We start from the raw sequence: 288,358 nt of genomic DNA on the forward strand, positions 1-288,358 counted from the left end.
ACTGAATGGAATGCCTGAATGAAGACAATGGGCTGCCAATGTCAGATTTTCAAAATCAAAATCACCGATATGAGTTATCGAAATCCTATTACCCTATTGTTATGCACAGCAAAATACGAATGCAGGCCATAATAAATGCAACAATGAAGGTGGTTTTTGAATCAAATGACATATGCAGTGTTGAAATTTAGAATTTGCAAATTTGGAGTTATGAGAAAATTTGGACATCATCATGTAGGACATGTAGTTGAGTCTAAATTCAACAGTACCACACAAACCAACAACAAAATTGAAATGAACTTCACTCTAACAGAGTTGCCGATTTCATTATATTTCAACCAGTTTCAACGAACCAAACGAGTTACGTCATAATTTACGGCATGAAATAATAAATCAACTATTGGATCGAATGATGAAATGCCAATTGTTCAATTTACCTCCTAACGTGGTGAAAAAAAGTCAGTCGCGCAATAATAAAAATAAACTATTTAGCGCTTACATATCCATACTGTAATGGACATCACGTGCAAACGTGGTTTGTTGCAATTCCACGCCTCAGCTCGATGGGCAATTTATTTTCGACTACTAAGACACACCTCAGCGGTCACATGCCGCAGCGCGAAACTCTGACTACGAACACCCCAAAATCCCCATGCAATCAACCATTTTGCCACCCGTTTGATTAGCGAAAATTTAAACTAAATGAATACTTATATGCCCCTGAGCGATCCATCCATCCGGCTGATCACCGAAACGATGCTAAACTCACAGCGGGCCACAGGTAAGTCGAAAGGCTGACGCAATCCGACACATTCCTCGCTAATGGTAGGGATTGGCCCGACGAAAAAACAACGAAAATAAAAACACTTAACACAAAGGAAGATGCAGCGGAGCTGTTGCCACACCAGGGTGGCTATTTATAGAAGGATTACCCTATCACACGTCAATTGTTTGATTCGCTTCTCACAATCAGCCGGGCTGCTCATTATTTACCGATTCGGTCTGGTGTTGTTTATAAGAGGTTTGACCTCAGCTCGTCATTCAATAAGTTCAATTAATCCTTCATATCCAGGAAGCAATTTGTGAAGGCTGCAAAATGACAAATGTATGATCAATCGTTTCAATTCCCACCACACGGGAAAGTACAGATCCTGCTGATGATTCACAATAGCATAAATTTCATTGCACATCATTCACAACTTTTACCCTGTTTTTATGGCGCTGGGAATCGGTGACCGTTTGAAATGAGTTTCGCTGTGGAGTCAATTCAATGACCATGACCATCAGCTATTTTCACAAGACGTAACTTCCCATGATAAACTCGTCTATTCCATTCCCCCGAGGTTTCCGAGAAGTGGCTGTGGTTTCTTGCATGGGTTATGTATATGTGTGCAAGAGGCCCCCGTGGAGAGGCTCTCATTCATAAAAAGTGGAAAATCTACATTTTCCCCCTTCTGCAGCATCTGTGAAATGAGAGGACTTGACCATCTCCACGTATCAGTACATCCCGTGACACTTGTTGCTGCCGCAGAGGTTATTTTTCACTCTCCTAAGAGACTGCGGGCTTCAATTTGACGTGTTGTTGTCTCACTCGTCAGTGCTCTAGAGCCTACCCATTCAGCTGCTATGGCGAAGACCGGTCTGTTCGTTCTTCTTGAAAAATGAAAATTCGTAAAAAAGCATGAAGCTGAGTACGATATTGTTTACTCCGTCGAAACATGTTTTATCATCAGTGGGTACACCATTTTTTAACTAAGAAACAGCATACAGAGTAGTTGGTGGTCATCAGACGGATGATACGAAGCTGAAACGGAACTCAAACGGTTACATTTGCATACGTAATTTGAAAGTCATCAATTCGCACCTTCCTGCGCGTGATAATACGTGCGACAATCGCTGGTGGAGTGGAATATCGTAGGTCGATGAAATATGGTTTTCAAAATTCTATTTAGTTGAGTTCCTGGATTTTCTTAGATACATTCTTGGATCCAAATATCTCCAAAAAAAATTCAACTTTCCTCAACAGCGGGTTAAAGGCAGCCAAGAACCAAGAAGAGTTACGCACGAAGGTGATCCTTGTGGCATCCCTCTTGCTGTTTGGTCAGCCGATGGAAAGATGGATCTAATTCATACCTAAGAAGTTCTATTTGGTGTCTCTGACCAGTACAGGAACGGCAGATCTTTCTGACCGGTGAAGGGGTCCTCTGGATCTGAACTTAAAACTGCTTCTCAATTGTCTGTCAGAGTAACGACTACTTGAACCGAATTGCCAGAAACTATCTTTTTTATTATGATAAAAAAAACCTACAAGCTAGATGCGATTGAACTTTGTAGTTTAAAGCCTGTTTAATAGAATGAAAAAATAATATAAGACACTGGAGGAAAAGTAAGCAAATTCCACTGAGAAGAATGTTTCATTTGGTATACCTCAATGTGTTTGATGCTCGGTTGATGTGTTTTTTAGAAAAATATCCCATACTTATAATCTTTTTTACTAAATTAAATATCTCGCAACCATTCGATTGTTTACAAAATGTTTACAAAATATATCTGGCATCCTTGTGCTGGGCTGTCTACATGCTGTCTACATGGCGGACTGGAGTGTGATATTATTGAAACGTCAAAGAACCCTCGATCTAAAGGGATCACTACACTCTGTCCAACTTCTACACCAGACCAGGTGATGATCTTGCTGCTTTGTGTCATTGTAAACAAACAATGCTTCAATTTATATTCTAGTGTGTAGGTATTGGTGACTACCATACATTGTATGATTTTCATATATGTGTGAGCAGGCGCTTGGTGTAAAAGAATGTTTTTGTATTTTAAAGTGTCAAGTTTCTATAAGACCAGTTACATTTTCCGTTGTTTTAGTTGTTTTGATCAATAAATCTGGAAAATGCCGAAGGGTAAAGTGCTCATGGAGAGAGAAGAAAGACAAATCGATGCATCTCACCAAGAAAATGTTAGTGTCAGAGAAATTTCTCGTCGAATTGGACGATCCCATCAAGTAGGGCTCAAATCTTTTGGCGAATCCTGAAGGATACGGTAAGAAGCAGAGACCTCCACGTAAATCGAAGTTCTCTGACCGGGATAAGCAGGAAATAGCTAGAACAGCTTCGAATTCCTCAAATTCGTTTATGCAAATACAGCAATATTTCAATTCAAATGTTTCTCGGGTGACAATTCAAGTTCTGGTAAAAAAATCCTCACATAAAAAGGGCTTAAAAGGTTAAAGCTCCTCATCTTACACCATCTCACATTGGAAGACGTCTGAGTTTTGCCAAAGCTCACATGAACCGACAGTGGGACATGGTATGTTGTGACAAAGCATGTTTCCAGAAGAATACATTTTGCTAAATACCATAATGAAAAGTTCTTCAATACATAGGTTATCTTCACAGACAAAAAAAGTTCAATTTGGATGGTCCTGATGGTTTCAACGGGTACTGGCGTGATTTACGGAAGAAGGAACAGTATTTTTCAACCAGGAATTTTAGTGGAGGCTCGTGCATGGTTTGGGCGAGATTATGTGTAACCGGAAAGCTCAAGATAGCTTTCACATCATTCAAGGATTACATACATGTTCTGAAATCCTCTCTCCTACCGTTTTTGCGTTTTTTTTCACATTCCAGCAAAACAATGCTACTGTTCATACCAGCAAGGAAACTATGCAATGGATTAAGGACCAAAAACTTTTTTTTAGATTGGCCGGCTCGCTCTCCAGATTCAAATCCTGTTGAAAATCTTAGGAGGATCCTTGTACGCAGAATCTATACTGAGGAAAAACGGTACATCATGATTGAAGAGCTCAAGGTCGCAATTTCTAAAACATGGAAAATATCGAGAAATCCGTGCAGCAGAATTTGGTAAATAGTATTCCAACACGAATTTTCCAGATTATTTGTCGAAGTGACAATGTTGCCAATTTTTGACATTTAAATCGACCGATCGTTTTGAATTTTTCATTGATAATGCTTATGAATTTTGAAATGGTCTTATAGAAACTGGACAGCTGAAATTATCATATTTGAGCACAATAAATGAACAAACAACTATTTTGGACGAAATTGACGTTAAATATACTTTATTCTAAGTATTCAACAATGTATGAATGTATCTTGTTGAAATTCTAACTGTTTGTGTTGCAACGAAATTGAATTAGGGTGGTCTTATAGAAGTTGGACAGAGTGTACTTTTTACAATCGCTGTATTGCAGTTTCATTAAAAAAAAATATTATTTCATTTAGTTTTATTGATTTCTTTCTATGCCTCTAAACGAAAATACCATGAACATGAATCTGAAATGTAAGTGCGCTGTTTCATCAGAAGGAATCATTCTTCTACAACTATTTGGTTCAGTTTTGTTCGTGAAAATAAAAGATAAACAAGAGTATGGGAATATCGGATAATTATTAGAAATCGTGATTAAGTACGATTATTTTGTAACTGTGAACATTGAAAATATTCAACTAAATACAGGAAACCTCTTCAACTCTTACAACCTTCTCAAAGAATATTCAGTTCACATCGCAAACAGCTCTTTCAGGGCCAACATTTGGAGCATGAAATAAGTTAAATTTGCGGCGTTCTTAACAGTTTAATGAACTTAATTCGAAATCAATTGTTCCCAACAATCCAAGTCTTACGTCAAGCTCAAACGTCCGGGCCTCTAGGCATAGATCTTTCTACTTTTATTGCATTATTTTCTTCACAGAAATGTGCAGCTGATATTCATCGGTTGCTTGTCAAATTTACAAAGAATCTGCTCCATCGGTTAGCATATATGAAAGGTGGTTTGAACGAATCAGAAGTAATGAATTTAATTTGGATGATAACGAATATGGACGCACAACTAGAAGCATCTGTGGTCTGAAACTATTATTTGTAAATGATACCGACTACCATTAATAGGTTTGAACAGAGCTCTGAAGAAAAAACGACCGTAATGGGAGAGTAGACACTACAAAATAATTGACCAGCATAACAAGTTTTTTTAAACTTTCACGCCCACCCTGAGTACTCTGTGTTCATCAATGAAAAGACTGAGCTACTTGAGAATGCTGCCCGGACAATATTTTTTTTTATATGACTGAACTTCTTCTCTGAAAGAAACGCACATGAACTGGGATCGATCAATTTATTCCAATCGGTAATAGAAAGCCTTAAATTCCGTAAGATAAAGACACAAAAAGACACAAAGAATGTTGGAATTTTTGTAGTATTAAAAATTGCCCTTGAGTGCGGGTTGGATTCAGCTTTTGCTCTTCATGACAAAACTTTGTTTTTATTTTTCGTGAATTCCCAAGGTTTTCCCACATTGAAATGAACAACAAATTCTTCCATGGGTGAACGGGCCCTATCTCTGGAGATCTGTTTCTTGAAATTATGTTTTTTTATTGATATTTGGTAATTTTTGTAATACGCTTCTATTGAGTTGTCTGAAAAGTCCATGCTGCTCAAATCGAGACACTTATAAAGATTAATACTCGATACACGACACATGAATTAGTAGATTCACTACAGATATCTAAAGCCACCGTTGATGCGAAACAAAACATCACGAAAATGCTACAATGTATGAACTACATATTAACCCATAATAACGGATTTGACACGTCGCAATCCAAACGAGATAAACGTTTTGCATTCTGCATTCCATGGTTGCAACATTTGCACAACCCGATAGGATTTGACTCGATCAGATTAAAGAATGCAACATTGTGCTAATTTCAAATCTGACCGGATTCCGGAATAAGGGTTTATTTTACCGAAGAACATTTGAAGGCATTTGAAGGCACGTATCTCAATCTGCGATTCGTTCTATAAGCGCAACGAAAATTTGTAGCGAATTGTGAAGAGGAAATCATTCTATACTGAGTTCAAAAAATCTTGGAAAGTGAAGTCATGGAAGTGAGTCATGGCTGGGTCTTGTGAGAGTGGTGGGAGAAAATCTGTACCATCAGCTTCTACCAAGCAACTAGTCTCGATGAATTCCAACAAGTACTGCTGAACGTATTAAAATCCAGAACGCTTCTAAAACTCCATCTGCCTTACTCACCAGATATTGCATCTTAAGATGATCAGCTGTTAGATTCCTATAAGAACTTCAACTCACTGCATAGCATAAAAAGCGCCTTGCCCAGTTTTTTGACGAGAAAACAAAGAAGTTCTGAGAGGATGGAATTCTCAAGTTGCATGAAGGATGTTGAAATACTGTGGAACAAATATGTGCATCTACCTGGTATAGTCATAAATACTGGTACATGAGTAAACTTACTCTACACGCAAACATTAATAGACGTATCTAATTCTTCTTTTCCGGGATTTGACAGTTGTTATTTCTAGTCCATTATTGCGCAATAAATTTTGTAGTATCAGTTGTTTACAATCATGGACATCTACTAAACAAAAATCAAAAGCGTTGCGCAAGCGATACGCCAAGAACGCTCACAGACAAAACTTGATAACCGATAAAAAGATTTCCATAATCGAAGAATCTTTTGATAAACAGAACGATCGTCTATATGCTCGGTCATCACGGGAAGCGTCTGAGCTTATCCCGTAGGCGTAATCGATTTACATTCTTTGCGAAAAAAGGGTGAAAACATCGGCCAAAATATACAAATCGGACATCTTGGAAAGCATTGTGAAACCTCTTATCCAAACAGTGTTCGCTAACAAGCCTTGGACCTCTCAGCAAGACTCTGCACCAGCACACAAGGCAAAAACAACCCAAACGTGGCTCAAAAACAATGTTCCGCATTTCATATCAACAGAAGATTGGCCAGCTAGTAGTCCAGACCTGAACCCACTCTATTACTAGTTATGGGGCGTATTAGAAGCTACGGTTTGTTCTTCTCGTCACCCGGATGTTGAGTCGCTCAAGCACGCCCGTGTAGTGGGCAACTTTCCTATGGAAGTAGTGGGTGTTGTAATCGATGAATGGCCAGATCGTCTCCACCTATGCTGAAAAGCAAATGGAGGTCATTTCGAATAACATGTTGTGTAATTTGTAGCTGTTGAATAACTGGATAAAACATTGCAAGAATTTTTATAGAAAAATGATTTGAGTTGATTTTTTGGCCAATATAATATTCCGTGTACCAAAATTTATGACTGTACAAGGTATAATCGAAAAGATGTATGTCTATAAAAATATGCTTTTGATTTATTCCATAGAATTGGCACGAATTTTTCCGGACAATAGCATGATTTAACAATTAAGGATCAATGAAATCATCGATCACGATGATACTGCAGATGTCTTGTTCGATTCGATTTGATTCTTGGGTTTTAGGAGGCTTTAAACTTTGCAGTTCATTCACCTCTCCATATTTTGTTTTGACTCGTTTCTTCATAGCCGTCAGGCACTATTCGAGATCACGAATGTACAATGTTGACAGCTAGTCGCGACAATTGGATTTTGAGACAAAATACTTTCTACTTTCAATTTTGACTTTGTGTAATTTGATTAGTTGAAACACGTAGTCTTGACCCCGACTTAATTATTATGATATATTCGCTATAATCGTTATAATAGAAAAATAATTATTATACATAATTTTCCTTTAAGATTTTTCACTCGAAAATTGAAATTATTCTCAATTACATAAAATACATACATAGAATACATTTAATACGGAAAACTAAATTTCAATTAATAATTTTCATTTTCAAAGTGTGTTCAATCCACCAATCCATTGCCATTATCCTTCCCCGAAAACGAAGCACAAAGCTTAATACAATCAATGCGAATAGTAAACTAATGTTATTATGAATCTGCGGATCAGTTTAATGAACAGCATCAGAAATTGGACACTGTCTAACGTATATGCGTTTCAGCGGCAATTCGGGTGTGTTGAACGATTCAAAATTAGCAATACATTACCTTTTTTCGATTTGAACAGCACGATTATATCAACATACTTTTTTTCATTCATACGACTTCTGCATTGTTTTTGAAAACTCTAACAACCAGCCAGCTTCAACAAAAATACTCGAGAATAGATTCACAAACGATATTTTCATATTTAAATGGAATTGGGAAGAAATGTTTCAATGTTGTGAAAAATCGAAGATTTCGAAACAAATCGTTACCATTGATAAGGCTATCGTTTTCATCAATATAAACATGGAATAGAAAATAGAAACAAACTTGAAATGTAATTTATGCGATAAAAATATAATTTTATTGAATTTTTCCTCAAACTCGAAAAATGTCCACGTGGACAACAGGGGGAGGGGTACAAGGAACGACCACGCTTGTCCACAGAGAGGGAGGGGGTTGTCTAAAATCATGCTTTTTCTGTCCACGTGGTATGTTGACAGCCCCATAGCTTCAATGAATGGAGCATACTTTGAATGAAGTAAATTTATAGTTCCTGTGTTAGTTTTGTGTTTCAAACGAATACCTTTTTTATCCTAAAAACCGTAAAGCTATATTATACAAATAATAGAACTAATTACAATATTTACAATTAGGTATAAGTTGAGTTTGCTAAAGAAAAAATGAGGATTCATATGAAAAATAACAACTTTTAGAAAAATGCCTGTTGGAAAAATATTTGTGAAGTGCAACGTGGAGGGTAGGGTCCCTTTCTTACTACAATATCGATTTCATTCAAACATTACAAACGAAATGTTTATTTCAGTTTACGATATCGAAATCGATTCCTCGAACCATCCACCCGGATATCTAATTTGTTACAGTTTCTTGTCCGGATTATCATATTGATTAGCCCTGGTCATAGTTCCCAGCGAAGCCGCCTCCGACCCGAAAGCATGGGTCCGATGAAGGCATCAATAAAACCAAATATTATCGCCGGCTCCGAATCATTGTCACCTCTCTCGCGACCGTCCGAATCGCAGTGATAGCGCGGTCTATGTTGACTTCAATGACTTTGCGGTGGTCGCCGAGACCTCGCGGGTAGCTTGAATGATGGAGAAATTTAGCTCCTCGCAGCTCAACTTTCGAAATCCTATTATTTTACAAACACAACTCTCACGCCATCTCGCGATCTCGTGCTCTTGGAATGATTAAGACTTTGCAGGGAACAGCTGGGGTGGTTCTGGTGCTGAAACTGTCCGATTGAATTAATACTACTCACAATTTGGATTGATCTTATCCCACCGTTGTAACGATGCATAAATTGTACTAACAGAGTCTAGATAGTTAAACTAATCCGAAAGCCACCCTAGTAAGTCTACATAACCAATCAAGCCGGGCTCGCACTGGAATGTCGTTTGGTATGTTTCTTGAACAGTTGCTCTGTATGTTTGCGTAGTCCGTATGTTTTTGTATGCTTTTGGTTTGTTGATCAGTTGTTTGTGCTCGCTTGCGCTGCTGTCCACTCAAGAGACCCTCTCACATGCCATCGAGACCTCGTTTTCGGTCCGTATGCACACCGCAGCCTAGAGCGGAATATATGCACACTCATTCGCGGATAATGCTGAACCTCGAAGCCATTCACCAGGCGGCTGAAACCTAGTTTCAGACAGCGATCCGGAGGACGAGGACGGCGAGTGAAGAATGGAGGAGCAAATCTTCTCTGGGACAGGTTTCACATTCCGTACCTTGTGCCTGGCACACTTGTCACAGGCGGGCTCGAGAAAAAAGTGCGCACAAGTTATGCGATGAAATGGGGAGCGGTATAAAACCGTCGTAAAATCAAAAGTCCACGAAAGTGAACTGGTTGACAGGTTTTGCTTGATGCTGCTGATTTGCTGATAAGGGATCGAGATTGGAGGTATGAAAATCGAACTGCTTCGTTGCCCATTGGGTTATACATAAATTTATCAGTGTTGATTGAGCCAGCGGAATTTGTAGTTTATCAAATATTACAAGGCCATCCAGCTTTCAAACCTGCAACGGTAGATAGATATAACCGAAAATATTAATAATAGAAAAATGTATTTCAATAGACCAATTCTCTTTCGAAACTAATAATTACAGCAGTTAGTGATCTAATGGAATTGAACTCATACAAAATATTTGCTCACATTCGACTGGGGCTTTTATCCTAGCTCCATAGTTACAATCAACCACTGGTAATCGACCCAAATGTTTACTTCAATGCGAAACCATAAAAAAACTCTAGCCATTTTTTTTTTCAGTAGCTGAGACTTTCACTACTTACTGAAATATAAAAATTTAGGATGGTGTGTCTTTTTGTTTTTGACACAGTACATAACTTTGAATAAAATACCCGATCATATATTTAATTTTAAAAGCTGTAATATTTTATCATTCTCTGCGTGGTGAACGTGACAATTACGTACGCTTTGAACTAACCAACAAATCAAGGTCTCGCTGCGGCGTAAAATATTAACCGAATTCCTGTGAAATCTGCGCATCTTCTGTTTCGATTCTTGCTGCGCAGAACCTGCCTGAATTCCCCAGCTATCCGGCAGCAGTATAGCTTAAAATGACATCAAACATACAAACACGTCTGGATTGCAGCCCGATTCACGCAACCAGCAAATAAACAAAACCGAAATGCATGTTGATTGGATGCGACATTCTTCTTCGATTCGATCATCATCGTTGAGATTTCACGGGACAACAACAAGCGAGTATCGACCCCGTAATGGACTGTCGGTAATGACCTATTTCGGAGCTAATTTCGTGGTCTGAAATGTCGCGTACGAATCCAGTTGTTGCCTCCCCACAACGAAACGTATCATTTATCCCACAAATGGGCACATAACTCGGTGGCTCAGACAGCCTTCGGCAGTGCATTCTTTTCCCCGCTATTAGAAAAGCCTTTTTCTATCGCCTCCATTGCCGATTGGTAGGCCGATTGAAGAGGCGGGTGAATGCATGCATAAATCAACCTGCATTTATATACACGATCTTTACTGCGGTCGTTGTTGGTGCGGCCTGCCTGTGCAAATGGTATGTTAATGAGGTTGTTTAGTTTACAGCGGTGACGGCAACGACTCGCTGTGGACTAGGAAGCGAGCCGAAGATGGAACAAGTAAATTTGTTTTCTTCCGTGCACACGGCAAGGTGCACGTAGTTACGTGGAATAAGTGTATATCAATTGGGCGAAACAAGCAATAATTTTGGTGAATCGATTCTTGGATGCTAACTTGATCTCGACATTATTGTAGCGAGGTTACGTATCATTTGACTGCCGAATTTTGGTCCGATTCGAGAGTCACGAGTAATGATTTTATAATTGAACTTCTTTAGCCTAGAATCCGATGAGTGTATGAGAGCCGTCGTGCGTATAAAATGCGCTGTAAAGATCGGTCCAAAGAACTACGACAGCGAAAAAGTGATGAAATCAATATCTTAGAGTGTTTAATAGCTGATTATTGTTATTTTGAATTTATTCCATTAATTTTTAGTTGAAAAATTTGTACAGACTGCAATCATATAAAGTTTTGACGTAGGATTACGGCTTTCTGGAACATATTGGGAGAATGAATTTAAAAAAATCGATCGAATTGTGAAAAATGTCCAATTTCTAACGTCTATTACTCAGTCATTTTATGATGGATTTATGAGAGTTTTGCGTCAATCACAATCGCTCACGTCACTCACATAACAATTCATTACAATTAATAAAATAAAATATTTTATGAAATTAACTATCAAACCATTCAAAAATCCCAACCGCTTTCATTACGAAAATCCCGCATTCTGATTGGTCGATTCGAAATATGAGTTTGATGTTTGATTTTACGGTGATGTGTGTGGCATACGTCACATGATTCTGAAAACCGAAAATTCAGTTTCAGTTTTTGTTTTTGTTTTGTTGTGTTGTAAACTATGGAAACATGAAAAAAATTAAAGAAAAAAATCTGGCCTAAAATGTTCTCTGGGATGTCTACTTTACGTAGCTTTCGTCTCAGATTTGTCCGATGTTCCGTTCCAAATTTACAAGCCTAAGTCTTTGCGTGAAGAGTGCGGATCCAACATTTAAAACGCGTTTTTCTCGAAACTAAGTTTTGCAAACTGGTGGAAGTTCTATCTCCGGAACTGTCCATCCGATTTTGATGAAATAGTTTTTCCCAGATTCTCCCTTAAAGTTCCTGTCATCGTACGTAGAATTTTTTAATATTTTGAAAAATAAAATTTTGGTGAATATTTTTGTCCAAAATTTTGAGGCAAAAACGCATTTTTTTACAAAAAATGTCGCCATTTTGTCAAAAATCAATATTTTAAAAAAATCCTACGTACGATGATAGGAAATATATCCAAGATAACGTAAAATAATCATTGGTTGAAATCGGTCCACTAGAAAAACTGGTAGAACTCCACCCAATTCACAAGGTTTCAGCTGCAAAGAATCAACAAACCGGTTGCGGTTATTCAAGGGACAGTCCAATTGACACCAATATATATTTTGTTTGTTAAGTAATATTTACCTAATAAAACTATGTTATCAGATTAATCATAGTAAGTTATTTTCTTGTTGAAAATAATGGCGAAAATTACATACTTTTTAAGATGTTCATAGTGTACTGCCCCCTTAATCATAGATTCTTAAAACGTAAAACTTAAAACGTTAAAACGTAATTCAATACAATATCGTCTCTGACAATCCAAGCAAGCTGTGATGGCAATGTGTGCTCTTAGTGAATTGACACTTTTTCGTGCCCGATTTGACCAATCCGGAATAACATTACCAGTGCATTCCCTGTACAGTTCGTTTATCGATAAGCCAAATATTTGCACCACTAGCGAGGGGGTGGCGCTTACATCGCACGTATGTATAAATTCACTCATCGGGTATTTTCTCTTGAAATTTTGAGTAGAAGTAGTTTAGAGTGCATTGTTTGTACTGTATTTTTATCGCTGTTAGTTTTTCGAAAATTGGAAAAAATGGCGTCTCCCCAAAAAGCAACGTTGCGAATTGATTTTTCGCAAGCACCTGGAAAATTCTCAACTCTCTCATCTGGACATTGGAAAACAACTCGGAATCGTGCAGTCAACGGTGAGTCGTGTGATTGTTTTTTGAGCTTCGCAATTAACGACGTAACAAAGAATATTTTTACTATCCATTATATCATTATTTGTTTATCTGTCTTTTAGCTATAAAACAAAAATTGAACGGGAGAAAATATTCATAATTAGCATAGTTACAAGCTGAAGAAGTCAATGGGTTAAAAAATCGGCGGGTTATATCTATGATATAACCGCAGAGTTGACGTGGGACTACCGTTGTCTTAGTAACCATTTGTATTGTACGGATTAAACTATTGATTGAATGAAACAATTTTCGAATTCAATTGAATTCAACATTTTTGCCCTGTAAGTAAAAAAGTTTGAACAGTTGCCATGTTGGATCGATTCGTACATTGTAATAGATTATGTTCTTCATTACAAGTAAATAAGTCCTTTTACGTTTGATTGACTATCAAAATATGTGAACGGAAGAATTGTCAAACGATCATTGTATTTTACATTTCCCTCTGAAATCTCTCATGCAATAATCACTCTCATGCAATAATCACGTAGTTCTCGAACCGCGAAAGTTCATTCACCTGTAATATCTGAAATGGTGATTTTCCCTGGTTTCTCAGTTCAGAAATACGTTTTAGGGAAACATATTCCGGTCTGCACAAAAACAAGCGAGTATAAAAGTACTCGCAGCTGGCATATATTTGCAATGCGGATTCCCTCAGGCATCTTTGGTTTGGAATCCATTTTAAGGAAACACATTTCGGTGGGAACGAAAATACCCCCAACTTGCATGTATTTGCAAAGCGAATTCCCCCAGGCACATTGATTTAAAGTCCGTGTTAGGGAAACACAGCTCGGTGGGAACAAAAATACCCTCTGCTTGCATGTATATTTGCAAAGCGGATTCCCACAGGTACATTGATTTTGATGGCTGTGTTGGAGAAACCGTAAACCGGGCCAATCAGAACTTGGTAGTTAGGGCGTTTGGATAACGCTTGACATTTTACAGTTATTCAATTGTTTATCTCATTGAAAATAACATTTTATCAACTGTGATAGAAGCGTAGAAATATTCCTGTCAATTGATGCAAACATCTTTCCGATCTATTAAGAAATGTTCGAGTTATAAGCATTCTGAATCTTTCATTTTTTCTGCATTTTCTGTGTTCAGGTTTTCATTTCACCCTCATATACTCCGGTCAGACATAGTCCCACGTCGAAAGTTGTACCATGGCGTACACGATCCCAGCCGTCATGGTTATGTGAAACAAAAAAATCGAACAGATTCGGAAGCAGTACCGCTATCTCGTGAACCTCGGACAAGTCAAAAAGTTTTTTTTTAAGAAATGACGGCAGTTTGAAGAAGAAAAATGCGGTTTAAAACGTTTTTACTTACGTTTCTCTTTTTTTAAATTGTGAAATTAGAAAAATATTGCGTTTCTCATTTTTTTTTAAATAGTGAGATTGGAAAAACATCGTTTTTTTAAAGGTTCATGTGATAGAGAGATGCATACAGATTGTATACATATAAAATCGACATGAATCGATTCAGTAGAACTGGAAATATCGTGTATGCCAATTTAAAAAAAAATCGTTCCGAGAAAAACACGTTTGAAGTTCATTGTTATGGCCGTACCAGGTTAGATACCGCATCACCAAAATGACTCTAACTCGGTAAATAATCGGATTTTTTAAAATTCCTTTCTAGGGCATATTCTTGAATGCCCATACTTCAGAAAGAAATATGAAGGAAATAATTTTTCTTTTTTTTTCATTTCTAGATTAGAATACTGCCGTAACCCTTTCACTACGGCAGTGTGCTATCGCTGAACAGAGCACTGCGCCGAAAAGTATGCATATTACGCTGGTGTGATTGATGCACAGTATCACCCTGATGTCGTCTATAGACGATGCTCGTACACACAGGTCGTCGTGCGAATGTCGCCTATACACGCTCGTAGCGAAAGGGTAAAGCGTAATCTCAATGCTTCGTCCAGGGATGTGGCCAAAAAGTTGAATCTGTCCAAGTCTTTCGTTCAGAGAGCCAATGACCGGGAGGGACTGCATACGTACAAAATACAGAAGGCTCCAGAACGTGACGAACGACAAAATACTGTGGGAAAGTCACGGGCCCGGAAACTGTACACCCATATGCTGACGGCTTTCGGGGCTACTGTTATTCACTGCCCAGCACAAGTTTGATTCTCCGGAGGAAGTAAGGAAGCAGAAACATTCAAAGTTGATGGCAAGTTGATAATTTGGCAAACGATCTGCTTATGTGGCAAACGGAGTGCGCTGTTCGTGACTACCAGGACTGTAAACGGGCAGATCTACCTCAAGGAGTATCTACAGAAGCTTCCTTACTTATTAGACGAACTTAAAAAAAGCTTCAGAGGCGCGTCTACAGTCTGAAGGCGTTGCTTGTTCATTACACCTTGTGACAGAATAACACGCAGTCTATTCAGCTTGAATAAAGCAGATCTGAGTACGTTGACTGGTCTATTGACCGGACACTGTCTGAGCTGGTATCAGCTCAAAAAAATTGGAAAACTGACATGATGATCGCCGTTTCTGCAATTTTCAGACTGAAACTTCGTAACATTTTCTATGTCAATGCAGTGTATTGATTCAGCGAAGACAGCGGATTCTTGGAAAGGACGTTCTTACGTCCAACGAGGAAAAAAAGATAAAGAACTTCATAAAGGAAGTCATACCTTATTGGGGGAGAAGCAAAGTCCTAGTGCGACTATCACTTATTCCCTGAGTGATGGAACGAACTGACAGCACATATATAGTAAATTCGAGTGCACCACAATAGATCAAACTAATGGTCGCAGTGGTTCAATGCTCCTACAGTAGAAGAAGGCGCTGCTTTCATTCAGTTTGGTTTGAGTAGTGGTGGTATGGCGTCGTTTTACGGTGCTATGTCAAAGCGAATTGAACAATACGCTGCTACCGAATTTTTAATTGCTGAGAAAGTGAACTCTAGTGAGATTCATCGTCTTTTGAAGGCGGTTTATTGTGGCGATACCGATGAGTCGATGGGTATTAGAATTTCGAGATTGCCAACCTGGAAAAGCCTTAATTGTTGATAAAACAAGCAGCGGACGTACCATCACTGCCTCAGGCGATAATCATTGCAAACTCGTCTAAGATTTAATTCAAAAACACATGAAACACCTCTGACGTTATGTTTGGCAACCTGGTGCCAATAATCTTGCAACACGACAATGCTGGTCCACACACTTCGCGTGCAACTGAAGAGACTTTGAAAACTCTGAAGTTTGAATCAATTCCACACCCTCCGTGTTTTACCGACTTCGCACTTTGTGATTTTTATTTTTTCTCCTCTACTCAAGAGAGACCTTAAGGGTTATCATCACAAGTTGGACAATGAAGTGATGGCAGTTATTAGGTCCTGAGTTCGAGAAAAGTCGGATAATCTTCCAGTGATGGTATGAAAAAACTTGTAACACGCTAGGACGCATGTGTTTAAGCATTACTCTGACTGTATTGATCCTCATTATGATCCAAATTTCATTATGATCCATTGTTTACATATTTGTGTCGGATTGAGAATTTACACTCACACGAATTGGTATGCTTACTTTTTCGTCTCCTTATGTCACAATTTTGCACCATTCAAAATACAGATAGATTGAGAGAATCTGACAGACGATTCTACACACACATCGGTTCATAGTGCTTTTTTGTGATATATTAATGTTGAAATATTGAGTTTCACATGTTAACACCATACGCTAGGTAAGAATGAGATAAGTTGCAATATTTACTTTTTCCTCAGTTTCTGTACAACAAGCACTATATTTGTATTACGAGTGAGCGATTTACGCGCGACAGATTCGCAGTGGTAGGAGAACCACCTAAGCAAATCGCCTAATATTTCCAAACCAATACGGTCTAAATAAAAAAATGTCACATTGTATACTAAGCTACACTTGATTTCTCTCAATCAATAATGTTTAATCATTATACCAAGCTTCAAACTACCAAATATATCATAAAATGAAAGAGATGATTTTTAGACATTAAAATTTGATGCGAGGTGATTTGGTCCAGTGTGTGTATCATCGAAAAAAAAACATACTTATGTTTATGTAAAGTATTTCGGAATAATGTTACAATCAATAACAGTGTTCTGGGATCGATACCAGGTGTCTTGGTCAGATTCCAGACCAGAAAAATTGGATTGAGACCATCTCGAATTCGGTATGGTTTTTTTCACTGTTCTTCAAGCATTTTCAAACTCTTTCGATGTCAAAGAAAATCCGTTCTTGATGGCCTGCGTTGTTCTTTCAAGCTCCTCCTTTTTCCAACGTTGTCTCTCTTTATGAAATTTAGTATTCATACCAAAGAAAAACCTTAAATCTGTAGGACCAATTCACCCCACAGAAACATGTCCATGTCATCCCACACAACATGCAACATGCAAACGAAAAAAAAACCATCTCTAATGAAAAAATTACAACAAAAAATAATATTTTGCGATGAGGAACAAAACTGTCACTTGAGTTACAATAAGTTTCTAATTGGTAGGTCATCTTTAGTTCTCAATCGGTTCAAATAACCTATTCGGGGTGGTTTCGACCATGCTGCGCCATTGTTGTAGTGTATGTTTTCTTGTAAGTTCTTGATAGGGGTTTGATCTGGTAAACAAGCTGACTAGTCCAGAATCTGAAGCCTCTATTCATTAAACCATGCCATGACTTTCCCAATTTTATGAATTGATGCCGAATTACTCAATTATCACATTGTTTTTGATGCAAAAACAGAATTAAATGATTCTGAAGTACTTCGTTGCACTTCTGACTGTTCATTCGTGTTGATGGTAAGCTATCTAAACCAGGTCAGAGTTATTTCATTTGAAACTCCATTTCCAATGTTGAACAAAGATCTGTTTCATTAGTCATCGCTTATCGTGATGTAATTGTAGAACGTATAGGAGTTATTTTTTTCCAAATTTCCCGGCTTTCCTTCAGAGTTTTCCGACAACTTTCCGATTTTTCTCTCCGCTATATTGATCTACGGGAAGAGACGAATACAACAAAATAAAGACGACTCAAATCAGACCATCCCTTCCACGGGTTTTCTATATTCAGTTCCACTCGTTCATTTATCACGATTTTTTTTTAATCTCTTAAAATTATAATACTATTGTAATTTCATAGAATGATCGTTTTTCTATTTCTGAAACAAAAAAGATTCTGGCTAAGCTTCCACTGGAAAGATTGACATTAAATAATTTCGTAAATATTGTACATTCTGTCAAATTTATACCGGGAACTTGTGTTTTAAAGAAAATGCTTCATTTATCATCTAAAGCTATATTACCGCCTTCAAAATAGGTCCCTTTTGAAGTAATACACGTTTTCCAAAGAACGAACAAGTCATCGAAACATTTTTTGTATCTGTATTCAGGAATTGTCTTCAGTTCACGCAGTGAATTCGTTTTTCTGTCTTCAAAGCTGACAAAACGGGTCCCACGAAGCGGTAATTTGAGTGGCCGGTTGCGACGCTTTTGGCGAATTTCCTCTCAACAGCCTCACTTCTTGTTCTTGAATGGCGTTAACGTTCCCTGTGGAACTTTTGCCGTCTCAACGTATCCATTAACTAGCGTCATCTATTAATACTTATTTGAGATTTCTTAAGCCAAATAACACGCCTTGAATGAATTCCGAGGGGCAAGCTCTAGAATACGCGTGACCACAGTGCAAGTCGAAGGAAATTTCTCTGATGAAAAATCCCCCGGCCAGAACGGGAATCGAACCCGAACACCCGGCATGATAATGTGAGACGTTAACCACTCGGCCACAGGTGCACTAAACGCCTCACTACGCCAAGCTAATAGGGGAAAGGGGGGCAGTTTCGGACAACGCTTGTAAAAATGAAGTGGTACAATTTTCAACCAAACTAAAAATCTAAGTAATTTAACAGCCCTTCCACCAACAGCTGTCATATGGTTTGACATCTCCTGGTCGTTTATTACTTACGAAAACAATACAGTGCCCATTTTCATGCACGTTTCGAAACTTTTGAACTTGAAGTTGTAAGTATTTCCCTAATTCCTTTATGAATGATTTAGAAATTTAAGTACTAATGATGGTGATGGTTCGAAGCTACAAAAAGAAAACCGATAGAACCAGCATCAACGAAAATGAGATGTAAAGAGCTATCGAACTAGTTTCGAATAGAACGTTTTCATGATTCTAGCTCACAGGTGGTCCAACTGGGTTCATTGTCTTTGCTAATTTCCCAACAAACGGTTGCAAAATGGGAAAACTGTTTCTCAATGTTCTGGAGCATTTGCAACGTAAATGAATCAATTTCATAAAATCAAAAATCAATCAAAAACTTATTGCACTTTGGAAACAATTAAATATTGCCGATAAAATTGCACAATTCATGCATCTTTTCCACCTTATGTCAGAAATCGCTTACAACCGCTGGATGTTTCAGTTATGCGCCCTTTGAAGCAAAAGCTCTCAGTTTCCCAGAACGATTGGCTACTCAACAATCCTGCAAAAAACTATTTCTATACACAACCTTCCAGGTACAGTTGCATCGGCTTATAATGCTTCTTTCAATCTGAATAATATGCTAGCAGGATTCAAAATGACAGATTGCTATCCATTCTCAAGAACGGTTTTTTCTGACAAGGATTTTGAATGCTCAAATGATTTCACCTACTGGAGCGGAGGTAGCAACTGACTCATCGGGTAATACAACAATGCTACAAAACTTTGCGTCTACAGCACAGATAGATTTTTTCCGGCAACTTTGTCCCCGGAAAATGTTGAACCTTTTCCAAAAACTTCACCGCGGAAAACCACCACTCGAAAACGGAAGAAAGCTAAATCACGAATTTTTACTGACTCTCATAGCAAGCAGTTTCCTTTCAGACAAATACTGATAAACAGAAAAAGGCAGAATATGCTGGAAATAAGAGGAAATGGAAGTAATTGTTGATAAACATAAAATTTTAATTTTTTGTTGTTGTCCAAAAGTGCCCCAGAACTGTCCGAAACTGCCCCACACATGGGGCACATTCGGACAAAAAGGCAATTTTCAAAAATTCGAATAAACCATTCGTAATCGCATCAACGCACACTTTTAACACGCTCATATGATAAATTGATGTCCAAATGACAACCAGGATGAATTCAGGATTTCAGGATTCAAGTTCACAAAAAATATTAAAAATCAAGGAAAAAAAATGTCCGAGTGTGCCCCCCTCTCCCCTAATCTTTATTGACCGTTTGGCGCGTCGACGTGAAGTACGAATGGACAGCATCATATCAACAATCGCCGAGCCAAAAAAATTAATTTGTTCTCAATGACGCTGTAAACTAACTGAATAACAGATAATGCTCAAAGTTGACATTAGTACCGCTGTCAGTAGTACCAACTTGAAAACAAATTTTAAAAAAATTAAAAAATATTCAGCGGGAAAATTTCCCGGTATATATTTGAAAGAATGTAATATTTCAGTAGAAATTAAAATTTGCTTTCAATTATTCACTAAGTTTAGACAATAGCACTGATTTAGTCGGAGAAAATTATTCTCTATCCGGTCCATCCTGGCAACGCACCCAAAAATTATTGAGTCCATATTACGGTTTGGGCTCTGTGCAGAAATTTCATGTTTCCAAAACCAAACTGTGTAGTACATTATATATATATTTCGAGTTCTCTTTTCAGTATATAAAAAGTATGGTTTGCTATGTGTCAAACATACCTATTATATTTGTAGAATTAAATATCCTAGCCAAAACCTCATGAATATTTTCTAGAAAATAGATTGTGATCATGGTAAAAAAGTGTTGAAATTGAAATATAATGATAAACTGAAATTTGAGGGCAGATTCTGGCACGCATTTGCACCATTAATGACAAACCGTTCATCTGATCATCCTCCGCATCTGTTTGGCAATAAATTTGGAATTCCATTTCGGTGTTACTTCAATCACAGCGCAACGCTTAATAGGTATCCATTGAAGGTGCCACTCCCCAATCCGTCACGTCGTTCCCACATTTAAGCGAAACTTTCACGTCAAACAAAAACACCGCTTTGTGTTTATTGCGACTTTCGAGAGATCGCAGCAGCCACACTTTTGGCAAGGTGCACGGGATGAATCCGAAACGGACGAGGAGAAATTTTAGCAAACCGGGTGGTTGCTGCGAATGAGCAAAGTCAATCTTGACCATACTGACAACGGGCAAACCCAAATGAAGGCTCAACTAGGGAGAGCGGAGAAAAAAGGAAAAGAAAACAACCAACCGTGTGTATACTCACCGCGTCCATATAATGAAACGCCGAATCAATACCAGACTCTCGAAAACACAAATTACGAAAAGCACACAACCGCCAGAGGACGATGTCCGGCTTTTGCTTTCGGGGAGAGTCAAGATGAAAGTCTTACCCAAACATTGTCGTCGTTGAACTCCCGCGTGGACGGCGTTGTTACCCCCTTTGTGCGGGACACTATCGGTCGATCAGGTGGATCTTCCTCAATGCAAATCAAACCGGTTGGTTCCACTGGTTCCATCTGGTGGACCTTGGCGGCCGTGAAGTATTACAACGTTCGGAGGAATTTTAATCAATTTTTTCCAGATTTTCGAATTTAGATGCGAGCCCATAAGTCGTTGATACGTGTCTCACGGGCGGTGGTCGGTGGACGAAATATTATTTGAGATTTTATCTGAACTTGTGGCATAAAAACACCTAATGAATGGGTTATCTAATGTCGGAAGCGATACAACTGTTTGATCTTTTAATCTTGATTTTTTTAACCAGCAACAATTTTGCTTAGTTCATTTATACATGTAAGTCCTAAATTCTAAAAAATAATGTAATTCCATTAAATTCTACATATACCCCGTGTGTAAATCAATGTATGGAACATAATAACAGTTTCAACACAGTTGTACAGTTGAACAACTGAACAATCTTTCGATTGTGATACCATTTCTTGTTTGATGTCTCTATCCCACCCAATTACGATAGTTTCAAAAGTAATGGATTACCTTCGGCGACGAAGCTGAACAATAGGATGACAGTGTTCCGTGTTTCATTCTCTATTCATTTTCTTTATTTCACTAGACATACAGTGAGTTACTCAAGCTAGCCAAATTCAAAATAAACATTAAAATTCAAATAAACATGAGATAAGTTTGTTTGATTATTTTCGATGCACACAACACTTAACTCAAATATAGAAACTACTTCATTGTAGTCCCGCTCCAGCCAGCAATCAGCCAACAGCTTTTATTAAAACTAAGAGTTAATTTGTTAACTGCCTTTTTAAATTCTACGATACTGCTGGTCTTGATCTGGTTGTAATCACTCTGATTGTGGTATACCATGAGTCTTCATCCCAACACATTTCGTCTGTTTTATTCATCGCGTTCAGCGTGACCACCTCTCTTTCCACTGTTTCGACTCTTGGGCACATCCATGTTTTTCATGGTTCTCTTAGTGAAATTCCCGGTTTTCCAGTTCACCGGAAATTGACTGTCTGTCAGGCATTTCTGCAGCACCATTCAAAACACGTCGAGAAAAGATACACCCAAATAATTTTTGACATAGGACTATGTCTTTGATCTCTATACAGGGGGGGTCACTCTACGAAATAGGGTTGGGCCTAGGGGCACGGACGGGATCTTGACATACACTCTGTCCAACTTCTATGAGACCACCCTGATTCTGTTTTGTTGCAACACAAACAGTTAGAATTCCTACAAGATACATTCATACATTGTTGAATGCTTAGAGTAAAGTATATTTAACGTCAATTCCATTCAATAGAGTTGTTTTGTTGATTCATTGTGCTCAGATATGATAATTTCAGCTGTCCAGTTTCTATAAGACCATTTCAAAATTCATAAGTGTTTTCAATGAAAAATTCAAAATTATCGACTGATTTACATGTCAATAATTGGCAACATTGCTATTTCGACTAATAATCTGGAAAATTCGTGTTGGAATACTTTTTACCAAATTCTGCCGAACGAATGTCTCGATATTTTTCCATGTTTCCGAAATTGCGACCTTGAGCACTTCAATCGTGGTTTCCCGTTTTCCCTCAGTGCAGATTCTGCGTACCCCGATCCCCCTAAGATTTTCAACAGGATTCACATCTGAAGAGCGAACCAGCCAGTCCAAAAAATTAAGTTTTTGTCCTTAATCCATTACTTGGTTTCTCCCTGGTATGAATAGTAACATTGTTTTGCTGGAATGTGATTTTTTTTGTAAGGATTTCCACGCAAAAACGGTAGGAGATATTCCAGAACATGTATGTAATCCTTGAATGATGTGAAAGGTATCTTGAGCTTTCCGGTTGCACAGAATCTCGCCCAAACTATGCACGAGCCTCCACCAAAATTCCTGGTTGAAAAATACTGTTCCTTCTTCCATAAATCACGCTAGTACCCGTTGAAACCGTCAGGACCATCCAAATTGACCTTTTTTCGTCAGTGAAGATAACCTATATATTGAAGAACTTTTCATTATAGTATATAGCAAAATGTATTCTTTTAGAAACATTCTTTGTCACAACATATCATGTCCCACTGTCAGTTCATGTTAGCTTTGGCAAAACTCAGACGTCTTCCGATGTGAAATGATGTAAGATGAGAAGCTTTGACCTTTTAAACCCAATTTATGTGAGAATTTTTTATCAAAATTTTACGAGTTGTCACCCGAGTAACATTTAAATTGAAATATTGCTTAATTTGCATAAGCGATTTTGAGGTATTCGAATCTGTTCTAGCTATTTCCCGCTTATCCCGGTTAGAGAGCTTCGATTCACGTGGAGTTCTCTCCTTCTTACCGTATCCTTGAGGATTCGTCAAGTAATTGAGTACTACTTGATGAGATCGTCCAATCCGACGAGATATTTCTCTGATAACAACATTTTCTTGGTGAAATGCATCAATTTGTCTTTCTTCTCTCTCCGTGAGCACTTTTCCCTCCGGCATTTTTCAGATTTATTGATCAAAACAACTAAAACAACGGAAAATGTAACTGGTCTTATAGAAACTTGACACTTGAAAAATGCAAAAACATGTGTTTACGCTCAGCGCTTGCACACACACATATGAAAATCATGCAGTGTACAGTAGTCTCCAATACAAATACACTAGAATATAAATTACATTGTTTGTTTACAATGACACAAAGCAGCAAGATTCATGGGGAGATTTCAAACGCATATTACTTAAAATCGTTATTGCGACATATATTGTGTTATAAACCATTAGACAGGAAATTTATTCAGCAATTTTTTGCTTGAATACACGAATATAGTAAAAAAAAAACCATTTGATGACTAAAATGAGTATGCTTTATCGATTGCACTAACTACTCGCTTTCCTCCCCGACACAACAAGCAATCTTTTCGCCTACAATTCACAAGTATATGCGTATCACGAGTTATTTTCCATTCTTCGGACAAACAGCCTTTTATAAGTCGGCAGAATCAATGGAGGAATGATCTTGGAAGGTGGAAGATTTACTCTATTATTCCGAAAGTTCAATCCATTCGGGCTCAATTCACGTCCTTATCGTGTAGGTCTTGCTACTAACAATCTATGAAATTGTGGTGCATAATATCGAGCATGTTGTTTGGTTACGTAAAAATGCAATTAATGAATCATCAAAATACATCACCTGGCTATAAAATTATTACAACCTCCTACAAACAATGTACCGGACAACGTGGCAACGAAGGAGAAAATGCTATTTTTATCCATAATACATTTCTGTAGTCATAGATTTTTTTGACTTAGGCTCATATTTATGTACATCTTGCCTATTTAGACTTGTGTATAAAATGATAAATTATGACTCGTTGGGAAAAAATTACAGATTTTGAACAATGAAAAAAGTCAATTCAAATGCAATTACTAGACACGATCACTGTCCTATGTCAAGATTCCGTCCGTGCCCCTAGACCCAGACCCAACAACTTTTATGCAAACATTTTTAACTTGTCACCTTTTGATGTAGGATTTCGTCTTCCAGGAACATATTGAAGATACAAATGACTAAATATAGATTCTATCGCTTATCGCTGATCCATTTTCTGATGGATTTGAGGTATTTTTGAAAAGCGCTTTAAAAGCTATCAGGGTGTGATTTAAGGTGGTGTGTAGATTGTAATAATAAAAAGGACGAGAAAGTGAAAAGGTCAAATCTTATTTCCTCAATTTACAGAAGACGGCTTCACGTGATTTGCGCAGTACACCATAATCTATATAAACAAAAATGAAAGGCAAAACCTGTTGGTAAGCGAAAAATCCGAAAAAGGGATGGTCCGATTTTAGCCTTGGTAATTTGTTGTATTCGTCTCTTCCCGTAGATCAGTATAGTGGAGAGAAAAACCGGAAAATGTTGTTAGTTCATTCGATGTTTGCGCTATCGAAATTGACCTTTGTTCGTAAGTAGAAATGTGGAAATATCTTATATCTATCTATTTATATAAATAAAAATATAAGGCAAAATCTTTTGGTAAGCGGAAAACCCGAAGAAGGGATGGTCCGATTTTAGCCTCCTGTATTTTGTTGTATTCGTCTCTTCCCGTAAATCAATATAGTGGAGAGAAAAATCGGAAAATTTTCGGAAAATCCTGAAGGAAGGTCGGAAAATTCGAGAAATTGAATTTTTCTCATGTTTTAAAATTACATCATAATAAACGTTTTTAGTTCATTCGATATTTGCGCTTTCGAATTTGATCTTTGTTTGTAAGTGGAAATGGATTTTCAGGCGAAATAACGCATTTCCATATCTTAAATAAAAATGAAGGCCAAGTGTGTTGGTAAGCGCAAAACCCGAGAAAGAAATGGTTCAATTTGAGCCATCTATATTTCGTTGTATTCGTCTCTTCCCGTAGATTAGTATAGGGGAGAGAAAAATTGGAAGTGTTGTTATGTTGTTAGTCCATTTGATGTTGGCGCTAACGAAATTGATTTTTGTTCGAAAGTGGAAAAGGATTTTCAGACGGAATAACACATTCCTATATCTTCTATCTATATAAACAAAAATGGAAGGCCAAATGTGTTGGTGTGCCCTAAACCCGAGGAAGGAATGGTCCGATTTGAGCTGTCTTTATTTTGTAATATTCTCTGTTTCAAACATGTATTCCATGCATATATTTCCAAATGCTTGAAGAATCTTGAACGAATATTGTATCTGAAAATAATTTTATATTATAAGGACGAATTTTTGTAGAAGTACTAGACAATTTATAGTAATGTGATCGGACTCACTACCGTTCACTTAGTAAGAAACCGTGGATGTTTGAAAGTATTCAAATCAAAAAAATCTATTTTGGGCGGGGCGAAGTTCGTTGGGTCAGCTAGTTGTGAATAAAATTGTTTTTATAATTTTCTCATTATTTGAAAAAAATTAGTTAATTTTATACATTTTATAAATACCACTTTATTTTTTGTTTTTTTATTTTAAAACAATTTTTGTGAACTAATCGATTATCTACGTTTATTAGTATTTTTTTTTTAAATATATCTAAACTCATCTGGATTTCTGACATGTACTCACAAAATTTGCCGCGTACTCGAACGGTTAAAGAAGTACGGGTCAATGATTCCTCCGGACCGAACAATACATTTTTGGGACGCATTGGCAACTCTTGTATTATTTGTGGCTGCTCATGGGACCAACTATGACAATTTCGTTTATCAACGTGTCCGTTCAACCAAAAATGTGATTGAACACTGTAGACATTTTTGACAGAGCATTGATTTTGACACCAAAAAATATTTTTTTTTGTTTGTAAGTTTTCCCATAATGAAAGGGCAATGAACACTTGCAACTTTAGTTTTGACACATGGCACTAATTACTTGTCATCTGTTAAAACAGTGTGAACTAAGTGTGAAACAGTGAAAAACTAAACAGAAAAAAATAATGAACAACAAATCGTAAAATCATTGCACGTCTCGACTTAACAGCAGCAAATCGCCCGAACACATCGGCAAAGTAAACAGAGTTAGTAAATTTGATTTATATTGATAACAAAGGCAATCCATTGAAGCATGCCGCTCCCATCGTTGACCGCAAATTATTTCTTATTAATTTCAGTTTCTTTCACTAGGTGCCACAAAAACGCAAATCGTTAGTAACAGCTTCAAACTCACTGTAATATTTGGAAGCGTTTCTTAGAAGTTCAATTTCATGATAAACTGTATCACTTCCAATGCACACTAATGATTGGCATCGTCCGGGTTAACTCCAGCGACCTTCAAATGTCCACGGAATCTTAATATCTTCAGCAACTACTCGCATTCCGAAACCCCGTCGTAACAAATTGCAAGCTTGGGAATCAACTTTTCCAATTCGCTGACAGATGCTACTTTATCTTGCTTGGATTGCGGCTACTTCTTTGACGATTTTGATCGCTCTTGTAATTCTCAATGAATACAATTTTTTTCTGCAGCAATCAAAATCACCAGAATGTTGTCCTCATAAGTTTGAAGAGTGTTCGTATTTACAAACCTTTAAATCCGCCTTTTTGTTTTGCTTTCTCTACAAAACCTGAACCTGAAGTCACTCTCCATTTAAATAAAATATTGATTTCCAGTCTACACCAAAGTTAATTTTTAGCACATGTTATGGCATCCCGATTAATTACATTAAATAAGCTGAAAAATAACAAAAAATGTTCTACTCCTCAATACATGTATATCATTTGTATAATATATATGCTAGAGCCAATATGAGCGAGCAAAACAGGAGACACATTCAAATGAAAGCATATCAAAGCTTTTCGTATAGTTTGCCAAATACACGGCCCAGATAGAGAAAGATATATTCTCGTTCATGTTCTCTTTTCCAACTTTCCAACTTCATGTTATGATAAGGTGTAATATTATCACGCTTCTTTATAACATAATTGGCAAATTCTCTTCGTGTGAAATAGTTTTGCATTCCGGCCGGCCTTGGTTCGATCCCCATTGACGTCGTATGAACTTTTTTTTGGCACAATCCCAAATGAAATGGGAAAGGAAAACAGAAAGAGATGTCTGCTCGTATACATACAAACCATTTCTAGTTTGGGTGTAGAAATTTAAAAAAAACGATATTTTCCTTCATATTTCTGAAGCCTAGGCATTCAAGAATATACCATAGAAACGACTTTCCGTAAATGCCGTTGTTTACCAAGTGTTCACGCCACCGGGTATCGACTGTAGCCAGTCGGTGTAATCGGCGAGTACCGATTTCGAGTGAGGGATAGATGACAGTTCTGATATCTGTCAAGGCGGCTCAAAAGCGGAAGCTGTCAGGGTAAAAAGAGGAGAAGAAGAAGAAGAAAAGAAATAATAACAAACATAAGTTTTGGCAAGTGTGTACAAACGGGAGCTTTATTGTGCGTAAATTGATTTCGGAGCAGTGTTAGGTGAGATTAGTAAATCTTTCGGTGGGCCAAGCTACCCCCGCACCTTTCGTAGCACACTGGTGCTGAAGAAACGGCACGAATATAGCCGACCGTTGCAATTAACTTTTGGATACGGTTGACCATCCAACGTCCTACCGTAACATTACGCGGACTGATACGGTGATTGATTGTGAGTATCTGGAAAGAAAAGAGAAAAGAAATGAAGTTATTAATAAGTGCATTAAATAATAGGAAAAATAAGCGGGAGAGAAGTAAGCAGTAGAAAGAGTTTAGGAAGGCTAAACGTCGTAAGGAAAGAGGTTATTATCACGGTCGTGGGTGGACCGCCCCCCCCCTTCCCCCTACACTACGCCACTGCTTCAGCCGCTTGATTGCTCTGAAATTTGACCAATAGAATTATCCATATCAAAAATAGACAAGCAAAAAAAAGTTAACTTGTGCTCTTGTCATGAGTTTGAAATAATGGAAGGATACCCAATTTTTAATTCATAACTGCATGAGAAACGTAAAGATGCAAACCCCCATACGGCACACCACAACTGCATCAATGTTTTCAGTAACGTGTACCATGTAACATTCCTGTATTCGGTCAGCTTATTAACCTCGTTGCAAATACATGAAGGTAGTAAATTCTTGAAATTTATGCTATTCCCCGGAGTCATCACAGTGATACTCATTCCTGATCAGAGCCAACAAGTGTAAGCGCGCGCGCACGCTCTTAAACGTTAGGCTGTTATTGGAGGACTGATTTCAAAATCTGTGGTAAAACTGTAAAAACCGGTAGAAGAACGGAGAAAACTTGTTCGTGCATGGCATAAAAATTATGTCATTTGGAATTGCCAACAGTGACAGAGTTTTTCTAGGAATAAAAAAGTGGGTTTTGTGCAGTGTTTAGTTGCAGTATCATATTATTTGGGCTGAAAACACATGTGAAGCATAATAAAAAAAAAACCTTTTAGTGTACATTATATAATCGTATATATGCAATGACAGAAAAAATAACCCTCGGGCGGCTTTTTTTACACTGGCAACGAAATAATCAACCAAATTGCTAAGAATTCGTACCCTCTCGACAATCTGCTTCCTCCGTGACATCATTCTGCAGAAACGTCTGGTACAGGGCTAATTTAGCGATAAGCTACTAAATAAACCGTACGGCAATGTCGAATAGGGTGTAAAAGCAGCGTTATGTTAATCGCTTCAGCAACGATGTCTGCGTTTTCGTGATATCATAACAAGCTAGCCTGCTCACCTCACCTCATCTGCCGCCGTAACCAATTCGCGTCGCCCAGCACAGCTAATGACCGGCTGTAATGTGTTTCTGAATTATGGGAATTTACCTGACAGCGAGTTTATTAGAATTGAATGGAAACACGGAACCGCTTGCGCTAAATTACTGTGACTTTGGCCTTTGAGCACCGGTTGATGGCCCCCTCGTCCCTGGAAGTGAACTTGTTGTGGTGATGGTGAGAATTTGTTTGCAGGTGATGCGCTCACTCGTGGGGTGTTTATTCTTTTGCTCTGTCGGAGAGAACCGGTGAGAATCGGCGAGATCCTCCAGAATGGTAACAGGTTTGCTTTCGTCACGGTCTGGTGACGGGGTTTGGATACGGCTTCGGGAAAGGTGATTTGATGCGTCAGGAAATGATGAATTTTGCTATCGTAGATGTAACTGTTTAAATGATTTATTTGATACCTTACAAGTTATGAAGCAACTAGTGCTTGGGAAATCTGATCTGTAGATACTGAATTCAGGGGAGTTTATAAATTTATAAACTTCACATATGATAACATTAAACACTTGGCATATCTACGAATTTTCAACCGTATTGAGAAAATTTCTGCCAAATGAGTACACACTTCATCATTGCATTATACTAATTGAAAGGAAAATGCCTGCGGAACAGGAGATGTTTTTTATCTCTCGGATCAATTGACTCTATTATTATTCAAGAATAACTTCTCAGATGAGTGTAAGAGTTTTCACAAATGTGTTTAGAAAAAATATACATTTTTTTAAAATATTCATATCAATTAGAAAAATAATATTTATGCTGGGGCAAAAATAAATAATGTTTCTAGAAGAAACCTTCTTAGAATATGCACATATAAACAATATTATAACATTTAACATAACAAGAAATTTCGAATCATACCGTTGTTTTAATATGAAATCGGATTTGTCATCAAAAATACACGTTCATTGAATGGAATGATTTTAAAATATTTTATTGACCATCACCCATTGGAAGATCATTTTTTTTCCCATTGGTAAATTATCTTTATTTTATTAGAAATAGTCATCGTCATCGAGTAATTTCTGCACATTTTCATGAGAATCGCTGCTCAGCAAATACGTATCCCATAGATGGAAACAAATGGTAATCAAAAATAACCAAATCTGACAAATGAGCTGCAGGCATAGTTGATCACAATTAAGTAGCATAGTCGTTTCCCTGGACGGTCCTGCTTGGTGTGACGGGGCATTGTCATCAATAAAAATCATTTTTTATTGTCTTTCCTGATATTTCTGGCGTTTTTGAAGCAGAGCACGTTTCAATTCAATCAGTTATTGTCGGTAACCAGTGTTGAAAAAAATCATCTTCGCTAAGCTCGAATGCATAGATTTTCAGGTTAGGTTGCATCGAAAACCTATATATTCCAAACAAAAATCAAAATGACAGATCCACCCAACCAGTGAATATGAGCAAATGAACTTTTGTTCTTCAATATGTTTTGAAGCTAATTTTTCCACCCAGTGTCTTTTTCATCTTGATTATTCAAGATGCCAGAATTGAATTTCATTTTAGCCAAATGAATATCAGCTGTTGTTTACTTTTAACATGAGACAGCTGTTTGCGGTTGGTTTTTATCTATGCCGTTGTTGCCGTGTCGCCAAACAAAATCCTGCACGATTTCTTACAAAGTACGTTTCATCGAACTCAGGCGTTATTGTTCTCTAAATGGTCCAGCCTGACTATTTTTTTATTTTTGAATTTTGACTCAAAATCAATGCCAGAACGAATATCGTTTCGAATGTGATGAATATCAATTTGTTGCTTTGGTTATTCAAAGTTTAAATAACAGCGAAGATATGAACGCCACTCAATGCCGCATTCATTTATTATAGCAAATTTGTTCATGTATCAGCGATATGAAAAAAATGAACTCGTTTGTTATTGTCATCAATATAATAAGGGAAGTGTGTTTCAAGCTGAAAAAAAGTCGATTACATTGAAATAAAATCATATTCGTTACTCGTGAATATTTGTTGATATTTTAAGACACTGTCGGTAACATGACTTTTGACCATTTTAATGATTTTCGGCGTTTGATATATATACCCATACAGACGGCATAGTTTTACTAGCAACACCGTTCTAGTGAGAACACAAAAACTCTCTCGTTTAGCTCTTTTCCTATTCGCTGCTCTCCGCAAATGGTGACCGAATGATGACGTAATTCTTCTTCTATCATTTCTCGCTCTGCACTTGTCTGTGCAGTGGTTTTCGCTATAGTAGAACGGGACGATATATGCGGTTCAGACTTGTTTGCAGCCTCCGAGAATGGTGTGCGATATTTGGTACAGCTCGGATATGCAGTCAACTGTCATCGTTCCTCTCTTTGTTTAATCATTTAGTGTAACACAAGTGATTACTGTCATTCGAACAAGTATCTGAATGATCCACTCATGTTTGGTTACATATTTGTGAGAGGTTACTTGCATGACACCTTGTGTATCATTCGATTTTGACCGATATCCAAACACTGGAAATTATTAAGCGTACACTCATTCAATTCTACAGTTGTTTTAGGTTCACGACAACATGAAGATGCAGCATGTAAATTGTATAGGGTATGTTGGTTGTTCAATCAAAAATCTGATCTTGGTTTGTCCACTTTTTTTAACCCTTAGCGAATGAATGCCGTCATACTCGCGCAATTGCAAATATTCCAAAAAAATCGAATGCCGCCATACATGCGGAACTCGTGCGAACCTAGGTTACGTAAAAATAAAAAACGTAATCCATTATGTTTGGGTGAAATTCAAAACTATTTTCAATATGCTTCGGATTGTCCGATTTGGGTCAAATATACACCGTTTTGTTGGAAAATTTGTTGCCATTCGAAAGGTTGCTTCATAATGTCTCTATCATAGAGGACTTGGCCCTTATTAGCGAAAAACAATAGCAATAGATTTTTACAATCTTTTCTTGATCCCAATTTCTTATCACTCTGGAAATTTTCCAATGCGAGAAAAAGGTGATAATTGTTTGGTGCCAGGCCCGAACTATGTGGTGGATGCATTAAAACATCCTTATCAAGCTCTCGGAATTGCCTTGCGTTGTCCTGATGGAACACAACACCTCTACTGTTGGCCAAATCTTAACGTTTCTGGTCAATCGCTAGCTCCAAACGGTTCATTTGTTGACAGTAGAGATCACAATTTAGTGAGCTGCAATGAAAAAAAATGTAAAAAAAAATCATCAATAACAATTTCAGCGGCCTGTCTTGCATTTTCGCATTTATAAAGTAAAAAGTGTAAAATGTACCCCCCCTTAGAGAGGGGGGAGGGGTCTCAGACTATCACGAAAACCTTCCCCGGCCCCAAAAACCCCAACATACCAATTTTCATGTCGATCGGTTCAGTAGTTTCCGAGTCCATAAGAATAAGACAGACAGACAGAAATCCATTTATATATATATATATATATATATATATATATATATATATATATATATATATATATATATATATATATATATATATATATATATATATATATATATATATATATATATAAATGAATTTCTGTCATGAAATGACGACATAAAAATTGGTATGTTGGGGTTTTTGGGGCCGGGGAAGGTTTTCTTGATAGTCTGAGACGCCTCCCCCCTCTCTAAGGGGGGGGGGGGGCCTGCCATACAAATGAAACATAAATTTCTAAACTTCTTGAGAATTCGTCAAGCAAATGAAACGAAATTTGCTGTGTGAAAGTTTTAGGGTGCAATAAATGATTCTATGGTGGTTAGATGCCTCTCCCCCGTCTCATAGAGGGGGCTGCCATACAAATGAAGCACAAATTTCTGCATTACTCGAGAATTAAGGAGGCACTCTACCCCCTCCCCCTCTGAGAGGGGGCTGCCATACAAATGAAACACAATTTTCTGCATTACTCGTAATTAATCGAACAAATGAAATGAAATTTGCCATGTGGAGGTTTTAGGGTGCAATAAATGTTTTTACGGTAGTGAGACACTCCACACTAGAGGTGTGCAAATCAGCTCATCATGATGAACAGCTCTGATCATATCAGCTCATCTAAATGAGCTGTTCTTTATGAACAGCTCTTCAGCTCAGTTGTCAGTGCCGACTTTCAATTTGGGTCCCAAGCTCGATAGCCACGAAGCCAGTTTGAAAATGTTAAAATTCAAATGAAATTTTTCACACCATATTATTAATTACTTGAAACACGTATTTCAGACTATTATTTACAACAGACTCGGCGAGTACAACATTTCCGACATTTTTACTGAGGCTTTACATTACAATAGAAAGTTTTTTTTCAAAAAAAAAAAAATCTTATGAGATTTTTGCACCGCCTGCAAACAAAGTGTTTCTCATTGAAATAGAATACTCATTTGATACACAGAAGTTAATTTTCATTAATAATTTGAATTTTAAAAACGTGTTCATTCTGCCTGAGAGCCAATTATTATTTTTGGCGCCCCCTAAACTGGTAAACAAAGCTCAATGCCGTCAACGCGAATATAACAGTTGAAAAGACGAGGGACAAATGAAACTAAACTGATGTCTTAACACGAAGAGCGAGAGACGGTCAGTTCATTTGAATCTTACAGCTCACACACTCTCTTCAATTCTACAGCTCTTTTCTCTCCTTCATCATCATCAAAGTGAGCTGAAGAGCTGTTTGATTTTTTTTGCGAGCTGTTCCGCGTCAACTCACTTCAAAGAGTCGATTCTTCGGAACAGCTCATGAGCGGATGGCACATCTCTACTCCACACCCCTCTCTAAGAGGGGGCTGCCATACAAATGAAACACAAATTTCTACATTACTCGAGAATTAATCAAGCAAATAGTCAAGCAAAAAAAAAATAAAATTTGGCATGTAACGTAACGGAGAAACATGTTATTGCAAGTGGTTGAAAAATCTTGAACGTGAATTGTGTCTGAAAATAATCTGATACTATAATCTCGAGTTTTGGTAGTAGTACTAGGAATTTTATAGTAAAAGGTAATTTTAAAGGGTAGATAATAAGATCACTCAATGAATAATTCTGCGATTGGACCCATGAACAGCGCTTGAACAGTATGAACAGTAAGAAAACGTGGATGTGATAACGAAAAATAAATTATGGGCGGGACGAAGTTTGCCGGGTCAGCTAGTTTGAATATAAAAGAAGAATTATTTTCTTCAATTTAATTTTTGATTCATCCCCTCAAAGTCGGAAAAACCTTTCTCACATGAAAAAAACTATGTGTGGGTTACGCCTAAGATACAACTGCAAAGTTGACGTAGGACCACCGTTGGCTTTGTAATCATTTGAGTGTGTTGATTAATTGATTGATTAATCCAGTGATTGAATGAAAAAAAAATCCGATTTCGCACTCTGTCCCTCTGATTTTTGCGTAGTGTGTAGTTAATAAGGCTCGATTTTTTTGCGGTCGTCCTGAGCATGGTTTGTCGTTAACATTAAAAGCATTTCCTTCCAATAAACCATACCGGTATTGATCGGTATAGCCTTCTTGATGTAATCGAGAATTTTCTGCTACATTTTTTAAAAATCCTAATAGTGCAAAGGCACATGTCTAAAACACTATTTCTATTTTCACGATGCAAAAAAGTTGTTCAGACAAATAAATGTGTTTACTAGTTGTATAATTGAGTATATCGAGGAATTTCACAACCTAGGAAAAAAGTTCCGGGTATTTCAGTAACGACTACTATAAATGTTTAATAATGATGGTAGACATTTGGGTGCGAAAAGTAAGTAAAGTTCATATAGATAATTTGTACGATTTCTATTTATATGTCTCCAAAAATAAAAACAACGAAATAAGAACACAATCTTCATGTTTGAAACTCATACCATCGCCATCGCCATACACGAGAAGATTAAATTCGCGGCAGAAAATTTATGATCCACACATTATTTCACATTACATACTACCAGTCAGCTTGACTGCGTGCCATCACGTAGGCAGAGAAGAGAAGGTGTGTCAATTCCACAGGTAATTTATGCCACTTTAGTGACAGCCTGGGCGACCGTTGTTACCCTCCATAAACGACATTAATAATCATTCTTCCTTTTTTACCCGAGGTACACCTTGTGCGTTATGAATTGTTCAATGGTTTAATTGAACCAATCTTCGCTCCCTCTCTCGTTTGGTTGTTGTGATTCAATCATGGACAGCTGGGAAGGGAGCGTTCAAATGGGAGTGTATGAATCGATTACTAACGTCTGTGAATGGGTTATCGAATCGCGTTGGTTTCATGAGTCTGTGTATATGTAGTATTGAAGAGACTTTAATAACCCTTAGTAAGTTGGAAAATATACGGAAAGTAGTAAAAAATTTTCACAAGAACAAAAAAGAGCTATTTTCATACCACAATGATTATTCGTACCAACAACGGTGTTTGAATAAAACAAACAGCCACATTGCTCATACACACCTTAGTGTGCGCGCGCCCAACAACAACAATCACAGCCGATTCCGAAGCGGCAGCCGCTTCGAAGGAATTTACTTCCCTGACTTCATTCACTGAACGACATTTTCACCGTCTGCTATTCGGGAAGACTCGCCTTGAAGTCTTACGAGTTGCATTTAGTAACACCAGCCCCAGCAATAGAAGTGAACGTATATTCTTGTTCACATTCCAGGGGCTCGAGCCGTCGATCGCGCGATCGGCTGAAATACTATTTGTTGTAAATATGAAACCAAAGTCAGCAGCAACGGTATGTACCCTTCGCGCTAAAATGGTTTCTGTTTATGTTGCGGTTTTTAAGGCCACAACAGTTTAGCTGTCAAAGGTTTCCCACAGTTGGATCTCCGATCTACGAGTACCGAAAGATCACAATTTATAGTGGCAAACAGCGGACGAAGATATAATTAGCGAATGTGTTTTGCTGTCTTCTATCGTGGTAGCTGATGACGTGATGATTCATTTTCACGACCTCTTGGAACAGTGTAGTTAATGTATTTTTGGCGATTACTACAAGAAGGTGACGATTAGTGTGTTTGTGTGAAAATAATCCTATTTGCATGGTAGGGTGGCTCCAAACAAATGGTCTAAATGTAAAGTCACGATATACCTTGGCTAAGTATTCTGAACAATTGACGGGGTTCAACTTCTTTGGTGCATATTGCAACAGAGTGCAAAGGAAACCCGTTTCAACAACCGACATATCCTCAACTATTTCGCTAGAGTCGCTAGAGTGGGCAGCCCACATTTCACGATTTGATTTCCGCTTATGGATGCGAGACATTCCTTAGAAGTAGAACAAACAGTTTTGTCACTGTTCGTCTTACTCCTACTGTATAATGGTCCAGGAGATGCATTTAAGTGGAAATTAGCATTTAGAGCTCGACGGTTATTCTCAAGACAAAAACTGTCTTTGACAAAGTTGTGACATATGATATAGCGCTCATTTTCATGTTATCAAAAATAGGTTGACCAAAATTGTCTAAGAAATAAAGAATATAACTTTCTTATCTTTATAGATAGAGGTAAACATAGTTCGACAATGTTATAGTCCCAGTTATTTGAGACACCTTTGTAGAACAAAGTTTTTTTCTATCTCTTGAAATAACCGATATAGCGCCCTTTTTTTATAAGTTGCGTTAGGGTCTCCATGAAAAAAAACGGTTTTTATACTCTAACTTATATATTCCAAATTCTAAATACAAACTGTCTTCGAAAGATTTTTAGAAAATGATATTTCTTCCCAAAAGCTATGCTCTATTCAACTGCTTTCCATTCTTTCTGAGGCAAACATAAAAAAATGCTTGTTGACGGAATTTGAAAGAACAAATTTCGCTCTGTATAATATGTGATTTTCGAAGATATGTTATTTTTTGTATTTGAGTAAAGTAAAAACTGAAATTAGTTTTTGGGTGAAAACCCATCAATAACTTTGAACCGGATTAAGATATTGACGAATTCTGTATAGCAAAATGTTGATAATGATAAACTCATGAACAGTTTTGTTCATGGTTATCCTAATGCAATTTAGTTAAAAAACAACTTTGTGGCAGATATTTAGATAAAAACTGTCTTCGACAAAGTTGTTACATATGATAGAGAGCCCATTTTTATGTTATTGTCGATGAAATAAAAAATCTAACTTTCTTATCTTTATAGATAGAGATAAACATAGTTCGACAATGTTGTAGTCCCAATTATTTTAAATAACTTTATAGAACAAAGCTTTTTTCTATATTTTAATATAATCGATTTAGCACTTTTTTCCTAGGTTGCATTAGGGTGACCATGAAAAAGCGGGTTTTTTCGCTCTAACTTTTATATTTCAAATTCTACATCAAAACTGCTTTCCTATGACTTTTAGAGTTTATCAAGATCAACATTTTGCGATGCAGATTTTTTGGGCACGAATTTTATACAGCAGTTTGCAATCTGTCTTGACGTAGGTTTCGTCGTTCATCAACAATTACTGAAAAACAAATGTGCGATAGAACATCTATCGCAGAAATTATCAGCTGTTGGCTTTCATCCAAAATATATTATGATGCTAACCTTTCTCACAGATGTTGAAAAGCAACGTCCATTCTACAACAAACCTTCCGTTCCAGGAAGACACACATTACACATTTTTTTATTCCATTTTGATTTACACACTTTTTTTTCTTTATTATAATTTTTTTTTGAAACTCATTTTCTTTTTTTTTCTTAGAAATCGTTTGTTAATTAGGAAATTTTCGTTTGTTTTTGCAACAATTTTTTTTCATATGACCTTATTTTCTGCTATTTAGCCCTTCTTCCCTTATACGCAACATACATATAGTTTTCATATAACATATAGTTTTCAATATTTATATTTATATACAGGGGTTTCCATTTCGGGCTTCCGAAAGTATACAACCCTGCGCTGACAACCGTTTGACATAGCTGTCAACCGTCATATCGTCATATCGTTAGTTGAATGTCTGCCATTTTACAATATGGATCGTTTTAGCATCGCACAACGTGTTAATTTTGTTAAATTATACTATAAAAATGATGAAAAACCGGCAAATGTTTTTCGAGCATTACGGACGGATTTTGGTCGTCATGGACGGCCTACAGAGCACACAATCGCTAATGTAGTGCGTGAATTCGAACAAACTGGATCCGTAGATTGTGAAACCTGTGCATCATCGTAATGTGCGTTCGGCCGAAAATATTGCTGCTGTTGCTGCGGAGGATGGAGGATGACCCGAATGTTTCGATTCCACGGCGTGCTCAGCAATTGGGCTTGTCAAACACATCATTGTGGCGAATTTTGCATTTGGACTTGCACCTACATCCATATAAAGTCCAACTGGTACAAAAATTAGAGCGTGGTGACCATGGAATGCGTCGGGCATTGGGTGAACGAACGACAGCAGCAAAATGCTGAATTTTCGCATCAAATTGTATTCAGCGATGAGGCACATTTCGAGCTCGGTGGCTAGGTGAACACCCAAAATTTCCGTATATGAGGCTCAGAAAATCCACACGTGATTGTTGAGAGGCCATTGCATCCGCCAAAAGTCACTGTTTGGTGCGCATTATGGTCTGGTGGAGTCATCGGTTCGTATTTCTTTGAAAATGAGGACGGCGAGACGGTAACCGTGAATGGTCAGCGCTAGGCCATTCACGCATGTTAACCGATTTTTTTTTGCCACAAATTGAAGATATGGATACGGATGACATGTGGTTTCAGCAGGATGGCGCCACGTGCTACACAACACGACCGAATTTTCATGGTGAACGAAATTTGAGGGACGCATAATTTCGCGTTTTGGTGATGCCAATTGGCCGTCCAGATCATGCGATTTGAACCCGCTAGACTTTTTTTTTGTGGGGTTATGCCAAAGACCGTGTCTATGCTAACTCTCCGCAAACTCTTGAACATTTGAAAGACAACATTTGTGAAGTTATGACCGAGATACCGCCCCATATGTGCCGAAAAGTCATCGAAAATTACCTGTTCCGGATCAAGGTGTGCGAGGAAGCCCTAGGTGGACATTTGAATATATATATATATATATATATATATATATATATATATATATATATATATATATATATATATATATATATATATATATATATATATATATATATATATATATATATATATATATATATATATATATATATATATATATATATATATATATATATATATATATATATATTAAATTAAATTATTTCATCATTTTTTCTTCTACATGATTTCTTTCATGCTGATTCATCTCAAATGTCTTTGTTCAAGGCGAAACAAGATCATTTTCTCCAACAATTTCCGTATACAAGACAGCATTGCTATTGGGCGGTACGAATTGAAGTTGGACGCGGGTTTTCCGGGTTTTTGAATAGCTATAACTCGTACTTGTCTCCAATCATCTGGAACAATATAATGCTCCTGAATTTTAGGAGTAGTCACATTTTTGCGCCGGGGATTCCCTTGGGAAATAAACCCCGTGTGCCCGTGAGCTGTGTCCGCTTCCATTTCGTCAACTGGCAACGTGGAAAAGATATTGTTTGAGGAGATTGGATGTTGTTGTTGTTGGGCCTGTGCAGAAGCGCCCTTTAAAATTTCCGTAAAAGTGCGTTTCGAGCGTTCCTTTAAAGAGCGCTTCTGCTTCTCCCAGCGACTCTTGTAAGTTTCACAAGCTGAGAGCTCATGTGGGGTCCCCCCGCAATATGAACACTTATGCTCAGTCGCACTGCAGGATTTGCCCACATGTTGCTCTCCGCAAGTGGTTGGCGCAGTTATCTGCTGTGTGACCAATTGACTTGCATTTTTTGCAAATCATGAGCTTTGACACTAAGAGACGCAGCGGAAGCCTCAATTTATCCGCCATAACGTAGTCAGGGATTTCTACGTTATGGCAGGGCACATAGGCGCAATATTCTACTACGAACCTATTGTCGACAACAATCTCGCTAGCTTGCTTCCGATCAGCCACGACAACACGCAGTTTGTTCGGTCTAACCTTTCTAATTTCGACCACGGAGGAATAATTTTTTGTCAGATCTTTCATGATCTGAGCGATTGAGCGTTGAGCGATTTCCCGTTGGGTTTAGGGCCGGAAGAAAACAACCCATGGGCCAGATCCAGGCATCTTCTGGATAGACCTAGACACGAGGAGAGGAAACAACTGATGGGGAGGACGGGGTCGATGGTTGAGCGGGAGCGGGATCAGTAGGGCTGGGTGGCAAGTTCGGGAGTTGATCGGAAGCGTGAACGGGAGATTGAGGGGGTGAAGAGGAAAGGTTTGCAAATTTTCTTGAGGGGGACTTGTTAAGGTGGGTTAGTTCTTCCTGTGAAGAGACATCTTCCAAGGGAGGGACGCGTTTAAGCGACTTCCCAGTCCCCGTTGTAGTTAGTGAGAAGGAAACATCAGTTTCAATCTCCATATCAAACGGGGCTCCTTCTGCCATTATGGCAGATATACAATTATATAATTTTGATTCCTTAAACTAATATGTGTTATACTTAAAGCGCACAACAGTGCGAATGAATTATAACGGTGTCTCAATCGAACCGCGTGATGATCGCTCGGCCCAGCTGCAACGATGACGATGATACGCCACACACAACGATGATACGGCACACGCACCGCACCCGCGGTCGAGGACTTCTTCCTCACGCTGGTTGTAATTGATTTTCTCTTCACTCGCGCTATACAGAGAATCCCGTTAGGGGGAAATAACTTCACCAGCCACGAACTGATAACGGAAAAAATGATGAAATATGTTAATTTGATATATATATATATATATATATATATATATATATATATATATATATATATATATATATATATATATATATATATATATATATATATATATATATATATATATATTAAATTAACATATTTCATAATTTTTTCTTCTACATGATTTCTTTCATGCGGGTTCATCTCATATGTCTTTGTTGCTTCCTTCCCTAGTTTGGGTATTTATCTTATATTATTTTTTTTCCTAAAACGATATATTTGAATAGAATGTTCTCTTCCACACATAACCCTTGGACTTTTTTTCCTTATTTGTTCTGAGTTTTTTTTTAATTATTAAAATCATAAGTTATGATAGAACCATTGAAATAAAATAAATTAACTCATAAATCATAAAATAATGATAAAATAATCATAAATCATAAAATCTTACAGGTGTGTGTGCCTCCCTCTTTATTGACCAGGTTGAGGTTTCGGTTGTACGGTCTTCCTCTCCTTCCATCATTGCATATGTGTCACTCTAGCGCGTTCATTCTGGATCATGACTCCTTGTCCATTCTGTCCTTCCGCATTTGAATACCTGTAAATATACTCTGTGGAGAGAAAAACTCGCAAAACAAAAAAAAACTCGAAAAAGGAAAACAATTCGATTACTATTTTTTTTCGCTATTCTGCATAATCATTACATCTTCAGTCCTCTTATTTTCCTCTCCCCTTTTCTACTCTATTCTTCGATTTTAATAATTCTTTGATATTTTTTTCATGTTTTTTTATGTTTATATTTATTTTTGTACTCCCCAACAAATATATCAGTCAGCTCGCGCAGTCCGAAGACATCGGTCGCAAATTTGTTCGCGTCCATCATATAGTGGAGATTATACCGTTATCAGTTCGTGGCTGGTGAAGTTATTTCCCCCTAACGGGATTCTCTGTATAGCGCGAGTGAAGAGAAAATCAATTACAACCAGCGTGAGGAAGAAGTCCTCGACCGCGGGTGCGGTGCGTGTGCCGTATCATCGTTGTGTGTGGCGTATCATCGTCATCGTTGCAGCTGGGCCGAGCGATCATCACGCGGTTCGATTGAGACACCGTTATAATTCATTCGCACTGTTGTGCGCTTTAAGTATAACACATATTAGTTTAAGGAATCAAAATTATATAATTGTATATCTGCCATAATGGCAGAAGGAGCCCCGTTTGATATGGAGATTGAAACTGATGTTTCCTTCTCACTAACTACAACGGGGACTGGGAAGTCGCTTAAACGCGTCCCTCCCTTGGAAGATGTCTCTTCACAGGAAGAACTAACCCACCTTAACAAGTCCCCCTCAAGAAAATTTGCAAACCTTTCCTCTTCACCCCCTCAATCTCCCGTTCACGCTTCCGATCAACTCCCGAACTTGCCACCCAGCCCTACTGATCCCGCTCCCGCTCAACCATCGACCCCGTCCTCCCCATCAGTTGTTTCCTCTCCTCGTGTCTAGGTCTATCCAGAAGATGCCTGGATCTGGCCCATGGGTTGTTTTCTTCCGGCCCAAACCCAACGGGAAATCGCTCAACGCTCAATCGCTCAGATCATGAAAGATCTGACAAAAAATTATTCCTCCGTGGTCGAAATTAGAAAGGTTAGACCGAACAAACTGCGTGTTGTCGTGGCTGATCGGAAGCAAGCTAGCGAGATTGTTGTCGACAATAGGTTCGTACTAGAATATTGCGCCTATGTGCCTGCCATAACGTAGAAAATTCGGGGGTGATTACAGAAACGGGTCTGACGAGCGCATTAATAAAAGAGGGAGATGGCAGATTTAAAAAGCTCCCTTTGACAAAAGTTAAAATTTTGGACTGCCATCAATTAGGAAAAGTGTCCCAGGAAGAGAGAAAAACAAAATTCACGCCGTCCGACTCGTTTCGAGTAACTTTTGCTGGTTCCGCCCTCCCTGACTACGTTATGGTGGATAAATTGAGGCTTCCGCTGCGTCTCTTCGTGTCAAAGCCCATGATTTGCAACAAATGCAAGTCAGTTGGTCACACAGCAGATAACTGCGCCAACCACTTGCGGAGAGCAACATGTGAGCAAATCCTGCAGTGCGACTGAGCATAAGTGTTCATATTGCGGGGAGACCCCACATGAGCTCTCAGCTTGTGAAACTTACAAGAGTCGCTGGGAGAAACAGAAGCGCTCTTTAAAGGAACGCTCGAAACGCACTTTTACGGAAATTTTAAAGGGCGCTTCTGCACAGGCCCAACAACAACAACATCCAATCTCCTCAAACAATATCTTTTACACGTTGCCAGTTGACGAAATGGAAACGGACACAGCTCACGGGCACACCGTTTATTTCCCAAGGGAATCCCCGGCGCAAAAATGTGACCACTCCCAAAATTCAATCACAAGTCACTCCGGTGATATCCCCTGTTAGCTTGCCTAAAAAATCGAGTGCAGCGGACAAGCAAAATCAGGTTCCTCCTGGCTTCCGTGGGAATAGTTCACCATCGAACGAACCAGCACTCGAGGGGACATCAAAAACCCCAACTGTCCCTATTTTTCCGTCCAGCTCAACTTCCCAATCGGGATTTATAAAGTTGTCTGACCTTTGGGATCAAATCTTCAAGTGTTTTAATGTTTCCGACTCCATCAGCGCTTCCGACTCCATGCTTCCAGTATTAAAGACAATTTTGCAACAATTGATGCAAACATGGCCCCTCCTTGCAATGATTATCTCTCTTGATGTCTAATTTAAATAGAGAGCTTATCCCTAAACTGGATACATTCAAATTTTTAACTCATAAGTTCAATTGTGATGTGTTTGCTCTGTTCGAAACTTGGTTTTCTTCTCGAGATGATCTCTCTTTCCATGATTTCAATATTATACGCTTGGACCGTGACTACAGATACGGTGGGGGGCTATTGGGAATCAATAAGTGCCACTCATTTTTTCGAATTAACCTTCCACCTATTGGAGGGATTGAAGCTGTTGCTTGTCATGCAAACATCAGAGGAAAAGACCTCTGTATTGTCAGCTTGTATTGGCCTCCGAGAACTGCGGTTAGCCGCAAGCAACTTGTTGACATGTACTCATTCCTTCCTGAGCCACGATTGATCTTGAGAGACTTCAACTCTCACGAAACTGCCTGGGGGAACAGTACGACGACAATCGTTCATTATTGATATATGACGTTTGTAACAGCTTCAATATGACCGTTTTGAGCACTGGGGAAACAACATGTGCTAACCCAAGTGCTCTTGACCTATCGCTTTGCTCGAATTAACTATCGTTAGATTGCACTACCCCAACGGTAGTGATCACTTGCCAATTAAAATTTCCCTCACCATTGGGTCGAATTCTTCTGAATCTATAAACATAGCAAATTGACTGGAAAAAATATGCGGACGCGATTGCTCTAGCCATCAATTCCAGAGATGGTTTACCTCCATTGGAGGAGTATAACTTCCTTTCTCGTTTGATCTATGACAGTGCAGTTCACGCTCGAACGAAACCCATCCCAGGTTCCACCATTTGCCGAAGGCCTCACAATCTATGGTGGGATAGCCAAAGTTCCAAGCTTTATATAGAAAAATCGAATGCATTTAAAACTTTTCGGAAACGTGGATCTCCTGAAAATTTTCAAACGTATTTAGCCCTTGAGAATCAGTTCAAAAATTTGATCAAAGGGAAAAAACGTGCTTATTGGCGAAATTTCGTGGGAGGTTTGTCACGAGGAACGTCAATGAAAAAATTATGGAAAGTGGCTTGAAACATGAGAAATCGCTCTTCAACGAATGAAAGCGAAGAATATTCACATTGATGGATTTTTAATTTTGCACGGAAGGTTTGTCCCGATTCCGCTCCCGTGCAAAAAATTGTTCGAGATATAGATAGATAGGTGCGATCTTGATTCCGAGTTTTCGATGGTAGAATTCTCTCTTGCTCTCCTTTCATGTAACAATTCTGCTTCGAGATCGGATCGAATTAAGTTCAACTTGTTGAAAAACCTCCAGATGATTGGAGACAAGTACAAGTTATAGCTATTCAAAAACCCGGAAAACCCGCGTCCAACTTCAATTCGTACCGCCCAATAGCAATGCTGTCTTGTATACGGAAATTGTTGGAGAAAATGATCTTGTTTCGCCTTGATCGTTGGGTTGAAACGAATGGCCGACTCTCAGATACACAATATGGGTTCCGCAGGGGCAAGGGGACGAATGATTGTCTTGCGTTGCTTTCTTCAGAAATTCAAATGGCTTACGCCGAAAAAAAACAAATGGCTTCAGTATTCTTGGACATAAAGGGGGCCTTTGATTCAGTTTCAATAGAGGTCCTGTCAGACAAATTACACTCTCGGGGTCTGCCGCCTCTATTGAATAATATGTTATATAACTTGCTTTGTGAGAAACATTAGAATTTTTCTCACGGGGATTCGACAGTAAGTTGGGTCTCCTACATAAGACTCCCCCAGGGCTCATGTTTAAGCCCCCTTTTGTACAACTTCTATGTAAGCGACATCGACAACTGCCTTACACAAAATTGCAGCCCAAGACAACTTGCAGATGATTGAGTGGTGTCTGTCGTAGGATCAAACGAATCCGACCTGCAAGAACTCTTACAAGATACTTTGAACAATTTTTCAACCTGGGCCATTGGGCTAGGGATCGAATTCTCCACGGAGGAAACAGAGATGGTGTTTTTTTCTAGGAAGCATAGACCAGCAAAACCAAAGCTTCAACTTTTGGGTAAACCGATCGCTCATGCTATGTCATTCAAGTATCTTGGGGTCTGGTTCGACTCCAAATGTACTTTGGGACCCATATTAGGTATCTGAGTAAAAAATGTCAACGAAGAATAAACTTTCTCCGTACAATTACCGGCACCTGGTGGGGAGCCCATCCCGAAGATCTTATAATGTTGTATCGAACAACTATTCTCTCAGTGATGGAGTATGGCAGTTTCTGTTTTCAATCAGCTGCCAAAACACACCTCATTAAACTCGAGCGAATTCAGTATCTTTGTCTCCGTATTGCGTTGGGATGTATACCCTCAACGCATACCATGAGTCTCGAGGTTTTGGCAGGCGTACTCCCACTAAAAGATCGCTTCAATTTATTATCTCTTCGGTTCTTCATCCTGTGTAAGGTTATGAATCCATTGGTGATCGGTAATTTTGAACAGCTTATCGAGCTTAATTTTCACTCCGGATTCATGAGTACGTATCATGAATTCATCTCCATGCAGGATGTTCCTTCTTCTGATGGGTCCTCTATGAATGAGTCCACAGGATTTGGAGTGTTCAACGAATTTTTTAACACCTCACACAGTCTTCAGTATCCGTGCTCAGTGTATATTGCTGAATTGGCAGCAATACACTGGGCGCTGGACAGCGTCGCCTCACGACCTGTTGAACACTATTACATTGTAACGGATAGTCTTAGCTCTGTCGAAGCTATCCGTTCAGTGAGGCCGGAAAAGCACTCGCCGTACTTCCTTGAGAGAATACGAGAAATTTTGAGTGCTTTATCCAGACGTTGTTATGTCATTACCTTTGTCTGGGTCCCCTCACATTGCTCCATTCCGGGTAATGAGAGGGCTGACTCATTAGCAAAGGTAGGTGCAATTGAAGGCGATATTTATCAGCGTCAAATCGCCTTCAATGAATTTTATTCTTTAGTCCGTAGAAATACCATCGCTAACTGGCATCGCAAATGGAACGAAGATGAATTGGGCCGGTGGCTCCACTCGATTATCCCTAAGGTTAGCCTCAATCCGTGGTTCAAAAGTCTGGACTTGAGTCGGGACTTTATTCGTACCTTCTCCCGACTCATGTCCAATCACTGTTCGTTAGACGCGCTGCTTTTTCGTTTTAATATTGCCGACAGCAATATCTGCAGTTGTGGCTATGGTTACCACGACATCGAACACGTTGTTTGGTCGTGCGAGTTGTATCTTGTCGTCAGATCGAATTTAGAAAACTCCCTTCGGGCTGGAGGAAAGCAGCCCAATGTGCCGGTGAGAGATGTGTTGGCTCGGTTAGACCTTGATTCTTCTTCTTGAATGGTGTTAACGTTCCCTGTAGAACTTTTGCCGTCTCAACGTATGCATTTACTAGCGTCATTTATTAATACTTAGTTGAGATTTCTAAAGCCAATTAACACACCTTGAATGTATTCCGAGGGCAAGCTCTAGAACACGCGTGACCACAGTACAAGTCGAAGGAAATTTCTCTGACGAAAAAACCCCCGGCCAGAACGAGAATCGAACCCGAACACCCGGCATGATAATGTGAGACGCTAACCACTCGGCCACGGGTGCACAAGACCTTGATTACATGTCCCAAATATGTTTTCCTTAAAGCTATCGACCTTCGAGTGTGATTATTTATACATCCTTTTCCCCTCCTTTTCGTCCTTCGCGAGCTATCGGTTCCCTTCCTACTAACATTAGAATAAGTTAAATTGTAAATACATGTTAGATGTAAGGATAGTTTTAAGAATTGAGTGTGAAGTGTCAGTATGAATGAGAATGTGAATGTGAATGTGAGTGTGAGTGTGAACACACATCTCCTTACATCCCATCCTTTTCCTAATGAAAATGCGTCACCCTTCTAAACTCGAGTCGGCCGCGAGTAAACGGTTTCCTATTTCTTTAACCATAGAATTAAAAAAACAACATGTTAATATATGCTAGTTGAAATATAGTTAAAAGTTTGGCTCCTTTAAACTTATGTAACTGAGCCTGTCGAAATAAACGGATTAATCAAAATAAAAAAAAACAAATATATATTCTTCTTTTATTCATTTTCATACTTGTTTTTTTCTCGTCATTTAGTATTATAACCCTTCATATCTCTTTTATACATTGCCTTGCTTTTCTCTTACAATCTTTTTTTTATATAAACGATTATTCTTTAATTTTTCTTTATCCTCTCTTACTTTATTCGTCTTCTTTTTGTTTTTACTCTGTTTACTCGTTTGTTGTATTTCTCATTTCCCACTTTATGATGAGTCCAGTGCCAGCTCTTCGGTTCACTCAAAAGATAATTGCAAGCGATCGGAGAACACATTTATTGTTATAGCATAAGCTGTAGACTCAATAGTTATTTGGCTTGTTATTTCCCTTTTTTTTCTCTGCCATAATTTCCTCTCTTAATATTCCCTTAAGCTCTTCGGTCCATTCAAAATTGTTCTGCATAATAATGCCAAATTGATGAACGCATTAATTGTTATAATGAAGCACTGGTTTTTCTTTGTTAGTCAGGGAAAAAACGACGCGATATCTAGCGTTCTAACCAACTGCGCACTGCTTCCCGCGCCCGACTGGCTCAGTACTTTTTATTAACTTCTTTTGTTTATAATTACAATTTCTTGTTTACTAACTGAATTTTTCGGGTTGCGCTAGAATCGTACGCACGGTGCTGACTCTGCGCGAACTCCTGTTGTACAATCAAACCGCTATGTTGAACTTGCCCCCGGAAATTACGAATAAACAAAAAAAACATTTATATTCTTTAAAATGCATCATTAATACTATCTCACATAGATTTATGCGTTGTTTCTTATCTATTCTCTGTTACCTCTATTACAGATGTACGCTGCGTATTATTCTGGGCAATCCTGACGGAATCCTCAGCATTATCCACGGTCTGTTACTAGTTACCCACTCCTTTTTTAATGATGAAAAATGAATCTTGAATACCAATAATCTTCTGTTTAAAATTTTAAACCGGAAATTGACCATCATCAGCAATGCTGGAAAATAGTAATAATCATAACCTTTTCAATATCAACCCAATCCTACACCCACCCTACAGTAAAACACATACATCCTGACGGAACCCTCTCATGGGAAATAAATGGTGGTCGACCACGTTTGGATGCCCAATGTTCAAAAGATGCACACTCACGGAAAAGAAGAGCCCAACCGGTTGAGTAATGTATAAATTAATATGTATGCATCGGATCGCAATTCATGCATGATCCTCCACGCCTTCATCTCCGTCGTCCGCACCCCCCGCCCGATGCCAGCCGTGCAAATTACCACAACATAATCCTCGTGACCGGCTTGCCAAAGAGTCGAATACCTTTTTTTTCGCAATACTTCGGCCTATTTACATCGCGTTGCGTGTTATTCAATGTTATTTTTCAGTACCTTCTCCCCGTCATCACTCAATGCTCGCTTGACCGATAATCCCCTGCGCTGGCTCAAATGAATACATAAGAAACCAGCTCAGAATGCGTATCCGACGTTCGCTGATTAGTTGTGGCTGAGTTCGTTTATTTTTCTTTTTTTTTTGCTTGCCTGATGCTGCTCCCGCACTTCCGTACTGATAATTGGACGACTTCAAGTCCACCGAGATTGTGTTGCCATGAAGATACACATCTCTGGATGCAGACGAGTTCGTCGCTTGTTGTGTTTGCACTGGTGATTATGATTGACGTATAACAATGATAATGGAATGGTTCTCGCCTAATTACTGACGTTTACAATGCGTCTCGATACAGGAATTTCCATTTTGTTGAAGTTGATGTTGTTGTTAGTACCGTCAGTCAGCACCACCAATTGGAACACATCCTTAGAACACGAGAGACGAGAGGATGGCGGATAACATAATAGTTTGTTTTAATTATTTAAAACCTTCAGTGCAATGCTGTACCACTCGATTGATCAGAGCGTATTGAGGCCGCTGGTAATGAGAGTGATACATAATCGTTGCTGCAACTATCACGGTTGTGGCGAGTGGATGTTTGTATGCCGACAATTTGTATTACTATTGTAATGATGATGGAGTTCCAATTGATTTTGATGAGCGCTATGTGAAACATAGTTGCAACATGGAATTATAATTGAAATGTCGAATCAATGAGCTTGTCGGAATCGCAAATGATTGTAGGCGTGATGAACGAATACAAATTTATTATTAAACTAGTCGTTGTACGATATCTACCCACGCATTCTAGGTAATTCAAGTAGTGGTTTATGAGGGTGACATTTCCAATTATGCATTGGCCATATCTATTCATATAAATTTTATGTAATGCTGCATTTTTTCAATATATTTTCGTTAATTGATGATTTAACATATTTAATTGCAAGTAATATTCTTATGACATTATTCTTTATCAATCCGAATAAGAATTCAAATACTTCAGCTAAAAGAACACTAACGCCATATTATAAGTATAGATATTTTGTCACTTAAACCTTCATTGAGGTCTTTTGAAAACAGTTTAGCTTTGACATCTTGACCCACTAGCTCTACTGCTCTGTATTTTTCGTTTTGCATTTTGCGTTTTACATTTTGCGTTTTGCGCTACGCAGCAACAAGCTTCATCCAGTCAAAATCATAGGAAAGACCAACTCATTGAAATTAAAGCTAGACAAAGCTTAAAGCTGGCCCAAACCGTACCTGCTATAAAAAGCTTTTCACCACAAAGCAAAATGATTGAAATGTTTTTCTTGTAAAAAAGCTTTGATTAATTTCTGCGTTTATCGCCGTAAAGATGTCTTTGTGGTGAACATCAATTCTCTCACCATCTCGTTTCACTTTATTGTATTTTTACTGTAGTTTTATTAGAGCTGTTCACCAATAGAGGAACGCGGGATAAGACGCACACCTTAAACAAATCAGGCTAAGATATATATTTTTAATAGAAGCAAATAAGATTACAGAAAATTATGAATGCATTCATATTTCAACTACCCGGCTAGTGACCATTCTATCCTGGATTCCTCGAGTCGAGAAAGACGCACCACGCTAGATATGGGGTACAGACTAGGGAGTGTTGCTGATTAATGGTCAGCTGCATCCCAATAGGAAGTAGCCCGTGTCGGGCACACGTACAGAGCATCGAAGACTGCAACATACCAATTATGAGAACACTTGTAATACTAACCTCGAGCCAACCGCGAGTAATCGGTTACATATTACTAACATAGTTGTAAGACAAAAATTGTCAGAATATTGGACTCCCGGCCCCGTCAGGCTAACGCCACATGTGCCTTAATAAAAAATATATTTTGGGAAAAAAAAATATATTTCAACTACCTATGTAAAATGGCAACGATAATATGCCCATTCGCGCGTTTGAAAGAAACTTTCGAAACTGTTAACGTAAGATAACGACTTTCGAGAGCATATTGTGGGTACAAAGTGAAAAACGAAAATCGATCGCATCGTGAAAAATGTCCAACTTCAAACGCTTATAGCCCAGTCAATGCATGACGGGTCAATGACATTTTTAACGTCAATCGATTTCGGCATTCTATTGAATGAAATAATATCGGTCATGAAACTAACTATCGAACAATTGAAAAATCTCAACCGTTATCCAAACGGAAATACCGTGTTCTGATTGGTCGAAATCGAAGATACGAGCTTCGTCTTGTAATCACAATTATTGCTCAGTCATTTCCTGTTAAAGTTATGAGAGTTTCGCATCAATCGATTTGGGCACTCCACCACAACTCATTACAGAGAAAAAGAATAAAATATATTTTATGAAACCAAGGTAGTTGGGGAAATCGGCACTGCAAATACACTCGACAAAAAAATGAGAGTAACAGAGTGCGAAGTCGCAAATTTTAAGTGATTTTTGACATGCTGTATCTTTATGAAAAATCAACGCATATCGATGGAAGGAGCATCATTTTGAAGCTACAACTTTCAGGTATTTCAGCTTTCAGGTATATAGATTTCAACTTTCAGGTATATAGAATATCTGAGAGTCGCGTAGGATTTTATACTTCTGGTACGATTTGCGATTAAATGCTCCTCTAATTAATTCCAAACATTGAAAAATCGGCTAGAAAAAACGGCTGAACGTATCAATATGAAACGTTCACAGATGTTTAGGTAATACACTAGGTTAAAAATTTGCCTGCAAACATTAGAAATTACTGCGATATTTGCACAACTACAGTGATTTTGTAAAGCACTATAAAAATCCTGTTTTTGGAACTTTTCTTAAATCGATGCCTTTAAATAATTTTTTTTTCGTCAAAGTAACAAATACGGATCCACTGGTTTTGGTATCATTAATGAACATTACACTAGCTTTCATAAACTTTAAGACCCTTGTTCAGTGTATGTTGCCGAACTGGCCGCAATATATCATGCAATTAAGACCATTGAGTCCTTACCACCTGATCACTATTTTATTTTCTCGGTTAGTCGTAGCAGTATACAAGCCATTCAATCCTTGAAACAACAGACGAAAGCATCATATTTTCTTATCGAAATTAGGAATGCATTGAATTTTCTTGTTGATAAAGGTATTCGAATCACTTTCATTTGGATTCCTTCCCATTGCTCTATTCCTGGTAATGAGAAAGCGGATACACTCGCAAAGATGGGTAGTATGCAAGGCACAGTTTTTGAAAGAGAAATAGCGTATCGGGAATTATTCTCCATTTCCCGACAGCAGTCACTCACCAGTTGGCAAAACCAATGGAACAGAGATGAGCTTGGGAGATGGCTATACTCTATTATCCGAAAAGTTTCAACGAAGGCCTGGTTTAAAGGGTTAGATATTGACAGAAATTTTATTAGAACTATGTTGATGTCCAATCATTCCGCGCTAAATGCGCATCTCTTCCGCATAGGTCTTGCTACTAACAATTTATGCAATTGTGGTCAAGGATATCATGACATCGAGCACGTTGTTTGGTCATGTAATGAATTTTGCAATGAAAGAATTAAACTGGTTGCCGATTTAGAGGCTCAAGGAGTACACTCACACATGCCAGTTCGCGATATCTTAGCTACTCGCGACCCCAATTGTATGTTCCCCATATATGTCTTCCTAAGAAGCGCTAATGTTATTATTTATGTCGCATCTCCTACTCCCACTGTCCATTCTCCCTTCCTTTCCTATTACACAAGCAGAACTTAGTACCCGTTGAGATAAGATCATTACAGGAGCTATTAACATAACAAGGAGGCACTCACTACCAAAGAATACCGTTGCTTCATCAACTGGCGATGTAGCTGTTACGACCCACCACATGCACTGTTCCAGACAAGGATAATACCGACGAGGCAACGGAGGAATAAATTATATATTTTTTTATATTGCACTGTAGTTTTAGCTAATTAACTTAAGTTTATAATTCTGTAGTTATAATATATTCAAATAGTTTTAACATGTATTGCTTGATGGTGACTCTTTATCCACTTGAGCCTAATTAAATCAATAAAGGAAAAAAAATAACAAATTATCCTTGTGCATAATTTATTGGAGTTTTCAAAACTGCCTTTCGATTTGCGGTGCGATGGTTGTTTGTTGAATTATTCGTCATCAAAGACGAAGGAGTGATTTTTCATTCAAACTGAAATATCTCTGTGTGGGAAGGTCCTACATGAACGTTCTTAAAACCAAGAAAAAGCTGATTGATGAGGTTGATTGGATTTGCTGTTGAGTTGGTTGGCAAAAAAACTGTGTTAGTCCAGAATATTCTTGAAAAAATAAAGAAAAATCGATTTTTCGTTTCTTCCCGATATTGTTGCCAACTACACCTACACACACCAAGGTAAAAATATGTACGAAAAATATTCTAATACCTGAAAGTTGTAGCTTCAAAATGATGAATCTCCCATCGATATGCGTTTATTTTTCACGAAGTTAAAGCATGTCAAAAATCACTTAAAATTTTCGACTTCGAATTCTATTCCTCTAATTTTTTTGTCGAGTGTATATGTAAGTCGGATGCATTTTTGTATTGCAATTTTTATATCAAATAAAATATAAATTTGGAAGCAATCAACACTAATGCTTCGCGAACACATCTCTTTCGGGAAAAAATCTCCGCCTGGAAGAGATGGAGTATGAGGAGATGGAGCTGCTTTTTCGTTCTCGAGAATTGCGGAAGTTCTTCAAGAAACGCCCGAAGGATTTGTGCCGCGGGTCGAAATGTGCAGGAACAAGGAAGGAGGTTAACAATCATTATAACAATTCAAAACTGCCTTCGGACCTGCTAATCTGATAAAGATTAGTTTGCCTCACTAAACGGATATCGTCACCAGACAGACGTAGACACTGTACATTTGTCATCGTGGATACTTGAACTCACGCACACACACGAGCAAGTATCACGCGGAACGTCGCGCACGCATCGAAGTAGGCGCGCACGTGGTCGCGTTTCTATGGAAACGCGACGCGATTTGGCGTTACCGTGGAACTCGACCGGCTTTTGCAGTGCGTGCAACTATTCCGGACTGTACCGCGGCAGTGTTGACATCATTCTGCACCAAATGGAGTACAAATTTGAAGCCGTCCCCGATGCCAGCGAGAAGTACAAAAAACTACGCTTTCCGCTGAAGATTTGGATTTTAGTGAACGATAAGGAAAACTGTTTCATTCGCTGGGACAAAACCAAAACGATTGTGCTAATTGATGCGATCGCGTTGGAACGCTATCTCGGGTCGGACGGTTCCATTTTTTGCTGCTCTAAACTGTCCACGTTTTTGTGGCTGATGGATTTCAACGGGTTCGAACCGTTGGCCATCGATTCCACTGCGGTTGAGGAAGATCCAAACGAAGATAACCAACGCCTGCTGTACAAACACGCATCCTTCACAGCAGAAAATCGAAGTTACTTTGAGCAGATTTTTCGTTGTCCAGAGCTACGCGACGTGATCGATTCACAGAATGGACACTGTTCTATCCATCAGCCAAGAATCCTGAGAAACCCGAAACATTACGAAACCGTCGGATCAGTGGAAGGTGGTGGCCTGACAAGCAGCATCGCTTCCGCGCAGTTGTCTTCCAACAGCTTTGCCCAGGAGAAATTCGACCTCATGATGGAGATGAAGTGGCTCGAGCAAACCCTTCGGGAAGCTTACAACACTTTGGCTGATGGTGGTGATGACATGGTTCCGATAATTGAGGTACCTGCCAAATATTGTGACGATACTACGGTTGACGTTCCCGAGTACTCGAAGAAGCGTCTCATCGCGGGTAACTACGGACAAGTTGAATTGGATGACTTGAAGCGTTTCTTTGGAGATTATCTGCCAGTGTACGACGATTCCACTGGTGAGTATGTCTATGCAATCCCATTGGAAAATTGCAGCTCAAAGCCTATCTCGTTCTCACGATTTCAGAAGCAATGAATTCAACCGAATGTTTAGAGGAAATTCCAAGCATTTCCCCTGGAACTTGTGAGAGACCTGAGTTGTCGACTATTTCGTATTCTGAGTCGGAAACGGTGATGAATTCTACGAACACGCTAGAGACATTCGATTATCAAGAGCCAAAAGATAAATCGGAGAATTTTGAGCCAGTGGATCACAGTGGCATACCACTGGAAAACCCATCGATGAATTTTGTATTTTCCGATGAGGAAAAACATCAGCAGCCCATTGAGCAGGATAGCGAATGCCAGAAAAGACTTGATGATTCCCAATTCAAACTGGGTATCGAATTTCGCGAGACCTTCGAATTGTTGAATGATTGTTGAACTGCATGTAATTCAGAGAAATGTTTCTATTATTTAGGATAAGGATGCTCGATATTTATTTTAATGCATGTATCGAAAAATTTAATCCAAAAACTGTACATGCATGTTTGGACTTTCCGTTGCAAATAAAACGTCAAAAATAAAATTCATCTTTTAATCTTATTTCAATCGACATTTTTTTCTATTCTAATCATTTTTAACAGTAGGCTTTTGCGAGATACAAAATCAAAACTAAAAGATATCAGGAGTTCTTTTGTTGCTCTTAACGCGTTGCCACTTTTCTAAGAAACATTGTCTTGTGTGTTTAAAAAAAAAACATTCTGTCAATCCGTACTTTTGTTGGAAAATATATTAGTTCACAAATTACTATTGACCCAACACTGGTCACGTTTTTCATTCTTCGCCGTCAGAGATAAAACAAAAGTTCTATTCGAGAATCAAACATGAATGGGAAGCAAATAGTTTTCCCGTTTGAATTCTGAGACTGAATTCTGTTTCTAAACGAGTAGCGTTCGAGTTCAGAATTCACATCCCTGAGTAATTGCTACTGTTCGTTCCGATTGATACCATACAGAACTATCACAACCTATCCCCATATCGGCATTCCCAACGGCAAAGTGTGGTTATAAGTCTTTCAATCATATTATCCCCATCTTCCCTAACTGTAACGGTCATATTTCTAGCGAATTGGCTTTACTTCCAAACAAATCTAACCACCAGCCGAGAGAAATGAATCTGAAAGCATCAAACTCGGAAGCGATATTAGATTCGATATAAAAAATAACAGTTTTAGCGTTTATGTTGCCGCTGCCGCCGCTGTTGTTCTGAAGATCGCCAATTCTGTTCAATTCGAGATAATTTTTGGAGCGTTACTAACTACTGATCGTTGATTACCAGTTGGGCAATAAAGGAGCTGCAAAACAATAATTGTTTCACACCAAAAACTATTCAGAACTCTGTAACGTATTATGTAACAACAATTAGGGTTATAGAGTATATTCCACTGAGCATTTGGCCGCACAAAATAGGTCATTTCTCCAAGAGGAAATAAACGTATGAAGGGTTTGTCCAGTCGAAAATATGATCATGATTTGTCCACTTTTTTGAATGCTCTGATTCAGCGCACCTGTGTTAAATCAGGTATTCGAATATTTCAAAACATATGAATTAAATTGTCTTTTTCCTGATTTACAGTAGTTTTATAGTATACTAGCTGACCCGGCAAACTTTGTCCCGCCCAAATTTATGTATAGTTATCACATTAACGTGTTCTTACTAAGCGCACGTTCATGGGTCCAATCGTAGAACTGTTCATTGATTGATCTCGACCCCGTTGAATTTACCTTTTACTAAAAAAATCCTGGTACTTCTACAAAAACTCATCATTATAATATCAGATTATTTTCAGACACAATTCTCGTTCTAGATTTTTCAACCGCTCGCAAATAACATGTTTCTCCGTTACATGGAATAAATGTTTGATACAGGAAATATGAAAGAAAAAAGACAGCCCTAAATCGGACAATTCCTTTCTCGAGTTTTGCTATTATCAACATATTCGGCGATCTATTTTTATTTATATAGATAGAAGATGATATAGGAGTGCGATTTATCACATTAAAACCATTTCCACTTTCAAACAAAATTCAATTTTGTTAGCGCAAACATCAAACGCTTGTCATTATGTAATTGTAGAACATATGCGAATCGATTTCTCCTAATTTTCCCATTATCCTTCAGAGTTTTCCAAATGTCATGTTTGGTTGGAATATGTTTGGTTGAAATATGTGTATTATTTTTATGGGACCCCCTCTATATTTCACAGGAGGGAGGAAACATCCTAGAAACATTTCTCGTACCCTAAAACCTCCACATGCCAAATTTGGCTCCATTTATTGATAAGTTTTCGAGTTATGCAGAAATTTTGTCTTTCATTTGTATGGCAGCCCTCCCTCAAAAAGGAAGGTGAAGTGTCTAACCACCATAGAAACATTTATTGCACCCTAAAACTTCCACATGCCAAATTTGGTTTCATTTGCTTGATTGATTCTCGTGTAATGCAGAAAATTGTGTTTCATTTGTATGGCAGCCCCCCTAATAGAGAGGGGAGGAGTATCTAACCACCGTAAAAACATTTATTGCACCCTAAAACTTCCACATGGCAAATTTGGTTTCATTTTCTTGATTAATTCCCGAGTAATGCAGAAATTTGTGTTTCATTTGTATGACAGCCCTCCCTTAGGGAGGGGAGTGGAGAGTCTAACCACCATAGAAACCATTGTTGCACCCTAAAACCTCAATGTGCCTAATTTGGTTTCATTTGCTTGAATAATTCTCGAGTAATGCAGAAATTTGTGTTTCTTTTATATGGCAGCACACCCCCCTTCCCCCCTTAGAGAGGAGGGTGGAGAGTCTAACCACGGTAGAAGCATCTATAGCACCCTAAAATATCCATATGCCTAATTTGGTTTCATTTTCTTGATAAATTCCCGAGTAACGTAGAAAATTTGTGTTTCATTTGTATGGCATCGGTTCAGTAGTTTCCGAGTCCATGAAAATCAGACAGAAATCCATATACAAGTTGGACTCGGTCATATATAATCGCAATTTCACTTTCAACGTTAATTTCCGAATCAAATACATAATCGAATCACAAAAGAACTATTTTTGTATTAATGTTTGACTTTCATACATTAATGAAAAATTCTTTTCTCGAGATTCGATAATGTATAGGATTTATATATATATATATATATATATATATATATATATATATATATATATATGTGTGATATATATATATAAATATATATATATATATATATATATATATATATATATATATATATATATATATATATATATATATATATATATATATATATATATATATACAGGGAAACTTCGATATAACGTACACCTTTGCAAAGTGTAAAGGAAATTTTTTTTCAATATTTTTTTTCTGATAGAACAATGAATTATCTGTATTGTGATGCTAAAACAAGTTTTGTACCTTCAATCAATCACGAAAAACAGCTGGTTTGGTGATTCCAGATTCTAAATGAATCAAGTTTTAATCAACAGTACGAAGGGAAACATCATGAGAAAGGCTGGCTTCGTCTTCTGATTGAAGTTATTAATTAATTTGACTAAAACAGAAACTCAATAATGTATTATAGACTACGTTTGTGAGTACTTTATTATGCTTCGATATAACGTACAATTCGATAAAACGTACAATTTTTAAAGTGAAATGTACGTTATATCGAAGTTTACCTGTATGCGGTATTTTTTTTAAATTTTCATTTGTTCATAGAATTAGTTACAATCATCTGTTTCAAGTCAAATATGCGCCGTTTTGTTCGATGACTTGTTCCCAACGAGATGCCAACTTCATAATACCCCTGTTACAGAAGGAAGCTCGCTTCCTTATTGGCAAAAAACTCGGATAGCCAATTTTCACAGACCTCTTTTGTGGCTAACTTCTGACTACCTAGCTCGTTCGCCATGGACAAAAACAGGTGGTAGTCACTTGGTGCAAGGTCCGGACTATACGGCGGATGCAAAAGAACCTCCCATCCGAGCTCCCGGAGCTTCTGGCGCGTCACCAAAGAAGTATGTGGCCTGGCGTTGGCCTGATGGAAGACAATGCGGCCTCTGTTTATCAAAGATGGTCCCTTCTTCATGAGTACTACCTTCAAGCAGTCCAGTTGTTGGCAGTACAGGTTCGAATTGAGCGTTTGGCTATAGGGAAGCAGCTCATAATAGATTATTCCTTGACAATCCCACCAAACACACAGCAGAACCTTTCTGGCCGTTATTGAGGGCTTGGCCACAAACGACCGTTTGTGCTTCACGTTGTCGTAAGTGACCCACTTTTCATCGCCAGTCACCACCCGCTTAGAAACGAGTCGATTTTGTTGCGATTCAGCAGCGATTCACATGCGTCGATACGGTCAAAGATGTTTTTTGCGTCAACGTGTGTGGCACCCATACATCGAGCTTCTTTGTGAATCCAAGCTTCTTCATATGGTTAATAACGGTTTGATGACTTATCCCCAGCTCTTGGCCGATGCTACGGCTGCTACTATGCCGGTCTTTCTCGGCTAATTCAGCGATTTTGTCGCAATTTTCGACGACAGGCCTTCCGGAGCGTGGCGCATCTTCGACGACCTCTACACCAGAACGAAAACGTTGAAACCATCGTTGTGCGGTGGAAATGGAAACTGTATCGGGTCCATAAACTGCACAAATTTTATTGGCAGCTTGAGATGCATTTTTGCCTTTGTCATAGTAGTACTGTAAAATATGTCGGATTTTCTCTTTATTTTGCTCCATATTTGCGACACTATAACTCACGAACGACTTAACCAAATAAAACACTGTCAAGGACTATATTATAAAAATACCTTTCCAACAAGCTATAGTATGACTCGATACAATGAATACAACTAGAACTACGCGCTTACAACGACACCTCGCGGAAATTTTTTGACAGCCTAACACGAACGCGAGGCATCGGTTGGCCTTGTTAGATTCTTGGGAAACCAATGATTTAACCTTCAAGTGTAGAAAACACTGGTTATTTCGTGATCCATCCGTAACAGACAGAACGCGAAACACGAAAAATCTCGTGAGCGGTCCGCAATGTGTTAAAATGCCCAAGAAAAGGCAATGTTCTGAAGAAAGCCTAAATTATGAATGGCTCAATATGATGACAGTAAACTCAAGCAATGAGAAATGCTACATCTACGATTTTTTTCATTCAAAAAATATGATTTCTAACACTGGACAAACCATGATCATTTTTCGACAAACAATGAACAGAGATGCATAAACCATGATCATTATTTCTCTTTGAGGAAAACCGGTGAAGAATACCTCAAAATTTTAATAATTTCAACGCCTTATGGTAGTATTAGCAACTAGAGACTTGGGCCTTTAGAAAGAACCCAAACTCGTATTGATTATATATGATTTTCATGAAGAAGAATCGATTAGCATTTAATAGTTGTGTGAAAACACCCTAAACCTGACAAACCAAGATCATTTATCCTATCATTTTGATATTGATTGCAGGGAAACTTACATCTTACATTACATTTAATGCGACATTTTGCTAATTGGACACACCTGTAATACGATACTTTTGATTGGACATTTTTATCTCTAATTGAACATTTTTGTAAACATCGAGTTCGGGGACCAAATTATGGCCCCACATTGAAAGTCGACACTGTACCACTCTCATCGAAAATGTCCAATTACAGGTCAAAATGACCTCCAATGCGACACTGAGTATTTTTTTTTCGGCATTAAATGTAAATAACTGTATTTGATTGGGAGGTGAAGGTGATTTTTTTCTCGTCATTTTTTTCCTTCATAAAGTTGATTGAGGGAAAATAGATAACTAAAATAAATTTATAAAAAGCATTCAAACCAAAATCAATTGAATTTATCAAATCCAGAAAGAGTAAAACATTTTTATCTGAGAATTTTTGACACCAGTCAAACCAATTCATGGAAATGATAAATGGAAACATGACCTTCCCTTATGATGTTATCGAACCACTTATCAAGTGTTTCTACATGCAATGTAGTCCAGGATGATCTTTTGCAAAGCACATTGCGCGTTTAGAGACAAAACTTGCTCTTCAATGTACCTAGCCAGAATATCGGCAGAATATCGGTTGGATACGTTAAAATTTCATCTTCTGAATGCCGAAATTCGAAGGATTTCCACAGCATCTTGAGTTTAGGTGCAAGAGTATTAACTCAGCTGATGGGTTGACCACTTTCTTAACATTTTTGTTATCTTTTAGGGGCTATGCGTCTTCTTCATGGTTTATATTGAGTATTTTGAAAATCAATGTGAACGGGAAGGTCCCGAATTTATAATTCTCGTCCGAAAGCAAAAAAAAATCGTTTAATTCGGTTAGTTTAATATCCTATGAAAAAAACATTTTACTCAATACTTTTTGTTCACAGTTTAAGACGTAACCATTAGGTTTAGAACATACGTTTAGTTTCCCTTTTTATAGTTTATGGAATTCTAAGCGTGATGTCGTCGGTATATCTAGTTGTAGATCCTAGCTCAGACAGTTATAAGTCCTAGTTGTAGTCCATAATCATAGTCGTAGTTACAATTATCTAATAAGTCTTGGTTTAGGTAGTTTAAGTTTTAATATAAATTTTTTACGTATATTTTTTAAGACTTATCAATACTGGATGCCTTTGATTATTTAATTCAAGTTATAGTTTTAAGTACAATAGAATATAAGAAGATAACAATTAATAAATTTCCATGGACCGCACCGGGAACGTTTGTTTCAATTGTTTTCTGTGTTATTGTTCTCTCCATTGTACTCATTCAGTGACATTTCGATCTACCTGTTACTGTATGTATGCGTTGACCAAGGTGTGATAAAATTTGAAGGTGCGTCGAGGCAAGTGTTGCCTACAGCGTAGGATAATTTCATTCACAATGTCCTCAGCCTTTTTTTGCAATAAGGATAATGGAAAGTCTTCTTTATCGGCGTCCGTTGTCTCCACGTACTACGTTTTCCAGGACTTCTAGATGACAGACCCCTACGCTTGGGCAATCCCGAACATCGTGTAATGAATGAGGTAAATGATTTTGGTTTGTCCAGTGGAAAGTATGATCATGGTTTGTTCACATTTTTGAATGATCTTATTCAGCGCACCTTTGTCAAATCAGGTATTCGAATGTTTCAAAACATATAGATAATTTTTTTTCATGGTTTAAAGTAGTTTTATAGTATATTTTTACAGATTCACATGTTTTATAGTATTATTAAATCCACCTTCTATTGGTGTCATTGCGCCCCTCATTTGAGCTGACTTTTAATCAATCACCAGATGATTATTTGGCACGTATTCAGACCTTTTCTGGATTATAACACTTACAAATATTGTAAACATCATGCTTGCACACCATTTGTATCAGATTTATATTGCTAAACCATGTAATTAACGCATTTCGATGACCTCGATTCTGATCATGAGTTGTCCGATTCACTAATGTTGTTTTGTCCACATGATTTCTATGGCAACCGCTTGACGCGCTGCAGTTTGTTGAACAGAAATCAAGTTTCTCTGTGTTGAGCGTGTTGAGATGAACACTTTTAAAATGCCCAAGAAGAGCCAATATTCTGAAGAAAACCTAAATTATTAATGGATCAATATGATGACAGTAAACTCAAGCAATGAGAAATGCAGCATCTATTTGAAAATTCGATTTTTTTTTTATTCAAAAATGGTGATTTATAAAACCGGACAAACCATGATCATTTTTTGGACAAACCATGATCAGAGGTGGACGAACCATGATCATAATGTCTCATAAAAATTTGAATAATTCATAGCAACTAGAGATTTGGTGCATTTCAACAAACCGAAACTAGTATTGAAAAATCGATTTGCATTTACTAGTTGCGTGGAAACACCCTAAATCGGACAAACCAAGATCATTTAACCTATTAATGTGGTTCACATAATCATGAAAATGTTTGTTTCGTCTGTGAACTAAGAAAGATAGTCATTATATTTTTGTAATGAGCCTTCAGTATCTCTATCAAATACTAGACCATCAGATGAATCGGTCGGAGGAGTTGGGAGGCAAAACTTATGGAATATGGCTCTCACTCTTCCGAAGTTTCTCTGTACTGTAATGTACCGAGAGTTTATTGAGAAAAAGAAAGGCATCAATCCCTCAGTCTATGATTTAATTTGATTACGAATTGTGTTATAATATGCAAGTACACCATGAGTGAGACTCGATGTTGTAGGTGTAGGGTTTTAGGATGGCCTCATAAGGCTTTCAAAAACAGTATCACAAAAGATACAAGTTGATCGAAAAACCAGCCCTTAAAAGAATCACTCATCATCCGCGCATTTTTCAATGCTACGCTTTGTCGTAAATAGACAGCTCGTTTAGCCTTTTAAAAATCCGATTCATGTTAAACTTTTCGATTACTTGAGTGAAAGCTTAGGCAACATGGAGCGCTTCTCATTCACTTTTGACTAAGGAGCATTTGACGAGTTTCTGTCGATGTGAGTTGTTGATGGAATGACTTTGAAGTATAAATGGTGCTGGCTGCTGAACACGATGTTGTACTTCCGCATAATAGACTGAATGAACATTCTCTGATCAGAATCCTCAACATTGTTTACATAATCGGTCCATAGAACAACAGACCGCTTCCGTTTCTGTCCCAGAGAAGACTTTATGAAATTTCGAATCCATTGAAATACAATTCATATTACTAATTATTTTTTTTAATTCATATTACAAAGCCTTAAATCGATGTGTCATAAACAACGCAGTACTACCAACATAAAACAGTAAAAAATATATTGACGTTGAATTTTGAAATAACTGTGAAATGAGGTGTACTTTCATTCTTCAGCACAAGTGTACACATACTTTAAAACATAACAAACACCAGATTATTTTGTGAAATTCCTGCACAATCGTATACATATCCCGAGGCCACCAAATAACCCCTGTGAATCTGTAGGATTAACAGGATATTTAATCAATTGTTCATGAAACTTCAAGTACCGATTCTGAAGATAATTTTTACATATTCAAAATATGTACGTTACATCAAGTGATGTGATTATTATTTATTGGAGGGAAAAGTACACAAAGTGGGCACAAAACCTCATTTTTTAGGTATCAACAGACTGCATAAAATCCTACAGATACATTTACATAAACTTAATCTTGAACTGAACGCGAACACATTAAAAAAAAAGGTATGAATACAAAAACAATCAAGTAATTAGACGAATACCGTAAAACAAATTATTAAGCCTAACGAGGAACACATTGAAATTGAAACAACTATAACACTTGTTGAACGTCTTGCACGTGCCGGTTATCGGCTCATTTGCATCGTAGTTCGTACGAAAGACTGGGACGTTTAAAAAATAGTAAGAACTAGAAAAAAATGGAAATAAAGAATAAGAAATAGTAGATTCGCGCGTCTGATGTCGATGTTTAACTGTTGCAACCAGGGATGCAAACCTTCTTCATTTTTCAGGATTTCCCAGACTTTTTGGCACGTTCCCTGATATCCTGACATACACTAATTTTTTCCTGATTTTTTCAAATGATCCTGATTTTTCCTGATTTATGTACATTTTACTTTATTTGTGTAAAAATAATCCGTGGGATCAATGCCAAAGTTTTTTTGTTGTAAATCAGAACTATAATATCATACATAAAAAACTATACGTTTCGCACTTGTACAAGGCTTATTATTCCTTTCGTTTGTTTATTGACTATCTACTCCAAAGTGATTCGCGTTATCGAAAATATAGTGTCGACATTACCACTTTCAGCCCCGGTCGATGTAGGGAACCGACAATGAATTTTTATCTGACTTTTTTATAATGTTGTTGTTGTCGCTCCGATTGCCGACATTCTCTGAAGGAACAGTCCACCGTCGGACCTGCGCGAAAAAGTAGAAATAGTCATTATAAGTCCCCAGGGACCGACGGGGAGCTCAACGTTTTAATAAAAGCTTCAAGAAAGATACTCTATCAGATTACAACGCCCGAAGGCAGTTCCAAGTTATATTTTGAATGAAAATAATGACTTGATGTTTTTTTCAAATGTTTCAAATACGTAGTCCTGACTCTTACTCAACCATTTGTTAATAAATTTCCTGTTATTTCCACAAACACTCTTCATTATAATATGAAATCATTATCTGATATTAGATAGGTTATTTAAAATACTCATAACAGTTTGCGAAACAACGTGTTCCTGTATTACGTAGGATACATTTAAAATTTTTCATCATAATTTTATATGCACCTAGGTTTTTTCCTTAAAAAGACTCTGAACAATATAACATCCCTCTCTCATGCTTCCTCAGAGAATATGACGGTAATTAGTACTTGTGACGGAAATTAGTGCCGCATCGTATCTCGATTTTCACGTGGATTTTAGGTTACCTTTTTATTTGCATTTTTCCAGTTAACGCGGTTTTTTACGAAATACTTATCCTCCGCGGAAAAAAACTGGGTGTATAGTATAAGAATATGTAATTAATATAATAAACGCAACGAAAATTATTCAAACAATATTGAGGGGGAAAAAATTAGAGTAACCGAAACGAACCACCATTAGCTAATCCCAAAGCAGGTCTTCACCCGTAGAAATACTCTCATACTCTGGGTCTGATGAGATTGGAAAGGAATTCTGCATCATGAGCATCTAGCAACCAGTCGATAAATTTCCGACTCGTAACTGCGCAAATTGAGGGCAACAGAATATTCTGGAGTGCAAGAACTTCGACTCTAAGTACATCATAAAAATACCTTGTACAGTCCAGAATGCAATCATGTTCCGTTAGGATATTATTTTCAAATACTTTTGTTTTCCCAAAAAATCGTCAACGAACTTACCGGAAAACCCAATATGGACTATCCTGATTTCTTCTGATTTTCATTTTCATTCTTCCTGAATTTTGAAAGTTATAGTTGGCAACCCTGGTTGCAACAGTGCACCACAATCAATATCAGATCGGAGATCAACGATAAATACTGATTTTGAAAAAAGACGGTAAAAAATCTTTTCTCGTCTTACCTTACAATTTAGAGGTTGTGTGTCTTCAAAAAAGTTGTTCAGAATATTGATTCGGATAGTTTGACGGGGCCATTCAAACTCTTACTAAGTTACAGTAAAAATTTAAACAAAATAACTTTTTATACTTACGATACAGTTGAGTTATTTTTTTTTTTTAATTCGTTTACTTTTACAGGCTCAGTTACTTAAGTTTAAAGGAGCCGAATTCTTAAATATAATTTTAAAACTATATATATAAACAATTTTCTTACATCTATGGTTAGTAAGGTGGAAAACCGATTACTCGCGGTGTACTCGAGTTTAGGAGGGTGACATATTTTTAGGAGAAGGATGGGATATAAGGAAATTGTAACAATGTTGATGAACACTCAATTTATAAATCTATTCGTATATCTATAGTGTATTTACATTTCAACTTATTCTACTATTTATAGCAAGGGGACGAATTACCCGCAAAGGAAGGAAAGGAGGGTATAAGGATGTAGGGGCAATCACACACGAAGATCTATAGTTTTAAGGAAAACATATATATGGGACATGTAATCAAGGTCTAACCGAGCCAACACATCTCTCACCGGCACATTGGGCTGTCTTCCTCGGGCCCGAAGGGAGTTTTTTAAATTCGATCTGGCGACCAGATACACCTCGCACGACCAAACAATGTGCTCGATGTCGTGATAACCTTGGCCACAAACGCAGAGATTGCTGCTGGCAAGATTGAAACGGAAGAGTAGTGCATCTAACGAACAGTGATTGGACATGAGTCGGGAGAAGGTGCGAATAAAGTCCCGACTCAAGTCTAGACTTTTGAACCACGGTTTGAGGCTAACCTTAGGGATAATCGAGTGAAACCACCGGCCCAATTCATCTTCATTCCACTTGCGTTGCCAGTTAGCGATGGTATTTTTGCGGACTAAAGAATAAAATTCATTGAAGGCGATTTGACGCTGATAAATATCGCCTTCAATTGCACCTACCTTTGCTAATGAGTCAGCCCTCTCATTACCCGGAATGGAGCAATGTGAAGGGACCCAGATAAAGGTAATGACATAACAGCGTCTGGATAAAGCACTCAAAATTTCTCGTATTCTCTCAAGGAAGTACGGTGAGTGCTTTTCCGGCCTCACTGAACGGATAGCTTCGACAGAGCTATGACTATCCGTTACAATGTAATAGTGTTCAACAGGTCGTGAGGCGACGCTGTCCAGCGCCCAATGAATTGCTGCCAATTCAGCAATATACACTGAGCAAGGATTCTGAAGACTGTGTGAGGTGCTAAAAAATTCGTTGAACACTCCAAATCCTGTGGACTCGTGTATAGTGGACCCATCAGTAAAGTACATATTATCGCAATTGATACCCTCATACTTTTCATCGAAGATCGTTGGAGCGATCCTCGATCGTTGGTAATCTGAATATCCATGGATATCTTGCTTCATGGACAGATCAAAATGCACAGAGGAATTGATGTAGTCAGGGAAACAAACACGGTTGGGAATATACGAAGAAGGATCAACCTGCATGGAGATGAATTCATGATATGAACTCATGAACCCGGAGTGAAAATTTAGCTCGATCAGCTGCTCAAAATTTCCGATCACCAATGGGTTCATGACCTTACACCGGATGAAGAACCGAAGAGATAATAAATTGAAGCGATCTTTTAGTGGGAGTAGGCCTGCCAAAACCTCGAGACTCATGGTATGCGTTGAGGGCATACATCCCAAGGCGATACGGAGACAAAGATACTGAATTCGCTCGAGTTTAATTAGGTGTGTTTTGGCAGCTGATTGAAAACAGAAACTGCCGTACTCCATCACTGAGAGAATAGTTGTTCGATACAACATTATAAGATCTTCGGGATGGGCTCCCCACCAGGTGCCGGTAATTGTACGGAGAAAGTTTATTCTTTGTTGGCATTTTTTACTCAGATACCTAATATGGGCCCCCCAAGTACATTTGGAGTCGAACCAGACCCCAAGATACTTGAATGACATAGCATGAGTGATCGGTTTACCCAAAAGTTGAAGCTTTGGTTTTGCTGGTCTATGCTTCCTAGAAAAAACCACCATCTCTGTTTTCTCCGTGGAGAATTCGATCCCTAGCCCAATGGCCCAGGTTGAAAAATTGTTCAAAGTATCTTGTAAGGGTCCTTGCAGGTCGGATTCGTTTGGTCCTACGACAGACACCACTCCATCATCTGCAAGTTGTCTTAGACTGCAATTTTGTGTAAGGCAATTGTCGATGTCGCTTACATAGAAGTTGTACAAAAGGGGGCTTAAACATGAGCCCTGGGGGAGGCCCATGTAAGAGACCCGACTTACTGCCGAATCTCCGTGAGAAAAGTTCAAATGTTTCTCACAAAGCAAGTTATATAACATATTATTCAATAGAGGCGGCAGACCCCGAGAGTGTAATTTGTCCGACAAAACCTCTATTGAAACAGAATCGAAGGCCCCCTTTATGTCCAAGAATACTGAAGCCATTTGTTTATTTTCGGCGAAAGCCATTTGAATTTCTGAAGAAAGCAACGCAAGACAATCATTCGTCCCCTTGCCCCTGCGGAATCCATATTGTGTATCTGAGAGTAGGCCATTCGTTTCAACCCATCGATCAAGGCGAAACAAGATCATTTTCTCCAACAATTTCCGTATACAAGACAGCATTGCTATTGGGCGGTACGAATTGAAGTCGGACGCGGGTTTTCCGGGTTTTTGAATAGCTATAACTCGTACTTGTCTCCAATCATCTGGAACAATATTATTCTCCAGAAACAGATTGAATAAATTCAACAAGCGATGTTTCGCCACATCAGGGAGGTTTTTCAGCAAGTTGAACTTAATTCTATCCGATCCCGGAGCAGAATTGTTACATGAGAGCAGAGCAAGAGAGAATTCTACCATCGAAAACTCGGAATCAAGATCGCACCTACCTTGTGGTATATCTCGAACAATGTTTTGCACAGGAGCGGAATCAGGACAAACCTTCCGTGCAAAATTAAAAATCCATCGATGTGAATATTCTTCGCTTTCATTCGTTGAAGAGCGATTTCTCATGTTTCGAGCCACTTTCCATAATTTTTTCATTGACGTTTCTCGTGACAAACCTCCCACGAAAGTTCGCCAATAAGCACGTTTTTTCCCTTTAATCAAGTTTTTATATTAATTTTCAAGGTCCAAATACGTCTGAAAATTTTCAGGGGTACCACGTTTCCGGAAAGCTTTAAATGCATTCGATTTTTCTACATAAAACTTGGAACATTGGCTATCCCACCATAGATTGGGAGGCCTTCGGGAAATGATGGAACCTGGGATGGGTTTCGTTTGAGCGCGAACCGCGCTGTCATAGATCAAACGAGAAAGGAAGTTATACTCCTCCAATGGAGGTAAACCATCTCTGGAATTGATGGCTAGAGCAATCGCGTCCTCATATTTTTTCCAGTCAATGTGTCTTGTGAGGTCATATGCCATGTTTATAGATTCAGAAGAATTCAACCCAATGGTGATGGAAATTTTGATTGGCAAGTGATCACTACCGTTGGGGTTCTGGATTACATTCCACTTGCAATCTAACGATAGTGAATTCGAGCAAAGCGAGAGGTCAAGAGCACTTGGGTTAGCAGGAGGTTTAGGTACACGTGTTGTTTCCCCAGTGTTCAAAACGGTCATATTGAAGCTGTTACAAAGGTCATATATCAACAATGAACGATTGTCGTCGTACTGTTCCCCCCAGGCAGTTCCGTGAGAGTTGAAGTCTCCCAAGATCAATCGTGGCTCAGGAAGGAGTGAGCACATGTCATCAAGTTGTTTGCGGCTAACCGCAGCTCTCGGAGGCCAATACAAGCTGACAATACAGAGGTCTTTGCCTCTGATGTTTGCATGACAAGCAACAGCTTCGATCCCTCCAATAGGTGGAAGGTCAATTCTAAAAAATGTGTGGCACTTATTGATCCCCAAAAGCACCCCTCCGTATCTATCATCACGGTCCAAGCGTATAATATTAAAATCGTGGAAAGAGATATCATCTCGCGAAGAAAGCCAAGTTTCGGACAGAGCAAAAACATCACAATTGTAGTTATGAATTAAAATTTTGAATGTATCCAATTTAGGGGTAAGACTACGACAATTCCACTGTAAAACAGTGATATCTCCGACCTCTCTATTTGAATTAGACATCAAGAGAGATAATCATTGCAAGGAGGGGCCATGTATGCATCAATTGTTGCAAAATTGTCTTTAATACTGGAAGCATTGAGATGACAAGGGTTCTGATGGAGTCGGAAACATTAAAACACTTGAAGATTTGGTCCAAAAGGTCAGACAACTTTATAAATCCCGATTGGGAAGTTGAACTGGACGGAATAACAAGGACAGTTGGGGTTTTTGATGTCCCCTCGAATGCTGGGCCATTCGAAGGTGAATTATTCCCACGGAAACCAGGAGGAACCTGATTTTGCTTGTCCGCTGCACTCGATTTTTTAGGCATGCTAACAGGGGGTATCACCGGAGGGGCTTGTCTTTGAACTTTGGGAGTGGTCACATTTTTGCGCCGGGCATTCCCTTGGAAAATGAACGGTGTGCCCCCGTTAGCTGTGTCCGCTTCTATTTCGTCAACGGGCAACGTGGCGAAGACATTTTGTGTGTTGATTGGTTGTTGTTGTTGGGCCAGTGGAGAAGCGCCCTTTAAAATATCCGCAAAAGTGCGTTTCGAGCGTTCCTTCAAAGAGCGCTTCTGTTTCTCCCAGCGACTCTTGTAATTTTCACAAACTGAGAGCTCGTGTGGGGATCCCCCGCAATATGGACATTTATGCTCAGTCGCACTGCAGGATTTCCCCTCATGTTGCTCTCCGCAAGTGGCACAGCGCTCCTTGTTGGCACAATAATCCGAAGTGTGACCAACTGACTTGCATTTGTTGCAAGTCATGGGCTTTGGCACGAAGAGTCGCACAGGTAGTCTCAATTTGTCCACCATAACGTAGTCAGGGAGGGCGGCACCAGCAAAGGTGACTCGAAACGAGTCGGACGGCGTAAATTTAGTTTGGTCCCCATCATGGGAAAGTTTCCCGAGTTGGCGACAGTCCAAGATTTTCACTTCCATTGAGGGGAGCTTCTTGAACTTGCCTTTTCCTTCTGCTTTTATTTGTTCGCTCGTCAGACCCGTTTCAGTTATCACCCCCTCAATTTCTACGTTATGGGAGGGTATAAATGTTCGATATTCGAGAGTGAAATGTTGATCAGCAACAATCTCGTTTGCGTGTTTCCGTTCATTCACGACAACTCGCAATTTGTTCGGTCTAACCCTGCGAATTTCAGATACAGAAGTGTATCTGGCCAGATCTTTCATGATCTGAATCACGTTAAGGTTTTTTCCTTTCGGTTTTGCCCGGAGGAAAACAACCCAAGGGCCAGTTCCAGGTGCATCTTCTGGATAAACTCTGACACGTGGAGCGGAGACAACAGAGGGGGAAGACGAGGACGAGGACGAGGACGAGGATGAGGATGAGGACGAGGGCGAGGATTGGGTTGGATCGGAAGCATCAGAAGGGGGAAGCGAAATCGATGATGGGAGAGGGGGAGTGGAAGTAACAGTGGGTTGAGAAGGGAGGCTTGCAATTTTCTTAGAGGGGGGCTTGGTAGGATGAGCGGATTCGTCCCCAGAAGAATTATCTTCCTTATGAGGGACTCGTTTATGTTTTTTCCCAGATCTTATATGAGATTCATTATCGGAGATCTCCATCTCTGGAGATCCTCCACTATTCTCCATTTTACAAAAATTTCTGTCTTATTTCTAAATTATTATTGATTTTAACAATAATCTTAAAAAAAAAATTGCAAAAAAAAAATAAAAAATTATGATAATAATATCAAACAATGAACAAATGAATTGAATAATAATATTAATAATAAATATGTGTACCTTAATATATAAGTTGTTCCAATAATGCGCTCTACTGCCCTAATCAGGGAGAGACAGAGGCTACGCGCTACGGAGACAACACAATAGCGCAAGAATAGCTTACGCAGCCACGTGATGATGAATCCCGTTTGCGACAGCCACGCGATGGCGATCCCGTTATGCCGAATCAGTTCAACAGCCGCAATCCGGCTCGCTGCAAGAGCGCTGCTTCCTTTGTTCCTTTCGTCCACTTCACAAAAGGTCAGGTCGAAAGCGGACAGCAATGACCTTCACTCGTACCAATAGCACAGTAGCAAAAGTGGCAACGCACAATACCGACACTGAACTTTACTCGTCAAGAGTTGGATAGCGAATCCATAGTTGAGTTATGTCTTCAGTAAGATTGTAGAGCTATATATTTCATGAAACTTTGCTGAAGATACATAATATCTATCTATCAGTCCTTCAGAGATACAATTGTTTTTCTGGGGAGACTATCTCAAAACTAGTTTTTTAACTTATGTTATACCTAAATTACATTATATCAACTCAACATGTTCCACAAAGTTTTAGGTGAAATGAAAATACATAACTTTGCTGAAGACACTATTAGTGTTAAATGACACCAACACATTCTAAGTCCAATTGCTATCACCAACTGCAATAAAACTACTGCAAAATAACTCAAATTTGAGCTCTGATAGTGAGATAGAATCAAAAATTGATTTATAAATTAATACAATGCAAAGAAACATCAATAGTAAATAAAGTATGAAGAAAACAGAGTAAAATATTGAGTATATTGCATTGTGAAAACATGTATAAAAAGTGATGTTCCCGAGAGTTCCCGAGTTCGAAAAGCAGTTTGCCGTATACTCCAAACTCTGACGAACAAAATGACGTCGAGTATTGATGCACAGATGTGCACATTTTTGAATAATCTATCTATCTATATATATATATATATATATATATATATATATAAAAATGGATTTCTGTCTGTCTGTCTGTCTATCTGATTCTTATGAACTCGGAAACTACTGACTCGATCAAAATGAAAATTGATATGTAGGGGTTTTTGGGGCCGGGGAAGGTTTTCGTGATAGTTTGAGACCCCCCCCCCCCCTCTCTAAGGGGGGGCTGCCATACAAATGAAACACGAATTTCTACATTACTCGAGAATTAATCAAACAAATGGAACGAAATGTGGCATATGGAGGTTTTAGGGTGCAATAAATGTTTCTTCTATCTATATAAATAAAAATAGATCGCCGAATGTGTTGATAAAATCAAAACTCGAGGAAGGAATTGTCCGATTTAGGGCTGTCTTTATTCTCTCATATTTTCTGTTTCAAAAATTTATTCCATGTAACGGAGACATGTGATCCCTTGGCCGAGTGGTTAGCGTCATAACCAACAAGCCGGGTGTTCGGGTTCGATTCCCGTTCTGGTTGGGGGAATTTTTCGTCAAAGAAATTTCCTCCGACTTGCACTGTGATCACGCGTATTCTAGAGCTTGCCACTCAGAATGCATTCAAGGCGTGTTATTTGGCATAGAAATCTGAACTAAGTACTAATAAAAATGACGCAAGTAATACTACGTTGAGACGGCGAAGTTCCTCTAGGAACGTTAGTGCCATTGAAGAAGAAGAAGAACGGAGACATGTTATTTGCAAGTTTTTGAAAAATCTTGAACGAGAATTGTGTCTAAAATAATCTGATATTATAATGATGAGTTTTGGTAGAAGTACCAGGATTTTTTTAGTAAAAGGTAAATTCAACGTGGTCGATTAGAAGATTAATCAATGAACAGTTCTACGATTGGACTCATGAACTTGCGCTTAGTAAGAAAACGTGAATGTTTGAAGGTATTGATAACAAAAAAACAATTTTGGGCGGGACGAAGTTTGCCGGGTCAGCTAGTATAAAGAATAAAAGTGACATATTTTTGCTTTGTAACCTCTGTACATCGCAATGGTGTCATTTAACACTAATAGTGTCTTCAGCAAAGTTATGTATTTTCATTTTACAATGCAAAGTAAGACGAGAAAAGATTTTTGACCGTCTTTTTTTCAGAACGGCCCCACTGTGCGTCGCGGCGAACGCTTAGTAACTGTAGGTCCGTGGAGATGAATCTGCATTTATAATCTGGAAGATTGAGCCAGTCTCTCCAAGGTAACCAACGAAGAGCAAATCGTACGAATTTCCATTGGATGAATTTGATGGGATTCACACCGTTACTGTAGAAAAGCGCACATACTACCGAGCAGTACTCCAATGTTGAGCGAACCAAGAATGAGTAGAGAGCTTTCAAACAAGAAACATTCCTGAATTCTTTGGCGAACCGAAATATGAAACCAAGTTGACTTGAGGCATTGGCGGAAACGTAATCAACCTGATCCTTGTAGGTTAGTTTCGAATCAAGAATGACGCCCAAGTTTTTGATGTTTGACTCGCGATTGAGAATATGATCCGTGAGGCAACAGGCGAAACAGATTGGTGATTTTTTCTGCAGAACGCGATAACTGCACATTTTGAGGCATTTAGCACCATTCTGTTCTTGTGACACCTATCAGCGAAAACGTTCAACTGCTGCAGCAGAAATGAAGCGTCGCCTCGGTCCTTTATAACAATACAGTTTGAAATCGTCGACGTATGACAGCTTCATGCAACGAATAGAAAATTGAACGTCGTTCAAATAGAGTAAAAAGATGATGCGTCCTAAGTGACTACCCTGTTTCACACCAGAAGATATTGGAAACGATTCGGAGTTATGATCACCTATTTTAGCTGCCATATATCGACCGGTAAGGTATGAGCGAAGCCAATTAGGATGAGAACCGTGGAAGCTAAGTAACTCTAATTTGGCAATCGCAATGTCATGGTTAATTTTATCAAACGCAGTCGAGAGATCGGTGTAAATGGCGTTCACTTAATGTAGATTTTTTTTTTGTTAATGCAACAAATTATTCTTGTACAGAATTGATTGCAATTCAAAACTGTCTTTCAATTTTCAATGCGATTATTATTTATTGAACAATTTATCATTAGCGACGAGGAAGAAATTTTTCATTCAATCTACAATATCGCTGTATTAAACGTTCCTTCAGGAACGTTATATGAGTCGAATGAAAGCTGATTGATAAGGCTAATTAAATTAGTTGGTAAAAAATTGTGTTAGTTCACAAAATCTTTAAAAGAAACAGAAATAAATCGATTTTTTATTTCTTCTCGATATTTTTGACACACACCAAGATAAAAAATTGTTCGTAAAATATTCTTTAAGCTTCAAAATGATGCACATCCCATCTTTATGCGTTCATTCTATGTACAAAAAAAATTATTTCATTTGTAATGAAAAAAATACTTTTCGGGTACCCAATATAAATATCCACATAATTTTCCCAAACGCATGGTATGATCAAATTCACGGTAAAAGTTTTTGACCATGATAAACTGTATTGTTTGACCGAAAAACCACTACATCTATGTGGCCAAACGGCGCCAAAAATATAACGATAAACACCACATAAATCATCGCTGTCTGTAAGTGGTTTAACACTTGGGCATAGGGTAGGGGATGGAAAGACTATGACAATTCGCCCTGTGTGAATCACATATATAATATGTATTTCTCAAGAGTGTTTGTGGTCGGATAACCCCGCTCAGAGCTTACCCATGAACTCAATAGCAGTTTTACACTCGAGCTGCGCGAAATGCATTGCTGCTTCATGAAACCACCATTTGTACCTTTGAAGGTAATTTTAACATTTTTATCACCAAGTAGACCACAAAGACCGGTTAGAGTCACTAAGTGCGAATGGTGATGTAACGAAGATATCAAAACCGCGCCCCGCACAGATTTAATCCGATGGCATTACATTAGACGAACGTGAGGCCTTCTGTGCAAACTCATGTGAAGATTCGAAATGAACTAACCTCAAAACATCTGTGTTGTGACGTTGATGGTGTCATAATAATTAAGACGATTGGAGGTCAAACAAACAGGAAATGCTTGAGTTTCAAATATAAATTGATATAAATATCTTGCACTCTAAGAGAATATTGGTTATTTGAATTAAAATAATAGTTCACAAAAAGCTGCAGGATTTCCATTTCTTGTGAATCAATTTGAAGGTAACTCTTTGGAAAAATATTTATAAATTTTCATTTAAATTGGCGAACATTCTTTGTCTATTTTTGTTCAGTGTGCTACTCCGAAAACATTACATAAGCTGAACAACTCGTACCGTGCAATGAAGCTCCTTTCTGACCATGCTATATTACATCGCGCCCAAGACACCCAACCCGGCGAATGTCATGTCACTCCATACCCCCATCGGAGTTTGTTTTTGTAATCAACCATCTCAACTTTATCTTCTGTTGGCCGTTACCATCATTCACCGATACGGTCGAAGCCTGAGCCCAAACATTCGAGCGCGTGTAATCACATTTCCACCAACATCCACTCACTCACTCACTCGCTATCGTCATCCAGTCGAAACATAAATCGCTCTGTTTGCGTGGAAACTTTCAGTGGGCTGTGCGCATAAACAAACCAACAGGCCAACCGTATAAATGCGACCAATTGTTGGAAAGAAATGCCTAATGCTATTATCGCTTCTGATACTCCCGCACCGCCCCGCGTAGCTGGCAGAAGACGATCAGTGTATGCAAAACGTCGTTTTCCTACTAAATATTACAGTTGTAACCACAGGAAAATTATGTTTTCGGCAATGTGTTCGAGAGAAGAAAGTGCCACGAACGGTGGAGGGAGTCGAAATCGAGCCTGGGTTATTACAGAAAATGCACTGAGAGAGACACCACTGTTCGCCGTAATTATACAATCTTAATTCTTTATCTTCTTCTTCTCTTATTCTTCTTAATTGGCACTAACGTTCCTAGGGAAACTTCGCCGTCTCAACGTAGCCATTTTTTTTTATTAGTACTTAGTTGAGATTTCTATGTCAAATAACACCCCTTGAATGCATTCTGAGTGGCAAGCTCTAGAATACGCGTGACCACAGTGCAAAACGGAGGAAATTTCTATGACGTAAAATTCCCCGACCAGAACGGGAATCAAACCCGCACTCCCGGCATGTTAGGTGCGACGCCAACCACTCGACCACGGGGGCACAAAACCTTAATTCTAAATTTTCTAAATAAAATCAAAGAAAAATAAATTATAGGAGGTTGTGTCCAAGATACGACCGCATAGTTGACGTAGAACTACGCTGTTATTTTATATAAGTCGCTTGTTTATACCTTCGGATATTATTCTATAATGCTGTGAAATTTTAGAAACAACTGCTTAGTAGAATAATCTCTGAAATGATTTTTAGAATCAGTTGACGATAATTGATTGATGATTCATTCTTGCCCTCGCAAAACAACACACTAGCTGATCGTATGTCGCAATTTATTTCATGTCAATGCATTGAAAATTTACCTCGAAGGCTATTCCGGTGGCCTTTTTCGAAATTGACATAGACTCGGCTCCATTATTCCATTGCACCAGCACCATTATTCCATATCTCATAACTACATCAATATATCTTTGGCGCCGCATGTAAACAACAACAATGACAACACTTGCAAGTATCAAATATCATGCTACATGTTATTTAGTATTGCCTCATAGGAATCGCACCTTTAGATATCGTTCGTACAAACTAAGCGTAAACCAAACGCCAAACAAGCGTTCACCATAGCATGCATACAGATCCATACATTGGTGGCTTGAAACTACTAGCAATATAAACATTTCTCATCATTTTGCGCTATTCTCAAAAGAAACGCTTCTGTTAATATTACTGGCCTCGAAAAGAGTTGCATTACTTTCTTATGCTCGAGATAAGCGCAGCTGTCTCCCTTAGTGGAGGAAGTTTTGCTAATGGCAAGCAAAACCTAATCACATACAAAATTCCAGAACATTTACTTTCTTGATGACTAAACAAGAGAAATAAACTCTTTTTGTTAATAACAACCTCGAAAGTAGTAGCAATGCTTCATTACGATCAATATTAGCGCAAATGCAATCCTAGTTGAAGGCTGTTTTGCGACTGGCACGCGAACCCAAATAACTTATAACATTCCAGTAAGATATTCAAGATACTTAGTATTCCCAAATAATTTTTTGGTGCACAACCTTAACGTCTGCTTCGCCATAACGTCGGTTTAATGCATTGATGCATTCTCAAAGGCACAAACGAAGCCCTTATGAAGACGGAAAATAAACAATGTTAACTGCTTGGAAAAAGACCGAATTATGCCACACAACTTGTACTCTGCTGTAACACACATCGATGCGAATTCGCTGATAAGTTTGTCAAGAGCGACCGCATTCACCACCAGCGTATTGAGCTTGATTTTGGTTGCTGCATGGGCGTTTACATTTTCGACCGACGCGCCGAAATCGCCTACTTCGCTGTTGTTCGGTGCGGTGTCACATTCGCGAAGGCTCGGTTCAGTGCGAGCGCTTTTCACTGCACCAACACCGCGTGCATCATTAGATGATGCTTACCTCGAAATTTTATTGCCCCTGGCAATGCGTTCGTTTTTTGCAGGGCTCGAGCTTGCCTTCCTCTTCTTCTTGCTCATCGCACACTACGCGAAGCGTCCAATTTATGACGCGGAAAGAAGAACACACGATACGAATAACGCGAAAAACGAACAGAAAAATTAAACGACGATTTCCATGTTGGATTACCACTGGTGGGGTCCAATCTTAGATCGAAGCGCAGCCGAAGCTGGATTGGAACTGGAGTGAACTGGATTACTCAACAGTCCGATGCCGAATGAAAGTTTGCCTTCTTCTTCTTTCTTTGTTTTTAAGAGGCTTTAAACTTTGAAGTTCATTCGCCTCTAACGTTTGCCTCAGCGAGATCCACTGTTTATACTCTAGGCAAGTATTCCCCTTCATACTTCTTCTTTTCCTTTGTTCACGGAGACTTTAAATCCTACGATTTCCCCTCCCTTGGTCGTCGATAAGTTGTTCGTTATTGATTGCTCTGTTCGGGAAAGCACTCAAATGGACAGAACAAATGTATGGGAAAATAGAAACACTTAAAGTTTTCATAAATTTTAACCATTTACTAACAAGGGGATTCTAATGTATGGCATATTAAACAAATCTTACGGAATTTCCGATTCGTTTAGTATGTAAATCGCCAAAATCCGTTCGCGGCAAAAATAGTTATTAACGTTAACTTTATTTCATAAAAACGTGACCTGTTTTCTGATTTTACACCCTTAATGAAAGACGTAGTTCTACGTCAAAATCATAAATCATAAGCATAATAATAGTATTTACTGAAGTTTATCCTGTTGAATTTTCAAGAGTAATAGAATATGTTGCCTATGTTTTATATTGGAGAGAGCAAAATGCAATGAAATTGCATCACCGTAGTTTTCTGGTAGATAGCTTTAGCGTTACTGTCGATCCCCAAATGTGTTTGCCCATATGAATGAACAAGTTGTATGGCTCGGGAAAAGTCGATGGTCATCCTAACGATCGAAAGTGAAAGATACAACAACGTCTTAACCCATACATATAACGCACTACTAGGAAATGTCAACATACAGCCATTTCATGTCAAACCGATATAGTAGTTCTCAGATTTTGAACTATTAGACCGTTTCAGATGATCGACATATCAAACGAAAGCCAATTAGTTGGCCTTTGAATTTTGTTTTCGTAATTATTGATTGTATTTGTTTTTTCGCAGTTTACATGGTCTCGGGACCCAGGGCGCTATATTATTTTATATTTTTTTCTTGAGAGCTGGGGATTTTTTACATATCATATCCTAGAATCAGGGATGTGTTCTTTTTCTTTTTTAAGCTATGATTTCCAGAAAGTGTCCGCTTCATCAGAGCCCCAATATATTCAGATTGGGCGTAGATAAGGAAATGTTTGTACAACATTGACCTTATCGGCTCTATACCACGTCTTTAGAGTACAGAAATGATGGAAGATCGGGCCAAAATAAAGAATTTCATCGCGACTTTTTATGTCAGTAGCCATTTTTGCAGGCAGTGCCTATGGTGATGAGAGTTTGAGTTTTCCTGCCACAAGTGCGATAGCGCTCCTCTTGTTATATGCGAAAAGCGCGGGAAGCGCGATAGCGCTCTTCTTGTTCTATGTTATTATTTTTGACTTAGCGCCTCTTAACGTAGGATTTCGTCTCTCGGGGACATTTTTTAAAGAGCACTCCACGCGCTTTGTGCAGCAAACCATAATTTTGAATGAAATTGTTTAAATATTGTTTAAATATATTATTTTAAAAAAAAATTATGTAGAGGTAAGGGAGTTTATGTTAGTAAATTTTATAAACCTCACTTTTTATGTGTTTTTTTTTCCTATTAATACAACTTTTGGGACCTAATCAGTTAACTAAGCTATTTAGTATTTTTTTAAATATACCCAAACTCATCCGCATTTTTGACATATGCTGACAAAATTTGCTCCGCACTCAAGTGGTTAAGGGAGAGTGACACAAAGCGGTCAAAGTTTGAGTTTTTTGAAAATCGAAAAACCACTCAAGGGGGAAGTAAAGGAAATAGGGGTTTTCGAAAAAAAAATTTGATGCCAAATGTCTTGAAATTGCATGAAACGTCGAGATCTAGTGTCATCTCGAAATGAAAAATTGTCAAAAATCAACACTCTGGAACTTCTTTTTTCGGAATACGAGACGAAACGTATTGTTTTAAGTGCCAGTAAAAATAGTTATCTCGGCTTTTCATTCGGAACATGTTGTGAAATGTTGATTTGCCCGATAATATACCCCATGCGAAATATTAGCTCATTCAAACTTGATTTATTAGTATTGTAGACGTTAAAATTTGAGTTTCGCTAAAACCGAAAAATCACCGGAAAACGAGGTTTTCAAAAAAACTCAAACTTTGACCGCTTTGCGCCAGTCTCCCTTAAGTCCGATTGGGCTGATATTTGGCATAGGGCGTTTTTTCGAGGTGGTGAAAATTTTTTATGGTGTAACTTTTTGAAATTAGAGATGACCACATTTATTGGCACCCTAGTGTGTATCTTACATGGGTGCCTTATGAAGTACAAACACATGTTGAGAACTAGTTGCGTGATATAGTTTAAAAATAAAATCGAAAAATTCATTTTTTTTATCCAATTTGTATATTTATTATTTAGGCTCATTAGCATTGTGCTCCCGTGGCCGAGTGGTTAGCGTCATAACTAACATGCCGGGTGTTCGGGTTCGATTCCCGTTCTGGTCGGGGGAATTTTTCGTCAAAGAAATTTCCTCCGACTTGCACTGTGATCACGCGTATTCTAGAGCTTGCCATTCAGAATGCATTCAAGGCGTATTATTTGGCATAGAAATCTCAACTAAGTACTAATAAAAATGACGCAAGTAATACTACGTTGAAACGGCGAAGTTCCTCTAGGAACGTTAGTGCCATTGAAGAAGAAGAAGAAGACCTCATTTTTTTTAATTTAGTGAAATTAAATACTATAGAGTCTGTGTAGATGAAAGTTTAACTTAACTTCTATAATACAAAACTACCGAAGTGAGCTACGCACATTTACCCACATTTCATATGGCGCATTTTCCGTTCGTATCAACTCATGGTCTGATCTCCTCAACACCGACGGCTTTTTCCGATCCCGATTTTCCCCCGCAGCAAGACGAGTTCCAGTCATAACGCTTTTTTACTCTGTTTAGGTTTTTTTTCCGCGCTCGCGGAACACTCTCTCCATCTCCGACGGTTTGTTTGCAAGTAGCAGCTAGCGGAGCTGATTTGAACGCGATCTTGGGCGAGGCGATTCAAACTCGCGCAAACCTGTCAGTGTTCTTTGAACATGAGCCGCGATCAGACCTCCTTGCAAGGCCGGAACTGCGCCGGATGCGGTCGCTAGGTTTCGACGTCACAACAACTGTTTTCGTCGTGGTTTTAATTTGTTTACAGCCACCGATTGTCGATTGGAAATTTAGCTTATGTCAGGGAAAATCCCTTTCCCCTTCCACCGTTCCTAACGACAACTTCTCCCGCTCGCGCTCGCGTTGTTTAGTGTGATAGTGGTGAAGAATACAAAAAAAGAGGAAAACAAAAACGCAAGGAGAAAATTAGGAAGCAGTAGCCCATCCAAACCAGTGCAGTGTGATGGTAGTGGTTCGAGATTGATTTTACTTTCCTCGATCGGTAAAAGCGGTGACATTCTTTGAGAGTTGCAAATTGCGGCATAGCCATTGGCCATCTCTGCAGAGAAGCTGTAAGCTGTTGTTGTTGTACTTGTTATTTTCTGCTCTGTTTTTTTTTGCTGTGGAGTTATAAGCTCTTTTGCAACGCATGGAAGAACTGCTTGAAGGGTTTTTCGTGTTGCTCAACTGAGAGACGGGAAGTTATTAAACCGTTGGAAAAAGTACACAATATCTACTTCATCAATTCAGACCGATTGTGTGGGGTGTTTATGTAAATGGAAACAAGTGTGAATTAGCAGGAGATTGTCAAACATAAACAGTAATGTTCGTGTTTTTGGATCAGCGAAACAACGTTGCGTTCGAAGTGATTTCTAGATTGAAGAGGTTCGTCGCTTGAGGCCACTGAAATATTTGTGTATCTTCAAAGTATTTGGTAGTGTTGTTGGATCTATTGGCGCATATCTCGAAAGCCGTTCCGGGATTACACAGGGAAAAAAAACAAAACGAATGATGTGAAATGCCATACAAAAAGTAAGTGTTTAATATTGAAGTAGACAACACTTGAGTGCCTGTTTGCTGCTAACCGTTACCGCTATGTTTGATAACTTAATACTGGGTCAGTCAAGTGACATGCTACCATAAGCCTGCGGCAATGTATTGCTCGGTTTTTTCCTCCATCTCCTTCACGGGCAATGGTGGTTTCGCTCGACAATAACACACCTGACGCGCATGGCCTTCCGAGGAAAATCGCGTCGTTGGCTGCACTCCTCATACAGTGTTACCAATCGCGTACCATAGCTGCTTACACTCTATAGACGGGTATTTTGACATCGTGCATTCTTAATGTACGTGAAAAATTACCGGCAGCAGTGGATTATGTAAACGTGTGCTATTTCAATTACGGAATCGGCGTCTACTGAAAAAAAAACTGTTATTTACTTCATGAAGATGTACTAAATGTACCGGAAACCAGCATCTTTTGATGCGCAGTGGCAAAGATTTGACACCCAATAATCGAAACTCTATATTTCAACAAACCGCGCACAGAAACAAACAATGCCTAATGAAGTCGTTCACGGACAGTTGTGGCTCCCATTTTAGCGGCTTCTCACTTCCCGGGAACAATCTCACCATGCAGAAAAAAACAACAAAACCATAAGCGTTGACCAGACAGCAGCCCAGCTCAATTTGAGCGAATTCGCAACGCAACACTCTACAAGTCCGTTGTATTTGCCGCTACTGCAAAGCATGACTGAATAAATTATAGAGCTTGTTTTTTTTACTGCACTCGATGATGAGGTGATGAGAGGAGGCATATCCAATGCCTATTTTCACTCCGGTATAGCTTGGGCACTTCGATTACAACGGTGTTCACGAAATTTGCCACAACGCATCGCAGATGTTGTTAGTTTGTTTTGCAGATCTCCGAAAGGAGGAAGCGATACTAATTCAACAGTCTATGAGCAATATATTGTGCTCCCGTGGCCGAATGGTTAGCGTCACACCTAACATGCCGGGGGTTCGGGTTCGATTTCCGTTCTGGTCGGGGGAATTTTTCGTCAAAGAAATTTCCTCCAACTTGCACTGTAGTCGCGCGTATTCTAGAGCTTGCCACTTAGAATGCATTCAAGGCGTGTCATTTGGCATATAAATCTCAACTAAGTACTAGTAAAAATGACGCAAGGAATACTACGTTGAAACGGCGAAGTTCCTCTAGGAACGTTAGTATCATTTAAGAAGAAGAAGATGAACAATATAGAATATGTATTGTAATTTGTTAATCAGTAACATAGTATAAAAACGTGACCACATGCAGCAATTAGGCCAAAAAACGCATCGAATGCGAAATTTTGAGTGGTACGAAAAAAATGCGACAATTTCCGTTTTCTGCAATCGTGAATTAGTATAACGTGTTGTATCCGGGCGTGATCCATTCTGTATTGGAATAACCAAGTTTGGAATGATTTTCGCACGAATTTCGATAATAATCGATATCGACTAGCAGTTTAAATGAGTCAGTAAAAGGTTTAAATCAGGCGCAAAATTAGGGCAAACGGTTGCATAACATTTACTTGTATCCGGTTTAAGGAAAGTTCATGCAAAAAGATATACGCAGCTCATTTTAGTAGTTCTTTTGGTGGAAAGGTTTCGTTTTCAAAGACTTTTTTACAGTTAAATTCATTCAATTCCAAAATTCTGAATCTCCCCAGAAGAAATCGAAAGTAGGACTATTGAAGAGGCATAAGTTAATAAGGAACGATAGAAAATATAGAGGAAGAGGAATTTTCATTTACTTCAGGAATAGCATTACTTGTAATGTAATATTCCAATCTGAATCGCGGGCCTGATATTGATGATATTGATTTGACAGAGTATTTTTTTATCGAAGTTTCCTTATAACAAAACAAACTTTTGTTTGGTATTCCCTATAATCCTCCTATAAATAGTTACTCTGAAGTATTGTATAATGAACCTGACACTGCCGTATTTGGGAATTTTTATAGTAGAATTTTTTTATTTAAAAGCAGTAAATGATTCAGAAAAAATCGATTGGCTACCACTATAGTGGACGATTGACGTAATTTCTAAGCAGTTTTAGTATTAGGAGCATCAATTATTATTAAATACATGAATTTAGTAAAAGTCATAACATGAATAAAAAACATGAAATAAAATTTCAAAACTAAATCTTGTGAACAATTGTTACAACTGATAATTTCGACCGGTCGGTAGTTCTAGTGTTAAATTTCCACAATTTTCTAAACATTATATAATTTTTGCTTCTATAAAAATCCTTAAATCAAACCAGTACAACGAAACTGAATACTATCGAGATTATTTTAACATTGATAATGATTTACTCACTGCTGCTCTTTTTTCAATCGATTGGAAGTTATATATAATATATCCAAATGTAGCAGCAACTTAATTTCATTTCCCATTTTGTGTCTGCGGACCTAAAAAGAATCCATGTTTCAATAAAGAAATCATACAATCTATGGGGGAAAGTGACAATGTTTATTCTTCTTGGAAGACAACTAAAAATGAGGCCGACCGTGTTCAATATAGAAGACTACGAAACAGCGTTGTTATTCATAGCATTTCGATGCGGTAATGTTCTTAATTATGATGATTATGATCTAGATAATACTTCAGGATATTCATCTTCATTCGCTTCTAGTACACCCAAACAAGCGTTTTGCTCTATTATTGTGACTTTTTTTGGTTTCCATTCCGATGGAAGAATGTCGGGAGTGAGAGTTGAACTCATGACCGTTAACGTGAGAAGTACGGATGTTATCAACTACGTGAGGTCGCATAGCTAGGATTTAGCATTGGCAGCAAAGATATCATTATTAACAGAAAAAAGACACCTGTGATCTTGCGTAGTCCTGATGGAACACAACACCTCGTTTCTGGTCAATCGCCAGCTCCAAACGGTCCAATTCTTGACAGTAGAGATCGGAATTTAGTGTTCAGCCATACGGAAGCAACTCATAATAAATGATTTGTTTTAAGTTCTACCAAATACACAGTAGAACCTTCCTGGCCGTTAGCCCAGGCTTGGCCACCGTTTGAACTGCGTCACCACACTACACCCAAACTAGCGTTGGCAAAAATAATGCTTTTTCGTGTGCTGAAGGGTTAAATGAGCAATTGATGAGCTGTTTCAAAAGCTTTAAAATATATGTATGTATGGGAGCAGACGTTTCCTTTTTTTCTCTTTTTTCATCTCTTTCGGGATTGTGCCATAAAAAAATCAATGCGATATCAACCGGGATCGAACCAAGGTCAGATGGAATGCAAGGCTATTTAACACGACCACGCTATTCGCATAGCTACCGGTGCTGTTGCATAAGAGCGGAAAGTGTTTTCTAAGAGAAAAAAAGAGAGCATAAATGAGAATCCCTTGTGCTCCCTTGGCCGAGTGGTTAGCGTCATAACTAACATGCCGGGTGTTCGGGTTCGATTCCCGTTCTGGTCGGGGGAATTTTTCGTCAAAGAAATTTCCTCCGACTTGCACTGTGATCACGCGTATTCTAGAGCTTGCCTCTCAGAATGCATTCAAGGCGTGTTATTTGGCATAGAAATCTCAACTAAGTACTAATAAAAACGACGCAAGTAATACTACGTTGAGACGGCAAAGTTCCTCTAGGAACGTTAGTGCCATTGAAGAAGAAGAAATGAGAATCTATATCTATCTCGGTCTAGGCCGTGTATTTGGCAAACTATACGAAAAGCTGTAATACGTGCTTATTTTATATTTGTACATTTTTATCTTACGATAATTTTGTTGTAAATTACACAATAGTCATTTTTAAGCGTAAGAGTATTCGTATCTTATCGATACACATGTCGCTCTTTTTTTCTCGACGTGAGAATATTCCTATTGTTCGAATGTTCACAGTTGGGCTATTTATTTCACTGAACTACAGTACGTCCCATTACGATAATCCTTTTTTGTAACGGCAAATATCACTATATTTAAGCTATAACAAAGCCGGATTTAATCGTGTACATGTTTATGGTATCTATACATATGGTAAATTACACAGTAGCCATTTAGGCGTAAGAGTATGGCTTCTGTTGCATTATTCAGTAAGACGGAGACAACGGAGACAGTTGATATGATGATTTAATATCAACATTGTTTCTTGTTGCAAGTAGCACAGCTTGTATGGATGAAGAGATGCTAGGACTCTGACCTTGAATCGATCTCCATCATTGATGTTTGTTGCGAGGACGTAGTTGTTCTATAACAACACAAATATAATCAATTGAAGGCCCTAAGTTATGAACTCACGATCGATCGCTTAGTAATCAAACGCGCAACCAATAAAGCTACGAAGACCTTTTCGGAAGCTTCTAATTAATCGACATCAATACATATTACAACTCGGAAATCATCTTGATTTTTCAACTAATTCTTCGCATTGAAGTGTATGTATAAATAACCTATCCGACATATCACAAAAACCCAAGAAATGTTCCATAAATAGCATATTCTTATTAGTAAGTTGTAATATGAACACCTCGATAATAATTTGATTTAAATAACATATATTGTTCCGTTTTGGTCACAAAGATCCCAGAAAATATTCAGAATAAACAAATTACAGGTTTATTCGACAAAATTGATATGGTCTTCTTCAAAATAAAAATATCAATTGATCACGCACTTATGTTAACGTTTTGTACAGTTCTAGAAATATTAGGTTGGGGAAAAGTAATCCATTATTCTCTCGATAGCTAGCTGTTGTGATCGATATATTGCCCAATATTCATCATACAATTTCAAGTTTATGTTCGTTGTGAAGGTCATATTTCACACTAAAAACATATTTTGCTGTTTTTTATTGTTCCATTCAGTTGTGAGTTACAAGGTGTTAACAATGGAAGTCAAGAAAGAGAAAATTTACACTTTTTCTTTGATAAAGGCGAAAATGCAAGCAATATTGAATTTCGATTGAATTTCGTTCAACACAAGTGGATGTGTACTTTTTTTGTTGACGCGAATTTGTGTTTTTTAACTGTTTCCGTCCCATATCTATGACCAAGTTTTAATGTGCTTGAAGCGAGTTTATAAATTCTCTTAGAGAAAAATCAAGTTTATTTGTTCATTGTGCTACACTGCGGTTAATCGCCCAATTTATTCTGTGTTCATCGAAGCTAAGTATAGTCCCGCACTGTTTTTGTTTTTTGGATACAATTGCGATGCACGAAGATATGGACACGGGAGAAAAGAGCGAGAGACAATGTTACACACAACCGTGCGCTCAGTGCGCTGTGCCTATTGCCGAACAAGATGCGTGTGTTGAGTGTTTTGGGAAGTGTAAGCTTTCTATCCACGTCGGTTGCTTACCCGGCGCGACAGCGGAGGATATAGAAGTGTTAAAAAAGCTTCCTAATGCGATGTTTGTGTGCGACGCGTGTTTAGCGCTGAATGATTATGACGATAGGCACAGTGAGAAACTGTTGGGTGATATTGTCAAAAAATTGGATGAATTTTTGTGCGTGATTGAACTTGCCAAAAACTTCGAAGACAAGGTGAAGCAAATTATAAGAAACGAATTAGTGCGAGTGAATAAAATGTCTAATATTGCTGTTGAGATTAACGATGATGTAACTCGTGGAGTAGTTACACGTTCTGCTGCAAAGAAAAGACGAATTGAATCCGTAGTGGATAAAGAAAATATGATCGAGACCCCAAAAACGAGCTTCGCGAATGTGCTAAAAAAAAATATAAAAGTAACTGAAACAGAACGTGTAAAGAAACCGAAACCGAATCATCAATCAAACTGCTTGAAGAAAACATCGACAAGCAACTGGGGGGTCAATTTGAGGTGAAAGTTAGGGAGTGTATGAAACCCACAATCAAAATAATCGGAATGAGTGACAAACTTGATGAAGATTAACTGAAGCAAAAACTTGTTAGTCAGAACGATGCTCTCACTAGTCTGAAACACTTCAAACTTCGTAAAACATATTGCAATGAGAAGTAGCGATATGATAACTATAGTGCGATTGTCGAGCTCGACGCAGACACATTTTTTTAAGTTATGAATGTTGGGAAATTAAACTGCGGTTGGAATCGTTGTTGTGTTTTAGATGGGCTTCAGGTCACTAGGTGTTACAAGTGTTGTGGGTTTAATCACAAGATGGCCGACTGCAAGGCAGAAATTGTGACTTGCCCTATATGCAGTGGAAACCATCAAGTGAAAGAGTGTAAATCTCGTACAGAAAAATGCGCTAACTGCGAAAAAATACGAGTAGAACGAAAGCTAAATATTGACGTTGAGCACTCTGCCTGGAGTAGCGAATGCCCGGTTTACATCAGCCAGCGAGACAGACGTAACAAGATGGTTGATTACTCTACATAGCAACTAACTTTCTACGTATCGTCGCCTCATCATCTCGAAGGAACACCGTTATCCGACACGGGACGTAGAGCACAAAGCAGTAAGGAAGCCTCTGAATCACCTTGCTCTGTCGTGCCAATTACCTTCGAACAGCCACCGTACCTTCGCTCTTGTCCTTCAAGTCGTCCCGGCCCTGAGTATAGCGTTGACGAAGAGGTCTTCCGAACTGTCTTTCATTGCAAGTATTTACTTGGTAATTGATGGGTTCACCCAGCAGGACTGCGAAACAGAAAACAGATGTCACCTCAGAATGTCTCTTCATCTTGGAAGAACACCATCATCCGACCCGGGACGCTCGACACAAAGCAGTAAGGAAGTCCCTGAATCACCTTGCTCAGTCGTGCCAACTATCTTCGAACAGCCACAGTACCTTCACTCTTGTCCTTCAAGTCGTCCCGGCCCTGAGTATAGTGTTGACGAAGGGGTCTTCCGATCTGCCTCCCATGGCAAGTACTCCATAAGGAACGGCAAACCTTGTGCTGATGTCTACTCACCCCACAGAAATGAGCAACAACAAATAGCAGTCCTGATTCCTCGGATATCTTAATTTACTACCAAAACGTTGGTGGTATCAACAGCTCTCTCGTAGAGTACCAATTGGCTCTGAGCTCCTACGACATTTACGTCTTTTCCGAAACCTGGCTCAATGGAAACACTGCATCAAGTCAGCTGTACGACAACTCTTACTCCGTCTACAGGCAGGATCGTTCGTCGCTCAATAGTAACAAACGCACGGGAGGTGGTGTATTGTTGGCTGTTCACTCAAGGATCAAATCCCTTACGCTCAATCCTCCGAGTTGCTCGACGGTAGAGCATCTGTGGATCGCTATTACCACTTTGGACGCTACACTTTACCTGTGCGTAGTTTACATGCCTCCTGATAGGGTAAACGATGGACCTTTGATCAACCAACATCTTGACTCTCTCTATTGGGTTGTTTCACAACTAGAACCGAGAGACAACATTATGATCCTGGGCGACTTCAACTTGAGCTCAATCTCTTGGCAGCATAACTCGCATGGTTTTCTCTACCCGGTTTCTTCTCAAACCTCGATCTGCTTGACATCACAAGAACTGCTTGATTCCTATTGCACCGCTGGACTGAGGCAAATGATAGGAATCAAAAATGAAAACGATCGCATACTTGATCTGTGCTTCGTCAACGAAGAACTATGTGAGCACTGTACAGTCATGCAAGGACCATCACCACTTGTTAAAATAGTGCGACATCATCCTCCTATACTGGTGAATCTCAATTTGAAACCTTTCCGACAATTTCACGATGCTTCTGAAAGTGTTTCGTACGATTTCAGTAAAACTGATTTTACCGCGATGAACAATTTCCTCGCACAAATCGAGTGGATAGATGTTTTTCAAGGCTGTGACGCTAACCTCGCTGCATCGATCATGTCGAGTATTCTGCTGTATGCAATCGATCAGTTTGTTCCATTGAAGACGAAACGTGAGGATACCAAGCCTGCCTGGTCAAATGGTGCCCTGAAGTATCTTAAAAGAGTGAAGCAGTCTGCTTTAAGACAGTTCAGCAAGCACCGTACGGACTCAACAAGAGCGAAATATCTAAAGACGAATGCTGAGTATAAACAGCTCAATAATCGTCTCTTCAGTGCTTATCAAGACCGTCTGCAGAGACGCCTTAAGGTAAATCCTAAAGGATTTTGGCGTTACGTCAAAGACCAACGTAAGGAATCCGGTCTACCATCTACGTTGACCAACGGTTTATTGGAAGCTGATACGACTACCGACATCGCTGACCTGTTTCGCTCTCAGTTCAGTAATGTGTTTGTCAATGAACACATCGATCCGCAGGATGTTGCTGCTTCTACCAGAAACGTACCTCGACTTCTTGCTTCTGAGCTGGATTTTGTTATCACTGACGATATGGTAATTGCAGCAACTAAGAACATGAAAACCTCCACAGGATGTGGTCCGGACGGCATTCCATCACTCGTCTTGAAAGGTTGTGTAGACACACTTGCGTCACCTCTAGCGACAATGTTCAATCTGTCCTTATCTTCCGGTGTATTCCCGAGATGCTGGAAAGAGTCGTATGTTTTTCCAGTATATAAGAAAGGATGCAAACGGAGCGTTTCGAACTATCGAGGTATTGCTGCATTATGTGCCACCTCGAAGTTGTTTGAGCTGATCGTGCTTCAGGCGTTAATGCAAAGGTGTTCACAGTATATCTCATTGGAACAACACGGATTTATGCCTAAGCGTTCCACGACCACTAACTTGACGTGCTTCACCTCGTTCGTGATACATCAAATTGAGAATGGACTACAAGTAGACGCTATCTACACCGACTTATCCGCAGCGTTTGATAAGATGAATCATCGAATAGCAGTAGCTAAATTTGACAAACTTGGAATGAGTAACCAAATGGTCATCTGGATCCGATCGTATCTCACTGGTCGTAGCATGGCAGTCAAAATTGGAGATCATGTTTCATCACCGTTTCCGGTTTGGTCTGGTGTTCCGCAGGGCAGTCACCTAGGACCATTTTTGTTCCTGCTGTACATGAACGATGTCAACTTCACTATGAAATGTCTGAAACTCTCGTATGCCGATGACCTGAAGCTCTACTACGTCATACAGCAACCGCGAGACGCATTATTCCTGCAACAACAATTGGAAGCTTTTGCCGAATGGTGTCTAACGAACCGTATGTCGCTTAACGTGTCGAAATGCTCCGTTATTTCATTCGGGCGTAAACACACACTCTTCTGCTTTGACTACACATTGGCAGGCGTACAACTCAAACGCGAATCAACAGTCAAGGATTTGGGGATTCTGATCGACGCTAAAATGAGTTTTAAAGATCACGTCACATATGCTGTATCTAAAGCCACTTCGCAATTGGGGTTTCTTTTTCGCTTTGCCAAAAAATTTAAGGACGTTTACTGCCTAAAAGCCTTATATTGTTCAATTGTGCGTCCTATCCTGGAATACTTATCCATTGCTTGGTCACCGCACTACCAAAATGGAACACAACGCATTGAATCTGTTCAAAGGAAATTCATCAGGTTTGCACTTCGTCACCTCAGCTGGAGGGATCCTTTGAATTTGCCAAGCTACACAAGCCGATGTAAGCTCATCAACCTGGAACTATTGGACGCGAGACGCAAAGTAACGAAAGCATGCTTCGTTGCAAATCTCTTGCAGGGCAATATCGATTGTCCTATACTGCTCAGTATGCTGCACATTAATACCCGTCGTCGTCATCTACGATCACACTCATTTCTCATCATACCTCATGCTAGAACGAACTATGGCCTACATGAACCAGTGCGGAGTATGTGTCGTGTTTTCAATAAGTGTTACTTTGTATTTGATTTCAATGTGTCACAAGAATCGAATAAGCGCGAATTTAGACGTTTTTTTTTGTTAGCTTACGGTGTTGTCAGTTTAAAAAATTGTGTTGTTAGTTTAAGTTAGTTTAAGTACTAATGTCATTGGGATGGAAATCATCTGTTGGCAAATACAAAGAAATACAAATACAAAAAATACCACTGAAATTGTGAATTCTGAAATCAGGACAACGCATACCTATAGTGACTCGCCGAAGATTCCGGGAGCTTGATTGGAATGTCTTCCTGATTGATAAGAAATTGTGATCAAGAGAAGGCTGCAAAAATCGTTTACTAGAACTTTTCGCCAATAAGGACCAAGCCTGCTATGAGAGAGGCATCATGAAGCTACCTTTAGAAAGGCTATACATTTTGCAACAAAACGGTGCATATTTGACCCAAATCGGACAATTCGAAGAACATTAAAAAAAAGTTTTGAATTTCACCCAAAAATAATGAATTTATTTTTCCCCGACCTAATATTTTTGATAGTCGATAGAAAAATTTAGACAAACCCAAGAAAATTAGACAGCGTTTTTATCTAGAAGGATTGCTTACTTAGTGGCAAAAATATCATTAATGCACGCGTTGAAAAGTTGTCGAAAATGCAAAGCGAGAGACGTGATAAAATTCTGCAAATTTACGATGACCACGCCCAACGTGGTCAAGAGGAAAGATCGCCAAGGCTATCATATTCTCGAAATCGACTGTAAATACCATGCTTGAACGTTCCCGGAAAACATTGACGTTGGATCGCGCAAAGCCAACCAAACATAGAAATGGAACATATGACCGGGAACTACGGGAAATAATCCTGGCTTAACGTAAAAGTAAAGGGGATTTTCGGAATAAGATCATATTTGTCTTCGCAGATAAGTTCACTCGCAAGTTAATGATTTAGCAAGCCATCAGTCCTAACTCTAAATGGAACAGACTTTAATACGATTCTAAGCTCAAATCATTTTCTATCTATCTATCATCTTATCATAATCATATATAATAAAAAATAAACATCATAAGCAAGATGTAAATCGGCATCTATTTAGTATAATAAATTAACGAGCGATGAAGGGGATTCCTTCATATCTTTCGAACGACCGGAAATTTTGAAAAATCGTACGGTTTCAGGCCATTGTGTATTCGCATGAATCAAATTTTTCTTCTCGAATGCACTTTACCGTAGCCATATTATGAAAAAATCAGTGACACAGCCCTTTGCGTTACACAAAAAATAATAATACGGCACCTGAGAATTTTAAAAATGACACTGAGATTGTAACATCAGTAGCTTGTGGTTTTCCATAGCGTTGCACATAGCATAAACGTTACACGATCTTAGGTCTGCTTAGCTCTGGTACGAAAGACTCCTCATTGTGAACTAAGGTGCACCCGAGGAGTTAAGTGCCAACTCATCAAAATTGTAGAACTTATCAACCGCTGCTTTTTGTTCATGCACGGAATAGTAATTCCAATTTGAAGGGTTCAAGACTGGAGACATTTCAAGACATTTTTTCTCCTGAATTCTTCAATTTCTGATTCCAAACCGTTTTATATATTCTGCACCCATGTATCACTGTATTTTTTTATTGAAATCTATTCGTGCAAATAGAACACTACCGGAAGATTTCGCATGATTTCACGATTCATTCGATTAAAAATGACTGGATTATTTATTGGAATACAAACAATGTTTAACACTTTATTGTTCCAACTCATAAATCATCTGACTTAATCATTACCAGCAATACGCAATCAGTTACAAAGATTCTATCACGAGGATTACGAAAGACTACCGGCGTCATCTTTTAATCTATAGTCCATATCATGGCTGATCACAGATCACGGCTCTAAGTTCGCGTAGTTTCCTCACGTTTCATGAATGAAAAAAGGGCACCACAAACAATCTAACAGCAATGAATTGAACCGCATCACATTCCGAGATTGATCACACGGCGCGCACCCGAAAAAGTGAATGTGAGGGGCAGACTGATCAAACATAATGATTACGTCTCGTTGACAAAAAAAAAAGTTTTACTTTCACGCGTGGTGATATGATTAATACTGGTTTTGGCTCATTACAGGATAGTATGTTTATGTGTCATTGGAGCACGTGGAATTTCTGAGTTAGAGTGGCCGTCAACTTATTGCATCCTCCGTGTTGCTGTCGTCATTTTCCTTCATTCTCAAAATTCAATTCGATATTGTAAAAGCTTTTGGTCTGACCATACACAGGATAGGGCAGAGCAATTAAATCTTTTTTATCAGAAAAACAAAAAAAATAAACTAATATTTTATCGCACTACAATAGATCGCAGTGGTTCAATGCTCCTACAAAAGAAGAATACTTTATTGGTTTCATGTTAATGCATGTTCTGGACGAACGAGTGGAATAAAAGAATTCTTACTCTTACTCTTACTGGTTCGTATGTAAATCCAGATTAGACTAATATCAGGACAATAATTTTCCTACTTGTTAACAACTGCTCGGAGCAAGGTTCCTGTCAAATATAGAATTTTATGCGGAAATAATTACGATTTTATGCCATTCTTCATTTGAAACACCAGCGCTTGTTTTAGAGTACTGATTTCTCTGGAACGGATGGAAAATTAGCTTCGTATTCGTTCAATATGTGATGTGTTTAGTACTGATTTTCTCAACAAAATTCCAATTTTGTGGATTTACATTCGATGAATTTGCAATAAATTTCATGATTTAATGGAAAGATTCAATAGAAGATTTGAAATTAGAATGCTAACGATCATTTCAATTGTGTGTGCTAATAAATCGTATTAGCAAAAAAACAACTAAATAAACGATCTCACTATTTCTCCAGCATTGCTCCAACTCAGAGAGGTTGAATGCTCTCGTTCAGAGGCGGTTTGATGGGTTTACGGTATTTCATTCGCTCAATGTTCACTCATTATCGCTTTACAAGTAGAATGCTGATACCAGCTGTCGGCGGCGTGTTCAGTAGAGTTGTTTTAATCTGTACTAATAATTCTAAAAATGAGAAATGAACTCACTCACGATTATAATTGCTCGTAACGGTTTCGAACGATGTGTTTCCTGTTTCGTCAGAACTGCCAAAATTCTAACAGTACATTATTTCTAATGGAACAATTATTGACCATGCTTTCCATTCTGCATGCATTATTTTGATCTATCCCAGTTTCCATCAATTTTCAGCAACATAAATATGTAACGGTGAGAGGTGATTGACGCAATCGAGGAATCTTTATTCCTTCTTCATGGAACGGGAATGTGTAGGAATAACAAGAATTGTAATGACGTTCCTATCTCTCACGTCTTGTCTAGAGATCCCAGATGTGAAGACATATCTTCAAGTTGAAGACAATATATACAAATCGATTATACGTTTATGTTTATATTCTATATATGTTTATATTTCGAAAACATTTTAAAAAAATTTGAGGACATTTTAAAGCATTTGAAAATAAGAAACAATGAAGGAGGTTGTGTCCAAGACACGTCCACATTGTTGACGTAGACCTACGCTGTTGTTTTATTCGAGTCGCTTGTTAATAACTTCGGATAGTATTTTAGAATGCTGCGAAATTTCAGAAATAACTATTTATGCATTGAATTGAAAATTACTTACATACACTCGGCTACAGGCGATTATATACATATTGAATCAGCACCATTATTCCAAATCTCATGACTACATCGATCTTTCTTTGGCACCGAAACAACAACAATTGCAATACTTGCTAGTATCAAAAGGTCGGTGTTAAGTCAGATGGTACCAACTCGCAAAAATGTCAATTAGTCCGGTCTGACTTAATACCAATCAAATATCATGTTATTTAGTATTGTCTCAGTGGAATCGTACCTTCTAGACATCGTTCGTACAACGAATACCAACCAACACCAAACAGGCGTGGAACATAGCATACATACAGAGTCATACATTGGTGGCTTGAAGCGACTAAGAATATGAACACTTCTCATCATTTTGCGCAATTCTCAAAAGAAACAATTCTGTTATTATAACTGGCCTCGGAAAAAGTTGCATTATTTTCTCAAGCTCGAGATAAGCGCAGCTCTTATCCTTAGTGGAGAAAGTTTTGTTACTGGAGAAATTCTAGAACGCCATACAAATGAAACACAAATTTCTGTATAACTTGAGAGCTAATCAAGCAAATTGAATCAAATGAGGCATATGGAGGTTTTTGAGAGCAATAAATGTTTCTATGGTGGTTCGACACACCTTCCTCCTTTGGAATGGAGAGGGGTCCCATAAAAATGTTACACACATTTCAACCAAACGTAACAATTGAAAATTTTCGGAAAACTCTGAAGGAAAATAGGATAATTCGGAAAATTGAATGCCCATAAATTCCACAATTACATAGTGACAGTCCATTTGATGTTTGCGCTAACGAAATCGATCTTTGTTCGAAAGTGGAAATGGATTTTAATGTGATGAAACGCACTCCTATATCTTCTTCTATCTATATAAATAAAAATGAATAGCTGAATGTGTTGATAAGATCAAAACTCGAGGAAGGAATTGTCCGATTTAGTTCTGTCTTTATTCTCTCATATTTTCTGTATCCATGTAACGGAGAAACATGTTATTTGCAAGTGGATGAAAAATTTTGCACGAGAATTGTGTCTGAAAAAAATCTGATATTATAATGACGAGTTTTGGTAGAAGTACTAGGAATTTTATAGTAAAAGGTAATTTTGAAGGGTCGATTAGAAGATCAATCAATGAACAGTTCTGCGATTGGACCCATGATCGTGCGCTTAGTGAAACAACGTGATTGTTTGAAGGGATTGATACCAAAAAATAAATTTTGGGCGGGACGAAATTTGACGGGTCAGCTAGTGATTTATATCAAACTATCAATAGTACATTCGGGAGAATGTTACACTCATGACAGTTGAAGTTACAATCGATTAAATGTTACATTCTGGTAAATGATACATTTGGATGAATGTTGTATTTTTTGTGCAGGCAGGTTTGTTTGGTTTTTTTTCTTCTTTTGATTTGCCGAACATTACTTTGTGACACAATGTTCGAAAAAGGTGTTACTTAGCTTACTTACAACTAGCTTTTATTTTTTCTGTGCCTCAATATTATCGCCACAATGCCGTTATCTTTTGAAGGATTGACTTTTTTGTTATTTTCATATTTTACTTGGTTTGTGGAAAAATAATAAAAATGCATAAAATGACTTGAATGTTCTTGCATTAGTCAATATAATATATTTATTTTGTTATAAATCTCACTTCATTCAGAATTGTGTGTGTCTGTGTGTTTGTATCGCAGCTGTTGGGTTTTGCTGTTGTTATTTATTTTTCTCTCTCTCTGTTTTAGTTCCTGTACAGCTAAATGTGCGCTTTCTTCATATTGTTTCTCATCAACTCAACCGTTTGTTTAGTTTTCTTTTGCGTCAGCTATGTGTAATATTCCACTTTCCTTCACTGGAAATGAGTTTTCTTCTCGTTTTTCTCGTGCAGCTCGCAATTTCCCTCCAGTTAGCCATCGTGTGTTTTCATCCATTGTTGTGGATTGAATTTAAAACTAAAAAAACGAAAGCCAAAATCCTTTCGAACGCAAATCAAAACAGGTTCCATAACTGAAATTTTCCGTTGTTGAATAGTTGATTCCTCGAATGTAGCAGTATCTCTGATTTAGTCGCTTCAACCACACTGTTTTGCTGTTTTCGTACACTAAGCTCAATGTTCTGTCTTCGTCGCAACTTTTCTTCTTCTGCTCCCGTAGAGAATAAATTCTGATATTGGTTTGTTTCCTATTGAGATTCACTATCTTACATATATTTTTTTTTTTAATGATGATGATGGTCCCACCTCTTTCCCCTACAAAGGCTTTAGCGGGACGAGTTATCTTATTGATAATAATTGAGTTACTGAGGTTATTACATCATACTAACCAGTGAGCACATTAAATTGAAAAGAAAACGGACTGGTTATCCCGCAGACATAGATTACTAATCGATAGAACAATTTAAGCCTTTGTCTAAAGTATTCATTCCATGGCATGTCGAGAGAATTTCCAACCCGGGAAGACCCTAGACCGATCGGGAATTGAACCCAATGCCTATGTCAGTATTAGCCATGAATTTTCAAGGGAAATCCCGCTTTATCAGATCCCCGGCCACGGCCTGCAATTGCGATCGTTTCCGAGTTCTAGTAGCTGAGCAAACCCAAGCCTTATTCTAGCCGACACTTCAGGCCCATCACTTTACATATCCCAAGGCATGTCAAGAAAATTTCCAACCCGAAAAAATTCTTGACCGATCAGGAATTGAACCCAATACCTATGTCAGCATTAGCCTAGAATTTACAAAGGAATTCCCGCTTCACTGGATACCCGACAACGGTCTGTTAATCGTTTTCGAGACCAGACAGCTGAGCAAACCTAAGCCTAATTCCAGCCGATACTTCAGGCCCTACATTCAACCTGGGGTATAAACGTGTCAACCTGAATCTGCAATGAGATCCGCCACAATACAGAAAAATCTTGATATAATTATCTGTTGAGAAGATGAATTTACAAGTATTCCGATTGAGCTATCCCTAGCTTACCTCAGGTTTCCACATTAAACCCCTTGGAATGACTTTGTTTTATTCGATCAAAAATTCTTTTGCTTTTGTTCAATCTCACGTTTCTCTATGTTTACATATCACACGTTAATATTTTTTGTTTGCTTGTTTGTTTGTTCATTAGTTTTGTACAATTTTTCTTTATTTTCACTTCAATTATTTCTGTTTTGCTTCTCACTATTTTTCACTCTGTGTTCGGGTATATGTTACATCCGGGTAAATTTTACATTCGGGTAACTGTCGACTCTGACGATCCTCCATCTTCTAATAACATACAACAAACGAAAAATAATGACGACACGACCATTCGAACTTCTATGACCCCATGTGTAGGGTGTAAGTAATGAAGGGAATACACCCGATTTTTTTTTTACGCGGGGGATACGTAAAAAAAGCCGCGTTGATTGGAGAATCCGTGTAAAAACACCGAGTTAATTCGAAAATCCGCGTAAAAAACGCGTTAAATGGAAATTCCGCATAAAAAACCGCGTTAATGGGGAAATCCGCGTAGAAAAAACCAGGTCACCTAAAATCTACGTGAGCATCGTGATAGAGTGCGGCACTAATTTCCATCATAAGCGCTAAGTTTCGTCGCAAGCATTGATTACCGTCACATGCCCTGACGGAGCATTAAGACGAAATGTGAGCGGAGTGAAAGGTGTAACATTGCTCTGGTCTTTTTTTATCGGGACTTCTTCTTCTTCAATGGCACTAACGTTCCTAGAGGAACTTCGCCGTCTCAACGTAGTATTACTTGCGTCATTTTTATTAGTACTTAGTTGAGATTTCTATGCCAAATAACACGCCTTGAATGCATTCTGAGTGGCAAGCTCTAGAATACGCGTGATCACAGTGCAAGTCGGAGGAAATTTCTTTGACGAAAAATTATCGGGACCCTGAAATCAAATTAGGCATATTGAGGTTTTAGGGTGCAATAAATGTTTTTATGGTAGTTAGACTCTCCACCCCCCTTTCTAAAGGGGGGCTGCCATACAAATGAAACACAAATTTTCTGTATTACTCGAGAATTATTCAAGCAAATGGAACCAAATTAGGCATGTAGAGGTTTTAGGATACAATAAATATTTCTATGGTGGTTAGACACTCCTCCAGCTCTCTAAGGGTGGGCTGTCATACAAATGAAACACAAATTTCTGCATAACTCGAAAGCTACTCAAGCACAATTTGCGATGTGAGGGTTTTTGGGTATGAGAAATGTTTCTATAATGGTATGACACCCCTCCCTCCTCTGGAATGGAGAGGGGGTCCCATAAAAATATTACAGCCAAACATGACAGTTGAAAATTTTCGGAAAGTCTGAAGGAAAAAGTGAAAATTCGGAAATTCAAATTCCCATATGTTATACAATTACATAGTGACAAGTACTGTTAGTCCATTTGATGTTTGCGCTAGCTTAATTGATCTTTGTTCGAAACTGGAAATCGATTTTAATGTGATGAAACGCACTCCTATATCTTTATCTATCTATACCAATGAAAAAGTATCGCCGAATGTGTTGATAAGAACAGAACTCGAGGAAGGAATTGTCCGATTTAGGGCTGTCTTCCATATTCCATGTAACAGAGAAACATGTTATTTGCAAGTGGTTGAAAAATCTTGAACGAGAATAGTGTTTGAAAATAATCTGATATTATAATGATGAGTTTTGTTGGAAATACTAGGAATTTCATAGTAAAAAGTAAATTCAACGGAGACGAATAGAAGATCAATCAATGAACAGTTATGCGATTGAACCCATGAACTTGCTCATAATAAGAAAACGTGAATGTTTGAAGGTATTGATAACAAAAAACAAATTTTGGGCGGGACGAAGTTTTCCGGGTCAGCTAGTACTATACTATAACATTTGGGGAACTCCCCTCGGGACACTTCATCCTATCTTACAGAGATGATCTAGCAAACGACTGGAAAACTTTTTAATGAATAGAGGAAAAAATGTACAAATCAGCTTAGTAAATTTATCAAAAGTACTAGAGCAGAAAATAACAGCAAAATCTTAGTTTCCCCAAATGCCTTGAATGCACTAAATGTAGCTGGACCGGATGGATTGTCGCCGGCATATTCAAAATCAGATTCAGAAGAATCAATGAATTGAATTTCGGCATTTCAACCTTTCTCCAGATTCATGTATACTTGCGTAAATTTAAGAAATGTCGTTCTTAATCTCAATTTTAAATAGTTGTAAGAAGTCAGAAATGATACAAAATATCGTGGGATTGCGATACAATCTTGTGTTCCTAAATTCTGTGCATCTTTGGTAAATCAACATAATTTCTCGCGAGTTCGAAACTGAATTTCTATTTAGTAAGAAGGAGGATATCAACTCCGATAAAAAGCAATGCAATCTTTATAAACTCCATTGGAGGTACAAGTCTGATGGTTCGGGGAATGTCCTCTCAAAACCGACTTATGCAGTCTACTTTCAATCAATACAGATGGAAAGTTAGAAGCTCATCGAATATTTCAAAATTTGGTATCGCTCTTGTACGTAAACAATCTGGATGATTGGGTTTTCTAGCAGAACGCATCACCTCTTTAGAGTTGCCAAATTTATCCAAATCTCAATTTGAAAACAACTTTGTAGGAACCAAAAGATGTCCACAGAAGAAAATGCTCAACAAAATTGCGTCTTTGCGTCATTTGTTTGTACTCGCGTAACGATTCCAGAGATATGCCTATTAAGCGATCTTTGTTTCACGTTCCAATGGTAAGTTCACGCCCGGTGAACACATCTTTAGACGGTGTGTTAGATAGCAATGAGCAGCATGCTTTCGCTTTTAATCAAACTTCCTCCCGCAATGCAAATTTTCGACGGTTTGCGCTAACAAGATTTAATCACTTTTTTTAGCACGCCTCAAACACCCCTGCAACGGGTATATTAGATTACACTGTAGCTCGGTAGCAATCCAAAAGCTACTGATTGCTCTCAACCACGAAGATTTCTTGCTTTGTTTAATTTGATCAGAATGGGCCTAAGAGGACTGCGGCGCTTTCACACCCACACTAGTGTTTCCAGCTGCAGCTGCTAGACATGAATATTATTCGGTATTCAAATTTTGCAAAGAATTTCTTCGGTTTAAACTTAATTATAAACAATGTTTCAGGAAAAATATATTATTCAGACATAACGCGTGATTCAAATATGTATTACAATGTCAAATAAATGTATTAGATTTACATATGTTATTTTCATTAAAATACAGAAATAGAAAAATAGACTTAAGATTTGTTCGATTCGCCCCGTCTACATGCCAACGTGCTGTGAAGAAAGTTCGAAGACCTTGCCCAAAATTATAAACATTCGCATCATCGAAAGCGTGTTATCGCATAAAAAAATGGATCGTTTGACTTCCGCTGGTTTTATTCACCCTGTGATTATCGGCTATATTAGTGAACAGACACGCGAATGCTGCTTTTTGAGATTTTTTTTTTCTGTAATTTCTCGGCTGCCACTTGACGCTGGTGAGATAGAAAACGTGCATCATAACCGAGCGTTTTTATTGAAGGTAATGAAAATAAACCGAGGTTTGTTATGAATATCTGCTATCAGAATGCTCATATAATGCACTGAAACGCTTTATCTTCCTGTAGCAACATTTGATGATTACTGTTCAAAGAAGTGAAAGCATTTTGGATGAATCGGATAAACCGAAACTGTTGTTCAATCAAATAGGTTCAATGATTCACCTCCGATGGATCCGAACCAAGCGAACGACTATTAGGAAAAATAGGTTACATACTCTCACCGAACCCTTCAACAACCGAAAACGAGGCTAATGATTCCAAACGATAGGGAAGAGGTGTTTGATTAGTGGACATCAACAACGCCGATCGTGAAACAAATTGCTAATTGCGACCTAACAAGAAAAGCCGAAGATTCGTTTACCGTTTCCCAGCTGTACTAATTTTTTCGTCGTTGCCGCGGTGTGATAACTTCGACAAAACGAAAAAACAAACACCCTTAATGGCAATACTCGATCCACGCTTTATAAACTTAACACAGTTCGTTATTGTGTCTACAGAAAATTAAGATCACACATTTTCCATTCTCTTTCGCGGACCATCCATATCCAGCGAAAATCGAAGAAAGTCACCTGCTTCAACCATTTCTAATTGAGCAACAACTCATCAGACTGCCCGGCTTACGGAGTCTCAATAACTGATGACGGCGAGAAGGAAGAGAAAGAAGCAAACAAACGACGCATCGATTGGATTGAGTCGTAAACGATAAGGTGCTGAATGAATCTTCGATTGGCACGTTTCTCATCATGGGAAACTTGCTGAATGTGGGTTAATGAAATGATCTGGACCGAATAAGGTTTAAAATTGGATCGATTTCTGCGTCGAAAGTCTGAATTATGCAAAACTACAGGTTCCAGTACAAAAATAGCTCCGTGTGGGGAAGCACACTAGTACTGAGGACTTTAATAGCTATAAAATCGACAAAAAAATTAATTCAGTTTTTATTCGTTGCAACGGTTATTCAGATTATTATTTCTCGGTAGAACATCTCAAATGGATTTTCGATCTTCCAGATGTTATCTCTCAATACCAAGCACTTAATCATAAAACAAACGGTTCCCGGAATAAATCGCCACAGAAAACGACTGCAACAGAAACCACCGCTTATAAAATGTGTAGTAGGCTATAAATATTGTGGCGCGGTATTGTATTTCAAAACAAGAATTAACCGGGCAAACGTATCGCCCCAGGCAAACGTAACGCCCCGGGCAGACGTATACCGTCCGACGCTCGCTAGAGCTCGGTCGGACATTGCTAAAGGATCGTATCCTATGTTTCAAACTAACCGGGCAATCAGTGGATCCCAGGTTTGCGTGCGAGACACCGCCGCTTCCGACGGCGGGTCGGCGGTGGACTCGGATTGCGTCATCTTGGCGGCATGGGCCGCCTCGATTCCTTATCCTCGCCAAATGGGGACTTCGTCCCCATTACATTGTCCTCAGAATAAATTTCGAAAAACGAGAACAAGAGAATAAATTTATAATAGAAATGTGAGGCACATGATGTTTTTCCCGCGCCAAATATTTCTAGCCTACTACACTTTTTCTAAGCGGTTGTTTCTGTTGCAGTTGTTTACTGTGGCGATTTATTCCGGTCACCAAAACAAACGAATTCAACCTGGGATAGCTGAAAAAAATTGAATGTATTCTGGAGTGGAAAGCTCTAGAATACGCGTGACCACAGTGCAAATCGGAGGAAATTTCTTTGACGAAAAATCTCCCGGCTAGAACGGGAATCGAACCATAACCCCCGGCATGATAATGTAGTACGCTAACCATTCGACCAAGGGAACGCCACCTTCGCGTACCTGTCAACCATGAATTGTTGGTACAGCTCACGACATCATATAATGACATCATACGATACACATAAAATTGATCGAGCGCACTCCTTTATTTCATTCGTCTTCATAAATATTATTTCAAAATGAGTAATGATGTTCATAATGATTGGAGTACCTGTGACAGGATCACGATGTCTATTGTTTTTTTTGCAATATTCATCTTGTTCTTTTAGAACGGTCGGACATTTTTCGTCAAAGATATTTCTTCTGACTTGCATTGTGGTGATACACATTCTAGAGCGTGTCACTCAGAATACATTCAAGGCGTGTTGTTTGGTATAGAAATCTCAACTAAGTACTACTAAAAATGATGCGAGTAATACTACGAACCGAGCAAGTGTGATTTGAAGTATTTCAATAATTCGGTGTGCTCATTCAAAAATACTTCCAGCTCGCCGGCGATACGCCTGGCTTTAGACGAAGTGAGGTTACTTGCGAATGTGTGGATGAAAGTTAAATCTAGCGCCATCTGTCATTTAACCACTCAAATAAATTCGTTCTGTTTGCAAAACGACCGACGGTTAAATATTTTGAATATTGTTTGTACAAAATTACTCAAATCGCGATTAGAAATAGGGTATAGGGGTTTAAATGTTTGGGGTATTGTTTGAAGCAAAGTTTAAGAATAAAAATATTCAGATTTTTTTGTGCATAGAGGGACTCTAGTCGGTATTAAATATTTAAATAGTTTACAACCTTTTCTCATGCCTTGGTAAGCATGCAAAATCGGTCGAGCCGTTTCGGAGGAATTCTGTAACAAACACCGTGAAACGAGTTAGTGTGTGTTCGTATTAGTCATAGCGAGTCGCTCTATTTCGTCGCTCCGCTCAGTGGACTGTTGTGCCCTGGTGGTGCTTTTCGAGATCGTTTTTCGTATCGCAGTTCTGCCAGTTTGTTTGATATTCTGCGAAATGGAAATCTGCAACAGTTGCGCATTAAACATGACATCCGCCGAAGTTGTTTGCGGTGGTTTTTGTAAAGCGACATTCCATTCCAACTGCGCCAGAATAACAGTAACTTTGTAAGGTGAATGATTTTGGTTTTTTCCAGTCGAAAATATGATCATGTACCTGTGTCGAATAAGGTATTCGAATGTTCCAAAACCTATGAATAAAATTGTCTTTTTCATGATTTATAGTAGTTTTATAGAATATTTTTACGGAATCACATGTTTTTAAGGATTATAAAATACACCTTCTATTTGTGTCAATGCGCCGCTCGTTCGAGTTAATTTTTAATCGATCACCAGATGATTATTTAGCACGTATTCAGATATTTTCTGGATTATAACACTTACAAATATTATAAACATCATGCTTGCACACAATTTGTATCAGATTTCAGAGCTAAACCATTAAATTAACGCATTTTGATGAACTCAATTCAGACCATGAGTTGTCCAATTCAATAATGTTATTTTGTCCACATGATTTCTGTGGCAACCGCTTGGCGCGCCGTAGTTTGTTTATTGTGTCCTTCGCACATAGCAGAAATAAAGTTTCTCTGTATTGAGTATATTGAGGGTAACACTTTTAAAATGCCCAAGAAAAGGCAATATTCAAAGGAAAGCCTAAATTATGAATGGATCAATATGATGACACTAAACTCAAGCAATGATATATGCAACATCTACTTGAGAATTCTACTGTTTTCATTCAAAAATGATGATTTCTAAAACCGAACAAACCATGATCATTTTTTGGACAAACCATGATCAGAGGTGGTCAAATCATCATCATAATTCCTCTTTAGGGAAAATCGTTGACATAAACATAAAAATTTAAAAAATTTCAACACCTTATGGTAGTATTAGCAACTAGAGACTTGGGGCTTTTCAACAAACCCAAACCCCTATCGATAATGTGTGATTTTCATGAAGAAAAATCGATTTGCATTTACTAGTTGAGTAAAAACACCCCAAATCGGACAAACCAAGATCATTTTCCCTACAATGGAATCATCGGAAATCCCACTGTATTATGGATGTGCAAAGGATGTCGTGACATCGTGGGGAACACACGCTTTAAGAACACGTGACCGTCGATACATTCGGTAACAGCGGAACTGAACGATGTGCACAAAAAGATTGTCGAAGAGCTGAAGACGGAGATTAAAGACAGCTTGATTGTCGAACTGCGATTGGAGATACAAGGAGGCTTCAATAAACTTTCTACGGCAGTTTTATCCCCTTGCCACAACGTTTTCAATTTAGCAATCGATCATCACCAAAGAGAGCCCGTGACGACGAAGCCGAACGACTCGAAAGGCCAACGAAAATATTCCGTGGTACAGGGTTGAAGGCGAACGGAGCATCTATTGGGGCCGTCGTAAGAACAAAGAGCAGATTTTGGATGTACCTGTCAAAAATTTGGTACCGGTAAAGACTCGAAAGCCTTCTAAGAATCTCCGACAACCATGGTGAAATCCACAACTGGTATTCCGTTAGATGTAACTTATGGCAGCCAAAACTCCATCACCAGTGTCACTTCTGCGAATCTCTTTGCTGAGTTCTTCCGTAGCGTTTTCGAGCATGCTGAGGTTCCTCCGTCGCAGCTGTATGTTGATCAATTTCCAAACTACGATATTCGCATGCAACAGCCTCAATTCAGTCGCGTCGATATTTTTGAAGCTCTTCGATCGGTTGATGCATCGAAAGGTCCAGATCCGGACTATATTCCACCATCCTTCGTCAAGAACTGTGCAGCATCGTTAGCCACCCCCGTCATGCTTATATTTAACCACTCCCTTATGGATGGCATTTTTGCGGATGTTTGGAAGCTGGCATCAACCACTCCGATCTTCAAGGCTGGTAATACGTACAATGTGGAAAATTATCGACCCATTTCGATCTTGAGCTGTTTGGCTAAGGTGCCAAGATGTATTCAGCTGTTCGGTTAATGATCTCGGATTCTCAACATGGATTCATGAAAAAGCGCTCGACAGCCTCTAACTTGATGACCTTCGCCAGCACAGTTATTCGCAACATCGAGAAGCGTCAGCAAGTAGACGCCGTGTATATAGACTTTTCGAAGGCTTTCGATAAAGTACCTCACAATCTCGCCGTTTCAAAACTGAATCGCCTTGGTCTGCCTCCGTGGATTGTTCGCTGGCTGAACTCTCACTTATCATGTAGGCCTTCGTTAAGGTTCATGGTGCCAAATCTGAGATCTTCGAAATACCATCAGGTGTCCCGCAAGGCAGTCACCGTTATGCACCGTTTTGTTGGAAAATTTGTTGCCGCTCTAAAGATATCTTCATAATGTCTCTATCATAGAGAACTTGGTCCTTATTGGCGAACAACTCTAGCAGTAGATTTTTACAGTCTTCTCTTGATTCCGATTTATTATCACTCTGGAAATGCTGCAATGCAAGAAAAATGTGGTAATCGCTTGGTGCCAGGGCCGGAGCATATGGTGGATGCATTCAAACATCCCAAGCAAGCTCTCGGAATTGTGTGGCCTGGCGTTGTCCTGATGAAACACAACGCCTCTTCTGTTGGCCAATTCTGGACGTTTCTGATCAATCGTTAGTTTCAAACGGTCCATTTCTTGGCAGTAGAGATCCTAATTTAGTGTAATGAACTAAAGAAAAGTTTTTAAAAAATTAAAAAATACACTATTTCACTGTTGCAGTATTGGCACAATAAACACCATCCACAATTTCAGCGGCCTGGCTTGCATTTTCGCATATATAAAAAAAAAGTGTAAAATATACCGAATTTTCTCTCTGTTGACCTCCATTGTTCACACCCTGTAACTCACAACTGATAAGAACAAACAAAAAACATGGTAACACTGCATTCCCTACTTCGGGACGATAATTTTCACTCGTTCAGTCTGATCGGATGGTTTTTAGTGTCAAGATGTACAATTTACAAGAACGTGTATTTACAAGAACCGAAGTCTTAATGAAACTGTGTCCTCTTATGGTAAGAATTTCAACATTTCTCGTCGTCGATTACTTCCTCTGGGGGTACGGACCGTTGCTATGTTAATAAGCCACAAAATTTGGGGAACTTAAAGAAGAAATAACTCAGCTTTTCAACAACATCGAAGTCGTAATGTTAGAGTTGTGCGTGAAAAACGCGGTATCGAAAAAAGGGATGGCCACATCGCTAATATCCTAAAATAAGCTTTATTTTCGTTTTTTTAAAATACAAATCGGTTCACTTTTGTAGACGTTATTAAATTTTGTTGCGTGAGCGTTTAATCTGAAAGACCCTGTATATGATCGATATTATTGTATCTAAATTGTATGATCGATGATACGCGAGATATTGATCACTACAGTCAGCTACCGAGAAAATAATGGATATCTTTTTTTCCCTAATATATGTTCAATTACATTTCTCAAATTCCGAACACAATTCCTTTCACTGACTCAAATTCCGAACAGCAAAACGGAATATGATTTGTTCCTCGTATCTTTGGAAGTTAAGGTCCATAAAAGTGACTGTCCACATATACCAGGTGACAGTTTAAGAGGGTGGGAGAAGAGGCCTTGGTCACGCGAACCGAGTGTCCTCTATAAGATGACGTCCAGGTCCGAAGTCTGGGAAACCGCTTACGACTTCATACGTCATTCCACACAAAACGAAAAACGGAGAATTACCGATTTTACATTCTACATAAATGTTATTAATGTATTGCATGTAATGTGTGCTAATGTGTGTAATATTGTGTGGTATCCTCTGGGTAGGCTGAATCGGACTGAGCTCTGGTGCCTGGGCAAGCGGTCCTCTCCGTTGGATGGGGTAACGTGGTCAGGATGGACGATGGCTGAGTCTAGCTGGTCTATTCAGCCATTTGGCGCACGCACTTAAATAATGATTTCAATGATGATTTCTACATAAAAGATTATTTGTTCATTATTGTTCATCCATTTAGAGTATATTCATACTTTTTCTAGCACTTAACGTGAAAACAGCAAACAAAGTAAATTAAACAACTATAAAAACTGAAAAATTAACGAATTTGCTAACGCAAACATTTTATCACTGGTTTTGACAGTTTTGACAGGGGACAATTTAAAAAAAAAGGCCTGGTTTAGATAGCTTACCATCAACACGAATGAACAGTTAGAAGTGCAACGAAGTACTTCAGAATCATTTTGTTCTATTTTTGCATCAAAAACAATTTAATAATTGGGTAATTTGGCATCAATTCATAAAATCAGGAAGGAAATGGCATGGTTTAGTGAATAGGGGCTTCATATTCTGGACTGGTCACCTTGTTTACCGAATCAAACCCCTGTCAGGAACTTATGATGAGTGATCGGATGAATAGTAGATGCAGCTTACAAGCAGTATGAGGTCATTTGAAGAGCTTAAACGATCAGTATCCTCTGCGTAGAACAAGATGCACACTACAACATGGCGCAGCTTGGTCGTAACCACCCCGAATGGGTTATTTGAACTGATTGAGAACTAAAGATGACCTACGAATTAGAAACTTATCGTAATTCGTGTTAAATTGATTTTAATTTTGTGAAGGAGTGCGAGTTTTTACATCTGGTTCTATAGTTATGAAACACTGGAATTTCAATTTTTTTTTAAATGTTTCGCGCCTGAACACAACAATAAAGTTGAAATGGCCACTCTCATAAATTAAGATAATTATTGTATTCTACACTATATGCTTCAATTCAACTGACTTCTTACATATCTCTGGAAATTCAGAAAAAATGAGTGGTTCTATAGTTGTGAAACGCAGTGTAGTGAATTCTTACCCTTTCTAACATGAAAACAACAAACAAAAAAGATAAAACAACTATAAAAACCAAAAAATCAACAATGCTTGTTTTTTAGGGAATCTGTAGGAAATTTGAGAAAAAACAGCATTTGATCTTATTAAAATATGGACTTATTTTGATGACGTGAATTTTCTATATTTATAGGCTTCTGGAATATATGGAGACTCCTGAAAAAAAATAATGTTCTACCTGTAACATTTTCGTTTGTAAATTCCCGCGTTTGACGCGTTCTTGACATGTTACTAAACAGAAAAAAATGTTAGTAGTAATTTTTCAAAGAAAACATAAAAATTTGTTGTTAGAGAAACTCTTTGCCTGTAACAGTTTCTTTGCTCAGATATATGGGTGACTTGTTGGTAATTGTATGGACTATTCTCATAATTTTCGTTTAGAATTTAAAAAAAATATGTTTTTGAAAAATAAAAGATTTTTCATTTTTAAAACCATTTTATTTTTATTTTGTGTGATATTCCTTAATGGAAGATTAAGGCAGTATTCTAGTCTAGAAATTTGAAAAAAAGTAAAAAAAAAATTCCTTTTTAGTTTTGAGTTTAGGCATTTAAGAATATAATTTAAAAAGGACTTATCGAAAATCCTATTATTTACCGAGATAGAGCCATTTTTGTGATGCGGTATCTAACCTGGTTATGGCCGTACAATTAACTCCAAACGCGTTTTTCTCGAAACTAGTTTTTTTCAAACTGGCGTGAACGATATCTCAAGTTCTACTGAACCGATTTATGTCGAATTTATATGGATACATGCATTTCTCTATCGCATGAACCTCTAAAAAATCATATTTTTTAAATTTTACTATTTTAAAAAATCGGGAAACGTAAGAAAAATCGTTTTAAACCGCATTTTGTTTCTCAAGCGGCCGCCATTTTGTCAAAAAAGATGTTTTTGACTTGTCCGAGGTTCATGCGATAGCGGCATCTTTACTGATTCAGAATCTGTTCGATTGTTTTGTCTCAGATAACCAAAAGGGCTAGAATACATGAACGGCATGGCACAACTTTATTTTTAACTCCCTAACTTCATCAGCTTGTAACTGTTCTATATTTTAATTTTTTTTCTCCGTTCAAGCAATTTCCTATATTTTATTCTCTGAACAAATTTTTGTAGTTTTTGTAGTAAAAAAAACTTGAAATTTCCAAAAATTGCTGATTCAAAAACTATAAGACCTACGAAATTTTGATCAGTGAACAAAATATAGAGAATTGTTTAACCTTCCACTCAGACAAATTAAAATAAAAATAAAAATTTAAAAATTTATAAAAAATTCTCAAATGGGGATCAACATAGGGTAGGAGCCTGCCTGTTGGTCTCAAATGTTCCTATCTCACGCCTCCACGAAGATCATATGACGACATTTTTAGATCGGGCGTGAACTGGAAACACACACCTGGTCTTGGCTCCGAGAACGGGTGTCGAAAGTGGCTAAGTGAGGGGGTGCGAGCGAGTCAGAGCGCTATATCTCTCCCGGGGAAGGCCTCCCGGGTCATGGAGGCCTTGCCAACCCGCTGTCTCCCGGGCAAAGGAGATACACCCAATAAAATGGAGCTACGATCACGAAGATTAATTAGAATGCGATCACCCGAGGAGGGTCCCCGAACTGGAGCTGGTCCTGGAACGGGTGTAAGAGCGAGCGGCCAGCGGCTGGAGGGCGATGTGCAAGAGCGGGCCACCAGCCGGGTTCAACCCGAAGAGCTACCGCCACACGGAAACAGCAGCCATCGACATCACCCAAGAAACGCTGCGCCTACGAGACGTGTTGCGACTGCCAGACGACAGTCGTCCACACTTGTGGGTACCACTAGGCGCCGGATCATGTGGACACACGAATTGAATGAATTCGTGATCCGCGCCTATTACATCTGCACTGCTTTGGAGACGGACATGAGCGGTCGCCCTCGAATACTAACAATGTTCGAGGAAGCGTATCCAGAGTTCGTCGGGAGGCTTGATCAGAACGCGATGAACGCGAGGCGTAGAGCGATAGTATGCAACAACATGCTCTCCCAAACGCAAATCGACGAGATCAAGCAGCAGGTGCAGAGAGAAATAAGCTCCAGGAACAACAGAGCAAGCGATGTGTCGAGACGAAGTTTAGTACGGCTGAGCAATTCATTCGCGAGTGGGGCACGCGAATCAGCACCAGTGGAGGCCACAGTACAACAACCCCCTGAGCCGGAAGACCCACAGCCAGATCAACAACTACTACGCGATCTGGTCTTCCACTACGACGAGGCGATCTCACAGTTCCGCGACACAGACCCATTGTCGCGCCCCAGGATCCCGAAGTTGCAGCATTCCCGCAGGCTGACAAGTGCAGTAAAGCTCATGAACGAGCACGTTCTTCCGCTGCACTTGGTTGATGCTGAGAACATGGAGGAGCTGCAACTGAAAGTTTACTGTGCTGCTGTGGCGACCGCCAAAAGTTTAGGATACCGTATTAGGCCAAGAGGCGGACTGCTCCAACATCTCCGTGAAAGGCGTGAGCCTCCATGGCGAAGGAGATTGGAGCAACGGATCCTAAACAAGCGCGCCGCAATTGGAAGACTGATGGCGTACAAAAGAGGCAGCAGATCGGCGAAATTATGTCGCCAAGTTGCTGTGATCGTGCGGCTTACTGAACTTCGCCAGCTGGGAGCTCACCAGCTGACGGAAAAACTCGACACACTGGTACAGCAATTGAGCGTCCTAACTAAACGGCTGAAACGTTACTCTGACTCTGCAAAGCGCCAGGAACAAAATCGGATGTTCAGAGATAACGAAAAAGCGTTCTACGACCACATTAGCGACGAGAAGCCCGACTACCGCGAAGGTTTGCCAGATATTAGCGATGTGACGAACTTCTGGGCTGGTATTTGGGAGACCCCAGTACAACATCGCGACGGGCAAATGTGGTTAAGACGGGAGGAGGAGAGTTGTGGTGAAATTGGAGAGATGCCAGCTATCATCGTCGAAGAGAACGATGTCCGCGAAGCCTCGCGGTACCTGAGGAACTGGGCAGCACCGGGCCCCGATGGTGTTCAGAACTTCTGGCATAAGAAGCTGACCGTCGCACATCCAAAGATAGCTGAGTGCTTCAACAAGGTGCTACGTGACCCACACAACCTCCCTGAATTGGCCACTCGTGGCGTCACATTCCTCCTCCCGAAAGACAGTAACACATTGAACCCATCAAAGTACAGGCCGATAACGTGCCTATCGAGTCTGTACAAGATATTAAGCAGCATCATAACCGCCAAAGTTTCTGCCCACTGCGAACAACACCATATCATCGCAGAAGAGCAGAAAGGATGCAGAAAAAATACGCATGGCTGCAAAGACCAGGCCATCATCGACGCAGCCATAGTCGGCCAGGCGGTTTATAACCAGCGGAACCTAAGCATGGCCTATATCGATTACAGGAAGGCTTATGACTCCATACCTCACTCCTTTCTCGTCCGGGTATTGGAGCTCTACAAAATTGATCCCGTCGTCGTTAGGTTCCTGCAGCATGCGATGAGGCAGTGGAGTACGTCTCTGCACCTTAGTGATGGAGAAAATGTGTTGCAGTCTAGAACGCTGCAGATAAAGAGGGGGATATTCCAAGGCGACTCTTTCAGTCCGCTTTGGTTTTGTCTGGCACTGAACCCCCTCAGTAGGACGCTCAATAGAAACGGTCATGGCTATAAAATAAGGTATGGCGACGGCGCCCACGAAGAAGTGACCCATACCTTTTACATGGACGATCTCAAGGTCTACGCTGATTCACGTCAGCGTCTAGGTGTAGCTATCCGGGTTGTCGAAGAAATAAGCAGGGACATCTGTATGGAGTTCGGCCTCGACAAGTGTCGCTGTGTCCACCTGCTGAAAGGACAACTTACCGAATCCGGAGGTTACGAGGTCTATGACGGCGAGTTTATAAGAGACATGGTTCGTGGCGAATCCTATAAATATCTTGGATTCCGACAGCTCACCGGGATTCGCCACTCCGACATCAAGACGGAGCTGCGAGACAAGTTCTTGAGTCGAGTGAACTGTGTCCTGAGGACTTTCCTCAACGCGGGGAACAATGTACGCGCGATCAACACATTCGCGGTTCCCCTGCTGACCTTCAGTTTTGGTGTAGTCAAATGGAGCAAAACTGACCTAGAGGACCTTAAGAGGAGGATGAGGAAAGCATTCAAAGAGGCCGGAATGCACCATCCTCAATCGGCACTGGAGAGAGTTTCACTACCACGCGAAGAAGGGGGACTTGGAATCGTCGACATTTCTGCACTGTGTGTTGCCCAGGTACGACAACTGCGCGAGTACTTCGCAGAACGCGCCAACCAAAACGCGCCATACCGGGCTGTCTGCGCCGCTGACAGAGGATACAGCGCTCTGCAATTGGCGCAAGCGGAGTACCAACTAAACTGCAATCTGCAGACAGTGGAGGAGAAGATTGCAGCTTGGAAGCAGAAGGCAGTGCATGGTGCCCACCCCCATCAACTGGACCGGCCACACGTCGACAAGGCCGCATCTAATCTGTGGCTAACGCGTGGTGAACTCTCTTCAGTAGTAGAAGCCGATATGATAGCCATCCAGGACAGGATAATGCCGACGAGAAACTGCAGGCGGTACGTCTGGCATCAAGACGTTGATGACATTTGCCGGATGTGCCATCAACCAGGTGAAAACATAGAGCACATTATGGGAGGCTGTCCCGTTTTGGCCAACGTAGCCTATACCGAGCGCCACAACAACGTGGCCCGTATTGTTCATCGACAACTGGCGCTCCAATGTGCTCTGCTGGAAGAGAACGTACCAAACTACCGGTACCTGCCTGCACCTGTCCTGGAAAATGACCGTTTCAAGCTGTACTGGGATCGCACTGTTCTGACCGACCTCTCGATCCACCACAACCGCCCAGATATAATGGTTTACGACAAGAGCGACCGCAAAGTCACCATCATCGATGTCGCTATTCCACTGAACCAGAATCTGGAGGAGACCCACGGTCGCAAAATCTGCAGGTACCGACCATTAGCCGTGGAGCTCAAGGAACTGTGGGGGCTAAGGGAGGTCCCAAGAATTGTTCCAGTCGTTCTCTCTGGAACTGGAATTATCCCGAAGACACTTCTGGAAGCGCTAAAGGTGTTGAACATCGAGAAGGAATTGGCCGGCATCCAAAAGTCGGTCATCCTTAGCACCTGCGCGATTGTCCGACAATTCCTCGGTCAGGACTAAAACAGCACGAGCATGCAGATACGTGCATTCCGCAGAGTCTAGTCCCCCTTTGGCATTCAGAAGCCCGGGGGCAGGTGAAAATTCTGGCTAGGTTCGCCTAGTTAAGAAGTGAGATAAGTCTGCCAAAAAATTAAAAAAAAAATTTAAAAATATATTGATAAACCATCTATTGATTTATGTTATTGATAAAAAATATTTTGAAAACTAAAATTATTTTTTTTTCGAATTTTTTTTTAAATTCTGATCTAGAATTATATAAATACTCCATACAATTACATATTCATAAACATGTCAAGAACATTCCAAACGCTAGAATTTGCATACAAAAATGTTACGAGTAAAACATTATATCTCCAGGAGTCTCCACACAAAAATTCCATATATTCCAGAAACTATAAAGACGTCTTCGATAAATGTCCATATTTTGATAGATTCTAAAATTTTGTCAAATACACCATATTGGATTAATTGTATTTTTTTCAAAGAAAACATGGAAATTTTGTTGTTAGAAAAACTTTTTTCCCCTAACACATCCATCTAAAACGTCCATGCTCCGATGTATGAATGACATTTTGGCAATTGTTTTTGAGAAAAAAGAATTTCAAATTTTTAAAAGATTTTTTAGTGTAATTTTTCCAAAAAAATAATCTTCTTCTTCTTATGTGGCACTAACGTTCCTAGAGGAACTCCGCCGTCTCAACGTAGTATTACTTGCGTCATTTTCATTAGTACTTAGTTGAGATTTCTATGCTAAATAACACGCCTTGAATGCATTCTGAGTGGCAAGCTCTAGAATACGCGTGACCACAGTGCAAGTCAGAGGAAATTTCTTTGAAGAAAAATTTCCCCGACCAGAACGGGAATCGAACCCGAACCGTCGGCATGTTAGGTTTGACGCTAACCACTCGGCCACGGGAGCACCAAAAAAAATAATGCAATCATTATTTCAAGAAAACAGAATAATGTAGATATTATAGTTTTTGAGTTTGTTTTAAGAAAAAGAGCTTTGGCCGTTTTCAATAAGTAGTCTAATTTCTTTGGAGATTTCAAGTATGCAAAGTTGTTTCAATGACCAAAGTCTTTACACCCACAACGTATCACTGCACTCTAAGATGGTGCTGGCAACTCTTAAGGCGGGTTGGCATGAAATTCGTTATATATGGATAACTTCGCCAAAACGATTCTATTGAAGATAAAAAAATATCTCATAACACAATGAACCAGTAGAATTACAATCATTCGAACTTTTGAGTCAGAATAGCTAACACAAACAGAACGACATTTATTCGGCGATAATTTTCCATAATAATGAAACTTGCAATGCACATTAATATGCATTGCTCAACACTGTTTTCCCATTTTCCTATCGCATGATATAATCTACTGGCGTTTAACTAGCGGAACAGCTTTGTGTCATTCTTCAATTGCGCGCATTTTTCATTTGAAACACGCAAAGGCACTTTTGGTTGAACCATGTTTTCATTTGTAAATAAAGTGTCGTTTACAAATTATGGGAGAATTATATGTTCATTTTGTTGTGCAACCATTCATACTTCATTCAATAATCGCCAAATATTAATTGTTTAATCAAACATAGTAGATCTACTGAAAATTGTACTACTGAAATCCTTTTTCACCAAAAAATATTTAAACCGGCTTCGTATATCTTCATACCACTGTTATAGGAAATCGATGCATCTGTTCGATGCAAGCATAAAAAAATATCTTCTTCCATCCCTCCGGCCTAATCGATTACCATCATTCCGATATGAGCAGATCAGGATAAGCCAGCTGTAATGTCTCGCTAATCTACCAATTCTATTGTTCGCCATCGTTACGGTTAAACATATCAGCGCTGTTCGCTTAAGCGCAACAAATAACCCGTGAAAACGCAAAGCAAACCAAGCGTAACGAGTTTATAATAATTGTGGAAGCACATTGTATTCATTGATGAGATTATAAAACATGAACATAGTGATAGAAATAAGAATACGTTGACATGGCAAACGGACTGTGTTTCAAAATTTTAGCACAATCGGCTGATGTGATCACGGTCAACTAGCTGTGCCGGCCAATAAGTCAGACTATTTTTTTTTAGTCGCCCGCTTTGGTCTTTTTTACCATCACTCTTATCACGCACTTGTCGATGCTGATAAGCTGATGTGAATAGAAATGGTAACTGATCCCATGTAAGCCAGCGGTCGGAGAGATGCGATTATGCAATTTTTTTATAGATGTAAATTTATGCTATCGCCCACAGTGTAACTTGCGAAATGTACGAGGGGGCTGGCGAAATTGACTGGTAATACATGTACATTGTTGCATGAGTAAGCACATTACTTTATGTTGTCTGTTGAGGTAATTTGATATATTGCGAAAAAAAAATTTGCGTATGATATTAGCAGGGGCGGTTCATAACGCTATATTAATTCATAATTGATAAGTCATATGCCTATCGCAATAATGAAATGATACTCGCATCTCACTTCTTCTCGACCACTACATCCTATAATTCAACATGAATACCGAATCATATGCTGTACTTCATACTCACACAGCTATTGTGATCTTACAAAACGTTTAAGTTAGGATAGTTATCTACAAATATCAAGGTTTTATCCATTTTTTATCTAGCTTGATTTGAAGAGCCAGAGAGAGATGGATAAAGTTGCTTCAAACTTTTTCATCCTATTTCCTTAACCATATCTTGTGGGGTTCATTTCATCAATACAATACTTAGAGACTTCACTGATGCACTTACTAAATTACCAGTTTCATCACTCGTAGTGAACGACTTTTTTTCTATTTCAAATCAAGATTTTGATGACACCCCATCAATCAAATCAATTCCGCCTCTTTTTCGACCAACATCTCTGTGTTTTATTTCAATTCTGAATATTATTATCTTAGGATTCCTTCGTATAACTATCCGTTTAGGTGAACCAGAAATACTTTTTTGCAAACAAAACATTTATTGATTAAACTGAAAACAAATGCAATTTTCTCCACACGAGTGTAATTGAAATGAGTTGAATACCTTAGCGCGCGTATATACCTATAACATTTAAACGACTTCCTCACTGTGCCGATGTTTCTGAGCGTGCCGCCATTCGACGAGAAAGAAAACATTGTGTAGTTCCTACTTCCGAAGATCATGCTGTGACCGACTTTCAACCAAGGCATAGTCTGGGAAACGTAAATGCCTACCTACACATTCAGATGAGCCGCAGTCTTGAATCGCAGTCGATGAACAAAAAGGGAACGCTTCTTGTGTGCCTCGAGAGGCTGTTGATCAGATTGCGGAGAATGATGGTTCATGGGAAGTACCGTAAACAAGCGAACATCGCATGGTGTGGAGTCGGAGAATGTGATGATTATCGGATGGTTCGAATAAATGGGGTGAAGGAGAAGATAGTTGTTAAATCGATTAATCAAACTTCCGTTAATAACTTATTATACTTCCCAGCTGTTTGTCTCAATTTGTGGGCTGCTGTTTCGGACTAAATTATAGCGTTTCTTCTTTCTTTGTGTGCCAAGTTTAGCGTCTTATGGGAAGACCATAGGTAAAATTGATAAGCGAAAGTTTATCAAAGCGCCTCAAAAATGGCCAATACTTTCAATTTTTTGCAACATTTTTTCAAGTTTGGCGTCTACCAATTCGCAAATAGAGAAAGCAGATTTTGTTGGAACCGGTTTAGAATCTTTTCGCCATTTGTTTGAGATCCATAACATTTGCAGCGCTCCAGACAAGGGGCATCCTTTTATCTGTTACAGATCGTCGAACGTTAAAACTGACCTTTTTTTTACTGACTCGCTGCCAGAACTGGTTTTCGATATGCGAATATCGTCTGGAAGGCTCGTGTCGATTCAGGAACGGGATAAGATTTTATCGGCTTGTTTGATTTATGGTCTCCATTCATGTATACATTTTTTTTTGTCTGAACCGGATGAACAGACGGTCGAATCAGTTTTCTTTTCAGTCAAGGACGTTCGAGCCAGACTTATGTGTGGAACGAAATAATGCAGTAGATGATGTTGTAGGAATTCATGCAATTTATAAACTACATCTTGTGCTGCATACTAAAGAGTGGTTTGGAACGGATACAAATCAAAGCAGATCAAAAACAAGGCTTTATTGATGTGAGATTCCGTGTAAAATCTGAAAAAAGTCGACTCGGTCCAACTCTTTGGAATTTAAATAAGGATTTCCATATATTTAGAAAAACTTCAATGTTTCTTCGACATTTTTGTATTCTTCTATAAAAAAAAAATTTATGTTTTTAGGTGAAATAAATGGGAGTGTGGGTAAGATCGACACCCTGTCGGGGTAAAACCGACACCTTTAGAGAAACGAATGAAAACTTGTTACAATAATTTCAAAGCACTAAGAGGCTATTCATATACTATGTGGAGACTTCAAGAGGGGGATGGGGAATAGTTGCAAATGATACGTAATTGGATAATTGGATTGCAAATATTTTTAACGATAAAAAACAAATTCATGTATTTCGACTGCAAGCAAAAGAAATTGCTTCTAACTGGAAAAATCAGGGGGTGTCCGTTTTAGCCTAATTTCCCCAACTTAGTGATGGCTACCCAAATGTTTAATTTTCTTTTATTCTAAAATTCACTATGAAATAATCGTACTTTGAATTCAAATATAGAAGACAATAGTTTTGAATATGACGAACAGTAGTGCTAAGTTGATTTCGAATGTATATTTTGATTTTTTTCGCATTTTGACCTAATACATCATCAGTTTCATGCCATTTTTTATTTGAACAAAATGTCATTCAAAAGTCCACCGCGCCATTTTCTGCAATGGTTCATGAGAGAAAATCATTTCTACTGGAGTGACAGCATGCTAGCTAAGCATAGCTCCTAAAAAAATGAACCAATTGTTTTGAGTTATACGGTATCGGTGCCCAATTGTGATGACCATTTCGCAATCTTGTCGAATCTTGTTGAAAAAATACTTGCCCAGAAGGCCAAATGTCTTCCAAACAAACGTTACAACAGGGTTATACTCGCGACACAACCGCATAGTTCACGTAGGATTCCGTTAGGCTAACTGCTTATTTTTGAGATGTTTGAAAAATTACATAGATACTCTTTGATAATAATATGGTGGACCTGAAAAGTGTCATTTTATTTGGTTGCTGGATACTCTTTGTTCACTCCACCAGTGTTACAACCGAGTAATGATGGAAGATGGATGGTGATTAGTCGTTGGATGGTGCGTATCACGATTGAAGATGCCGAAGTAGAATAAGATGTGATGAAAGCCGCCTTCTGTGGCCCTGGACGAAATGGTTTCTGTATTCTGTAAGGACGAAATAAACAAAAAAAATCTCCAATGTAATATAAGATAATTATCATTATCGAACAAAATTTTTAAATTTTTGTCACCACCAAAAAATATGTTACTTTATCATATAGAACATATCATATTTATTATATGAAACACATATTTGAAATAGAAAAAGTAATTTGCTTTCATAATTTTTACTTTCTGAGCGTGTTTATGTGTATTGTTATTTTCGCTTTAAAACCAAAAGAACACGATGCTATATGCGAATTTCAATTGGACTAACAGCACCTAATATGATATGTAGAGCATATGAGAAATCAGATTTTCGAATATTCTTTCACTTTTCCAATTTTCCTCGCCGCATGAACTTTTCTAGGGTGAAGATAAACACAACAAAATAAATAGCTTAAATCCGTTTTCGAGCGAGAACACACATTGGTTTTTATTCATGAAAATTGGAATAAATCGTTTCATTTTTCAAGTCATGTTTAACACACCCGCTACCATATACAATTTTACACTTACACTTGTGCTAAACGTTTTACATTGCATTATCGATCATTGATATGAAATTTCGCGAAGCAACCAACACTAAAGTTCTAAATTTATATTTTACTAGCTGACCCGGCAAACTTCGTCCCACCCAAAATTTGTTTTTTGTTATCGTTTTGTTTTTTGCTTCAAACATTCGCTTTTTCTCACTATAAGCAAGTTCATGGGTCCAACCGCAGAACTGTTCATTGATTGATCTTCTAATCGACCTCGTTGAATTTACCTTTTACTATAAAATTCCTAGTATTTCTAACAAAACTCATCATTATAAAATCATTATAACCCAATTCTCGTTCAAGTTCCTTTAATCAGTTGCAAAAAAAAACACGTTTCTTCATTAGGGAATACATGTTTGATAGGGAAAAGTGAATTTTCATTCATACTTTTTTTTCAAAGCGCGTTATTCCACCTCAGAATTCATCACCATTCACGCTTCACACAAACCTAACACAAGGATCAATTTCGTTAGCACAAACATCGAAATGACTGACAACGCTAATCACGATGTACCGTTTTGACTCATATTCCAAGCAGACTCAAATTCCGAACACTTAATTTTAAAACTGTATTTACTGAACATCAATGTTAAAAATAATTGAATAATGAAAACCCCGATATTCTTTAGTGTATACCCATCCGTATAGCAACACTCATAGGTATCAAAACAACATTGATGTACAGTAAATTTAGTTTTTAAAATGAAGAGTTCGAACTTGAGTCATAAATTGAGAGTTCGAGATTTAAAACAGAACGATAATTTTAAAACATATGGGAATTCAATTTTTCGAATTTTCCGATCTTCTTCCAGAGGATTCCGAATATTTATCGATTTTTCTCTCCATAACATTGATCTAAGGGCAGAGACGAAAACAACACATCAAAGATGGGTCAAATTGATAATTCCTTCTTCGGGTTTCGCGCTTAGCAGCACATTTGGCTCTCCATTTTTATTTATATAGATAGGATATATAGGAGTGCGTTATTTCACCTAAAAATCCATTTCCACCTTCGAACAAACATCAATTTCATTATCATAAACATCGAATGGACTAACAACGCTTATCATGATGTAATTGTAGAACATATGAAAATTCAATTTTCCGAATTTTCCGACCTTCCTTCAGAGTTTTCCGAAAATTTCCGATTTTTCTCTCCACTATATCGATCTATGGGCAGAGACGAATGCAACAAAATAAGACGATCCAAATCGAACCATTCCTTCTTCGGGTTCTGCGCTTAGCAACACATTTGGCCTTCCATTTTTATTTATATATATTCATTTTCACTGTAATGAATTGCCCAAATCGGTAGATGCAAAACTCTCGTAAACCAATCAGGAACTTACTGAACAATAATTGTGAGTACAAGAGGAAGCTTGTATCTTCGATTTGGATCAATAATAATGCGGTATTTTCGTTTGGATAGCGGTTGAAATTTGTCAACTGTTCGGCAGTGAAAAATAGTATTATTTTATTCAATGTTAAAAATATGTTATGGAGTGTCGAAATCAATTGACGCATAAATCTTATCAATCCATCATGAAGTGACTCAGCAGTAAGCGTTTAAAATTGGACATTTTTCACGATGCGATCGATTTTCGTTTTTCAATTTGTACCACTAACATGTTTCCAAAAGACTTAGTCCTACGTCAAAAAATCTTTCCCCCTCCTATTCATGAATCAATGGCGAGCTTGGCTGAAAACGAATGTCATTCAACGTCAGACTCACAGAATCCATGATGGATGCTTTGAGCATTCGAAATCCTACCATCGTTATTGGGAAGCACTGTATTTATACCCTCATCCTTATGCTAAAGAGACTGATGTTCTAAGAGATGGATACAAAGTTTATAGTCCTGATTGCTCAATAAAACCGCCGTGATAGAATTTTCTGTATGAATCTTGGTTTTATTGATTTATTTTACTCCTTTACTCTTAGAAAACATTGGGAAGTCTCATTTTATAATGAGGTGTAATATTATCACGCATTTATGCAACAGCACCAGTGGCTATGTGGATAGCGTGATCGTGTAAAACAGCCTTCCATTCCAGCCAGCCTTGATTCGATCCCCGTTGACGTTGTTTGAACTTTTTTTTTTAGTACAATCCCAAGCTGACGTTCAGTCTAAGAGAAAGAGATGTCTGCTCCCATTTACACAAACATCTTTTGAAGTTTATGAAAAAGGGCTTAATTTGTTCATTTCACTTTTCAGCACATGAAAAAGCATTTTTTTCTGCCGAAAATGAATGTTTTCTGCCAGCGCTAGTTTGGGCAAGGAATGGGAGACAAAAATCATAACAGCAGAATTTAATCATGCACCACTTTGGTGTGATGGGAAAAATTGTTCATAAGTATCAGAACTACTGTTTGCATAAATGTCTCATGTCATTTGAATAATCACATGAGTGTCTCATGTAAAAAATCTTAGTTTGTCCAAAGTGAAAAGTGCTGATCTTTTCGGATTGCTGGCATTAATTAAATATTTATTAGATAAAGCGTCTCATAGCCTTCTTCTTCTTAGATGGCAACAACTTTCCAGTGGAACTTTTGCCTTCTCAACGTAGCATTACTTGCGTCATTTTTTATTAGTACTTGGTTGAGATTTCTATGCCGAATAACACGCCTTGAATGTACTCTGGAGTGGCAAGGTCTAGAATACGCGTGACCACAGTGCAAGACGGAAGAATTTTCATTGACGAATGATCCACCGGCCAGAACGGGATTCGACCCGAACCCCCGGCATGTTAGAAGCGACGCTAACCACTCGGTATTGATTATACTTCGTTTGATTTACTCGGGTTTCAGCTTCACGGTTAGTCAAAAAATACTGAGATAATTCTTCGTCATGCTTAAAAACTGACGATTTTCACTGGAGGGATATAGATTGATCTAGGACGTTTGGACAGAGCTAAAGAGCAATTATCTCAACAGATCTTCGTTTGAGCTTGGGATGATTTTCTCGTTTGATTCAAACGAGTTTTTCTTGCCGGTATTTTGATCCAGCAATGCAGAATCGATAGACCGAACCTGAAGTTTCCGCAATTCTCGGGCTTCTCGTGGACGTTAGAGCTGTTCATCTGCTTAGGAGTGGCTCTACAGATATACCATTTAGCCTCTGCTTTCTAGTGGTATAGCGTGGTGAACAGAAGCTCAAAAATTACCTGAAGATCGATACCGTGGGATGATGTGTTGTTAAGCAGCAATTCACTGATGAGTGACTTTACTGCAGATTTCTCATTCAAAATAAGGTTTGCATACTCTTTTGCGCACATGAACTTGATAGTTCCGTAGAAATGTTTATAAGTACAGCGCGAACTCGATCATATACAGTCTCTGATTTCTCTTCACTGTATATAATCGAATCCTGTAAAATAATAATGTAGAAAAACAAAATTATTCGTTGTTTATGCATGTATTTTTAGTTTTTTGAATATAAAAGAAGAATTAGATTTTTTATTCATCCCCTTAAAGCCAGAAAACACCTTTCTCACATGAAAAAAATAAATTAATCCAGATTATCTCAGGAGGTGATAGACGATCATATTTGATGAAAAAATACCTTCTACGCACATGTTCGAATTTCAAAAATGACAGAGTTATAGAACTTTTTTTTTGTTTCGGTCTCTGTTGCCTCAAATGTAGAGCCAGACATTAAAAAGTACGCTACGGAAGACGATTCTGTTGCTTTCATTTGAAATATGAGAAAATTCAGTACAGGGTATAATAGTGGAACATCAAAATTAGTGGATTTTAATAACATTTTGGAAGTGAAAAACTTTAAAGTTGATAATTTTTAATGTTTTATTATTAATTTTATCCTAGAAATTTATATTAAACTTGATTGTTTCAATCAATTAAATTGAAGCTCTTTTACCACTCTACAATTTGTTCTTTGACACCCAACTTCTACACTTCTTAATTTGGCTGCAATAGCGATAAACAATTCTTGATGAAAATTCAGGCAAAATCTTCAAAAATCACTATTTCTACCACACTGTACATGTAATAGCCACTTAAATTTCACCTTAACGTTGAAAGGTTACATTTTTCCTTGAAATAAGTCATATTTGAAACATGAAAAAAAAAATATTTTTTTCAAACTGTATATAATCGAGTCCAAACTTGTATATAATCAAGAGTGTATATAATCCAGCCCGACCTGCACTTTATTCAGAACTACCCTCCATGCCTCCATTTACATTTCGCTTTTGTAGGCTTAGTTATGTGCAAGGATTCTACAATACCGTTAACTGTTTAGTTGACCAGTCTCCGAAACCGAAAGGTTTTTCGAGATGATTTATTTCTTTGCTTGTTTCAGGTTGTGCCAGAAGATAGGCCGGAGCAAGTATGGAAAAGTTCATTCGCTCATTTCTCCACACCTAATTTTAAATCACTCTTGTATCTGCTTGGAATAATCATGGCGAAGAGAATGCAGCAAGCAATCGTGAGATTGCACGATGAATCATTTTACACTCTCCGACCATCTTCATTCGGGACTGAGAGTGAACATAACAAAACAAAGAGCGGAAAACAACATTCAATTCATGAAAACCCCTTTGGAAGGATCGCACGAAACAAAATAACGAGTGAGTCAAAATAGACTCAATCTGCGTGTATGTATGATTTTATTTTCCCTTCTACTCTCATCCTTGTCAGCATTCAAGTGCATTTGTTATCGCCAATGCACATGAATTTACCTTCTCGCACACCAATAACCTGCGTTAATATGGTCTTTCGCGTTGGCTTAGATCATTCCATACTAGAAACAAAAAAATGCCATTGCAATAATGCACAGGAAACAACTCGATTTCAACTATCTACCTATATTTTACTGATACGATCGAGGCTCAATGATTGCTATTTGAGTGAAAAACGAAACTGCATATAATCGAGTCCGCCCTGTATATCTTAAGGACATTTTCTCCCTTCTTCCTATAAATGAACAACATTTTTATTAGCAAAATTGAATTGATTTTTATAACAGATTGCGCCATTTAAACTCGGACTCAGTAAATGTGATACTGGTAAAATGTGAGTTACTGGTAGAACGAATGATCACTTTAGACGTAATGTAAATGAATATTTCATTTCTCAATTATAAAACACCAATTCAGTTCTGATGATTCGCAATGGAATTTAGAGTGTTTATTTAACGCCCTCTTATCGATTGCATACATCTAACCATTTTGTCGGCGACAAAACGTTTGCTGTTTTATAACCTTGTTGTACACACAATTTTCACACCTCGTTGCCTTTTTGTGTGGGAAAGTCTTCGTGTCAAATTCCTTTGTCCGTTTCGATTGCGCTTGAATTTTCTCGGGTAAGGGAGAAAGTACTAAACGGCGCCGAATATTTATTTATTGCTCCAATTGCACGCCGCTCAAAGCGCCCAAAGCATGGCGATCAGTTTATTTATAAGCAAATGTAATCAGAGGACTATTTTAAGCTGAAGTCCAACGGGGTATTTAATCGGGTTTAAAAGTGAAAACTTCCCCTGCACAAGAAGGAACTTCAGAAGCTGGAGAAAAATCTGTGCCATACCATACTTTTTCACACTTCATGACGTTAACTGTTGTTTTGGAATGTAAATTGAGTTGCAGTGGTTTAACACTGGGGGGCTAGCAAAAAGGTCGAATGATGATTAAGGAGCGTATGTTTCATTTAATGAGCTGTTGCTAGTGACTCGCAATCCATGGTTTCGTACGAGAAGCTATGTATGGCCAGCGTTGTGATGAGTTGTTAGCAAATTGGCCTTTAAGCAATGATTGCTGGTCGCTTCATTGCTAAATCCGCGAAAAGCCGCTAACGATTTTTTCGGTTCAGTGGCGGCAGCCGGCCTAACCAACGGATTTTCAGAAGCGCCTTTACACCTTCAAACGCGCACCTGGTGCAATTATTGCAAGCTGAACATAAATTATCACTACAAGCCGCGGTACCCGTTATTGCACATCGACCAGGCATCACGCGTATGTGGCAAATAGATTGTAAAATATATTTTGTGTGCACAAATCTATCATGTTTCGTAAATCATGCCTTTGATGAAATTTGTTTGACCTTTTCGTTGACAGACGAAATGAATAGCCGGTAATACAAAAGTGTTGCACCCGAACCGTGCGACGTTTATGTTTTGGCACGGAATTTTCTCCAAACTAGTACCATCCGATAGCTGACCTAGAAGTAAAACTATTAACTTGAAATGACCAAGCTACTTGGTTTCCTCATTGACTATTAATGGAAGCCCAACGATGCGCGAACGCCATTCCAAACCTTCACTGTTACATCACAGCAGCGTGACTTTATTGCATGTAGATAATTTGTTGTTGATAGTAAGCCTCTCGCCTGTAAACGACGGAGATCTACTACTGCCACACATGGCCACTGGTATGACGGAGCCAAAGCTCCCTCGCTTTGGGCCGAGCTGAGCCCTCGGTATGATTCAACGTTTATCATGCTTTTTTTTTCCTTTCCCGTTGCCGTTGTTATGAAAGGGCATCCCAAAGAGAAGAACGCGATAAACGGAATTCACTTTTTACGATGTACGTTTCCTTCTCACGAACAACGTCCTCCGTTTTACGTGTCTGGTTCAGCGGTGCATTGGAAAGCAAGTGCCCAGCGAGAAGATGCCAGTAATAGGTTTATTCATGGTCCCGTTAACTATGGGTAATCATGAAGGGGCAATTGTTGCAGCGGTTTTGTTCGGCATAATTTTATCAGTTTATACAGATGGCGCTTATTCACTATTGATAATTTGTTACATTAATATACATTTTGTCACCGTAGAACAATTTAATTCCATTTACAATGAGAGCGGAGTGAAGTTCAGTATAATGGGCCTTCAAAGTTTAATTCGTCCATTTGAAACGTTTAATTCGTCCAATTTGAAACGTCGCATTTATGCATTTGTACATCTTAAAGATTGAGATTATTAGATTATCTTATTAACAACTGTTGGCCAGATACTGAAAAGTATGGCTATGCATTTGTAATTCAGGCCTCACATTGAGCAATTGTGTTTAATAACTACTAAAATGCAGTAATAGGATTTTGTTTAAGTTCTATTTTATGTATACAGCTATTTCATGCCACAACGATATAGTGGTTCTCAAGTTTTTGTGAAACTTATCGCAAAAAAATTAGACCCGTATTTTTATATGTTTTTTTCTTATTCAGGGTAGTCCGGAAATCAATGTTCTCCACTTTTTTCTAAAATTACTTTTTTAAAAATTCATATCTTTTAAACTACTGGACCGATTCAGATGATTGAAATATCAAATTATGGCCAATTGTTGCATTGGCTAATGAAATATTCAGGCGTAATCCTAGATGCCAAACTAAACTGGAATGCACACTTAGATTCAATCATCAGTAAGGCCAATCTAGACATATGTGCATGATCTAAAATGATAGGTAGAACATGAGGCCTTAAACCGAGAATGATTCTGTGAGTCTACACTGCAATTATACGGCCTAGAATATTCTATGCCTCATTAGTATGGTGACCAAAGACTAAAGAGACTATAGCTACAAAAAAAAAATAAACAAACTCCAACGACTATCATGTGTTGCAATCACTGGAGCAATGCGAATCACATCCTCAAAGGCACTGGAGGCTATCCTTCAACAGAACAAATTGATTTTATTTTCGTAACAATCGATTTGATTCTTATTCTTATTCTTATTCTTATTCTTATTCTTATTCTTATTCTTATTCTTATTCTTATTCTTATTCTTATTCTTATTCTTATTCTTATTTTTATTCTTATTCTTATTCTTATTCTTATTCTTATTCTTATTCTTATTTTTATTCTTATTCTTATTCTTATTCTTATTCTTATTCTTATTCTTATTCTTATTCTTATTCTTATTCTTATTCTTATTCTTATTCTTATTCTTATTCTTATTCTTATTCTTATTCTTATTCTTATTCTTATTCTTATTCTTATTCTTATTCTTATTCTTATTCTTATTCTTATTCTTATTCTTATTCTTATTCTTATTCTTATTCTTATTCTTATTCTTATTCTTATTCTTATTCTTATTCTTATTCTTATTCTTATTCTTATTCTTATTCTTATTCTTATTCTTATTCTTATTCTTATTCTTATTCTTATTCTTATTCTTATTCTTATTCTTATTCTTATTCTTATTCTTATTCTTATTCTTATTCTTATTCTTATTCTTATTCTTATTCTTATTCTTATTCTTATTCTTATTCTTATTCTTATTCTTATTCTTATTCTTATTCTTATTCTTATTCTTATTCTTATTCTTATTCTTATTCTTATTCTTATTCTTATTCTTATTCTTATTCTTATTCTTATTCTTATTCTTATTCTTATTCTTATTCTTATTCTTATTCTTATTCTTATTCTTATTCTTATTCTTATTCTTATTCTTATTCTTATTCTTATTCTTATTCTTATTCTTATTCTTATTCTTATTCTTATTCTTATTCTTATTCTTATTCTTATTCTTATTCTTATTCTTATTCTTATTCTTATTCTTATTCTTATTCTTATTCTTATTCTTATTCTTATTCTTATTCTTATTCTTATTCTTATTCTTATTCTTATTCTTATTCTTATTCTTATTCTTATTCTTATTCTTATTCTTATTCTTATTCTTATTCTTATTCTTATTCTTATTCTTATTCTTATTCTTATTCTTATTCTTATTCTTATTCTTATTCTTATTCTTATTCTTATTCTTATTCTTATTCTTATTCTTATTCTTATTCTTATTCTTATTCTTATTCTTATTCTTATTCTTATTCTTATTCTTATTCTTATTCTTATTCTTATTCTTATTCTTATTCTTATTCTTATTCTTATTCTTATTCTTATTCTTATTCTTATTCTTATTCTTATTCTTATTCTTATTCTTATTCTTATTCTTATTCTTATTCTTATTCTTATTCTTATTCTTATTCTTATTCTTATTCTTATTCTTATTCTTATTCTTATTCTTATTCTTATTCTTATTCTTATTCTTATTCTTATTCTTATTCTTATTCTTATTCTTATTCTTATTCTTATTCTTATTCTTATTCTTATTCTTATTCTTATTCTTATTCTTATTCTTATTCTTATTCTTATTCTTATTCTTATTCTTATTCTTATTCTTATTCTTATTCTTATTCTTATTCTTATTCTTATTCTTATTCTTATTCTTATTCTTATTCTTATTCTTATTCTTATTCTTATTCTTATTCTTATTCTTATTCTTATTCTTATTCTTATTCTTATTCTTATTCTTATTCTTATTCTTATTCTTATTCTTATTCTTATTCTTATTCTTATTCTTATTCTTATTCTTATTCTTATTCTTATTCTTATTCTTATTCTTATTCTTATTCTTATTCTTATTCTTATTCTTATTCTTATTCTTATTCTTATTCTTATTCTTATTCTTATTCTTATTCTTATTCTTATTCTTATTCTTATTCTTATTCTTATTCTTATTCTTATTCTTATTCTTATTCTTATTCTTATTCTTATTCTTATTCTTATTCTTATTCTTATTCTTATTCTTATTCTTATTCTTATTCTTATTCTTATTCTTATTCTTATTCTTATTCTTATTCTTATTCTTATTCTTATTCTTATTCTTATTCTTATTCTTATTCTTATTCTTATTCTTATTCTTATTCTTATTCTTATTCTTATTCTTATTCTTATTCTTATTCTTATTCTTATTCTTATTCTTATTCTTATTCTTATTCTTATTCTTATTCTTATTCTTATTCTTATTCTTATTCTTATTCTTATTCTTATTCTTATTCTTATTCTTATTCTTATTCTTATTCTTATTCTTATTCTTATTCTTATTCTTATTCTTATTCTTATTCTTATTCTTATTCTTATTCTTATTCTTATTCTTATTCTTATTCTTATTCTTATTCTTATTCTTATTCTTATTCTTATTCTTATTCTTATTCTTATTCTTATTCTTATTCTTATTCTTATTCTTATTCTTATTCTTATTCTTATTCTTATTCTTATTCTTATTCTTATTCTTATTCTTATTCTTATTCTTATTCTTATTCTTATTCTTATTCTTTTGGCAGACTTATCTCACTTCTTAACTAGGCGAACCTAGCCAGAATTTTCACCTGCCCCCGGGCTTCTGAATGCCAAAGGGGGACTAGGCTCTGCGGAATGCACGTATCTGCATGCTCGTGCTGTTTTAGTCCTGACCGAGGAATTGTCGGACAATCGCGCAGGTGCTAAGGATGACCGACTTTTGGATGCCGGCCAATTCCTTCTCGATGTTCAACACCTTTAGCGCTTCCAGAAGTGTCTTCGGGATAATTCCAGTTCCAGAGAGAACGACTGGAACAATTCTTGGGACCTCCCTTAGCCCCCACAGTTCCTTGAGCTCCACGGCCAATGGTCGGTACTTGCAGATTTTGCGACCGTGGGTCTCCTCCAGATTCTGGTTCAGTGGAATAGCGACATCGATGATGGTGACTTTGCGGTCGCTCTTGTCGTAAACCATTATATCTGGGCGGTTGTGGTGGATCGAGAGGTCGGTCAGAACAGTGCGATCCCAGTACAGCTTGAAACGGTCATTTTCCAGGACAGGTGCAGGCAGGTACCGGTAGTTTGGTACGTTGTCTTCCAGTAGAGCACATTGGAGCGCCAGTTGTCGATGAACAATACGGGCCACGTTGTTGTGGCGCTCGGTGTAGGCTGCGTTGGCCAAAACGGGACAGCCTCCCATAATGTGCTCTATGTTTTCACCTGGTTGATGGCACATCCGGCAAATGTCATCAACGTCTTGATGCCAGACGTACCGCCTGCAGTTTCTCGTCGGCATTATCCTGTCCTGGATGGCTATCATGTCGGCTTCTACTACTGAAGAGAGTTCACCACGCGTTAGCCACAGATTAGATGCGGCCTTGTCGACGTGTGGCCGGTCCAGTTGATGGGGGTGGGCACCATGCACTGCCTTCTGCTTCCAAGCTGCAATCTTCTCCTCCACTGTCTGCAGATTGCAGTTGAGTTGGTACTCCGCTTGCGCCAAGTGCAGAGCGCTGTATCCTCTGTCGGCGGCGCAGACAGCCCGGTATAGCGCGTTTTGGTTGGCGCGTTCTGCGAAGTACTCGCGCAGTTGTCGTACCTGGGCAACACACAGTGCAGAAATGTCGACGATTCCAAGTCCCCCTTCTTTGCGTGGTAGTGAAACTCTCTCCAGTGCCGATTGAGGATGGTGCATTCCGGCCTCTTTGAATGCTTTCCTCATCCTCCTCTCAAGGTCCTCTAGGTTAGTTTTGCTCCATTTGACTACACCAAAACTGAAGGTCAGCAGGGGAACCGCGAATGTGTTGATCGCGCGTACCTTGTTCCCCGCGTTGAGGAAAGTCCTCAGGACACAGTTCACTCGACTCAAGAACTTGTCTCGCAGCTCCGTCTTGATGTCGGAGTGGCGAATCCCGGTGAGCTGTCGGAATCCAAGATATTTATAGGATTCGCCACGAACCATGTCTCTTATAAACTCGCCGTCATAGACCTCGTAGCCTCCGGATTCGGTAAGTTGTCCTTTCAGCAGGTGGACACAGCGACACTTGTCGAGGCCGAACTCCATACAGATGTCCCTGCTTATGTCTTCGACAACCCGGATAGCTACACCTAGACGCTGACGTGAATCAGCGTAGACCTTGAGATCGTCCATGTAAAAGGTATGGGTCACTTCTTCGTGGGCGCCGTCGCCATACCTTATTTTATAGCCATGACCGTTTCTATTGAGCGTCCTACTGAGGGGGTTCAGTGCCAGACAAAACCAAAGCGGGCTGAAAGAGTCGCCTTGGAATATCCCCCTCTTTATCTGCAGCGTTCTAGACTGCAACACATTTTCCCCATCACTGAGGTGCAGAGACGTACTCCACTGCCTCATCGCATGCTGCAGGAACCTAACGACGAAGGGATCAATTTTGTAGAGCTCCAATACCCGGACGAGAAACGAGTGAGGTATGGAGTCATAAGCCTTCCTGTAATCGATATAGGCCATGCTTAGGTTCCGCTGGTTATAAACCGCCTGGCCGACTATGGCTGCGTCGATGATGGCCTGGTCTTTGCAGCCATGCGTATTTTTCCTGCATCCTTTCTGCTCTTCTGCGATGATGTGATGCTGTTCGCAGTGAGCAGAAACTTTGGCGGTAATTATGCTGCTCAGTATTTTGTACAGACTCGATAGGTACGTTATCGGTCTGTACTTTGATGGGTTCAATGTGTTGCTGTCTTTCGGGAGGAGGAAGGTGACGCCACGGGTGGCGAATTCAGGAAGGTTGTGTGGGTCACGTAGCACCTTGTTGAAGCACTCAGCTATCTTTGGATGTGCGACGGTCAGCTTCTTGTGCCAAAAGTTCTGGACACCATCGGGGCCCGGTGCTGCCCAGTTCCTCAGGTACCGCGAGGCTTCGCGGACATCGTTCTCTCCGACGATGATAGCTGGCATCTCTCCAATTTCACCACAACTCTCCTCCTCCCGTCTTAACCACATTTGCCCGTCGCGATGTTCTACTGGGGTCTCCCAAATACCAGCCCAGAAGTTCGTCACATCGCTAATATCTGGCAAACCTTCGCGGTAGTCGGGCTTCTCGTCGCTAATGTGGTCGTAGAACGCTTTTTCGTTATCTCTGAACATCCGATTTTGTTCCTGGCGCTTTGCAGAGTCAGAGTAACGTTTCAGCCGTTTAGTTAGGACGCTCAATTGCTGTACCAGTGTGTCGAGTTTTTCCGTCAGCTGGTGAGCTCCCAGCTGGCGAAGTTCAGTAGGCCGCACGATCACAGCAACTTGGCGACATAATTTCGCCGATCTGCTGCCTCTTTTGTACGCCATCAGTCTTCCAATTGCGGCGCGCTTGTTTAGGATCCGTTGCTCCAATCTCCTTCGCCATGGAGGCTCACGCCTTTCACGGAGATGTTGGAGCAGTCCGCCTCTTGGCCTAATACGGTATCCTAAACTTTTGGCGGTCGCCACAGCAGCACAGTAAACTTTCAGTTGCAGCTCCTCCATGTTCTCAGCATCAACCAAGTGCAGCGGAAGAACGTGCTCGTTCATGAGCTTTACTGCACTTGTCAGCCTGCGGGAATGCTGCAACTTCGGGATCCTGGGGCGCGACAAAGGGTCCGTGTCGCGGAACTGTGAGATCGCCTCGTCGTAATGGAAGACCAGATCGCGTAGTAGTTGTTGATCTGGCTGTGGATCTTCCGGCTCAGGGGGTTGTTGTACTGTGGCCTCCACTGGTGCTGATTCGCGTGCCCCACTCGCGAATGAATTGCTCAGCCGTACTGAACTTCGTCTCGACACATCGCTTGCTCTGCTTGTTCTGGAGCTTAGTTCTCTCTGCACCTGCTGCTTGATCTCGTCGACTTGCGTTTGGGAGAGCATATTGTTGCGTACAATCGCTCTACGCCTCGCGTTCATCGCGTTTTGGTCAAGCCTCCCGACGAACTCTGGATACGCTTCCTCGAACATTGCGAGTATTCGAGGGCGACCGCTCATGTCCGTCTCCAAAGCAGTGCAGATGTAATAGGCGCGGATCACGAATTCATTCATTTCATGTGTCCACATGATCCGTCGCCTAGTAGTACCCACAAGTGTGGACGACTGTCGTCTGACAGTCGCAACACGCCTCGTAGGCGCAGCGTTTCGTTGGTGATGTCGATGGCTGCTGTTTCCGTGTGGCGGTAGCTCTTCGGGTTGAACCCGGCTGGTGGCCCGCTCTTGCACATCGCCCTCCAGCCGCTGGCCGCTCGCTCTTACGCCCGTTCCAGGACCAGCTCCAGTTCGGGGACCCTCCTCGGGCGATCGCATTCTGAGTATTCTTCGTGAACGTAGCTCCATTTTCTGGGTGTATCTCCTTTGCCCGGGAGACAGCGGGTTGGCAAGGCCTCCATGACCCGGGAGGCCTTCCCCGGGAGAGATATAGCGCTCTGACTCGCTCGCACCCCCTCACTTAACCACTTTCGACACCCGTTCTCGGAGCCAAGACCAGGTGTGTGTTTCCAGTTCACGCCCGATCTAAAAATGTCGTCATATGATCTTCGTGGAGGCGTGAGATAATTCTTATTCTTATTCTTATTCTTATTCTTATTCTTATTCTTATTCTTATTCTTATTCTTATTCTTATTCTTATTCTTATTCTTATTCTTATTCTTATTCTTATTCTTATTCTTATTCTTATTCTTATTCTTATTCTTAATCTTATTCTTATTCTTATTCTTATTCTTATTCTTATTCTTATTCTTATTCTTATTCTTATTCTTATTCTTATTCTTATTCTTATTCTTATTCTTATTCTTATTCTTATTCTTATTCTTATTCTTATTCTTATTCTTATTCTTATTCTTATTCTTATTCTTATTCTTATTCTTATTCTTATTCTTATTCTTATTCTTATTCTTATTCTTATTCTTATTCTTATTCTTATTCTTATTCTTATTCTTATTCTTATTCTTATTCTTATTCTTATTCTTATTCTTATTCTTATTCTTATTCTTATTCTTATTCTTATTCTTATTCTTATTCTTATTCTTATTCTTATTCTTATTCTTATTCTTATTCTTATTCTTATTCTTATTCTTATTCTTATTCTTATTCTTATTCTTATTCTTATTCTTATTCTTATTCTTATTCTTATTCTTATTCTTATTCTTATTCTTATTCTTATTCTTATTCTTATTCTTATTCTTATTCTTATTCTTATTCTTATTCTTATTCTTATTCTTATTCTTATTCTTATTCTTATTCTTATTCTTATTCTTATTCTTATTCTTATTCTTATTCTTATTCTTATTCTTATTCTTATTCTTATTCTTATTCTTATTCTTATTCTTATTCTTATTCTTATTCTTATTCTTATTCTTATTCTTATTCTTATTCTTATTCTTATTCTTATTCTTATTCTTATTCTTATTCTTATTCTTATTCTTATTCTTATTCTTATTCTTATTCTTATTCTTATTCTTATTCTTATTCTTATTCTTATTCTTATTCTTATTCTTATTCTTATTCTTATTCTTATTCTTATTCTTATTCTTATTCTTATTCTTATTCTTATTCTTATTCTTATTCTTATTCTTATTCTTATTCTTATTCTTATTCTTATTCTTATTCTTATTCTTATTCTTATTCTTATTCTTATTCTTATTCTTATTCTTATTCTTATTCTTATTCTTATTCTTATTCTTATTCTTATTCTTATTCTTATTCTTATTCTTATTCTTATTCTTATTCTTATTCTTATTCTTATTCTTATTCTTATTCTTATTCTTATTCTTATTCTTATTCTTATTCTTATTCTTATTCTTATTCTTATTCTTATTCTTATTCTTATTCTTATTCTTATTCTTATTCTTATTCTTATTCTTATTCTTATTCTTATTCTTATTCTTATTCTTATTCTTATTCTTATTCTTATTCTTATTCTTATTCTTATTCTTATTCTTATTCTTATTCTTATTCTTATTCTTATTCTTATTCTTATTCTTATTCTTATTCTTATTCTTATTCTTATTCTTATTCTTATTCTTATTCTTATTCTTATTCTTATTCTTATTCTTATTCTTATTCTTATTCTTATTCTTATTCTTATTCTTATTCTTATTCTTATTCTTATTCTTATTCTTATTCTTATTCTTATTCTTATTCTTATTCTTATTCTTATTCTTATTCTTATTCTTATTCTTATTCTTATTCTTATTCTTATTCTTATTCTTATTCTTATTCTTATTCTTATTCTTATTCTTATTCTTATTCTTATTCTTATTCTTATTCTTATTCTTATTCTTATTCTTATTCTTATTCTTATTCTTATTCTTATTCTTATTCTTATTCTTATTCTTATTCTTATTCTTATTCTTATTCTTATTCTTATTCTTATTCTTATTCTTATTCTTATTCTTATTCTTATTCTTATTCTTATTCTTATTCTTATTCTTATTCTTATTCTTATTCTTATTCTTATTCTTATTCTTATTCTTATTCTTATTCTTATTCTTATTCTTATTCTTATTCTTATTCTTATTCTTATTCTTATTCTTATTCTTATTCTTATTCTTATTCTTATTCTTATTCTTATTCTTATTCTTATTCTTATTCTTATTCTTATTCTTATTCTTATTCTTATTCTTATTCTTATTCTTATTCTTATTCTTATTCTTATTCTTATTCTTATTCTTATTCTTATTCTTATTCTTATTCTTATTCTTATTCTTATTCTTATTCTTATTCTTATTCTTATTCTTATTCTTATTCTTATTCTTATTCTTATTCTTATTCTTATTCTTATTCTTATTCTTATTCTTATTCTTATTCTTATTCTTATTCTTATTCTTATTCTTATTCTTATTCTTATTCTTATTCTTATTCTTATTCTTATTCTTATTCTTATTCTTATTCTTATTCTTATTCTTATTCTTATTCTTATTCTTATTCTTATTCTTATTCTTATTCTTATTCTTATTCTTATTCTTATTCTTATTCTTATTCTTATTCTTATTCTTATTCTTATTCTTATTCTTATTCTTATTCTTATTCTTATTCTTATTCTTATTCTTATTCTTATTCTTATTCTTATTCTTATTCTTATTCTTATTCTTATTCTTATTCTTATTCTTATTCTTATTCTTATTCTTATTCTTATTCTTATTCTTATTCTTATTCTTATTCTTATTCTTATTCTTATTCTTATTCTTATTCTTATTCTTATTCTTATTCTTATTCTTATTCTTATTCTTATTCTTATTCTTATTCTTATTCTTATTCTTATTCTTATTCTTATTCTTATTCTTATTCTTATTCTTATTCTTACTGTTTTAGTTCCTGTACAGCTGAATGTGCGCTTTCTTCATATTGTTTCTCATTAACTTACCCGTTTGTTCAGTTTTCTTTTGCGTCAGCTATGTGTAATATTCCACTTTCCTTCATTGGAGATGAGTTTTTTTTCTAGTTTTTCTCGTTCAGATCACAATTTCTCTCCAGTTAGCCATCGTGTGTTATCATCCATTGTTGTGGATTGAATTTTAAACTAAAAAAAACGAAAGCCTTGCTGGTACCGATTTTCCGTTGAAGAATGAATTCCAATTAATATATTTTGAATCTTTAGGACATTACCTGAAGCGTTACAAAGGGGTTTTTGAAAATTCGAAAAAAATTCTAAAACGGCTGCCATTTTTGTTAAAAATGAGTTATTTTTCATTACAAATCGCTGCTTAGAAACTCATGAAAAATCGAAAAAAAGAGATATCATAAAACGGCTATGTAACGCTTTAGATAATGTCCTAAAGATTCAAAATATTCATTGGAATTCATTCTTCAATGGAAAATTGGTACCAGCAAGGTACCGATTTTCAGACAGCTTCTCTGCTTGAAAAACAAAAGCAGGTAAAAATTACGAATTTCTTCTTTAAAAATGAAAAAAAAAAATGTTCTACTTACATTATCGTACTTAATACGCAATTTTTGTGTTTACATATTTACATACAATAGGTTTTTTATTCACAAAACACTTTGTATGACGTCCACTTATTATGATGTGTGTGTCAGTTCCCACTGCACAATGATCCAGGAGTTGCATTTAAGTGGAAATTTAGAGCTTGACAGTTATTTTTCAGACAAAAACTTCGTCTTTGACAAAGTTCTTATATATAATAGAGCGCTCATTTTCATGTTATCAAAAATAGGGTGACCAAAACTGTCGATGAAATAAAAAATATAACTTTCTTATCTTTAGGTAAACATAGTTGAACAGAACAAAGTCTTTTATATCTCTTAAAGTAACCGATATCGCGCCTTTTTTCCAAGTTGAGTTAGGGTCACCATGAAAAAAAAATTGTTTTTGCTCTAACATTTATATTTCAAATTCTACATGCCAACTGTCTCCGAAAGACATTTGGAGCTTTCTAATACAAACATTTTGCGATACAGAACTTGTCAATATCTCCAGTAACAATGTTATTGATATTTCTTCCCAAAAAATGTGCTCTCTTCATTTGTTTGTCATTCTTTCTGGAGCAAACATAAAAAATGTTTGTTGGCGGAATTTGAAAGAACAAATTTCATTCTATATAATATCTGATTTTCAAACTATCTTATTTTTTGTGTTTGAGTAATTTTTACGTCAGATTTACGTCAGTTTTTCGGTAAAAACCCATCAATAACTTTGAGCAGGATTAAGATATTAACAAGTACTACATCGCAAAATGTTGGTATTGATATGTTCTAAAAGTCGTACGATGACAATTTTGATGTAGAATTTGAAATATGAAAATTAGAATAAGAAACCCCTTTTTATGGTTACCCCAATACAACTATATTTCAAATTCTACATCAAAACTGTCTTCGAACGACTTTTAGAGCATATCAATATCAACATTTTGCGACGCAGAGCTTGTCATTATCTTAATCCTACTCTACATTAAGTAGAGTGAAATATGATCTATCAAATACCGCCAATAATTTTTGTTTGTTTGTTTTTGATTGCCCCAAAAAGAATGACAAACAAATGAAAAGAGCGTTATTTTTGGGATAAAATATCGGTTATTTCTAGAGATAGTAGAAAAACAAATATGTTCTACAAATTTGTCTCAAAAAACTGGCGCTACAACATTGTCCAACTATTTTGTTGCCCCTCTAACCTCGAGTAAACCGCGAGTAATCGGTCGAAACCTACTAAACATAGATTTAAGTTGAAATTCTGTAAAAACAAATCATGAATTAGTGGCTCCGCAAAGCTCATGCGATTGAGCCTTACAAATAAATGAATTGGAAAAAAAAAATTGTCCAACTATATTTACCGCTATCTATAAATTTAAGAAAGTTATATTTTTTTAATCCATCGACAATTTTGTTCACCCTATTTTTGATAACACAAAAATAAGCGCTCTATCATATGTAACAACTTTGTCGAAGTCTTTTTTTTTGTCTAGAGAATAACTATCGAGCTCTAAATGCTAATTTCCACTTAATTGCACCTCCTGGACCATTGTGCACTGTACATTAGGATGGCAGCGTTAATAATTATTTTCCGTTTTTTAATGTGCGTTTTCTGCTATAGCTATCGTTTAATATCCGTTGTCACTGTTATAAGTGTTCCAGCGAACAATACCTTTAGCTTGTTTTATTTACTGAGATGTCGGGATGAGAGTGTGACCTATTTGCTGTGAATCTCTAAAGATATTATAGAATCATATATATTTGAACAATACACATGTATTTATTTAAACCTCATTGACAAAATGAAACAGTTGTGTACAATTGACGATAATCAAAATGATAACAATGTAATGAATTTTGTTCTATCTATTCCATTTTTATAGCTAACATACCACCAAACAAGGAATACTAGCGTCTGCATTGTTTCTTCCTCGAGCACCTGATTTGCACAATTTTGCATCCCACCAAACACCTGCTGTTGGCTACTCGGAAAATGTAAGAACCATAATGAGCACTGGAGCAACAAACAAAACACATCAGCATTAGCAGCACAGCAAATCATCCTCCGTTAGAGCAAGCTGTCGAAACTTCTACTTGGTTCTGTTACGGAAAGTATAATTAAAAGCCGTTTCTTTCGCGTGCAGATTCAAATAACCCGTCAAATTGCGAACCAGTTCAATATTACTCTTTGAATATTCACCACCGAACGATATGAAATTTATTTATATCGACAAAGCATATCGGTAGCAATAAAAAAGCAATCATAATCCACCATAAGCCACAGGTAAAGGAGCGCTTTCCAGCCACCCACACAAGAGACAGCAATGACCACGGATGACGAACCCGAAGACGCGATGCAGTCGAAAGTCGGTCAGTGGAAGCAATAGTGAGCAGAGAGCAGTGAACACAAGGAGCACTTGGTGGGAATTAATGAACAACAATTATCGACTACGATCGAGTTCTGAGAAGTACCACGATGGTGACCTACAATATGGACAACAACTCGCAGCGAATGAGCAGACCGCGGCGCGGATCCAGCGTCTCGTCCGGCTTCCGACTGCTGGACGCAGACCAGCTGGATACGCTCTCGAGTGTGAGTCGTAACTCGATCTATAAACTGAAGATCGATGCAATGTTCGACGACACGAGGTGAGTAGGCGCTGTAATTTTTCTGTAATTTGTTATTGAGCTCGGTAGGCATAGCTGGTGGCTTCAAAAATTTGATGACTTTGATATTATCGTTTGCCTGCGTTTAGCTTCTAAAAATAATAAATAAGCGTATCGTGATCCATTTGAGATACCGTTCTGAATCATATTTCGGACACTTTGTTCTAATATCTTGAAATGCTTAATGCACTGATGATATAACTATCAAATTAATATCATAATTGCTTCTTTAGATTAATCCCTTGGTTTCACTATCATTTCACATGAAAACTACATTTGAATTATAACATAATCGGCAGAAATCTTACAACACTACTCATTACCGTTTGTGTTTGACGTTTGCTTAGCGTGAGCACGTAGAATTTACCCGTTCAAAAAATATTTAAATTTCTCCCGTGTTTCATCAGTTCTCATCATCGTTAATAGTTTACTGTGATTGCTTGGTAAGTGTTCCGCAGTTGACTATAAAATATAATCAAGTGTAATGTAATTTTCGTCCAAAAAATTACAAAAAAAAAGTGTCCGAAATTTGAATTCAATCTGTCCGAAATTTGATTTAGTGTCCGAAGTTTGATTCTTATTTGCTTCATTTGAAAAGCATTTTATTCGATGATTTTTTTATGTTTTTAATAGAATAGGTACCAAAGTAGAAAGCTTAAAAGTATATTGAACTAATTTATCAAAAATATCAACCAAATAATACCTCTGCATAAAATTTAGATCTGTTTTCTGCATCATATGCCTTAAGCGTCCGAAATATGATTCAGAACGGTACTTAAATATTGATGAACGGGTAAATTCTACCTACTCACGCTAAGCAAAAGTCAAACACAAACGATAATGAGTAGTGTTGTCAGATATTGGCCGATTATGTTATAATTCAAATGTATTTCTTATATGAAATGATAGTGAAACCAAGGGATTACTCTAAATAAGCAATTGTGATATCAATTTTATATTTATATCATCAGTGCATTAAGCAATTCAAAATATTATAACAAAGTGTCCGAAATATGATTCAGAACGGCATTTTTTATGCTAATAAATAATTTTTTTCTCTACAACGAATATTTATAACGATTTTTGTGGAAAAAAAAGTACAGATGAGGAAGATTTTTAACCCCTCTGGTACAGATTAAAATGTGGCAACACTGGTCATGGGAGGTTACCGTCATGCACTTGAACTTTTGACACTGATACAAGAGATGCCCGTTCGAACAGGCTATACACCGAAGCTCGGTAGTCTGCACTGCATTATGTATCGCTCGTGTAAGTGGTTGCTTTCGTGTTGCCTCAAGCCTAGTTCCGGGTCCCCTAGATGGAAGAGAGCTGAGGACTCGAATTCGCCGTTGCTGAAAATCAACCATGTCCTTGGTGGTATTCTGTTCCTTTGCAGCTGGGTCCAACCTGGAACCCAAAATATCCAACAACAGTAGGTCTTTGTATTCTGCTGATTCAACCACCAGGGTTGGGATCTTGAACAATGCCTGAATTTTGTCTACGTTTCAGTAATTTGCTTTCGTTGAAACGTTTCATCAGCATGTCCCACGCTATCTGATAATTTCCTGTTGCGCAAGCGCTTTTGCCGCTCCTGTTAAACACTGTTAAACCTTTAGGTAGTGGAATTTTTCTACGTTTGGTAAATCGGTCTTATGGTGTATCAACGACAGGTATAGGTCTCTAAAACTCAACCACTCAGAAATATTACCATCGAATGTTTGCAATTTGATTTGTGACGAAAGTGATCGATAGTCGATTGTTGCGTCACATCAAGCCCTTGAGTAATTGCATTCGTACCAGATCCGCCTTTCAATTCATCTTCTCGAGTAATATCGATTTCACCTCATAATACCGATTTCCAAAATCGGATCGTTGCATAGAATACGTATCGTCTTCCACGGTGTAGTCGTCGTGCATTTCGATGTCAATGATAGCTTCATTTACCTTCTCTCATAATTCCTCGAGTTTATCCAATCTTACTGAAACACGAGTTGCAGTTGTGTCTTCTTCCACGGTGTCCAAAAATCGTCAGATATCGTTAAACATCTCTCGCAGAGATCTCAACCTCGTTTGCGGTGCCAGCGAAGAACTTCTTGTTGTTGGTGGCATTGTGCGTACTCGATTGTTTGTAGATATACAAGTGAAACAGTCTATGTAGTACCAATAGTAAGGTAATATATATATATATATATAGTAATAATTCGGCTAGTAATAGTATACTGTTCAAACTGACCTGACAAAACATGTTATGATAATGAATTTCCAATAACAGTGTGCCGGTTTATTCCCGTGTTCACAAGCTGTTACTCCTTAATAGTGATTCTTGTAATAGAGAAATATGCGGACCCCTCGTATTACAAAATCAAAACAAACATTGCGTAGTTGCACCAACACAAGCGTTCGCTGAGGAATGGATGAAATGTGTAGAACCAATACTGGACATATAACAGTTCGGCTGAAGAACTTATAAGGTAACACAGTAAAACTATTTTTTTTTTTTGCAAGATTCAATTTTATTTTTCAACATAAATTCCTCAAAATAGGCTTCGGTTTCGGTAATCACTTCATCATCGGTCTTAAATTTCTTACCAGCGAGCATTCTCTTCATGTCTGCTAATAGAAAATAGTCGCTGGGGGCCAGATCTTGAGAATACGGTGGATGCGGAAGCAATTCGAAGCCCAATTCATACAATTTTGCCGTCGTTTTCATTGATTTGTGATTTTCCATTTGTTTCACAATAACAAAAGTTGTTTCACTCTCAATGATGTCACTCACTGTCACTGTCAAATTTTGACACAAATTTTGAAAGATGGTGCTTTGTGATAGTCAAGTAAATTTTTGCAAGAGGCGCCATTTAGACGTCAACCTTATGAACTTTTCAGCCGAACTGTTACAATTCGTTACAATTCGGAATATTTACCCGGAAGAAATATTTACGCAGAAGTTATGATCTTAGCGAATAAACCCTGGTGTGAGTTTAAATTATACAGTGGACGATGAAGCTGGGCAGTAGTGCGATTCTCAAATTCTTATATCACTTTACAATTCGCAATTCGCTATTTCGCTGATGGTGGCATTATATGTGTTTTGTTTATGTCCCATACGATGTGTCGACCGCTCAGGGCGAGTTAATAAATTCCGTTGTGGTTTATTCACAAAATTGGGAGAAAATGTATCTGTAGTGGATATTTATAATCCCAGCGGCTACTGGACATAGACTTTGTATAATTTACCTGGATGAACAAGGTATCCTTGCCTGGGTTTAGCTGACGCGGAATACCTAGTGATGCAATATAGTGATGTGTGTTCACTCAGTAGAGATTTTTGTTTGTTATGCCGAAACCATGAAAATACTAGGATGTTCCTCATCGATATTTATGTTGTTAGTGCGTTGCATTGACGATGAATTTGTTCTGTGTTTATTTCCCAATTGTGCACTCCAACATGCAACAGAACCAAATAGTTAGTGTAGGATACTGAGAGTCCAACAACGGCTTGACATTAGAGTGCCAATGAAAATGGCCATTTTGAATTTTCGAAGGAAACATGATTAAAAATGTTGATTCCCACAAAAAACTACCCTATGCAAAAAATCAGCTCTATTGGACTTCATTTACTGGTGTCGCGCAGCCGTCAAAGTTTGAGTAAAAGAAATCGGGGTTTTCGAAAAAAAATTATGCCAATTGTCTTCAAATTGCATGAAACGTCGAGATCTATTGTCGTATCGAAAACTTTTTTGTCAATAATCGACATTCTGGGACTTGATTGTTTTTTTAGGAATACGAGGCGAAACGTATGGTTTATGGCTCCAGCGGAAATCGTCATTTCGATTTTTCATACGGGACTTACTGCGAAATGTTCATTTGCACGATAAAATACCCTATGCAAAATAATTGCTCATTCGGACTTCATTTACTATTGTCGCAGATCTCAAAATTTAAGTTTTCTGATAATCGAAAAATCGCCCAAGGGGGGAGGCATTGTTCATTGGTTGCTCTTCTAATCGACCCATTCAAATTACCTTCTACTTTAAAATTCTTAGTACTTCTACAATAACTTGCCATTATAATATCAGATTATTTTCAGACAAAATTCTCGTTCAAGATTTTTCAACCATTTGCAAATAACATGTTCCTCCGCTACATGAAATAAATGTTTGAACAGAAAATATGATAGAATAAAGACAGCCCTAAATCGGACAATTCCTTCCTCGAGTTTCGTTCTTACCAATACATTCGGCGATCCATTTTGATTCGTAAAGATAGTAGAAGATATGCGTCTTATCACCTAGAAAACCATTTCCTGTTTCGCCCAAAGACAATGGACTAACAACGCTTGTCACTATTTCACCATAGAAACATTTATTGCTCTCTAAAACCTTCACATGCCAATTTATATTACATACTCAATTTATATTTTTGAACAATTGCTAATGCAATAAAATGATCAAACATACGAAAATAACAACGACTTGGCCTGTATAAAAGGGTGCTGCAACCTTTCATGCACACGAATGTCTTGAAAATTGTCTACAGCCATTGATGGCTTGTAAACTTGTAATAGAACTTTTACCACTTGTTTTTTTTTTGTTGATTTGAATTAATTTTCAACAACATTCCTTATAATATTTGAAAGCGTTTACCCCTTCTTTTATTCCCCCTCAAATGTTTGTCGTTTATTGATGTTTCTTTATGTGGTAGCTTCATGGTTTCAAATACCGTAAGCATTATATTGCTTAAATAATAATTATATATTTGAATTCAAGTTATTTGTTGTTCATAGTAAAACAATAATTTAAGGTTAGTCACAGAGCTTGAATTTTTTATTCTTCATTTTTGTTACATAGTTTCGTCTTTTTTGTCATTATCCCTTTGTATCATTTTCGTTTTCTTGATTCGTGGATTTGCATGGTTTTGTTGCCTTCTTCAGTTCTTCGAGTTTTTCCTTCTGCTCCATCCGTTCTTCCAGCTTCCTCAACTTAGCTAATGTTTGGATTTCTTTTTCTTTCAGTTTTAACTCAGTTCACCCTTTTTCTTTCCTCAATTTTTTGGCGCTTCATCATTTCAATCAACTTCTTCGCAGGTACATTTCTTTACACAACATATCCTAGGACTGCAGGACTGACCAATGCAGGTGTGAAGTGAGGCTTACTTTTACCGGGAGCTGATGAGTTGCCAAAATACACGGCAACATAGGGAGGGTTCATCGTTTCTTCTGTTAGAATTTCATCCAGTTGCACATTGTCTACTAATATTCAACTTCCCTCATATCTATCTGCTGGTCTGTAGTTGAACAACATGTGTATTATTTATACAAGATTTCAAAATATTTTGGCGTGTTATATGAATCTACGCTTTGTATCCAAAATAGGCCTGAAAATTCACACTGTTGTATCACTTATTTCAACTATCGTAGGTAAAAAGTTCGGTTCAAATTTCGGACACTTTATTTTGTAATATATTGAAGGAAAATTACATTATACTTGATTATATTTTATAGTCATTGATGAACGATTAAATTCTATATGCTCAGGCTAAGCGAACATCTAACACAATCGATAATGAGTAGTGCTGTTGGATTTTTTCCTATTATGTTATAATTTTAAATAATACTTATATAAAATGATAGTGAAACCAAGGGGTTGCTCTAAACCAGGGGTTTTCAAATGGTACTTCGCGGGAAATTTGTGCTACGCGAAAACCCACCTTGAAGAAAAATATTCTTTAATTTGATTTCACTGGGCATATATTGATTTATCTTGTTTACTACGGGATGTAGTGTAACTGCGACGCGCAACCGAAATAGAGTTGTTCCCAGTTGGGTAATGTCAATGCAAATAGAATTTGTTTGCAAAATGCAGGTGCTCCGTCAAAGTTTTTTGCTATAAAAAGTGCTCTGCCATAAAAAAAATCTGAAAACCCCTGCTCTAAACAATCAATTGTGATATTGATTTTATAGTTATATCATCATGGCATTAAGCATTTCAAGATATTATTTCGAAATCTTCTCGTTACAGTTTTATGGGCCTACCGCAAGGCTCCTGCCTAAACCCCCTCTTGTACAGTTTTTACGTCAATGGTATGGATGATTGTCTAACTAGAGACTGCACGCTGAGACAATTTGCAGACGATGGAGTTATTTCCATCACGGGTACTAATCCCGTCGTTCTGCAAAAGTCGTTGCAAGATACCCTGAATAATCTGTTCACGAGGGCCTTAAGGTGGGTTTGGTTTCGACATCTTCAATGAAAATTCCAGTGCCTCTTTCAAACTCAAAAATCCTTGTTCCGTGTATGTCGCTGAACTGGGTGAGATATACTACGCACTAGGGACCATTGAAACATTGCCCATCCATTATTTTATTTTTTCAGCTCAATAGAGGCAATCCGCTCAATGAAAGTTGATAAACGCTCATCATAACAAGAATAAGACATCTATTCAGTGTTTTGGTCGAAAAATTATTCAATATTACCTTAGCATGGATTCCCTCTCATTGCTCGATTCCGGGGAATGAGAAAGCGAACTCGCTAGCTAAGGTGGGTGCATCAGAAGGCACACTATTTGAAAGGCAAATTGCTTCACGCTCGTAAGTTGGCAGCGCTGTGGAGTGAAAATAAGGTTCGGCCGTTGGTTACACACGATTATCCCTAAGGTCTCGACGAGTACATGGTTCAAGGGGTTGAATGTAGGTCGTGATTTCATTCGCGTGATATCTCGGCTTATGTCCAATCACTACGACCTAAACGCGCATCTTTATCGCAGCAAACAATCTTGTGATTGTGGCGATGGCTACCACGACATCGAGCATGTTGTCTGGTCGTGTATCCGGTTCCATGCTGCCTGCTCTCAGCTTTCCAGAGCATTGAGGGCACAAGGCAGACAATCGGTTATACCCGTCCGGGATATCTAATGTAGCCGCGATCCTGATTTCTGCTTCATCTATACCTGTTCCTCAGATACGCCCATGTCAACGTTTAATGATGTTTCCTCCGTTGTATCCATGTATTATATCCCTCCTATCCGATCGATAAACTTTTACTTAGTCGCGGCAATACATACACATACTCTCTACAGATACACAGGTCGAAGGTTGTGCAGGCCACTGAACATTCAACAAGAGCCAAAGGTTGTACCGCTCATGACAACTCTACACGAGCTGAAGATTGTACCGCCCAGTGACTATTCTACCCTGGATTCCTCGAGTCAAGAGAGATGCACCACGATTGATATGAGGTACAGACTAGGGGGGCGTCGCTGATTAATGATCAGTTGCTCCCCAATAGGAAGTATCCCGTGTCGGCCACACATACAGAGTACTGGAGACTGCAACATCCCAATTATGAGAATCTTTGTAATACTAACCTCGAGCCAATCGCCATATTACTATCATAGTCGTAAGACAAAAATTGTCAAAATATTGAACTCCCGGCCCCGTCAGGCTAACGCCATATGTGCCTTAATAAAATATATATTTTGGAAAAAAATATATAGAATTTTACCTTATTCAGTATATTTTTATTTATTTTATACTGCTCACAATTTTGTTTCATGAAAATGCCCAGCTTTTTCGTCAAGCTAACAAATTATAAATTCTTATTATTAAAATGAAAAATATGTCAAAATTTCAAGTATATCTGGCATCTCATTTCACGCAATGAAAAGGCAAGTTCCTCAGGATAACCCACATTTGTTGATTCTGAACTTATGAAAGCAATACTATGGGTTTTCAAATGAAATAAGTGATATACCCTATAAATTACGCAGTGAGAAATTTTCCATAACCACCGTGAATACTGCTGATCACTACAATTGGCACGAATGCATAAAATATTGTTTTCAGCTTAATTCACATGTTTGGTTCAGTAGATTAACGAGGAATTAAGCTTTTCATATTATTTCTTATGTCTCGAAAAACGTGATATAAGCGAAACATTTTCAGTGATGAATTCGAGAGTGATAAAAACGAGAACACACAGTAAGTGATGTAATCGAGACGTTACTGTATTATGAATTCATCATCAGATTGTTCAGCCATAGTGGACCAAGTTTATGAAAAATATTTTTCAATTGGGGAGAATGATTGAAAGCTACTAAAACTGCAAAGCTTCAAACTTTGAGTTCGATTTCCTCGAAATATGTTACTCAGTCCGGTCTGACTGACACCAACCATATGTATGACAAATTCGAATTATAACTGACTTTTCATAATAGCTATCGACCTTTTTTCAAGAAATCGTAATTCGAAATCCAGTTATCTGATTTAAGTAATGTCTAGGACAAAGATTTCGGAAAATTAATAAACTATTTAGTAGGAGCTTATTCAAGGGAGCAAAGCAAATTTTGTATTGAAGAGAGCAGAGAAAAGTGTTAAGTTTTTGATCTACGAGTAGGCTGCTTAATTAAGTGAAAATATCACAATAGAATAATACGTTCACGGTCCACGCTTTTACGTTTCCAGATCAATACGATAAGATTTATTTCAAAGCGTGTAATGGAGTTTGATTGGAACTGGCGGTGCGAATAGAACGAGTTTACTTCCAAATTATCCACTTCTTAAATAATTCATATCTTTCCGTCAAATGCAATATGTCATGCATTTATCAAAAATTGAATTTAATATTATATATATATATATATATTAATCAGACATCTGAGTTCCGAGCTACTATTCCTCGAAAAAAAGTCAACGATTCTGAATATTAAGATCATATTCAGAATCGTTGACATCTCGTTGAAAAATAGTCATAGTCATGGTCATATGATATTGACAAATAAGAGTTGTGGGTATTGACTTCTCGAACAACCCAATACTGCAGTAAATAATCCTATGTAATCAATGACTGATTAGAACGCATGAAACCATTATCAGTATTAAACTAACAAATATGCGCAAACGCGCCTTCGTCACTATCACCTAGTATTTATTAAGCGCATTTGATATGAGCTATGCAGTGTTAATCACTAGTCACTCATTCAGTATTAATCGATAGTGCATCACGCCAGTTTCGCATTTGGCAAAAGCTGTTCGAAAATATGGATTATTTTAAGTTGTTGGTATTTGCAACAATAACGAAAACTGCTAACCTCTTAATCAAAATTGTTTGTTTACACTTCTAGTATCCTGATTGGACTACTCGTCCAATCCACCCTATTTCCAGCGCAGCTGATACCCTGTGATCGAATCCACAATAACCGAACTTGCCACATTTACAATGTTACCATCGGAGAGAACCACCAAACAATTCAGTTTCAAGAAATTCGCCAATTTATCATCGAATCCAGTAACATTTCATATTTTTCGACTGATCTGTTTGCCAACTTGGGAGAGGCGAATTTTCTTACCCTTAAAAAAGGCAATGTGCGTGAGATTAATTTTAGTTCGGATAACCTTATCTCACTACGGATTGATAGAACAGGATTGCAAAACTTGACGATCGCCTCTACGGTGAATCACAACCTGAACACCCTTATAATCAATCACAATCCGATCTCAGTGCTGCCGAGTTCGATTCACTATCTTATGGCGTTATCCTTGCTGGATTTATCCCGGAACCAATTGACGTATCTTGACCTGAATTGGTTCCAGCAGATGAATAACCTGCTTGTTTTGGATCTCTCATGGAACCATCTCGCCCTTATCGATGGGAGCCCAACGCTTCGGCTGAGCCGTTTGCGCAACCTGTGGATCAACCACAATCACCTTTCCCAGATCGCTTGGTTCCCGATTGGGTTTCCAAAGTTGGAGCGAGTGCGTCTGTCGGAAAACTACTGGAGCTGCGTCTGGATTCGCAGCGTGAGGAGATTGATTTGGGAGGGTAAAATTCATCTCTACGATTTCGATAGACACTGTTCTGAAGCTAGCGAAGGAGGTCTCTGCTGCTACGAAGCACTAACGGCTCCTTCCCACGCAAAGTTTGAATTAATCGATATCGAGTTTGGATCGCAGATTGATGGGTTTGTACGGGATCAGGTGAAGGAGCATTCCACCATCGTTGCTGAACAAGCGGAAAATAATCACGCCAGTTGTAGATTATTGGAGGACAAAATACGTTTGTTACAGAAAGATAAACTTCTTCTCGAGAAAGAGAATATTGAATTCAAGGAACAGTTTTCAAAGAAGGTGGCATTATTACAGAATAATTTGGTGGAAGTGAAGAAAGACTTGGAAGAATCCGAAGGGGTTATATCGCGATACAGGTTTAAGGAACGTTTAAATCTGATGGAAATAATTAAATATTTAAACGGGACGAGGAATTGAAAAGTGTAAAAGTTTATGTCATCTATGTTAAGCTAGAACACGGTTCTAACATCAAAAGAATATTCATTCGAATAAAACAGACTCAGTAAATTATTTGCTTTCTTGGCAAGAACAAATTCTATGATATTATTTCAATACAAAAGAAACACAAATTTCTGTATTACTCGAGAATTATTCAAGCAAATGAAATCAATATGTGCATATTGAGATTTTAGGGTGTAATGGATGTTTCAATGGTGGTTGAACTCTCCACCCCCTCTCTAAGGGGGGCTGCCATAGAAATGAAACCCGAATTTCTGCATAACTCGAGAACTAATCAAGCAAATGGAACCAAATTAGGCTTATGGAGGTTTTAGGGTACAACAAATGTTTCTATGATGGTTAGACTCTCCACCCCCTCCTTAGGATGGGGGGAGGTATGCCATACAAATGAAACACAAATTTCTGCATTATGCGAGAATTAATCAAGCAAATGAAACCGAATTAGGCATTTGGAGGTTTTAGGGTGCAATAAATGATTCTATGGTGGTTAGATACCCCTCCCCCACTTTCTTAGGAGGGGCTGCCATACAAATGGAACACAAATTTCTACATTACTCGAGAAATAATCAAGCAAATGAAACCAAATTAGGCATATGGAGGTTTTAGGGTGCAATGAATGTTTCTATGGTGGTTAGACTCTCCACCCCCTCTCTAAAGGGGGCTGCCATACAAATGAAACACAAATTTCTGCATAACTCGAAAACTAATCAAGCAAATGGAGCCAAATTTGACATGTGAAGATTTTAGGAGGCACGAAACGTTTCTATGGTGAATAGACACTCCTCCCCCTCTCTAAGTGGAGAAGAGGGAAGGGGTATGTCTTTATTCTATCATATTTTCTGTATCAAACATTTATTCCGTGTAACGGAGAAACATGTTATTTGCAAGTGGTTGTAAAATCTTGAACGAGAATTGTGTTTGAAAATAATCTGATATTATAATGATGAGTTTTGGTAGAAGTACTAGGAATTTTTTAGTGAAAGGTAAATTCATTGGGGTCAATTAGAAGATCAATCAATGAACAGGACTCATGAACTTGCGCTTAGTGAGAAAACGTGAATGTATTGATGACAATCAATATGTGCATCCTATCTCAAAGAACGAAAACTTCGCGTTACCATCGGTGATAGCAGCTCCAACATTTTTTCTGCAGCTTCCGGTATTCCTCAAGGAAGCCACCTCGGACCCCTGATCTTTCTAATCTACTTCAACGACATTTGCTTGGTATTAGAAGGACCTCGCGTTTCGTTTGCGGATGATTTAAAAATCTATTGCCGTATTAGTTCTGTAGCCGACTGCTGGTTTCTTCAACGACAACTGGATATTGTAGCCGAATGGTGCGCCACGAACTGTATGGTTATAAATCCATTAAAATGTTCCACGATATCCTTCTCTAGGAAAAAAGAACCGATCACGTTCGAATACGTTCTCTCTGGTGTTCCCATTCCACGAGTTATGAAGATCAAAGATCTTGGAGTGATACTGGATTCGAGACTGTCATACAAAGAACATGTATCGTATGTTGTAGATAAAGCATCTAGAAACTTGGGATTCATTATGCGGGTTTCAAAAACTTTCACGGACGTACATTGTCTCAAATCCCTGTATTGCGCTCTAGTTCGGCCTGTTCTGGAATACTGCAGTATCGTTTGGAATCCGCACTATCAAACTGGCATTACGAGAATCGAGTCCGTTCAGAGAAGATTCATTCGGTACGCACTTCGCCTGCTTCCGTGGCGTAATCCTCATCAGCTCCCTAGTTACGAAACCCGATGCTTGTTGATCCATCTGGATTCACTGCTCTGCAGAAGAAAGCTAGCTAAGTCTTTGTTTGTAGCGGATACACTCACTTGTCGCGTCGATTCTCCAGAAATTTTAAGCCACCTAAATCTCAACGTACCACCTCGACGGTTGCGGAGAGTTCCTTTTCTGCGGACCATACTTCGGCGAACGAATTATGGCATTTACACAGCAATAGCAAGCCTTCAGCGTGCATTCAACACAGTTTCTACGGCGTTTGATTTTAACATTTCGCGTGTTACATTGAAACAACGGTTTTTAGAATTAATTAGAGTTAGATAATTGTATCATTTGGACCACTGTAGTCTGTTGATGCCAGAACCAATAAACAAATAAACAAATAAACAAAAAAACAAATTTTGGGCGGGACGAAGTTTACCGGGTCGGCTAGTCTCTAATAAAACTGGCGCAAGTAATACTACATTGAAAAGGCAAACATTGGAAATGTTAGTGACATTGAAGGAGAACATAGCGAGGGTCGTATGAACGATGAGTGTCAGCGATGAATTCCAGATTATTGTTTTTTCTTTGAATCACAGTTTCTCGCGTCGCACAGTGACTTCCATGATACCAGACTTATTAAAACTTATTGAATAACTTGGTATTCCCCAAATATTTTGTTTTTGCACAACCTTAACACCTGCTTCAGCATAGCGTCAGTTCAATGCATTGATGCAATGTCAAAGGCACCAACCAAGCCTTTATGATGACAGAACACAAACAATGTTAACTGTTTGTAAAAAGGCTGAATATTTGGCTCAGCAGAGGTTCATTACTAATACCCTAGCATAAATAATTCCCTCCCGCTATCTCCCCCCCCCCCCTGTTTATATTTATCATTACAAATGGTGTTTCAGCGTAGCGAAGATGCACTATTTTTACTTACGGGTTATGAAGCACGCACGTACGCACACAAATATCCATATATCGAGGGCTTGAAGCAACTAAATATACACACACTTATCTCTGTTTTGCGCTCTTCTAAATAGAAGCAATTTCTGTTAATATTGCCAGTCTAGATTAGCTTAGTTGTCATCCTTTGTGTAGAGAGTTTTCCTACCATCATGCGAAACCCAATCACAGGCAAAATTCCCAAACATTTATTTTCTTGGTGAGCCGACGATAGCCTAGCTTGATGAGTCCCCACACAATTGTGTAGTTCAAAACATTAATACAAGGCGTCAGTTTGATGCAATGATTACAATGCCAGAGACATCAGTGAGTGAGTAATTTGGTCGCGTCCACAGCTCAGTCCGAAATGAAGACATGTGAAGCAAACAAGGAAGAACAAGTGATGTTCATTGTTTCGTATCTAGAATGATACTGAAAGCATTTCCTTCCTTTCCTTGTTGAAATAAAGAGACTTTATACTTATTCAGTTCATTCGAAAAGACCCTTGAAAAACTCTACTCTTTCCTCATATTACTCCTCCACCACCATTGCCTTGAGAAAACCATTCGATTCTTCGCCGTCCAGCTCGCCCAGCAACGGTGTTGTCCAGTCGGTGTCCTCACGAAGAATGAAGTTTGCCTCACCAAGATCCACTGTTTATACTCTAGGCAAATATTCCCCTTCGTTCTTCTTCTTTTCCTTTGTTCACGGAGACTTTACATCTTACTATTTCTCCTTCGTTGCTCGTCGATAAGTTGCTCGTTATTGACAGCTCTGTTCGGGAAAGCACACAAATGGACAGAACAAATGTATGAGGAAATGAAAATGCTTCCAATTTTCATCAATTTAAACCATATACAGACTATGGGATTGTAATTATAGCATATCAAACAAATCTTAGAGAATTTCCGATTCGTTTGGTATGTAAATCGCCAGAATCCGTTCGCGGCAAAAATAGTTATTACCGTTAACTTTATTTCATAAAAACGTGTTTTCTGATTTGGCACCCTTTCTGAAAGACGTAGTTCTACGTCAAAAAATAGAAAAATATAGCGCCCTTGCACCCGAGACCATGAAAACCATAAAAAACAAATACAATCAATAATTTTGAAAACAAAATCCAATTTTTTGCGAGTGTAATATTAGAATTAGTTCATTACCCTTAATTTGATATGTCGATCATCGAAATCGGTGTAATAGTTTAAAAGTTATGAATTTTTGAAAAAAGTCATTTTTGGAAAAAAAAAAAAAAAAAAAAAAAAAAGGAAAAAGTTGATTTTTAGAACCACCCGTAAATGGAAATGGTCACCCTAATGAAAAAATAAAAAAATACGGGTCTAATGTTTTGCCAAAAAGAACAAAATTACCACTTCTGACGAAAATCTGAGAACCTCTAAATCGGTTCGATATAGAATGGCTGTGTAGAGATGTTTTAGAAATAAATATTTCAATTTTCAAAATAATTAAATTAAGAAAAAAAAGTTTGATATTTTTATGAAAAATTGAACGATTTCCTACATTTTATTTATTGATCAAAAACATTTTATCTCAAAAAATTATAATACCTACGAATTTTTTATCAAAGAATGAAATTTAAGAAATCGTTCAAGTTTTTTCTTAATTTAATGGTAAGTCTCATAGCTTTGACGTTAGATTTTTTTGTAAAAAATTTTTTTCAAAAAGTCTGTTTTTTCAGATTTCAAGTTGCTTAAATGAACAATTTTGCTACACCCATAAGTGCAACAATTTGAAATGGTGCTACCAGTCTTAAGACGAGTTGACATGAAATTCGTCTAATCCCTTCTGCACCGCGAGTAACGTGAGATAATAGTCACGTCAAAGGTACACGCTCTATTACGGATGTCACCTCAATTTTGTTGATCCTTTTCTACACCAATACACCACCAATACTACACCAGTCAATAACAGAAATAAACGCGACTTGAAACTAATGACACTAATGTCGACTATGGTCAATACCGTGATAGGAATATCTTCACACCCACAAAGTTTGGATGAGTCCTGGGATGGGACTTCCAATCCCATAGATGAGTTCGCGCGAAATATCTTTTATGCTTTTAAAACCAAATAAACATATTGTGTACGCCGTACATATTTATCACACTGTCATGAAAATTGGAATAAGCTAATGATCGGCTGACAATTGTGACTGATTTCTCCGCCCAAAATCGTACACTCATTACCGACTTTTCGCCATGTATTCGGACAATGTTGTATTACAGGGAAATTTCGATATAACGTACATTTTACTCGATATAACGTACCCGTGGCCGAATTTCATGTCAACTCGCCTTAGTGGTTGACAACACTATCTCAGATTGTAGTGAAACGTTGTGGGTGTAAAGACATTGGTCATTTGAGCAACTGCGCATACTTGAAATCTAAAAAAATAGACTACTTTTTGAAAAAGGCCAGTTTTTTTCCTATTTTTTACAAAAAATTATAATTTAAAAACTAGAATACCTACCAAATTTTGATCAACGGATGAAATGTAAGAAATTGTTAAAGTTTTCATTACAAAACTTTAACAATTTCTTTAAATTACACAGAAAAAAAAATTGAAAAAAAATCTCAAAAAAAAATTTAAAAGTAACAGTACCTTTCTTCCAATGTATGGAAGACTTGTTGGGAGTGATATGGCCTATTCACATAAGTTTTATTCAGAATTTAAAAAAAAGTTTTTGAGAAAAGCGAATTTTAATTTTCAAAATCTTATTTAATATTTTTTTTTAAATTTGTTTGCTATTTTTAATTTAATGGAAGCAAACATCCTATATATCATCGTCTGACCAAAATTCTGTAGTTCCCACTAGTTTTGATGTTTTTTTTTAATTTTAAGCTTTTCTACCTTTTTCCGAAACTTAACTTAACGAAACTTTTTAAATACTTTAAGACCTACAAAATTTTAATCAGAGAATGAAATATAGGAAATAATTTATAAATGTTTCATAAAGCTACAAAAAAAAAATACAAATCACGTTTTTTTTTTTTTATCCAAAATATATATTTTTATTAAGGCTCATATGGCGTCAACCTGACGGGGCCGAGAGTTCAATATTTCGACAATGTTTGCCTTATAACTATGTTAGTAATATGTAACCGATTACTCGCGGTTGGCTCGAGGTTAGTATTACAAGTGTTTTCGTAATTGTGATGTTGCTGTCTTCAATGATCTGTACCTGTGCCCGACGGGATACTTCCTATTGGGATGCAGCTGACCATTAATCAGCAACGCCCCCCTAGTCTGTACCCCATATCTAGCGTGGTGCGTCTTCTCGAGGAATCCAGGATAGAATGGTCACTAGCCGGCGCAATCATCAGCTCGTGTAGAGTTGTCATGAGCGGTACAACCTTTGGCTTTTGTTGAATCATCAGTGGAAATATCGTTATTTGTACGTATACAAATCACGTTGAAAAAAAAAAATATTTCGAAAATTGTTTTGAAATCTATTGAAAATTTTGTTTTTTTTTTTCTGAACGAAAATTATATGAATAGCGCATATAACTACCAACAAGTCTCCCATACATCGGAAGAAGGCCACTGTTGCAGGGAAAAAGTTTTTTTAACAAGCAAGCGGTCATTTTATCACAACAAACATGAAACATCATGAGAAAGGATGTCTTCACCTTCTAGTTGGATTTTTTTCGTCATTATTCACTAACCCTACTCAAAAAGTATTACAATAAAGTAATATGAGCTATGTTTCTAAGTTATTATTAATATGCTTCGATATAACATACAATTCGATACATCGTACGATTTTGAGAGTGAAATGTACGTTATATCGATGTTTCCCGGTATCTGATTTCTATCTATTCTGTTCGTATTGAGGCTCAACGAGACTACTTCAAATATTATAAATGATTTCTGTTAAATTAATGATGTCTATGATCCTATCAATGGAACACCAAAAAACTTCCCAAAATAGAAATGATTAGTGCTATACCAAAAAAAAACCGTATAATTCGCCGAAGGATGGAGACAGAATATATCTTCCTTTTTTTCTTAATAACACATTTAAATTGATGATAGGCGTTTCGGAAACCTGATAAAACCAGATGGTGCCAGCCGCTCCATTTTAGATCATCTAATTACCATAACCTAGATCACTACGTGTTGGCTTGACATGTCTCTGGGATTAACAATCTTATTTTGCATGGAAGCTGAAACATTGTTGCAAACTGGCCTAACACACTTTTGGTCAACCGGCCGCAGCGAATGAAAACACTTGCACCCGTACCATTCTTTTTTGTACTGTGATTTTTCCTGTTTCTAGTAAGACCAGCAGAGATGTGGTTCTGTGTTTGAAATTGCGCTTGCTGCAAGCTTTCACCAAGTATGTGGGCGAACAAGTTCTCATCACCCGCAATTCAATGGCTGGGAACGGTTCGGCTCAACCGGATAAGCGATTTTCCGTAAACCCCCAGAAGTAGACTGCCCGGTAAACACTGCAACTTTTTTCCTCGATCACCGCTTGTGAACGGCGTGAAACTGAAACAGGCAAAGCTCACGATCGTCAAAGCACAAAGCTCAAGAAATGCGCGTCCCTCCGAAAAAGTCATAAAATAAAATAGGAAAAACCAGTCGCATGGCGGTCGGCAAGAGAAAGGTCATGGATTGATTGCCAGCGAACGAGGGGAGGTAGGAAAAACAAACCAACCTCTATTTGCCCAAAGTGCAGCGATAGATGGGTCTTGGCGAGATCCGTGCTGTTCGGTGCCGTTTAATAGTTGTTCGAACTTGGTGCAGTGTGGAGCGCAATTTCCGACCTCGGTTTAAGTTTTTTTATTTGCTATTTTTTAAAACGCGTACGCCGTGCGTAAAGCTGTTTCTCCCGCCTATATCATTTTCGGTTCGAGGAGAGATCGTAGTTTTTCTTCGTTTGAAGTTTTAGTTTCGTTTCTCGTTTCGTTTAATCGATTCGCCGTTGTTGCTGCATTTAATTGGCCGAATTTCGATAATTGGTGGTTCTCATAAATGATTAATTGTGTTGGACAAGCTGGCAGCTCACACCAGAGAGGGAACGAGATTAGGTTGTTTGGTTTGAAGAGTCAATCGAACGGTCGCGAAACGTTTGAAATCTGGTCGAGCGGTTGATACATCCCTAATTAGTGCAATCCCCTCGTTCAAGTGACAGAAGTTTTCCGTCGCAAGTAGTGATCAAGTGTGACATTGCGAAGAGTTTTGGTTGTGTGACATCTGACATCTTCGATTGTTTCGATTCTCAGTGATACATACGGTGATCGAGAGCCCCACATGTGCAATACTCAGTGTGCTTCCGATGCTGATTCTCCGCACGAGTCGGTTCAATGTGGCAAACTGTTAGTGATTTTTTCGTGTACCTAATCCACCAGCTATGCCTTTACGATAACAGCAGTTCAAAAAATGCCCAAAATAATAATAACAGTGGCAGTGGTGTTACTAATAACTATAACAGCACCGGGGAGCATTTCTGTGCGAACCTGCCCCACAATGATCCCGTTATTAACCCAATTAATATCAGCCCTCGCAAAAACCAACGATATCACCACTGCGGTGGTTCCCCAGGTCCTGTTCCTGGTCCCGGTCCCGGTGCAGCCCAGAAATCCTGCAAGGATACACCTAACGATGACATGTATTCCTATTCTAGATCGATCATCAGCCAACGGATCGATGATCGTAGCTCGGTAAACCTTGTGCCAGGAGCCGGCGGTCGGCGCCGGTCATCCTCGGTACATGGTGGCGGCTCCATTATCGGCAATGGCCGAACGGTTGGAACGAATGGCACTGGAAGCGATCGCGACCTTTTAAACAACCTCAACGATTCGCGCACTGGCAGCGGTAGTAGTGGGTCTGGTCGAAAAGAAAGCAACAACTGTGTCCAGGCGCAAATCGAACGAATGTTCAATGATGTCGCCAAGGAGCAGAATGGCGACGGTTCCACGCAGGCGGCAGCGATAGGCGGGCAAAATTTTTCCGTGCGCTGTCTTGGATCATTGCCACTCAAGGATAAAGTCACCAGTTTGTTGGGTCTCCAGGAACCACTGTGGCAACTCTACCTGAGTGGGGCCGGACATGGGGTAAGTGAAATTTCCATATCTGCTATCGTTTCTTCATTTCAGCATAACCTTGGAAATATGTCTCCATCTTCAATCACTTTGGAGTTTCATCACACCTTTGAGTTTGTGAAATGAATAACGCTCCAATGAATTGCATCGGTTTGTTTGTTGTGGGCCGCTGCTGTCACCATGATAAAGAATGGCACAAACAAACAAACAAAAAAAAACTGCCCACTCAAACTCATTCACGCGTTATGAGCTGAATTGCAGCATTCTGCATAAATTCAACCTCGGAATCGAAACCAAACTCGCGTGCTTCATGTCATAAAACATCTGTTATCATACCTCCTAATCTTCCGCTCCTCACCAGCATGCGAGGATACTACTGAATACACAAAGCATGCAGAAACATAAACTGATATATATCATTGATTCTTCATTCCCTTGGGCTGAGGTTGAACACTTATTAAAATCACCCAATCGAGGCTAACGATCAGTTCTTTCCACAATGATAATCACATTTTTGTTTTCCTAACCATTTCGGTAAACCCTTTTTTTGCTCATCAGATATGATAATCGGCCCATTGTCCAATTATTTGTGTGTTTCTAAATGCACTCCGGCCCACCCTTGTTTGCAAAAAGGTAGTCCGCGAGAACGTTTGCATTAAGGAATTTCGAAGGTTCCAATCGTCCGAAACCTTACCTTACCGTGTGCATTATTACGAGATTTCGACGTGGCCCTCTGTCAATCGGAGCAGAATATAAAAGGGCTTATTTGCAGCACACGTTTGTCGGTGCAGTTTCAGGGTTTTTCGTTAATCGTTTGTATTCGATCGTTTTTTCCACCTTTCGGTAACACAAACCTTTCTAATAAGCTGATGACACAACTATTATCAACACGCGATTTGGGATTTTTTCGGGGATAGACCCAGGCGTCAACAGCACATAATAGTTATCGAAAAACGATCAGCTGTGGCCACATAGTAATGACGCAACTTTGTCGAGAACTTGGATATCTACGCTACATTAGTGTGAAATACTGGAAGATAAAAAATGACCTAACGGTGTTTTTTTTATGATGATGGTCCCGCCACCTCCTCCTACAGAGGTTTGAGCAAGACGAGTTATCTAGAAGATATTATTTTTTTTTCTCAGCTTTGAAATCGGTTTAACAAAAAAAAAACGAACTGATTGTACCTACAGATATAAATTAAAATTTTTTATTTTATTACATTATCAATACTCAGTTTTGTCCTCCACAGGGCCGATACGGTCCCGACAAGGCCCTCGCAGCCAATTTGTCCACCAGAGCACAAGCCCAACCGCCAGCCTAGTTTTGGATAGACAAAAAGTATCCCCATCCAGAGAAGTCGAGAAATTTCACAGGCATGACCTTCCCGATATCCCGATTGTTCTGGTATTAGCAAAGCGTTAAGATTTAAATATTCTGGAACTGGAACTCAAATGGTTCAAATATTTTTTCTAATGTGTTGATGGGACGAAACTCTTCGGCTTTAATCAGCAACCAGCAACCTTTTGAATAGGAACTATTAGGAATTCTTTCCAGGCACATGCCCAGTTAGTAACGATTTGTTAATGAGGTCCAGCAAGATGTAATCAATAACATGAAAGCAATATTGTATAACCCAAAAAAAAGCAAATAGTTCTAAGTTCGTTTAATGTAATAGGCTGAAAACTTTAAAATCTACAATTACTATTAACCGGCTGTTTAATTTCATCAGGTTCATCGACCAATTCAATAGATTGATTGATCATTGAAACACTATCGACAAAATAATTATTAAACTTAGCTGCTATTACCTGTTCAGATTGTTCAAGAGTGCCATTGAAGGTTATGGACCGCGGTTTACTGTTACTAGGTCTCAATAAAGTTTTCAATATTTTCCATAACTTTTTGCTGTTGTTTTGATGCTGATAAACTTTCCTCTGAATATATTCACAACGAGTTTTCTTAATCTATTGTAATTATATATTGCGCGTTGACCCTTAGAAGGTGTGACAATGGGTCAAAGAAATGTTTATTGTTTTCTTTTGAAATTTATATGAAAATTATGTGTTGAAAATTAGTATGAAATCAATTTCTCAATAATTTCTAGATAATTTGACAACATGTAAGTGTTGCGGTGGAAATGATTATGACCCGTTCCATGAGGTTATGCCCCAGAGAACCAAATTTCAAATCTAGTTTTAGGAGAAAATTGAAAACGTTATTTGAATAAACACTAGTTATATCATAAATTTTTTGTAACAAATTTACTTTTTATGCACCAACCTTTGAGAGAGGCGAGTTTAAAAACCTACATAATTATAGTAAACATATTTTAGGTTTTCACTATTTTTATGTTTCTTGAGATATCTCTGAACATGCTTAACCAAACTTCAATGTCTATATACCATTCAATGGGTGATTACATGCTTGTTTGAAGAGCCGTGGGTAGACCTACGTTTCATTTTGTATTTTATGAGAAACAAGCATTTGAAAAACAGGTATTCTGAAGCGTTGGCACGTCACAAAAATAGAGCTTTTTTTTTACTTTATCAGATGTACATAGGTTCAAACATTTTTATACTTGGGATTCTCTGAGCAAGCAATGAAGGTCAACAACCCACAAAATTTGGTTGAGATCCGTCCACAAATAGAGGAGCATCAACTGTCTCCAGAAGTTGTTGTCACGTCACGAAAGTATACGATCCATTCCAGTGTGACGTAACAACATTTTGACTCACTACAAACACTTTTTTTTGCGTTTTCATGAATAATGCACACAAAATTAAACGATGTTATAGTAAAATTAAGAAAATTTCCAACAATAATCATCAGTTGGAGAGTATTTTATAGTTAGATTGGCTTGTTCTCAGTCGAACACTTTTGTGACGTGGCAACACCTGAATTGGACTGTTGAACATTAATGATTAATTTAATTAATTACAGATCCGTTTCGAAACATACAAATAATCGTTCTCCTATGTTTTATCAACAATATATGAACGTAGATTCCATAATATAAGATATAATCTTATTTCAACTTCCGGTTTGCTGATGGTAGTATTGAATGCTAAAAAAATATGGGAACCCCATACGATATGGGCTTACCAGCGGAAATCGAATATCGTATTCCGATGCCATTTTGGAATCGAGGATGGTGACTTCCGGTTCGTTAAAACGGATATAAAAACCGGTAATAGCATGAAATTCCACAATACGATCGTGAGTGGTAATGTTGGCATATATCCATGGGTGCGCGAGGAAGAATACAAAAATAATGTTTGAGTGGAAAGCACTTAGCCTTAGAGCAACGTGTGTGGAGTTATACAAAGAAAGTGCATACGCAGAAATTTGTGTTTCATTTCTATGACAGCCCCCCCTTTGGGAGAGGAGTAGAGAGTAATCTCGAGTAATGCAGAAATTTGAATTTCATTTGTATGGCAGCCCCCCCTTAAGGAGGGAGGTGGAGAGTCTCACCATCATAGAAACATTTCTTGCACCCTAAAACCTCAATATGCCTAATTTGGTTTCATTTGCTTGATTAATTCTCCTGTAATGCAGAAATTTGTGTTTCATTTCTATGGCAGCCCCCTAAGAGAGGAGGGAGGAGTATCTACACCCAAAGTTAATTTTTAGCACATGTTCTGGCATCCCGATTCATTACATTAAGTGAGCTGAAAGATAAAGGATGTGTCACATCAAATTGCATCACGGAAAAAACGCTGTAGAAATTCGCCCAGTAGACCGATCCTTTTGAAAATTTCAGACAGTAAAATAAAAACTATTAAACAACTTTTGGCATTTTCTTTTTATTCATACTTCGAGCCCAAGCCCGTATACTCGCACCTTCCTCTTTACCCCGTCCATAAGGTTCTGTACAACGTCATGTTGTAGTTTTTTTTTGAACAGAAATCCATTTTCTCTTGAAGTCCGCCTCCGATTTGACAACTTTTGGGTTCTTCCAGGGGGCCTGCTTCATAATCGCCGAATATTTCTCTATTGGGCGAAGCTCCGGCGCGTTGGGCGGGTTCATTTCCTTTGGCACGAAGGTGACCCCGTTGGCTTCGTACCACTCCAACACGTCCTTTGAATAGTGGCACGAAGCGAGATCCGGCCAGAAGATGGTCGGGCCCTCGTGCTGCTTCAATAGTGGTAGTAAGCGCTTCTGTAGGCACTCCTTAAGGTAAACCTGCCCGTTTACCGTGCCGGTCATCACGAAGGGGGCGCTCCGCTTTCCGCAAGAGCAGATCGCTTGCCACACCATGTACTTTTTGGCAAACTTGGATAGTTTCTGCTTGCGAATCTCCTCCGGAACGCTGAATTGGTCCTCTGCGGAGAAGAACAACAAGCCCGGCAGCTGATGAAAGTCCGCTTTGACGCAGGTTTCGTCGTCCATTACCAGGCAATGCGGCTTCGTCAGCATTTCGGTGTACAGCTTACGGGCTCGCGTCTTCCCCACCATGTTTTGCCTTTCGTCGCGGTTAGAAGCCTTCTGAACCTTGTATGTACGCAAGCCCTCCCGCTGCTTGGTCCGCTGGACGAATGAACTTGACAAATTCAGCTTTTTGGCGACATCCCGGACCGAACTTCTCGGATCACGTCAAAACTGCTTAACTACGCGCTTGTGATCTTTTTCACTGACGGAGCATCCATTTTTGCCGTTCTTCACCTTCCGGTCGATGGTTAGGTTCTCGAAGTATCGTTTTGGTACTCTGCTGACCGTGGATTGGACGATTCCCAGCATCTTACCGATGTCCCGATGTGACAACTCCGGATTCTCGAAATGAGTGCACAGGATTAATTCACGACGCTCTTTTTCGTTCGACGTCATTTTTCCAAATTTACGAAAAATTGACAGTGAAGCATGGCCAACGTGATCTATACACTCTTATCTGATTATAAGCGAAAGCTGAAGATATAATTCCTAAAAATTAAATTTCTACAGCGTTTTTTCCGTGATGCAATTTGATGTGACACACCCTTTAACATAAAATGTTCTACTCCTTAATACATGTATATCATTTGTATAATATATATGCTAGAGCCAATATGAGGGAGCGAAACAGGAGACACATTTAAATGAAAGCATATGAAAGCTTTTCGTATAGTTTGCCAAATACACGGCCCAGGCAGAGAAAGATATATTCTCGTTCATGTTCTTCTTTATCGTCTTGGAAAACACCTTCCAACTTCATTTTATGATGAGGTGTAATATTATCACGCTCCTTTATGATAGCGCTGGCAGTTATATGGATATCGTGGTTGTGTAAAGTAACTTTGCATTCCAGCCGGCCTTGGTTAGATCCCCATTGACGTCGAATGGACTTTTTTTTTGCACAATCCCAAATGAAAAGAGAAAAGAAACCAGAAAGAGATGTCTGCTCGCATACATACAAACCATTTTTAAGCTTTTAAAATAGCTCATTATTTGCGCATTTGACTCTCATGCACAGGAAATGGCATCATTTCTGCCAAAGATGACATGTTTTCTGCCAACGTTAGTTTGGGTGTAACCACCGTAAAATGTTTATTGCACCCTAAAATCTCCACATGCCAAATCTGGTTTCATTTGCTTGATTAATTCTTAAATTAATTAATGCAGAAATTTGTGTTTTATTTGTATGGCAGCTCCCCTTAGAGAGGGGTGTGGAGAGTCTAACCACCATAGAATCATTTATTGCACCCTGAAACCTAATTATGGTTTCATTTGCTTGATTAATTCCCAAGTAATGTAGAAATTTCTCGACGTTTGGGATTGTCATAATGGACCCACTTTTCATCGCCAGTAACGATTCGATGCAAAAAAAACCCTTGGAGCAGTTGTTCACACGTGAAGAAACGTCGTTCGACGCCTCGTGGCTTCAATTCATACGGCACCCAATCATTCCCATTGCTTTTAAGCGATCGGAACGTTCTTCGTCTTCCAAGTCAAAATTACCACTTATAAACCGTTCAAACCACGTCCGACACGTTCGCTCAGTTGGAGTATAGTCAACATAAACTTCCACCAAAATGCGCAGCTTTTTTGTTCATAATGAAGTAATGAAGTAACACTCCCCGCAAAAACGCTCTCTCGTTGATACAAATTTCGACATATTCGAAGTGGCAAAAAATATGTTTTTTACTCTTCAACTTTTTAACATATATTGAAAAAGACGTTATTAGCTTTCCAACGAATGTCTGGAAATTTGATTCACTGGAATAATAATCAAGTTACACCATCTGTTGTAAAACCGAAGAAACTTACCGAGGAGGCGATCTGGCGTAGTGGTAACATCCATGCCTCTCACGCTGAAGGTCACGAGTTCAATTCTCACTCCCGACATTCTTCCAAAAATGGAAGTAAAAGTGACGAACCAGCCAAATGAGTTGAAAATCACTATAATACAGATATAAAAAAAAAGAAACTTACCGAATTTCCTAGAATTTACTATTTTACTATGGCTAGTGGAAGGTATCTGGATAGAATGATTGAAGTTATTGTTATGAAGGGTGTCGTGAACAAACATAATTGAGTGCATGTCGCAAAGGCTAACTATTGGAAGAATGTTATGGAAACTGTCTGCATATAATTGCAAAGTAGGGAACAATACTGGTTTTTTAAAAATAGTTTTCAAGCATCTGTTTTGGAGAGTTGGAAGTTTTCTCAAGTGAGATTGGCATGTTCGACCCAACATATACTATACCCAACATATGCTATAACAAGATACGAATGGACGTGAGTGAAATAAAATTTAAAAAGAATGCTGCGTGCTACGAAATGGCTTACCCTGCGAATTATCCCACAAAGAGATGAAATTTTCTTCTTAACATATTCGACGTGACCAAACCAAGAGAGTGTTGAATGAAAAATCAGACCCAAATATTTGAATAATTCGACTTCCTTGATTACACATATGTTTAGCATAACACTGCTGTGTTGTGAGACAGGCTTTCTAGAAGAGTGGAAAAACATACATCTAGTCTTGAAGAATCTTCAAATCATGATTCATGCTGCAAACTATTTGCTCAACGTTCGTTTGGGGAAAGAAAAGTGCGGTATCAACTGCAAAGAGACGCAGACTTCCCTCAACTGGAGCCTGTATATGTCGTTAACGTACAGAAGAAATAATAACGGACCTATGTCACTCCCTTAGGGTACGCCCACTCCAATAGACTTCATTGAACTGCTAGACACACCTACTGCTACAAACTGTTTTCTTTCTGACAAATAGCTGCGAATCACGTCGTGTGCAACCCCCCTGATTCCATAGATATCGAGTTTTTTCAGCAGAACGGAGTGGTTCAAAGTGTGAAATGCTTTACGTAAATCTAAGAAAAGTACACCTACTACTTGCTTGGAATCAATTCCATACATAACGTCATCCAACAATTCAGCAGTTGCGATTCCCTTTCCGAAAACCGTATTGCAAGTCATACAATACTTTATGCTTGTCAAAAAAAGATGTGATTCTTTTAATTAGTAATTTTTCCAGTATTTCATAGAAAATTGACAACATTGAAATTGGCCGATAATTGCTAGGATCACATGCGTCTCCCGATTTGTAAATAGGAACAACCCTAGCAATTTTTAGAAAATCCGGGTGGTAACCTGTTTCCAAAATTTTATTGAAGGCTTCCGACAGAATTCGAGAGAAAACAATGGAGTTACTTTTGAGAATATCAGTTGAAATATTGTCGAAACCGCAACTTTTTCAGCAAATTAGTTGTATATGTTCAATTTTTGTGCTTGACCTATTCTCACCCCCACTCAGCTTGTTTTTCAACCCTTCACAATGAAGCCAAATTTACGCGAGTTTTTACGAACTTTTTTCGCCAGCCAATCAGAAACTTGCGAAAGAGCGACAAAAGATAGAACCTCCCAACCTTTTACTGTGAAAAAATACGAATTCGCGTTGTTTTGACAGTAGCCTCTGCCCACATCGGACAGTTGGAACAAGGCCATCAAGATAGGTGCAACGAGATATAAAAAAATCGCTCAGCATCGATAAAATGATTTAAGCAATATTCAAGCTACTATTAAACGGTTCACAGCAAAAATATTCGCAATATTTGTCAAAATATCAATAACATTTACTTTCTCCGTTTTTGACCCATTCTCATCCCCAGCGACGGTACACTGTAAAAATATATTACTCAAAAATTGAATTCAATGATAATAATTGTTGTATACTTAAAGATACACCCTTGGTTATTTTACGTATATATTTATTAGAAAACCCTTCCAATTTAATAAATTTTGACATATATTGGTACGGTGTCGAACTCTCTAAAATGGAGATATGAATTTTATTAAATAGGACTAACCGTACAAATATAACAATTATTGATTGCATTTGTTTTTTGTAGTTTACATGGTTTCGAGACCAAAAGCGAAACCATTTTTCTTTCTTCATTGAAGAGATTTTCAGCCGAAGGAAAAAATTAGCGAAAAAAATAAATAATAATTTTTGAAAAAAAGTGGAAAAAGCTGGATTACCCTAAAATGGAAATGTGCACACTAATGAAAAAATAAAAAATACGAAAATCTGAGAACCACTATATCGGTTTGGCATGGAATGACTGAATACTTTCTGTTGAGATTTCTTATGTCAAATAACGCGCCTTGTATATATTCAGAGTGGAAAGCTTTAGAATACGAGTGACCACAGTGCAAGTCGGAAGAAAATTCTTTGACGAATCGAGAATCGAACCCGAATCCCCGGCATGATAAAGTGTGACAATAACCACTCGGCCACGGGAGCAGGCTCACAAAATGTTTGCGAAAAGTAAAAAGGAAGGGAAAGAAGGCAGCTTCCAATGGAATAATACGATGCATTTCTATAATATGTGTTATTACAATAAAAAAGGTACTTTTTGTTGTTTTAATGTAAACACATTTTACTGTTCATTTTTTTTTATAACATTGGCATTTAAGCGATATTCAACCTTTGTAAAAAATATATGTTTCGTTCATATTCAAGTGTTAAAATGCTATTTAAAAATACGATAGAGAATACTAGGCAGGAACCCTCAAAATAAAGTATCATATAGTGTCAGTTCGGAACATTATACACCCGAACTAGCGTTGCCAGAAAACATTACATCTTCGGCAGAAAAAATGCCTTTTCGTGTCCTGAAGCATCAAATGAGCAAATAAAATCATCTGTCTCAAAAGCTTTAAATTGTTTGCATGTATTAAAGTTGACGTCTCTTTCTTTTTTCTTTTTTCATCTCTTTTGCGATTGCACCAAAAAAAATTCAAACGACGTCAACGGTGATCAAACCAAGCTCTGCTGGAATGCAAGACTGTTTTACACGACCACACTATCCGCATAGCCAATGGTGCTGTTACATAAATTCGTGATAATAAAGGGTGTGTCACATCAAATTGCATCACGGAAAAAACTTATTCAGCGCGTAGCACACTATATCGTTTTCTTTTCCAATCATGGTGACCAACAGAGATGCCAACCTTCCTGATTTTTCAGGATTTCCCAGACTTTTTGATACGTTCCCTGATATCCTGACAAACACTCAATTTTGCCTGATTTTTCACTTTTTACTTGCCTGATTTTTCACTTTTTACTTTACTTTTACTTAATACGAATTCGCGTTGTTTTGACAGTAGCCTCTGCCCACATCGGACAGTTGGAACAAGGCCATCAAGATAGGTGCAACGAGATATAAAAAAATCGCTCAGCATCGATAAAATGATTTAAGCAATATTCAAGCTACTATTAAACGGTTCACAGCAAAAATATTCGCAATATTTGTCAAAATATCAATAACATTTACTTTCTCCGTTTTTGACCCATTCTCATCCCCAGCGACGGTACACTGTAAAAATATATTACTCAAAAATTGAATTCAATGATAATAATTGTTGTATACTTAAAGATACACCCTTGGTTATTTTACGTATATATTTATTAGAAAACCCTTCCAATTTAATAAATTTTGACATATATTGGTACGGTGTCGAACTCTCTAAAATGGAGATATGAATTTTATTAAATAGGACTAACCGTACAAATATAACAATTATTGATTGCATTTGTTTTTTGTAGTTTACATGGTTTCGAGACCAAAAGCGAAACCATTTTTCTTTCTTCATTGAAGAGATTTTCAGCCGAAGGAAAAAATTAGCGAAAAAAATAAATAATAATTTTTGAAAAAAAGTGGAAAAAGCTGGATTACAATGGAATAATACGATGCATTTCTATAATATGTGTTATTACAATAAAAAAGGTACTTTTTGTTGTTTTAATGTAAACACATTTTACTGTTCATTTTTTTTTATAACATTGGCATTTAAGCGATATTCAACCTTTGTAAAAAATATATGTTTCGTTCATATTCAAGTGTTAAAATGCTATTTAAAAATACGATAGAGAATACTAGGCAGGAACCCTCAAAATAAAGTATCATATAGTGTCAGTTCGGAACATTATACACCCGAACTAGCGTTGCCAGAAAACATTACATCTTCGGCAGAAAAAATGCCTTTTCGTGTCCTGAAGCATCAAATGAGCAAATAAAATCATCTGTCTCAAAAGCTTTAAATTGTTTGCATGTATTAAAGTTGACGTCTCTTTCTTTTTTCTTTTTTCATCTCTTTTGCGATTGCACCAAAAAAAATTCAAACGACGTCAACGGTGATCAAACCAAGCTCTGCTGGAATGCAAGACTGTTTTACACGACCACACTATCCGCATAGCCAATGGTGCTGTTACATAAATTCGTGATAATAAAGGGTGTGTCACATCAAATTGCATCACGGAAAAAACTTATTCAGCGCGTAGCACACTATATCGTTTTCTTTTCCAATCATGGTGACCAACAGAGATGCCAACCTTCCTGATTTTTCAGGATTTCCCAGACTTTTTGATACGTTCCCTGATATCCTGACAAACACTCAATTTTGCCTGATTTTTCACTTTTTACTTTATTAGAATGATAATTATCCGTAATAAATATACGAAGTTTTCCTGGTTGGAAATGAGAATTGTCATAATAGCCTACATAAAAAAGCTCTCCAGTCCGCACTTGTTCAATCTTTTTTTGTTTATTATTTATATATTCCGAAGCGATTCACTTTATCGATGATACCCTGTCGACATTTATTAAAGCTTGAAGTTGGCTGGAAAGAAAGATACTCTATCAGATTAGCATGCCCGAAGGGAGTTTCAAATCGTTATATTTTGAATTAAAATAATTACTTCTTGTTTTTTGAATACTTAAAACACGTAGTCCTAATTCTTACTTTGCAACTTTGTTTATACATTTCCTGATATTTCCACAAAAACTCATCATCATTAGCATAATCTTCCTAAATTGATCTCAAAGCTGAACTTATTCATTATTTTCGAAACTCCAGGATAAAATGTCTAAGCTGTGTGAAAGACGGCGAAAGATCGTGGAACAAAACTGTGCACATAAACTTGAATAGATGTATGTTCGCCTATAAAAATCATGCGTTTGTGTTTCCAAAAATCGTTTCAAACTTTCCAGACAAAACAATATGCGCTATCCTGATTTCTCTTGATTTTTATTTTAAGTTTCCCTGATTTTTGAAAATAATAGTTGGCAACCCTGGTGACGAAAGTTATCTCATGCCAACCGAGAATTCTATTGGTCAAAGATATTGTGAGAAATTTTGAATGGTACTCGGAAATAGTCATTTGAGTATGAGAGAGCTAGCCCGTGAATTAAATATCTCTCACGGCCCGTTCGTCATATTTTGGTTGATGTTTTGGACATGGGAAAAGTCGCAGCACGACTAGTGCCAAAAGGACCCTTTATTCGATATTTTCTTCGCAATCAAATGGCTGAAGTTATGTTTGAACGACCAAATTCTGAGGCCACCGCCATCCAACGCATAATTACTGACGACGAGACATGGGTGTGACTTTTTCCTATTTCCGAAACTCAAATTGCCGCTTCCTGGGACTCGTTTTGACAGCATAAATTTAGATGACGAATAAAGCATTTCCTTTAAAACAAAAACTCTCGGTATATTTTTGACAGAATGTATGCTTCTTCTAGAACAGGGGTTTTCAAATGGTGCTATGCTAGTTATAGCAAACACTCCCACTTGAAAACCCACCATGAGAAAGAAAAATTCACTGAGCACATAGTGATAGACCTTGTTCACTTATGGTCAGATTTCGTATAATTGTGACGCGCAATTAAAATAGAGCTGTTCCCGATTAGGTAACATCAATACAAACAGGATTTGTTTTAATGATTTAAAAAAAAATAGGTGCTTCGATGAATATTTTTGCTCTAAAAAGTGCTCTGCCAAAAAAAATCTAAAACCCTCTGTTCTAGAGGATCATACTTGTCTTCCAATGTAGTCTCATTCAGCTTCTCGTCTTTGCAGAATTTGTTTGCAAACTTAATTTTTGGGAAAGATAGATCAAATATTCCCATGGTCGTAATATGAGGCTTTTTGTTTTTTTAATTACTCAAAAATGTGTATAAGTCTTATAGTCCTTCAAGACTTCCTTCCTTCACCTGATCACCTGAAATCTATGTTTCCTGTTCATACAAATGGTCCAGCATTATTCGAAGGGTTATGTTCTAGACATGTTTGATGGACTGCATACTAATAAGTGGTAATGCCGGATTGACGAAATATTGCACATCGGTACAATGAAATATTTTGGAACAAATTAACTATTTGTTCAGTTAGAATAAGTTGTTTCTTTGTTATTATTAAGACTGTGTTATTTAGACTGTATTTTCTGTTGATGCAAAAGATGAACAGGTTTTATATCCATTTTAGAGAGAAGCTTCATGCGCACTAGAATGGGCTTTTCCCTGCTCTAAATAAGTTAATAAATAAACTACATTTTATATTTAACCCCTTCGCGTACGATTTAATTTTCGAAAGAGCATACCAAATGCAAATGCTTCGATGGGTCACGCATCGAATATTTCACTACTCTGCTGAGCGTCTTGGCGCCTTGTGATATCCAAGCGAACCACGAGTGAGACTCGATGTTGTAAAGGGTGTGTCACATCAAATTGCATCACGGAAAAAACGCTGTAGAAATTCGCCCAGTAGACCGATCCTTTTGAAAATTTTAGACAGTAAAATAAAAACTATTAAACAACTTTTGGCATTTTCTTTTTATTCATACTTCGAGCCCAAGCCCGTATGCTCGCACCTTCCTCTTTACCCCGTCCATAAGGTTCTGTACAACGTCAGGTTGTAGTTTTTTTTTAACAGAAATCCATTTTCTCTTGAAGTCCGCCTCCGATTTGACAACTTTTGGGTTCTTCCGGAGGGCCTGCTTCATAATCGCCCAATATTTCTCTATTGGGCGAAGCTCCGGCGCGTTGGGCGGGTTCATTTCCTTTGGCACGAAGGTGACCCCGTTGGCTTCGTACCACTCCAACAGTCCTTTGAATAGTGGCACGAAGCGAGATCCGGCCAGAAGATGGTCGGGCCCTCGTGCTGCTTCAATAGTGGTAGTAAGCGCTTCTGTAGGCACTCCTTAAGGTAAACCTGCCCGTTTACCGTGCCGGTCATCACGAAGGGGGCGCTCTGCTTTCCGCAAGAGCAGATCGCTTGCCACACCATGTACTGTTTGGCAAACTTTGATAGTTTCTGCTTGCCAATCTCCTCCGGAACGCTGAATTTGTCCTCTGCGGAGAAGAACAACAGGCCCGGCAGCTGACGAAAGTCCGCTTTGACGTAGGTTTCGTCGTCCATTACCAGGCAATGCGGCTTCGTCAGCATTTCGGTGTACAGCTTCCGGGTTCGCGTCTTCCCCACCATGTTTTGCCTTTCGTCGCGGTTAGGAGCCTTCTGAACCTTGTATGTACGCAGGACCTCCCGCTGCTTGGTCCGCTGGACGAATGAACTTGACAAATTCAGCTTATTGGCGACATCCCGGACCGAACTTCTCGGATCACGTCTAAACTGCTTAACTACGCGCTTGTGATCTTTTTCACTGACGGAGCATCCATTTTTGCCGTTCTTCACCTTCCGGTCGATGGTTAGGTTCTAGAAGTATCGTTTTAGTACTCTGCTGACCGTGGATTGGACGATTCCCAGCATCTTACCGATGTACCGATGTGACAACTCCGGATTCTCGAAATGAGTGCACAGGATTAATTCACGGCGCTCTTTTTCGTTCGACGACATTTTTCCAAATTTACGAAAAATTGACAGTGAAGCATGGCCAACGTGATCTATACACTCTTATCTGATTATAAGCGAAAGCTGAAGATATAATTCCTAAAAAAATTTATTAAATTTCTACAGCGTTTTTTCCGTGATGCAATTTGATGTGACAGACCCTTTACTTGAAAGGGTTAAACAAGCTTTTATCACAGTGCGTGGAAAACTGCAAGAGATCAAGAGTGCAAAAATACAAGACAGCACTTCTGGACTTTTGATCTCTTGCAGTTTTGAACGATTTTTGAACATTTGGCAAAGGTTTATATAGTTTTCGAAACGCACGTCTTGTTATATGTATAAGCATCAGAATGAATTAAACTTCGATGGTGTTACTGTGGAACAAGTAAGGCTTCAACAAATCAACAAATAAATCTCTCCAGCACAATGAACATGAGCACGAATTTTATTCATCAAAGCTCGGTCAATGTATTGCATTGCACTGAACATGCATACCCATAGTGGGCCACAATGTTTTGTTTCAAAATGAGTACTCAGATCAATCTTCCATAATGACCCTAATCATGTGTGACCTTGCTCCGACGTTCGATCATTCTTGGCGTAGATGCATTTCAGTGTGTCGCTGTTGCAGCATTTGAACTCAAATCCTTTGGAAAAGAAGAACCAAACATGCTTGCTCGCATTCCGTTACAAATTGAACGAGTTTATTGTTTTGCTTCTGTTCCAACAAACATGGATGATGGCGTGCAACGTACGATGTAATTTGGATTGGCGAAAAATTTGTCATAGGGTCAGGACCAAGCAAACCATTTGTCATGACAATTGTCATGCGTAAGTGCGAAAACAGAATAGAAACATACGGTATGAGGCATGATGTCGACGCCAACCTCTCTCAGTTTCTATTCTGTTTTCGCATTTTCGCATGACAATTGTCATGACAAATGGTTTGCTTGGTCAGGACCAATCGAACAGAAAATTGACCCCAAAATCTGGTCTCTGCAAATCGATATAATCGGAGGATTGGCGAGAATGTGCGAAATGAACATATTTAGATACATACCAGTTTAGTATCTTCAGTCGAGGTTACATGACTTTTCCAGAAATTTCAAATATGCGAAAAGCTTCTGTTGATTGGTTCGTTTGATATGCGTTTATCAAATTTTATGCCATCATGGATGCGAAACCGACATGTGTACGAACTCGATGGAAGACTCCCGAAAATGATGGGATTTTTGAATCACACCAGCAGCTGGTAGACGTTGTAGGTTCGTTCCCGAGAAAACTAATTAAAAGCTCATGTTAACGATACGAACAGCGAACGAATGGTTGTGTAAAGACAACTTGGGATGTTGTTTTGAGTTTTACGAATTCAATTGCGGTGTTGTGCTCAGTTTGCCGGCAGCTCCGTTCCATCACATTCGCGAATTCGCAATGGATGGCTCCGAATCTTAACAAACATCTTATTAGATCATCATTTTCGAATAAGAGTTGGGTAAACATGGATGCCATTGACCAATTAACATTACTAAATGACAGTTTAGCACCTAGCCTTCTTCGAACGGCAATCACGGAAAGTGTGAGTGCGATGAGAGATAAAATCTTGTGAAAACTTTGGACATACGGTTTCAATTAGTTTCAGTCGATAAAGCTTGTCATCTCCGGCGAAGCCGGTGAGTAACACGACTCGAACTCTGGCAAGATATACATCAATGCAATAACTGTGTTGTTATTGTAACATACTTTTGCTAGACTATGTTCACAAAACTCTATATAAAACAGACATGATACTATGAACGACATCTGAAACTACAGAGAAAAAATAAACTCACACAACACAATTATCGGCTATGTTGAATTCTCTTCAAAAAACAGTTGAAATTCGAAATCCAAGTGGATATCTTCAAACTCAAACAAGATGGAATTTTTCCCACAACTCTGATTGGGTTGTCTCACTCTGCCGATTCGATCACTTTGTACAACAATTTCCGATAATTTTCCACCGTTTATCGTGGAAAAATGCATTTGCCGTTATTTCGTGTTATCATGGAAACATTCTTACAGTGTACCGCTTACGGTTGTAAACAAACAGCTGCAAAACTTTAATTGATAAAGTAGCATCTCTCACGCCTCAAAGCTCTGTTGTTTATCTTCAGAGTTTTTTTTTCTTGTATTCTGTCTATCCACACCCACACCTTCAGCTGTATAGGTTTTGTTGCGCTAAACTATATTAAGAGGATAAACCTGCGATTCAAAACCGAAAATTTCCCCCCAAATAACCGCTGAAGCGCCAAGTCGAAAGTACTATCTGAGATTTTCGACGCCAACTTATACACCTACGGTTTTATACGCCGAAAGATGAACAGAGTCAGAGGCCACTTTCATTCACTCAGAGAGGGTACGATCACTGGCAAATTTTGATAGGGGGAGTTCAGCTTACAGTGCACAGTGGGAGGTGTAAACCAACCAAATAAGTCAAGCATCATGTTTAGCTTCGAATTCGATTTTCATTGTAGCCCTTGAAATAAAAATAGACAAAGCATGTTGGAATCATTTGTCGTAATTATCATTCAACACGAATTATGACTAAATAAAGTCAATCCAACCACATCCGCCAAGTACCCAATTAGGTTACATTTCATGTCATCAATTTGCAAGGAATTTTAAGGGGACATTAACTGTTTCAAAAACCCAATAACTGTCGCGTGCAGTTTATTCGTGATATCGGGGGCATTGCTTCTATAGCTGAAATTCGAATAACAACAAGAACAAAACATACTGTGCCCTCTTCCAAATTCAGCCAAAATTATTAAACCACGAATTTCGTGAGCGCGGGTAAAAAACGGAAGTAAAAAAAATCGCCATTTCGAAATTCTGATTTTCTCCGATTCAAATGAAGCAAAAATGCAACCGGCAACTTGTTTTGTTATCCAATCCACGCAACATATTTGTGTGACCAACAAATGGATCACTTTTATCTTTGCATTTTAACTTCATGATGTTTGTTAATCTATTGATTTATTCTGTTCTTCTTTTTTATGCTCAGCACTGGACGAATTTCAAACCCTACATGGTAATTCCAACTGTTCATAGATCAACTCAAAAAGTATGTCACTTCCACTGACTCATCGGAGAGCTCAACTGGAAATAATAAACAAGGTCGGGTTATACGTAACTACACAGCAACTCTGTTAATATATGAACTTAAAAAATTGCTCCGATAAAGCTTAAACCATGTTTTTTCTCCTAATCTTAAAGTTTTAGACCCGCATTTCGACGTAGGATTACGTCTTTCGGGAACATATTGGGAGTACAAATTGAAAAACGAAAATCGATCGCATCGTGAAAAATGTCCAATTTCAAACGCTTATTGCTGAGTCATTTCATGATGGATTGATGAGATTTGTTCGTCAATCGATTTCGGCACTCCAGATTTTTTTTTTCAATTGAATACAATAGTCAATGATATATGTCATGAAACTAACTATGTGTCTATAGTTAGTATCTAACTATATGTCATGAAACTAACTATCGAACAATTTAAAAAACTCAACACCTATCCTAACGCAAATACCCAGTTCTGATTGGTCGAAATTGACGGTACAAGCGGCGGCTCATGTACTTACAATTATTGCTCAGTTATTTCCTGATGGATTTACGAGATTTTTGCGTCAATCGATCTGAGCACTCCATAACAATTGATCACAATGAATAAGATAATATATTATATGAAACTAACTATCAAACAATCGATAAATCTCCAAACGGAAATATCTCGTTCTGATTGGTCGATATTGAAGATACAAACATCCTCTTGTGCTCACAATTATTATTCAGTCATTTTATGATAGATTCACGAAAGTTTTGCATTAATCATTTTGAGCACTCTATAACAATTCATTACATTCATTATTTTACGAAACAACAGACTTTAAAGCCAAGGTGCCTGGAGAAATCGGCATTTGAAATACATAAACGTAGGGGGAGCTTTTGTTCCCACCGAAATGTATTCACAAAAAAAAATTTTAAAAACCATGGAAATCGGCATTGCAAATATATGTAAATCCGGGGCATTTTTATATTGCAAGTAAGTTGACGATCAATTCTAGCAAATCAAATTTAAATTTGGAACTAAAATTTAAATTTTATTTCCAACGACTAATCTATTCTTCTGTCGGTTGTAAACACTACCCAACAACCAAACTAAACGGCCCTTTTCAGAGCCACCAAATCATTATCAAAGAGCTCAACTATGTAATTCTTCAAATATCAGAATATTATGAAAGCCTTCAACAGAAAAATCAAGAAATAATTATTTTGTGGGGAAAAATATTTGAGTATGCTTCAAATATCAGTATAGATGTGAAAAATTTTAACTTTTTATGAGAGGTCTAAATAGTTCTAGCTGATTATATATATTATAGAACATACTTTTTCACATGACACACATTTCGTGGCATTGTGGGTTTGAATGTGTATCTCAATTCTGGAGAAGTAAACTAATGACATTCTCTTTCTGTGAGAACATGTGCATCTTATATGTCGAATTGTTGAGTGAAATCAACGTATCTGAAACACGTTTTAATGATAGGCAAATAACTGAACAAGAATCCATTAGGATGCCAATGAAATTACAAATTCTAATGAATTCATATTCAGTGGTTTACATCAATCAAGCCCATTTTTTGATCACCATTTGCTTCAACCGATATTTTTGGACGTAGCATCACTTTCAATCTGAAATAGCGGAACGAAACATTTCAATAAAATTCAATACTGTTAACCAGGATTGCCAACTATTATTTTCAAAAATCAGGGAAACTTAAAATAAAAATCAGGATAGCCCATATTGTGTTGTCCGGAAAGTTTGAAACGATTTTTGGAAACACAAACGCATGATTTCTATAGACAAACATACATCTATTCAAGTATATGTGCACAGTTTTGTTCCACGATCTTTCGCCGTCTTTCACACAGCTTAAACATTTTATCCTGGTGTTTCGAAAATAATGAATAAGTTCAGCTTCGAGGTCAATTTAGAAAGATTATGCTAATGATGATGAGTTTTTGTGGAAATATCAGGAAATGTATAAACAAAGTTGCAAAGTAAGAAATAGGACTACGTGTTTTAATTATTCAAAAAACAAGAAGTAATTATTTTCATTCAAAATATAACGATTTGAAACTCCCTTTGGGCATGCCAATCTGATAGAGTATCCCTCTTTCCGGTCGGAATATATAAATAATAAACAAAAAAAGATTGAACAAGTGCAGACTGGAGAGCTTTCTTATGTAGGCTATTGTGACAATTCTCATTTCCAACCAGGAAAACTTCGTATATTTATTACGGATAATTTTCATTCTAATAAAGTAAAAAGTGCAAAATCAGGATTGATCAGGATCATTTAAGAAAAATCAGGCAAAATTGAGTGTTTGTCAGGATATCAGGGAACGTATTAAAAAGTCTGGGAAATCCTGAAAAATCAGGAAGGTTGGCATCTCTGCTGTCAGCACAACAAATTCTAGTTCTGTCGATACTTTTTGCTCAAATATATAGCATTTTTTACTCATTATGACATCATTTCTCCTACTTGTTCCAAGTTATTTGAAGCTATTTTGTTAAGAGTTTCTTCACTGATCATTCAACAAGAGTCAAAGGTTGTACCGCTCATGACAACTCTACACGAGCTGATGATTGCGCCGGCTAGTGACCATTCTATCCTGGATTCCTCGAGTCGAGAAAGACGCACCACGCTAGATATGGGGTACAGACTAGGGGGCGTTGCTGATTAATGGTCAGCTGCATCCCAATAGGAAGTATCCCGTATCGGGCACACGTACAGAGCATCGAAGACTGCAACATACCAATTATGAGAATACTTGTAATACTAACCTCGAGCCAACCGCGAGTAATCGGTTACATATTACTAACATAGTTGTAAGACAAAAATTTTCAAAATATTGGACTCCCGGCCCCGTCAGGCTAACGCCACATGTGCCTTAATAAAATATATATTTTGGAAAAAAAAATCCTCGAAAACCTTTAACTTAACATGCTCTAGTTAAAAATAGCTTCTCTTATTGAACTGCGGTCTTTAATAAAACCGAAAACCGAACCGTCATTTATTACGCTTAGAAAGATACCGTCTATGATATGCCGCTGAAACCTGATGAAATGGTTAATATTGAACACTACAGACAACTACAGACACACTTATTAGATATTGAATACATTGTTAACTATGAACTTAGCCGTACTACCCTATTTAGCTCACCTCTATATTATCTCCCATGGTCGACTTACGGCCTCGGGAGCAGTCTTGTAATCGGTCGACATTTTTGTTGAATTATGGTGACCCTTGCGCGAAAGTTAAGGCTCAATATGTACTGTGAACGTGACCGTGACCACTGCCAATGATATCAGTGATGTTTCTCCTTTTGTGCTGTTTTCGAGCGTAGCTGCACACATACATCCATGGACAACGGATGGTACTTACACGAATTGCTCATATCAAAGCAACGGTCAAACCTTATCAATCAAAAATGTGTTGAGATTTAAGCGTTGAGCGTTCCCCGTGAACACTGTTGTTTGATTACAGAACGAAAAACAGCAAATGAATAAAACGAACAAATGTCGAGATGTTTTTAGTTCGGCTGTCGTTTGAATGTTCATTAATGACACAGCACATAAACAATAATACGATGGTGACTACTAGCAAGACTGCTCGGGAGAATTCTCTCAACCTTGTTTCTGCTTCCAGTAAAGCGGACAAAAGGAGGCGATCTGGCGTAGTGGTAACATCCATACATCTCACGCAACGATCACGAGTTCAATTCTCACTACCGACACTCTTCCAAGATGGAAGTAAAGGTGACGAACCAGCCGAAAGGTGTTGAAAGTCACTATAATAGAGAAAAACAACGAACACAAATGATTGGTCTACCCAAATGGATCTGGTTTTATAGATGACTTAGGTGGAAAAAATTGTTATCTGGTTTTTTCTTCAATTTTTTTCTAGCAAATTCTATACCGTACTCGTTGGGGCCCTTCTCTGGCTTTAGATGATCCTTGCAAAATGTCCCATTATACACAGCTTTTTCAATATTAATATTAATATCAGACTAACTTCCAACCTGACCACACTAGACCTCATATTAAAAGTGTCGTTTAAACGGATCAAGATGAACATGAGCTGTTAATCACGGATTAAAATCTCTTGCCTAGCTTAACTCATTTCTTCATTATGTGACTGCGGAACGGTCTCCAGCCTCAGTAGGACTACCTCGTCCTCGTCCTCGTCCGACAATATCCCATGAACTAGACTCGGTAATAAAATAGGGGAAAAGTTTTGTTTTTTGTTTGTTTTTTTAACCTTCTATTTTTTTCAATTTCTTGACGTAGGCTTACGTCTTACATTAATTTCCCCGTACATTTGTTCTGTCCATTCGTGTGCTTTCGCGAACAGAGCTGTCAATAACGGGCAACTTATGCAGCCGCTAGAATAGAAACAACGAAGGGGGATAGCGAAAAGAGAATATTTGCGAAGTAAACTCCACCTTTGCATAGTAAGTAAGTTGTCGCCAGCGTATAAGTATTACATTTCCTCTGAGGAAAATTCTTAGAATGTTTCTGTGCCCCAAACAACACAGGTCGCTTATTCTGCTCGTTTTGTGTTTTATGTTTCCCTTCGAGCTGTGAACGCTACGAATAAATATTTCACTTGAAGTGCATCTGGAATTGAAATTAACTCAACCATCCCAGCCATGGCAAAGTAGGCGAAAAAAGAGAAGGTGCAAATGATTATAGGTCGCTTCTAGCCATCTGTGTTTGGCTTTATCTGTATTGCTTGTTTTCGTTGCGCGAAACTTAGAACATGTTCATTTCCTGTACATGTGAATAGCACACCTTTGATACTTTTAGTTGCCATTCGTATTTGCTCTCGTGCGCATTGGCATCAGAACAGGTGCAACAAGCTTTGTTGACGGTTTTGACCGAAAGTCAAAAAACGATTTTTCATAAACGGTCATTCTCCCAATGTTTCATTTTTATTGCTGCAACTGTGTGCATCTGTTAGACGCATGTTTGATGCTTGTTGAATGGCGATGCACGGAAGATGCCTCTCGTTTAATACTCAGAGCAATTCGTGCATTGACATAAAAAACAAATTGCGACATATGATGTGTATTGTTCTCGCGAAGGCAAGAAAGAATCGTTGTTCTCGAAATGATTCTACGAAACCACGCAAGCTATTAAACCTTTTCAGGGTCCCCGAAAGTTTTTACTAAAGAGTTATTTATGAAATTTCGACGTATTCACAAATAATATCAACAAATTAAAAAAAATATATTTTTTTTTATTTATTTTTAAAGAGACTTTGCCTAATGTGGCATTCGCCTCTGCGAAATATTACGTAGTCCTACGTCCAAAGCGGTCGTGTCTTGGATACAACCCCTCGAATTTTTTGAAGTTCCGTACAGTGCTGAATGATAATGGTTTAGTCATAATCGTAACTGTGACAGATAAGTTTGCCAACCATAAATTTTCAAAATCAGGTAGAATGGAAATAAAAATCACGAAGAACTCAGGATAGCTCACATTGGGTGGTCCGGAAAGCTCATGCCGACTTTGGTTTACTTTTATCCAATTTTATGTGTATAGTTTTGTTTAGTCATATACCACGCAGCTTAAAAATCTTTCCACCCAGGATATGTTTGCCTCCTCGTCGAAAGCTGTTAAAAGTATTTTTATTCCCTCCATAGAGTCGAGATTTTTGCTCAAGAGAGAATTTGGCAGGGACCAAAACCTGTGGTGATCTGAAGGTGCAATACCAGGTTAATCCAGCAAAATAATTTGTCGTGTTGGCAATGAGACATGAAGTTTGCCTTTGCCTTGATAAAATACGATATCTATCACATTAACTAAGGGCCTGATTCTGGAATACACTTCACGGTGGAAACGAATTGAAATGTATCCGCGATGACAACGGTACGGTGTCGACATCTGGATACGAAATTAGTTTCCCACTAAAACTTATCATTATAATATCAAATTAACTTCAGATGAAATTTTTGTATGAGATTATTATACCACATGAAGAAAACAAAGTTTTCCATTCACATTGAACACCAGTTTGATACGAAGAAGTTAATTTTCATCAATGATTTATTATTTGAAAAGCGCTCATTCTGCCTGAAAACTCATTATTATCTTCGACACTTCACTAACTCGTAAAACGTAGTTCAACGGCGTGTCGTTTATTTCGTTTCCACCGTGGAGTGTATTCGAGAATTAGGCCATAATTCTAGAAATCCTTGGTCGCTGTTTTCAAGCTGTCTTGTGGCGAGCAGTATTTGTGACAATTGAACGACTGTTTGCTTGGTTGAAGCTCATAATACAAAATTCCTCTCCAACCTCATCAAACACAGAAATAGACTTCCTTCGAGTGAAGAACAGTTTTGGGGTTAGCTATTGGAGGTTGAATTCGCTTACCCCAAGATGTTTGCCGCTCTAAATTTTCGTGAATGGTCCATTTTCATCAATCGTCACGATTTGCTTCAAAATGGCATTTTTGTTGCGTTTATGGAACGAGTCGTAGATGAAGATGCAATTTATCCAAGGTTTTAGATCAAATGGTGTGCAACCCACATATCGTAACGATTTTATGATTGAATTTAGCTTTGTGATCAACTGCAAAACATTATGCAGAGACACAATTCAAGATGTGTGCTTGAATACGTAGAAGAATATGTAATATACCTTTATGGTTTTGAATTTTATATGCTTATATATGATAATCCTCAATGTTTTCAGACCTCCGCGTTGAGTACATTATGAAGCGGAAATCATAATGGATTTTCCGGTGAAATAAACGTAATTTTCAAATAAAAAACAGGAATGAAAATTTCGAGTATTTATTCCACGTAAAAGAGAAACACAATTTTCATAAATTTTGAAAAATATTATACGAAAACTGCATCTGATGATTTTATATTATAATGAGAAGGTTGTTAGTTAGTGAGTTAGTTTTTTGTGGAAACATCAGGAAATGTATACACAAATGGTTAAGAAAGTGTCAGGACTTTGTATTTTAAACATTCGAAAAACTCCAAATAATTATTTTCATTCAAAATATAACGGTTTCAAACCGCCTTCAGGTGTACTAATCTGAAAGAGTATCCTTTTTCACGTCAACTTCAAGTTTCAATAAATGTCGGAATCCCAGAATATTTATTAGGAATAATTTTTATTCTGACAAAGTGGAAAATACAAAAAATCAGGAAATATCAGGATCATTTAAGAGAAATCAGACAAAATTGATTGTTTGTCAGGTTAAAAAGAATCCTTTTCTAAAAAAAACAATATCAAACACGTTGGATATTAGGTGATTGAAATAATATAGATTCATGTATGGAACGATTCGTAGAACGGTTGGGAATTTTTAATTCGTTTGATAGAAACAATCAACTCAAGTTTTATAAAAACGTTTTAATAGATACACTAAATTTTCTCACCATTCAAATGTTCTATTCAGCGTACTTTTTGAATTGTAGTTTGTTTAAGGCAAACTGAGAGCCCAAAACTAGAAAAGATCATGGCCCATCCAGGACTCCCATTTATAGGATGGTATATCCGCCCATCTAGTCCTACAGAGATGAAAATGTAATGAGAATCAATAGCCTTGTCATTGTTGCAATTTGGCCATAAGAAGGATTTTTCATATCGAACATGATGCACTATCACCTCCTGATTCTGTGTATGCCATATAATGCCATATATATGATATGTTATTGTTAAATTTTTCTACACAATAAGAGTGATAGAACTCAAATCGAACTGTCCCTGTAGCTATAAAAAAAAGTTATAGTGTTTCATCCGATTTTTCTATAACTCCTATTTTCTGATATATACCGATTGTTGTAAGCTCGCGAGCCCCATTCGAATTATAGTTCTCAATTGAAATACATAGTTTTTTAATACAAAGTTACGTTTGATAGTTCTCGAGTTTTCTTTTGAGAATTTCCTGTTACGCGAAAAACTACGTGCGTAAATATCGTGTGAGTTAAAGATTTTTCCCGTGATTTTCTGCTGTATTGTGAAAAGGTTAATTTTTCACAATTCCCGTCTGCTCCCGTTCGCCGAAGAAATATACATCTCGTATTTTGGATCCAGCGAAGAAAAGTAAAAGATCAACCCGAAGTCGCCCAGGTAAACCAGTATTTACTTGGAGAGTTATCCCGCCTCCAACAAAGAGTTTTGTGTTACTTCCTCCTTTTTACAAGCGTCGTGGAAATTTGAGATGCGCATCATCAATTCATTCCCATTTAGAAAATCAATAACATAACAAACTGAAAATCTATATAAGTGGACGACTTGTTGTTGTTGCGAAGGAAAAAAAAGTGAGGCTGAAACGGGGAGAGTTGTAATACCATCATTAGCCACATAAATTAATTGCCAATCTTGCTGGAAACTATCTCTATCGTGTCCTCATTAAAGACCGTCCACATTGCTGTGTGAAAAATATATTACAACCACGCAGTTGTACTATCCGCCGGTATCTATCCATTACTCTAAAGTATGCCAGCCTGGACCAGTTTTTTCTACTCCGGGGTACTTTTTCTTGATTGTCATTGCCGTTCGCAAACCGTGCAGCACTTGTATCGATAGCGCAAAACGGGTTCTAATCATCTTTCGCTCTCGATGCAAACCGCCGTTTTTCCATTTTTAGTCTTCAACTGCTGCAAATGTTGCTGGCCTAGTTCAACTGAATTTCTCCGGGTTTGCAGTTGCCTACGCTTGTATCGATAAACAATCCAGGTAGGTCCCTTGTTTTCCTGACCTTATTCCACGTCCAGCCGGGTACGCACTCACTGTCACTATCGTTTTTCCTGAAGCATGAAAACCGCTGTCTTGACCCAAATGAAAATAGAACCATTAAATTATTAGATGACATCAACCATACGTTCCCGTCTCAGGGAAGCGGCCGAAGCGGTCGAGATGGGTCGCTTTCCGGACGGAAAAGCTGCAACCCATTTTCGCTGATTGCGGTCCGCGGTCGAATGCGAGGGGCCATCGCCACAAAAGAAGTGCAAGCATCTTAATCTATTCTGATTTTACAGTTCGTTAAGCAGAGGTTTTAATTAGTGAATTTACGGTTTTTGTTTGTGATCGCTCGGGGTTTTCTCTTCCTCCAGAGCGAGTACCATGAGTATCCGATGAGCTGAGAGCGAGTGGAGTGGGCTGCCCACGGCCGGTGGTCAGTGCTTATAAATATAATAATTATGATGAGCACACATTTCACTTTTCATTTTCGCGTAGTGCAGGCCACTGGGCGGGGTTGGGTCTCGTATAAAACAGACAAGTTACTGAGATAAACGGGGGCTGGTCACGAATCATTTTTAACAAACGCGCGTTAGCTTGTGGCCCGCGGCCGGAATCAGTTTACAGTTTTGGCCAGTTAGATTATGAAGATGAATTATGGGGCTGTCTAGGTTTATGTTTGGATGAATTAATTTCTTACCGTTCATTTTTTTCCGCAATGCAAAAACAAAATATACTATGGTAACTGGTCACTGTTTTCCACCTTACTAACCATAGATGTAAGAAAATTGTTTATATATATAGTTTTAAAATTATATTTAAGAATTCGGCTCCTTTAAACTTAAGTAACTGAGCCTGTAAAAATAAACGAATAAAAAAAAACTCACTGTTTTGAACAGATTACGTCCAGTTACTCGTACAACGAATTATAGCTTCAGACACGTTTTAAGATATTATTGATTAGTGCAAAATGTAACATGTACATTTACCGATAAGATTTAGTTCAGTTTCACGTGAGGAACGATCGATGATCGAGCAACAAAGGACACGATTTTTAGAATTAATTGCCAATCCTTCAATAACATCGATGGCTCTAAAATTTAGGAGAGGAATAGAACACTTCTCATTATTGATCACAGTGAATTTATTAATTTTAATTTTGGGGGGAAAAGTCTGTTTTTAAGCCACCCATTGGAAGCTTCGCCAAGTCAAAGTCAACCTCAGTAATCTGTCTATACTAGGGGTGGCCATTACTGGCATTACGGGCGACTAATTGTTCAAATTTTAGCCTGCGACCAACACGTTGGCTGTATCAGAAAATCATTAGAAAATGAATGTTTTATAGTCATCTAATCCATCTAATCCAATTATTGGTCTGTGAGATCCGCTGTATGCGCGAGTATATGAGGGTTAATCAAAGGAAAAGCATAGGTCATACTAATATATATTCAATGATAAATTATTCTATAAAATAAAAATGATTATCGGTTACTAAATAATTGATAAGTAATGCTTTATTATCTGTTAAGTCCTATCAATCAATATCGTTTGAAGGAAATTTTAATTTTGTATGTTCATAAAGTAATAATGTTCCATAAAAATAGACTCAAGATGATTACTATTTCGTTTTCTCCGTGAAGTGTATACGGGAATAAGGCCTTATAATTCTTGAATGAAATATTCACAATTAGATCACATTACTTACCATAGTTTTAAAATTTAACGAAAAATACTTCATCAAAACTCGCATTTTTCTTTGAAAGACGATGTTTTCTCAAAAAAAAATTATTGATTTTCGAAACGTTATGCCGAATGTTTACTGCATTTTCAGTTGGTCATTTAACAAATTGTTGAAGTTGTTCTCAGTGACAATTTTTTGCTTATTACAAGTTATGTGTTCGACCATTGTTAATATTAAATAACTAATAATCTGAAACAAAATATTAAAATGGAAACTTTAATGAAAAAATATCCACATAAACACCTCATAAAATGATCACGGCAAAAGGTGGAGGGATATTAAATTCATTGCATTTGGAGGTGACACTATCCTAGACCAGCTGACGGGCGCCTAGGAATACCTACGCGGGCGACCGGTAGACCGCGGACTACCGTTTGGCCATCCCTGGTCTATACAGCCATTCCATGCCAAACCAAGGTAGTGGTTCTCAAACTTTCGTGGTTCTTATACCACAATATAAGACCAGTATTTTTTTTTTATCTTTTCATTAGGATGACCATTTCCATTTTAGGGTGGTTCGAAAAAACAATTTCCCCCTTTTTCCCAAAACTAACTTTTTAAAAAAAATCATAACTTTTAAGCTACTGAACCGATTCAAATGACATATCAAATGGAAGCCAACTAATCTTTTTGAAAAATATTACACTCTCAAAAATGGATTTTGTTTGATATTTTCGTATATTTTCTTGAAAACTCATGCCTTTTTATGTAACAAATCCAAAAATCAGAGATGTTAATTTCTTTCGTATTTAAGCTATGATTTTTTTGTAGCCCATTCACGTCACTAAACACACACACACAGAAACTTCACGAATCAACTGAGCCCTTTCTATGCTGCCTACACTCATAAATAATTTTTGACATCCTGATAAATCACTATAAATAAACTTAAAAGTATCATGAAAAGTGATATCCACCTATACTGGTGCAGCATTTCTCAAGCGAGAAGCAAGTTTGTGTATTATATAGGGTAACACGGGGTGATTTGGACCACCCCTTTATCTCAAAAATTACGGCTCAACTTGAATTTCCATAATGTTCTATTGTTGAACCGTATGTACCTAAAGTAAAAAAACTTTGGGAAAACTTCACAAGTAGAGGGAAACGGTAGCATAAACACAGCAAGCACTTTGATCGTCAAGAAATGTGAGTTTTCCGATAGTGGTTTTAAGGTTTTTCACACTAATTAAACAAACGTTTCGTGTATTGTGCAGTAAAGTTCTGTTCGCCTACAGAAGAGGAACAATTTGATGTAGCAAAACTGTAAGTTTGATAACAATAAATGAAATTAATTGCATTTTAATTTTTGCGTGTTGTGTGGGGTGACATGGACACGTTTCTGTGGGGTGAATTGGTCCTACAGGTTTGAGACTTTTCTTTGGTCTAATTGATTCCAGATGCCGCTGAATTACAAAAAGAGGCTGGACAGACAACGTTGGAAGAAGGAGGAGCTTGAAAGAGCAACGTAGGCCATCAAGAATGGATTTTCTTTGACCAAGCATCAAAAGTGTTTGAAAATGCTCGACCAACAGTGAAAAGATTCATGCAGAATTGTGGAGGCATGTACTTATGTACTTTACATGAACATAAGTATGTTTTTTTCGATGAAACACACACTGGACCAAATCACCCCACAGATGGTCCAAATCACCCCGCATCAAATTTTAATGTCCAAAAATCATCTCTTTTATTTTATGATATATTTGGTAGATTAATGATTAAATATTATTTATTAAGAGAAAACAAGTGTAGCTCAGTATACAATGTGATATTTTTCATTTAGACCGTATTGGTTTGGAAATATTAGGCGATTTGCTTAGGTGGTCCAAATTCCCCCCTTTTCCCCTACATGTCACAGAAATATACGAGTAATAAAGCAGAGCAACATAAGAGACATTTTGCAAATAAGCACGCATTAACCCTTTCGCTACGGGGCACCTGTAGCATACTTTGCCACATACATGACAAAATACACTTTCCGTGTATGCTTTCAAAATCCAACTTCATTTTATAATGTGGTGGAATATTCTCGTGTAAATGTATAACAACACCAGCACAAGTACAGATGAGTAAGATTTTTAACCCCTCTGGTACAGATTAAAATGTGGCAACACTGGTCAGCAGTTGGTGAGTTGAGCTTCTTTTTTCAATTGTGGCATTATTTCGTCAAAATCGTCTGCCTTACTAATGTCTGAAGCCTCCAAACCGAAAATATTTTTCCCACTGCTTGTGTGACATCCGCTGATTTTCGAGCTCGATAGCCCTAACTTCTCATATTCCTTGATGTTATCGAAGATACTTTCAACGTTGAATTTGTTATTTATCCATTTATCCACATTAAACGAGCCTTGAAACTGATCGACTGATATAATTGACCGCAACGATGTAGGTGACGGTACCTCTTCTGAATAAAACAAAAAACAAGAATGTTTGTGTAAAAAGGTAAACGAAAAGTGTACAGTGCGTGAAATCTCATTTCTAATTCTACTATTATTTTATTATATTCACAAATTCGCATTGTATCATTCAACGGATGGGTATATCCCAGTAAACGTATTTTCTCTATTACTGTTGATGTTAACCGACTTGGTTTATTACGGTTCCACTTGGGGTTGGTAATACCACCACTGCATTTGTAATCCTTGCGAATCCTGGAGATCACGGCTTGACTCATGTTGCTGAACAACGTCACACTTTTCTTTGTTGAATTCTGATGCTTACGCAGAAACAAAATACATTTACTTTACATTTACTGCCGGTCACGATCAGTGTTGCCACACGTACAAAATTATCTGGAATGGTACAGATATTTTCGCTATTTTTGGTACAGATTCTGTACGGTACAGAGTACAGATTTTCGTCAAAAAGTACAGATTGGTACAGATTTTTCCCGAATCGGAAAATTTCTTACATTAGAACAGAGCAACATTAAGGTACATGACGATTTTTACGCCGCATTATCGCTTAGAGCGATTTTTTTAATTTTAATTCATGATAGTACGCAAACCAAATTCGAAAAAAACTATGTATAAGCATTATAAAACACACGAAGGACTTGCAAATGTAAATGTAGTATTTGTAGTAAATAAATGAGTATTTTTTCATGCTAAATTTCTACAACAAATATTTTCGATGGTACAGATGAGAAAGATTTTTAACCTCTCTGGTACAGATTAAAATGTGGCAACACTGGTCACGACTGATAACAACTGCAGAGCCATTTTATACATCCTTTAGGTAACTATACAATCCATTTATTATTATCATATCTACAGAAACCCTTAACCTAAATCTACAACAACTATTCGATACCTGACCGATTTTTGGCAGATGGCTATAATTTGAGTGCTGCTGTTGCTCTCTGAATTGAAACATATTGTATTTGACTACAAAAACAAGCGGAAAACTGTATCTTAGCACCCAATAAATCCATTTCTACATTTTATTCATTTTTTCTATAACTGTACCCCAATAAAAAAATGAAAATTTTCGATAAAAAATCTTGAAAAAGTTTTTCTTAGGAAAACTTTTTGCCTTGAATATGCACAAGTTGTGATGTATGGAAGAGTTGAAGGGCACATATTTATCTACCACTAGCTGACCCGGCAAACTTCGTCCCGCCCAAAATTTGTTTTTAGTTATCAATACCTTCAAACATTCACGTTTTCTTACTATGAGCAAGTTCATGGGTCCAATCGCAGAACTGTTTATTGATTGATCTTCTAATCGACCCCGTTGAATTTACCTTTTACTATAAAATTCCTAGTATTTCTAACAAAACTTATCATTATAAAATCAGATTATTTTAAGACACAATTCTGGTTCAAGATTTTTCAACCACTTGAAAATAACATGTTTCTCCGTTACATGGAATAAATGTTTTATACAGAAAATATGATACAATAAAGACATCCCTAAATTGGACAATTTCTTCCTCGAGTTCTGCTGTTATCAACACATTCGGCGATACTTTTTTATTGGTATAGATAGAAAAAGATATAGGAGTGCGTTTCATCACATTAAAACCCATAATAAACATTTATTGCACCCTAAAATCTTCACATGCCAAATTTGGTTTCATTTTCTTGATTAATTCTCGATTTATGCAGAAATTTGTGTTTCAGTTGTATGGCAGCCCCCCTTAGAGAGGGGGATAGAGAGTCTAACCACCATAGAAATATCTATTGCACCCTAAAACCTTCACATGCCAAATTTGGTTTCATTTTCTTGATTAATTCTCGATTAATACAGAAATTTGTGTTTTATTTGTATGGCAGCCCCCCCTTAGAGAGGGGGGAGTAGTGTCTAATTATCATAAAAACATTTATTTTACCTTAAAACCTTCACATGCCAACTTTGGTTTGGTTTGCTTGATTATTTCCGAGTAATGCAGAAATTTGTGTTTCATTTGTATGGCAGCCCCCCCTTTGAGTGGGGGGAGGAGTGTCTAACTATTATAGAAACATTTATTGTACCTTAAAACCTTCACATGCCAACCTTGGTTTCATTTGCTTGATTATTTCCGAGTAATGCAGAAATTTGTGTTTCAGTGGAGGAAGAGTGTCTAACCATCATAGAAACATTTATTGAACCCTAAAACCTTCACATGCCAACTTTGGTTTGGTTTGCTTGATTAATTTCCGAGTAATGCAGGAATTTGTGTTTCATTTGTATGGCAGCCCCCCCTTAGAGAGGGGGGAGGGGTCTCAAACTGTCACGAAAACCTTCTCCAGCCACAAAAACCCCTACATACCAATTTTCATGTCGATCGGTTCAGTAGTTTCGGAGTCTATAAGAGTAAGACAGACAGACATCACTCCATTTTTATATATTCACATATATATATATATATATATATATATATATATATATATATATATATATATATATATATATATATATATATATATATATATATATATATATATATATATATATAAAGATATATATATATATATATATATATATATATATATATATATATATATCTGAGATGGCCATTTCGACTCTTAGTTTTTAAAATCGATTTCGAAAAATATTTTTTCAGTATTTTTTCTGAAAATTCAATTATTTTCCTAAACCCCTTCCATAGATCACTTTTTTGTACAATTTGCCATTTTCGATTCAAAAAAAATATTGTAAAATGGTCAAAAATATTTGGCTTTTCCATATATTAGTGTAGATAAATTTTCGGAAAACTAAGTATGTCAAGTTGCCTAATTAAGTAAGGTCTTCACACCTAACAGGTTCCATTTAATTCGGAGAGGATCATACCAATCCCATAGACGAGTTGGCGTGAAAAAACTTCTGGGGTTTGAAACCGGATATAAATACTGTAGACTTTTTTTTTTACTATTTTCTTTGTTCAAAAAGAAGAGAATTTGGTACTGAAATAAATAAGCTATGATTCATTTTAAAAGGTTCATTATTTTTTTGTATTCACCTGACGATCGTCTGTTTCATGCCTTGTGCAATCGAAAAAAACATAGAATAAGGTTCGGTAACATTGTATGCGTATTCTCAAATATATTAAAATCTATTAGAGATCAATTAAAGATCGATACATTTTCTTCATATTTCATCCGCTCACACCCAAGCCGAAGATACTCTATACAGAGAGCTTCCTGGCTTTGGAGAAAAAAAAACAAATACACACAGAAGGTTTGGTACGAAATTAACGGACAAAACATGTACAGAACGATGTTTGGATTCCAGAGAAAACAATTTTATAGATGTTTCATCTAAAACCTTCTTCTTGAAACGCACTGACGTTCCCAGTAGAACATTTGCCTTCTCAATGTAGTAGCGTCAATTTTATTAGTAGTACTTAGCTGAGATTTCCATGTCGGAAAACACGCTTTGAATGTATCCTGGAGTGACAAGTTCTAGAATACGCGTGATCACAGTGCAAGTCGGAAGATTTGTTTTACGAAAAACGCTCCGACCCGAATGGGAATCGAACTCGAATCCCGGCATGATAATGTGTGAAGCCAACAACTCGGCCACGGGAGCACCAATCTAAAACCTTATAAAACTTAAACAAAAAAAAATTATATCAAAGGAAAGAACTGAAAACCGCACTAAGAGGAAGGTGCTGTGAAAAGTTATTAGTGCAATTGTTGTGGATGTTCACTGTTCAAATTTTGAAAACAATATTGTCGAGCGTTTTTATTACAATTTGTCGTATGCTGTGTCGGTTATGGTGAAACCCCTTGTCATTTATAACAATGCGTACAAGTTTACAAGTCTGAAGTTTACGCGTTCCAATGAGTGGTTAAAGTTATAATAATAGTTAAAATAGAAGCCCAATGAAGTGTCGGTAGTCTGTATATTGTTTCCGAGCATCTACTCTACAATGATTGCAATTTTTGGAGTCTTGTTTTGCATACATGACCTCACATTCCATACTGCAATTGTGAATGAATGCATGCAAGTTTGCGTCCAGTAAGCCTTTGATTGATTTTAAATCTTTTAGTCTTACAATTTAAATATGCATTTTTACGGGGTCAGAACAAGTGGTGATTTGTTTTTATGAAGAAGTTCGTCTTTGGTATTCGATAAATTGTGTGACAATAAGTTAGCCAAAAACGGAATGCGTAATCTAGCAAAGCAGGCAACCTCCTTCAAATCTTTGAACATTCCATTAACCGATTGTTTGGCATCGGATCTCTACCAAGCGTTGACCTTAATTTACTTTTCCATGGTTCTTGGGGTCGTCCAATGAAGTCTTATGAAATAGGATAACGATCAGAACAGTTTCCCAGGTACATTATAAAATTCAAGAAAATAAAAGCACACCATCGAAAATACTTTAGGTTGCAGCCCAACTCCACATTGTGAACAGCTAATCAGAATGAATTGTCTACATATTCCACCTAATTTTCATGCCTTTCTGATTCTCCTAAAGAAATGAAAAGTCTTAATTTTCCTATCAGTAATTGTCTTCGTCTGCTTCAAAGAGGTAACAAATGAACAAATGGAAACCTGCTGCGTGTAGCAAATCGCGCCATGGTTTCAGCCCAGTCGGCGTAAATCAAGATTAAGGCGATCCCCGTCACTATTCCATACGCATGATGGATTAAGAGACTCGAAGTTCATTTCATGAATAACAAAATACAAACTTCAGCTGAAAAGTCACGAACGCGGCGCAGCGGTGTTAACGTCCATTTCAACTACAATTATTTTACTTTGAGGCAAGCAGCTTCAAAGATCCTATGTTGGTCGTTTTCTCGACGCTGTCTATGCGTGGCATAATTGTTTGCTGGTAAATAATGAAAGTTAGTTTTGGTCCGGGTGAGATGTGCAATCGGAGCTTTTTACTTTCGATTTTTTCCAGGAAAGAAAACACACACGCGTCAGTCCATTTTTCCCACCAATCTTAATTAAAACAAATTAGCGGCCAGACTGGGCGTTTTGGTGCATATTGAAATTACCCTGATAGTGGGCAAATCCATGTTGCTATCAGTATAATTGCAATGGTAAGTGCGTCGAGATTCGATTTATAATTATGCTTCTCCGAAACTATCATAATCATTACCTCCCACAGAAATGAGTCAACGTCACTTTAAAAAGCACCGATTTGGCTTGGCCCACTTTTTACATTACGTCCAATCGCAAACTTTCGGACGATCTTCATGTGCCGCGGAAAGAAAACAAAAAAGGGCAAGTGTTGATGGGTTTAACACTGGTGATGTAGGTATGTACACTGGCGTAGATCTGCTTTTGGTCCGTACCGACGTCAATGGATAGTTCATCATCATCATCACGAGCTTGTATGACGAGCTCAATGCAAACTATAATCACTATCACAGCCGGCAGATGGTGTTCGGTAATATGGGACCGAGAGGGATTTTGATGAGGTCAAAAAGTTTTGTTGCCTTTGGGTTTGGATTGGTGATTAGTATCAACCTGTAACGTAAATTTATGTCCAAACCGTACTGTGAAGATGTACTGGAGAAAGTTTGCTATTGAAGTGCTATCAAACTAATGATCTTCTGTCATGTCATGTATGTGTATACACAAAATTGCATATACTTCCAGCAATCATCATGGTGTGAATTAACCTTCACTTTAGCGTTCATAGAAAAAAAAAACTTTCCTAATGGATAGTGTAACCCACAGTTTTATCATTTTTTCGCACTATTGCGATTTTTCCTACAAATTGTTGAATTGTTGAAAAACATAAACAAACACCTAACCTAAACTGTTTTAATCTACTATTTCAATTAAAATATTTCGGTCATACTTTTGCGTATGTTCGTTTTGTTCATCTGAATAATTTGTTAAATATCTGTTCAACCATCTAAATCAGTATTCACCGGTTGGAATTGATGAATTTCAAGTTCTATATTGTCACAAAATTGACGCGCTCGTAATTCGTGATGTCCGAGCCAATCTTCGCGTTGAAAACCATGGGAATCTTGATATCTTCCTTTGGAATCCTTTGGTCCTTTAAGGCGGTTGTAGTAATTTTCTTTTCCCTGGGGTTTGGCAGGGTTTATTAGCGCTTAGCTTCGAATTATTTTATGGTTTCTCATCCGTGTCCTGAATCAGGTCACGGTCACCTGTCGTCTACAGCGTGGGCTCGTACGATGCCAACTCGCCACGTATACCAAAATACAACTCCTGTATGATCCTTTTTCGACGTCGTTCATGAAAAGCTGCTTATAATACGGGTTGAATCGTAGTTCCAATTGCTTACTTAAGCATTAAAATTTAATACTCGTGTTGGTATTAAATACATATGAATGTCTTTGTCTTTATTTTACACTGTAAATTATTACAATTTTATGGGGTGTTCTTTACTTATTATAGTTCATTTACTTATGCTGCCGTTCTACGCATAGTTGTCCCATGTTTCAAAATCAGCAACTGAGAAAAACGCAATCAAAGTTTTCTAGCATATTTGTCTACCAGAAGCTTTAAGCATTTCGGTTTAACAATACACTGGGGTTTTTATAAGCAGAAAACTATTGTTTAATGAAGTGTGAAAAGATCCTTTCAATTAAACCAATCAATCTTGGTTACAGGCTTAAAAATTCATGGTTGGACAGTTATGTCTAGAATATCAACATGGGACAATTGAACTTGATGTTGTTTATTGAAATACTGGGAACTAACAATAAGTTTTGTTGTGTTTTTTTCCGAAAGATTGTGCATAAAAACATCGTTTTATGAAGAAGGGAGTGGTCTGCAATAATTTGCAGAATATAAATCTCATTCTTATTAGGCATTCGCTAACAAGGTGTACACGTGTACTGTTAAACAATTTTTTATTTGTTTGAGAATTATTTCGTTCTTCCAAACCAGAAATGAATGCATTAGGCCTGCTGAAAACGTGACATAAAATTCTTGTACTTGAACCGATTTATTTGATTTAGATCTACAAAAAATACATGGTGGGACAGTTATGAATAGAATATCAATATGGGACAATTGAGCTTGATGTTGTTTTTGAAAAGCTTCTTTTGTGTTTTCCCCGAAGATTGGGCATAACAACGTCGTTTTATGAATAAAAGTGAAAATTGTCAGAAAGTAACATAGAACAACTATGCGTAGAACAGCAGTCTAGTCTTGAAAAAAATCGATTTAAAAACCAATCAATCAATCAATTCTGGGATTGATAACACGTTAAGGATCTTTTCACATTTCATCAAACAATCGTGTTCTGCTTTTAATCATCAGTGTATTGCTAATCTGAAATGCCTTAAGCTTCCGGTAGACAAATATACTAGAAAACTTTGAATGCGTTTTTCTCAGTTGCTGATTTTGGAACATGGGACAACTATGCGTTGAACGGCAGTAGAGGAAATTCAACTTTGTAGTTTGAAGCCGCTATAATAGGATAAAATCAAATCAATCAAACCACCCAGCCTCTGATCGTCCTTTTCGGTACTGGGTTCCCATTTACCCCAATTACCCAAAAAGTATTCCTTTGCGTTACATGTGCAATTCGAAGCAACACTATGGATTTTGCCATAGAAGTAAACCGCTACTGTGGCGCTTTTATCACCAAAAAATAAATTCTTCAACGATATAACCAATAAAAAAACGAATACTGAATACGATAAATATTTAACTCGAGTATTCATAAGCCAATGAGATGAGTACCATTGCTGTGGATTTTAGTCAAAATTGCACGGAACAAAAAAAGTCAAACACTGCATTAGGAACAACGGTCTGATGTGTTTTAGAGAAGTTCTCTCAATTATCCGTTACGTTATCAGGTTTCCCAAGGATTACACTCCGTCGTCGTGATTGGAGCTTTACAAAGCTTACACGCCATGAATATCGGAATATGTCGCCGGGTCGATTGCTTTTAATTTGATCGAATTTCGAAAAGAGAGCGTTACATTGGAGAAACAAGGTTCGAGCATTAATTCCTCTTTGCCGGTTAAAAATAATGGTTAATTCGCTTAATTCGATAAAATGATAAGATAAAATGTCTACGTGTTATATGTTTGTTACTTATTGATCGAAAGGCTTGTTTCAATTGCTCACAAATAGCTTTGAAAGCAAGCAATTGAAATCACAAGAATCTGTATATGAGCAGGTGTCAACTCCACTCCGAAATCCACTCCATTATAAATGGGCGGAGTCACCACCAAGAGCCTGTTTGTGAAAACGAAAGGCGCTGGTGTATCGTATTCGTTCTAACTTCCCTCTAAAACCAAAATGGAGTCCACCGGAGAGAAGAATGGTACAGCTAAGAAGGCGACCGAGAAAGCGCCAGCATCGGAAAAGGCTACCGGCTCCGGAAGTAAGAGCTAGGCATAAAAGACATCCGCAGAAAGAATCGGAAAAATGTCATCGCTGCTGACAAAGAATCTGTCGATGCTACCGGGAAGAAGGAAACAGTAACCGCTGCAAAAAATACCCAAACTTGCTGCTGCGATGAAAGCTGCTGCTACTACTGATGTGGCTGCCCGAAAGTAAAAGTCAAATAAATCCTGAAAAATCGCTGAACATAAGCCATAAATGCCGAAGCCATAGAAATCAGTAGCGGCTTCGGAAAAAAAATCATCGCCACACATCACGCACAACACGAAAGATTTTGTTGTGTTTTCATTATTTCATTCAGTTCATCGAAGGACAGAAATAACATGCTGCTACATCAGGTGAATTAAATGGTGTTTGTGCTGTTTTTGGTACTAAAGTTATGAATATGGTACGCGTTATGCAGATTTCAACGATCTATTGACTCAAAAGGAGTTTATTTCCAACATAACTGCATACCAACTGTAAATCAATCGAGTATAATACTTTAGAGATAATATCAGTTATTGGACACTTAGTTGGTCAACCCGACCACCCTTTTTATTTCACCTCTTCATCTAGGCAGATACCTTTTCTTGTTAGTTACGAAGACCTCGACTCTTGACCGCAGTTGCATATCAAAAATCAGGAGATTTTTAGCGAATTTATCAACAAAAAATAAATTTAAACTTACTTGGTCGTTGCCTCATGGAACGTTTGGTCTGGAATGTGTCAATAATCCATCTTGACGTATGTTTCGTCATCAATGAATAAGCGTCTTTTGCTTGTGTTAGGATCTTGCTATACAACTTCCAAGAGCCACTGAATACAGCGTCCGATTCGGAGAACGATTAGCCCCACGCAGACAAATTCTCACAACATTGTATCGTAGATGATTGATTGTTTGTTCTTTCGAACTTGAACTACAAAGTGCATTCCCCTCTAACCTTGAAAAATGCCTATTAGAATCTCAAATAATGGAGAGTCCTGGGATTGAACCGACGGTCGTTCTCGTATCAAGCGCAACCGTTATGGCTGGGGAGTCCCCCTGAAAATCTTGGATTGATTAGAATTGTTTTTTTTTTCTGTGACACCATCATCCTAGTTTGAATTGATTGTTCTCAACACCTTCCAATGCAGTTGCCGATTGGAGGACTTTCCAAACAATCTGCTGTCAAAACATTCTAGAACCGCCCAGCAGGAGTGCTGTAGTAAAATGTACAATGAATAGTAAGTATAGATTCTAAATGGAACAAACATTATATAACATTAGTCCCATTCCAGCGTGACGTGACAACGGTTTGACTCACTATACACAGGTTTTTTCTCTTTTTCATGTATAAATCACACGATTTCCAAATGATCAACAATTTTAAAGTGAAATTGAGAAAATTTCCTACAAGACTCTTCAATTGGAGAATATTTTGTAGTTGAATTCGCTTGTTGCCAGCCGAATACTTTTGTGACGTGACAACACCTGTCTTTTTGTGGGTTCCGACTCTTGAACATTAATGTTGTATTTTCAGTTCCGTTTCAAAACATACCAATCAACTTTGTTCTATGATTTGTCAATGAAAGATGAATGTAGATTCCTGTATACACAGTTTTTCAAAAAACTCGCAAGAACATGCATTTTGTGACGTGACAACGCGCTCTGTGCGAATAAACAGTCTCCACGAAGCGTTGTCACGTCACACAATCAATTAGTTGTATTAAATAAGATTTTCACCGTATTGAAGCAAGCGATATACTATTTTTTATGTTTTTTATTACTCTGAATACCTCTCACTTTCCTCTGAGATCTCCCCTTCCCCTTCCAAAAGTCCATCCTATAGGGGAAGGTGGTCCTAACGCAACCGGTGGTCCTGAATCTACCATCCTTTGTATCTCAGGAACGGTGCTTCCTATTGAATTTTGAATAGTGTCAAATGAAAGGTGTCATAACGCTGACAATTTGATAATATAGTGACTTTTTTCTGGCTCTCTTCATTCTAGCGTTTTAGCGCCATTTTACGTTTTCATTCCTTCAAAAACAGAGAAGAAATATATTCGACCTGTGTGCAAGATGAGTTCTATGTTCTTTTAGATTTTGAAACATTGTGAAACAAGGCAATTTTAACGGTGGTATCTTCATCAAAATAAGCTGTATAAAATGAATCTACCTGTTACCTGTAATACACGGTATGTCTTTATTTGGGAAAAATCGTCCTAAACCGTCCTAAACCCGACCATGTGCATTTCTATGTGCACTTTCTTTGTATAACTCCACACACCTTGCTCTAAGGCTAAGTTCTTTCCACTCAAACATTATCTCCATTACCTCACTTAAATCCTATCTCTCACTATCAAACTTTTTTTTTGTATTTCTCCTCGCGCACTCATGGATATATGCCAACATTACCATTCACGATCGTATTGTGGGATTTCATGCCATTCCCGGTTTTTCTATCCGTTTTTAACGAACCGGAAGTCACCATCCTCGATTCCAAAATGGCATCGGAGTGCGATATTCGATTTCCGCTGGTAAGCCCATATCGCATGGGGTTTCCATATTTTTTTAGCGTTCATTACTACCATCAGCAAACCGGAAGTTGAAATAAGATTATATCTTATATTACGGAATCTACGTTTATATATTGTTGATGAAACATAGGAGAAAGATCATTTGTATGTTTCGAAACGGAACTGTAAATAATTAAATTAATCATTAGTGTTCAACAGTCCAATTCAAATGTTGCCGCGTCACAAAAGTGTTTGACTGACAACAAGCCAATCTAACTATAAAATATTCTCCAACTGATGATTCTTGTTGGAAATTTTCTTAATTTTACTATAACATCGTTTAATTTTGTGTGCTTTATTCATGAAAAGGCGAAAAAAAAGTGTTTGTAGTGAGTCAAAATGTTGTTACGTCACACTGGAATGGATCGTATAATTTCGTGACGTGACAACAACTTCTGGAGACAGTTGATGCCCCTCTATTTGTGGACCGATCTCAACCAAATTTTGTGGGTTGTTGACCTTCATTGCTTGCTCAGAGAATCCCAAGTATAAAAATGTTTGAACCTATGTACATCTGATAAAGTAAAAAAATGCTCTATTTTTGTGACGTGACAACGCTTCAAAATACCTGTTTTTCAAATGCTTGTTTCTCATAAATTACAAAATGAAACGTAGGTCTACCCAAGGCTCTTCAAACAAGCATTTAATCACCCATTCTTTGAAGTTTGGTTAAGCGTGTGCAGAGATATCTCAAGAAACATAAAAATAGTGAAAACCTGAAATATGTTTAATATAATTATGTAGTTTTTCAAAACTCACCTCTTTCAAAGGTTGGTGCATAAAAATTAAATTTGTTACAAAAAATTTATGATATAACTAGTGCTTATTCAAATAACGTTTTCAATTTTCTCCTAAAACTATATTTGAAATTTGGTTCTCTGGTGTATAACCTCATGGAATGGGTCATTAGTAACCTTTTACATGGGATTTACAGTGATATAGTTTTCTTCTAAATTTCTTATAATTGGCCAATAAGGTCATGTTAATTATCCTTTTATCTTCACTTAGATCGAAACATGCACTCCCCCGGTCCCGAATCAGACGATCCTCCCCTTCATACTGATGCTCGTCGCCGCTTGTCTTCATGAGTGAAAGCTATTTGAACTACAGAGATTTTCGTGGAAGCATGTTTCATTTGAATAATTTCAAATGTCATGCTCTTGTTACGAACATGCAAAAATAAAATAAAATAAAGAAATTTTATTCGTTTGTGAAATTTCCTGTAACAGATGCTTTCCTGTTTCCACTACGTAATGCTATATACAGTGCTCTGAACCGACTTGAAGGAAGCAAAATGAGATTTTTTTTTTTTTTTATCTTCGCTTATTTTTCGTCGGCCTATTTCCGCCACTTTAGTGCCAATCACCGACATCAGGGAGGCGACTCCACCTGTTCCTACCTATCAGACTCAACAACTCATGAGCCGGGCCAACTTCTTTTACTTCCGCTCCGAAGGAAGACGTAACCAGAGATTTTTCGCCTCAGAAAATCCCAACGACGCCAGCTGGGATTGAACCCAGGCCGATGGGATTGTGAGGCTGTTACGCTAACCATACAACCACTGGCGCCGTCGCAGCAAAATGAGATGTTATATTTTATTTTTGTTTATTCAACACCGCCGCAGTTAATCAAATTTCTTTATTCCAAAGCGTTTGTTCGATGATGCCATATATTTCCCACTGATGCAATCTAAGCTTCTTTTAATGGTGCTGAGCACATCATCAACCAGAAATTCGGGTCAAATAATCTAACATCAAACATGCTTCAATCGATTCCACCTCCTGCCCTCAATTATTCATACACGATTTTGCGAGCAGATCTTGGCCCAAGCGCAAGTCCCGAAACTATTTCGCAAACATTTCAACCATAACATCCCCTTCGCCACCATGAAAACCCAGTGAAAGAAAACTCGTGAACAGCTGGGGCACCGCCTCTTCACCTATCATAGCGGTATGTTTGCGTGTGAGACAAACTCGTAAACCACTTCGCATTCATGTTATTGATGTTTCCACTCAAAAGGCTTGTGCCTATCGGGCAGCAAATTAGAAAAAAAAAAAAGCAAGTATCATCGATCTTCGACCGTGTGTGAGAATGTGCCGATGGGGAAAAGAAGCGATCACATCCAGGAAGCAAAGGGGCTACGGACGTAAACCAACTCTTTACGACCATGAACGTGAAAACCGAGTCGCACAGTGGGTGGAAGCGAAGGGGTTACATTAAAAATTGTTTCTTGATCGAGTCGTGTTTACTGTTTTTCTACCCGTCAGGCTACTCTTATAATCGCACTTTCAACTGCATTCACCGAGAGAAAGAGCAGAAATTTCGCAACAACCACCCGTTCTTCAAACGACTTAGCGATTGCCGAGCAGCACAAAGCTGGTTCAGGAGAAATCCACACGGATAAAGCCGATACCGGCTGGAAATCTGGACCAGTCATATTTCATATGGAAACTTTCCCCCCAGGTGTCGAGTGGAGTACAGCTTAGAGGTTCTCGTTTTTCTTCAAGGAAGTGGGTTAGACTGTTGTCACTAATGGCTGGATTAGCTGTCAAGCTGAATCAGTAGTGGCGGCAGGAGTTTGCTACTCCAGAAACGATTTGATGTGTCGTGCAAAAGTAATTGGATAACGCTGCATTGCTACTACCTCGTTTTACATCCTGAGTCCGATGTTACCCTATGGAATGATTTCAGAAGGATTAACTTTGCAAAATATATGAATCATAAAAACGAAACAAAACATAGGAAAACAAACTAATTTCATTACGAACCAATTAATAACTAATCAAAATTTATCTCCCATCTGCACCAAATCATTAATTGGAATTTATGCAGTTCAACCCGTCAGAGAAAAACTAAAAGTCAAGCTGCCCTTGTTAGATAAAAAAAAAGTTATAGATGCTCGATGGATTTGAGTTGCGCAATCAAATACGCTCTGCTACAAATTTGTGCAAATCGTTGAATTATCGATAAACGTTCCCCTTTGATACACTCAGTCAAATACGTAACTGAAGTTACCCGAAGCATTTTGTGTTTGATTTTTTTTTTCACACGATGTATAACTCCATGGAGGTAAAACTTGTCAAGTTGAACAGTCTTTTAACCTTATCGGGAGGGCAATACAAATAAGACATTTAAAACAATATCAGATGTAGTACCCGGGACAAAGCTAGCGAATTCGATATTGAAGCTTGTTACACAAATCGAAGAAAACATCATTAGACAGTATGCAGTTTTATTTTGGTGAAATGGAAAATTGTCTGAATTGATAATGGCATCAAACTAGTTTTACATCCATCATTTGGAATCGTGACTGGATTGAAATCAAATTTTTTTCATGAATTAATCATTAAATCGATATCGGAATATAAGATTTTATTATAACTCAATGAACAGAATACAAATGAATACCAGTGAACATCTCATGACAAAAAAAGAGAACATCTAAGTTAGCAACAAATCACCGTCGATTTAGAGATAATGAAGAACTATTAATCTTTTTCTCCTGCAATCCCTGCAATAGAGCGATGAACTTAATAAGGTAACACTAACTCATCACCATATATATCATTATCATTAAATATGATGGCTCGCGATGATGTACCTTTGGTGGCAAGCAGAAAATTATCGACATCCATCACTTAGAATGTATATGCGGAACTGCAGCACAGATGAGCTATTACCATGTCAGTCGATTACAAAGCCAATTGAGTTTAGGTCCGAACAAAATCTTAATTTCGCAAAGTTCAAGCGTTATATCACATAACATATTTTGCGAATTCAGAATCAAGTTAGGTTAGGGAAAAATAAATTCATTATTCTTACATAAAATTCAAGACTTCGACATAAGAAATCTCAACTAAGTATAAATAAATGACGCAAGGTGTTACCCACACTGAAAAGGCAGAAGTTCCACTGGGAACGTCAAATAATGTATTATTGCCATTCAAGAAGAGAAGAGACTTATTCGCACTAGGTCAACTGTGAACCGTTTTGATCGATTATCGTATGCATTAAAAAATGGACAAATTTCAGATGGCGATGAAAAAAAAACTACATAAGATAATTCTCTGTTTGACCTCAAACCTATTGGAGTAGATCCTCCGTTTGTGGTTCGACAAGCAATTTTCAATCGGTAGCAACCAAGGGACTTCGGGTGGGTTGGCGATTCGATTCGATTCTTTGTTTTTAAGAGGCTTTAAACTTTGCAGTTCATTCGCCTCTAAACTGGGTTGGCGGAATTCGGTACAACGTCTGTATTCAGCCGGTCCATCGCTTCCAGTGATTTGTTGTCAACCGCTCTTTCTGGGTGAATGCCTGCCGCTCAGACAAGACCGGCGTGGACTGACGCTTCCGCATAAAAATGTCCTTTTCAGGCATGTACTTGTTCATAGTTTGGCGGAGGTGATCTGGCGTAGTGGTATCATCCATACCTCTCACTCCGAAGGTCACGAGTTCAATTCTCACTCCCGACATTCTTTCGAAATGGATGCAAAGTGACGAACGCGGCAAAAGTATTGAAACTACAAGTATAAAGGCGCGTCCTCACTATGCTGAATAATGCCGATCGGCCTGTATCGCGCGGCATTTTCGATTCGTCATGTAATGTGGACGTTCCATCGGGTGCACGAAGCATAATGCCGTCACGAAGACACGGAGCACAATGCCGTCAACGCGAATGTAATTCGTTTTGTTTTGGTTCGTCTTTCTTTGATCCGGACCAACTTATTTCGGGTTAGATTCGGTATATTCGAATCGGTATTCGGCACGCCGGCAGGCCCGGGCGACTAAGGCCGAACAATGACGATTGGCGTAATATGAACGCGTCTTAACACAGAAAGATAGAAAGAGAGTAAGATTCATAGCTTTGTCGGTGGCTCTGACCTCCCGGCCCATGGCGAGGGACGATGAGGCTACCTTGCTCTCCGTCTCCCTGTCCAGCCTTTGCTGCACTTTACGGTTGCTCTGCACTGTCTCCGCTCTGCATTATAAAAAATCCAAGTTAAGCCGTACTTTATGAGATAAAGGGGTGGTCCAAATCACCCCGTATGACCAAATCACCCCGTGTTACCCTGCAAAGTATCGGACGTAATCGTTTCACAGTTTTCGCCAAGGCTGCTGTAAATCAGCTGATAAGAGCGTCGATGCATTTTGTAAAAGGCCCAATAAACGTAGGATTTAAGAAAAAAATGGTTCATTGAATTATATTTTGTAGTTTTTTTTCGTCGCCATCCGAAATTTGTCCATTTTTGTAATGTATACGTTATTGTTGCCATTTCACTTGATGGTAGTTCTGGACTAAAAGGTGGATATACACTCTGTCAAATATATACCGGGAATTTGCGTTTTTGAAATAAATGCCCCATCTGAAGCAATACACTTTTTTCAACAAACCAGTCATCGATGCACTTTTCATGGCCTGTATTCAGGAATTACCGTTCCTATAGAAAAATTACCGTTCCTATAGAATAAGAAGGCATTCAAGTATCATGAATCATAGAATTCCACAAAATCATGTTATATTTGTTCAAAATTTGTGAATTTTTCAAATCATGATTTGTATTCCGGACATTTTTACTTTAAATTCCATACATATTTTGTCAGCAGCATTTCTTTGAGAGGAATTAGTTATGGATGTTTGTGAAGCTTGCAGCGATCGGAATAAGGTGGGCGATTAGTTGAAAGACTACCATTGACGTTTCCACCAACAACACGGAAGTCATCTCAGGGCAAAACGTAGAAACATTTTCTGCATACTTTCGATCATCAAGGTATGAATTGTGTAGAAGGGTTCAATCAAGAGCAGCGTACTTCAGAACGCTACGAGCAACGAACTGTAAAGTGTCTCTTAAACGTCAATGTCGATGTGACCACGTGCTAATACCCAGTCTACTTTGTTGTACCGTATTGGTTCCAAAAAATGGTGCCGACAACGGTGCCGATACCGTGCCATTTTTCAATGATTTTGTCGACCTACCCTTCGTATTTGACAACAAATTACGAGCCAACACTGTACCAATCTGGCACCGTGTCGACCGAAAGCAAAACTGTCCGATTTTTATTATAGTTTCTTGTGTTTACATAATTTATTAAACGATAAATCAAAAACTCACAGAGACCACGGTCATTATTAGTTTTATTTAATATATAAATATACATCATACATTACATATCATTGTATTACATGATTGAATTAAATTATAAATTTACTTCATATGATTCTATATAAAATATTCCTCGCAGCCGGAATAGCGTCCATGATCACAATCAGGTCTAAACTATCTTCATCCTCTCGTATTGAATTGTGAGAAATGCAATTTTTCTTTATTCTAAATCGTTGTGCTCCCGTGGCCGAGTGGTTAGCGTCATAACTAACATGCCGGGTGTTCGGATTCGATTCCCGTTCTGGTCGGGGGAATTTTTCGTCAAAGAAATTTCCTCCGACTTGCACTGTGATCACACGTATTCTAGAGCTTGCCACTCAGAATGCATTCAAGGCGTGTTATTTGGCATAGAAATCTCAACTAAGTACTAATAAAAATGACGCAAGTAATACTACGTTGAGACGGCGAAGTTCCTCTAGGAACGTTAGTGCCATTGAAGAAGAAGAAGAAATCGTTAAAAAAACCTGAGCCTAACCTGCGCTGATTGAATTATTTCTTTTTGTCTGTTTCTTTCTTTCTGAACTACTTTTCGATACTTTGTCTATAACAAAACACGTTTCTCAGCACCATTCATTTTGTCTGCAGCCGCTGCTTCTTCAACTCCTGCTTTTTTTTGTTTCCTCCAAAATCCGACTAGGAAAGAGCCGGCGATCGAATGTGTCCTATCTTATGTTTGACGGCCAGCTGTTCATAGAGCTACTGAGCCCTGCCTCCTGCAAATGTATTCAGCTCCGTCATAAGGTGGGGGATCCTCTCTGGTGAAAGCGCTTTAGAATAGCTGGAAATTAAACATAATTGATGTTATTCAATGTGACGGAAACATCATAGAATGAAGATTAGTATCTTGTAAAGTTTTTAATTATTTAAATAAACTAAATAAATAAAAATTAATGATACTTACATTCTGGGTTCTTCCTCTGTTGTGATTTTTTTTGACAGTTGTGGAGCAGAAAAGAAGATATTCAATACAGTGATACCGTTTCGTTCTATGCAAGTTATACTATAAAACATGACCGCAAACCGCTCGAAAGTATATGAAACTGGGTATCTTATAATATCTTGAAATGCTTAATACCCTGATGATTCAACTATAAAATTAATATCACAATGAATTCTCTAGAGCAGGGGTTTTCAGATTTTTTTTATGGCAGAGCACTTTTTATAGCAAAAACGAGCGCCAAAAGATTGAGGAAAGGAAAAGGAAAACTGCGATGAAACGGAAAGAAAAAGAAATCCAAACAAACATTAGCTAAGTTGAGGAAGCAGGAAGAACGGATGAAACAGATAGAAAAGCTTGAAGAATTAAAAATGGCAGAAAAGCTGAAAATTCACGAATTAAGAAAGCGAAATTGGTTCAAAAGGACAATAATCAAGATTCAAGTTCTGTTAATAACCTCAACTTTGAACAACAATTAGCTTGAATCCAAATATATAATTATTATTTAAGCAGTATAATCCTTACGGTATTTTAAACCATGACACCATAAAGAAACATCAATAAACGACAAGCAAAAAAATAGGGGAAAGGGTAAATGCTTGAAAATGTCATAAAAGAGGCTGTTGAAAATTATTAAATTTAATTATTTAATTTTAAAATTAAATAATTATTTGTTGAAAATTATCAAATAGGTACCAAAGTAGAAAGCTTAAAAGCATATTGAACTAATTTATTCGAAATATCAACCAAATAATACCTGTGCAGAAAGTTTAGATCGGTTTTCTGCGTCAAGTACCTTAAGCGTTCGAAACATGATTCAGAACGGTAGTAAGAATGTAAAAGACGATGCGTCGAAGTATAACGTTGATAGCTTTCCGCATTTATTATGTAAACGAACCAGTTCGTAATTTAACGTGAAAGTTTGTCGTTTATTGTAAGACACTGTTTATGTTTCACTTTATTAACATTCTGATTCGCTTCCCAACAATTTCGATTGTTTGGTCGGGAAATTTTAAAGTATACATTTTACATTAGTTCATAGAGTTCATGAAGTAAAAACAGGGTTTCAGTAAATTTTCATAATTCTTATTTTGTAGTCAGCAATAATAAGCAATCATAATTAAAATAATAATTTAGCTGTCATATTATTATAGTATATATCAGTAGTCAATCAAACTCTAGTTCAAATAAGTTGTTTGAATGTACAGTGCGATATTTGTCATTTGATTAGCGTGTTACGTTAATATAAATGTGTAGCTCACAAAATAAAAAAGAATTACCGTGGTGTCGTTTTCGTAAAATGCAATACTTTGATGACAGTCACCATCATTAATAATTGATAGATGTCCGCCAAATTTGCCGAAAGACCTATTTAACATTCGTAACATTTTTGTGTGTAAATTCTCGCGTTTGACATGTTCTTGGCATGTTTTTAAATAGAAAAAAAGTTTGCAGAACATGCAAATCACGATAATTTATACCAAAAAATGTTATGAGTTAAAAATTTATAGTAATTTTTCAAAGAAAACATAAAAAAGTTGTTGTTGAAAAACTTTTTCCCTGTAAATGTACCCATCTTCCGATGTATGAGTGACTTGTTCGAAATTTTTTTTTATTTTTTTTTTATATAATTCGTTTATTTGTACAGGCTCAGTTACATAGGTTTAAAGAAGCCAAACTCTCAACTATACTTTTACTATTAACATGTTTTCTTAATTCTACGGTTAATGAAATAGGAAACCGATTACTCGCGGTCGACGGCTTGTTCGAAATTGTAAGGGCTGTTCTATCTATTTTTTTAGAATTAAAAAAAATACATTTTTGAGAAAAATGAGTTTTAATTTTCAATTTTTTATTCAATTAGGATATTATCGATGGTGTAATGGATCGGAATGTTTACTTGAACATCCTAAAGAAAAATATGAAGCAAAGTGTCAACAAAATGAGATTGAATCGAGGATTAAAATTTTACCAAAACAATGACCCAAAGCACATGAAGCACATGAAGTTCGCGCATGGTTACATTACAATTTCTCAAAAGTTATCCATACAATCTCACGACATCAATCCCAGCAAAAAGCTATGGGAGAAATCTGGGTAGAAGAGTTAGAAACCATCAGATTTCAAAAAAATAACGATCTTAAAAACTTCTTGATGAAATAATGAATGAATATTTCTTTCGAATACACCAAAAAACTCGTAGATAGAGGCTAAAAGCAGCTAAAGACAGTTGCAATAAACAAGGGATACCACACTAAAGATGGAATCCTGAAATTGATCAATTCCTTCGAAATCTAATTGAAATTTCAACCACCGTACGAGTATGAATTTCAGTCAATTTTCATACATTCGCACATACATTCGCCTTTCATAGAGAAATAAAAACCATTGTTCTGAAAACGGATAGCAAACCTTTTCACTCTCATAAGACACTATGACTTTATCTAAATAGAATGTTCCGACAGCTTTTTTTCGACTTTCAAAAGAAGAGAAAAGGCATCTGCATGGTGGGTTACGAACACAAGTTTGTATCACTGTATGTGTTATCCGTCATTTTGACTGCTTGGAAAATTTTTAATAATCAAAAAATTCTTATTTTTGAATTCAGTAAATTTCCTTTTTTTGTTATTCCAAATGTCTTAGAATTGCATGAAACGTCGAGATTTACTGTTATCTCGAAAAAATTTTTTTGTTAGAAATTGACTTTTCGGCACTTGGTCGTTTTCGTCTGAAAAGTCGATTTTTGACGAAAATTAATTTTTTTGACGAAAAACTAAAAAGATCTGCGACAATAGTAAATGAAGTCCGTATGAACCAATATTTTTCAGAGGGTATTTTATCGTGCAAATCAACATTTCGCAGCAAGTTCCGAATGAAAAATCGAGATAATTATTTTCGTTGGCACTTAAAACCATACGTTGCGTCTCGTATTCCGAAAAAAAATAAGTCCCAGAGTATCGATTTTTGACAAAAAAAAAATTTCGGGATGACACTAGATCTCGACGTTTCATGCAATTTGAAGACATTTGGCATCAAATTTTTTTTTCGAAAACCCCGACTTCCTTTACTACTCCTTTGGGCGATTTTTCGGTTTTCAAAAAATTCATAATTTGACCGCTGTGCGACACTAATAAATAAAGTCCGATTGAGCTGATATTTTGCATAGGGTAGTTTTTCGTGGAAATCAACATTTTTAATCAAGTTCGCTTCGAAAATTCGAGATGGCCATTTTCATTGGCGCTTTAATATACAGTGATACTTTTTCTAACAAGTTGTTTATTTTATTTCTTTTGTGCCCTAAATTCTGGAAAGAAATGTCGAATAGTAATGAGTTATTGAAAAAGTTAACGGACATGTGTAAAATCAGATGCAACAAATTTTGAACTATCATCTCTGTAAACTCCTTTCAAGAGATCGAAACAGCTGCAGATGGTAATGGATTGATGGATTGACTGTATGGTCAAAATTTGACGAATCGAATCCATCGATAGGCTACGCAAAAAGAAACATTATGGTCGATGATCTTATCAGTGCATTTTCGTTGATAATAAATACACATTTTATCAACCATTTAAGAAAGTGCACTAAATTTAGAGAAACTGTTGGACAATAGTATTGACGAGACACGTGCATTTTTTGGGATTTTATATACCCGTGTAACCTTTGAGGAACAAAATTTAAAACTGAGTTATTAATGATCAGCAAAGCGGGGTTTTTAGAAAAACTAGGGCCAGGGTGCTCCCTTGGCCGAGTGGTTAGCGTCATAACTAACATGCCGGGTGTTCGGGTTCGATTCCCGTTCTGGTCGGGGGAATTTTTCGTCAAAGAAATTTCCTCCGACTTGCACTGTGATCACGCGTATTCTAGAGCTTGCCACTCAGAATGCATTCAAGGCGTGTTATTTGGCATAAGAAGAAGAAGAAGAAGGGCCAGGGAAAAGTTCAAGCAAATCGATTTACTTATTCTGACGATTTACTTATTCTCACGAGAGAACCGAAACAAGTAAGTGCTTATAAACACATAAATTGGCTTTCGGATATATGGGACAGGTTTCCGAAGCAAATAAATAGAATAAAAACGCACAATTTGGAGGTATGACTTTGTCACAATGAAAAAAAAACATATAATATATAGTACAACCTCGATTATCCGCGAAATAGTCGGGCAAGGTCACCGCGTATAACGAAAATCGCGGATAACGCAATTAAGTATTAAAAATGAGGGGCAAACACCAAAAAAGATATTTTAGTATCAAAACTATGTTTCATCAATACAGAAATCATTAAATCATTAGAATCATTAAATTAAGAAATCAAGAAATCATTGGTAAAATCGTGTACACCAGCGGTCGGATAATGTGGAGGCCATGACCAAAACGAAAGAGCTTAAGCCTACCGCTCACTGACAAATTTTGGGAAGGCTTGTAGATTTACTATGGAACTTGCTTTCGCGGATAATCGAGGTTTTACTGTATGTAGAAAATGTCAAAAGTATGTTTGCGGAAGATGTACACCTTTAAAAGATATCCACTTTCATTTTCAAAAAAAAATTCAAACAATAACACATATTTTTTCCCAAGTGAATTTTTGTGATTTTGTGATTTTTTTACTGTTAGTATTTACTAATAACTTGTTATATAACTGTAAATAATATAAAAAACTATTGAAAATTAACTTTGAACAATCTTCTTTACTAATTAGCTATTCTTTCGCAATGTAGCCATTTTGACTGATTTTTGGCATTGTTGATATATACTGAGTTTCAGTCTTTCTAGTGTAAAACGTTTAGTGAACCATCGCAGATCCACTCTACCAATTCCTTCTCTGCAATTCTTAAAAATGTTTCTGACTAACAACAGTTTCAATGTCCAAGAAGGCAGCTACTATGTATTTTTTTTTTATTTTCAATATTGGACTTCCATTTGCGTAATACCAAGTTTATCGCAGCTCCAGCAACATTGTGTTTTTCGAAACCTTGATTATTCTAAAATTATTATCAAACTCCTCCATCGTTAAACTCGAAAAATCACACAAGTTTAATCAATGTTTCGGCAACTTCAACATGTTTATATGTGATTTCAATATTGCTTTTCTTCAGGTTAGGAATTTCTGCCAATTTTTTCATAAATTCTAGATGTTCCCCGCATCTAAAACTGCCATAGACGTTTTTGAAAAATTTCAATTCATCAACAACGACGCGTCTTGAAAAATCCGTGTTGATACATTTTGAAATTCCGATGTGGGTTTCAAGATCGCAATTTGAAGTTACCCATTCTCAATGCACAATGGTCCAGCAGGTGCATTTATGTGGAAATTAGCATCCAGAGCTCGACAGTTATTCTCTAGACAAAAACTGTCTTCGACAAAGTTGTTGCATATGATAGAACGCTAATTTTGATGTTGTTAAAAATAGGGTGACCAACATATACGATGAAATAAAACACTTCACTAACTCGTAAAACGTAGTTCAATGGCGTGCCGTTTATTTCGTTTCCACCTTGACGTGTATTCGAGAATCAGGCCCAATATCTCAACTCTACTCAAAGTTATTGATATTTCTTCCCAAAAAAATACGCTTCCTTTATTCGCTTGTCATTATTTTTGGGGTAAACGTAAAAATGTTCGTTGACGACATTTGAAAGAGCATACTTGACTTTACATAATATGGGATTTATAAAATTACATTATTTTTTGTATTTGAGTAAACTAAAATTTAAATCATGAGTTTTTGGGTGGGAACCAATCAATAAGTTTGAGTAGTATTTAAATATTGACAAGCTCTGCATGGCAAAACGTTGGTCAAGCTCTAAAAGTCGTCCCAAAACAATTTTGATGTAGAGGTTGAAATATAAAAGTTAGAGCAAAAAATTCGTTATTTTCATGGTGATTCTAACGCAAGTCAGATAGAATACAACTTTATGGAGGATTTTTATTCTCTTGACAAAAATTGTTTTCGACAAAGTTGTTACATATGATAGGACGCTCATTTTCATTTCATCAAAAATAGGGTGACCAAAATTTTCGATGAAATAAAAAATCTAACTTTCTTATCTTCATAGATAGAGGCATATATAGTTCGACAATATTGTAGCCTAAATCATTTTAAGTAGCTTTGTATAATAATTTCACTGTCTGTTTGTCTAGAGAATCACTGTCGAGCTCTAAATGCTAATTTCCACTTAAATGCACTTCCTGGACCATTGTGCAGTGGTGTAACCCATTTTGCAATCAGTTCAAACAAGGAGCAGTAATGTTCATTGGTTTGTTTTCGATTTTTCGGAGCTCTGCAGAGGATTCAGTGAACTAATTTGTCTCACCGATTATAATTTTTTTTTATCCCATTTATTTATTTTAGGCTCATTAGCATTTTAGCTGTAACAGAGCCAAATTTTAATCGTGTACATGTCACATGGTTATCATATCTATAATTAGTACATTACACAGTTGCCATTCGCCAGTATTCCTTCTATACCATTACATATGGTACATTTACACAGTAGCCATTTAGGCGTAAGAGTTTTCTATCTGTTCTTCTATTATCCAAGTTAGACCGGACGGCGGAGACAGTTGATTGATCATTGTTGAGTTATTTATAGAACAGTAGTCCGATGTTTCTTGCAGAGCAGAACAGTTGTATGGATGAATCGATCTTATTTCGACCGTGGATCGATCTCCATCGCTGATGATTGTTGCGTGGACGTAGTTATTCTGTAACAAAAATGGTCAATGAAGGCCCTGAGTTTTGAACTCACGATCGATCGCTTACTAAGCGAATGCGCAACCAATGTGGTTACGGAGACCCCCTCCCGATTATAATTCGCTGTAAAGGAAATGCATTCACACACCCATCCAATGCAAATGCGTATTATATGCAATTGATGCTCAAATTGCAACTTCTTCGGTATGAATGAAATCACGAAATGCACTCAAAATAGAAATTTATGCATGGAAACCACAAAATAAACTATAAAAATTGGGGAAAAACAATCGAAGGCCGTGAAAAATGAACAGTGCGCCGTCGTCTCTGGTTTGGAATACGTCGTTTCCAGAGTGGAACGGGACACAACAAAAGTGCGCAAGTGAAACTTATTTTGATACACAGTGGCACACCGAAACACTGTTATATTTTCTTTGCCAAAATCGCAGGCTGAAATGGACGAAATTTAATTCACTGTGTGTGTTTTTGGAATTGTAACAAAAACCGTGATACTCTATACTCTCTTAGTTCATGATTTTCATCTCTTTCCAGACCCAAAACTCCGGTACATTGGACATCAGCGTGGCCGGTTTGCGAGTAAGGACAACCGGGGGTCGTGAGCCACTGCTGACTCCATTTCAAAATATTGCCGTGTGGTCCGCCGTTAAATTTGTCGTATCTGTGGCGGAAGGTGGAGCCGCTTTTCTGCCTTTGATCACCGATCCGGAGAACATTGATAAACGAACGCTTTTCCGACCACTAAGGTAAGTGTTACGATACCGCATATTTTCACACAATTGCGTAACGAGTGACTCAATCAATTAGCGCCGCGGATAAGCGCAGACTATCATCCGGTCTCCATTCACCGCTCTTTGCTGTTGTGATGCGCTCTAGCGCAGCATCTCGACAGCTTGAGTGCCATGGTTTTGTCTGCCAAACGCCGGAAGATGCAATCGTCATAGCTGCCACCCTCTATCAGAGTTTGATGGCACACATGGGTAATGGGGAAGTAAGATAATGCGTGTCTTGTATGCACTGAATGAACATACTCAGATGTTCTTTCTTTTCCAGAACCAACGATCCCGAAGGCCCAAAAACCGCAACGGAATCAGCTGTATGAGCATTGCCAGCAGTGCTGCCACCACCAATTTGAATTTGCCATCGGGTTCAGCCAAGGCTTCGTCGCGTAGATCCATCGCAAGCCAGAGAAGTCTGCTGCCACCACCGCCGAGACCTCCGAGAAAATCCAAACGAACAGCAACCAGCTCATTGAGCGGTGAAAGTGACACCATGGCGGGAGCCAACGAAGAAACCTCAACCGAGGAACGCAGGAAACGATTGCCAAAAGGAAAGCGACCTCCACTGCCGGCAAATCCACCAAGAGCAAGTAAGTTCGATCCCCAAATTAGCAATATTACGTCATCATCTAACGAACGCTTCGTTTCAGTTTCCAACCGTCCGGCACTAGACGATATCTACACCGATAATAGTCAGTCAAACGAGGACAACCCAGCGGAGTCCAAGGGAGGTGACAGCTCATATCCACCAGCACCAGAAAGCTGCGGCGGAGATATTTTCACGAGGGTAGCAATTCCCCGTTCCGGCAGTTTTCTCAACACCGCCGGTCTCGCACGGTACAAATCACGAGCGACGCGACGACACGCCGGCAAAGTTGGCGGAGGTGGTGGTTCCCCGCTTGGATTCAGCGAACTGTTCAACGAGTTCCGGCTACAAGAGAACTTACACTCACTCGATGATATCCTCAATGCCATAATCAATTCGGACGGAATGTCGTTCAACGACTTGAAACCGATCTACAAAGAGTTCTTGCTCAAACTGGCCGTCACGCTAACCAAGGACGAGCTCTACCAACGTTCCAAGAGTATCATGCGGCGGCAGAAGAAGAAAAAACTAAAGCGGAAAAACAGCAATGCACAGGTATGACACGATTTGGTCAGTCCAAGTTACCCCGAATAACGGTTAATACGCTACATGGTGGCACCATCCGTATGTAACAGTTACCAGATCATTATAGAATTGTTCTTTTACAGAATCAGCGCCGAAAACTTCTGATCGGCGCCAAAGGTCTCAAGAAAGTTTTTCGCTTCGGTAGATTTCGAAGCAAGAAGTCACTGGAGCGAAACAGCGACAACGGTGGCAAGCTCAACTCGGCATTTCTCGACGAGCACGAACTGGTATCTCGACCGAATGACGGCAACCGGAAACCCAGCGATCAAATTTCGATCGAGATCAAGACGGTCGACAAGAAGGATCGATCCCGCATCGGGACGAGCGGGTCTGAGCTTTCGGAGGCTCGTCACGAGCATACGCACCACAATCGGAACAGCTCTAGCGGGTTAGTGAGGCGGTCTTTTGTAATACTGAAGCTAAAAGTATAAATATGTATGTTTTTCTCAGATATGTGTCCTGTTCGGAATGTAGCTACGACTCGGATGCCTGTACGTGCTCATCAGCGGACAGGTGCTACTGTAGCCTAGGAGGAGACGACATTAACGCAAAATTGAACGAAGCGAGCAACAGGAATTCGTTGCCTAGCTGTAAAAGCGATGACAAATGCTACTGTTCGATGGGAGAAACTCAAGTAGAGGATGACGGGTCGACCACCTGGTGCGATACGGACAGTTGTGTGAGCAACGAAAAGTGCTACTGCCCAACTCGGCCTGGCCAGATACAGAAGTGTGCTAAGAAATCTTCCCCTGGCAAGAAGAAGTCCGGCAAACTTGGTTTAGACTACGAGCTCTTCACAGTAGGTGGCAATGGGCGTTCGGTGAACGCATCAGAAGCTCTTAGCGTGAAAAAGGCGGTTGAGGTAGCCGCTGTTTTCACCAACGTTAAGTTGAGCCAGACGACGGATATCAAAAACATGAAGAAGAACCAGCAACAGTTACAACTACAAGACCAACAGCAGCAGCAGGCAAACGCCAAGAAACATCCGTCGAAAAACGATCATCACAGTCACAATCATCACCACACACATAACAGCAGCATTAATCACAGAAGACACAGCGAGAGCAAACATGAACATAAATCCAACCACAAGATGTCGAACAAGAATGCGATCGTGGAGCAGAGTACGATTGATGAGTATCATTACATACAGTCATCTCAGTCGGACGTGGCCACGCGAAAGCAGCTTGGGGACAAGAAATCCGCCAAACAGCGAACAACGAAATCCGAAAGCTACTACCAGGCCTTCGCGCCTCGTCTCGCCGTTGGTTCTTCTCTAGGTTTAGAAGATTCTCTAGGTTATTTGCCCTGAATATGTTTCAGTAATTTTTAGAAGTAACGCTTGAATATCTCCTATTTTCTCTGTACTATTTTTTCCTGACAGTAAACACAACATCGGTCTCAAAAACCGACAACGACGAATAGGTGGTTAGTTTACTCTCAGTGAAGAATTAGTTTCTACTAGGTAAGGAAAATTATTTCCAATCACGAACTTATCTTCATTCTGATCGCGGTCGAATAATTGGTGGAAGATATAAACTCTGTATATTGTAATTATCTGTATGTGTACATAATTAGCCACTGAAACTAGAATATACAACACTGCGAGCATCGACAGCAGAGTTAATGATAAGGATTATACTAAGAATACTCGGAAACGATTGACAAAAAATTTGGCGAGGAATGACAAAGATAGACAAATCAGAATGATTTACGTAAGTACCGACATAGATTTTCATTTTATCATAAGAAAGTGCAATACATTATTGATTTTAAAACGACTTAAGCAGGGTAAAATTAGAGAACGACCTTTATAAATTACAATTTAAAAAATACACTTTAAGCAAACAAAATGGCAGATGCAATAAGATTGAATTCTCGAATGATGAAACCAATCCCAACCATTACAATATGACCAATCCATATGCAATATTTCCCATCTTAGCTCGTAAGAAAACGATTCTGAACACTGCGCTGCGCTCACAGCAACCAATACTCGAAGAATGAGAAAGACACCGAAACAACTCTCGTGCAATAAAATCTTCTTAGAAGTGTAACAAATGTGCAATGAACGTTATTTCTTATTTTCCAAGTTCAGGAATCTATCGCATTTTAATAAAACTATAATAAAGTAATAAACAATAAATAAATACGTCGTTTCATTCATGATGTCAACATACTCAGATTTCTAGAAATTCTCCCAGTTTTGTTCTTGCTTCCATGGGTGACAAATGTGCAAACAAACAAATGTGCACCATCGAATTCAAGAGCTTACCCATATCTATGTTCTATGAAAATGGCTCTAAGATCCAATTACATTGATACACTAGCTTCTTGTCTATTAACTCCTACGTTTTTTTTTCCGCGGTACCGTTTAGAATATGAGAAGATTTAGCAAAATAGAACGACTAACCAACCCCGGCGATATCCTTGGCCTATACTGACAGGGAAGAATGAACTCCTCCCATCGGAGGATGCAGTCTATCTGAGCGTCCGAGCACCATGGAGGTGCTGCTCAAAACAGCATTTATTTTCCGATGGCAGGGCGACTATTACTTGCCCTAACTCTAGACAAGAGATTGAGAGAGGCAAATCAAATAACACCGTAAGGACCCTTCTTAGTCGTCCGAAACACTCTTTTTCCTCACAAAGATATCCACAAAGACATCTGGAGAACACATCATCAACGAGTAGAAATCATAATCAACGACGTTTCCATCGAAAGAGAATTCTTTTGTAATATTACATTCGCTCAAAATTCTCGAAGATGTACAATTAGCATCACAATCATACACAATCATAAATTAAGATACTACGTACGGGTCGCCGGAATTGTTCAGGGCTACACGCAGTAGCTGGAATCAGCACTACGAACGATGGAGCAGCTTGGTGCAACAACTCTAGAGGATACTGGAGGGACATACGATCCTACGATAATTGGTGCTACTTTGGCGGCACTTGGTAGGACGGCTCCGAAGAGATGAAATTACTGTTTTCATGATATATGATATATGATTATCATGCAAGATTTGAAATAAGTGTTAAAGGTCCGTTGATCCACGTGCTGATTTAATCTTCTGTTAACAAATCAAGTTTAACAGGTGAGTAGCAGGACTAAATGAAATCAATTAGACAGATAATGACCCTTCATCTTCAATCTTCCTCAAGATTCCCGGCACCCTCGCCATCATGGTCTGGACCACCTTAAGGTCCACTTTTTTGGTACATTTGATGATACGGAATTTGAGTTGTTGAGCTGTGGTGCCCTCCCAACCATTTTCGTACAGCGACTAGGACATTATAGCCCAAAATGACTCGCCTGGAGTACATTTGGGGGAACGTCTTCTTTACGTACAAACAGTATATTATGAGCACGAGGCTAGGTCCGGCCAAAACACAATATCTTCATCCTTATGGAAGTTGCGTCGTTCATCAAGAAATTGTTAGAGAAGATGCAGCGGCTGAATATCGATGTGGTACCCAAGTCGGCGAACTCGCCCAACGTCCCCCAGCTGCGTCCCATCGAGAATTTCTGAGCAAACCTGAAGCGTAAGATCTAATCCCATAATTTTGTCCCGATAACTGAGAAGGAATCTATATATATATATATATATATATATAAAACCTTCCCCGGCCCCAAAAACCCCCACATACCAATTTTCATGTCGATCGGTTCAGTAGTTTCCGAGTCCATAAGAGTCAGACAGACAGACAGACATACAGACAGACAGGAACCCATTTATATATATATATATATATATATATATATATATATATATATATATATATATATATATATAAATGGATTCCTGTCTGTCTGTATGTCTGTCTGTCTGTCTGACTCTTATGGACTCGGAAACTACTGAACCGATCGACATGAAAATTGGTATGTGGGGGTTTTTGGGGCCGGGGAAGGTTTTCGTGATAGTTTGAGACCCCTCCTCCCTCTCTAAGGGGGGCTGCCATACAAATGAAACACAAATTTCTACATTACTCAAGAATTAATTAACCAAATGAAACGAAATTTTGCATCTGGAAGTTTTAGAGTGCAATGAATGTTTTTATGGTGGTTGAACACTCTACCCCCCTCTCTAAAGAGGGGCTGCCATACAAATGAAACACAAATTTCAGCATTACTCGAAAATTAATCAAGCAAATGAAACCAAATTAGGCATCTGTAGGTTTTAAGATGCAATAAATGTTTCTAAGGTGGTTAGATACTCCTCCATCCTCTCTTAGGGAGGGCTGCCATACAAATGAAACACAAATTTCTACATGACTCGAGAATTAATCACACAAATGTAACCAAATTAGGCATATAGAGGTTTTGGGGTGCAATAAATGTTTCTATAATGGTTAGACACTCCACCTCTCTCTCTCTAAAGGGGGGCTGCCATACAAATGAAACACAAGTTTCTGCATAACTTTAACTAATCAAGCAAATGGAGCCAAATTTGGCATGTGAAGATTTTAGGGGGCACAAAACGTTTCTATGGTGAATAAGGAGAAGAAGAGGGGAAAGGTCTGTCTTTATTCTATCATATTTTCTGTATCAAACATTCATTCCATGTAACGGAGAAACATGTTATTTGCAAGTGGTTGAAAAATCTTGAACGAGAATTGTGTCTGAAAATAATCTGAAATTATAATGACGGGTTTTGGTAGAAGTACTAGGATTTATTTAGTAAAAGATAAATTCAACGGGGTCGATTAGAAGATCAATCAATGAACAGTTCTGCGATTGGACTAATGATCTTGCGCTTAGTAAGAAAACGTGAATGTTTGAAGGTATTGATAACAAAAAACAAATTTTGGGCGGGACGAAGTTTGCCGGGTCAGCTAGTTGATGAATAAAACGAAGAAAGAACTCAAGAACATGCCTACACAGTGAGTGAGAGAATGAAGCAACTCTTGTTATTGTAAAAAAAAAAATGGAAAAATCACAAATCAATGAAAACGACGGCAAAATTGCATGAATTGTGCTTCGAAATGCTTCCGCATCCACCGTATTCTCCAGATCTGGCCCCCAGCGACTTTTTTCTGTTCGCAGACCTGAAGAGAATGCTCGCTGTTAATCGCTGTATCGCCCTCGTGGGTAATTATGTTGAATAATAAAATTGAACTTTGTAAAAAAAAAATAGTTTTACTGTGTTACCTTACAAACTTTTCAGCCGAACTGTTTATTACCTCTATGGGAAATTTATCAAACTCAATTATCTGTTTTAGTTTTTTATCACCATCCGAAAAAAAAGTCCATTTTTTCAATGCAAACGTTAGCCATGATATAGTGCATTGAACAGGGACTTCAGATTCCAAATTGGGTAGCTTGTTTACAAGATCAGAGTTGTATTATCAACTATGCTGTTTATAAGTGTTCTTGGTCACACATTCACTTTTACCAAGTACCGCGGACGGGCAGGCTGAGCTGTGACAGAGGCAATCCTGAGGGACAGGGAGTTTCGGATTCAAAAACAGTAAGCTACTCCTTTTGAGGTTAAACCTCGACTGTAATCTAACTTACCAAATATCCTATGAGCTAGCTCAACATTTAGTAAAACCCCGATTATCCGCGAAATAGTCGGGCAAGGTCACCGCCTCTAACGAAAATCGCGTATAACGCAATGAAGGGCTAAAAATGGGGGGCAAACACAAGAAAGATATTTCAGCATCAAAACTATGTTTCATCAATACAGAAATCATTAAATCATTAAAATCATTAAACAAAGAAATCAAGAAATCATAGGTAAGGTCGTGACCACCAGCGGTCGGATAATCGAAGGCCATGACCAAAACAAAAGAGCTTCAGCCTACCACTCACTGACAAATTTCGAGAAGGCTTTTAGTTTTACTATGGAACTCACTTTCGCGGATACTCCGCACCGCGGATCATACGCTCGCGGATAATCGAGGTTCTACTGTATTTGTTACCCTTCGACCAAAGCCACGCGGGGTTTCCCTGTTATGGTCAACATCTGTTTGTAAAAATGCAGTCAGACAGCCGCGCAGCACTTACGGAAGGTCGTGGAGGAGTAATAGAAAATGTTTTAGAATTGCTGGAACTCCATATATTAGTGCTCAGGTTTGGTTTGTTATGTCATTTGGGAAAAAGAGGACGCTAACGGTTTTTCCATATGAGGGTTGAAATATTTATTGATTGCATCACAGGCGGAAATGTTCGTTTGTTGTTCCTGTATTGTTTTACAGATGGATGTGTTGATAAATAAGATATAAACTTAAAAATTTGTGCTTGGTAAAATGAGTAAATTATTGTGTGCTAGTTAAAAAAGAATTTAGCTCAGGGTCAGAGAGTATTTTGAATAGGAATTAAGATTTGGAACAGATTTGCCACAGAGTGATCGTACGGAGAGTAGAAACAGCTAACAATCAGTACGACAATTTCGAACGACTTCATCGAACAGTTTCCTCTGCGCTTAGTTAAAAAAAACAGACCGAATAGGTTATTTCAAATTATTGGAAACTAAGGATAATGTACGAACTATAAAATTGTTTTCATGCGAAATTCATGCGAAATTGATGTAAATTTTGTAGAAGAGTGATAATTTTCCATCGGGTTCTATAGTTCTGAAGCACCTGTGTTTTGGTGTTTTGAATGTTTCACCAAACAATCAAGTTCATAAAACTAGTTAGTTATTAGATCCTACAATAAATGCTTCTAACGTTATGAAACATAGTGTGTAATGCAAACGAGATTTTCGCACAACAGAAGAAGCATAGATTGATGTTGATCATTCAGTTAATGATCTAACCATTCCGCAACTCATCCCGTCCAGCAGGTGAATATGATGGCTGGATAGAATGCGACCGAAAACAACAAAAATAAAGTAAAAAATCAAAATCGTACATAGACGGGACACTTGGAAAAACAAAATTGAAACCAGAACTATTTCGTCGATGTTTTTCGCAAACATCGTCGAGAATGAATAACGGTTTTCAGGTTCAGGGTATTACAACGCACCAGAAATACAGATGAGACAGGAAAGTGAAAACCAAAACTGCTGGAAGAAGGAGCCATGCACTTACTTGATCTAGTATTCGAACTCTCGGAAGGTTCTCACAAAACTTCAATGGCTGTGATCAGCCCAACGTAGTTCGTATGAATAGATTTCACAACATCACAAAGAGCACTCCATTGAGTTTGTCAATCATTTTACCATCACACTTGTGTGGATCAGGAGCATATGCTATGAGTTAAAACTGCGAAACGAAAAAACTATTTCAGTTCTCATCAAAAGTGTGTTCTCCTCCGAAGTTCGAAGAGTGGTCTACTAACCCTTAAATACATACCCTTGGTACAGATTTTTGGAAGAAAAAGTACAGAAAGATTTTTAACCCCTCTGATACAGATGAAAATGTGGCAACACTGCTACGAATCTTTCACAGGAATTTGAAAACCGTTGTTTTTTAGATTGCAGATAACGGCAACAAAGCAATTTGTTGTCGGCAACCGCATTTGCTGTACCAAAATGAACACATGTAATTCAACCAAGAGGCCATAATAAGTACTGATTTGGGCTGACTTTTGATGCGTACGATGGTGCTGGGACAATTCGGGATACCATCTAGACCAGATCCACTTGAACAGTTCCAGCATCAACTCTCAGTGTGTAAAGCGATGGAACTGAGACTTCTTGAACGTTTATATACAGAATGACGTACAGACTGATTCCTAGTGTCCTGGAGTCAGGATCTTCAAATTAGCTGTACCAGTTGGGATTAGAACTAATGGTCTCGAGTTCAAACACATCTCGATTTGCGCGAGTAATATTATCATGTTGTCAAAACTGATAGTGTAAAAAGAGGAATTCTTGCTCTAGCAAGTATTCTGCAGTAATGGTAGAACCAAGGTTTTCGTTACAAACGAGAATAAAAAAAATACAATCAAGAATATTGTACCGGTACAAGAATAAACTATGAAGTTGGTACCGTTACAACGAAGTGAATTTTATCGAAAAAGACCTCAACCCATCCAGTTACTCCCAATACCGCTTAATATTGGGCAATCTTTATTCTTTATTCTTTATTTATTCTTTATTCTTTATTATTATTGATTCATCTGACAGAAATAGTCTTAATGAATAATCTATCACGTTTTAAAATACATGCAGTCTTCTAATACTATTAACAAATTGTGGCGTAGACATTCCAAATTCAAACACTGATTCAACGGACGAAAACATGCGGATCATTGCACAAACAGGTTGGTTGTATCCATACAAAGTACGATGAAATCCCGGCTGCATTAGGGATCGGTATCTCAGCATCCTACCCGAGGCTCGAAAGTCCAAAAGCGATAGGAGATACGAGCAGTCGACATCGCCATTGAGTAGTTTAACTACAAACGTCGCTTGTTGAATCTTTCGTCTCCGATCAAGTGTTTCAAGTCCAAGCAAGCGACACCTGTCAGCATATGCTGGTAGGTTCAATGGGTCACGCCACGGTAAATTTCTGAGCGCAAGCCGTACAAACCTCTTTTGCACTCGTTCAATCCTTAGGTTCCACTTGACATCATTAGGAGCCCAAACAGCAGATGCATTCTCCAGGATCGGGCGAACAAGAGAGCAATACAATGCTTTTAGGCAATGCGGGTCCTTGAAATCTTTGGCAATCTTGAATAGAAAACCAAGTTGTCGGTTTGCCCTAGATATGGTCCAGGTATAATGAGAATGGAAGGAAAGTTTAGGATCCAGCACTACGCCAAGATCTACCACTTCATCTACTCTCTCAAGAACATTTTCAACGATGTGATAGTCAAAAATGATTGGGTCCTTGGATCGATGAAAGGTCATTACATGGCATTTACCGATGCTAATAACAAGTTTGTTCTTGCGGCACCAGTGAACAAACTCATCGAGTAGCCTTTGAAGACGTAGACAATCCCCGATGCAACGTACCACGACATAGATCTTCAAATCATCAGCATACATAAGTTTGTTCTTGAAGCCTAACGAAGATGCAGCGTCATTGAAATATAACACGAACAATAAAGGTCCCAAATTGCTTCCTTGTGGGACACCAGATACGCTCACAAACGATGATGATACGCTAGAGCCATGCTTGACACGAAGCTTCCTATCAGTAAGGTACGACGACAACCACGACACCAATCTGTTCGATGCGCCCATCCGTGATAGTTTACACAGTAGCACTTTGTGGTCGATCTTATCAAAGGCTGCCTTTAGGTCTGTGTAGATCACGTCTACCTGTGCCTTTTGTTCTAAAGCTTCGAAACAAGTACTGGTGAAATCCAACAGATTGGTACTTACGGATCTACCGGGAATGAAACCGTGCTGATCGGACGAAATATGGGACTTAGTAGCATGTAGAATTTGATCACTGACGATAATCTCAAAAATTTTCGATGCAGCGGGGAGGCTGGTTATTCCACGATAGTTCTTCACATTACGTCGATCCCCACTTTTGTGTACAGGTAACATATATGATTCTTTCCAGCACATGGGAAACACTCCTCTTTCAAACGAGTGTCTGAAAATGAAGGCAAGCGGCTCTGCAACTGCAATTATGCAGCGACAGAAGACAGATGCAGGGATACCATCCGGTCCAGGAGAAAATGAATTCTTCAATTTCTTGGAGGCGTGGATGATCATTGCAGGTAATATTTCAAACGTATCCAAATCTACTGCATCCGCAACGATGTTAGACGCAGCCAGTTCAGCATCGGAATCGCTAGATGGCTCGGGTTGAAAGACGGAAGCAAAATGTCTCGCGAAGAAGTTGCACGCTTCGTTGGCAATCGTGAATTAAAAAATAGGATCAAATTCTGAAGGTCTTCTTAGTCAAATGGTTGTGCATACTTCACGAATCTTTGAATTTTCCGTTTTCAAGGATGGAAACTAACTTTATAATTCACAGTCTCTGTAAGGAAAAAAACAATTAATCAACTCGGGATGTTAAAAATGAAAAAAAAATTACGATGTACGTTCAGCTTGGACAACGGAGTGTCCAAATCATGATAAGTAGCCGAAGACAAATTCGCAATTTCATCGAAACCACCTCGGAATATTAGATTTTATACTTTTTTCCTGAAGGTGCAATAAGTAGTCTCCATTTTGAATACTCTACTGGTTTAATTCATCCATGCTTTACCGAAATAAAGCTGATTTCAGACTCGGATCTCTAATTTCAATTATTTCGGAAATTGGGAAGCGCACATATTTATTCCATCATTCACCCTATGACAACTAGCGATAAGGATCCTATATACACATTAGGTCACTAACACTGCATCGCATGACTTTGCAGATGATGACGATGACTTGTAAAACTACGTGATGTTCCACCGCGAGAAAAAAATAACATAAAAACAGCTGCATCATTGTCTTTATCTTCGGAAGAGGACTGTTGTTGTCCTTTGTAACAGTAAAATGGTGCTTTCAATGACCGATGATTGAATGTATGGTTTGGAATATTCGAATGCGATAATTATTATTTGAGTCAATACTGTTATCAATCAATTAATAATGTTCATGAATGACGTAGGAGTGGTTTTGTTTTTATAGAAAAACAGACAAACAAATTACAATAATAACTAGAACAAACGCGGTACTGGCATGATAACATACGCATCGTTATTATCGAGTACATTGAACTTGAAAAAAAATGTTCCCCTGTTAGTTCATATGAAATCACTGCCGTTTACTGTACAACTGATAAGGCATTTTCGTCTAGTCTCAGGAGCGGAACAATAAAAGCTACTAAGAAGTCTGAACTTGTTGATACTGCAAAATTTTTCGCAAAGCGTTAATCAGTCAAGGCTTGACTATACATCCTAACAGTAGTGATTCCCTTGAGGAAATAATAAAACGGATTAACTTGTTCAGAAACCTTGAGCAAGCTACGGTTATTTAAGGTATGTAAGATATGAAATAACAGTGAAAATTACAATAAGTTACTACAAAATAATGGTGAAAGCACAGAAAAATTGGCCTTTAACAGTCCTTAGTCGGGTTGGGTAGTGCTTGAAGAGATAAGAGAATTTAAAAAATTGCATCGCTAAACCAAAAAGTGAAATAATAATAAAGCCGGCAAATTATCAAGAATGTAGCAATGAAATTAAATCGAATTGAGGAGATTCTGCCTACTTTTATTTTTTTTTACATTGTCTGTTTGAATTGCATTTAAAACATTCACTTCGCAATCAACATCGATAGACAAATGAATCTCATGCCTGATTGATGTTCTAATGAAAAAAATAAACGAAACCGACATCGACAAAAGAACATTTTTATTGTCAGCTCCACCACGCACGCAAAATGCAAATTACTATTCGTCTCAATTTTTTATAACAACCCGTCATTAGCATTTCGTGTTTCGCGTGTGAAAAAAATAATTCGACCAACTTATTTCAGCACACGTCTACTTTCCCACAGATAAATATCTCATTCCCCACAAGTCGTTTTGAAATAATCCGTTAGGAAAATGAATTGTGTGCAAATATCTTCACTCACTTTTCCGGACGAGATAACGAATGGGTAACGTAAAAGAGGTGCCAATGTACCAATTTCCTATGGGGATGATGATAAATGTTTTCCGAACGCGAGCGCGTGCGGATGATTCAAGCATTTTAGATAACCGATTCTCGTTCCACTCACGCGAGCGCTTGAATTGAATCACACACGTGAAAATTACATGATTTAACTGCCCTAACGAGTGCTGGGAAAGCAGTAATTGACAAGCACATCTGATTACACCGTGCGAATCGATCGTAGTTTGGGTTCTGTCGAATAATGCTGATTACACGTTACACGGTTTGAGTCTAGGATGCAGTTGTCGGATTGCCGGACTCGTTAGTGTTTTCGGTATCCGACGATTTATAGGGAAAAAAAATGTTCATAGATTTGAAGTTCTACAGAAAATAGCTTTAATTTCTTGAACCATGATCGGAATGCCTGGAACACTTTTGGTATGATGTTCTGCAATTTTATTCAAATTCGTTGTATCAACGAGGATTATGAAGAACAATTGAAAAAAATCGACGGCTTGTATCCGAGACATAACCGCTTAGGACGTAGGACTACGCAATCTTTTGACGTAGGATTACGTCTTTCGGGAACATATTGGGGTACAAATTGAAAATCGGGCACATCGTGAAAATTGTCCAATTTCAAACGCTTTTTGCTCAGTCATTTTATGATGGATTGATGAAATCTTTGCGTCAATCGATTTCGGCACTCCATAACAATTTTTTATATTGAAGAAAATAATATATACATTGAAACTAACTATCGAACAATTGAAAAATCTCGACCCCTATCCTAACGGAAATACCCACCTCTGATTGGTCGAAATTAACGATACATGCGGCTGGTCCCTAACAGAGACATCAAAACTAAGCTGCCTGGGGAATCGGCATTGTAAATACATGAAAGTAGGGGAAGTTTTTGTTCCCACCGAAAAGTGTTCCCTAACAGAGACACCAAAATCAAGGTGCCCGGGGGAAATCGGCCTTGGAAATATATGCAAGTCGGGGGCATTTTTATATTGCAAGTAAGGTGAGTGATACGATTAATTCTAGCAAATAAAATTTAATTTTGGAACTTTAATGTTGGTTGCTTCGTGAAATTTCATATCAATGACCGATCGTGTATTGTGAAATTTTTAGCACAAGTGTAAGTGCAAAATTGTATATGGTAGCAGTTGTGTTAAAAATGACTTGAAATATGAAACGATTTATTTCAATTTTCATAAACAAAAACCATGGTGTGGCCAAGTTCATTTTCAATTTTCATTTGTAATTGTGTCGGGTATTGGTAATTATCTTATATTTCATTGGTGAGTTTTTTTTTCTTTATTTCATCCATACATAAGACTGGAGGCATCTCGTCTAGGATCACAGAGGGCGATTTTCATCATATCTCGTTCCACTTCGGTATCTTTCATCTGATACGCACCATACAACGACTGTTTACCATCCTTCTCGGTAATCCATCATCACTCGGTAAAGACTGGTGGAGTGAACAACATGACCCAATAACCAAATAAAACAAAGCCTTTTTCAGGACCACCAAATCATTATCAAAGAGTTTAACGATGGAATTCTTCAAACATATACAAAATCAACAGATAGCCTAACGGAATCCTACGTCAACTATGCGGTCGTGTTTCGGACACAACCCTCCTGTGACTTTTTTTTTAAGTTTGTTGGTTTATCATTTCGAATATAATTTGCGAATACGTCGAAATTTCATAAATAACTCTTTAGTAAAAAGTTCCGGGGATCCTGAAAGGGTTTGATGGCTTGCCTTTGCGAGAACAATACACTAATTGGTCATATGCCGCAATTTGTTTCTTTATATCAATGCACGTATAGCACTGAGTATTTAACGAGAGGCATCTTACGTGCATCGTCATACAACAAGCAACAAACACGCGTCTAGCAGATGCACATAGTTGAAGCAATAAACTTCAAGTGAATATTCGCTAGCGTTCACAGCTCGAGGGGAAACATAAAACACAAAACGACCAGAAAAAGCGTCCTTTGTTGATTCGGGCACAGGAAGATTCTGAGAATTTTACTTCTTCTTCTTCTTCTTTTTCTCCTTCTTCTTCTTCTTGAATTAAAGAGACTTCAAACTCATAGAGTTCATTCGTCTCTCCAGATATTTTACTCAGAAAAGAAGCAATACTTATACGCTAGCGACAGCTTACTTACTTCGCAAATATTCTCTTTTCGCTATCCCCTTTCGTTGTTTCTATTCTTTTTCTTTTCCTTTGTTTACGGAGACTTTAAATCCAACGATTCATTCGTCTCCGACTGTTTCTATTCTAGCGTCTGCATAAGTTGCTCGTTGTTGACAGCTCTGTTCTGGAAAGCACACAAATGGACAGAACAAATGTATGGGGAAATGGGAATGCTTCCAATTTTAATCAATTTAAACCAATTTTAATCAATTTAAAGACTATGGGATTGTAATGTTGTAATTGGTTCTGCTCGCGATTACTCAGGGTCGTTGCAAACTGCTGATTCAGACTCAAGAAGAACCACACAACCCACAATTTCCCAGGAGTTTACCCTTTCCCGTTTATCTACCCTAAATAAAGCCACTCGCGTCACTCGTGGGGAGCCTCTCTTGCTACCGTTCCCAAGGCTCCTGTGGCGAAACCTTCTCTACAACCGACTACGGACGAGGGGTGACGGCTACCTTTATGAGCCCGGAATAACGTCAAAGAATGTATGTTCAGGGCTGTTTGTTAAAAGGGAATGACACTGAAGGTAATGGTAGTGATTTCTATATATTTCGGGGGGGTTTAAAGCACACGGTACTTGCGGTCTGATGGTTTTCGGCGTGCGTGGGAGGAAAATTCCGTTCCCTAATCAGATGGCCTTCGGTTCTTAACTGGAACGGTACTGATAGTCCCTTCTGTAGGGCCTCTTCCTGTCGTGTCCTCTTCGATCTTCTGCGTCCTCGACTGTAGATAATAAAGAAAAGGCCCACTGGTCGGACCTTTTCTTTGTATACTTTTTAAACTCTAACGACGTCCACAATTATCAACGACGTGGACGTAATACGAAACTTTACACGACGCACACTTCTACTTCCGGAGACGGTCACGAACAGAAAGCAAGACCACATAAAACGGACAAAAGGGAACAATGCCGACAGGCCGAGCACAATTATGCCCTATCCTTTTGAGCGACGGTAGTTGCCCCATTCATGGACGCGACCTCTCCTTTGCTCAAAACAGTCCATTGTTAAGGACGCGGGGTCCCCCAGATGAGCTGGCGCAGAGCTTACAATGACCCTGTCAATTGACATTTGGCAGATTTTGTTGTCTGCGGCTCAGCTTTATTTTAGTGATGGCAGAGTCATCGCTTTAGGCCAATATGAACGGATGTTACAATGTATAGCATATAAAACAAATCTTAATCTTAAATTTCCGGTTCGATTGGTATGCAAATTGTTAAAATCCGTCCGCAGCAAACAGAGTTATTAACGTTAACTTAATTTCATAAAAACGTGACCTGTTTTCTGATTTGGCACCCTTAATGTAAGACGTAGGCCTACGGCAAAACTTGTCTGACACCGATAGTGTCTAAGACGCACAATTCAATAGAACGCGACAAGAGTTCGAAGATATGCGCACCTGTCTAGATGTCATAACTGTGGTTGTCTGATATCTTTCAGAAATTGATAGACAACTTTTAGAAATTGTACAGTTTGGTTGAAATTTGATAATTCATCTCGTCGAATGGTGTTCTCCCAATGCTTCTTCGTCTCATTGCCTCGATCCACTACATCTTACAAAATAATCTTAAAATTCCAGTCTGCCGTCGAATATTCAAATGGCACGTGGGAGCGATTTTTGAACAGGTTAAAATTATGAGTGATGGCGAATTAGTACTGGGTTGTAAAGTGACCTGTGAGTGTCCCTCTAGCAAAACCTCTAACTTAATAGACACAAATGATTCTTTAAAAGACACATGGTAGGTGTAGAGTCAGACCTAGGCTGACCAAATAGTTCAGGAATTAAAAAGGGACACGAGAACCTAAAAAATAACCAAACAGTCATATTTTTGAAGAATTTTATTGACTGAACAAAACCAATCAGTCAGACATTATTTGATGTACTCTTTACAACGAAGGAATATTTATATTCAGAAGAGACCTTGCAAAGAAGATTATGATTTTTTGAAATATTATCATAAAATTTGTCACATTCCATAAAGTTATGATTGATAATTAGCATAGCGTTTATGTAACGACTTTTCTGTTGTCTAAATATTGATCATCGGAGGAAATTTTTAATGCGACACTACGAGGCGAACATAAAATGTAATCCTTTCATTTTAGAAATTTGTTTCCCTTTTCTAAAAAGATTTTCACAGAACGATTTGCAGCTTATGCGGATTATTTGTCCTTTCTTTTCATTTCATTCATTATAATTCCTGTAATCTATATGATCGGGAAGTTTTTCTTACTAATGCCACTTCGAATCTCTGGCAATTCAGTAATGGACTTTCTGTTATATTTTTCCCAAATTAGTCTTCTTTTTTTCAATGTACTCCAATGCATATGAAAATATCCCACAGTTTTAAGAAATTTAACCTCCAGTATTTCACCTGAATCAACTAGTCCGACGTCAAGACTTCGCCCTTTTGTAAGGGTGCCAAATCAGAAAACATGTCACCTTTTTATGAAATAGTCTTAACGTTAGTAACTATTTTTGCTGCCAACGGATGGTGATGGTTTGCATATCAACCGAATTGTAAATTCTCTTAGAATTATTCGATATATTATACATTACGATTCCCTAGTTCACATATTATTTAAATTTGGAAGTATAGTGCTTAGCTACCTCTGCTTTCATACCGATGCATGAGTGCATTTGCGAGGTATAATTTTTATAAAGGGTGTGTCACATCAAATTGCATCACGGAAAAAAACGCTGTAGAAATTCAATTTTTAGGAATTATATCTTCAGCTTTCGCTTATAATCAGATAAGAGTGTATAGATCACGTTGGCCATGCTTCACTGTAAATTTTTCGTAAATTTGGAAAAATGTCGTCGAACGAAAAAGAGCGTCGTGAATTAATCCTGCGCACTCATTTCGAGAATCCGGAGTTGTCACATCGGGACATCGGTAAGATGCTGGGAATCGTCCAATCCACGGTCAGCAGAGTACTAAAACGATACTTCGAGAACCTAACCATCGACCGGAAGGTGTAGAACGGCAAAAATGGATGCTCCGTCAGTGAAAAAGATCACAAGCGCGTAGTTAAGCAGTTTAGACGTGATCCGAGAAGTTCGGTCCGGGATGTCCCCAATAAGCTGGATTTGTCAAGTTCATTCGTCCAGCGGACCAAACAGCGGGAGGGCCTGCGTACATACAAGGTTCAGAAGGCTCCTAACCACGACGAGAGGCAAAACATGGTGGGGAAGACGCGAGCCCGGAAGCTGTACACCGAAATGCTGACGAAACCGCATTGCCTGGTAATGGACGACGAAACCTACGTCAAAGCGGACTTTCGTCAGCTGCCGGGCCTGTTGTTCTTCTCCGCAGAGGACAAATTCAGCGTGGCAAGCGATCTGCTCTTGCGGAAAGCGGAGTGCCCCCTTTGTGATGACCGGCACGGTAAACGGGCAGGTTTACCTTAAGGAGTACCTACAGAAGCGCTTACTACCACTATTGAAGCAGCACGAGGGCCCGACCATCTTCTGGCCGGATCTCGCTTCGTGCCACTATTCAAAGGACGTGTTGGAGTGGTACGAAGCCAACGGGGTCACCTTCGCGCCAAAGGAAATGAACCCGCCCAACGCGCCGGAGCTTCGCCCAATAGAGAAATATTGGGCGATTATGAAGCAGGCCCTCCGGAAGAACCCAAAAGTTGTCAAATCGGAGGCGGACTTCAAGAGAAATTGGATTTCTGTTAAAAAAAAAACTACAACCTGACGTAGTACAGAACCTTATGAACGGGGTAAAGAGGAAGGTGCGAGCATACGGGCTTGGGCTCGAAGTATGAATAAAAAGAAAATGCCAAAAGTTGTTTAATAGTTTTTATTTTACTGTCTAAAATTTTCAAAAGGATCGGTCTACTGGGCGAATTTCTACAGCGTTTTTTAACGTAGAACTACGTCTTTCATTTGTATACCGGAGTGTAAAATCAAAGTTTCGAAAACGAAAGCGTTACGCCGGAGACCGAGATTTTGAGCGTTAATAGCTCCTAAACAACTGAACGAACCGGTATGATAAACACTTCATTCGAAAGATAAAATGTCTACGCGTTATATACTTGTTGCTGCTTGATCCAAAAACTTGTTTCAATAGTCTTAAAATTGCTTTCAAAACAGGCTATTGAAATCATCAATCGGTATATAAGCGAGCGCCGCTTGGAAGTCCACTCAGTTATAATTGAACAGCGATTGGAGCATGTTGTCGCTATTGTGGTGAAGCTCTTCGTTTATCATGAAAGCGCGGATGAACGGTATCACCAAGAGCCTGTTTGTGCACCTTAGGCCAGAAGAGAATCCATCAGGAGGAGAGTGATGCCACAAACGGTTCCCCGGGAAGAGATCGGAGCAGCCGCCACACACACACATACTCGAGCGGAACTCTTCGTTTGGATGCCATTCAGCATCGAGAAAATTCCGGAAAGATCCAATCGTTACTGTAAAATACATTCATGCAAAAGAGTTCATTTTAATGTTTTCTATCCATGTAACACGGCGACTAAATATTTTTCCATCAAGTGCTATTAACAGGTGGTTATCGAGTTAGAATTAACCACTGGTGGGCTTCGAGTATCGAGGAAAATCTGGAAAAATCTAATCGTTGCTGAAAAATAATCTGCCAGTTCCTCTGGGAATTGAAAAATACATTGATACGAAAAAATTCATTTTAATGTTTTCTATCCATGTAACACTGCGACCAAATATTTTTTTAATTAGGTGCTATTAACAGGTGGTGGGCTTTGAGTATCGAGGAAAATCAGGAAAGAACTAATCATTGCTGAAAAATACTCTACCAGTTCCCCTGGGAATTGAAAAATACATTGATGCGAAAGAGTTTATTCTAATGTTTTCTATTCATATAACACTGCAACCAAATGCATTTGGTTTTGTGGTTTTTCAATCAATCGCAATTAACAGGAAAGCTTCTGAAAATTATTCTTCCCCATAAGTAGAAAATTTTCGTATCCAATATTGTATGCGCACGCAACGGAAAATGTTTCGCATCGTGAAAATTATATAATTTTCAATCGATTAATACTCAGTTGCCGAAAGTTTCAAACTCAGAGAGTTCATTCCCCTCTAGTTTGCCTTCTGAATTGCCATCGTAAACCACACCTTCTCTACATTCAATCACGCACAAAAAGCATACGTAAGCGATATTCTGGTGGTGAAACGCATTTATTTTTCGTGAGGACATCGATAAGGCAACATCGTAATTGAACGAGCTGAACGTGCTGGATGAGCTGGACGGCGAGGGATCGTGGGATCGAGGGATCGAGGGATTCATTACCTGGCCTGACCTGACCTGAAAGACATGCAGTTTGTTTGGAACTGTGAGGGAGGGCAGACAAGCCGATCGATCAGAAGGAGAAGAGAAGGTGACCAAGAGAGTATCAGCGTCGAGAAACTGTTCCCCGGGAAGACATCGAAGCAGCCGCCACACACACACATACACGCGCGGAATTATTTTCGTTTGGATGCCATTCAGCATCGAGAAAATTCCGGAAAGATCCAATCGTTGCTGAAAAATAATCTGCCAGCTCCCCTGGGAATTGAAAATACATTCATGCGAAAGAGTTCATTTTAATGTTTTCTAACCGTATAACCAAATACCAAATATTTTTCAATCAAGTGCTATTAACAGGTGGTTATCGAGTTAGCATTAACCACTGGTGGGCTTCGAGTATCGAGGAAAATCTGGAAAAATCTAATCGTTGCTGAACATTAATCTGCCAGTTCCCTGGGAATTGAAAAAAACATTCATGCGAAAGAGTTTATTTTAATGTTTTCTAACCATATAACACAGCGATCAAATACATTTGATTTTGTAATTTTTCAATCAAGTGTAATTAGCAGGAGAGCTTCTGAAAATTATTCTCCCCCATAAGTAGAAAATTTTCGTATCCAATATTGTATGCGCGCGCAACGGAAAATGTTTCACATCGGGAAAATTATATAATTTTCAATCAGTTATTGCTCAGTCGCCGAAAGTTTCAAACTTAGAGAGTTCATTCCCCTCTAGTTTGCCTTCCGAATTGCCATCGCAAACCACACCTTCTCTACATTCAATCACGCACAAAAAGCATACTTAAGCGATATTCTGGTGGTGAAACGCATTCATTTTTCGTGAGGACATCGACAAGACAACATCGTAATTGAACGAGCTGAACGTATTCCCGCCTGTTCACGAGTTATTGAGTATAAATAACTCTTTCGTGATTTCTAATACTCCATTCCTTGTGAGGACACCGACTGGACAACATCGTTGCTGGACGAGCCAGAAGGCGAGGGATCGTGTGCCTTTCTCAAGGCAATGAGGGTGCAGGTGTAATGTATGAAAAGTAAAATTTTCCAAGGGCCTCTCTCAAGGCTAGAGACGAATGAACTGAAAAATTTTTAAGTCTCTATAATGCAATACCTTCCTTCCTTTTAGTACTCAGTCTAGCTCCAACTTGCAAGTAGACGGACGGCTCTCCTGATGCTGGTGTCACACACAACGATTTTGTTCGATACGAAGTTCAAGAGCCAAATCACTTCGGATGATAAAAAAAAACGAAAACAGTCGGTTAATGATTGCGACAAAAACGCCTTTCGTAGAATTTCAACGCACCACGCACGCGATTAATCGGAATCAGATGCTGAAGCTATTCAAAATCTGTGTACTGTAATCTTTGGGGAGCATAAAATAGTACGTTAGGTCCCCTTGGATTGGCAGTCACCCAATACCGAAAGTTGTCTGTAACTCCACTCAGGTGGAAGCTATCGTCATGCTACAATCAAGATTCATGAAAAACGCATGTAAGAGGATTGTCTGGAGCACTTCTCTACAAAGCCGTTTGCGACCGACATGATCATGTTCATTTAATTCTTGAATTAATACGATTTGAAAGTTCAAATCAAGGTTTGGTAAGATAAGGGGTTTTCATTGAGCATTCAAAACAATTTCGATAAGTTATTCCTGCTGTACGCGTAATTTTCGAAATCTGATAAATGTGGAATGTAGCTTACAAAAAGTTTAACCTAATGCAATCAAAAACTCGATTTTTTTTATTTTGCCCTTCTTACTTAACACCGACCACCTAACGTTGGAAAATTTCCTCTTGCTCCGAGGCTGAGCTTCCGCCAACTAGTTACAGATGATAACCTTCAAATTCGGTATTCACAGCTTCAACTCGTTTCATGCACATTTTGATTGGTAATTGAGAATTTCGGTTCGTACTATTTCAGATTTTTGGAGGTTGAAAGATTCTTTTGTAGCATATGGTATGATGATAGACTGTATCTTCCGTACAACCCAGCTGTAAGATTATTCGTTGAACTCGATGAACAGCGAGTGATGCCTACCGCAAAATCGATGTTCCACAAAGTTCATCAAAAATAGTTTCATCATCTTGGACTCATTTTTAAATTTTTTACATGACTTCTTTTTTATATAAAAAACTTAAAAAAAAATTAAAAATTTGTATTTTTTTCTCGATGTATATTTTTTTCACGTTTGAACATCAATACTCTATAACTCTTTCTAAGACACTATTTCGGTAGTACTCATAGTTTTTGAGATATAACATATCAAAGATTTCTCTTACTAAAATCGATACGCCCTTTTCAAAAGTTACACTTGAGTCAAAAAATTCCCAAATTCTGTGGAAAACTCATATTTCCTCCAACCCAAACGGAATACAAACTTTCATTCGTATCAAAAACACTCATGTTTTGTCATTTGTCGAATTCATTTGGAATTGCTAAGTTGCATTAGGGTAACCATGAAAAAACACTTTTTTTACTCTAATTTTCATATTTAAAATTCTTCATCAAAATTTTCTTCGTACGACTTTCAGAGCTTATCAAGATCAACATTTTGCGATGCAGAATTTGTCAATATCTTAATCCTGCTCAAAGTTATTGATGGGTTTTCATCCAAAAACTCATGATTTCAATTTTAATTCACTCAAACACAAAACATAACATAGTTTTGAAAATCACATATTATAGAGAGCGGAATTTATTCTTTTAAATTCCGTCAACAAGCATTTTTTATGTTTACCCCAGAACGAATGACAAACAAAAGGAAACGGGAGGGCCTGCGTACATACAAGGTTCAGAAGGCTCCTAACCGCGACGAAGGCAAAACATGGTGGGGAAGACGCGAGCCCGGAAGCTGTACACCGAAATGCTGACGAAGCCGCATTGCCTGGTAATGGACGACGAAACCTACGTCAAAGCGGACTTTCGTCAGCTGCCGGGCCTGTTGTTCTTCTCCGCAGAGGACAAATTCAGCGTTCCGGAGGAGATTCGCAAGCAGAAACTATCCAAGTTTGCCAAAAAGTACATGGTGTGGCAAGCGATCTGCTCTTGCGGAAAGCGGAGCGCCCCCTTCGTGATGACCGGCACGGTAAACGGGAAAGTTTACCTTAAGGAGTGCCTACAGAAGCGCTTACTACCACTATTGAAGCAGCACGAGGGCCCGACCATCTTCTGACCGGATCTCGCTTCGTGCCACTATTCAAAGGACGTGTTGGAGTGGTACGAAGCCAACGGGAAATGAACCCGCCCAACGCGCAGGAGCTTCGCCCAATAGAGAAATATTGGGCGATTATGAAGCAGGCCCTCCGGAAGAACCCAAAAGTTGTCAAATCGGAGGCGGACTTCAAGAGAAATTGGATTTCTGTTAAAAAAAAACTACAACCTGACGTAGTACAGAACCTTATGGACGGGGTAAAGAGGAAGGTGCGAGCATACGGGCTTGGGCTCGAAGTATGAATAAAAAGAAAATGCCAAAAGTTGTTTAATAGTTTTTATTTTACTGTCTAAAATTTTCAAAAGGATCGGTCTACTGGGCGAATTTCTACAGCGGTTTTTTCCGTGATGCAATTTGATGTGACACACCCTTTATTGTATTATAGATATTGGTATTTTAAATACTTATTTTATCCTTTTAAAACATATTTTTCAGATTGTCTAATTGAAAATATGCAAAATCGTTAATTTAGCACCAACCAAATGTTACGATATTTAAACAGATATTTAAAAAATCCGAAATTTTATAATATTTTGCAACCCTGGTGTCATGGCTTCGTTTGTGGACGACGAAGAAGAGTAAGAAGCCAGTTGTCTGATCTTATCTTAGCATGTCGTTGACATCTGTTTTTGTTTGCAGAATTTCAGTGAAAAATGTATCTTCCCTACTCAGATAGTCATAGGTTGTATCACGAACATATACTTGTTTGTGTTCAGAAACTATATCATGTTTTTGTATTCCAGTTTATAGATTTCGTGCTTCCAACATTTGATTTCAGAGTTTTCGTTTGTTCAACAGAGGAGACCTTTTCAGGTTACCCTTTAGTTGCATTTGATTTTCGAGTTTTGTTTCGTTGAACAGAGAAGACCTTATCAGGTCACTCTTGAATTTTCTTTTACCGCTACTAAATGCATTTGATGTTTTGATGTTCGAGTTTTTGTTTCGCCGAACAGATGTGCTCTTTTCAGGACACCCTTCAATATCTTCAGCCGCTATGAAATGCATTTGATTTGCGAGTTTTTGTTTCGTCGAACAGAAGAGACCTTTTCAGGTCACCCTTTGATATCTTCTGTCGCTCTACATTGCGATTGATTTTTGAGTTTTATTTTCTTCGAGTGGTCGGTAGTTCGCGTTCACATAATCACATCTACATCTGTATCCTGATTGTTACCTCCCCATAAACAACTATCACTTCCATAATATTCGCTATGGAACCACGTTATAAAGGCCATACTTCTGGCCTTCGAGCGGCGAATATCATACTAACATTCCTTGTCTTCCTCTGGTTACTATAAGGACATGGACGGCGTCGTCATTGACTATTCAAAGTTCGAATGGCCGAAACTTGTACAATGAGAATGGTTTGCTACTCCCAAACGATCCGATCCGATTTTTGTTTTAAAAAGGGCTTTAAACTTTTCAGTTCATTCGCCTCTATACTCCCAAGCGTCATTCGGTGTGTTCTTTGTGCAATTTCGCTGGTTCAGGTCAATCACGTAGAACAACTACGAATTGTACAGTCTATCCCAGCTCAAGCTCAAGCTCGATGTGCTAGGGTTGTTTATTTTGCGATTATAATCGCATTTTAAGACTGATGTGACTACAGCAGAACTTGTTCCCCAAACATTCAGATCATATTTACGAGGCAATGTTCCGTTTCCAAGATAACAGTTAACTCTCACGTACCCATTCGATCCATCTAAATAGACGTAAATATTGTGCAATAGTCTATTCAACCGGCAAAACAGTTTTTTCCTCCTATTTCATACACCCAAGCAACTGTGTTCGGTCGCCGCACAGAACTCTGTCAAGGTTTTGCCGAGCCTTTACATATTCGCAAATGCTCTTCAACTTGGCCGCTGCCGCTGGCATGATTATACCAGCGACCAACGCTCTTATAATGGAATGGCGCATATATGCATAATATATACACAGATAACCGGCTCACAATCTGTTGCGCCGCGTACTCTTGACCTTAGAATTTGCCATAAGTCGCAATAAAATAGCTGAAATCGTAACCTGTTTGTTTGTTTTGTCTTATCTGGCAGCAGACCCCCCATCAAAGTTCAGAGCGAATCCACCGGGCAAACCATATCACAAAATGTCCCATGCTGACGCCGTTTTTCAATCGCGCTCGAATGGCATCTCGGCCGAGGGGGTCCGCGATCAGTATGCGGACGGTAAGGCTGCGCAAGTTTGGGAGGTATTCATCGGCGACAAAAAGTCCCGCACGGAAAACTATCGCAATTTTTTAGTGGAGAAGCTGCGCGACAGTGGATGCAAACGCGTACTGGATGTGGCATGTGGAACGGGGGTGGACTCGATCCTGCTTTTGGAGGAAGGATTCGAAGTTGTTTCGATTGATGCGTCTGATAAGATGCTCAAGTATGCCCTAAAGGAACGCTGGAATCGGAGGAAAGAACCTAGTTTTGATAATTGGGGTAAGCATATGAATCGTTTTTATGGAAAGACCGTAGATTTCATACTGAACGAACAACAGCCCTTCAGATACATGCGTTCTAATGGGTTTGTTTTCATCCTAACTGATAATTTGTACGTAATCAACGACACATGGAAGTCGTTAAGAGCGTTAATCGATGACTACGTCGCTTAATTGCAGAGTTTTGAAATTTCATTCGTCAGGCTGCTTGTCGAAATGATATGTTGTATCATTCCCAGAAAGCATTTACTGATATTGATTGCATTGGAAACCATTGAAACAGTGACAGCAAAAAGTCAATATATTTTTACCCATTCGCAGTAATTGAAGAGGCAAACTGGCTTACGCTGTACGACGACATCCAACACCTGATAGGAGACGGCTTCGACGCGGTCATTTGTCTAGGAAACTCATTTGCCCATCTGTTGGATAGTTATGGCGACCAGCGCAAACAGATTCAGGCTATCGAAAACTTTGAAAAATGTGTCAAACCAGGCGGTCTGCTGCTGATTGATCATCGGAACTATGACAACATAATGGACACTGGAGCAACCCCCTCAAAGTGTATTTACTATAACGTAAGCTGGGTGGCATAAATAGCGAAACATTACTCGTCTTGATCCCCCTCACTATCCTTCGCAGAGTCGACACACGACCGATATCAAAACGTCGGTACTGTACGTGGCCGCAAAACCCACACTTGTCACGATGGATTACGTGATTACTACAGCAAACGGCGAATCCAATGAATTCCGTCTGTCCTACTATCCGCACAAACTGGCCGTGTTCGAGGATATATTGAAATCAATCTTCAGCAACGCAACATCACACGAAATCTACGGCGACTTCAAACCCCTCAACAAAGTCACCAATCCCGCATTCTACATTCACATAGTCGAAAAGAGCAAGTAAACTAGCCGGCCTCTTGAAGTGGTAATTTTAATCATTCAGATGAATGAAGGTGATAATTAATAAAAATAATACTCTCAACATTTATTTTAATTGACTAGTTTACGTCGAAACGAACGGCCTGTTTAAACTATAGCTTGATTCAAACTCTGATTTATAACTGTGATCTACATCACCCAAGATTAAAAGCCGGCTCATACTCCGTGCTTTCTCCTAGCAGAACCACATAGAAAAAGGCTCATCGGCCTGATCCAACCTTGAGTTATACTACGCAAACCAGTGTTAACCTAGTCTCCCAGTGGCTACCAGTATTGAAGCTAGCAAATGCCTCCAGTTCACATATTGGCTAACAGTTACGCAATAGAAATTTGCCCCTTCCACTTGTTGCGCTTCGATATTGAGCTCCTTCCACATTTTGAGTTAGAAAAAAAATGAAACCATACATGCAGAATACTTGATCTCGTTCTACTATTTCAGTCACACGCAATCTGCTTCCAATATCTGCTGGGTGTCATGATGTATGAGTGTATGCAAAACAAGCATATATTTGTGTTGATGATGTTACTCAGAACTTTTACATATGTTTCCATGTTTACATGTTTACATGTTTGGATTGATTGTTTGTTTATGCTTACAGATCATTAGTTCCTCAAGACTCAAATGAAATAGAATTCTATGAGTACCGTTTGAAAATACAATATCGCTTTTTCTACAGTTTAGTGCATGTCGATCAAGATTGTTGTCGCTGCGATTATCAGAATAGCAGTTTAAGTGAATACAGGGAAACTTCGATATAACGTACCCTCGTTTTAACGTACCCTCGATATAACGTCACTCGATATAACGTACATTTTACCTCGATATAACATACACATTTCCAAAGTGTAAAGGAAAAAAGTTTTCAATATTTTTTTTCTGATAGAACAATGAAGTATCTGTATTGTGATGCTAAAACAAATTTTGTGCCTTCAATCAATCCCGAAATACAGCTGGTTTTGTAATTCCGGATTCTATATGAATCAAGCTTTAATCAACAGTACGAAGGGAAACATCATTAAAAAGGCGGACTTCGTCTTCTGATTGAAGTTATTCATTAACTTTACTAAAACAGCAACACAATAATGTATTATAGACTACGTTTGTGAGTACTTTATTATGCTTCGATATAACGTACAATTCGATACAACGTACAATTTTGAAAGTGAAATGTACGTTATATCGAAGTTTACCTGTAATTAGGATATAATTCAATTGAAACAGGATGACATTGTAAATCATTGACATGTATTTATTTTGAAGATATTAGGTTGGGGAAAATGTAATTGACGTGATTGACGAATATACTCACCATGGCTCAATTCTGGCGACACAAAACTGTGCGCACTTTTAGCACATTTCATGCTTAATATGAAAACTCAGTTTAAACTCACTTCTTACCATAGGCCCACTCCTCAAACTTTTCCCCGAATACGGCCCATAATCCTGAACCAGCTTAGAGCTGTCAGACAAATTCCAATTTCGACCATTTTTCCTAAACCAATTCTAGTTGTTTACAGCACCCTCCATCTTCTTGAGTTGACCGGGTTTCACTTCTTTGAAGTCACAGTGACACTATTGTCGTTGTATCACAGATTGGTCGAATTTGGACAACATGCCAAGTCAGGGGGAGGGGGTGGCAAAGATTAGCATCCTTCTCAGGATTCCAAAAGTTACGAACGCCTCACTATTCAGTCCGCAGCTATGGACAATTTACCAAACAAGAAACTTCCATGTTTCAGTACCTCTTTTCTTCATTTTGCTGGTTTTCATAGCATTCTGCGGATCGAACTAGGTATAAAACAAGTATGTGTTAAAAAAATGAATTAATTTTAGAGATTTCTCATTGGATTTCCCTTCCTCCTGGTTCCACCCAAGGCGCCTCTATATATACCAGGTGAAACAATCATATGAAATGCTCTTTCAGCCATATTGGAATTGCTGTCGGTATTGTTTACAAACAGCATCCGAACGCTGCCGGCGGCTCTCTACAAGCTGCTACGATGCTTATTCGAACGATGCCTACTATGTTCGGATTTCGAGAATTTATGTGAAAAAGAAGGGATGATTTTGTAGAATTTCATTCTCATTTCCACTACTCTCGCATGTGGAAATGCAAAAATGGCGTATCCTAGCAATAAAAAAACAAACAACCCCCGCTCCACAAACCGTAATCCCCTTCTTATTGAAGTGATGATGTTGCTTCACCTGTTATACATTGATATAAACACCTTGGTTCCACCTATGTATCATCAATCGTAACAACCCTGTAGTATACAAAAAACATTTGACAGTGTACAATGGTTCAGGAGATGTATTTAAGTGAAAATAAGCATTTAGAGCTCGACAGTTATTCTCTAGACAAAAAATGTCTTCGACAAAGTTGTTATATACGATAGAGCGCTCATTTTTATATTATCAAAAAAAGGGTGACCAAAATTGTCGATGAAATAAAAAACCTAACTTTCTTATCTTTATAGATAGAGGTAAATATAGTTCGACAATGTTGTAGTCCCAGTTATTTTAGACATCTTTGTAGAACTTTTTTTTTCTATCTCTTCAAATAATCGCTATAGCGCTTTTTTCTAAGTTACGTTAGGGTTATCATGGAAAAAAACTGTTTTTTGTCCTAACTTTAAAATTTCTAATTCTACATACAAACTGTCTTGGGAAGTCTTTTAGAGCTTACTAATACAAATATTTTGCGATGCAGAACTTGTGAATATCTCAACTCCACTCAAATTTATTGATATTTCTTCCCAAAAATACGCTCTCTTCAATTGTTTGTCATTCTTTCTGGGGTAAACATAAACAAAGTATATTGACGGCATTTGAAAAAGCATATTTCACTCTACATGATGTGTTATTTTCAACACTACGTTAGTTAGTTAGAGCAAAAAAAACAGTTTAGAAAAACATAACATAACTTAGAAAAAAGTCGCTATATCGGTTATTTCAAGAGATAGAAAAAAAACTTTGTTCTAAAAAGATGTCTCAAATAACTGGGACTACAACATTGTCGAACTATATTTGCCTCTATCTATAAAGATAAGAAAGTTAATTTTTTATGTCATCGACAAATTTGGTCACCTTATTTTTTAATAACATAAAAATGAGCGCTCTATCGTATGTAACAACTTTGTGGAAGACGGTTTTTGTCTAAAGAATAACTGTCGAGCTTTAAATGCTAATTTCCACTTAAATGCATCTCCTGGACCATTGTGCATTGTGAAATGATTATAGAAAATGAAATTAAACAGAACCTACTTGATCCTATATACTATATTCAAAAATGATGAATAACTACAATTTTATTGGAGAATATGGAATATTCTGTTCAATCAATTGCGAAGATTCTGTGAATATATCATACCAAGAACATATACAACTTTTCTTGGAAAATAATCGTCATAAACTACATCACATTTGGCAACTCCGACATTTCACGTGATTCGTTTTCATTGTTCTTTGCGCTTGGTAGATAAAAAGCTGAAAGAAGAAGCTAGTTGCAAGTTTTTTTCTGAGAATGAGAATAATAATTGCGCAACTCGGATAGGCCTCTGTTTATTCCAAAAAGTCCAAAAAGGCGCACATGTGTTTTTTTTTCATCATCAAAATGTTCACCGGACGGCGTAATAGTAAGTCTGAAAGCGAGCGATGCCCTTTAGAAGTATAGTATGAAAACTATATTTTTATGTTTTTGATTTTTTGATTATTCTAAATATCCCATACTTACATTTAAGTGCCTATTCTGTCAAATCAAATTCTATCAAAAAAAATTGAACGAGAAAAGTGTCACCCATGTCTGTGTGACGGGGCCTCCCAGGAAATACACTTCGGAATACGACATTCGACTTCCACTATTATAGCACCTTTCACCCAATACCCATATCGTAGGCAGTTTCCATCATTATTGGTCATTTGGTGCCATTATCAGCAAACCGGAAGTCCAAACATGATTATTTTCGTTTTCCATTCGTGAGTTATTTTCACTCATTATCTACATAACAAGAGGTGTATGTCCAATTGGGAGTTGTTACGATGCGAAAAATCGAAGGTTAGTTCAGAACCATGGAGGGGTCGGCTTAAGACCACAATTTTTGAAGATGTCGAAAAAGGGGACTTCCGATTTAGCCTCTGTTTTCGCTCTTTTCATAACTCATGACCCACACCGTCCAGCATAAAACATAGAATTGTAGTATTCATTTCAATGCCGAAGTCGTCAAAAAATGAAAATTTTATGTGAATTGCCGTTGCAAAAAAGGGGTCGGGTCAGGGCCACCTTTCCCTAATATATCGATGGGACTGCCATTGATTTGTGCCTGGCAAGCCACATTGAGATTAACCTGTCATCGAGGAAAAATTTACTCTCTAGAACAAATGGATGTTTTGCTCATTCTAATCTCGTAAGTTCCACTATGACGTGTACTGTATCGATCCGAATGATAGCTTCCCGTTATGACTCAGTAACTCTTGATGTCATATATATATTGTGCAAATTGTTATTGGTAAAATTCCGATGATGAACAATCTTTGCAATTCAGTCAGACACAACCTTACGGTGAACCTGGAAGTTAACGAAAACAATAACAAATGCTCGCGTATTCTTTGATCCATCAAATAATGTTCAACATATTTCAGTTCAGTACATTCTGAAGTTTCACTGTCAGTGTCTGACTGCATTCTACCAATCTCTAATCATCGGAATTTCACCACCATCAAAATGCGTTTTTAAAAATGGTTTGTTTACGGGGATTTTTATTTCTAACATAGTTTACGAGTTTCTCAGTATAATTCATCGCATTCAGTTTACGTAATGTAATTGTTAATTCGAGTCTAGCAACGGAATTTGACTCGCTATTCAATATCTGAGCATACATTAGCATTTTCATCATGCAAACTAAATCAACAAAAAACCAAACCGGATTTTTTTAAATTCTCTGAGAAAGTGTTGATACCGTGGTGTTTATTGCATATTTGATCGAATAATACTGTCACGCCGCGGTAATTCTCTTTTTACTTCGCCAATTTCTAGACGAATTCCGTACCAATCTCAGAATCTTTTGTTCTATTTTTCGTAGCACTAATAGATCATTCCCATTCAATTATTATTCTCATACAAATTCTAGTTGCGTTTCACTTCGTTCTAAGAATGAATATATTTTTTCGAGTGCAAATACTTGAATCTTTTGTGAGTAAAGATACGTTTATTCTTCGGTCCATTAATACACATAGCAATATTTTGAGTGCCAAACCTTATCTTTGACATTCCGACAGTTTTCTTTGAAGTTATGGATGTGTTATCTCACCCGCTCTACAATTCATATCTTGCACAGCCATATAGTCACTTGTTAAGGTCCCAGCTAATTTTTCTTGAGGGTGAGAACCTCTAAGAAAAATTACAAGGTCAAAAAACAAGTTCTAGAAAAATAGAATTTCCAAGCTACATGAAAAATAACAAAATTTTAGAACAAAACGGTTTTTGTTTTTTTTTCTAAAATCGACTCGAACTTTCCGAACAACCTATTCAATGAATAGAAAATACCGAAAATATCTAGATTTTTTCTAGTTTAATTTGATGTAAGTAATAAAAGGATCAAACAATATCAAAACAATATCAATGGAGATAGAATTATTGAAAATGATGACGATACAAATCGATTAAAACTAATCAGAGCTGCTCAATTCCGCAGTTTTATTTCCAACTTGATAATCAAAATCACGAGTATAAGAAAGATAAAATTGTACGCCCCTTCCGAACACCTCAAACGCGACAAAGTTTAATGTCATACATATTTGACAGTCATTCATGCGGTTCTTTCCTCATTAAACAGCTGTCGTAAACCCCATATTAAGAGTTGCAACTATTATTGCAGGTGATAATGCGCTTTTCGGAAGGTAGTTTCTCCAACAGATTTTAGATTGATGCTAGTTTTAATTCAGTCCCATGTCAATCTAATGAAACAATAATTATTTGTCACTTGTAAATTATTTGCTCCAAGATGATTTTATATAAAGTCTCCGTTGGCTACCCGTGCCATTTTTTACCCGGCTCCCGTCGCGAAAATGTCCCACTTTTGGAACACTCCCTACATATTACTATTTTTACCGTTTCTCGTTTACATCGCCTTCCGGTGGCGGAACCGCCGCTTTCATCGTATATCCGTCAAACTACCGGGTCCGACAAATTATCCTTTTATCGGGTGTGGTCACCTCTTTATCGGCAAGAGTAACGAGGAACAGTTTGCTATTCTCAATGACATCACAAAAACGTACCAATCGCCTTGTCGAGCCTGGCTGGGACCGAAGTTCTTCCTATTCATTGACAATCCGGAGGACATGCAAATTGTCTTGAACTCACCGAACTGTTTGGAGAAAGCAGATGTGTATCGTTTTTTTCACTGCGACAGGGGACTGTTCTCTTCACCGGTCAGTGTTTGGAAAGTACATCGAAAGCTACTGAGCCCCTGCTTTAGTCCCGCGATACTTGCCAGCTTCGTATCGATATTCAACATTAAAAGTGTCACTTTGGTGCAACGAATTGCGAAATATCTGGGAACGAGTATGTTCAATGTGTACGAAGACATTTCAAGATGTACACTAGACATGATTTGTGGTAAGGTTCGTTGATCTAGTTGTGATGATTGATTGAATTGTTTCCATCTCGACGACAGCCACAACGCTTGGAGCCAATATGAATCTGCAAAGTGACGAAGGGACGGAATACATAAAAGCAATTGAAGAGTACGTTCTCCATTACAATATTCGATACGTGCATTTCGACTATATTTTTATCTTACTTATAGTGCGTGTGAGCTACTAAATCAAAGAATTTACAAGTTTTGGCTGCACCCGGACTTTATTTACCGCCGAACCAAATACTTTCAAGCCGAGAAGAAGTGTTATGAAAATGCATACAAAATGTCACGCAAGGTGCTAAAATTAAAACAGGAAGAACGAGGAAGGACGAAAAAGATTACATCGAATGACGAAGAGCATGAAAAGCCGCAAATTTACATTGATCAAATATTAAGGCTGGCCGACGAAACCGACGTCTTCAACGAGCAATCCATTCGCGATGAGTTGGACACAATCATTCTGGGAGGTAACGAAACCACAGCATTGACATTGTCTAATGTCGTACTAATGCTAGCTATCCATGAGGATATTCAACAAAAGGTTTATAATGAAATTGTAAACGTCATTGGAAACCATGACCCGTCTATTCCGGTTCATCACGACCAACTGTCGAAATTTAACTACACCGAAATGGTAATCAAAGAAACGATGAGGCTACTTCCGGTAGGACCAGTCATCGGAAGAACCTGCACAGCACCAACCAAAATATGTACTTGACTTCCATCGCATGCTTTTCCTTCCCTTGCTCTTAACAATTCAACCATTCCAGCCAAGGCGACAATACCGAAGGGCACGACCATCATTCTCGGAGTATTTAACACACACCGAAATGAGAAACACTGGGGCCCTGGAGTGGAGACATTTGATCCCGAACGTTTCCTTCCGGAGCAGGTTGCCGAGCGTCACCCGTACGCATACCTTCCGTTCAGCGGAGGATCCCGGAACTGCATAGGCTACAAGTACGGATTGATGTCAATGAAGATAATGCTATGCTATTTGTTGCGCACATATCGTTTCCACACAACGCTCAAAATGGAAGACCTGAAGCTTAAAATGAGTATCACGCTGAAAATAGCCAACAAGCATTTAGTGCAAGTTGAAAGAAGATGAGCTTGAATTAATTGATGTTCAATTGTAGATTAATGTTACTTCAACTTTCGCATTATAATTTATTATGTGTTCACTTGAACGACGCATTTCCTCGCTATTGCTAGAAAATATATCATTAGTAACCGGGCACGTATGTACCAAACATACCAGATTCCTGTTTGAGCTCCTACAAGTCACCAAAGTCTCAACTTTCATTTTGTATGAAGTGAATTGTAAATTTACATGCCACCAGTGTGAATATAAATAGGAATTACAGCAAGAAGAGATGGAATCCCATATCTAGAATAAGGTTGTTGCATCCCAAAATGTTGTCCATTTATTGAACCATTGAACCTCATAGAATACTCAATCATTACAATGGTTTTTGTGCAAAAACAAGAACAAATAGTTTTAAAACGCTTTAAAGTAATAGGTGTACCGGTTTTACAACAGATGGCGTAACTTGATTATTATTCCAGTGAATCAAATTTCCAGACATTCATTGGAAATCTACTGCCATTGCGCTTCTTTTTCAGTATCTGAAGAAAAAAGCTGCGGAAAGTCATCGCATTTTGGTGGAAGTTTATGGTGACCATGCTCCATCTGGGCGAACGTGTCAGACGTGATTTGCACGGTTTAAACGTGGTAATTTTGACTTGGAAGACGAAGAACTTTCCGGACCGCCAAAAAAGATTGATCGATCGTTTAAAAGCAATGGGAATGATCCGATAAATAGGACATTGGGTGCCGTACGAATTGAAGCCACGAGACGTCGAACGCCGTTTTTCACGTGCGAACAACTGCTCCAACGGCATAAAAGAATGGGTTTGCCAGAAATATGGGAAGAAGTTGTGACTAGCGATGAATATTAAATTTGTAACCATTTTTGCAGAATAAAGCATTAATTTTTGAAAAAAAAACCAAGAAACTCACCGATACTCCTATTACTTCTGAATGCTCATTCGCGTTGATGGAGATGCAATTTGCACCTGTCCATTTTGATAGGATCATACGACATATCGAACATCGTTAAAATTAACTCATTGGTGACCGTTTCAAGGGTTTTTGGCTAAATTAGGCTACAAATCTTATGCTGTTTTTTGTTTGTTCTTGATCTTATGTTGTTTTTTGTTTGTTCTGTTCAGTTGTGAGTTACAATGAAGGTAAAAAAAGACAAAAAATCGATACATTTTACACTTTTTCTTTTATAAAGGCGAAAATGCAATCCAGACCGATGAAATTGTGAATGGTGTTTATGGTACCGATACTGTAACATTAAAATACGTGCAATTTATTTTTTCTTTGGCAGACTTATCTCACTTCTTAACGAGACGAACCTGGCCAGAATATTCACCTGCCCCCGGGCTTCTGAATGCAAAAGGGGGCTAGGCTCTGCAAAATGCACGTATCTGCATGCTCGTGCTGTTTTAGTCCTGACCGAGGAATTGTCAGACAATCGCGCAGGTGCTTAGAATGACCGACTTTTGAATGCCGACCAATTCCTTCTCCATATTCAACCTTTTCCGTCGCTTTTACAGCGTCTTTCGGATTAAACGCTCATGCAATAAAATCGAATAGCTGCTTATAATTTTTTCTCGCACCGTCGATGGTAATACTGCATTCCCCACTTCGGGACGATAATATTCGACTACTCGTTCAGTCTGATCGGATGGTTTTTAGTGTCAAGATGTACAATTTACAAGGATTTGTATTTACAAGATCCGGAGTCTTAATGAAACTTCGTCCTCTTATGGTAAGAATTTCAACATTTCGCGTCGTCGATTACTTCCTCTGGGGGTACGTGAAGGACCGTTGCTATGTTAATAAGCCACAAAATTTGGAAGAACTTAAAGAAGAAATAACTCGGATTTTCAACAGCATCGAAGTCGCAACGTTAGAGTTGTGCATGAAGAATTTTGTTCACCGTTTAAAACACGTTATCGAAAAAAGGGGTGATCACATCGAAAATGTCCTAAAATAAGCTTTATTTTGGTTTTTTGAATATAAAAAACGGTTAAATTGTAGAAGTTATTAAAATTTGTTGCGTGAGTGTTTCATCTGAAAGACCCTTTACTACGGCAGAGAGTTTACCACGCGGCCCTGTCGATGTGTGGCCGGTCCAGTTGATGGGGGGGGCACCATGCACTGTATTCTGCTTCCGAGCTGTAATCTTCTTCTCCACTGTCTGCAGATTGCAGTTGAGTTGAGTACTCCGCTTGCGCCAAGTGGAGAGCTCTGTATCCTCTTTCAGCAGTGCAGACAGCCCAGTATAGCACGTTTTAGTTGGCGCGTTGTGCAAAGTACTCGCGCAGTTGTCGTACCTAAGGTACACACAATGCAGATATGTCGACGATTCCAAGTCCCCCTTTTTTCGTGGTAATGATACTCTCTCCAGTGCTGATTGAGGATGGTGCATTCAGGCCTCTTTGAATGCTTTCTTTATCCTCCTCTCACGATCTTCTTTGCTCCACTTGACTATTCCAAAACTGAAGGTCAGCAGGGGGACCGCGAAAGTGTTGATCGCGCGTGCCATGTTTTCCGCGTCGAGGAAAGTCCGTAGGACACAGTTCACTCGACTCCAGAACTTGTCTCGCAGCTCCGTCTTGATGTCCGAGTGGTGAATCCCGGTGAGCTGTCGGAATTCGAGATTTTCATAAGATTCGCTACGAACCATGTCTCTTATCAACTCGCCATCATAGACCTCGTAACCTCCGAATTCGGTGAGCTGTTCTTTCAGCAGATGGACACAGCGACTCTCATCGAGGCCGAACTCCATGCAGATGTCCCTGCTTATATCTTCGACAACCCGGTTAGCTACACCTAAACGCTGACGTGAATCAGCGTAGACCTTGAGATCGTTTATGTAGAAGGTATGGGTCACTTCTTCGCGGGAGCCGTCACCATACCTTATCTTATATACATGACCATTTCTTTTGAGCGTCTTACAGAGGGGGTTCAGTGCCAGACAAAACCAAAGCGGGCTGAGAGAGTCGCCTTGGAATATTCCCCTCTTTTTCTGCAGCGTTTTAGACTGCAACACATTTTCCCCATCACTAAGGTGCAGAGACGTACTCCACTGCCTCATCGCATGCTGCAGGAACCTAACGACAGCGGGATCAATTTGTAAAGCTCCAATACCCGGACGAGGAACGAGTAAGGAATGGAGCCATAAGCCTTTCTTTAATGGATATAGACCATACTTAGGTCTCGCTGGATATATACCACCTGGCCGACTATGGCTGCGTCGTTGATGGCCTGGTCTTTGCAGCCATGCATATTTTTCTTACATCCTTTCTGCTCTTCTGCAATGATGTGATGTTGTTCGCAGTGGGCAGAAACTTTGGCGGTTATGATACTGCTCAATATTTTATACAAACTCGATAGACACGTTATCGGTCTGTACTTCGATAGGTTTGATGTGTTGCTGTCTTTCGGGAGGAGGAAGGATACGCCACAGGTGACTAATTCAGGAAGGTAACTGAAATTCGCCATGTCTAATATTAGCAGAGCTGCAGTGTTTTATCAATATCACTGACAACTGACGAGCCACGTTAGTCACTTCCCATTGAAAGATGGTGACTGACGGAGTAGGATGCAACACCATGCCTGTTACTGAGCTTCGTCAATACGCTTGGACAGATCAAGTAGGCGATAAAATTGTCCGTACGAATTGATGATTGTCGAAGATTGCATTTTATCGTCATCGAGTAATTCTTCGATTTTCGATCCGGTTGTTGTTTCTTGTATCTATGTAGTAAATACTACGTCGAACAGGCGATACCGTGTGAGCGATATCAAATCATTTGGGCAACGGAATATATAATTGACCAAAGCTTGAACAATCTCTATATGCTGAAATTTCTGCCCGATATCGAAATTCACGTATTTGAAAGTCCGTTTAAACTTATTTATATGCTTTGTTCTCCTAGAAGTTTTAATATTTTATATGAAAATGGTATTCAGGTAATTCGACGTAAACAAATGCAACCTGGTAAACGTGTAAACTTCCATCACATCAAGTGACATGGAGCCCTATTATAGAAATCGAGGCGATAAGAATTTTGCTCGTTAGCTCTATTTTACTATTATAGAAATCGAGCAATTCGATAGCACCGAGCGAGTGATAGTACTTACTTCCAGCACATATTTCAGCGGCTGAAAACGAGTGGACAGACAAATCACCACCTGTTTGAACGACTCGTTGAACCAATGGAAGCGAATGTAAACATTGCTCGAGGTATTTGTGGAGGCAGTTCAGATAAAATCCCGGTTAAGGAAACGTGGGAGGAATTCAGTGAGGAGCTTAATGCGCTGAGACCATCAATGCGTCTTGGTTCAGAATGCCAGAAAGTAAGTGTTTCTTCTACGATACATACAACTTCATAAGTAAATTTTATCATATTAATTGAATTACTATCAAACGAATTTCCTACCTAAAAATGTCTTATTCCTGCTAGCGTATGTTAGTATGTGTTACTTTTGTCAGCAATTTTCTTTTTTATTGCCATACTATACCAAACTAAAGCTAAAGCTGAAATTTCTGGCAAAACAATAGTGATTTTTTTTAAATTACAGATTTGGATTGACATGAGGTGAAAAGTAAATAAACACTAGCACACAACAAGTGAGAATTCAGGGCCAAAGGTGGTGGCCCAATACAATAAAGCTATTGACGCCGCTACAACAAGAAATCGACGCTAAAAGAGAATTACATAAAAAAATGTTTTCCTTAAAAAAGTGGAATTTATGTGTGACTCCTTACGGAATTCCATAGATTGCAGTTGTGAAAATAAATGAAAAGATTCATTTTGTAATAATTATATTTTGAGGGAATTGAGGGAATATCAGTTTTCTCCAAAACATAACCATATTAACACTTTTGGAAATACATTTTCATAGCAGATGCCTCAAAAAAAGATTTGGCATCCTTTCTATAGTGCCTCGTGAAACATTTCAAGCTTGTTTCAAAATATTTCATCACAACCGCTGACATTCGAGCTTGCTAACGAATCGAGCAGTTTTCCTCGATTTCTATAATTCCAGATTTTACTCGGTGTGATAGTGATAGTGATTGTATCGAATTCTCAATTCGATTTCTATAATAGGGTTCTATAATAGGGTCCTGACTTGCAACATGCTTTGATCGTCATCTCTGATAAACTATTTAGCATCAAAGAATAGTGAATTTGCTTTGTCGGTTTATGTTTTGTTGCACGGCGTTTGGTGGTAATGCGCCTTATTCCCGAATACACTACACGTGAAAACTATGTGAAAAGAGTACAACCTTATTTCGGATTACACGCAACTATAAACATTTGGTAAAATTCATTATGAACACACTGAGTTCATCCATCGATGTTATTCTGGCTTACACTTCACGCTTTTATTTGTGTAAACAGAGCGATTATCGTACTCATCGTAGTAGCCGATAATCTTGATTTTTCGACACAACTCGTCCACTACTCGTGGATAAACAAAACAAAATACAACTGAACTTTCCCTTGGAAACGACATTGGAAATGAACACAGTGTCGTTCTGATTTCGCGCTTAACTTTTCAATAAGACCTCTCTGTTTTTATCGATTCTCTTTACTGACTTTCTCTTTCAGTTACAACGGCCTAGCATATGGATTTTGCGCCAGTTTTGCCACATAGTTTGATAAACGAGGATCCCTTCTACACTCCTGATCATCGAACAGATTAGGGAATGCTTTTCCCGCTGAGTTATTAACGATAGAGGATGTCGATGAAGAGAATCGATCAAAACAGATAGCTCCTATTGAAAAGTTAAGCGTGGTTTCCTCTCCACTATCTACACGGAATTCATTTTTACACTTCACGATCGGTGGAAAGGGAATAGGTGCAAATGTTACAGTCAAGGCTCGTAGAAGTATATCCTAAGGTGGGCCAACTTGCTAAAACTACTCTTCAGCCATCTTGGAAGTCTACTGTGTTTTGTTTGTAAACAAAACACAATACGCTTGTGCAAAGGCTCGCTCGTGATCAATCTGTCTCTTTCACGCTTCAAGCAAATAATTCCCCTTCTGCTTTCTTCCGTACTGTTTTCATATACCACTCCGCTAACTGGAGGCGAATGAACTGCAAAGTTTAAAGCCTCTTAAAAACAAAGAAACAAACTCCGCTAACCAACTTAGGGTGCTCATACACTGTTTGACCGAAGCCAAATATTTGACTCTTATTGACAGATAAAATTTGGTCAACGTGTACTGATCAAATATATTCTACACAAAACACGACAGAGTTTCCAACTTAGGAGTTGTTTTTCAGCACGATCTAGAATGGGATGCTCATATTAATAAGCAATGCTCAAAAATTTATGCTTGAGACTTACTACAAGTATGCAGTTAAAAGAAAATTATTCAAGTCTCTCCTGCTTCCTCACTTCACTTATGGCTTGGAAATAACATCGAATGCTTCTGCAGCGTCTCTCGAGACATTGAGGATTGCGCTAAATGGGTGTGTTAGATGGATATTCGGTATAAATACATTTTCCAGAGTTTCTCATCTTCATCATCGGTTACTGGGATATTCTTTCCAGAATTTTCTTAAAGTACGTTACATTATTTTTCTATTTAGAATAACCCATCATGGTCCATTATACCTTTTTGAGAAGCTTACTTCTTTTAGAGGCACGCGAACCCGAAACTTTGTTCTGCCACAAGTTAATACTTCTCATTTTAGAGACTCATTCTTCGTGCGAGCAATCATTCTGTGGAACCAGCTTCCAGCTGAAATAAAAACCATTAGTTCACGCGGCCGGTTCAATCGAGAATGTATAGATTGGCTAGAAGGAAAAAAATTAGAAATTTAATAAAAAATAGTTATTCTTATAATTTTGATCTAAAATTTAAGATGTGGTTGTATAGAATCCGATTGCAGAATTTAAAAAGGAGAAGTCCTTACTCTGCAAGTACATATATTGATGAATGAATATTCTCTCAAAACCCCATTAATATGGGTATCAAACGAAAGGACTTGACTAGTAGAACACAGTTTTTTATGAAAAATACAAATCCAAGATAGTGGGCACTACAAAATGACGATAAATATATTTTTAATATAAAAACAAAATAAAATAAAAAATATTTGAGACGTTCTTCATCGTATTGAGGAGGGGCGTGTCATCGACGAACTTTGCAAACCATTTCCGTGCTGTAGATCATTGTCCATTGTCCATTGCAAAACCGCAAACACATCGTTGTAAATTAAAATAAATATAAAAACACTAGCTCCCAAACCCAATGATTGGTAATGGTTCATCGTCTTCAAAAGGCTTTTTATGCTTTAATAACATTTCAGCCACTTCAAGTGATGCAATTGTGACTGTTTTCGACTGCGAACTCGTTCTTGAAAAAACCCGGCTATTATTTATTCAATTTAATTGTATTATTTGGAACCAACGATACTACATTCAGTTTTGTTACTACTTGAGAATGTTTTCAACTGTAAATAAAAGAATTTGTTTAGGGTAATATTTCGTGGGAATGACTGATAGTTAGAGCTGCAATTTGTCACTGTCACTGCATATATCTGAACTACTATGACGACCACTGTAACCAAGGCGCGTAGAAGTATATCCTAAGGTGAGGCCGTTTCGTCACTAAAGGTGGCCGTACACTGTTTGCCCGGAGGTCAAATATTTGATATTTTTTGACAGATAAGGTTTGATTTGATATTTGTACAAACACTATTTTGTTTGCCACTCTTCAATTTTAAACAGTAGTAAACAATATCAAACACCGAACATGGAAAAAAATCAACTGAAATATCCAAGGTAACCTAACCATGTACCGACAGGTTCGAAGAACAGACTGAAAAAATATTTTAGGCATCCAATAATTGAATATTTGCTTGTCGTCATAATCAAGAACTTCATTATTGAGAAGGATACTTGGCAAAGAAGGTGGTCTCTGACGCCTACTTATGAACATAACTTTTGTTTTGGAAGTATTAATAGGGAGCAGGTTACGTTCTGACCAACGACTGATATTCTCAAGATCAGAGTTAATTAACTGAGCCTTTTCTTCGACCGCGGTATTGAGAGAACAAATGTATAGCTGAACATCATCAGCAAATATGTGCATCATACATTGTTTGAGGTGGAGGCGATCTGGCGTAGTGGTAACATCCATGCCTCTCACGCTAAAGGTCACGAGTTCAATTCTCACTCCCGACATTCTTCCAAAAATGGAAGTAAAAGTGACGAACCAGCCAAATGAGTTGAAAGTCACTATAATACAGATAAAAAAAAAAAAAAAAAAAAAAACATTGTTTGAGAACAGTGGGCAAATCATTTATAAATAATGAGAACAGAAATGACCAAATCACTGACCCTTGTGGCACACCTGACATTATATAAGTTACGGCCCATTCTGGCCCTACACAAATCGAGACAACCCAATCGATAAACACCGTCAGCAAAATCGCCCGCGAAACATCGCAGTCCGACGCACCATCAAATTCCAGCGGCGACCTGGATATTATCGCGGCGTCAACAACTCAGCCACGCGTGCACACAACCGCCGAAGTAAGCAGAACACATCCGGTCAACAACAAACAAATTTGCGGAAGCAGCAGAACATCAGGAGCACCATTCCATTTTTAATTGAATAAAGAAATCAGTTTCAATTAGACGACCGAATCGAATCGACGCATTTTTTTAAAAACTCTAAAAAGAAAGTCCCGGTCGTTTTTGGCGCAGTCGGTAGGATGCGCTAAGTGTTTTTTTTTTTTCTCTCCGTAGTGATCAAGTTTAGATACTCGTAGTAACCTGTGCGCGAACTATCATATTTAGGACTAAACTAAGTGATAGAACAAACATAGTGAATTATAATCAAAATCTGTGCATGAACTATCATATTTAGGACCAAACTAAGTGATAGAACAAACATAGTGAATTATAATCAAAATCTGTGCATGAACTGTCATATTTAGGACCGAACTAAGTGATAGAACAAACACAGTGCTAACAACGAATTCACCGGAAAAAAAAAAAAAGAAACCAGGCGCATCCCCCCCCCACATCATCCGAGAAAATCCTCCCTTGCGGTTTACGAGCGGAGCTGAGGTGAGTGGCAATTCTACTATTAAAACTAAAAGAAACATTATCCCCTTTTAAAATAAATAAAATAACAAATACTATTAAAAAAAAATGAACCCCACAGAAACTAACAATACCAACATTCCTGAAGAGGAATTAATTCAGTCCACCGTTGACATGTTCAACAGGGCTGAAAAAGTGCTAAAGGCGATGCAAACGCCTCAAGCCATAAAGGAACTGCCTTGTTTTGACGGTAACCCCGTCAAACTACACGCGTTCATTAGAGCGGTTGAAAATCTAATGCCGTTCCTTAATACCATGATAAATACCCCATTCGAGAAAGTGTGGCTGCAATCAATACGTGCGAAAATCACGGGTGATGCAGACCAAATTTTAGAGATAAACGGTACTCCTTTGACATGGAGTGACATGAAAAATAATCTGATCGCACACTACAACGATAAACGTGATGCGGTCACATTAACGAGAGAACTGTTCCAGTTGCAGCAAACTGGAACGATTGAAGAGTTCTTCGGGTCGGTTCAGCAAATATTATCTTTGCTCGTGAACCACACGAATATTTCAACCACAGATGCTGATTTGAAAGAAGATCGCATCCGCACTCACACTGAAAACGCTTTACAAGTATTTTTAGCAGGGCTCAGGGAACCGATCGGTGGTAACGTGAGAGCCCGTCAGCCTAGAAAGTTGAAAGAGGCGTTTGATGCCTGCGTGCAGGAAAGAAATTTCCAAATGAGACACGGATTGACGAAACCAGATTTTCACAGACCACCCAAACCACAACCACCATTCATACCAAAACAAATAAACTCATACCCTAAACCTCAACATAGAAACTATCCACACCAAAATTTGCAGCAACCTCTTCGTCCCCCACCGAATGCTAATAATTTTAACAGACCGCAGATTCCCCCGCGGAATTACCAACAGACCTACCAAAACGTTTTCGCGCCGAGAGCAATGCACATGCCCAAACCCACACCGATGGAAGTGGATCCTTCCATCCAATCGAGGCGGGTTAATTATATGAACAGGCCACAGCAGAGGCCGATTAATTATCACGAGGGCACATACGAGCAAGAACAGTATAACGAGAATTACGACGAAGATGCTCAGTATTACGACCGTTTCGCGCATACGCAAACGGATGAAACAACTGCAATACAAGACAACCATGAACAAACAGAGGAAAACGAAATTACAGATGATCTAAATTTTCATCTAGCTCAAAGCTTTCAGATAGGCAGATGAGTAATTTTATCCCATATATTAAAATAAATACATCCAAGGGACCCCTTAAATTTTTGATTGACACTGGAGCAAATCAAAATTATATTAGCCCCAGACACATCAACATAGAATATTGCGGATATAGTAAACCACACAAGGTTCGGAATGTTAGCGGGACCCACACTATAAATCGATACACAAAATTTAATCCTTTCCCATTTATCCCACAAACAAAACCTCTCACCTTCCACGTTTTTGAGTTCCATCCTTTTTTTGACGGCCTGATTGGCTACCAATCACTCCAAGAACTTAAAATCGATATATTAACCACAACGAACGAGTTAAAATTCCCCTCTACCACTGTCCAAATGTTTAGGAAATATCCCGAACCTTCTTCTGTCTGTTTGAATTCCAATGAAACAAAAATAGTAAAAATAGGAACAAGTTTTGAGGAAGGCGATTTTCTACTGGAAAACGACGTAGAAATTCATCCATTTGTCAAAATTCATTCTGGACTTTACTGTTCACATGACTTTTCAACAAATGTCATTATAACTAATTACAGTAGGGAGGCGGTGGAAGTGAAAATTCCCCGAAATATTGACGCGGAACTGAATAATTTTGAATTTATTTCTTCCGAAAATAATTCAACCGAGAACTCCAGAAGCAGTGAATTATTTTCCCAGCTTCGGACGGATCACCTGAACGAAGAAGAGAAGAAAAAGCTGTTCCAATTGATTCAGCGCTATCATTCAATATTTCACCTTAAACCTGAAAAACTTAGTTTTACCAATGTGGTAAAACATAACATCGAGACAAAAGACGATATCCCTATCCACTCTAAAAGCTATAGGTACCCCTACCATCTTAAGGAGGAGGTCCAAAGGCAAATTAGAGAGCTATTGGAGCAAGGGATTATACGACCTTCAAACTCCCCTTGGTCGTCTCCTATTTGGGTTGTGCCCAAGAAGATGGATGCCTCTGGGAAGAAGAAATGGAGATTAGTCGTCGATTACAGGAAGCTTAACAGCAAAACAATAGACGACAAATATCCCATTCCGAACATCACCGAAGTTCTTGATAGACTTGGACGATGTAATTATTTCACTACACTTGACCTTGCATCCGGTTTCCACCAAATTGAGGTAGAGCCAAAGGATGTTCCCAAAACTGCGTTCAGCGTAGAATATGGCAAATATGAATACGTAAAAATGCCCTTTGGACTGAAGAATGCCCCTTCTACTTTCCAAAGAGTCATGGACAACGTGCTACGTGACCTAGTAGGCAAAATTTGCTTGGTGTATATGGATGACATAATAGTGTTTTCCACGTCACTACAAGAACATACAACTAATTTGACAAAGGTGTTTGATGCCTTGCAAAAGTTCAATCTGAAGATTCAGCTGGACAAGTCAGAATTCTTACGTAAAGAAGTAGGTTTTCTTGGTCATATCGTTACGCCGGAAGGTGTTAAACCCAATCCGGATAAAATTCTGGCAATAAAAAACTGGCCCATACCAAAAACCGAAACAGAATTACGAGGATTCCTGGGAATACTTGGTTATTATCGGCGCTTCATAAGGGACTTTGCAAGAATAGTAAAACCCTTAACTAAACAACTCCGCAAAGGAGATACAAAAAAAATCACCGTTTCTCACACCGATGATTTTATTCAGGCCTTCAACAAATGTAAAACATTGCTCACTAGTAGCCACGTTTTACAATATCCCGATTTTAGTAAGCCGTTCGTACTCACAACGGATGCGAGTAAGTTTGCAATTGGGGCCGTGCTTTCGCAAGGACCAATCGGACAAGACAGACCCGTTGCATTTGCTTCGAGGACTTTGACTAAAACCGAGGAAAACTACTCGGTTATAGAAAAAGAGCTCCTAGCAATATCATGGGCATGCAAATATTTCCGCCCATACCTGTATGGAAAGAAATTTACCTTATTCACGGATCACAAACCGTTAACATATATGTTTAGCTTGAAGGATCCGAACGACAAAATGGTCAGATGGCGGCTCCGTCTCGAGGAATTCGACTACGAAGTGAAGTATCGTCCGGGCAAACAAAATGTTGTTGCCGACGGATTATCAAGAATCAAGACCAACGAAATAAACGTAAACGACACATCATCAGAGTCCGGAACATGTCATTCCGCAGACACCGATGATAGCGAATTTATTACGTCAACCGAATCGCCGATCAATTTCTTTAGTAATCAGATTATACTGAAGAAAGGCACGAATGACTCTACAGAATACGAAGAAGTATTCCCTAGAGTACATCGACGAACAATTACTCGCACGGATTTCACAGTAGTCAGGGTTTTAGATATATTCAAGGAATATATGAATCCAAAGAAGATTAACTGTATTATGTGCGACGAGTCTCTGATAAATATTCTGCAAATAGTCTACAGAAATTATTTCAGTCGCTCGAAAACATTCAAGATAAAAATTAGTCAAAAAATCCTTACAGATCTTCGTACCGCTGAAGAGCAGAACGAGATCATCAGGAAAACTCACGATAGAGCCCACCGCGGCGCTAAAGAAAACCAAGTCCAGATCTTACGCCAGTATTATTTTCCAGGCATGAAGCGACAAATTCAACGCTATGTGAATATGTGCGAAACATGTCTTGAAAACAAGTACGAGAGAAGGCCATACAAAATCAAACTATCCAAAACTGACATCCCAACCAAACCGTTTGAAATAGTCCACATAGATATTTTCATTTCACAACCCGACCTATTCCTATCCGCCGTAGATAAATTTTCCCGTTTTGCTACCTTAATTCCAATTAAATCCAGATCAATACCAGATGTGCGAGCAGGATTCGTCAAATTAATGACTCTATACAGCACACCAAAACACATAGTGTGTGATAATGAACCTGCTTTCAAATCTATTGAAATCCGATCCCTCCTTGAACGATTAGAAACCACCATCTACTTCACACCCACAGATCATAGCGAAACCAATGGAATCGTCGAAAGATTCCATTCAACATTGAGTGAAATCTTCCGATGCATTCGGGAAAAGTATAAAGACTTATCTACAAAAGAAATTTACAAGATAGCCACGAATCTATACAATCGAACAGTCCATACAAGCCACAATATGAAACCATTCGAAATACTCTTTGGGCACAGAGAGTTTGAAAGGCTACCAGTAGAAATTGAAAGAATATTTGAAAACAGACAGGAAATCGCAGACGAAGTTACCTTAGCACTCAATAAAACAGCAAAGAAAAATTTGGAATCAAATAATAAAAATAAGGAAGACGAACCCCATTTCGAGGAAGACGAACCTATCTTCAAAACTACTCAAGGTATTAAATCAAAGACAAGACCGAAATTTCAGAAAACAGTAGTGCGACAAAACAGAATCAAAACCATAATAGATCACAAAGGACGAAAACTGCACAAAAACAAACTAAAAAGGAAAAGAAAATAATCTCTCCAATTTCTCTTTTCACAGAATGAGGACTCAACTGATAGTGCTGGTAACCCTCCTTTATAGTACCCCATCCATCCATAGCTCATCTCTCCAAATTCAAGACCTCACAAATAACCCAGGACTCATCCCCATCCAATCAGGTATAGCCCGAATTAGAACCGGATCGCATAGAATCTTCCATTCAATAGAGCTGCTTGAATTCGAACCAACATTTTCAAAAGTTAATAAAATAATTCAGGATTTACAAATTTTCAAATACAAAGATCTATCAGAATTGCTTAATCAGAAATTTTCTAGAATACAAATAACATACGATAATTTATTACCAAAAGCTAGACAAAAAAAGAGGACTATTCGATGCGTTAGGAAGCACTATTAAAATAGTTACAGGTAATTTGGACAACAACGATTTAATTAAAATAAATGAACAACTTGATGCACTATACAAAGGAAGTAATAAGCTCATAACAGAGAATAACGAACAAGTCCGCATTAACAAACAAGTGCAAGAACGAATAAATGCTATAATTAAGCAAATAAATGAGCAGCATAAAGCAATTGTAAAAAACCTGATTAAGCCTAGAGAAGAAATAATTAACACAAAAAATAACACATACCAAATCAATGTACTGAAGGAAATTTTCAACCTAAATCTCAGTTTAGACTTACTCAAAGACCAAATAGAGAACATTGCGGAAGCCATTCAATTAGCTAGAGTTAAAATTATACCAAGAAACATTCTGACGACTGAAGAAATTGTGGAAGCAACACATATCTTGAGAAAAGATAACATTACAATCAACAATTTTGAAAAAACATACGAATATTTGGAATTAGCAGCTATAATTCAAAATACAAAAATTATATTCATTGTTATGATTCCTAGTTTTAAAAGTTCAAGTTACACCCGCCTGCTTCTGGAACCTGTTGCGAAGAATGGTAAAATGCTGAAACTGCCGTCAAAGAGAGCCATCATCTCCGATCAAGATACCTATTTCATAACTGGAAATTGCTACGAAGTCGAAGAAGAAACCATCTGCAGATCAAACGAGCTGATAAACGTCTCTGCAGACAACTGCTTCTCAAAGCTACTGAAAGGGTTCTCAGGACAATGTAGTTTCGTCGAGTCCCTTAACGAACCACAAGTCGTAAGAATTGATGATAATCATATCATCGTCAAAAGAGCTATCAATATTCCATTGAGCACAAATTGTGGAATGACAAGCAGGAACATTACTGGAACTGCGTTAATATTCTTCCAGAACTGTACTATTACTATCAACAACACAAGATACAATAACATTGAATTATCCGGCAAGGAACCACTTCTAATGATTCCACTAAACGGATTAGACATTGTCGAATCCCATTTAGAAACCAATGAAACCATTACCCTCGAAAAACTGGAGGAAGCACATTTTTTTAACAAGAAAGAAGCTCGAAGTCTTGCATAAACAACAATTGCATCTCACTTTTGGAACATGGACTTTCGTAGTATTCCTAGCAATAGCAGTTGGACTTATGAAAACCCGTTACACATCATGCAAACCAAAACCAAACACTTCAACCAGATCCATCGAACCGGGACGGCTCGATCTTAAAGGGGGAGCAGTTACGGCCCATTCTGGCCCTACACAAATCGAGACAACCCAATCGATAAACACCGTCAGCAAAATCGCCCGCGAAACATCGCAGTCCGACGCACCATCAAATTCCAGCGGCGACCTGGATATTATCGCGGCGTCAACAACTCAGCCACGCGTGCACACAACCGCCGAAGTAAGCAGAACACATCCGGTCAACAACAAACAAATTTGCGGAAGCAGCAGAACATCAGGAGCACCATTCCATTTTTAATTGAATAAAGAAATCAGTTTCAATTAGACGACCGAATCGAATCGACGCATTTTTTTAAAAACTCTAAAAAGAAAGTCCCGGTCGTTTTTTATAGACCTGAATTTGATAGAGTTTCTTGAGTTTGAACTACTTGGGTGCGTTGACAAAGATACGACCCAATGAGGTAAACTGCTTCCCGGGAAAAGCAGTACTGATCTGAGAGTTTTGTCAATAATTCGGCGTGAGACACTCTATCAAAAGCTTTTGAAAAGTCTATGAGAAGAAGAAAGGCTATGCCTTGATAGATTAGATTCAATTGATAGATTCAATTGCTTTTGCCACCTCTGGTTCATTACAAGAAAGAAATCTGAAGCCATTTGGATTTTCTGGAGGTATTGGTGGTAGTTCAAGGTCGCGCGTAAAATTTTCACTGAAAAAATTATTGATTTCATCGCCAGAATTAGGAAAATTCGATTGATTATCAGTAGGTTTAGATATATTGAGTTGCTTAAGCCTGGTCCACAATTGCTTGCTAGAACAACCGGAATTCAAAACAGAGGAAACGTAACACGCTTTGGCTTTGTTAATCAAATGAGTTACACGGTTACGCAATCGTTTATATTGCGTATGATCAAAATCATTTCTACTTCTTTTCCACTGCCTGTATGCAACATTTCTCGAAATCATGGCATTACGAATTTCTTCATTGAAATGAAAGTTATTTGATCTGGGGCGACAGGTGCGGACTGGAACGAACCTATCAAAAAGACCTAACAAACGCATGTTAAGAAAATCAACTTCAAGAACTGTTTTATGCATGCTATGGATTAAAGACCAGTCGATTTGAACCAAACTGTTGAATAATTGTTCGTAGTCAATTCGTCTATAGTCTCTGAAGAACTTCGGTTGATCAGAAGGAATGCGAGCAACATTAATTGACGAGAAAATTATATCGTGTTTAGAAAAACCAGGCGCAGCTACCTGATTGAAATTTACTATGAAATCTTGATTATTTGTTAATAACAAATTAATCAGAGAGCATCCTCCGGGATACAAATGAGTGGGCTCTTGATTTACGCAACTAAATCCCAAATTATCAAGTACATTGCAAAAACGCAAACTTTTGTTGGTCCTCTTGCTCAAGTCCGTGTTGAAATCTCCGATTAATATAACGTTAGAATAATGAAGTGAAAACTCAAATAACTTTTGATTTAATACATCGGCACAGTCTATCCTAGGTGGACAATAAAATACACCAAGCAAGAACTTTTCGCGAATCGACTGAATCTCAATAAATAGATATTCAGTACAATTGTAATCACTAACACCCACAAGAAGGTCAGAGCTCGATATCACCCTACACTTCAAATCTGGCTTGAAATATGCACAGATTCCTCCACCACGGCAATACTTTCGGTCGTTTCTACACATATTATACCCAGAAATTTTAATAGCATCATCAGTAATTGAATCGTCAAGCCACGTTTCAGTAACACAGATAACGTCGGTCTTACTGTTAACAAACAGATCTTCAAATTCTTCGAACTTACTCATTCCACGAGCACATAAACTTTGGATGTTCATATGGCTCAAATTAATTTTGTCACTGCCGAGAGCTACATTGATCACAGCACGCGGAATATCCGCTATACCAACATTCGTGCGAGTGCCTAATTGGTTGCGTGTTCGCTACTAAGCAAACGATCATGAGCTCATAACTCAGGGCCCCTCAACTGACCATCTTAGTGTGTTATTCTAGCTACTAAATATGTCCACGCAACAATCATCATGTGTTGGTAATCCCAGTCCCTTACCTCTCACATTTTCGGTATGCTGCATCGGTAATTGGCACTATTAATAACGCAACAAAGGAAGCCTCATATCAACAGTCCCGCTGTGAACAGCCCAACTGTGAACATTCGAACAATAGCAATATTCTTACGCCGAAAAAAGGCGACATGTGTTGTGCATCGATAGAATAGGAATTCTCTTACGCCTAAACGGATACTGTGTTATAGATAAAACAAATGTTTATCGATAGATAGCGATACTCTTACGCCTCAAAATGGTAACAGTGTAAAACACAACAAAAGTTATCTTAAGATAAAAAATGTACACAAATGAATTCGGCTCTGTTACAGCTGAATTGCTAAATGAGCATAATAAAAAAAACTGTTGGGATAAAAAAAACATTCGTGCGAGCAATATCTGTTTGATTAACCGACATCGATGAAAGAGAATAAGAGGAGCAATCGAGGATGAATCAGACTAGCTATTTGGAAGAAATAGAAAACTAAAACTACGAAAAATACAAATACTACAAAAGCAATCACAATTACAAATATTTCATTCATTTTCATTTCCATTTATACAGGGTGGGCCATTTAAAGTGGAAGGATTTGTTTTTGCAATAACAAAGTAAAGAAGTGGAATTTCAAATTTTTTTTTAATTTCATTTATTTTGGTCCAAGGAGATTTGTTCTAACTACTTTTTGATTATGATATCTCGTAAATGACCGCCTCTGGCCTTGACCGCAAAATGTGCCCTTTTTTCGGCATTTTCCATCACTTTGCCCAATGTTTCGGCCGATATGGCAGCAATTTCTTGTCGGATACTGTCTTTCAGCACAGCCAGGGTCCTTGGTTTACCAGTGTATACCATGGACTTTAAATATCCCCATAAAAAAAGTCAGGAGGCGTCAAATCAGGTGATCTCGGTGGCCAGTCATAATCCGTTCCGGGGAACATTTCGCGCAATAATTTGGTCGTGGCAGCCGCTGTATGGCATGTAGCGCCGTCCTGTTGGAACCAGTAATTGTCCAATTCATTTTCACGAACAAATGGCAATAAAAAATCGGTTATCATTGTCCGATAACGCTCCCCATTCACGGTTACCGTTGCTCCATTTTCGTTTTCAAAGAAGTACGGGCCGATGACTTTATCGGCATAAATGCCACACCACACAGTAACTTTTTGGTCGTAAAGAGGTTGCGTTTCGATGAATTGAGGGTTTTCAGTAGCATAAAACCGACAATTTTGTTTCTTCACTTCTCCATTCAAGTTGAAATGCGCCTCATCAGACATTATGATTTTTTGCCAAAACATTGTAGCAGCCGTCATCTTGGATTTGTATTTTTAATAAATAACTGTGTTCTACTAGTCAAGCCCTTTGTTTGATACCCATATTGTTGGGGTTTTGAGAAAATATGTAGTCTGCCATTTTGTAGTGGCCGCCATCTTGGATTTTTAGGATCATGAAATACGCAGTTTAATAGTGACTGCAGAGATAAAGGTGTGTTCCAAATTTCAGATCAATCGGTCAACAGGAAGGACGTCAAATTTCTATTAATGTGGAATTAATGTGGGGTGCTACAGACAAACACGTTACAAACATGTTACAGGGCATGCTAAATAAAACTGTTTAAAATGAGCAATATCGAATCAAGACTTGCAGACATGGAAGGAACATTTAAGCGAAAAAAATCGAAAGAGACCCTGCGGTACTCCATTCGACGACTGTAGACACTTAAAACAAAAGATGGTATCTATACTTCATGATGAAGGAAGTCGGAAAAACGGCCCGGAAACTACACACCCAGATACTGACGAACCCTCACTTACGTCGTTACGACTTACGTCAAGGCGGACTTCCAACAGCTTTCGAGGCAACTGTTCTTCACTATTCAGCTCAAGTTTGATATTCCGGAAGAATGCAAGAAGCAGAGACTTTCAAAGTTTGCCAAGAAATACATGATTTGGCAAGCGATCTGTCCATGCGGCAAAGGGAGTGCGCCGTTCGTGACTACCGGGACTGTAAACGGGTAGATCTACCTCAAGGAGTGTCTACAGAAGCGTCTGCTTCCTCTGTTAAAGAAACACGGAGGCCCTACGATCTGCTGGCTGAATCTAGATTCGTGCCACTATTCAAAGGATGTCCTGGAGTGGTACGAAGCCAACGGGGCCACTTTCATACCCAAGGACATGAACCCCCTCAACGCACCGGAACTCATCATCTCCAGCTCACCAAATTGGGCTACTTTGACTATTATGAAGCAGGCACTACCGAAGCATCTCAAGGAGGTCAAGTCTGAGGAAGAGATGAGGGAAAAATGGGTTTCCATACAGAAGAAGCTACAACCAGATGTTATACTTTATTAGTGGAGTTAAGTGTAAAATGCGAGCATACGGTTATAGCGTCTGAAAGATCGGAAAATGATCTACTAGGTAATTTTCTACAGTGTTTTTTCTGTGATGCAATTTGATGTGGAACACCCTTTATACAGCCAACCAATCACCGTTGAAAATTCGGTTGGTTTTGTCAATCTTGGGACCAACGTAGGATCACCTGTAGGTTTAGAGCCACGCGTCCCTGATTGTTCTTTCACCTAGATTTATTATTATAATAGGAAAAGGTCATTTAAGAAAACAGATCCAGTCAATTAATACGAAAAACAACAGGTTTTGGAAAAATATTGAACTCACCCATGACATGTGCAGAGGAGATCCGATTGGGGAGTCGAACTGATTAAGGAGGGCGCTGTTGAATGTCAATAAATATAGACGTAGATAAATGCATATTAATTCTCAATTCAAACTGAATCAAGTTAGTACAAACATATTTCTTAAAATATACTCTAAGACCAACCAAGGTGTGATTTGTCATAGGATTCTCTAACAAGTACTAGTGCAAATGAACTAAAAATACAAAGAAGGGAAAATTCCTCTATGCAGCACTGTGCCGTTGAAAATGTATTATTCGAACAGAATAGATCAGATGTGAAAATGACGTAGATAATCTGTTAAATCTGGTCTGTTTCCATCATTATTATACTTTACATTAATAATGACGAATCAGCATGCGCACGCCTCGGTAGTGAATCACAATATCTGGTTTTCTCGTTTACGCGAGTCGCCAGCAATCGGAGGAGTTCTAATTGAAAGTTTGATCCAGCTGAACAATTAACTCGAGACGTGTCATTATATATTTGTCTAACGTGCGTCGGCTTGTCACTACCATTAGCAATACATTTCGCATCATTACTTGGGTTGCTCAAAATCGTAGGAATACAATAACTTATTAACAATTCAGTTTATCTATTCCACAATAATTGGTCTCGTTTCGTTGTTTAGACACTGGCCTTTTGAGTATGAGTGCTCACGTCGAGTAAATTAAACCGTAGAACAACAAATACTTAAAACCACAAACATTAACAGTAGTCAAATATTAGACTCGTAGATTTGTTATAAAAATAACAAAGTTCAGCAATATCGAACACTTCTTATGCTACTGCCCAGGATTGAATACTCACCATCAGAGAACAATGTAACCAACACTAGAACTTTAATTCTAGGGATACTTCATAGAACTATTTTTATCGTTACGATTATATGCATGCCTTCGAAAACGACACCTTTGCTCGACATTGTTGTGATTGTATTGTGACCTAACCAGGATGCGGAAGGTATGTATAGAAGTACCGCGCCATACATATGCCAATAAATACCAGTCGAACTCTCCTATCACAATCACTCGTATTTGGACTCGTCATGTGTAAAACTGCACTTTTTCCTCCATACTAAGCCATTCTAGTGAACACCCTCGACTACTACGAGTAGTCGCATGAGCAGTACAAAATCTGCCGTCCTAACGCGTGACAATAAATGAAACACGACGAAAGTCTATAAATCATTTGCATTCGAGCTGTGCCGCCACATTGACCTGTGAAAGTGCTTTTCTCATCGAGAATCGGTTGCGTACAACATCCACCCCGTTCAGTTGCGTACAAGTTTTTAGGGGGTGGAAAAACGCGCGCGCTTTTTACCCGTTTCAGTTGTGCCAACTATGTTGGGCACAGTATTCGTGTACCTAGTTTCGACACTTCTAGCCCTAGCCGCCTATTACCGATGGTCCCGTAGGAAAGTACTGGCGGCCGTGGCCAACATGCACGGACCACCGGCGCTGCCACTGATTGGCCACTCGTACCTGCTGGCGAAATTCACATCCACAGGTGCGCGACATTCAAGAAATGTTTCGGAAGGAAATTTGTGATTGAAATGTGTGAAAATGTATCAAGGGAAGAAGTTATGTTTTCGAAGAGGCGATAAGAATTTTTTGGGTTCTATGATAAGTGTTGCTTGTGTTTGAAGTTTAATTATGCAAAAATGAGTGAAACAAGAATGCGTTCAATGCTAGTGAATCAGAATAATCAGTTACAAATTAAACCGAATACACCTAAAACATTCCATCTGAAACGAAACGTGTAAAAATATAATCATATAAAATGCTGCTTCTGTATTACCTTTTTATGGATTCAAAATTGCTGATAAAAGACTGCAGTATAATAATTTACAAATGAAATGAGTTTCATTTGGAAAAGAGTATGAAACAATGACACATAAATATGCCTTGTATATCTACCAATTTAGATTCTGAAGTGTGGGGTTTGTAAGGTGTGGAAATGTAGTGAAGAGTGAATTTTCTAAAAATTCAACACTACAAAAGAACAACATTTGAAACATTATGAACGCCGTATCCTATTTTCCGCACATATTGTGATCATGCAAAAAATTACCTGTGAGCAATTCCAAATGAAACCGTCCTAAAAATAAGATTTTAAAAACATGTATTTTTGATTCGAATAAATGTTTGTATTCCGTCTGGGTTGGAGGAAATATGAGTTTTCCATAGAAATTGGAATTTTTTGACTCAAGTGTAACTTTTAAAAAGGGGGTATCGATTTTAGTAAGTGAAATCATTTTATAATTTTTATATCTCAAAAACTATGAGTCGTACTGAATAGTGTTTTAGAAAGACCTATTGAGTATTGATGTTGAAATGTGAAAAAATGTACACTGAGAAAAAAAATAGTATTCTTGTTTTATTTACAAATAAAAACAATAATTTGCAATATCTAAAATACATATTTTTTATTTTATTTTTTTATTTTTTCGTAAAAAAAGAGAAGTCATAAAGAAAATTTTAAAAAAAAGTCCAAGATAGTAAAACTATTTATGACGAATTTTGTGGAATCTTGAGTTTTTATGAATTTTCGAAAATTCGAATTTTTGTATGTTAACAATCATTTTTAGCCACAAATTATAAATCCTGATGTTATTTGAAATAAAAAATCTCTTTTCAATCTCCTTCTAAATACAGCCATTCTCGAGATATTTAAAAAAATATTTCTAATTTATTGTCCTTTTTAATAAATAGGCTCTTTTATTATGTTTGTCGTGTTATACCGTCATGTTCATGAAATTTTATGAATTTGCTTATAATTTTCAACAACTTTTCAAACACATCATTATAATAAAAGGAGTAACGTTGAAAAAACATTTGAAGACATGTGTGTTTTAACAAAATGTATTTTAGATATTTCAAATTAAAGTTTTTTTTGTAAATAAAAAAAAGAGTATCAGTGTATCAGTGTATATTTTTTTCACATTTTAACATCAATACTCTATAACTCTTGCTAAGACACTATTTCGATACAACTCATAGTTTTTTGAGATATAAATTATCAAAGACTTCTCTTGCTTAAATCGCCTACAAAAGCTACACTTGAGTCAAAAAATCCCAATTGCTGTGGAAAACTCATATTTCCTCCAATCCAAATGGGATACAAACTTTCATTCGAATTTCATTTGGAATTGCTGCTGTGTTCATCAATCAAAAATCAGAAAAGAGTGTTTAATAGCATAAAGTCGTTTTTTGAGTTCACACAATTTGAAGGGAGGGATCCATTAAAATGCAACATCGTGATAATTGTCGTTGTAAGATGTGATGCAGCAACAAATTGGAGTGAATGTACGATTATTTTATATTACTACCACTCGTCAGATTCGAAACAGAATTAACTTTAACGACAAATTGAGGACTCAATCGAACAATCGAACGTGCTATTTTTCCACTACTTTTATGTTTTCTTCATTTAGCGAAACACTGACGATGAATTCAAGGAAATTAATATTAATTTCTAAACAATGTAGATTACAACATCTTCATACAAAAAGAACGAATGAAAAAATATGCTCCATATCAGCCGTTTGCGTCAGTTTATAAAACTTCGTCCAACCAAAAGAATTTTCTTATAAACAATTATAAAAATATCGAAACGTACATGGTTTTGAATAATTATTTTAATTATTAAATTCAAGTTTCGAGTAAGATTTTTTAACGGTATGTTTAAAATGTTAATTTTCCTAAATATTTGATTTATTTTCCAATCACTTGAATTTAACATTAATTGTATATCTGATTTTCATATTTTGTTTCTGATTTCGCAATTTGCTTTACCAGATGACCAATTCAAATTATATGTCCGAATTTCATACCAACTCGACTGGCCATTAGCAGCACTAATTCAGATTGCAATTAAACGTTTTGGATGTCATTGGTCATTGAAGCAACTTTTCATACTTAAAATTTTCAAGAAAAATTTGAATTCTTTTTGAATCCAGCTTTTTCCATAAATTTTCACAAAAATTTATAACCCATTAGCTGACCCGGCAAACTTCGTCTCGCTCAAAATTTATTTTTCGTTATCACATCCACGTTTTCGCACGTTAATGGGTCCAATCGCAAAAATGTTCATTGGTTGATCTTTTAATCTACCATTTAAAATTACCTTTTACTATAAAATTCCTAGTACTTCTACCAAAACTCGTCATTATAAAATCAGATTATTTTCAGACACTTTTCCATTTTTTTTAGAGTTTTCCGAAAAATTTCAATTGTCATGTTTGGTTGGAATATGTTTGGTTGAAATATGTGTATTATTTTTATGGGACCCCCTCTCCATTTCAGAGGAAGGAGGGTGTCATACCATCATAGAAACATTTCTCGTACGCTAAAACCCTCACACCCCAAATTTGGCACATTTTGCTTGATTATTTCTCGAGTTATGCAGAAGCTTGTGTTTTATTAGTATGGCAGCCACCCCTTAGCGAGAGAGGAGGAGTGTTTATTCACCATAGAAACATTTCGTGCCTCCTAAAACCTTCACATGCCAATTTTGGCTCCATTTACTTGATTAGTTTTTGATTCGTACAGAAATTTGTGTTTCGTTTGTATGGCAGCCCCCCCCCCTTAGAGAGAGGGAGGAGTGTCTATCCAACATAGAAACATTTATTGCACCCTATATCGTATTTTTTAAATTCTCAAAATTATATGAATAGCCCACATAATTACCAACAAGTCATTCATACATCGAACAATGGACACTTTTGCAGGGAAAAGGTGCTTCTAACTTTTTCACGTTTTCTATGGAAAAATCACGATTAATCCTAATTTTGAAGCAATATAGTGTATAACATTTTTGTATAGGAGACTCCTGAAAAATTAATGTTCTACCCGTAATATTTTTGTGTGTAAATTCTTGCGTTTGCAATATTTTTGACATGTTTCTGAAATGAACAACATATCGTTCGCAATAATTTCACACTAAAATGTTACGAATAGAACATTAGTAGTTATTTTTCAAAGAAAACATGATGAAGTATGAGAGTCTGTGTCTCAGGCCTTGATCGTAAGCTAGACGTAGGACTGTGATTATTCGAAAAAAAATGTTTTTGAAGACATATGGGTTAATACAAAACGTAGCGATATTAAAAAATATTTTTTTATCTTAATACAAACTTTTAACATATTATTCGTGTTGCACAATCAAAACACGAACAGTTTTCAAAGTAGAATTGAAATCTCAACAACACAAATTTGGTTGTGCAACACGAGTCATATGTTAAAAGTTTGTGTTTACTCTTAGAAAACACTTTCCAACTTCATTTTATAATGAGGTGTAATATTGTCACGCGTTTATGCAACAGCACTAGTAGCTATGTGGATAGCGTGGTCGTGTAAAACAGCCTTGCATTCCAGCCGGCATTGGTTCGATCCCCGTTGATATCTTTGATACAAACATACATACATACATACAAACATTTTAAAGCTTTTCAGACAGATGGTTTTATTTGCTCATTTGACGCTTCAGCATAAGAAAAAGCATGTTTTCTGCCGAAGTTGGAATGTTTTCTGGCAACGCTAGTTTGGGTGTAGTCTTCAAATAAGAATTTTTTGTACGAAATTTGAGAAAAAACTTTCACCCTTTTCAAAAAGTAGTCTAGTGTTTTGGAGATTTCAAGTATGTAAAGTTACTTAAATGACCAATGTCTTTACACCCATAACGATTAATTGCAATCTGAAATGGTGCTGCCAACTACTAAGACGAGTTGGCCTAAAATTCGGTGACATCATTGACCTTTTTTCCAAAAAATTATAACTCGAAACTGTATGATACTGTACGCAAAAGTGGTTGATAAAAAAATTAACTCTTTATTAAAAATAACATATCTAATATACCGTTGAAAAATCTTAATTAAAAATTTTGTTTTATTTTTAAATTTTTATATCTAAAAACACCACCCTTGCAATATTTTTTTTATATTTTTCTATTAGAAAATACTTTCAACCTAGCAAAGTTTGACGTATAATGGATTCACCAAAATAAGTTTCTAAATATATGAAACTTCAATACATTAAGATATCTTAACCATTTAGGAAAAGTAAAATACAAATGGATTTTACATGAAAACTGTTTTACAATTCTAAAACCAACCGTTCGCGAAATATATTATAACACATTTTATTTAATGAAATGATGATCGTAAAATAGTATATAATGCTTACTGTTATTGAACATTACGATTAAGGTTCCGACGTTATACAGAAATTTCACAAAAAGTATTTTTATTATGAAACATTGTTCTAATATAAAATAATAACGATAATGTGGTTAAAATATTAGTGGAAATATTGTAACCACAAGTGACAAATTCGGATTCGAAAATGGTATTGACATGACATGTTGATAAATGTCTTTTTTAATGCAACAATTGATAAACTAAAATGAATCAAATATTGTATGACAACATATCGGACGCGGTGTCCATCATCGAATATGAGTAAATCCTCATATCAAGTTCATCCAGTGGAATGTATTTGCAAATCAATTTATGTAAATGAAAATTCTAATCTTGCAGAAGCAATTTATCACAACATGCGCAAGCTTGGCGAGCAATATCCATCACCGTTGTGCTTCCACATAGGACCACTCATACACATAGGGCTGATGAAACCAGAACAACTCCAGATAGTGCTGAATTCGCCGCACTGTCTGAGCAAACCCATGCAGTACAAATTCTTCCGCGTTAGTCGCGGTCTGTTCGCTGCCCCAGGTATTCGAATGTATTCTTCCGTCCGGGTCATCCCATTTCATTCTTCCGATTTGTAAATTTTAGCCCATATCTGGAAAGGTCAGAGGAAAATTTTGAACCTATCGTTCGGACAGTCAATGCTCAATAACTTTGCGACGATTTTCAACGCTAAAAGTGCGATTCTTGCCGATCAGCTGGACAAGTTTGTTGGCTTGAAGGAGCGGAACATCTTTCTGGACATTGCTAAATGCAACTTGGACACTATTTATTGTGAGTTTCTTCATAAAAAACATCAGTATTTCTTTATTCTTCCAAATTTGGAACATTTCAGCCACTGCTTTCGGTGTGGATTTCGACTTTCAACGAACCCCGGAGGGAGAATTCTATCTCGGACTACAAGACGCCTTCATTGATATCGTTACGAAGCGAATTTTCTCTCCCACACGATATCCAGAGTGGATCTACCGGTTAACCGCTGCATTCAAAGAGGAACAGTACTTATTGCAACAGGCCCGATCACTAACAACAAAGGTTATGCAGGAAAGAAATGCAGATGAGCTCTTGTCCTCGCAATCGAATGAAGGGAAACCAACCGATAATACTGAACCCAAAAAGCCGCAAATTTTTCTTGATAAGCTCATAGAGCTGGCAAGAGAGAACAGTCAGCTGTCCGTTGACGATATACCAGAGCACTTGGACACAATTATATTCGCTGGAAACGATACGACTTCAACTACCATGAGCAACTTGCTTCTAATGCTGGCTATCCATCAAGATGTTCAAGAACGTGTGTATCAAGAGGTTATGCAAGCTTGCCCAGAGAAAGATCAGTTTGTGTCATTGGACGACATAACAAAACTGACATACACCGAGATGGTTTGCAAGGAAACCATGAGACTATTCCCAGTGGCCCCTATATTAGGTCGAGTAGCCACGAGCGATGTCAAGCTGGATGGTAATGAATTATTCTAAACTGTAGAAGAATTGATAATTCCTATTCATTTCTCACTTCAGACCGTAATACTATTCCTGCAAACTCGATCGTTATTGGTGCCATCTACCAACTCCATCGGGATCGTGAAATATGGGGACCTGATGCGGAAACATTTAATCCAGACAATTTTCTGCCGGACAGCGTGGCCAAGCGACATCCCTATGCGTTCCTACCGTTCAGTGGAGGCCCGAGAAATTGCATAGGTGTTCGATACGCCTGGGCCTCCATGAAGATTATGATCGCTCATTTGCTGAGAAAGTACTGGCTCAAAACATCTCTCACGATGGACACTATTAACTTGCAGTATTCGATTATCTTGAAAATTGGTAACGGCTGCTTGGTCACACTCGAAAGGCGCCCTTGATGAAATGAAAGTTAAACATTCCAATTAGTTATGATGCTAGTAGCACTTCAAAATAAATCCATGCAGCCGCAAAATGTTGAGATGGATGTTATTTTTTATCAGGTTTTATTTCTATTTTGTGTGTGTGGATCTGGTCTCGGAGGAAAACAGTATTACTGATATGTTTGTGGTTTCGCAGATGTGTTTTTGCTTCCTCGACACCGTGAAATAAGCGTGCTCAATATTACAGGTAGTCATTACTATATTAATTCTATTCGAGTGATTTCACTATTCTAGTTCCGATTACGAGTTGTACTACAATACATCAGGCAATTATCTGATGTAATCTGAAACTGATGGATATGGTGGTTAATGTTCAAAACATTACGCATTTCTATTAGTTTTTTATCAGTTTGTTAGAATTTAATTTTTTCAAGGTTAATGATAAGCCGTGTTATGGACTGTCGAAAAACCAAAGACGAAGAATTAGTTGCTCGAAAAAAAAACCAGAATCAAGCGCAAGAGAAGATGACAGAATTATTGGGAGTAACTCAACATTCGGTTTGGTACGATTGAGAATAATTCAGAAACAAAGAGATTGGATACATCATAAATCGTAATTTAGACTAAGAAGTAACTCAGGAAATGATATTCAATTACAATTCGATTCTTTGTTTTTAAAAGATTTTAAACTTTCGCCTCTAGCCTAAATTACAAGTGTATTCCATCTTCACCATCAAGCTCCACAATAGAGGCGAATGAACTGCAAAGTTTAAAGCCTCTTAAAAACAAAGAAAGAAGAAGAAGCTCCACAATTTCGGCTCACGAATAAAGAAAAAGACTATTTTTTATGACCTAGTCTTTCCATTACGGGCTATCGATAGCAGTTACAATTGATTGGTTTAACCATACATTAGAAGATAAACGGCCAAAATGCAAGATACGGTTGACGAATTTCATGCCAACTCGAATGGCCATTGGCAGCATGATCTCAGATTTCAGTAAAACGTTGTGGGTGTGAAGACATCGGCCATTGGAGCAACTTTTCATACTTGAAATCTTCGAAAAAGAATTAGACTACTTTTCATAATTTTTTTTAATGTCCACTCAAATTTTAACTCAAGAGCTATTGTATCTTCAAAATTCTGGTCAAACGAATTTTCATAAAAAAAATACAAAAAAATTGAAGAAAAGTTACTCTTGAGACTCCTGAAAAAGTAATGTTTTACTTTTATTATGTGTAAATTCTCGCGTTACGAGTTAAGCATTAATAGTAAATTTTCATAGAAAACATTAAAAATTGTTCGTTGTTGGTAAAATTGTTTTCCTTTAAAAGTGCCCATCTTCCGATGTATGTGTGACTTGCTATATCTATTTTTTTCAGAACCAAAAAAAACATATTTTTTGAGAAAAATGAATTTCAATTTTCAAAATATTTTTTTTCAATGAAATTTTGTTCGATATTGTTCAATGAAAACTTAAATAATTTTCTACTATGCATTCCCAAACCAACATTTTGTAGGTCATTAGTTTTCGAGTGATTTTTTTTTTTATTTTGAATTGTTTTTGAGTTTGAGTCAAAAGCTATAACACCTACAAATCATTGGTTTGAGAGTGAAATGTATTAAATTATTTATATTATTAAAACTCGAATACGCTATATCGCTATCTTGACTTTAAACAAAATTAGGATTAGTGATGAAAAAAAAAATTGAAAAAGTTGTTGTTAGAAAAACTTTCCCCCTGTAAAAGAGCTCATCTTCCGATGTATGGGTGATTTGTTGGAAATTATAAGGGCTATCCACATATTTTTTGAGAATTTTAGAAAAATACGTTTTTGAGGAAAAAGAATTCCAATATTAATTTTTTTTTGGGTAATTTTTCATTGAAATTTTTTTGGTATTTATTTATGATTTTTAAAAAGAAAGAAATTTTAATCCTTTCTAAAAAATGGTCCAATTTTTTTCGAAGATTTCAAGAGCAAAGTTGCTCAAATGACCAATGTCTTCACACTCACAACGTTTCACTGCAATCTGAGATGGTGCTGCCAGCTCCTAATACAAGTCGGCAGAAAATCCGTCTGTTATTCTTTTTATGACAACGCACGGTCATATGTCGTATATAATTTTTAGAAACGTTCAAATAGGATGTTTTACTGCACCTGCCTTATTGCACATTGGTTATTTTGATTACTGATGGTTCCGATGGATGCAGCACGAATTGATAAATTGTCCGCCTTTCTCGCTAAAATACGAAATTGTCTTCTCCTTATGAATATGTTTCTACTATACTTTTCATCGTAGGTTTTCGTGATTTCTATCATCAGTCTCATTGATTTTGAATCTCGCTTTTCCAATACCTTCACCAACCTCTTTGAAAACTAAATGTAACTAAAACACCTTTGATGGACCCCAACCTAGAATGCCAAAAACGTGGGCTTTTGACGATTCATTTCTAGAAGATGGCACCACACTGTCGGAACATTTATTTCGACCGTTTGGCTGAATTTTTCTAGAATAAAATTAAAATGAATTCTCTAACGCGAAGTGTAGCGGTTTTTTAAAATTCAAAAATTTGCCAAACGAATTTGTTATTTAAGTGTTTAGCAAAAATCTTCACTTCCGTCGTCCAACCATTCGATGATTCGGTAGATGGTTCTACAAGCTATTGTTATGTTCTCATTCTCGTTTTGTTTTGTACAGTAGCTCCTGTTTCTACAGCTTCAATACCGATATAATTATCTTCATATGCATTCCAAAATCTCCAAAATCTCCAAAATCTGGTCCTGCTTCATCAGATTTGGTGTGTTACTCATGGCATGTACCTACTGTCCAAGAAAGTAGGATGATGTGTTCTTGTTTTCGAACTGATCTGAGTGAATGCGGGTGTCTCAGTTGGTTTTGTACCAATCAACAATTAATAACCAAAAGTAGTAGCAAAACACAGTAAAATAGGTTTCATCATCGAGTGGTCTTAAATCCATTTCATTTTTTAGTTTCGGTCGTAGTGCCCGGTGCGCATTTCCACTTTAGGGTGGTCCGAAAAAAAAATTTTCACTTTTTCTCAAAAATGACTTTTTTTAAACACTCATAACTTTTTAACCACTGAAATGTTTTAGATGATCGAAATATCAAGTTAAATCCAACTATTTATTCTTATAACGCTTATGCCAAAAATTTGGATATTGTTTTCATAATGATTGTTTGTTTTTTTTTTGTTTGTGTTTTTTTCATGGCTTTGGACTAGATATATATGTTTTATATTATTTCTTGAAAGCTGAGGATTTGTTATTTTTTCCGTTTTTAAGTTATGAATTTTCAAATTTAATTTTTGGTAAAAAAAAATCAAAATTCTCCCCCTTTTGCAGAAAAGACTTTTTTGAAAAAAATCATAACATGGACCGATTCAGATAATCGACATATCAAAAAGAAGCGAATGATTTACTCTTCTTTGAAATAATATTATATTAACGAACAAATCTGATTCTTGCAATTGATTTTGTTAGGTTTTCGTAATTTTCTCGGTTATAGATAGAGAGCACCGTATTTTTTAAAATGTTTTCTTGAAAGCAGAGGTTTTCTACATAACATACCTAAAAATCAAAGATGTGTCTTTCTTCGTTTTTGAGTTATGATTTTTTAAATTTAACTTGTTTTCAGTATTAATTCGATATTCCTATGAAACTTGACTAGATCTATGCGACTAGAATCATTTTTATTTCCACAAGTGTAATTTTTTTTCAAAAAGACTAGTTCTTTAGCTTCAATCTTCTATGTCGAAAATCTGAATCGGTAGTTCAAAAGTTTTTTGAAAAAGTCATTTTTGTAAGAAAATGCAAAAAAAATTTTTCGGACCATCGGTTGACTTTGAAAAATCTTTGAAACTTTAAAACGTAAAAAAATCACATCTCTGATTTTTTGATATGTTATGTAAAAAATCCAAAGCTTTCAGGAAAAAAGAAAAAAGAAAAAAATATAGTGCCCCCTAGTCCAAAGCCAAGTAAATATCAAAAATCAAATAAAAATCAATAATTACTAAAACAATACCAATTTTTTGCAAAGTAATATTCTCCTTAGAAATACCAACTAACTGTCTTTAATTTGTCGATCATCCGAATCGGTTCAGTAGTTCAAAAGTTATCAATTTTCGAAAAAAAATCATTTCAGAGCATCCTAAAATAGAAATGAGCACCCTAAAAACACCCTCATAATTTGACAATTTTCAGAACGCGACGCGATATGTTCCCGAAAACGTTATCCTTCATTAAAAACCATCTCGATGGTTCTTTTAGATATTCTCTATCCTTAAAACAAGAACTTTCAAACCAAATGAATTTTCCCAATAGTATGAGCGTTGTGTTGAAAATTTCATTCTCTGTGCTTTAGTAAGAAGAAAAATAAACAGTATTATTTATTTATTGTGACCTTAACCGATAACCCAGACGTTTGCATCAGAATGCAGGACATCATTCTACATATGAACGTCGAAAAGCGACGATTCGCCTTTGAACAGATTCAAAGGCTATATCAATAAAATAAGAGATGGGAAAAAATATTATTAACATCAAGCCATAATTATTATTGGATCGTTATTTTCAAAAATCTGTAAATTCTTTTTGAAACCCAAAAAATCTATAATCTGTATCTACAAACTCTTGGTTTGAAAAAACCTAAAAAATCTATAGAAATGCAGATTATTCCGTAGATATGGTGAGTAGTGGCAACTACATTACACGGTGATGTAGCATCAGTACTCTTTGGTATGTTTATAGTTCCTTTAGGGATCTGATCCCAATAAGAACTAAGTTTTGCTTATACAGTAGGAAGAGAAAAAAGAAAGAGCAAGTTTGGTAAGAGAAACAGAAGATATCTTTGTTGACACAAAAGATAGCATGTTCGAATAAAAGATAGAAACTTCGAAAAAATGATGCACACTGAAAAAAAACAACAAAATCTCTGTATGTTATCCCCTACGGAGCCCGGTCATCTTGAACCAAAACTGAAAGTATGAAATTCATCTTGAATCAAAACTGAAAGTCAGAAATTTGTGGACACTACGATGAAATGATATACAATAAGTTCTAAGCAGGTTTGATTATAGATCGACTACTATTTTTTTTTCTTTTTTTTTATCTGTATTATTAGTGATTTTCAACTCATTTGGCTGGTTCGTCACTTTTTACTTCCATTTTTGGAAGAATGTCGGGAGTGAGAATTGAACTCGTGACCTTTAGCGTGAGAGGCAAGGATGTTACCACTACGCCAGATCGCCTCCACATCGACTACTATCTAAAACTAAACGCATGAGGTTTTGGTTAACTAATTATTTTTTCAACTACTAGTAACTATTCAATAATATGGTAATATCATGTGCTTTCTATTTATCTTTCTAATCAAGAATCTGGCCCGCCTATTTTGGATATTGAATTCTGAAATTTGACTCTAGAAAATTTTGAATTTAGACCAAGACTACCATAGATGGTAAGTAGAAAAACAGAAGAAAGCTCACCAACATTAACACGATCGAACCGTTTATGTTTATGTTCAATATTTATAACCATTTAGAACGAATAGCTAACAACGATTGTATTTTTACAATGGTGTTATTTAGCTTCACCCGTTTGTAGCTTTGTAACTTTGTCTGTAGCGCTGTCCCACAATAATACAAATTTGACCCCCTTCCTATTACTAGTTAACCCGGCAAACAAAAATTTGTTTTTTTGTTATCAATACCTTCAAATATTCACGTTTTCTTACAATGAACAAGTTCATGGGTCCAATCGCAGAACTGTTCATTGATTGATCTTCTATTCGTCTCCGTTGAATTTAGCTTTTACTATAAAATTCCTAGTATTTCTAACAAAACTCATCATTATAATATCAGATTATATTCAGACACAATTCTCGTTCAAGATTTTTCAACCACTTGCAAATAACATGTTTCTCCGTTACATGGAATAAAAGTTTGATACAGAAAATATGATACAATAAAGACAGCCCTAAATTGGACAATTCCTTCCTCGAGTTATGCTCTTATCAACACATCTGGCGATCCTTTTTTTTGTATAGATAGAAGAAGATATAGGAGTGCGTTTCATTAAAACCCTTTTCAGTTTCGAACAAAGATCAATTTCGCTAGCGCAAACATCAAATGGACTAACAGCACTTGTCACTATGTAATTGTACAACATATGGGAATTTATATTCCGAATTTTCCCTTTTTCCTTCAGAGTTTTCCGAAAATTTTCGATTGTCATGTTTGGCTGGAATATTTTTGGTTGAAATATGTGTAATATTTTTATGGGACCCCCTCTCCATTCCAGAGGAGAGAGGAGTGTCATACCATTATAGAAACATTTATCATACTCAAAAACCCTCACATCCCAAATTGTGCTTGATTAGCTTTCGAGTTATGCAGAAATTTGTGTTTTATTTGTATGACAGCCCACCCTTAGAGAGCGGGAGGTAGACAATCCTAAAAACCATAGAAATATTTCTTGCATCCTAAAACCTCTACATGCCAAATTTGGTTTCAGAGTAATTTAGAAATTTGTGTTTAATTTGTAAGGCAGACCATTCATTTGCATGGTAGAACACCCCCCTTAGAAAGGGGGGAGGGGTCTCAAACTATCACGAAAACCTTCCCCGGCCCCCGGCTACATACAAATTTTCACGTTGATCGGTTCAGTAGTTTCCGAGTCCATAAGAATCAGACAGACAGACAGACAGAAATCCATTTATATATATATATATATATATATATATATATATATATATATATATATATATATATATATATAGATGTCTATCTTAATTAGTTCTGACGCTTGTCAAAAACACTGTTTATCGTCAAATTTCCACCAGTTATTCTGACGATCGCTATTGTTCATATCGGAATGAATCATCATCAGTGCAGAAAGTGACAAGTGGCATGCAGTGACTCACTGAAAATGTTTTATTTGCATTTAGGCAGATTGGAATCATTCTGGAAGAAAACTCAAATGACCGCGAACTCATGGATGAAACTGACCAACGCAAATTCGTGATTAAGATAATAAGTAAACCAAACAAAAGTGTAATTGATTTTAAACGAATGCCGTCAATCATATTATATTTACCTCTAATGATGATCATTACACCAAACGCAACGTTACATTCTGTAATCATAAAACCAGACGCCAACATGCTTTCCGAATCAGTCAAAGTAGACGCTCATTCTGTGAAACTCATCGTGCGTCTTCGATTCGAAATGCTCCTTATTCTTCTCACCATTGCTGGTATCACTTTTTTCGGTTATGGTCCGAGCGACAACTGTTCAACGCCGCATCCAAAATTCCGGTACCACCGGGATTCCCTCTGCTCATCGGAGGAGTGTTTCAATTCTGGGGAAAATCCGACACGGAACTCACCAACATCCTACTCCAGATGTCGAAATAGTACTCATCGCCGGTCAAATTCTGGCTTGGTCCTTTACTGATAGTTATGGTCGACCGTCCAGAAGATTTGAAGATTGTACTTAACTCGAGCAACTGCCTGAATAAGGGGGATCCGTACCGTTTCTTTCGTGTAATACGGCCCGTAGACGTTCAATATTATTGAGCAATGTGGGTTGATCAATATTTTGACGGTGACCCCTAGACGGTCAATATTACTGTACAATAATTTGGTTTGTACAAAACATTGTACCGTGTGGAGGCGATATTGAAGGTTGTGCAAAATGTTACACAATCACGAGTACAGACGTACAACCACATTGTGCAAACAGTCCCTGCCGGAATTTCATGATGTCAACGATGAGTGAAAATTTGTGCTGCGTGATAATTGCCGTGGCCGCTAGTCGTAAAAAAGGAAAGAAAAAGGGCTCTCCGACTGGGCCTAACAGTGGTCTATTGATAGGGAGAAGTTTACCCACGACCAATTACTCAATGAATTGAGAGCAATTGAACCAAATGATTTTCGCAACTTTTTGCGAATAGACGGAGAATTATTTGATGAACTCCTCGCTTTGCTTACTCCTGAAATCGATGAAAGGAACACTATCATGCGTGATGCAATTGCTATACGCGAACGGTTGTCCATAACCCTTCTTGAATGGCACTAACGTTCCTAGAGGAACTTCGCCGTCTCATCGTAGTATTACTTGCGTCATTTTTATTAGTACTTAGTTGAGATTTCTATGCCAAATAACACGCCTTGAATGAATTTTGACTGGCAAGTTCTAGAATACGCGTGACCACAGTGCAAGTCGGGGAAATTTCTTTGACGAAAAATCCCTCCGAAAAGAACGGGAATCGAACCCGAACTCCCGGCATGTTAGGTGTGACGCTAACCACTTGACCATGGGAACACATAACCCATAACTCTACGATATATATAAAAAAAAACTAGCTGATCCGGCAAACTTCGTCCAGCCCAAAATTTGTTTTTTGCTATCAATACCTTCAAACATTCACGTTTTAATACTAAGCGCAAGTTCATGAGTCCAATCGCAGAACTGTTCAATGATTGATCTTCCAATCGACCCCATTAAAACTAACTTTTGCTAAAAAATTCCAAGTACTTCTACCAAAACTCATCATAATAATATCAGATTATTTTCAGGCACAATTCTCGTTCAAGATTTTTCAGCCACTTGCAAAAAAACATGTTTCTCCATTACATGGAATAAACGTTTGATACAGAAAATATGATAGAACAAAGACAGACCCCTCCCCTCTTCTCCCCTTGGAGAGGGGGAAGAGTGTCTATTCACCATAGAAAACTTAGAGGAGTGTCTAACCACCGTGAAAACATTTATTGCACCCTAAAACCTCCAGATGCCTAATTTGGTTGCATTTGCTTGATTTATTCTTGAGTGTAGTAGAAATTTGTGTTTCATTTGTATGGCAGCCTCCTCTTAGAGAGGGGGGTTAAGTGTCTAACCATCATATAAACATTTATTGCACCCTAAAACTTCCAAATGCCTAATTTGGTTTCATTTGCTTGATTAATTCTCGAGTAATACAGAAATTTGTGCTTCATTTGTATGGCAGCCCCCCCCCCTAAGAGAGGGGGGAGGAGTATCTAACCACCGTGAAAACAGTTTTTGCACCCTAAAACCTTCACATGCCAAACTTGGTTTCCTTTGTTTGATTAATTCTCGAGTAATGCAGAAATTTGTGTTTCATTTGTTTGGCAGCCCCCCTAAGAGAGGGGGAGGAGTATCTAACCACCTTGTAAACATTTATTGCACCCTAAAACCTCCACATGCCATATTTCGTTCCATTTGCTTGATTAATTCTCGAGTAATGCAGAAATTTGTTTTTCTTTGTTTTTGACGAGAATTCTTCCGGCTAGAACGGGAATCGTACCCGAAC

The 288,358-nt window shown here is 37.9% G+C and overlaps 5 protein-coding genes and 1 pseudogene across 8 annotated transcripts; all 6 read left to right on the forward strand.

Annotated features, from left to right (window-relative positions):
• The first annotated feature begins 36,271 nt into the window (after positions 1 to 36,271).
• Positions 36,272 to 219,628, forward strand: LOC129777071 (uncharacterized). Of its 3 annotated transcripts, XM_055783137.1 has the most exons (10): positions 36,272 to 36,332; positions 48,903 to 48,958; positions 140,895 to 141,660; positions 160,321 to 160,750; positions 216,087 to 216,298; positions 216,360 to 216,543; positions 216,606 to 216,921; positions 216,982 to 217,472; positions 217,586 to 217,890; positions 217,953 to 219,628. In XM_055783137.1, the coding sequence occupies exons 3-10, from the start codon at positions 141,488 to 141,490 to the stop codon at positions 218,812 to 218,814; spliced, it is 2,973 nt and encodes a 990-aa protein (XP_055639112.1). In that variant the 5' UTR covers positions 36,272 to 36,332; positions 48,903 to 48,958; positions 140,895 to 141,487; the 3' UTR covers positions 218,815 to 219,628. The 3 variants fall into 3 exon arrangements, with proteins under 3 accessions (XP_055639112.1, XP_055639110.1, XP_055639111.1); XM_055783135.1 differs by lacking the exons at positions 36,272 to 36,332; positions 48,903 to 48,958 and adding an exon at positions 82,131 to 82,997; XM_055783136.1 differs by lacking the exons at positions 36,272 to 36,332; positions 48,903 to 48,958 and adding an exon at positions 82,131 to 82,537.
• LOC129777075 (uncharacterized) lies at positions 54,514 to 55,890 on the forward strand. The gene is made up of 2 exons (XM_055783139.1): positions 54,514 to 55,351; positions 55,420 to 55,890. The coding sequence occupies exons 1-2, from the start codon at positions 54,568 to 54,570 to the stop codon at positions 55,773 to 55,775; spliced, it is 1,140 nt and encodes a 379-aa protein (XP_055639114.1). The 5' UTR covers positions 54,514 to 54,567; the 3' UTR covers positions 55,776 to 55,890.
• Positions 107,154 to 107,636, forward strand: LOC129774060 (uncharacterized). Its single transcript, XM_055777756.1, has one exon. The coding sequence runs from the start codon at positions 107,154 to 107,156 to the stop codon at positions 107,634 to 107,636; it is 483 nt and encodes a 160-aa protein (XP_055633731.1).
• Positions 150,641 to 152,052, forward strand: LOC129777072 (uncharacterized). Its single transcript, XM_055783138.1, has 2 exons — positions 150,641 to 150,728; positions 150,796 to 152,052. Exons 1-2 carry the CDS (start codon positions 150,712 to 150,714, stop codon positions 151,934 to 151,936), a joined length of 1,158 nt encoding a protein of 385 aa, XP_055639113.1. The 5' UTR covers positions 150,641 to 150,711; the 3' UTR covers positions 151,937 to 152,052.
• An 8,602-nt stretch (positions 219,629 to 228,230) lies between the features above and the next one.
• LOC129780521 (glycine N-methyltransferase) lies at positions 228,231 to 243,160 on the forward strand. Of its 2 annotated transcripts, none has more exons than XM_055788859.1 (4): positions 228,231 to 228,390; positions 241,779 to 242,171; positions 242,492 to 242,748; positions 242,813 to 243,160. In XM_055788859.1, the coding sequence occupies exons 2-4, from the start codon at positions 241,832 to 241,834 to the stop codon at positions 243,080 to 243,082; spliced, it is 867 nt and encodes a 288-aa protein (XP_055644834.1). In that variant the 5' UTR covers positions 228,231 to 228,390; positions 241,779 to 241,831; the 3' UTR covers positions 243,083 to 243,160. The 2 variants fall into 2 exon arrangements, with proteins under 2 accessions (XP_055644834.1, XP_055644835.1); XM_055788860.1 differs by having other exon boundaries at positions 228,233 to 228,390; positions 241,782 to 242,171.
• Positions 243,161 to 286,178: 43,018 nt separating this feature from the next.
• LOC129774061 (probable cytochrome P450 313a4) overlaps positions 286,179 to 288,358 on the forward strand; it is a 15,306-nt pseudogene continuing 13,126 nt past the window's right edge.

The sequence above is a fragment of the Toxorhynchites rutilus genome, chromosome 3 (genome assembly GCF_029784135.1).
Source record: "Toxorhynchites rutilus septentrionalis strain SRP chromosome 3, ASM2978413v1, whole genome shotgun sequence".
NCBI lineage: Eukaryota > Metazoa > Arthropoda > Insecta > Diptera > Culicidae > Toxorhynchites > Toxorhynchites rutilus.

Excerpts from the sequence above, each read along its gene's own strand:
- LOC129777075 (XM_055783139.1), top strand. The coding sequence starts at position 54,568 with ATGGAGTACAAATTTGAAGCCGTCCCCGATGCCAGCGAGAAGTACAAA. Across the intron at positions 55,352-55,419 it reads AGTGTACGACGATTCCACTG|AAGCAATGAATTCAACCGAA; the intron begins GTGAGTATGTCT and ends TCACGATTTCAG.
- LOC129780521 (XM_055788859.1), top strand. The coding sequence starts at position 241,832 with ATGTCCCATGCTGACGCCGTTTTTCAATCGCGCTCGAATGGCATCTCG. Across the intron at positions 242,172-242,491 it reads ACCTAGTTTTGATAATTGGG|TAATTGAAGAGGCAAACTGG; the intron begins GTAAGCATATGA and ends ACCCATTCGCAG. Across the intron at positions 242,749-242,812 it reads CAAAGTGTATTTACTATAAC|AGTCGACACACGACCGATAT; the intron begins GTAAGCTGGGTG and ends TATCCTTCGCAG.
- LOC129774060 (XM_055777756.1), top strand. The coding sequence starts at position 107,154 with ATGGTGAAATCCACAACTGGTATTCCGTTAGATGTAACTTATGGCAGC.
- LOC129777071 (XM_055783137.1), top strand. The coding sequence starts at position 141,488 with ATGGTGACCTACAATATGGACAACAACTCGCAGCGAATGAGCAGACCG. Across the intron at positions 216,299-216,359 it reads ACGCTTTTCCGACCACTAAG|CGCCGCGGATAAGCGCAGAC; the intron begins GTAAGTGTTACG and ends TCAATCAATTAG. Across the intron at positions 216,922-216,981 it reads GGCAAATCCACCAAGAGCAA|TTTCCAACCGTCCGGCACTA; the intron begins GTAAGTTCGATC and ends GCTTCGTTTCAG.